General features: G+C 33.5%; 2 protein-coding genes, 1 non-coding gene and 2 pseudogenes across 3 annotated transcripts in view; 3 read left to right on the top strand and 2 right to left on the bottom strand.

Moving 5' to 3' along the window:
• Positions 1-665: 665 nt before the first annotated feature.
• Positions 666-784, bottom strand: LOC120618391 (uncharacterized; annotated as a pseudogene).
• Positions 785-54,590: 53,806 nt separating this feature from the next.
• On the top strand, positions 54,591-54,709 carry LOC120618321 (uncharacterized; annotated as a pseudogene).
• Positions 54,710-62,223: 7,514 nt separating this feature from the next.
• Positions 62,224-224,925, top strand: THEMIS (thymocyte selection associated). The gene is made up of 6 exons (XM_039881075.1): positions 62,224-62,483; positions 102,078-102,236; positions 129,324-129,782; positions 145,633-146,681; positions 211,941-212,094; positions 223,120-224,925. The coding sequence occupies exons 1-6, from the start codon at positions 62,393-62,395 to the stop codon at positions 223,149-223,151; spliced, it is 1,944 nt and encodes a 647-aa protein (XP_039737009.1). The 5' UTR covers positions 62,224-62,392; the 3' UTR covers positions 223,152-224,925.
• TRNAG-UCC (transfer RNA glycine (anticodon UCC)) lies at positions 188,178-188,251 on the top strand. The gene has a single exon. It is a non-coding gene; the product is annotated as a tRNA-Gly (tRNA).
• A 33,581-nt stretch (positions 224,926-258,506) lies between the features above and the next one.
• Positions 258,507-265,686, bottom strand: part of CUNH6orf58 (chromosome unknown C6orf58 homolog) — a 15,759-nt gene continuing 8,579 nt past the window's right edge. Inside the window, exons 5-6 of the mRNA XM_039882241.1 lie at positions 260,879-261,117; positions 258,507-258,634 (exon numbers count right to left, since the gene is read on the bottom strand). Of these exons, the coding sequence (XP_039738175.1) occupies positions 258,507-258,634; positions 260,879-261,117 (367 nt within the window). The remainder of the gene's footprint in view (positions 258,635-260,878; positions 261,118-265,686) is intronic.

Genomic DNA, 265,686 nt, shown 5'->3' with positions numbered 1-265,686 from the left:
GTAAGGCTCAATACAGGCAAGATGGCACTCCTTTGTAGACTGCCCTGGAGGGGCTCAACAACAGAGCAATGGTGGTTGTCCATCAAGCTCTTACTCTGTGCCACACAACTCAGTCCCCCCTCATATGTCTCCTGTGCCTCCCAAGCTGCTGACCCTCTGTCAGAGCCCAGTCTGCGAGTGAATCTGTGCACGAGCCCTTTAAGGAGGGCATCTGAATTTTTAGCTTCTTTCTGTCTCACCCAGATGACCAACCAGAATCCCCACTGATTTTTACAGTCAGATTTTATGGGAACACCTCTTCCCAGGACCAGAACCCTAGGCTGGGGGGCCCCCGTGTGGAGCTAAGACCCCTCGTTCCTTCAGGAGGCTATGCTCAGTGGCCACCCTCTCCCACCCAGTGCTCACTCGGTCATTATGCTCCGGGGTGAGACCAGCCTGCTTTGCATCTCTGCCCTTCCTACTGGTCTTATTCGGCTTTATCTTTAAATCCTCAGATGTATGTATTATAATCAGGTAAACTTCAGGTGTTTCTCCAAGTTGTTAGTTTTATGATTTAGGTGTAATTTTAATGCAGTCATGTCATGGAAGGAGGGGAACCCTGCTTTTATCTAGCCTGCCATCTTAACCTTGACACTTTATTTTTTATTTTTTTATTTATTTTTTTGTGCCTACAGCACCTGGTCTTCCTAGGTGGTCTCCCATCCAAGTACTAACCAGGCCCAATCCTGCTTAGCTTCCAAGATCAGATGGGATCAGGCATGTTCAGGTTGCCATGGACATAGGCAGCACTTTATTTCTATTCCTCATGAATTGGTTTTCTCATAAAGTATGAATCATTACAGGCATCTTTGAACTTCATTTGCTGTGTGCATTATTAGAACATTTGTGACTTTTATTAGTGAGAATTTAGATAAAGAAACTTCATCTTTTTCTAGGAACACTAAAATCCTTGATATATGAATACATTTAACAAAAAATTTACACTTTCCCATGATTTTTTCACCCAGTGATGTTCTTGATGTTCATTAATAATATGGAGGATTCTGCTTTGTGGCATTACCCTGATTTCATTTTTACTCACATGATTATACACCCACACAACACCAAAATCACCACAAATACCTCTGTCCATAAAGCTCAAAGGTCCGTGTGGCCTCCAGAATTTAAGCAAAGAGCAAAAGGAGTCCTCTTTCTAACAGGAAATTAAAACGTCATGCTTTTTTGGGCACCACAGAGATCAGATATGTCATCAGGAGACAATTGGGAGAGTAGAGATGCTAAATCTTCTTTTCAAAACTCATATTCAAAAAATCATGCTCTATACCCTTGTGGAGGTCCCTGAGTAGTCCCATGCATTTCCCACTCAGCTGTGTCTCACTGGGCAGGAAAAGTCCTGTCAGAACTTTTAAAAAGTGTCCATACATTTCACAGTTAAAGGCTTCCTGTCTCTATGTCACTTATTCCTTAGCTGGCTCTCATGAAGTTGAATTTTATAGATCTCTTTCAAACATGTTATCAGCAGGGAAATGTTGGAAGTGTGTCAGCAGGAACACACAAGCAACTGGGAATTTATGAGTTTTAACCAAGTACTCCTGATAGTAAGTGTTAACCTTCTAGTCTGAGCTGCCTCACCTTTTTCTAATATTTAGCCTTTGGAGAAAGGAAAGGGTTTTTGCATGAATGCATTGCTGTGTCACAGCCAAAGACCTCTGACTTTGAGAGATAAACAAAAAGATATTTTTGCATACACAAGGAGGGAGAGGAGACATGTTTACCTCTATACTGATAAGCTAATGTGCTCATTTACCTTATTGATAATCTCTTGGGTTCCAGGTACTTATGTAACAAACTTGGAAGTCAGACATGAATAGCTTCTCTCAAATTTGCTCTGTTGCCAGAAAATGGTATAGCTATAGAAAAAGGTCTTGGCATCTAAAACACTTACTAGACACCAATTAATATTAAAATGCAGGACATAAATGACTGTCCATAGCTCAGCTGGAAATAGGAAATTGTCTGATAGCTTTAGAAGATCACCTTTGAGGTTTGTCTAACTGCTTGGGAGAAAGCTGGAAATTCAGGTGTTCTATATCTACCACGTTTCCATAGATTTTGGGGCAATTTATAGGGGAGTGACAGTTGTACATTTATATTTAATTTCTATGCACTTCAGCAAGCATTCCTTTTTCATAACAAAATAGTCAAATCAATATTCTATCCCAGATCCCAGTGTAATATGCAGAATATTTATAAAATCTTTCCATAGGCAGAAACTCCATAACCTTTCTAGATTCATTTCAGTGTTTTAGGAAACACCCTTATTTAAGGTAAGGGCAATATGCTATTTTATTCAACGCTATCCTAAGTGAAGATAGATGACAGCTGGCTGTGCCTCCCATAACAATTTCTACTTACATATTTCTTAAAGTCTCCCCACACCTTAGGGAATCTTAGAGTAAGAGAGATATTATCTGCATTTGTTCACAACTCAGGTCTATTCGAGCAGTCTGCAGGGTATTTGAATATTATCGCTCTAAAACTAAAAAGAAAGCTCTGTCTTGGTATCTACTTTAAGTGGCTTCTGGAATATAAATTGCCCCAAAATCTATGGAAACGTGGTAGATATAGAACACCTGAATTTCCAGCTTTCTCCCAAGCAAATCGAAATGCTAACCTGGAAGATAACACCAGAGAGACTCTGTTGTTATCCAATCCTATACATTCCCAGTGTGTTGTATGGTCTGAGAGACTAAATCAAACTAGGAAAACAGAGCAAACCTCGTCATGGCATCCACTTGCTATTTGTTGAAGAAAAAAGAAGAGATGCCTGCAGGGCTAGTGTGTACTGTGAGTGAGGGAAATAGGCCAGGTATCTGTTAGGTTGGTCATTCAGGTTGTATAGACATCCATAGCTTGTGCATTTTCTAGTAGGAATATTTCTCTACAAAATATATGTCTCCCATTTTTGTTAAAACACATATCCATCCTTGTTCACCTTGCATTTTTCCACTTTGGATTGAAAAATGGATACTAAATATTCTGCCATCTTCAGCTCTTCTGTAATAAACTATAGCATGAGACTCACAATAAATGGTGACTGTCGGTTGATATGGGGACAGAGAGGACAATGTGCGGAGGCCAACTCTCACTTGGACTTGAAAGCACATGTGATGCCCAAAGAGAATGGCGCTCATCTCTCAGCAGAGTTTCTACGTGGGAATATGGGCCCAATAGTGTCTTACTTCTCAAGAGGGTGTGGAAATTCAAGTTTTTATGTGAACTCTTAAAATTTTTAATGTTGCCAAACAATTAAATTCAAAAACAAAACTAAACTTCTGGCCCAGTGCTGTGCAAAAATATTGCCTGTCCAGAGGCTGTATCTGGTCATCTTAAAAGCTGCAGGCTTCCTGTTTGTGACCCTCATTGTAGAATAACTGTTTTGACCTTTAAAGTTTTTTTTTAAAGAAACATGAGTTTCAGTTATCTTTAAATAATTATCATGACTTTTTCATACATATTCTTTGTTTCCTATTTACCTTATTTTCTCAGATTATTTTTTTTAAATGTAGATAAATCTTGACTCCTCAGCAAAAAATAAAGTTGATCTCGCTGTGCCTTCCTACCTAATTTCAGAACAGCATATTTCAGAGAGTAATTCACACATTTCACCTAGTAAGCACCCCAAAAATGATGGTGAGAAAATAATTCTCCTGGAAATAATAGCATAGAGAACTCAAAAAGGGAAGCATTTGCTCTGTGAGTCATGGGACAGCCTGAACTGTTTTAGTCACAAGTACAGAAAAGCATCTGTGGAAGCGCCACACTTCCAGGTTGTGATGGTACATGCTGACTTCCATGGCAGGTGCAAAACAGTATGAGCTCTCGCCAGCCCACAGTGGGAACCTGAATTCCAGTTTCATAAATCTAATTACTTGAAACGCAGTCAGCAGACTAAAATTGATTTCTTTTCACCTTCATGTTATATTCTTGGCATGATAAAGTGAGTAAGTATTTATTAATTATTTACTTTTCAGTGTTAAGTTCTGTATTGGCTGAGTTCAGATGTGGTCATTGAAGGAACAAATTTACATAATAAATCATATGATTTCTTTGAAGGAAAAATAGATATTAAAGGGATATTAAAGATGATCAAATCTAATGTCCTTGTTATTAAGTTTAAGAATTTAAAATCTAGAGAAGTCATATGTCTATTAGTAAAGAGTCAGATAATATTGAAACCTTGTAAGCCATTCTGTTACCTTTGTTGCTGGACCTACCCTTAAAGAATGGCTAAAGGAAGTTCTTCAAACAGAAACAAAAAAGGAATTTTAACTATCAGAAAAGAAGAGCAGAATCGGGTATATACAATAGAATATCCTTTTCTTATATTTGTTTTATAAATTATATTTGTTGATTGAAAGAAAAAATACCATCTGATATTTAAGAAAATGATATTTAAGATTGGAGTGTAAAGGACTTAAATAGAAGTAAAATTTTCATACTTTGCTCAAAGTGGTAAAATGATAGCACTAAATTGTAATAAGTCACATATTTATATTGTAACACAGATATCACTGAAAAAAAAACTATACCAAGAGATATACTCAGAAACACTATAAATGAATCAAGATGGAATTCTAAACCATGTTCACATAACACACACCAAATTATGGAAAGAGACACAGGAATAAGAAAAAGAAAATGAAAACAAATAATAAAATGACAAGTGTTAACATATCAATAATTACCTAAAATGGTCAAAATATGCCATAAAAAACAAACAAACAAACAAACAAACATTGCCTTTGGGTAGTATGGACATTTTAATGATGTTGATTCTTTCTATCCATGAGCATAGTATATGCCTCCATTTATTTAAATCTTCAATTTCTTCTTTCAATGACTCACAATTTTCTGAGTACAGATCTTTTACCTCCTTGGTTAAATTAATTTCTAGGTATTTTATTGTTTTTGCTGCAATTTATGCTGAGTGAAATAAGTCAGAGAAAGACAAATACCATATAATTTCACTTATAGGCAGAATCTGAGAAACAGAAGAAATGAACAAACTAAACAACAGACACAGATACAAAGAATAAATTGGTAATTACCAGAGGAGGGGGGGTTAGGAAGCTGAGTGAAAAGGCAAAGTGATGAAAAAGTACACATTAGTAGTTACAAAACAATCATGGGTATGTAGAGAACAGAATAGAGGATATAGTCAATACTATTGTAATGGCTGTGTATAAAGCTAGATGCATTCTAGAGTAATGGAAGGATCACTTCATAAATTATATAAATGTTTAACCATTGTACTGTATACCTGGAACTAATATTAAAAAAAAAAATAAACAGATTGTCATTGTATTAAAAAGTGACAGCTATATACTATATACAAAAAGCTTACTTCATATTCAATGGAATAGGTAGGCTGAGAGTAACAGGATTAAAAAATATATAGCATGCAAATATTCAATTTAGAAAATAATGAGTAGCTATAATACACATCTAATCCATAGACTTCTAAGCAAATAAAATTACCACATAATGGAACATTATATAATGATAAAAAGATCAATCCACAAGGAATACATAATGATGCTAAACGTACAAGCCAAAATGTACAAGTCTCAAAATGCATGAGCAAAAACTAATAGAGGTGAAAGGAAGACATCCACAATTATAGTTGGAAACTTCAAACCTCACCCTTCCCTCCCTTTCCCACAGCCACTGATAGAACTAATAGAAAATTAACAAAGATGTAGAAGATCTGAACAACACAATCAACTGACAGGGTCTAATTGAAAATTTAGAACACTCTATCCAACAGCAGCAGAATACACTATCTAAGCAACCATGGAACATTCATCAAGATAGATTATACTTTGAGTCATAAAACAAAACCTCAACAAATTTAAAAGAATTCTATAGAGTATGTTCTTTGAACATAAAGGAATTAAACTAGAATTTAATAACAGAAAGGCTACAGAAAAATTTCTAAACATATGTAAATTAAGCCACACGCTACTAAATAATTCATAGAACAAGAAGTTCTCAAAGAGAATTTTAAAAAGCAGACCTAAAAAAATAAAAGTACAATATAGCAAAATATGTGAGATACAGCTAAAGCAGTACTGAAAAGGGAAATTTACAGCATTTAATGCCTCCATTTGAGATGAGACAAGGTCTCAATTCAAGGATCTCTGTTTCAAACTCAAGAGAATATAAAAAGAACAACATAAACCAAAGTAAGTCAAAGAAAGGAAAGAATAAAGAGGAGAAATCAATGTCAATGAAAATAGGAAATTAGAAAATATCAATAGAATAAAACTTGTTCTAAAAAAATCAATAAATTTAATAAACCTCTAGCAAGACTGACAAAAATAAAAAGAATACAGAAATACTATAACAAATACTATAAAAATATATAGTCATAAATTGGACAGTTTAGAAAAAAATGAACCATTCCTGAAAAACAAACATCTTGGTTGAGTTTTAACCAAGATGAGATACTAAGAATAATACTACTATGGTAACTAAAGAAATTGAATTTATAATTGAAAGTTCCCCTCCAAAAAATGTCTAGGTCCAGAGAGTCCTAACAAACATTGGAGAGTCCTAACAAACATGTAAAGAATTAACACCAATTTTACACAATTTCTTTCAGAAAATAGAAGAAAGAGCACTTTTGAACTCATTTAATGAAGGCAATATAAACCTGTTACCAAACCTGATACAAACAAAAAATGATAATAACCTACAAAACTACAGACTAACATATCTCATGAACTTTACATAAAAATGTTTGACAAAATATTACCAAACTGAATTCAATAAAGTAAAAATAATTATGCATATAACCAAGTGGTATTATCTCCATGTATGCCAGCCTGAGTCAACAGTTGAAAATCAAGTTATATACCAACAAGCTAAAGAAAAAATAAACAATTATATTAAGATAAAGCATTTGATTAAATTCAATATTCATGATAACAACTCTCTAGAGGTGAACTTTCTCAACTTGATAACGTCTAAAAGAACTTATAGCTAACTTCATACTAAATGGTGAAAGACAATGCTTTTCCTTTAATACTGGGAACAAGGCAAATATGTCCACTCACTACTTTATTCATCATAGTACTGAAATTTCTAGCATCGCAATAAGGCAAGAAAAAAAGACAAAAGTCACACACCTTTGAAGGATAAAATCAAACTTCCTCTATTTGCATGGCATGATTGTCTATGTAGAAAATTCCAAAAAATCTACAAAAAAACCCTAGAATTAATAAGCTCACAGTATACAAGACCAACAAGAAAATATCAATTGTATTTTTATAAACTGTAAACATGATGAAACTGAAATGCGTAATACCATTTACAATTGCTCCAAAGAGAATAAAATATTTAAATGTATAGTTATCAAAATACATACAGGATATACATGCTGAAAATTATAAAATGCAGGTAAAAGAAATTAAAGTATACCTAGATAAACAGTTAAATATTTACTTGTGTATTGGAAGATTTGACATGGTAAATATATCAGTTCTTTCCAAATTAATTTATAGAGTTAGTGTAATTCCTACAATATCTCAACAAGAATTTTTATAGATATAGACAAGCTTATTCTAAAATTCATGTGGAAAATCACAGGTCTTAGGATAGCTAAAACAATCTCGGCAAAAAATTAAAAAATACAAGTGATCATTCTACTTACTATAATCAGAAGAGCGTAGTATTGGTGGGAGGAATCACTCTATCTAATATTAAGGCTTTATACTGCTGTATTAATCAGAAGAGTATGATATTGGTTTTAGGAAAAAAATTTAAAAATTTCTGGATTTAGGGCTAATCAGAACTCTTAGATTTGGCTCCCAAAGCATGATTCCCTAAAACTAAAACTTGATAGTTTGAGCCTCATCACAATCAAGACATTCATTTGCTTTGGGAAAACCCATATGAAAAGAATGAGGGAGGAGATTAGAAGAAAATATTTGCAAAATTACATATCCAATAAAAGGACCAGCATTGAGAATACATAAAAGACTCTCAAAACTCAACAGTAAAACAAAACAAAACAAAAACAATTCAATTAGAAAATGCAGAAAAGACATCTCCCTGAAGAAGATATACATAAGGGCATAAAAAGTGTTCAACATTGTTAGCCATTAGGAAAATGGAAATTAAAACTGCAGTGAGATATCACTACCTATCAGCATGGCTAAGATAAAAATTAGCAACAACACTAAACACTAAAGCTGGTGAGAATGCAAAGAAACTGGATCATGCATATGTTGCTGGTAGAGATGTAAAATAGTAGAGCCGCTCTGAAAAACAGTATAGCAGATTCTTATAAAACTAAACATGCAATAACATGCAATTCAGCATTTACACTTCTTGACATTTATTCCAGAAAAAATGTTCACACAAAAACCAATGTATATAAATATTCATAATGCTTTATTTGTAATGACCCCAAAATGGAAACAGCCCAGAGATCCTACAACCAGTGAATGGTTAAATAAACTTTGGTACACCCACACTATGAAAAACCACTAAGCAATAAAAGGGAATTAACTACTGACATAAGCAACAACTTGAAAGAATCTCCAGGGAATTATTCTAAGTAAAAAAAAAAAAAAAAAGAATCCCAAAGGATATATGCTGTAGGATTCAGTCCATTTATGTAACATTTTTGAAATGACAGAATTTAAAAAGGGAGAACAGATCTGTTATTGCCAGGGACTGGGAATGTGGGTGGGATGGGTGAATGGGAAGTGGGCTAGTTATAAAAGGGTAACACAAGGGATCTTCATGATGATAGAACTCTTCAGTATGTTGTCCGGTGTTGGATGCATAAAATTAAATGTACACACACAGAGATACAAAGGAGTAAAACAAAACTGGGTAAATCTGAATAAGACTGGTGACTTGTATCAACGTCTATATTCCGGTTGTGATATTGTACTTCAGTTTTGAAAAGAGTATTCAAGCTATCTTGAAAGATGAAACTCAAAGAAAAACTTTCTTCTACTGACAAAAGATATGCCACAGCCCACACATCACTAACCTAGTGATCCAGCTATATCCAACATACAACTATGAAAATTTTCAACCACTCCCCAGTGGCAAATAATCCACAGCCATCTCCCTATTTATTTATTTATTTTAATTTTTTTCTAATTAATTAATTTATTTTAATTAGTTTTGAGTATTCAGTACCTTGGTTAGACATTTATATAATTCATATAAAACAACCCCCCCCGCAGTTGTTTCCTCCCTCCCCTGGCCCGCCACCTATCCAACATATTAACTCTAACTGCATTCCCTATGCCATGTTCCCCATCCCCGTGACCATCTAACAACTACTAATTTGTACCTCTTTAACCCTTCACCCCATTCTCCCAGCCCCCTAACCACCCTCCCCTCTGTCCACCATATTTGTGCATCTTCTCATTTTTAAATCTTGAGGAAAATATTAGGCATCATTGACTCCTGAGCCCATAATCTCTTTTTCAAATAGAGAAAGCACCCTCTCTCAGCATATTTCTTTTTTAACTGTCGATAATATCCAAGGAAAAGGAATATGAGGAAAAATTTTAATCCAAATCTTGTGTTTGTCCAAAACCATGTCCAAAAGAGTGAAGCCAGATAGAGAAGACAGACACAAGAAATATATAGAGTAAATCAACAATTAAGACAAGTTAAAAAGCAATATGCACTAGGGAGAAGATAACAATAGATGATATTATAAGTGACCTGCGTAGTTGGAGAGAATAAGGGAGAGGATCCTTTCAATCTGAAGCTCCAGAATGGGAAGGAGCTGGATGTGTAAAAAGAAGAAAAAGTGGTCAGTGAGGCTGGAGCATACTGAGGAGAGTGTTAAATGTGAGGTCAATGAGATTGGGCCACAGCATGTGGCCTTAGTAAGCCAGAGCCAAGCGTATGGATATATTATTCATCTCAGCCTTCCATTTTCTTTACCTTCACACTGCATAATCTAGAGTTTAATGCATTACATTGCACATAGAAGATTTTAGTAAATCTTTATTAGATATAATTTAAACCAGACCTACAGTCCAGGCTTATTTCTTCTCTTATGTTGTCTCTACAACACCGCACAATGCCTCTGCTTCTTAAAAAAGCAGACAAATAAATGAAACCCACAGGCATCTGCTCCTAGGATCTTTCCAAGATTATTTTTTGGTTACACTGGGAAGCTCATTCCCATAAGCACTTTGGCACTTCATTTACAGTATTCATGGATTCGGTGAGCTCTTCAGTAATTTGACTCCAGACCATGATAAACAAAAAATAAATCTGAATCTAAGGAGACTTTAGTAATTCATCCAGTTCAATATCACTGACTGAATATAAGCAAAATCTTTCTCTATTCCAGTCTAAACACATAAATGATAGCAACATATAAGCATATTTTATAAATACAGAGCCTACTATAAAAACTAGAAATGAAAATCTTATCATTCAGAATTAGAGAGGCTTTCCTAAATATCATATAGAAATCCATAGTAGTGAGCAAGTGGGAGAGGGGAGATGAAGCTGTGTAACCTGGGGTGTCAGGAGAGATGGTCAGGACCAGAGCCAAACCGAGGTTACAGGGCTGATTGACAGTAAAAGATGTGCTGGCCTCCTGGACCATCCTGTGTCTGCATCTGGTGCCTCAATCATACCATGGCAGCAGAATAACAGACTGCTTTTGACTGAAAGAGTCACCCACCTCTACCTAATGGAGTCTGATAGCCTAGAAGCACATCGCTTACTCTAAGAGTCCTGAGATTGTAGTAAATTCTTAGAGCTGCCATAACAAATTACTACAAACTGTGTGGCTTAAAACAACAAAATGTATTGTCTCAGTTCTGAAAGCTAAAAGTCCAAAGTCAAGATAACACCTGTAGGGGAAAATTCTTTCTTGTGTCTTCTAGCTTCTGGTGCTTTGCCAGCAATCCTTGGCATTCCTTGTCTTGCAGCTGCATCACTCTAATTTCTGCCTTCATCTCCACATGGTATTCTCCCTGTGTCTATTCTCCTCTTATGATACCAATCATATTGGATTAAGGGCCCACCCTACTACAGTATGTCTTAAATTTAACTAATTTCATCTACAGTGACAGTATTTTCAAATAAGTTCACATTCTGAAGTACTGTCAGAACTTCAATATATTTTTTGGAGGACACAATTCAACCCACAAATACAGCAGTAGATAATTTACGCACCCAGCCAAATTATTCAAATGTGAGTATAGAATGAAGATATTTTCAAACGTATTCAACCTGTAACAAGGATGTATACACAACTGCATCCCCAGTGGTTACTGTTAGAATATCTTTTTTTCACACATTATATGTTCATGAAATATAGTTTTATTGGATTTTTAAATGTTACATAAATATTATAGTATTGGTAGACGGCTGCCGCTTTCTGTTTTTCACTTATTACATTTTTGAGATTTATTTACATTAGAAAGCCAGTTTATTTTTATACTGCTTTATACTACTTTATTGTAGAGATATAAGGTATTTATCAGAACTTTTTCTTGTAAATAAATGTTATATTATTCTCGATATGCCTTCCAAGAGTGCATGTTTTTCTCTATTGGGTTTTTAGGAGCCATTCTCTGCCATTCTCTGCCTGGCTGTGTGTTGTAGGAGGCTGACCTCTCGGGACTGCATCTCTTGGACTCTCTTGCTCTCAGATGTAGAGTTAGGCTTGGCCAAAGAAAGGCAACAATGGGAGATGAGCTGGCCATAGAACAGGGAGTGGTGCTTTCCCCTTGATGGTCCACATTTTTATGGAAGCCGCATTTCTTTACCAATCTCCTGGAGGCAGCACCTCACCCCATGGATTCAACACTCAAGATAACACTGCTTCATCTTCTTATCCCTCCAGGTCTAAAGATAATAATGGATTTTAGCCCTTGCTATTTCTCGGGTGCTTTACCAATCTTTATTGGGTCCTCTAAACTTGCTAGTTTCACTGTAGTTTTGTTTTAATCTTTCAATTTGTTGTTTGAGTATGCTATTTCTTACCAAAATCTTGACTGATACAGTAATTGGTTCCCGAAGTGGTCCAAAGACAGCCTATCAAATTGGATTCTGGGATTGAGTCATTCATACATTTGATGAGTGCCTGAATAGACTCTGCCAGGGGGAAATGAGATCTTGGTAATCTGAGTCAAACAACTGTTGGTGTCTTTACTAAAAAAAAATCTACCTCTAGCATATGATATACAACTATTGCCCTAGCAAATGCTTTCCCTTTAGTTTACATCAGTAAATAGAACCCACAACGTCTCACCTTTGCCCAGCACTCAGCAGTACAGCTTTGCTGTCTTTTATCAAAGCCATGTGTTGATCCCTGTCATGTTATAGTCTAGACTGGAGCAGTGATCCTTAAAGCATCATCTGTGAACTGGTGTTTGGTCCATGTTTTTTACTTGTCGCCAACGAATTAAGGAGTTTACAGAAGAATGTGAACTATGTCACTAAGTGTACTGTCTAGTTCAGTGACAATTTTTCTTAGTAGGACTATTTTGGATGAGGGAACAGTGCATTTATTTACATTCTGATGCAAACTCTTTACCTTATTGTTGCAGGCAGATACTTTGCTTAGATGGTTTTCTAGTCTAGAGGAAACTTGATCATCTTGATTTGCAACAGAATATCATGCTGGGGCATATTAATTTGACCATGTCCTCAGGAAGAAGATGTCACAACCAGATGTCTTAGGAAGAAAAAGCATGATTGAGGAAGAGAGACAACCATGTGAAAGTTCACAGATCTCTGATATTACGAAGTTTCTAGTAGGACAGTGGTGCGAAATGTCAAGATATTCCTTCTTAAATGAGAGATAGCTGCCTCACTTTGCATAGCCCATGGCAGAAGGAGCCCTAGGACTTAGTTTATCTAAGACATTATATTTTGTAATATTGCTCAGGTAACCTGGTAACAACCAGAAAACCTGTAAACATTCCTATTCCAAGAGATTTGTGGAGCAAGAGAGGGTCTTCAGCAGGTTCAAGCTTCTGTACAAGCTGACCTGTCACTTAGGCCTACGACACAGTAGACCGAGTAGTACTTGAAGAATTTGTGGCACAAAAGGATAGAATATGTAGCCAGCAATTGTAACAGGACAATGCAGATCCCTGAGGTTTGGGAGGAAAGCTATTTCCTCTTCTGCCAACTACTATTTTCTATTGACAAAGCTGCTTTGGATTTGCTACTTGTCCCCCGCAGAAAATGAACACCAAGAATGGAATGGAAGGCCAAGTGACTATCAGAACTGATTATAAGAATGGCTACCATCAAAAACTGAGTGTTATCTGACCCAAGAAAATTTAAAAGTGGAAGGGCGCAACAGCATTTCATTATGAAATGTTATTTCATATGTATGTAAATGTATGTATAAGACTGAGCCTGAGCAGAAAAAAATTCACAAGTAGATTTCAGACTTCCCTGATATCTGCTCCTAGTCTGCACTTCCTCTCCCCTAACTCGCGCCTATGGCCTCGTTGAGGTGTTAAAATCATCTTGGTTTTATTAGTTAGGTACCACATTGTCTGTTGGCATGTCAGCATCATTTCCACTCTTCTTATTTGGAAGGGTCTAGAACAAGTGCTGGGAAACATCTGCCTGTGGGCCAGATTCAGCCCACCACCTATACTTCTCGGGATTTCAGAATGTTTTTTTTTTTTACATTTGTACATGGTTAGAGGGGAATTCAAAAGAAAAACAAGAGTTTGTAGAATGTAAACATTATGAATTTTAAAATTCAGTGTCTGGATGCCTTCAACCATACAAATGGCAAAGCCTAAAATATTGACTCTCTGGACCTTTATAGAAAAAATTTTTCAACTCTGATATAGAATCCTAGGAATTATACTGCCCAAAATTCTTAGTAGATTAGATTCCACTAATGAGAGGGCCTCATAGGAGGCTTAGAAGGAAACAAAGAAACAGAAGGTAGTATTTCCTTGTGGGGTATAAAGAAACTTGATGAGCTTTGCCCTGGCAACTAACTGATAAGGAGATTTTACCAGAACCTTCTAGGCATCCTCTTATGTAGTAGCCACACAGACCCAGCAGACATCACAAAGGATCCCTATGCTTTATGATTTCCTGAATTCTGATGGCAGTTTTCCTCCAGGCTTCACTCTTTCCACCCTTCCAAAGACTTGTGTAAGCTTTGCGTTCCTATATTTTGTCCCCTCTTCCTGGAAATACCTACAGTGGATATTTCTGATCTTCTACTCAAACCTGGCCTGAGTCAATATGTAAAAGCACTGAATCAGTGAGGAAAACAGGATAACTGGCACATAGCTACAGCTGTAGCTGGAATTATGTGTTCTGTGAGAGCATATAATAAAGGAATTCTTACCTGTTCTGGGGAATCAGGCAACGCTTCCCTGAGGAAGCGAAGATTGATCTTAGCTCTGAAAACATAAAAATCAGCCGGAGAAATTTTTATAGCTAGAAGAATTTTTATAGAAATAAGGGCTGCATAAAAGTAACCTTTTAGGAGGAAGAACATGGTGCTATAAAGAGAAAAATGCCAGTTGAGAGGAAACTGAGGGAGCAAGGTGTGAGGTAAACCTGGAGAAGGAGAGAGGCCATATAATGCAGATCCTTCTAAGCTGTTTTAGGGTTAGGGTTTTTCTCTCCTGAGCAATGAGAAACGTTTTCATGACCTCAGTTAGTCATTAAAACTCCCTGAAGAGATGACATGAGAGACAGGGCCTGACTAATGGGTGGGAGAGTGGTGAGAGAAGAAGACACTCCGCAAAAGGGTCAAGATATGTTAGTGTGCATCGGCTAGTTTAGCTGGAGCAGAATATAGTGGAGATTCAAGACAGAGTGTGGAGGCTTAACATGGCAGAGAGGTGGGCTTTATTTTATTGTCAGTAAAAAATTATCCAGGCAACTATAACTCTTCTGAAGATGTTTGTTGGGATAAACATAAACTGAAATATCAAATTTAATTTTAGGTTGAGAATTACTGTTGATTTTTGTTAATGATAGTGTTTTGTGGTTCTTGAAATGAGACAAAGAGGCTTAAAGATACAGGAAATTGGTGGCTTTGGAAAAGAATTTGACTTTTTCATATTAAAAGGGGCTGTTATAGAATGTTTATGCCAGAGTTGTAGAAATAGAAAATATAGATTATGGCGCTTTTGAATTTTAGGCTGTGTTTTAGTTACCCAGATCTTACAATCTTATGAAGAAGGCAAGGAAATGGAGGCTAACTGAAGATTGACACACAGGCCTTCAAGAGACATGAAAAAATAATTTAAATATACATTTGAAAGCACTATTCCTTGCCTTAGAAAGAACATCAAAAAATAATTTAGTATACATTTACAAAAGCTAGGTAAGAAAAAAGAAGTATTTTTCTAACAAAGTTAGAAAATATCGCAGGTTGGTTTCCGTAAAAAGACACCCCGAAGTGGAGGTTAGCATGCAAACAGTTTATAGGGAGAGTGCTTTGGAGAACAACGTATATGAGGAGTGAGGAAAGCGGGACTGGGACTGGGAAGAGGAAAAAAGTTAACCGTGATGCAGCTGCAACAGAGTTGTACTGGCCCTTCACAGTTGCAGGATGCCCCAACTCGGGCAAAGAGTCCAGGCTTTTGTGTCCCTGCATTGACCAATCACTGGCTGCAGGTTACCCAAAGGAAAGGTGTATAACTTTGGATTGAAGAAGCTCCCACAAACCATGAGTAATTAATAGAGAAAGGCTCAGCTGACAGCTGGGGAATGGGTACAGAGTCTCTGAGGAAGGATCTGGGTGGGACACCACAGCATTCATTACAGATCACCCCCATGTGTTTCTTGGATCTATTTATTTTGTGTAATGAACTCACCCTATCTGGAATCAGCTTTTCCAAGATTCTGGGGGGCCTCTATTATCAGAAAAACATACAAGAGGAAGCTTAACAGCACAAACTGCAGACTCCAGGGCTGCAGCTAATTCCAAAGATATCCTTCATTTTCCTCCTCTACCACTCATTTTATATTTGCCTCTCTTGACTAACTCTTCTGTTGATCTTGCTGGCTTCTGTGGTTGAGTGATGAAGGCTGTCATCTATGAGGAATGAGAGCTTCTAGTCCCCATGCCTTTCCCGAGCCATAACTGCTGTACTTGGTTGTTGACTGCCAATAAAGAGCATAGAAGAAACATTAGATGCCCTAGTGGATTATTTAGATGCAAAATGAATTATTCCCTGACCCTATTGTATACCAGCAGCTTTGCCCCCCTGTGAAAATCAAGATCAATTATACCTGCCAGTTTGGTGATACCTTTGCTTGCCTTCTGAACTCTGGGTATAAGGAGTTCAAAGTGGCCAGGTGTCAACTTTAGTTTAAAGTTTGATGAGACTCTTACTATGTCCCTTGACAGAAGTGTTCCCTCTCGGGAATGGAATATCTAGAACCATAGACATTAGAATTGAACGTACAGGAAACAAAACTCCAAGAGGTCATTGTGATTGATGATCATTAGAGCCACTCTAATTTGTGTGTACCCTTTGGTCCCTATACCTGTATATTTATATATTGAGGATACAGCACAATATAATGGATGCTGATTTGGTGTATGTGTCACATAATGAAGGATGGTGCCTCGTTATCTAAACTGGTGTCTTGTCTGTGCTTTCACAAGCTAGTCCATCACTCAGTCAAGCTGGTAGTATCTAGGTAATATGGAATGTAACAGGACCAGTGGATCCATGACCATGTGCTCATCGTTGAACTATTTTTACTTTAAAATGGTTCCTTTGGTTTTATTTGTTTTTACCTGGGATCCCATGTTGGTGGATCAAAAACTATAAGACTGAATAGTGGGCCTCTGGTTGAGGCCTTGAAAGCAGGAAAGATAACCCATACCCAAAATAACTGTTGGTTCTAGTCAACATAAATTACTCATTATTACAGTACAGAAGAAAATCAATGGACTCAATGTGCATCCAAGTTGACGGGTTCGTCTCCTCAAGAAACAGTACCATAATGGGGGCTCAGCCTAGGTCTCAGTTGCTGCCAGGTTGAACATTTGCCAGTGATTAAGGACAGAGGCTGTCTAACCATTAGTAAGCTGTATAATTCTGTCCACTTGGTTGCAGTAGATGTTCTCTGGTATCAACATGCAATACAAAGATTTTCACGTTCCATGTCGCTCCAATAGATGTATCTACATACATCTTCACTAAATCTCATTATTCGTGATCTTCCAATTTTTCTCATTTCAGAACCTCAAACAAATAACCAAGCCATTTGTCACTGTCCATGAATCTGTGTATATTCATACATGGCTCTATATCTGTTTCCATCCAAAGTGGATCACCAGTTGCACTACCCAAAATTTTATTGAGTGCTATAATTTTCTCTCACCACTGTCCATCGAGGCCACTGCTTAGTGGGGCTGTGGTGGAATAGCAGTCTAGTTTCAGCTTCACCCGTATACTGAATTAAACAATTTATGAACTTAGCTTGGCCTACTCCCACCCAACTCATTTTAGCTGGTCACTTTTCATTTAGCTAAAGATATTCAGTGAGAAAAGAGTGCTGGTGCAAGAACGTGGGGGTCTGCCCTGTCATATTGTGTACTATACTTTTCTTTTGCTTGTTTCAGGTGAAATCACTTCTATTTTATAATGAATTGATTATAGCTAGACCTGTCTAATCTTATGATTCAGTTAATTTGAAAGAACCCAACTCAATGGTAGCTCAGTCCTCTTTGTTGCTTTGTGTCTGTGGTCAGATGCTTAATCTCTGTTAGGTCCCAGTAGCACACCAAGAGCTGTTTTTAGAATGATTATCTACTAGGATTGTTCTGGAACTCATACTATGAGTCACCTATTAGGAGGTACACCATATACCACATAATATCTTTCCCGCCATAGATAACTTTAGTGCAATGAGTCAGACAGGTTTCAGAGCTCAAGCGGCTGAACTGCAACTGGGACATGCTCAGAGCCCTTTCTTGCTCTGAACACCCCTCAAAGCTAGCAGGCATTTTATCACTCAGTAAATAGGTTAGTGTAGTGTCCCAAGTATGGGGTATGCCGTCTCCAGAATTGGAAAAGTTCTACTAGACATTGCCTTCTACTTAGTACATGAAAGAAGCAATTTTTTATTCATTACTTTGGATAGTTCTTTTTTCTTTACTTTTGGATGTCTCATCCTGTCCTAGACCATTGGACTTCTAAAAATTTTGCTAATATATTATGTCACTGAATTTTTGTAGTTTATCCATCACACTCGGGAGTTATTATTTCTTACCAACTTCTACAATGTATTTACCGCTTCTTGCTCATCAGGTCTGATTCGCATTTTTCAATTTGATCTTTTGAAATGTCCAAAATGTCCAGATTTTTTCAGACTATTTTATGACAGAGAGTAGCAGAAAATTGCAGCTCTAGGGCAAGAACATAAATGTGTGCTGCCGTTCATCCCATATGAATGTTAACCATTTGTGGACCTTTTTTTGATAGGGATGGAAAGAACTAACTTTCCAGATCAATGGCCACATACCACATTCCTCAGGTCATGTTACTTTGCTCTACTAAAGATAATATTTCTGGAGTGCCAACTATAATTGGAATTACAACTTAATTGAGTTTATGGTAACCATTGTTACCTAGAGAACCCATCAGGTTTCTCTAGGTGCCAAAATAGAGTGAACTAAATAAAGATATGATAAGAACCACCACCCTTGCATTCTGTAGGCATTCAAGAGTGATACTAATGTGTGCTATTTCCCACGGTTACAATATTTTTAACAATTTTATTGAGATACCATGCCATTCGCCTATTTAAATTGCACAACTCAATATTTTTAGTATACTCACAGATTTGGGAGTATTATTTTTAAGTTACCATCTTGTAAGTTTCAGAGGATTCCCCTTGATTTTCTCTGCTACAATAGCTCTTACCTCACAGGTCAAGCAACCATGTGGAGATTCTTTCAACTCACAGGATAGTCATTTGAGGCAGACATTTGGAGACTAGAAAAATGATCAGTGAGTGTGTCCATGGACTTAATAAACTCACTGTAAATTGGATTTGGGCCAGGACACCATTTGTCACCTGACCATAATTAGTCACCAATCTAGTGTGGGTGGGAAAATAAGGATGCTTTCGACTGTCTTTTAAATGTTTGAGTATTCCTCTTTTTTCACTATACAGTAATAACTGACATGGTTCCCTTTGGGAAAGAACTGGAGGAATTATTGTCTATATTTCTGTTATGGTGCTGCAAGTTCCTTTCTGATGGTTAACTGTTAAGCAGTCTCTTCGACATTCAATGGATTTTCTAAGAACTAGCCTAGGTCTGGAAACTGAGTGGTGACTCATGACTTGTTATTGGGTGGCATTCAGTAGTGAACTACTGACTTATTTTAGTTGCATAGATTGAACACCCTTTTAGACAGTTCATTTATCTTGTTCATGTAACACTATGTTTTATTAACTACTTTCACAGCTCTCTGTGTGTCAGTCCACCCTCCACCCCAACATATCCCGCCATTAGCTCTGGTGTACAGAAGACAGACTCCAATAAACTCTTAAAAGGTCATTGCCCTTCTTCAAAGCACATTATTTAGTAAATAGAGTTTCTTCTGGGACCTCCAGCAGAATATAGTCATTTATATAGTCCATCGAGATTTACGTAGTCTATTGTGTCTAGTATGCCCATTTTTGAGCTCTTTAATTCTTTTCCTCACCATTTGTCTTGACAATCTTGATATTTTTGCTTCACTTAGTGAAAGATTGTGAAACCACTTAGCAAAGCCAATCTAGCAGTGAGATAGCACCATCTCCCAAGTTTCTGCCAGTGTATTAAATCCTATAATGATTTATAGTGATCAAATACTGATAAAAATGTCATTATCTGACTTTTCATCTCCCTTGAGATCCAGTCTCATATGTGTTCTCCCAACTCTTATTCATACATGTTGCTTAGGTCCTTGAATTGCCATTTGTATCTAGTGGCTTCCTCCCTTAGCAAGCCTAACACTTCTCTGGCCTGGTTATGTTATGACCCTATCCTAGCTGTTTTCCTAGTAGTCAAGAGAGAAAATGAGACTCTATCTTGAGCAAGAAATCTTTTGTTTTTCAGGTCAGAAGCCTATGCTTTTCTTCAAGCAAGGAGAGAATGATAACCATTAAGGAGACTGAGAGATTTCTGACACCCAGGGGTTCAGAGGATTCTGGGAATTCAAGTGCCTTAGTACATTTTCCCAGATGTCCCTATTTCAAGTCTCAGGGTCCCATTCTTTCTCAATCAGTGCCCTGATCTTGGCATATTAGACCTTGGCATATTAAGACTTCAACCTGTTTTGGAGCAGGTTCTCTTATAATTAAGTCCTAAGTCGAATTCTCAGTTTTTTTCTGTTCTCTAGCTTAGTAAATAAAAGTTTCTATATGTTATCAAAAAGATTCCTGATTTTACTACTCTACTTTATGTTGGTGATTAATCATCTTCAGTTTTTCACTACCTTTTTCCAATGTCTATTGTCCTGGCAATAATCATCTGATTCCATCATTCTTATAATTATTATTTCCTCAAGACTGTCAAAATTCTAAGTAAGAATTGCAAGTAGTAGGGGTCCTTATTGTCAAATGGCCAGCAGTGGATCTAGCTGCAAAATGAGTTTGCTTTCTAGGTATACTCCCAGTATCAACTTTCCAGTACCAATTTTCTTAGGTCCAAGATTATTGGATTTGCATGCAGGTTTATTGGAGAGTAACTTTACTGGAGAACAACACAAGTGAGAGATGAAAGAGGCAAAATAGAATAGAGAATGAAATTGAATTTTGATGAATTGCAACAGAGGTTTCACTGGATACTGCAGAAGTTTCTGAAACTGAGATAGCCCTTTAAAATTGTCTCCTTTAAGTCAAGGGTATCGAGAACTTTGTACGACAACTTTGACTGCTTATTCAATTCAAGCAATTCTCAAGGAAGTGTCTTAATATTGACCAAGGCTACTTCTTTCAGCCAAGGACAATTCCTGGAGATCAACTCAGTTTAGAGTTATTGTCAGCAACACTCTTTGTAGCGAAGAGAATGAATTAATTAGTTCTGAACGCTTAACATTTATTTCAAGTGGAGTGTTACTAAAGTAATAATCAAAAGTATGAAACTTTTTTTTATTTATTTAGGCTTTTTTAAAAATGAAAAATATGTGGAAATATATAATCTTATAATATTTGTATTGTAAGAAGTAAATGTAAAGATAAAAGAACAGAAACACTAAGCCTTTGGGGCCAGTCCACCTTTAATGATTAATATTTCCCCTCCAGCTAAATTTGAATTTAAAGAATTCCCTGCCCACCATACTGGGTTTGAAGATCCAGAAGAGACAAGCACTGAGAACTTTATAATAATGCTGTAATCAACTTTGGGCAGAGGAAATTTTTCAAAACTGACACTTCTGGTATTAAGAGTTCTTGGTTTGTGAGGAAACTCAGAGGAGTAACTCTCTTGTAATTTCATAATTACTTTTAAATAATTTTGACTAGTTCTGTTTTGCTACTTGAGGCATCTCTCTTACATAACTATTAGAGAAACCACAGACTGAATTTAGACTGCTTGGGTTCAGGTACTATCTGCCACCTAAGAGCTGGGTGAAGTTTAATTGTTCTGTGCCTCGGTTTCTTCATATGTAATATATATATATGAATAATAATGAATAATAATGAACTTACCTCATGAGTACTCTATGCAGTGTCTGATATCACTCAGTGATCATTGTTATTTTTTGTCATCTAAGAAGGTATATTACTTTTCCTTCATACATAATCTTGATCATCTTATGACTTCTTAACAGATTGGATATTTCACTGTGTCTTCACTATTTCAGATTCCACATAAGGTTATCGAAGCAGATTCAAAATTGTCGAAAGTATGGAATCTGGGTCAAAATTAACCCATTTATTCCAAGACTAATACTACAAACCTAGACCTTTAGTATCAAAATAAGAAGTGGATACCCAGCCCAGATTTCGTCATATTTCAGTAATTTTAGAGATTATGAAAATTATTTTATATTCTTTTTAAATTATTTATTTTCTGACATATTAAAGCTCTATATAGTATGACCTCTATCATTGTAACGTGTTTATAGAATAATCCAATCTTCGTGGGGTACAAGCAGGAAAGTTTCATTTTTCTTTACCATTGTTTTCAGCACATTTGATTTTATCTTGCCTTCTTAGTTCCTTGGAGACATCGAAGGGAGACAGATACATTGCTTTCCGAGAACTTTCAATTAAAGGAAGTTTATGTGTTATAAATTACAGAACAGACCGTGACATGACTTAAATCTTAGTCCAGTTAAAAACAGCTCCCTCCCCTATTCGAACTCATGCTGACCTGGGGCTTGCAATCTTGCATTAGTTCTTTTACTCTCCCTCCCTTTTACCTGGCATAAAAGAAATCTGAAGCATTACAGTGAAGGAGAGAAGAGATTAGAACAAAGGTATAAACTTTATTTATTTTTTTACTTCTTTGGTCCTGTAATTTCATTCTGCCTTTGCTACCACTGATAGGCTGTCAATGCCTGCTCTAAGATAGACATCCAAATGCCAGCTTGTGCAATATTTTATTCTTCAGAGAACTTGTGGGGACTTCTTCATTGCCCTGCATGACTTCCAATATCAATGATGCCCTCTCTGGCTGGCACCTGATCATGCCCAATTCACGTCCTATATCTGGTGTGTTTATCTCACAGTCTCTTGCTGTTGAGCTTCCGCTGCCCAGCACAGTCCACCTTTATAAGTGGACTTTCAACATAGATTCATCCTAGCAAATTGTTGGGAGTGATGGCTGTGTATGGCTCCCTGCCAATGGGAGTTGCTTCAGCTCTCAGTTTAACTTCAGTATTATGTGGATGACAGGCACTATCTGATTCTATGTCCATGGATGCTCTCAAACTCCAGAGGACACAGGTTAAGTTATTGAGAATTCTCTCATTGTACCACACCTTGATGCAATGAGCTAGGGAAGGTTTGAGAGATTTTCAGGCTCAGCAAGTATGAAAGTGAAATCATTATATCTGGATTCTTTCCTTGGGCAGCATAGACCTTCAGGGGAGCGAGAATGAGGGAAGGAGGAAGGAAGAGAGAGAAAGCCACTGCTCTTTTTTTCACTCTAGTAATGACAATCCGAAAAGATAACTACTTTACATCCAAGATACCCTTTCTAAATACCTAGTCTTCCCTTTATATGCTTTAGACATGAGTGATGGTCTAATGATGGTAGAAATTTTGACATAACTTCTAAAAAAAGTCCTATCAAGTTGTATATATTGGCTCTTGTTTAGACTGATTGGGCCCTTATCATTTACGGCTTATAATGTTGGCAACTTAGTTAAAATTCTTAGTCAAAGATCAAAAAAAGTCAAGTTTGTCTGTGGAGGATGTTGGATAATTTATTTAATCTCCTTGTTCTTTAGTTTTCTCTTTTGCAAAAAGAGAGAAGATAATAGTACCTACATATAGAGATGTTGTGAAGTTTAAATAAGATAATCCATGTAAAACCCATAGCTGTTCAGCACAGTTCTTAGTACATAATAAGAATTCAATCAATTCTAGTTAATATCATATAATCTAGTATATTTGTGTAACCATAAATAAATGTTGATAGAGTGTATATTTATTCATGTATTCAACACACATTTACCAAACACTTAACTATTGTAGGTGCTTTGGAAGAGGTAATGAAAAAAACAGCTCTAATGAAGCTTACATTCTAGTGGGAGAGGCAAATAATAAACAATAGAATGAGATATATAATATGTTAGACAAAAATTAATGCTATGAAGAAAAATAAACAGAGTAAATCAGGAGTGTGGAGAAGTGCTGCTATTTTAAGTGATGGAAGGACTAATTGATGAGGTGAAATTTGAGCAGAGATCTAAAGTAAAGAATATTATTCAGCTTATTAGCAGAAAATGTGTTAAATTCAATACTACAATTTCCAAAAGTTTGGTACAATTTATAACTCAAATAGTTAACTAAGTCTTATACTCAATGAAAAAAATTACCTTAATCCAAGTAGATTAATTCAATTTTTCAGAAGACAATCTATACTATTTGTAAAAAACATATATTGATCCAGCCTGGAGACCTTTTGTTTTTGTGTGTTTTAGCATGCCTCGTGAATTTTTTTTTTTTTTGAAAGTCAGACTGAGGTAAACAGGCCTTTAGTGTGAAGTTCTGTGCTAATCTAGCTAGGAGCTGGGCTCTGTTTAATGTTTGCTATACCCGTAGACGCCGTTGGCTTCAGATTCCTCTAGTGTACTTGTTTTTGTCTCCCCATTGATTTGGTAGCCTCCCCAAAAACTCCTTAGACTGAATCTGCACATTGAAGCTCTTTCGGCTGTAATCGGTTGTTATTATACTGGAGTCCTATTAGTGTGGTAGTAAAGTGTGGGGAAGGGAAAGTGATCTATAATCTGATGATTAAATCTCTGTCATTTAGTGAGCCTGTATCCCTGCGCTTTGACTTTCACAAGTGTTTCTTTGCTGTCATTCCTCCCTTAGCTGAGACGGGAAGACTAGAGGGAGCTGGAGTTGAATAAGAGTCAAGTCTTCCCTGCTGGAGAGTAGGCCTTTGTTATGGAGAATGCTCTAGGTATATTTCAATAAAGAAGTTACTTTCCCTCCTTCTGTCAGAGCCAGGATGGGATATTGGTTCTTTACTGTGAAAACCCGGAGAGTTTCTGGAGTAAAACCAATGAAAATATAGGGTCAAGACCTTATTTTTAAAAAGTAACTAATTACTGAAGTATAGCTTACATACAGACATGCACAAATCATAAGTGTACAGCTCAATAAATTTTCATCAAGAGAAAATATCCACATAACCACCAACCTGGTCAAGAAATAAAACTTTGGCAGCATCCTAGAACCTGCTCAAGACCACTTCCTGTCACTATTTTTTCCAAGGTAACAGTTATCTTAACTTCTCACAGCATAGATTAAGTTTTGCCTGTTTTTGAGCTTTATATACATGAAATCAAACATAAGGAATTCTTTTGTGTCTGGCTTTATTTTAATTAACGTGTTTGTAAGATTAAGCTGTGTTATTGCATGTAGAAATAGTACATACATCCTCATTACTAAATAGTTGTTCATTGTATAAATATAACATCATTTACTTGTTCATTCTACTCTGATCAACATTTGGACTGTTCCCAATTTTTCTCTATTAAGAATAGTGCTGCTATGCACTAGTGTACATGTCTTTTCATGAGTATATGTAGTCATTTCTGCTAAGTGAATATCTAGGTGTATATGTAGAAGTGGAATATACACATTTGCCATTAGTAGATAGTAAGTTCCAAACAGATTTGCAAAGTGTCTGTAACACTTTAAACTCTCCTGAGTTAGTCTTTTTCAATTTAGCTATTTTTTTGGGGGGCAGTGATATGGAGTAAGCAGATAAAATTTAAAAGTCACTGTTAATTTTAAATATTGGCTATTTGTCAGTCTTGAACTCCAACTTTTATTTCCCCAGCACTTTGATATTTTCAGAAATTCTCTAGGTTCTCTGCTTCTGCAATTGCCCCCTGTCTAAACCCTGTGTCTATATTTTTGGTCTCTGCAAATATTGGCAAACGCCCTAAGGAAAATATGTTTTCCATCTTTCCTTCTTTCTTTTATATGGCTTAAAACAGCAATCAGTTTATTACCTCTCCTAGTTTCTGTGAGTAAATTTTTTGGAAAGTTCTCAGCCTAAGGTATTCCATAAAGTTGCAGTTAGAAGGTGATGTGGAGCTGGAACAGTAGAAGCTGGAACATCTGGGTATTGGCTCTTCATGTAATCTTGGGACCTCTCTCTTCATGCAGTCTCAAGTCTCTCTATATGGATTCTACATGTAGTCTAGTTTGGGCTGTCTTATGACATGACAGCCTAAGGTCAGTTGGACTGCTTATGCGGTGGCCAAGAATGTGGATCCTCAAGTTCCATGTGCTTCAACCCCAAAGTCTTCAAAATTATATATATATATATTATATTATATATTTTATATATATATATAATATACATATATACACACATATGTAAATACACACATATATACACATATATATACATATATGTATATGTTATATATAAACACGTCATAGAATTAAAAATAGAAGCCCTATTTAATAAGCTCTTTTTCATTTGTCACTAGGAAAACTTACAAGGGCTTCTCTGAAGGAAAAAAGGTTTTTATTATTTTGTTTGTTTTCTTTGTTTTTTTTTTTTTTTTTTTTTTTTTTTTTTTAGAAAGAAAATTATACTAATAGAATCTCCAAAGATTATATCTCTTCTATGGGATAACAATATGAAATAAGCTATTCTGAGATTTGTAGAATTCCAATTCTAAATAAAGTATCATGAATCACCCTTATAGCTTTTGGTATAAGTCATTTTCAGAAACATCGAGGATAGCATATATAATCCACGGTATACATCAAACAGCATGCATTGATCTACAGTTTAGTAGAAAGGCAGATGGATAAATGTGTTGACATCATTTTGCGATCTACAAACATACTACTAAATGTATTTCTGAAAATGTTGAAAAGAGCAGTGCATACTGGCATTTAATAAATTGTAAACACTGTGCTTGTGCTGAGAACTGATGGGAAAAAAGAAGAAAATAAACAGCTGTAAATACGCTTTAACCAGAAGAATGTGGGTTTTAAAAAAAGCAAAAAACATTAAAGAAATTAATTTCCTTAGGATCAAAATACTCAAAAAAATAGTGAGTCAGCAAAACAAACAAACAAAGAATCATCAGGAAGAAGAAAATATTGAAAAACACATATAGATTTAATTTTTTGTTTTTCTGATTTTGCATTTTTCCAAATAAATTCTTTGTATTTTAAACAAATAAAGTCTACTCAAAGGGTAATGTTCTATAATTAAAAAAAAATAAAATAAAATGTTACACACTGCTATTATTAAAACTTTAACTTGAGACATATCCAGGAGTTACTAATAATTTAAAACGTGCTATACCGCATGAATAAAAAATTAAAATAATCTGTTTTTAGCTTCTAGAACCATAGAAAAAAAATAGATCAGGTGTTGAGAAAGGAGATGTAAGGATTGCGTCCTTTTTTCCTTGATCAAAATGGAAATATAAGAGGTATTCATATCCATGAGCTAAATATTGTTCTCCTTTACCCCAGTGATGCACATCTTTTTTGCCCTTCATCTAAAAGTATTTCTGCTACCTACAGAAAAAAAAATGATGCTACATCAGTATTCCTCCATTATTTTCAGTTTTGCTTTCCTAGGTTTCAGTTACCTATAGTCAACCATGGTCCAAAAATATTAAATGGGAAATTGCATAAATAAACACTTTATAAGTTTTAAATTGCATGTAGTTCTGAGTAGTGTGATGAAATCTCATAAGTCCCATTCTATTCCCTCCTGGGATAAGAATCATCCCTGTGTGCGGTGTCTCCATGCTACATACCCTCCTGAACATTAGTCACATAGCAGCCTCCATCTTGGTTGCCAAATGGACTGTCGTGTTATCACAGTGCTTGTGTTCAAGTAACCCTTATCGTATTTAATTATGGCCCCAAAGATCAAGAGCAATGATTCTGCCAGTTTGGATATACCAAAGAGAAGCCATAAAGTGCTTTCAGTAAAAAGATGAGTATAGTATTATAAGATATTGAGAGAGAGAGAGAAAGAGAAGATACAACATTCACATAACTTTTATTACTATGTATTGTTATAATTGTTCTATTTTATTAATAGTTATTTTTAATCTCTTACTGTGTCTCATTTATAAATTAAATTTTAACATATGTATTATTTATAGAAAAAGCAGTACATATAGGGTTTGTTACTATCCAAAGTTTCACCGGGGGTTTGGGAATGCATCCCCCATGGACAAAGGGAACCACTGTCTTTTCTTTTCTGCACCTAATTGATTAAAGGGTTTCATACTTCAAGGCTGTGGCCTAAAGGGTAAAGAGCAAACAGATGCATGCCTTCTTCAGGGATCCCCTTCTCCTCTTACATGTTCAGGAATCCCTGTGTATTTAGCATTGACCAGATTCGCCAGTCCTGATCTCTCCCAGATCTCGGATCTGGTACTGGAACCTCAGTGCATGACCTGAGATTGAAGAATGAGCTGCACCTACCATACTGTTTTTCTTTTTTGAGGTCCTCTGGCACTCTAATTTTCATTAGACCTGAAAATTGGAGTGAGAATTATAGGGGAAGATTGGAAGGATTGAGCTTTTCCTCCTATTGTCCAGAATAGACGGGCTTTCAAAGAGGAAAATTGCTCTCGTTCCCTAAATATGGTGTCAGAGAAGTTCAAAGCCAAAACTATTTTGGGCTCCCAAGGCTATAGCTCCTTTTGTTGTAATAAAGTACTGTCACTGCACAATGCAATGTGTACAGTGAAAAATTTATAATATTAACAGTAAACATTTATTATACTGTTAATTAACCTTAACTTGTATAGCAGATATGACATAGGTACTGTTAGTAACTCCATTTTACAAATGAGAAAATAGAGGCACAGAGATGTTAAGTAAATTACAGAAGATCATATAAGGCAGAAGAATCATCCATATTAAATAAGTACTATCTCTGATGATCAAGTTCACAGAGATGTGGTTGGATTACTTTACTTCCCTTGGAACTTTGATGGCTGCTGGTGCAGATTCTTGGCCTGGGCAGATGGGATAATGCCGCCCCTATGAAGACACTGTATTCTCCATGCAAAAGCTGGGTGGGACTCTCAGGGTTACAGTCCTTTAGATACATTTATTTCTCCAGCGTGTTAGTCTGTTCTGAATCAGATCATCTTCCAGTTTTTCAAGCCCATAGATCAAAAATTTTAGTTTTTCCTTATCTTCAATTCCAACCCATTGCTTCTTGCGGTAATTTTATTTCAGGGATTCCATTATCTTCCCTGTAACTAAATCTTAGTCAGGGCTTCACTTGCTGTCTCCAAAAAGTTTCCTTAGTTTTATAATTTTCTCAGTGAATGTAATACTGAAGATAAATGCAGTGTACAAATAGGCATAACACAATGATGATGATGATGATAATGAAGAAATTTTCCTGCTATAATACAACTTTGATTCAAACTTTGTTCCATGGTGTTTAGCATTCCAGATATGCTAGTATCAGTTGATTCTGTCTGTTTAGAGCTTCAACATGAATAAATGAGAAGTCACAATATTTACCTAAGGCTAAGATAAGTGGATTTCGAGTTTCTTCTGGTTATGGAAGGAAGAATAGTGTTCATTTATAAGTGGCCAAACAGATATACAAAAATTTTGCTGCTTTATATTTGCTGCATATATTATTTGCTGAACATTTTCTTGCTACACAAATCTTCCCTATGAAGGACTCCTAAGAACCCTTGACTGCTGTTTTCACACCACAAGCTCTTTTCTGAGTGCCCATATATGTTATATATAGTGTTGGGAGACACAAACATGAGTGAGACATGTTCGTGAAAGTCTCTCCCAGGAACACTTTTGATCTGTTTAGATAATAATCCATGAGTTTAAGGGTAAAAGAGATCTAATACAAGAACGTGTTCTTTCTCTCAACTAAATTTCATCTAACAAATAAAAACATAAGTGGCAAGAAGGAAGATCTCTGATTTTCAATGGTTAGCAAGAAAGCAAAAATTCTTTTTGGTTTAACAGCTAAAAAGATAAAATACATTGGGTTGCCGGATAATTACAAGAAATCCAGTTAAATTTGAATTTCAGATAAACTATATATATATATATATTTAATTTTTAAATATTTAATATATATAGTTTATATATATAATATATAATATATATATTTAATTTTTACTTTTTAAATCTGGCAACCCTAATAAAGTGAGAATGTGTGTTGATTCCTATTTATGGTAAATATTATTTTCTCAAGAAGGAATGGCATGGTAGAAAAATGAGGTTTGGAGTTAGCCTGATGTGGATTAAAGTCTGACTTTATCGGTTTCTTGCTTGGTGACAGTGGGGGGAAAGTAATTTGTTTCTGAACCTCAGTTTTCTCATAGAAATGATAATAATTATGGTTGAAGGTTATTAAGATCATTAATAATATCTAAAAATGACTAGCATGTAGTAGAAACTGTATTATTTTTACTTACCAGTGGTAATAATAAGAAGAATAACAATAACAACTAACACTTATTCAACACTATGTGCTGACATTATATATGTATTATCTCACTTCAGCCCCACTACAACTTCTTGAGCTAGATAAATAATTATTTTTAGTTTTTAAGATGAGACTACTGAAACACAGAAAGTCACACAGCCAGTATATGTTCTAAAAAAGATTTGACCCACTCTTAAACATTGTGCCACAATGCTTTCCCTCTCTATATTATTTAGAAACAATGACTTTAGACAGACTAATGTGACTTGCAGCAATACAACTATTTCATGGCTGTTGAAGATCAAAAATGCTCAAAAGAACATTACTAGGTGAGGCAGAAGCAAAACTATGGACTTCTCTCCCACCAACAGCCAGCAGAACTAACTTAGGTGAGTTATTGGTCTTTTCAGTTATGTCTTGGGATGGAGATGTTTGCCACTACTACTGCTGCTGATAATAATAATGACAACACAAATTATCATAATAATAGCAGCCAATAAATATTGATCATTTACTATGGGCCTGACCCATAATATTTTACATGATTAACTTATTTAATCTTTACAATATTTACAGATAAGGAAACAGGCTCAGAGAATTTAAATTATTCACACAGTCCAACTCACCTCTCTTTTTGCCTTCAACAATGAACCTTTTATGAAACCTGACCCAACCATAATTAATCCCTTAATCCTCTATGTTTCTATAGAATTAGTCACTTTTTAACTACTCATAATGTTAATTAAAATTCTTTTCTACTTTTTCTTTGAGAGAGAGGTTCATGTTTTACTTCTCTTTCTATCCTCTCAACACTCAATGTTGGGTATGGTTATTCAGTTGTTTAATGCTATGTAATAATAAACTCCAAAACTTAGTTGCTTAATATATATATACACATAAATATATATATGTACACATATATATGTACATGTATACATATGTACATGTATACATATGTACATATATATGTGTACATATATATATTTATGTGTATATGTAAATTTATTATATATATACATATATAAATTTATTATATATATATACATATATATGTACATATATAAATTTATTATATATGTACATATATATGTACATATATATACTTATGTGTATATATAAATTTATATATATGTATATATATATTTATGTGTGTATATAAATTTATATATATGTGTATGTGTGTCTTCTGGGTGTTGACAAGCTCAGTGGTTGGTTGTTTCTTAAGGTTGCTCATATGGTTGCAGTCAAATGGCTTGTGTCTGGAGTCATCAAAAGCTTCCTCACTCACATGTTCATCACCAGGTCTAGTTGGCCATCTCTCTCCACATGGCTTCTGCATGTGGCTAGCCCAGGCTTCTTTATATCATAATAGATTCAGAGTCACCAACTTCTTGCATGGTGACTGAATTCCCCAGGACAAGTATTTCAAGAAATAGGAAGAATCTCAATCTCTTAAGAACTGGCTCAAAATATGGAACATTAATTCTGCTTAGTCAATTATTCCAGTTGGTCAGTGCAGTTGCAGAGCCCATCTAGATCCTAAAGGACGGGAAATAGACCTCCAACTCTCAATTTGAAAAGTGTCAAATAATTTGTGGCCTTCTATAATGTGCTCCATTGGCATTTTACAATAAGTGCTGGTTGGAGGATCGATGCATGAATAAACGAAAAAGATCTAGACCAAAGAAGGCAGATGGATAAAAAGAAACAAGGGATAAGGATTAAAAATGAAAATACTTACAAAGAATATTATTATTTATAGTTAAAAGTACCTGGGAATATGCATCATAGTCTAGATATTACAATGTAAAATATATAAGTAAAATATAACATAAATATATATGTTAGGAAGTAGACATGAGGCAGGCCCTTCCTTTCTATACTAATACATTGGAAAGACAGTATCTGGAAATGTTAACAGATATAATGGTTCTTTGCATTGCTTTTTGATCAGATTGGCTTATTCTTTTCTCCTGTTTTCTTTCAAGTGTTTCTTTACTTAACGGACTTTATTTTTGAAAAATCAGAATCTTAAAAGTATTTTGTCATTTCCTCCCATGCTTTTCCTATGCTTTTGCATAAGAAATTTCTAACATTATGGTGGTTATAAATTTTTTGTTTGTTTGTTCTCCTAAATGCTGAATTTGAGTCTAGTCCTCAGCTTTTATTTTATTTTGAGGACTTCCCCAAGTAGGCAGGAGAATTCTATTATTTTATCCTTATAACCAGAACAAACTTCCTTGATTCCTGATATCTTCATCAATGTTTCCATCTCAAACTCTCATCTGTCCTCATCCCAGAGAAATTGCTTTTTTAACTCGCACAAATTATTTCAACTTTCTCACTGCTTCCTAGAGGAAAGTAGAGGGAAATATGGGACATGAACAGGGACATAATGAAAGAGTAAAAACCACCAGGACTTTAAATGTTAAAATCAACAAAATATGCAAAATGCCTTGAGGCAATGTAATATCACTGTCTCACAGAAGGCAGAAAATTACTAGGAGAAATTTAAATGATGTGCTGGAGAATGTCAACTGCATTCAGGATAGAGCTTTGGATTTTTATAGGAACTGAATACACATTTCAGTCATTAAAATGAAACACTCTGAAATTGTTTCAGATTGAACTTTACATAGGCCAAGGAAAAAATTACAATTAAATATATCATTTCATGTTTTTAAATGATGAAATGAGACATGGAGTTTTCTGAGAAAGGAAGTAAAATGCAACATTTATCTTGCAATAAAAGTAGAACTACTTTTATTCTTAGAGTGTCAAAGTTGGGGACCGCAATTATACCTCCATATTTCCCCTTTAAAACACATGGAAAATCATGTGAGTATGACCTTCAGCAGCTTCTAGAGGATGAGTTATAACCAGGAATAAACAGATATTAAATCCTCTTTGCAGTGATTTGTTTTGGGGTGTCCCTTCGCTTCTTTGTACACTCACTGCTGGGGTTATGGGCTTTACTTGGTTACCACATTCTGCTTTCCTATTTTTGGTATCATTGTGTTTCTATTTTGTTGGTTTTGCTTCCCCTCAAATACAAGTATCTGGGTTTCTAACCTAAATCTAATTCCTCTTTGCCTCTTTAATTGATCTGGATGAGGCATTCTTGACCTTGGTCAGTAATTGGATGAACCACCCAAACAATTAGCAAGAGGGACCCAGACCCTTTCTGGGGATTCTCATGAGATATTCACTCATGAACTAGTCCTCTGTGGTTCCTGCTCAGAGATGCACAAGATCTCAAAGAAAAACAAGGGGCTACCAGATTTATCACCTCTTTTTCCCTACAGATAGTAGGGGCTTCAAACCCGCCAAATAGGAGTCATTCTCTGAGTATAGCATCACAGGTAAAACTAAGGATTCTTGACTCTGCTTGACATGAGATTTTATGTTAAACTGTCCTCCTTCCACTATACACACATTTGTTTCTTTGTTCTGTCATCTGAGATGGCCTAAAAATAATGACACCCCAGTAGCAATGAGCACACCTAGTACTCAGGTCTTGGTTTCTAGTACTGTCTTTCAATAAAAGGAATTAGGACTTTTTGGAAAATGATTGGTTTTAGAAACAGGGCAGAAAGCATGCAAGATGAGCCTGGAGCATGTATTTGCATTTGATAAGTTTTATTGTCTTGCTTTCTGCCTTTGGCGTTAAGGAGTCCAAAGGGGCTCTTTTATTTATTTTTTCTGAAATCCAATTCTTTTCAAATACTATAGGCTTCCTGTGTCTAATTAGACAAAATGTCTAATATGTCTCATTAGACAAAAGCCACACCCACAGATCTCTTCAAAATAAGCTTTTTTTTTTTTTTTTAATTGGGTTTACTTGTAAGGTTGTTGATGGACAATGCCCTTAAGATTCTTTGAAATCATTTCGTTTAACTGAAAGCCATGCCCTCGTGGTCTTTTGAGGCTTTTTTGTCTGTCTGAAAGATGCCATGAGGCACTGCCTAGGTTTTTCTAATAATCCTATAGTGACATTTTGGATTTTATCTTTGGCTAGAGACCCTTTCTTACTTTGAGAAGCTTTTGCTAGCTGAAAAGACCATTTGGAGGGCCATTGTATACTTTTCAAACTCAATTCAAAACCCAAATGATTTATTTTTTAGTTCATTTTTTTCCCTCATTTTATAATAGCTAAAAGAAACCAATCAGCACTCTCAACACTCTTCCTGGAAATCTCTTTAGCTAGATACTAAGTTCATTGGGTACATTTTCTATTTTCCATGTTATTTCAGATGAGAGCATTGCTCAATTTTCTGCCACTAAATGTAAAGAATTTACATTTTCTCCTTTTCTTAACTTTTTAATAATATGTTCAACACTTGCCTTCAAGCTTTAACAGACAGTCTCCTTCAGGTCTTTTAAGATTCTACAAAATTTTTCTTCAGGCTCTTCAGACATATCTTAATAGTCTCTTCAAGGCTATTCCAACTTCTGCCTGGTCTTAAATCCAATATCACCTATTTTGGGTTTTTATGATGGCACCGCCTTTCAGGTAGCAAATTCTGTTTCAGTTATCTCTTACTGCATAATAATTTATGGATCAAAATCAATAACAATAATTTTATTGGCTCTCATGATTTTGGCAAGTCTGGAATTTGAGAAGAACTTGAGGCTCAGAGTCTCACACAGTTGATTTCAGAGAGTGACTGAAGGTGAGGCAGCTGAGGGCTACCTTTCTCTCTCTTCATATAGTCTTAAGGCTTCTCCATTGGTCTCTCTGTGTGGGTTCATTTGGGCTTCCTTACAGCATGATGCCTGCAGGGTAGTTGGACAGCTTATATGTGGTAGTTGAGGGAGCCAACATGAGAGTCTGAGCAAGTAAGAAAGAAAAAGTGAGTTACCTTTAATCATCTAGCCTCACAATTTACACAGCATCACGTCTGGCACATTTGATTGGATTCAAGAGAATTATAAGCCCACAAAGATTCAGGGAAGGAAAATTATACTTCATCTCTTGAAGAAGAAGGGAAAGAGTATAAAGGCAGTTTCATTTATTTTCATTTTTTTAATATTGCTTTTGACATTTAATATTATTTTATTTTAGTTTCATGTGTGTAACATAGTGTTAGACATTTATATAATTTATAAAGTGATCCCCCAATTAGTCTAATATCCACTTGGCACTATACATAGTTATTACAATATCATTGACTATATTCCCTATGCTGTCCTTTATATCCCCAAAACTGTTTTGTAACTACCAATTTGTACTGCTTAATCCTTTCATCTTTTTCACCCAGTTCCCCAACCCCCTTCCCATCTGTCAAAAACCAGTTTCTTTTCTGTAGCTATAGGTCTGTTTCTGTTTTGTTTATTTTGTTCTTCAGATTCCACATTTAAGTGATATCACATGTCTGACATTCTATGTCTGACGTATTTCACTTAGCATAATACCCTCTAGGTTCATCCATGTTGTCTCAGATGGTAAGATTTCCTTCTTTTTTATGTCCGTTGTATATATGTGCCACTTCTTTATCTAGTTGTCTATTGATAGGCACTTATGTTGCTTCCATATTTTGACTATTGTAAGTAATGCTGCAGTGAACATAGGAGTGCATATATCTTTTCAATTAGTGTTTTAGATTTCTTTGGATAAATATCCAAAAGCGGAATTGCTGGGTTATAAGGTAGTTCTATTTTAAATTTTTTGAGGAACCTCCGTACTATTCTCCATAGTAGTTGCACCAATTTGCAAGCCCAACAGTACACAAGGGTTCCCTTTTCTCCACATCCTCGCCATCACTTGTTTTTTTTTGATTTGTTATGATAGCTATTCTAATAGATGTGAGGTGATATCTCTTTGTGGCTTTAATTTGCATTTCTCTGATGATTAATGACCTTGAGCATCTCTTGATATGTCTTTAGCCATTTGTATGTCCTCTTTGGAGAAATGCCTTATGAGGCATTTTTTAATTTGGATCCATTTTTTAATTGGATTATTTGCTTTTTTTGGTGTTGAGTTGTGCAAATTCTTTATAAATTTTGGATAATAATCTCTTATTGGATGTGTCATAGGCAAATATCTTTTCCCATTTGATAAGTTGTCTTTTTGTTTTGTTTGTAGTTTCCTTTGCTGTTCGAAACCTTTTTTGGTTTAATGTAATCCCATTTCTTTATTTTTTCTTTTGTGTCCTTTGCCCAAAGAGTTATATCAGAAAAAAATATTACTAAACCAGCTTAGAGTTTACTGCTTATGCTTTCTTCTAGGAGTTTTATGGTTTGGGGGTCTTGCATTTAAGCCTTTAATTCATTTTTTGGTCTTACATTTAAGTCTTTAATCCATCTTGTATATTGTGTAAGAAAGTGGTCCAGTTTCATTTTTTGCATGTATCTGTCCAGTTTTTCCAACACCATTTATTGAAGAGACTGTCTTTACCCCATTGTATATTCTCGCCCTCTTTGTCATAGATCAATTGACCATAAAAGTGTGGGTTTATATCTGGGCTCTCTATTCTGTTCCATTCATTTGCATCTTTTTAAATGCCAGTACCATGCTGTTTTGATAACTATAGCCTTGTAGTATAGATTGATATCTGGTAGTGTGATAGCTCCAACTTTGTTCTTTCTTGAGACTGATGTAGCTATTCAAGGTCTTTGAGGTTCAATATAAATTTTAGGATTATTTGTTCTAGTTTTGTGAGAAATGTCATTGGTATTTTGATAGGGCTTACACTGAATCTATAAATTGCTTCGAGTATTATGAACATTTTAGCAATGTTAATTCCTTCTATGCATGAGCACAGTATATACTTCCATTTTTTTGTATCTTTTCAATTTCTTTCTTCAGTGTTTAACAGTTTTCTGACTACAGGTATTTTATCTCCTTGATTAAATTTCTTTCTAGGTATTTTGTTTTTTAGATGTAATTGTAAATGGAATTTTGAAAAAATTTCTCTTACTAATAACTTGTTACTGGTGTGTATTAATGCAACCAATTTCTGAATATTTATTTTTTTATCCTGCTACATTACTGGATTTATTTATCAGTTCTAATAGTTTTTCTGTTAGAATCTATAGGGTTTTCTATATGTAGATTGATGTCATCTATAAATAATGACTATTTTACTTCTTCCTTTCCAATTTGGATACCTTTTATTTCTTTTTTCATCTGATTGTTGTCACTTCTCTTTTATTTCTGATTTTATTTATTTGGGTCTTCTCTCTTTATTGATGAGTCTGCTAAAGATTTATCAATTTCGTTTATCTTTCAGAGGACAAGCTCTTGGTTTCATTGATTTTTTTGTGTTGTTTTCCTTTTTCAGACTCTATTTTGTTTATACTCTCTTGTTGTATTGATCCTTTCTTTGTCTCTCATTGTAACCTTGTTTTAAAGTTCATTTTGTCTGATATAAGTATTGTTACATCAGTTTTTTAAAATTTCCATTTGTATGAAATTTTTTCCACCCTTTTAATTTTAGTCTACGTGTGTCTTTTAATCTGAAGTGAGCATATATATATGGGTCTTGTATTCTTATCATTCAGCTACCCTATGTCTTTGATTGGAGGATTTAACCCATTTATATTTAAAATGATTATTGATAGATGTAGTTATCTATTTTATTATTCATATATATATTTTTTCCACTTCTTCTTAAAGTAGTCCATTTAACATTTCTTTTAATACTAGTTTGGTGACCATGAACTCTTTTAGCTTTTTCCTGTCTGGGAAACTCTTTATCTCTTCTTTAATTTTAAATGATAGTCTTGCTAGGTAGAGTAATCCTGGTTGTAGGTTTTTACTTTTCATCACTTTGAGTATTTTGTGCCAATCTTTTCTGGCCTGTTAAGTTTCTGTTGAGAAATCAGTTGACAGTCTTATAGAAGCTCCCTTGTAGGTAACTAATTGCCTTTTCTTTTGTCGCTTTTACGATTCTCTCTCTCTGTTTACCCTTGGCATTTTAATTATGATGTGTCTTGGTTGGAGCCTCTTTGTGTTTCTCGGACTTGTATGTCTATTTCCTTCACCAGGTTAGGAAAGTTTTCCATCATTATTTCTTCAAATAAGTTCTCAATCCCTTGCTCTCTCTTCTCCTTCGGGTACCCCTATGATGTGAATGTCGTTATGCTTGATATTGTCCCAGAGGTCCCTTAAAATAGTCTCATTTTTTAAAAGTTCTTTTTTCTTATTTCTGTTCTGATTGAGTGTTTTCTCTACTTTGTCTTCTAAATTGCTGATTTCTTCCTCTGCTTCATCTAATCTACTGTTGATTCCTTCTAGTGTAGTCTTCATTTTCGTCATTGTGTTCTTCATTTCTGAATGATTATTTTCTATGATTTCTGTCATTTTTTATGCTTAATATCTCTTTGTTGATGTTCTCCCTAAGTTTCTTGAGTGTCCTTATAACCAGTGATTTTAATTCTATATCTGGTAGTTTGCTTACCTCCATTTTGTTTAGTTCTTTTTCTAAAGTTATCAAATCTTCTTTTATTTGAGATATGTTTTTTTGTTTCCTCATTTGCCCACTTCTCTGTGTTTGTTTTTATATATTAGGTAGATATGCTACATTTCCCAGTCTTGGCAGGGTGGCCTTATGTAGCAGATGCTCAGTGGTGCATTCTCCCTGATCACCTGAAATTGGTGCTTCAAGAGTATTCCTTTTGTGGATTGCGTATGCCCTCCTGTTGTAGTTGAGAGTTAATTGCTGTTGGCACATCAGTGGGAGAGACTGACCATAAGGGTGACTAACTGTGAGAATTGCCCATGACTACAGTGTAAAAGCTGCTGTGCAAGGGCTGAACCCACAGAGTGAGATTTGCCTCAGTGGGCTTTGGTGCCTGCCAAGACTACCCTTTGGGTGTGCTGCTGTGGGGCTGAGTGGTCCTCTTTTGTGGTCTGAATCCAGCCACCAGGTGTGTTGGTTCTGGGAGGCACTTGAGTACAGGCCAATATCTGCCGCTGCCTGTGAGCAGCCCAAGGATAACTGGTAGGAGCTACAAAGTAATCCATGGTTTGTTGCTACCTATGTTGGACCTGGAGGTGCATGTAAAATGTCACGCTGTGAACTGAGGCCTGATGCCATCAGTAGTAGGCCTGAGGTAGCTCAGCAAAAGGTTAGGGCACCCCAAGGCCTGCTGGCACCTGATAGCTGCCTGTAGGGCTCAGCTACTGAAAGAGCATGGGGCAGTACATGAGTTCAGTGAGGCAGGGTCTCAGGAAGTCACCAGGGTAGGGTGAGTGGTCTTTACCAAGTTAATGCAGATTCAGATTTGGTCCCAGTGCTGAGCCTGGGGCCACTCAGCAAAAGGCAGAGAACACAAGGCCAGCCACTGCCCACCTGAGGCCTGCAGATGCCCGAGAGTTGCCCAAGAAAGACTGCAGTACAGGCCCCTATTGACTGCCCTGCCTGCCGCAGAAAGAGCTTCAGGTGATGTTTGAGTTGGGTGGGGCGGGATCTCAGGACATCACCAAGGTGGAGCCTGTAGAATTCAACAGGCCAATGCAGATTCACATTTGGCCATGTGGGAGATCGGCTCAACCCAGCAAAAATGGTGCCTGCCCACTGGCTGAACACAAGGAAGGTTTAACACAGGAACAATGGCGCTTGTCCCTCCAGCCCTCACCTTGAAGCCACACAACTCAGTCTCTTCCTGTATTTCTTTGGTGCTTTGGTGCTTCCTAGGCTGCCGTTCCTCCACTGAAGCCCAAGGTGAGTGCTTGAGAGCAAGGGAGGTTTTGCTTGTGCCTTTTAAGGAGATGCTTGGGTTTTCAGTAACATTCTGGTTTACCCAGATGGATGGAATCCCTGCTGATTTTCATAGTCAGATGTTGTGGAGGCTCCTCTTCTCAGCACTGGTTCTCTGGGCTGGGGCACCTAATGTGGTACTGGGACCTCCTTGTTCCACAGGGGGACCTCTGCAGCTGAGATATATCTCCTGATTCTCAACTGCCACACATGGATGTGGGACCAGCCTGTTTTGCATCTCTGCCCCTCCTACCAGCTTCAGCATGGTTTTTTCTTTATATCCTTAGTTTTAGGACTTCTGTTAAGGTAGTCTTCAGATGGTTCTCTAGGTTTATTGTTCTATAATTTAGTTGTATTTTTAATGTAGTCAAGGGAGGAGGTGAGCACAGCACTAACCTACTCCACCATCTTGAGTGGAACTTAAAGGAGCAGTTTTATTTTGTTTACCAATAATACGTACAAAAAGCCTTTGCCTTTGGCATGCAAAGATATAGAGATGGTGGACCTATTAGAAAAAAGAAGGCCAGAGCAGCTACTTAGACATAAAAAGTTAGAAATCATTACTTTTTTGTGTGAAAAAAATATACACAGTATAAAAAATATACTTTTTATATAAAAATATAAACTTTTTATATAAAAAGTTTACTACTTTTAACCATTTTTAGATGTACAATTCACAATGTTGTACATTAAGTACATTCAAAATGTCTTATAACCACCACCACTCTTCAACAGAGGTCATTACTTTTAGAGAGGGACCTGATTCAGAAAGACTTGAATCAAGTTCAGTGACGAGAAAGAAACCACAGCTTTTAAAGAGGAAATGTGCTAAAATAAAAGATTGTGGACTGGTGATTTAAGCTTAGGGCAAGGATCTGGAAGGACTTAATTAGGTGTGAATGTGATGCCAAAAAACTCTTCTGTAGCAGCCACGATGGCAGGTTCTAGGCTTTAGAGAAAAGTAGAAAACTCGTTGGAAGAATAAAGCAAATGTGACTACATTTTACTCTAATTTTGTATAACTCATTGTACTGGTTACTTAGAGTTAATAAGTGTACAAATCTTCAAAAACTAGAGAAAGTTGACTTTGAATTTAACTTTCAGTTTAATATATTGTTAGCAACTGTGTTCACTAGAGTGGGGGTTATTTCATTTCTGACTCCCAGTAACTCAGTCATTATAACAGATAAGTAAAGTGACAAACCTGTTTTCATTCTAGTATTATTATAGCTCTTTGCTGTCAGGAAAGCCAGGCTGTTTTGCTTCCTTTCTCTAAGAAATTGTCAGTTGATAGGCAAAACTTCAAGAATAATTAAAGAAATAGGATATGTACACTCTCTCTTGGGAAAATCAATCTTTTGTAAATGTATTTAAATGAATTCAGTTCTCTTTCCTTTTAATAGTTCTTATCTGGGTGAAAACATTTATTTTAAATTTTATTATGGCACCAAGATAACTATGATGCCTTTTTAAAAATAAATTATAGTGTAAAAGTCACAGAGGAAGCTGATTGAGAAGAAAAAAATCTCAGGAATATTCCCTACATATATCCTGCTGTCTTATGTGCACTTAAAGCATGCTGAATAAATCTCAAAACACTTCCTGTTACCTGAAACTATTTTAAAGTGTCTCAGTAAATGTTTAATGCATCCCTATCTCTTATTCAGCATGCCAGGATGAGACAGATTTGTTTTTGGCAGAGGTTGGCTTTGGCAAATGCCACAGGTTAATTCAGCAGGTGTTATTACATCTGTGTAAATTGGGGAGATTTGACAGCTGCCCAGAAATACTGGCCGTTCTCTTTGGGCAACCAGACTTTGATGCTTAGATTAGGTCATCGATAAATGTCAATTCATCTGCTTACCTAACCTCCTCTTCCACAAAAACACTAAAAGATTGTTTTTATCAATATAAATATTCTTGTTCTGAGAGTACTCAAGTCTGTGAGTTTTGTGTTTAGAACTGGAGATGGGATGGCAGAGCTGTTTGGAGAACTGATATGGAAATAATGAATGCTAATAGCTCTAGTACTGTCAGAAAATTTACCATGTGCTGGCACATTATGGGTATCACGAGTGTGCAATATCTCATTTCACTTTCACAGAATTGCTCTGTAGGTGATAGAATTACTGTTTTATTATAATGTCAAGAAAGCTAAGACCTAGAGAGTTTAAATGACTACTTAGGGTCAGCCTAGTGTGCAGTGTCAAGACTATGTGACTTCATGATCAATGACTTCATCTACTACACTATGGTAGAAAAGAAGCAGACAGAATGGAGGAGGGAAATATGTAAGCCTCTATGCAACTATTCATCAGCCTCATTTAATATGTAATTATTTGGTACAATTTACCAATTAGTAAAACATGGAAGTACTTAAATTTGCATAGCTGATTTTAGTTGCTCTCAAGGCAGAAAATAAAGTGAAATAGAAATCATTCAAAACCAAAAGTCAAAAGATTTGGATTTCAGTTCCATCTCTGGTACAAAGTAGCTGAGTGAATGTGAAAGGGTTACTTAGGTACGTTAAGACATGCAGAGAAAATAAAAATGAAAGATGAAGAAAGAACTTTAAGTTCTCGACGTCTTTTTGATTTGTAGTTCTAGTATTTACCTGATCCCCAGTTGCAAGCTTACCTTTAAACAGTTCTGAAAACTTATAATAATAATTTGACTCTTTGTATTAATATAACTGGCATTGGTTGCTGTTACTTTTAGCTAATACAGCAGGAAATACTGAGTCTGGTCCAATCTGGATTTAACTACATCAAAATTTGAGAGCTCCTTCTCATTTGTAGACATACCAGATTCACAAATAGAGCATTCTGAAGATGAAAGATTTATATCTACATTTACAAGGTTTATATTTATATTGGTCTCCTTTGCTGGTCATGGGGATGAGGAGTTCTTCATAGCTTCCTTCTTCCTTGAAGGAGAGAAGAAGACCTGGGTTGCTCCAGTGCTCATATGCAGATAATAATCCTTAGCATCAAAGATACAACTCTTTGCAGCATAATCCTTGCATAAGACCTCCAAGGGCCACAGTTATCGCTGGTTATTTATATATGCTCACAATTTTCTTCTTTCAAGTAGACAATTACAGAAACTTAGACTAAATAAAAATTTATCTAAAAATATTACTCTTATACAGTATCAGGTTGATAATCTTTCTCTTTCTGTAAGATTAAAATTCATAAGGCATGTGTTATACATGGGTTCATTTACGTATTTTTAATGCTGAGAGTCGGACGCCATTTAATAGTGGCACTTTGGAATCTTAAGTGCTAGCTTGTACTTAATGATGAGGCATTCTCTGTATTGAGATTAGAACCTATCCAAGAAAATGGCTTCTAAGGTTACTCCAGCCATGCATGATCTTAAAAACCAACACTGGATCTTGCAATGTGGACCTTAAGTATGCAGTATAGTGGTTAGGATTCTCTCAGATGCCAATGAGATAAGCTAATTTAAGCAGAAAGAGGACATTTATTAGAACTATATTATGACATCTAATGGACTCCAAGAAAATGTTGAACCATTAGGCCTTTGAAATGTGGAACCAGGAAAAAACAGTCTTAGAAGAAGGGGTTTATGGTTAGCTCTTTAAAAGCTCTCACTTTAAAGACATTTAATTCCCAATTTCCAGTATATCTTTTAGAATCAAATTTAGAATCAAATTCTAAATTTCTGGCATAGAAAATTTGATTGGCCAGCTTATCTCCAATGTTGGTCCATCTTCAATCAACAATGGTCCACAAAATGATTATAGAATACAAATATGTCTGAGAGGCACTTCCCTGCTGATCCTTTGAGGAGAAAGGAAATTATGTGCCTGGGCTGTGCAAAGAGATCAAAAGTATCTTAAACAATGGTTGTCCTGAGGAGTTTTGACTCAAAGAAGAACTTATAACTGCTGATTTGAGGGTTAATATGAAGGCCTGGGTACAATGCTTATACATTCTAGATCCTGCTGCCCTGGGTCCTGTCCTGTTTTTAGCATCTTATCAATTCTATATACAGTCGGCTCTCAGTATCAAAAGGTTTTGCGTCCACAGATTCAACCAACTGTGGATTTAAAACATTCAAAAAATAAAAATCTCAGAAAGTTCTACAAAGCAAAATGTGAATGTGTCAAACTCCAAGCACTATGCTAAATCCATGCAAATTAAATTTAAGTATAGGTTATATGCAAATACTGAACCATTTTATACAAGGAACTTGAGCATCTGTGGATATTGGTATCTGTAAGGGTCCTGGAACAAATCCCCCATGAATACTGAGGGATGGCTGCACATTATCCTCCTATTAAATTCCCCCTTATTGCTTTAATTAACATTTATTTGTGTTGCTTCCAACCGAAGGATTCTAAATGATACAGAGATTGGTATCAGAAGGAGCTACTGTGTGTTACAATCCCAAAATGTAATTATAGGACTGACTCCATTTTACTCTCTTGACTTTGACTTGCAGACCACATCTGAGAGAGCTTTGGGGAAAATTTGGGGACTACCCTACTTTTATAATTCTTCTCCTATAGTTTCTGAAATTCAAGATTATTTTAGAGTTTGAATAATACAGTACTTTGTCATTTGACAGGCATTGTTTTCTCTAGAAATACAACACTTCAATTTTTTGATTGTTTGCTTGTGTCTGTTTCCATTTCCTGGATTCTATGGACTAAATTTCAAAACCAAACTCTTTGCTTCCAGTTCTGGCCTAGGATTCTCTTTCTTATCAGTGGCCTGGAGACGCAGGGGTCTTATCTATCAGTCAGCTTAATGGCCTCCATCTTGTTCTGTGCCTCAGAGAAATCTGAAACAATTGCCTGGTAGCATGTTATTTAAAGTCCTTGGCTGCAAGCAACAGAAATTGACTTTGGCTTAAGCAAAAAGGAAATTTATTTTAAGCATATTGGAGAGTTCACTGACTCCACTGCAGGGTGAAAGTATCAGATTTAGAATCTAACAGTACAGCCAAAAGTAATTAACTATCTCGTCTGAGCATTGCCAATCATTGAAAGGAATTATCCATTTTATTTTTCTTACTCTCTTTGTCTTATTGTTCTTAACATTTTAGGTTTCCACAGAGAGGATACGGTTCTAGCTTTGATTATCTTTCCCAAGGTTTACTTTTTTTCAATAAAGATATTTAATCGTAATGTAAAAAATAAAAAATAAAATTTCTAACACTTTTTCTAAGTTTTAAATATAAAGTAATTTTCAAGTTAAATGTAAATAGGGCTAATTTCTGACTTTCTCTAGATTTCCATTTCTCATAAAATAGAAACTTCTACACTCTATCTTAAATTATAGAAGAAAAGTTTGCCCATTCTTCTTTCTTACTTGCTCCTCCCATGGGAGAATCCTTTTCTCTGCTAAGATTGGGATAAAGTTGCTTGTGAGTTTCAGTCTCTTTCTCTCTCTAAATTCCCTCACCCCCAAGCCCAATCTGACCATTTTATCTTTCTCTGCCATTCCTTTAATTAATAAGCATAGCCAAGTCAGGGCCCAAGGCCTGTTTTCTAGAGGTAGGCCTTCAAGTCTGATTTGTGATGAGGAGGCTGTGAATTTTTCTAAATTTAGAATCTGCAACTTCAGCTCTCCCAACTGTCAATACTAAGCTCTAGACTTGGGGGAGGGTGATTGGAGGGTGATTTTAGCCCCTAGTCATAGATATGTTCAATATCCTAGTGGTACAAAAACGAACAACAACAACAACGATAAATAGCTACTAGATTAGCATCATCATTTTGCTGCTTATGTTTGTTTTTGATTTTTTTTGTTCCTAAAAAGAAGGTACAATAAGCCCCATACAACATCCCAACAAAAGCTTTAAAAGATTTTTCTGTGGTTCTTCTTAAAGTACACTTCTTATAAAAAGGGCAAAGGATGAATCCATTAGTAATGTGCTATTATAATGGGATTTTAATATATATGAAATTAAAATAATATGAAATTAAGAATAAAATACTGAGAAAAAAATTTAACGAAAAAAGTTAAGATTTGCAAACTGAAAACTATAAAACATTAATAAAAGAAGTGGAAAAAGACACGCATAAATGGAAAGATCTCTTGTGTTCATAGATTAGAAGAATTAATATTGTTAAAATGTCCATTGTACCTAAAGTGATCCAAAATTCATTGCAATCCCTACCAAAACTCCAAAACATTTATCACAGAATAGAAGAAAACAATTTTAAAATTTGTATGGAACCATAGAACACCTTATATAGCAAAGCAATCTTGAGCAAGAAGAATTAAATTTGAGGCATTACACTTCCTGATTTCAAACTATATTACAAAGCTATGGTAATCTATATATTTATATATGATTGACTAATTTTTGACAGAGGGACCAAGATTACACAATGGGGAAAGGATTTCAATAAACGATGCTGGGGAAACTGGGTCTCCATATACAAAATTATTAAATTGAATCCTTACCTTACACAAATTCAACTTGAAATGAATTAAAGGCTTAAACATAAGACCTAAAATTGTAACATTCTTAGAAGCAAACAAAGGGAAAGAGTTTCTTGATATCAGTCTTGGTAATGACTTTTTGGATCTGACACCAAAAGCACAGGTTACAAAAGCAAAAATAAACAAGTGAGACTACGTCAAAGTAAAAATTTTCTGCACAGTAAAGAAAACCATTGATGAAATAAAAATGAAACAGAATAGGCAAATATATTTGTAAACCATCTATTGGATAAGGAGTTGATATCCAAAGTTGATAAGGAACTCAGACAATTCAATAGCAAAAACAAAAACAAAAACAAAAAACAAAAAACAAAAAAAAAACCCTAAATAATCTGATTTAAAAATGAGCAAGGGACCTGAAAAGTCGGTTTTTCAAAGAAGACATACAAATGGCCAACAGGTATATGAACAAGTGCTCAACATCCTTAATCACCAGAAAATGCAAATCAAGACTAAAATGAGATTTTCACCTCAAATTTGTTAGAATGACTGTTGTTAAAAAGTCAAAAGATAAGTGCTGGCAAGGATATGGAGAAAAGGGAACCCTTGTGCACTGTTGGTGGGAGTGTAAATTGGTACAAACATTTTAGAAAACAGTATAAAGTTTCTTCAAAAAAAAAATAAATAAAATTACCATATGATTCAGTATTCCAATTTGGGGTATATATCCAGGATCTTGAAGAGATATCTTCACTCCCATGTTCACTGAAGAATTATTTACAGAAGCCAAAATATGGAAACCATCTAAGTGTCCATTGATGGATAAATGAATAAAGAAAATGTCATATATATAATAGAATATGATTAAGCCTTAAAAAAGAAAAAATATCCTTTACTCTGGGACAACATGGATGAAGCTAGAGGACATTTTGCTATGTAAAACAAATCAGACACAGAATGGTAAATATTACATAATTATACTTATATTTGAAATTAAAAAAAGAAAAAAGTTGAACTCATTATAAGAGACAGTAGAATCATGGTTACCAGTGGCTGGGGGTGGGTGTGGGAGGAGGATATACTGATCATACTGATCAAAAGGCATAAACTTTCAGTTACAAGATGAGTAAGCCTAGAGCATTATGGTTCTAGAGAATAATAATGCATACTTGAAATTTGCAAAGAGAGTAGGTCTTGTATTCTCGCCACAAAAAAAAAAAAAGTAACTATTTGATGTGATGGATATATTTGTGATTATGGTAATGGTTTTGATAATCATTTCACATGTGCACATTTATCAAAACATCATAGTGTATACCTTAAATTTTTATTTCTTGATCATACCTCAATGAAGCTGGATGAAAATAATGAGTTGATTCTAAAAATAATTCAATACCAATTATTTTTTTGGATTCAGTCATAATATATAATATAAAGTCAAAATGTTTCAAGTGAATTGTTCTTCTGATAACCAAACCACGTGCTTAGAATTTTATCTGTAATACTACTTTATTTCAAATAAAATAGGACTTTGTAAAAGTTATACAGTTATGTTTTGGCTCTATTGTAGAAAAAGCTTTCTTTTATTTCTTAAATTCTATTATTATATGAACTGGTATATAGCATTAGGGATTCATGCTATAGGGATTTACAAAGTGACAAGAAAAAATAAATACAAGATTTTCTTAGTGTCTTCAAAAAATACTCATATAGAAATAATGGTATAAGACATAGCTGCTGTCATTTCTCTGTACTGTTCAGTAAGAGGTTTGAGAGCAATACTTCTTGCAGATTTAAGTCCTAGGAAACACACAGTCCTTGATTGTCATTACCAATTCAATACTGGTAGTCTAGGAATATTGTACATGTGACTGAATTCTAAGGTATGAACCATAAAATCTTGCTCAGGAAAAAAAATATTTAGTCTCTTTATGTTGTCAATATTTACTTTAAATAAAGATTAAATAATGTTTTGGGAATTAAAAGCCTGAATTTATAGCCCTACTTTAACTGAGAAGTCTCTTGGTGAGACAAATGTTCTAGCATTGACTTCTGTTCAGGATTGGTTGTGATTTTACTGTCATCTTGAGGAAGAGAAGAGGAGGGTGGAGCAGAATTTAACCTGGCTCAGTTTCATATTAGATTAAATACAACAAATATGTGAAGCCCATTCATTTGTTCTTTTAGAAAATATTTCTTAACACAGTGCTTGGAGCTATGAAGCACATGCAGCTGAATTAGACACAAATCCTTCTGGTAAGGGATTACAACCCCAAAACAAAAAGGTCACATAATAAGAGATGTTCAGCTAATGAGACTTCTATGAAAGAAGAGAGAATTTTGAAAATGGTTTAAAGTTCAGAAGAGGCTTCATGGATATAAAATTAGATTGGGTACTTAAAAGATGAGCGTAGGAAATATTGTTATTTTTTCCCACCCAGTATCTATTTGCCTTTCTCTGAGAAATCACTTCCACTTTATTCTTCCAACCAGGTGTTTAATGTCCAGTGTCAGAGTGGGCTTGCAACCTAACCTGGCTAGTCTAAGCATTACAGTCATCTGGCCACTGAGGTTGTTCAGGAATTGATGCATAACCCAGTCAGATCACTGAGAGAAGCAGGAAATAATAATCTTTTTCCACTGGATTAGTGACATGTTCTTGAAATAAACAAGTTGTTCGCTTTGCTTAAATAACAGGATTTATGGCAGAAGCATTGGAAATGTGGATACTTCAAGCTGGGTTCTGGAGTCCTTAACTTTAACACTAAACAGCTTGCACTTTGTAAGGCAAAAAAACACCATTTCATGTAAAAGGCACTGTTACAGAATACCAAAAGACATATGACAAATATTTGCCATCTTTTCCAGAAGACTAGAGCTTTTCCTCTTACATTTGTTTAATATTTTTAAACTTTTTAAAAAGTTACATATAGTGTCTATTAATAATAATTCAAGTTAGGCCGTAGAAATCAGTCATAGTCTAGATTAAGGGGTTTGAGTTTTCGGTGAGAATGTCTCAGACCAATTCTGGACATTCCAAAGTTCCTGAGTATAAGATGATATAGAAACTTGGAAATAATTAGGTAACTTTCATAGCTCTTTGATCCTGTCAGCCTAAGTACATGCCTGAGGACTTCAATAAGGTTCACAGAGGCTTACAGAGGTGAGACAGTATGGTAAACTGTTTCCATGGCCATTAATTTCTGACAGTTGTGGAGAAAATTTTAGATTGCTCATAGTTGGCAAACAAACACTAGTCTATCAACTCCATGAATGAGGAGATTATACCTGTTTGAGGTCAGCAGAAAACCTCCAACACCAAGTTCAGTCCCTGACATGTGGTATGAATGTAATAAAAACCTATCAAATACATGAATAGATGACTTTATTGCTTTTATTATTTAAACTTTGTAATTTTAAATAGGTAAACAAATTCGTAAGCGTATGTACTTATTTGATAAGTTTAATAAATTTAAATACTACTGCTACTAGAAACACCTAATCAGCTAACAAATAGTGCATTAACACTACCTCTAGGGTCCTTGAACACATCTCTCTTCTTCTCAACAAGGTTTGTAGTACCTTGATTTTTGTATTTCTTATTCCTTTACTCAATGGTTAGCATTTTTCAACCATAAAGTATTTTTTTTTTAATTAAGGCATAATGCTATTATTGCACGGTTAGTAGACTGCAGTATTGTGTTGTTATATATTAATGGAAACATATTTTTGATTTTTAAATGTAATCTTATTATTTGTGTTATTTTGTGACTTTTATTCTTGTTTTTGAGATGCATTCATGTTGATGTAGCAATTGTATATTATTTGTTTTTCACTCCGCATAATATTTGATTGTAGGAATAGGCCTCAATTCATTCTACTGTTATTTTGGATTATATTAGCTTTTTTTCAACTTCCATACATATTCATATGTTAACATGCATTTAAATACTTCCATACAGCAAAACATAATTATTAACATGGAATTTAATACTTATATGTACTCTTTTGTCTCTCTTCTGTATTTTAGAAAAAAAAATTAGGCATCTCACTGCTAGGAGATGCCAAGGTTATAAAAGTGATGACTGCCAAAGGAATTCCAGGAGGTAATTCACACTGTGACAAAAAAAATCTAACTGTATTACAAATATATGACATAACTTTACTGAACAAGGTAGAGGAAGAGTTGCTGACCTAAGTATATTTGGAAGCAACTAAATACTATAAGACTAAAGACAAAAGAAACATAATAAGCAGTGTACTTTAGTTCAGCGGTACTAGAGACTAGTGCTCCTATGAGACTCTAATGCCTTATGATCTGAGGTGGAGCTGAGGCAGTGATGCTAGCGCTGGGGAACGGCTGCAAATACAGATGAAGCTTCACTGGCTTGCCAGCTGCCCACCTCCTGCTGTGTGGCCGGTTCCTAACCAGGTTGGGGACCTCTGCTTTAGTTGAAAAATTATTTCTCACCAAGGTGCCTGTGTGTAGGTTAACATTTCTGAAACCTCTGTATATGTATATATTGAAATTGCATAATTAAGTTAATTGAATGATAGATGGTAAGAGACAGCTTTCTCATGGCCAAAGTACAAGATTATAAATAAGCAAAGGAAGAAAGCTGGAATGAACCACATAGTATTGGATTAGAATTGGAGACATGAGTATGAACATATTTAGCTTAATGTACATAGAGACAGAAATATTTATAGCTACGTGTATATACAATGGTTAAAGTTGGAACTATTTCAGCTACAAAATAACAAAAAATATTATTAGATTATAGCTCAAAATATAAAATAAATATCCAAGTATCCATATTGAAATAAAGACGTGATTAAGTAAGTGAGTAAGTAAACAAACAAACAAACAAACAAACAAATAAATAAATGGAGGAGACAAGAATTTCAAATTGTTTATGTAGCCACTCCACCATCAAGGAGCTGGTACATAAATTTCCACCACTTAAGTACAGACTGTGCTTAATTACATTCTTCTAAAGAAACTAATATGAAAAGAAGGGAAACATAACTTGACTTGTGGAGAAACCTGGCAAATACTCCCTTAGTCCAATGAATAACATTAACAGCACCAGTGAAGTCATGTTAATAGCATATGTCCTCGATGTGACAAAATGTGAATGCACATTTCTGTGGTCTTCCCCACCCAAATCCAAAACCCCATTCTAACTATGAGAAAAACATTAAACAAGCCCAAATTGAGGGACATTCTTCAAAATATCTGACTAGTACTCTTCAAATTGCAAGGTAATCAAAAACAAGGGATGTCTGAGACTCTCTTACAGCCCAGAGTAGCCTGGAGAGATGTGACAGTGAAATATGATGGGATATCATGAATGGGATCCTGAAACAGAAAAAGGACATTAGTGAAAAAGTAATAAAATTCTAATTAAGTATGGTTTAATTAATAATATCTCAATATTGGTTTCTAACGTGTGACAACTGCACTATAGTAACATAAAATGTTAACATTAAGGGAAATGAGTGTGAAATGTACAGAAAATCTCTATACAGGCACACCTCATATTATTATACTTCTCTTTATTGCACTTCATGAATATAGTGTTTTTTTACAAATTAAGGTCTGTGGCAACCCTGTGTTGACCAATTCTATAGGCACCATTTTCCCAATAGGCTCAGATGATTGTTAGCATTTTTCAACCATAAAGTATTTTTTTTTAATTAAGACATAATGCTATTATTGCATGCTTAATGGACTACAGTATTGTGTAAACATAACTTTTATTTGTGCTGGGAAACCAAAAAAATTTCAAGTAACTTGCCTTACCACAATATTTGCTTTATTGCAGTGGTTTGGAACTAAACCCACAATATCTCTGAGGTATGCTTGTACTATCTTTGTACCTTTTCTGTAAATCTACAATCTATTCTACATTCTAAACTTCACTTCAAATGTGAAGCCCTCTGATATCTTCTCTGAGGCATAGTGATAGTAGGAAAAGGTTCTCCAGTGCCTTATTCTATTCAGACAGTTTTATTCTAGGAATAGTGTTGTGGGAAATAGATAAAAATATTAAACTACTTTTGACTACATACCATCAGAAAACAAATACTCACATAATGTGCTTATAACTGCTTATGATATCAAGAATTTTCTTTCTCGATAACAAACTTCGAAGATAAATTCATGATTCCTAAGAATGAAATAAATACATCTTCTAAAATAATGAGCTCATAAAATGATGAGTCTGGTTGCAATTCTCTCACAGTTTAACTGAAAAACATAGTCACTGAGAATGTAATTTGAACTATGACTACAAATCTTTGTGAAAAATTATCATCTATAACAAGGCTTTTGCTTCACTTATTCTTGGCTAATTCACATATACAAAAAAAATTGGATGCACTAGAAAGTAATGAAATCTAAAGTCATTCTTTTTCTATAAAGTGAATCTATACATTTCTCCCATTGCTAATTGTTTCAGTCTCCTTGAGGTTTTTATTTTGTGAGATGGGAGGAGTGGTAGAAGAGGAGAATGTAGTTTCTCGACATATTGGCTTCTTTCCATAAGTAGTTCCTGCCCCAGGCTTTCTTGTCACTAGATCTATAACAATTTTGACTTTAAAAATGATCTCAGTCAAATATGCAAAATTCGCACTATTTGCTTAGTTTGTAAGATGGGGGAACTTTGAGAGACATAATGACCTCAGCCATGTGTTGCTTATCTTTCAAGTGAGCAAAGTATATTTGTTCCTCAGTTATCAAAATATTTTAAGAACTAGAAATCCCAACCAAGCTGCATCGTTCACCTTTCTCCTCTCTTTAACATTTTATGTATACATATATATAGATAAATAGATAGATAGATAGATGCATACACACACACACATATATTTATATATATATATATAAAAAATATAATTGTTATTTTATATTGGTATGTTTGCTATTGATATTACAGAGATTTGGTCACCTAGTACCTCCCAGCCTGACTCAGTCCAGCAACATCAGGTAAAAAAAAAAAAAATTGTTTAAACAATTTCTTATTTATATCTTTCAGGTTAAGCAAAAAGTCTATTGCTCAAGAAACTGACAGGTTAAAAAAAAATTCATACCTAAGATAAATTTGCCAAATAAATACATTTAACATATATTTTAATATTTTATTTTAATAATATATTTCATTTCACAATATAATTTATATTTAATATATTATTTTATTTTGAGGTCTGAAATTAAAAATATAAGCCCTGGTTTTTTAAAGAGGTTAGAAACTTATTAGTGTTTAATTTTCAATAAAAAATTATTTAAATTTTTTTAAATTTATTTTTACAAATGTATAGATCTGAATTGTCTCTCAGAGACACTAAGATGTTACCATACTGAAACATAAATGACATCTTGATTATCTCTCAGATGTAACAAATGTGTGAAAAAGAGAAAAGAACTGTTAAACTGGGAATATCCATTTTACAGTCATATTGCAGTTAAGTTTTTAAATAATGTTACATAGCTGTCAGAAGAAAATGTTAGTTATATCACAGAACCTCCACCATTTGGAAAGATATCTTTTATGAGTGAAAGGGTTTTATTTTTGATTCGTCATTATGGTTCTGAGAAAAGGGTTTGAGTTGTATGGCAAGGAAAAATGTTGGTATAGGATTCATGTGGTGATGCCAACACTCTCATCATTCCTCTTAGCAAGATTCATATTTCAACCTGTGCTCCTGCTCTGCACTATCTGGACATAGGCAGAACTCCAAGCAAAAGAAAAGTCCATCCATTTGAATAAAACCTCCACAAGGTGAGCAGGTTTGGCCACTTACTTGCCTTTAGGCTCTAAGATTAACCTCAGCAATACTCTCCTTAGGGAAACCCATTCTTAACTCTTCAAGTCTCTGGGTGTTCCCCCCATAAAGTAGCCTGCTCGTCTTAGTCGAGAACTTTATATATTGGATTGTGATTCCCAACTTGTGCATGTGGTCTGCTAAAATGCAACCTCTCTAAGGACTTATTTATATTTTCAGTGCCTTGTATCATGACGGGCACAGAAGAAAGTTCGACAAATGTTTGATGAAAGAATAATTAAGCATTAGAGTAGAAAAAGGATGACCAGGACGATAAACCTACTTAGGAAGAAATCAGAGCCCTGAATTAAGCTTCATTTAAAAGGAAAATGAAAATGTTAGGAAGCAGAGGCCTCTTTGAAAATGGGGCCATGATGAAGGCCCACACTCACAGGTTCTAAGATACTTATATGAAAAGTCATTGGAGAAGGTGAGAAATTATGATTTGCCTTTTTAAGATATGCCCATGTGGTCTACGGCCATACTACCCTGAACAAGCCCAATTCCTTCTGATCTCAGAAGCTAAGCAGGGTTGGGCCTGGTTAATACTTGGATGAGAGACCATCTAGGAAGACCACGTGCTGTAGGAGTTAAAAAAAAAAAAAAGATATGCCCATGTGGATTTTGACAAGATAAATAGGTTGTTTTATAGTAGGTTTTAATTTTCTTTCTGGATTATTAAAGTAATTCATACTCATACATTAAAAATGTACATAATTATATCTCCAGTTGGAGATGGAAGAACAGGGTGATCTGAAAATAGGGAGGCATGTAGCACTATGAATATTTGCAGCAGGCACACTATGATTTTGCCTATAAAATACTGATTTTTTTTTTGGTAATAGTACTCTGATTTTCCTTTGAGACCTCTTCTCGCTCAACCCTATTTTTGTGATTTAGCTGGGAAACAGCCTGAAATATCCAAAGTAGAGCATATGAAACTGACCTGGGAAACTAGCATATTCCATTTCCTCCATCCCAGTGATTGGCTGAGAGATGGATACGAGATCCAAATTGAAGCAATTAGAGCTTATCCTGAGACTTTACTTGGTAAAACAAGAAGTGAGTCTCTTTTCATTGCACTTGCATCTCTGAAGATATAAGTATGGAGTTGCCAGAAATCACAACAGTATGATCTCCCTGAAATTCAACCCATGTGGAAGAAATCTGAGCCTAATTCCCTGATGATATTGTGTGATTCCCTAGATCAGTTTATTCTGCAGCTAGAATTGCTTCTTAACTCATCAACGACTTGAAACAATAAATTCCATATTTAAGTTAAGCCAAAATAAGGGAGTGATTTCTATTTTCTAGGGAAGGCCTAATTTTTTTTTTCCAGAAATAAACAATGAGGAGAAAGTTTAGAAAATGAAAAGATGTAGATACCAGTCAAAATAATTGAAGTTTAGTTTTCATTCAAAGAAATATTATGTCATATTCAGATATTAAAATATTGGTTTTAAATCCCGGATTTGTAGTTTATGCAGTTTTTGTTTTGTTTTGTTTTTATTATTTTATTTGCTTATTTTTTTTTTTTTATATTCAGCTGGTTCTGCTTTTTAGGAAAGTAGCTACAGAGAGATTAGCAAAGGAATGGTCATCTTATGCAAAGCTTATTTTTTGTTATTAGCTTTTCTTTATATTTCTTTTTTTCTTCTTTTTTTCCACTATTACTTCTCTTAGAGCAGAGATCTTTGGAAATGATACTAACTGTAACTCTATCAGTATCTTTAAGGTAAGGTCTACCTCAGCTCTTCAGTAAAAATATTGAAGAGCAAACTCAGAGATTTTTCTCAACAGGAACTTTCAAAGCATGTTTGAATTATTGGAATAATGTGAAATGCATCTTTCTGAGAGACATGCCCTTAGACATTTAGTAAAGTCTAATCTGAGAACAAAAGCTTCCACCGCAAGTATTTATTTTTTCTTTTCCTAAAAGAAAGGACCAAATACCACGCACAGAATGTTAGGTCTTATAAAGGGGTCAATTTGGGCCGTAGGTTTTGTTGAGAAGAATGAGTTGAGTTTCTGTCACTTCCAATTTACTTATTACAGTGGAGAGACTCCACGTAATAACCGCTGAAGAATAAGCTACTGAGGAGTTTTAATAAGGGGAATGACCTGGTCAAATTCATACTTTAGAAAGATTACTCAGGCTTCATGGTCAGGAAGGAGGTTTTTAAAAATTTTATATTTATAGGCAACAGATGGTGCTGGTCTTCATTACACAGGAAGAGTAGAACTTGGGAAGAGATAAAAAACTTGAGAATGATCCCAGCAATGGACCTGGATTTCCTCAGTGATTGCTAGAGAAGATGGCAGAAAGTGTCATTAATAAAGCTGTATGAGGGTGGTGCTACTTACTGAGATAGGGAATATTGGAAGAGGAGGCAGATATTGGATGTGTGTATGGTGGAGGGGGATGGGGGTGGAGAAAGCAAAAGTAATAAAATTAATTGGGGGCAGATTGAACTTAAGGTTTGCAAATATCCAAAAGGTCTGAATCTCAGAAAGACTTTGGACCAGAGAAACAAATTTAGCAGACATCATCATACAGGTATAGGCAGCTCTTTGATTTATTTATTTTTGGCTAGCTTTTTTTTTTTCTGAGTAATTTGTAAACATTTAGTAACGATCAAGTAATTCACATAAAAATAATTTGGCCATCATTTTAAAAAAATCAGAATTAGTTGTAAATATATAAAGGTGATTTCACAAGAAGAACAACAGTATAATTTTTCCTTGAGAATTTCGAACAACCAATACCATCGGGCTTGTGTTCTTTCCTGACAACAACAAGCTGGAGATGAAACAGCTTTGTTTCCTTTCAGTGCTTTATGTTACCTTTGATGTTACTTTTAAAATAGAAATTATATTTGAATAACTAAGACAAATGTTGTGAGTGAGAATATAGAAATAGTTAAAAGGTAGAGTAAAAAAGGTTGCAAATTTGACTGAGAAGAAGCAAGTAGAAAAATAGAATAAAAAATTAGTGAAAAATTAGTGAAGCCAAGTAAAGAAAGTATTTCAAGGAAAACTGCATGGCCATGGGTATGAAGTCTAGATAAGGAGTAAAAAGTGTTCACAAGATAAAATAAAGAAAATAGAGTAATTGATGCTTGGGTGAAAACAGTGCAAAGAAGGTGCTAGAAGTTACAGAGTTAAACACGTAATCTGTATTTGTTCAAGAAAAGAAAACACTATTTCATTGACTCAATATTTTCAATTTTCTAAATAAAAACACTTAAGCTAATTAAAAATGTAAAATCTGGTACTTATGGTTAGGTTTTGATTTTTGTGCTGCTTCTCAGCCTTGCATTTTAACATTATATTGTTAGCATTTTTTTCATGTCAACAATTTTTTCTCTGAAAACACACTTTTTAGTGGTAGCATAGCATACAATCATGTGGACGATGGATGTAAATAATCTTCATTCTTGTACTTTAGATTCCTTTCCCTTTTTTTGCCATTAAAAGTAATAAATGCTTCAATTAATGATATAAATATATCTTTGTGTTTGATTATGTTTAAATGTAGAAATACAAGTTCAAATTGACTTCAATATAGATCACATCAGTTTGTAGTATATGCAGTGACTATATACTGTACCCTCAGCAGTATAGATTTTATTAAATATATGGTTATAATATCAGCTATTGAGTATATATGTAAATGTTTCTTACTCTGATGGTGGGTTCTATCGTCTTCGTTTTGTTAATTTTTCCTTAGATATTTTTAAGCTGTTACTGAGTGCAAAAAATTTCAAGCTGCCATATCTTCCTTAAAAATTGATCACTTTTTCATTATTAAATGTATCTTTTAATCTCTATAATGTCTTCTCTTTAAGTTGACTTTATCTGATACTGGTTTAGTTTCATGAGCTTTCTTTTGTTTAATGTTTTCTTGGCGTAATTTTTTCCATCCTTTTACTCTTTGACTTTTTATGTACTTATATTAAGGGGTACCTTGTTTAACCAACATATATTTTTTAAATGCAATTTGTCAATAATAGTTTATTACTTGAACTTTTAAATTATTTAATATATATTTGTATATTTATTTAATTTAGATTAATTCAACAAAGAACATATTTTCATTTGTCTACCATCTTACTATTTGCTAGCTATTTTGAGGTTCTTTTTCTTACTTTCCTTGCCTTTTTTTGATTGATCAAAAATTAATTTTACTATTTCATTTACTATATTTTAGTGATTTGCCTAGACATTATAAAATGCATTTTTATTTATTTCAGTCTAATGCTAATGGTTATTTTTATAGCTTCTCTAGAAGGCTAGAATCCTAGAACATTTCCACTAATTTACTAGTTTTTTCTTTTGCATTATTATTACATAATACAATATATTGCATGAACTAGATATAGGTTACACAGACATAGTTTACTTTAAACTCTTTAAGTCATTATTGTTTTATAGAGTCAATAAATATTCAATTTACCCAGAAATTTACCTTCCTCATTTTTTCTTGCATTTTTACCTTTCTGTCTGGGTCATTGTCCTTTTGCCTGAAAAAAATACCTTTTTGAATTGTTTTTAGTGCAGGTCAATTGATGACAAGTTTTCTTAGTTTTCGTTTGTCTGTAAATATAGTTATTTTACCTTTACTTATATTGGTTATTTTTTCTGAATGTAGAATTTTGAGTCGGTAATTATTATCTTTCAATATTTTAATTCTATTCCATTGTATTCTGATTTAATTATTTTTTATTGATAAGTCAGCTATACAGTAGTTTTATTTTGGTTCTTCGAAGGTGATAATTGTATTCCCCTTAGATTTCACTTAAGATATTCTCTTTGTCTTTGGTTTTTAAAAGTTTTAGTATAATGTTTCTTGGTATGCTTTTCTTTGTATTTACTCTTCTTGGCTTTCTTGGCAACTGTTCAATCTATGGGTTGATGTCTTTTTCACTTTTGGGCAATCTTCAGTCATTATCTCTTAAAATATTGCTTCTCCCTCTACTCTCTTTCTCCTTTCATGTTAGTAATCATTGTACACATAAGTAAAGACTTTTTCACCATGGCTGAAATGTCCCCTATATCTTTTCTTAATTCTTTTAATCTTGTAGAAAGCAGATATTTTCTACTCTCCTATTTTCAGTTCAAAAGTCTTCTCTTACTATAAGTCCAATCAGCTGTGAAATCCAACTATTGAATTCTGAATTTCATATATTGTATTTTACAGCTCTAGAATTTTCATTGATAGTTTTATAAATGGCAGTTATCTTCCGAAATTACTCTTCTTGTCTTTTAAACATATTAATCAAAGTTATTTTAAATTGCATGCCTAATAATTCTATTTCTGAGGTATTTATTATTATTAACTCCTAGACATTGCACTTAAAGTTATAGAAGTTCTGATTATTTTTCTCCAATGTTAAGATCTACTTTTGCTTTTGTCCAGGAGCCAAAAAAGGACAGATGAGCTTAATCCAGTCAAGGATTGAATTGATTTTCCTCTGGGCGTCAATATTTGTAAGGCCTGTTCTATTTATATAGTCAATTCTTTCTTTTAGAAAGTAGCCTTCAAAGGCTCCAGCTGAAAGTATGGGGCGTGTACCAGATGGAACCCCTCCCTCTCCTTGGTGGGCCCTGTCTTTACAGAAATATGAGACTGCTGGAAAGCAGTACTTGGTTTCTTCAGTTTCTTACCAATCACTTTCTAACTGGTGTCTCATACAATCAACCCTATACTGCTTCTGAATGGGCAAAACTCTGAAGGGTAAAAGTAGTGTTGAGCAACTCATTTCTCTGAGTTTCCCTGTATGCTTGAAAGTCCCAAATTCCAATTTTTGTCTTCCTAGCTATGTGAAACTGATGAAAACTCAACTTGGCTTCTCTCCTCTTTAACCACTGTTTTTGCTGTGCTTCTCCACCTCTTTCTTGGTACCAATTACTAATGCACGAGTGCCTTGAGGGGAAAAGAAGTTCAGAATATCCGGCTCCCCTCATGTGTTTCCCCACTTTTCAGGATATTGGCCTCTCAAGTCCTGGCTGCCCCGATAGCTCTCCTGTTCCTTAAAAAATCATTAACTTTTTGAGTTGCTCTGACTTGGTCAGATTTAAATAAAATATTTTTCCCTACTACTTTAGAATTTCACCTCTTTCATATAGTAAATGATTCTTTATATTCTGGTTTATTTCTGACTTGTCAATAGTCTGCTATTTTAATTATTAAACTTTAATCATTCATTTTACTTCCTGGTGGTTCAAGTACCCTCTCAATAGTTGTATTTGTCAATTTTATCTTGGTGTTCATCAGGATTTTTTTACCTTCAGTGTCGGAAGTGATTATGATCTGGACTAAAGTGGTAATGGTGGGAATACAGAGCAGGAATAGAGTGAGTGATATGTTATATTGCCATCAATAGTTCATAAGGGATTTGGATACAGGAGATGATATCACCCATGACACAGCCTTCTGGCTCGGGAAACTAAAAGATTGGTAGTGTCATTATCAAAGCCTGGGGATAGAAAAGAAGCAGATTGTAACAGAAAAGGAGAATCATCTGTTGAAAAAGAAGAAGCAGGAGTAGCATAGATAATTGTAAAATACTGGTGATATTTCGAAATGAATTCTTTGGCTAATAGGATAGGAGGTTGACTTGGCAATATTAAAATACAAAATCAAGTGAAGTCCAGTTTGGATTAGATATCAAGTGAAATTTGTTGTGACACCAATTTTAACAAATAATTGGTTTTTAAGGAGCAGTGCACAGCAAAATTTTTCACCTATTCAACCATGTAAGATATACTGTTGGGCAAAATGACCAAATTTGGGAGATTTGGAGGCAAAAGGTTGCAAGTGAGGAAGTAGAAGCTACTGGTAAAAAAACTATTGACATGACCCCATAAATTCTAGTCTTGTAAAGAAAGAAATGAAGCCAGGTACATTATTGCAAATATCAAATATGATTCTAAGAGCTAAAAGGGTTTGGAAAGCTCTATAGCAAAATAAAGCAGTATTTTTATTCCTCGGTCATTTACATGAAGGGTATGGTGGAGCTGGGATGAGTCTGACCCTCTCTATCTGGCTATGCTTTCTGCAGCCTAAGACTAAACAGTTTCTAGATAGGAAGCCCGGAGTCCAATTTATAAGGAGAAGTTGTAGCTTCTTTCACTTTAGCATTTTTCACTTGTATGTATACCAACCAGTCTTCCTTTATTCACCCTTAAAGAGAGTTAGAAAATATCACCTTGAGTTATGTAATCTAGCTCTAAAACATTGTTTCAGCTAAACAGAAAGAATAGAGAGGGGGAGGATTTTAAAATTTGTTTTCATGGGTTTCTCTTGCTCCCTTTGACTTTGGGCATTTTCTCCTCTAAATTTGGACTATAGGATCAGAACTGTAAAATTTCAGCCTGGGAAAAAATTGTATAATTTATTTGATGCCTACATTTTGTCAATTTAATAAATGAGACAAATGAGGGACAGAGAAGACAAGGCTGAAGTAATCTGTAAATCAAAAGCAGAACTAAACCCAGGAACCCCAGGTTTGCTAACAATGAATTTAGATACTTTCACTATAGCGTGGTGATTAGATATTTCATATTAACTTACTGAATTAATTTACTGTATCACTTTGCATGTTATACCCCTCTCCCATTCTTTTTTAAGATTCAGCAAAATTTTTAATGTGGAAGAATAAAAAGTGGTTTCGATCCTCTCTCTCCAGAGTATCAGATTTCTGAAAAGAGCTGACACAAAACACTTTCAGAACCAAATTTAATATAAAAGCACTGCGTATGCAAATAAGGCACAAAGCCAAACTTTAGAAATGAACTAAAGAGGTGAAAAATTAATATGGTGCCATTTTTAAGATTAGACTTTAGTCCTGCATTTGTGTTCTCTGGTCAACAAGCCACAAGGAACTCTGACCCCAAACAGTCTTGCCACTGCTGTGTGCACACCTGGACTGGCAACAGACAGCGAGCTATTTATCGACTCTCATTTTACAGGCAATGTCTGTTCAGATATGCTCACTCCACCCCCCATCCTGTTCTACTTCAGTGTCAGAAGGAAATGAAGCCACAACCAGAACAAAAAGAGCTCTAACACCTTTTGTCTCCTGCCTCCTCCCTCCCTCCTCACTGTACTCCCCACAAAAAGCTACTCCACCCCAGTTGGGCTCAAATGTGACATCCCTGCCTGCCTGAAGGAGGAATGATGAGCAGGGGCTATAACTGCAGATAAGCAACAACTGGAAGGCACAAACTTCTGTCAAGTCCCAGGTCTGCACAATACCCAAGCCTCAGCAATGGCATTGTCACTGGAAGAATTTATCCACACCCTTGACCTCAGGACCCTCCCTAGGGTCCTAGAAATCCAATCAGGCATCTATTTTGAAGGTAAGCACCCTCTTATGTCTTAGCTGGCTAGAAACGCTTACAAAGTGTATACTCTTGGGAATTGGAGGAGGAAATTTTAATACAACACATGAGTTATGTTAAAGGAAAAGTTATGTAAAAGAGAAAAAGTGATTAACTGAGGGTCAAGACTCAAAAGGGTCAGAGAAAGGAGAGACTAGATAGAACTCTGGCATGAATAGGGGCAAGGAACTGAAGGAAGTTTCTTGAGCTTTTTGTAGGCCTTCGAGTAGTTCAACATGAATGATAAGTTATTTCTGCCTTTTAGAAATTGGTTGTAATGAAAGAATGAAAGTCGAGTTATCTATATTTATGTTTCTGGAATGTAAAAAATTAAATTTAGTTTTTCCTAAAACAAAAACAACTATTAAAAATACAGTGTATATAAAAAGAACAGTTCACTAAACGCTAAGTACTTCTCAATGTTGCCTATGTCAATGCTTCTCCCACTCTTTCCACAGGGTCCTAACTCTTAATTCTTTAAATAATTATATTTTTATTTGAAAGTGTAGAAATTAATGTCTACCAATTACAAGATAATTTTTAAGAATCTGCGTTAAAAAGTCAGAATTCAATTAATATTATAGAATAAGAAGTTTGTGTATTTTGATGTTACGTACTATGTTAATTCAGTAAAAGAATGGAAAAGCCTATAATATGTATTCTGGAATCTTTAAGCAGTTAGTTTGAATACGTGTAAGACAAAGAGTTGTTTTCTAGAAAAATATATATTTCTAGTCATAAGAGTGCTAGAATTGAGGCTATAGTAGAATTAGATACAGAAAAACTATTGGAAAAGTAACTTAAAGAACTGCTGGTAGACAAATCTTTTCTGTTCATAAACAAAACAATGTTTTAGATATCATATTATGAAATAAAACAAAAATTGACAAATGTCAGATCCAACACACACACACACACACACACACACATAAATACGCCAAAATACACACACATGCGTGCACACACACACACACTCACTCACACACACACTTGGGGCAGGCTGTCACCAGCTTAATGTTGGCTTTTGTTTACTTCATCTGTAAATTGATTATTTGAAATCAGAACACATTTTTTCATTTATACAATATTATGGAATATATCTTTGTTCATAAGCCAGCCTAAGTCATTATTTTGTCTCATGGTTTTTGCGCTGTTGAGGCTTTGCATAGGAAGTCTTCATGTCCAGGTTAAAAAGATATTTTCCTATATTATTTTATTTCACCTTTACAGTCGTATATTTTACATTTAGTTTTGAAAGGAGGACACTTTGCTATGAGGTGCAGAGGGATCCAATTTTAGTTTTGTCTATATAATAAACCTGATTTCCCAGTACCATTTATTAAGGTAGCATCCTTTCCCTATCGATTTGCATTGCTGCTTTAAATCATATTATAAGCTCACATCTGGATTAGTATGTTTCTGAAATATCTCTTTTATTCCATTAGTCTATTTTTTTCCCAATTATTTTTGTAACTATGGCTCCAGAATAAATGTCAATATATAGTTAATGTATGGACCAATACCTTCTCTTTGCTCCTTTTTTCTAAGTTGATTTAATTATTCAGAGACCTTTCAAATATGTTTTTAAAGAAATCAATTAGTTACTTAAAATATTCAACTAGAATTTGTATTCAATTAGATTGATTTTATAAGTTTGGGAAGAATTGACATTTTTATATTAAGTCTTACAAAAAGACATAGTATGCCTCTCCATGTGTTCAAACTGTGCTTATCTTTTAATACTTTGCTACTATGTTATATTTTAAGAGAAAAAAGTATATACTAGAGGAATTTTCACAAAGTAAGCACATTTATGTAATCATCACCCTGGTCGAGAAATAAAGAATTAAAAGTATTCTAGAAATCTTAACTTGTGCTCTTTCTCAATCATTATTCATCACTTTCCCCAAAGATAACCATTATTATGACTTTTGTTCATTTATAAACTTCATATAAATAAAAAATTATAGCATGTATCCTTTTCTGGTTGACATATATAGTCAACGTCATCTTTGTAAAATCAATCTATGCTGTTCTGTATAATTTATTCATTTCAGTGTGTATAATATTCCATTGAATGAATATACTACAATTTATTTATCCATTCTACTACTAATGGGCATTTGAATTATTCCCAGTTTGAAGTTGTTATGAGCATTCTTGTATGTGTGTGTTCACATGCATATCATGCATATGCATTCGACTGTGTATATAAATAAACTAAATTGCCATATTATATGGTATGTGCATGTTCAACCTTGGTAGGTAATGAAAAACAAATTTCTCTCATAGTTATACCAATCTGCATTTCCACCAGAAGTATATAAGAGCTCCAATTAACTATGTCCTTGGCAACAATGGATGTTATCAAGTTTTCATAATTTTAATTATTCTAGAGTGTAGTGATAGCTATGGTTGTAGTTTGCATTTCCCTGGTGACTAATGAGATTGACCACCATTTTATATGTTTACTGGCCTTTTAGAGATGCTGTTTCATGAAGACATTGTTGATGTCTCTTACTCATTTCTCTATTGAATTTTATAAACTTTTATTATTGATTGGATAATATGTACATATCTATATATATATTGAGATTTCTGACTCTTTATCAGATACCTGTTTTGCAAATATCCTGTCTATAACTTAACATTTCATTTTTCAGATTAATAGAAGTTTTAATTTTAGTAGTAATGTAGTCAGTTTATAATTATTTACTTTTTTATGTGTTGTCAAAGAGATTTTTTTACCCTAAATTCATGAAGATATTCTCTTATATTCCAGAGATTCTATCTGTTTACTCTCTCCTTAAGATCTGCAATCTACCTAGAACTGATTTTTTTTTTTTTTTTTTTTTGGTATATGATTTGAAGTTTAGATCAATGCTTATTTTTCTTCTTCTACGGAGTCAATTGGTACAGTCACTATTATTGAAAAACTGCCTTTTTCCTTCGCTCTTACTGTTACATTAGTCATAAACAGTGTCCATACATTTCTGCATCTCTTTCCACAGTTTCTATTTATTTCATTCATGTAATTACTATTCGTGTTACATCAATTTCACCCTGTCTTAATTAATGTAGGTTTGCACCAATATAATGTATAACTTATATATATGATAATGTGTTACAGAGCTGTGGTTCTCAAACTTAGTTGCATATTAGAAACACCAGGAAATATTAAAACTATAGGTGCCTGGGTCTCTCCTCAAGAGATAAGAATTTTTTTTACATGGGAGATAGGTATCACTATCAAATTTTTAAAAATCTCCTTGATGAATATGACATACAGCCCAATTTGAGAACTACTAGTTCTCTACTACTATGGAATAAGGTACCCCAATTTATGATTCTCCTTCAAGTTTGGCAGCTTGAATTTTCATATACATTTTAGAATTATCAACTTCCACAAAACTTCTCCTGACATTTTGATTACCAGTGCATTGGTTTGGAGAAAATTGGCATCATATTGTCTTCTGATTCATGAACTTCATATAGTTATCCAGTTATATAGTTTTCTTTTCATTTTATAACTTTTGTATTTGTGTGTGGAGTTCTTACACTTCTTTTTCAGATTAATTCTTATTTGATTGTTTTCATTTCATTATAAATGGCATCTTTTGAAACTTTCATTTTCTTTTTGTTGTATTCATTGAATTGTAAGAATATATCTTTAGATTATTTTGGATATATTATGTACACATTTATGTTTTCTGTGAATATTGATAGATGTTATTTATTATTTTTAATATTTATACTTTTTGTTTTTCTTCAGTTTAAGAACTGGCTAGTGTTTCTAGTATAATTTTGAATAAGAATAAAGATAAAGGAACTTCTATTTTTATTCACAACCATTGATAGAAAGTTTCAATAATTCATCTTTAAATATAACATTTAAGTAAAAAAAAGTTTCTAATATTCTAATAATTTTATTTGATCATGAATATATAATTTCTCAAATATTCTTTCTATAACTTTTATGACTACTACATGTAACATATATATAACATTGATTTTTTAAAATATTAAACAAGAATTTAACTTGCAAAATAAAACCAATTTGGTCATATAACATTGAATTTAGTTTACCAGTGTTTTGGGGGGGATTTTTGTATCTCTTTCAGAAAATGAAATTAACTAAAAATTTTTATTTCTTGTGATATCTTAGACAGATTTTTGTATTGAGTTATGTTGAACTTATGAAACTTCCTGGGTAGAGTCTTTTTCTATTCTTCTAAAGATGTTGTGCAAATTCGATGTTACTTCTTACTTAAATGTTTATAGAATTCCAAATGAAGTCATTCTGAAATGGAATTTCTAATGTACGAATATTTTTAATTATTTTAATTTTTTAAATGTCTTCCCATCCATGAGCATAATTTATTTCTCATTAAAACAAACAAAAAAACTCAATAAAATCCCATCTTGTAGATCACTTATTAGAGTTTAATAAAATGTCTCTATAGAGATCTTGCGTATCTTAGCCGAGTTCCTAGAATGCACATACATACGCATGTGTATATGTATTGCTATATTGACTGATAATTCTTTTTTCTTACTGGTTATCACTGAAGTGGGAAATGCAAGTAAATATTAGCAGTACTGATAAACTCTATCATTAATTATAATGGTTTATCTTTTTTATCTCATTTGTTTTCCTAAATAGATATTGATGTAATTAGAAAATAATAAGAGTTGCGTCTTTCCCTACTATGTTTTACAACTGTTTACTTTTTCTTTTCTTTATAGTGTAGGCCAGGGCCTTGAGTGCAATGTTAGGCAATAATAAGATTCCTCATCTTATTCCTAATTGTAAAGAAAATGCATCTAAAATTTCTCTATTAAGTGTAATATTCTAAAATTGGCATTTAACTTTCATTAAATTAAAAAAATTTCCATCTATTCCTTGTTTTCTAGTTGTTTTCATAATAAATAGATATTGAACTTAATACTTTTTCATATTGATTAAGATAATAATGTGTTTTGGTTTCCTTATTTTGTTAATGTAAATTACCCTTAAAAATTTTTTGAGTCAAAGAACTCTTTCATATTATATATATATATATTTTCAAAATACAATGTAGGCGTTTGATATTATATTTAAGAATTTTGTATTTAATAATAATTGAAATGAGCTAATGGACTCCTCTGTTTTAGATTCAACATAACACTAACTTCTTAAAATGAACTACATAGATTTTGTTGTTTTGTATTTTCTGAGGTAATTTACAAAAAAATGGGGGGGAGTTTAAACTCTTCCTTAAAATTTAGTAGGATCCCCTGTAAGAACTACTAAACATGGAATTTTTTAGGAAAATTAGAATTTGTTTTTGTTAATACTCTGTATTGTTTTGCTTCTGATACTGATTTCTAACTTGATATTTATTATTTTATGTTGTTTCTCTCTTTGCTCCCTTACTCCTTTTCTAGCTTTCTAGGTTAAATAGGCAATCATTTAAAAAACATTTCTCGATTCTTGATAAATGTTCTTAAAACTATATTTTTTGCTCTAAATATTTCTTTAACTGTTTCTCATAAATTTTTCCATATAGTGTTTTCTCTATTACTCAGTTTAAAGTATAATTTATTCATTCCAATCCAATGGCTTATTTTATTCATTTACTGATAATATAGGATCTCCTTTAGCTATTCTTTGGCTTTTAATTGATAATCTTATTGTATGTTGTTAGAAAACAATAGTTTCTTTCAAATTGATTGAAGCTTCCCTTACTTTAGGCATGAACTATGTCTTACTTTGGAAATATTTTATACTAGCTCCAAAAAGCATATATTTTGTTGTTTGGTGTAACATCTCTATATGTATCAAATCACTTGAGTTTTTATTTGTTTTGTTCAGATTTTGCTTTTATTGCTTATTTTTTGTCTGCTTTACCTATAATCTTCTGAGAGGGTTACGCAAAAACAATCTTTCAACATTTATTCATTTATCTAGTTCACTCCTCATTTCTCTTTTGTTTGATCATATTTTTGAGGCTGAATTATTGCATGTGCTACCACAAATGAGGGTTATATCTTTTTACTCTATTATCATACTTTTTTCTATATCATTTTTTCATTAAGTTATATTTTGTCAAATAATAATATCACTAATCCAGTTTTCCAGGAATATCTTTTTCTAAGCATTTTTCTCAATATTTTGGCGTTTCTTGTTTAAAGTACAAGAAAATGTATTTTCATCCTCTTTCTGCTTCTTATATAGTGCAGGCAGTGGAACCAGGTTTCGCTCACCCTGTGGTGATGACTCCATGACAGATTTTTGGGGAAAGTTAGATTTGAGAGAATTTGAAAGTTGACATGAAGTCATGTAAGGTTCTGTGGTACTGGACTGAATGCTCTCAAATTACAACCACAGTGATAATAGGCAATATAACTATCAATAACATGCTGCTCCAGCATTTATTAAATTGTCCTTTGATATGTAGTATGGGACTGTGAGTTATAAACTCAGGTCTTTGCCTCTTGGCTGTTACAAATAAGAAATGATTCCATGGTCAACTTATAACATTCAACATTCAACATTTGCTTAGTCCCTCTCAAGAAAAATAGGCCTAATCATATATCTGAATTTTGATATAAAGGTTAATTGAGGTATTGTATATAAAATATTTAGCAAAATGACTGGCCTTAGAAATCTTGCAGTATGTCTTATGTGTTGTTATTATGACTACTATAATTACCATAATGTTGGTATATTATGAGGAAAACTGAGCAACCATTTCTAAAAAGTAAAACAAAACTACTTTGAATTCAACTACTGCTACATACACCAAAACAAATATGTAGAAAAAAAAATTAAAAATTAAAACGTTAACAATAAAAACATTTTAAAAACCATAGAAAATATTTAACTAGGTATTTTAAAAGTGAAAAAGTTGAATTTATAAAATAGAAAACTTCCTTATTAAAAAAAAAACCAAAATACATCAATGTGGATAAAAGTCAAACTACAAATTGAGAAAATAGTCACAATATATACAACAGAGAACATGTAAATATAGAAGTGTATACAGAATTATTAAATAACAACAAAGAAAAATGAACGTAAAATTTTAAAATGGGAAAAAGAAAAGACAGTTTACACACTAGAATCATATAAAAATTTTTCTAATTTACTAACAATAAAATGCAAATAAAGCAATAAATCATTCTTAATCATATTTTAGGTCACAGATCTTAAAAAGATTCACAAAACAAACATAAGCACGAATGTTCAGAAATGAGAAGCACAGTTGGTGGGTATGTAAATTGTTACAGACTTTCTAGGTAACAATTGGGAAATATGCATCAACATATAATGTGCATAAACATTTGACCTCTAGAAATAAACTTAAATATAATTACAAAAAAAAACCCCAAAATAATGATTATACCAGAATGAATATAGCAGCATGTTTTATGCGCAATTATGTGAGCCTTAGCATGAAATAGCTTATGTAAATTACAGTAATACATTATCAGGCAGTGTTCAAGAGCCTAGAATTACAATGGAAGAGGAGAGCAAAGCCCTGAAATTTGAGCAGAGACCAGAATAAACTAAGGAAATGAGCTCTGTCTGGAAGAACATTCCTTCTGAGGACAGAGCTAGTGGAAACGACATAACAATGATCTTCATCTAATTAAGAAACAAGGAGGAGGCCATGAGCATAAAACAGAGCAACTGAGGGGAAGGATGGTGGGAGATGAGGCTAGGGATGTGGAGAGGCACAAGTTTTGTTGGCTTTGAAGGCTATAGGAATACATACTTGGTACAGTGTGGATCTGGGGAAGTATATAGGGGCAAGTAAGATAAAGTGGTCAGGGAAAGCCACATTAAAGAGCTGATTTAGGAGCAAAGACCTGAATGTTTAGAAGAAATCAGCTAAGAAAAGTTCTGGGAGGTGAGTGTTTCAAACAGAGTGAACAACTAGTGTAAACATCTGAAGAACAAAAGTCGCTTAGTTTGTTTGATGAAGAGAAAAATATCCCTGTATCTCAAACATATAGAAGAAATCAGAGAGGAAAGTCTATAAGAAGATATTTAAGGATTGGGCAAGAGCATTTCAAGGAATTTAAATTTTGTAAGACCTTCCAATGACTAGTTTGTAGCAGGAGATTGACAGGACCTGATTGTCCTTTTTAGGAGGATCATTTGCTGTTCTGGGGAGAATAGATGAGAGTGGGGCAAAACTAGGTGAGATGCATTAGGAGATCATGCAGTGATCCAGAAGAGATCATGGTAACTTGATTTAGTTTAAAGAGAAATAACCAATTCAGGATATTTTTGGGAGGTAGAAATGTCAGGACTTGCTAATGAATTTGATATATGCATGAGAAGACCACACTAAAGGATTTGACCTAAACCACTAGATAAATGTTTGTGCATTTGACAGAATTGTGAAGAGCATGGGAGGAAGAGGGTTGGTGAGAAAAAGCAAAAGGTCTGTTTTGACATGTTAAATATAAAAATCTGTTATTTATCCAAGTAGAAATTTCAAGTAGACAATTGAAAAGCCAGTTTTGGCCACCGAGTGAGCTCATGGCTGGAATGTCTCATCCATTATCTAATCGATCGGGACTGTATTTGATCACAAACCCTGTCAGTTAAAAAAAAAATGATGACTTACCCTTAATATTGATATTTATGATCATTCTAAAGCTTGCATAATAATAAAAATTGTAAGACTAAAAATAAAGATAAAATTAACAATATTTTAAATAATCAATTTTTATTAATAACAAAATCCATTTTTCTCTCATAAAAGTTAACTTTAGTATAATAAATTAATACATTTTACTGAAAGCAATATTACTGAAAAATATTGAAAATATTAAATATTTTTATTACTGAATACTTCAATATTTATAAAATGTTGATTTAATACTATGTGATAGTGATTTAAAGACACGGTTCTAATTTATTTCTTTCAGTACTAGCTTTGAATGATAGCTTTTATAAAGGCCCACTATACACCATATATACATCATATGTAATATATACTTAGAACAGATTTATCATTAATGTTGATGGCTATCAATCTATATTTGAATAATCTTCATAAATCTGACATTTTCTTCTCGACAGGCTCTGTAATATTCGATTCTCAATTCTCAAGTGTCTTTGAAGGTATCTTGAAAAGTTACTTTCTATTTGTTAGTATAGTTAAATGAGACTATATTAATTATTAAATCAACTTGATGCACATAAAATTTATAATATGGAAATATTGCAAATAAACGAATAAATTAAGACACTTCTTTTAATTCTCATTTCTTGGAATTCTCAGTCTGTCTCAGTTTATTGTGGACTGTACATGTCATGTGCCCATCTGATGTAGGGAAAGAATTAGGATTTTAAAATGTTAAATACTAGCAAAGTTTAAATTAGATATTAGAAAATCTTTATATAATATAGTAGTATTGTTGAATTTTCTCATTTTTTATACTGAAATGAATATGAATTAAATACCTAATATTTTCTTTTCTTACCTCACATCTTGTAATACTGTATGAGATAGTTCGCTCACTTTAGAGAGCCCTGTTGGGAGATAACATAATAGCCATCACAAATCCCAGATATTTAATCTAACTGTAAGCTGGCTCATGAAGAATTATGACATACAGCATAGACAACATGACCAATGTGTCATTGTACTATCTTCAATTCTTTGAAAGACAAGTTTGTAGCCAAGGAACAAATTTGAAGAATTAAAAAAAAAAATTATGTTCATTTATTCCATTTTAACCTTCTTTTGAGTACATCATAGGATTGCACTTCTCAATATTTTTGTAGCCGTGGAACATGCGTTGGCCAATATAATGAGAGCAGATATAATGTATATCATTAGAAGCAGATGATTTAAGAACCAGTTCACAATTTAACATATTTCATCCTGGTAGACCATGTCAAAGTGGAGCCTTTGACAGTCAATGTCCCTAGGTGACTACAGTTTTTAGAGATCCTGCTCTCATCCACCTGTATTAAACATGTAGTGGAATAAGAAATATACCTACACTGTTTAAATTGGTAAGACTTTGAGGTTGTTTGTTATTTCAGCATAACCTAAACTTCTCTGACTGAAACAAGTTATATGTGTTATTGCTGACACTGTACTGAAAAATTAGACATCAGACATATTCTGGAGAGAGTTATACAATGCCAGAAAAATTACTTGAGTAGTAATGCTACCACATGTTCACAAGAAAGTGAGTTCACCATTCTGTATTCAGGAAACATCTGTTGCTTCTTTGACAACTTTTCAAATTAACATGACCATTTATCTCTCTTCATATATGTAACCATTTTGGTATTGACTTAACATATGACAAAAAGCAAAGTTTGTGTGCATTATGATCTTGTTTAATGAACCAGATATTGAAATAATATTTTTGTTTTATAGAAGTAATACATGCACACAGCTGGCAAGTTAGAAAGTGCAGAAACAGAAAATTACCAATAACTTCATCAAACAGAAAGAAATACTATTCATATTTTGATGTAGTCTCTTTTAATTTTTATAAAAGTACAAATTAACTTTTAAAGAGAAAAAAATTGATGTCAAAATTTCTTTCCTCATGCTTTATCCAGAATCTCACTACTCACCACAACCTTCATCTTTCCCCTTGATTCAAGTCATCATAATTTACTTCCAGTATTATCAAAGTAGCCACCTAACTGGTCTCCCCGTTTCTACTCTTTTAGTCCTAAAGTCTATTCTCTACATGGCATAAAGAGTCATGCTTTTAAATTGTATGTCAGATCATGATGCAGCTCAGTTAAAAATCCTCCAACAGCTCTCCAATTTTTTTCCAAAATAAAAACCTTACAATAAGTAATAAAGCCTTTTATATATTTTTCCCTTGCTCCCATTATTTACCTGACTTTATTGTTTAATAATCTCCTTCTCCTTCCAGCCACACTGGCCATTTCACTGTTTCTCAAACTTGGGAATATGCTCCCACCTTAAAGTATTGCTCATGCTGTCCTTCAGACTGGAAAGCTCTTCTGCCAGACATCAACTTGTCTAACTCCTTTTTCTCTGAGTCTTAACCCTGACCACCCTTTACCATACTGCAAAATTTTCACACTTCCTCCATTTAATCTATGTCTTCCTTATTTTCTTCATTTTTTTTTTTTTTTGGTGTATCAAAGCACCTTTCTCCTCATTCTTACACTCCATGTTGTTATTTATTGTTTTGTTTTTTTTTCCGTCTTTTCCCATTAGATTTTTCTTATACTTAATTGAGGCATAATTTTCTAAGCCATAAAATCCATCCATTATAAGTGTACAATTCAATGATTTTTGCTAAATTTATAAAATTGTGCAACCACCAGTAATTTTAGATAATTTCTATCACCTCAAAGTAGTTTCTTGAGCTACTTGCCAATAATCATCACTGACATTTTCAGCCCCAAGCAACCACTCATCTACTTTCTGTCTATACATTAGCTTTTCCTGGTCACTTCATTTAAAATAAATTATACAATAAATAGTCTTTTGCATTTAGCTTCTTTTACTTAGCATAATGTTTTTGAGGTTCACCCATGTTGTAGCATGTGTAAGTATTTTGTTTCTTTTTATCGATAAATAGTATTTTATTGTATGGATATACTATATTTTATTTATCCAACACCAGTTAAATGACACTTGTATAATTTCTCCTTTGGAGATATTATGAATAATGAACCATTTTACATGTCCACTTATAATGTTTTAGGATTCCAGTTTCTCCAAATTATTACTAAAACTTGATATTGTCTATCTTTTATATAATAACTAATGGTATCTTTTTGTAGTTTCAATTTGCATTCTTCAATGATAAATCATGTCATTGAGCAGTTTTCCTGTGCTCGTTAGCAACTTGTTTTATTTTTGGTACAATGTCTCTTCAAATTGTTTGCCCATTTTTAATTGTCTCTGTTATTGAATTATAAGAATTATTTCTGCATTCTAGCATTTCGTTTGCAAATATTTTCAGATATACAATTGAAAATATTTATTTTCTTCTATGACTTGTCTTTCTATCTTCTTAATGTATTTTGTAGCAAGAGGTTTTAAATTTTGATAAAGTCGCCTTTATCTTTTCTTTTTTTCTTTAGTGCTCATGTTTGTTATCATGTTACCTAACTCAAGGTCACAAAAATTTCCTCCTGTGTTTTATATTGGGAGTCTCCCAAATCACTCTCATTCTGATGATTTTCTAGAAATACAGAACTCAGAAAAGCTGTTTTACTCAGTGTTATAGATTTTTACAGGGAAAGGATATGGGTTAAAGTCAACAAAGGAAAAAGACTTATAGAAAAGAGTCCATGAAGAAACAGAAATGAGCTACCAATTAGCCTCTGGCATATGGACAATACTTAATTCTCCTGGCAATGATGTATCACAACATAGACAAAATATTTCCAGTTAGGGAAACTCATTTGTGACTTTCGTGTCCAAATTTTTTATTGGAGCAGTTGCATAGGCATGGAGTAGTTGTATGATCTTAGTTATTTGAGTCTCCAGACCCTCCAGAGGTCAAGTGATACAGCATGATCCAGAACCAACAGATGAACAAATATACGCATTCAACAAAAATCACATTATTAGCATAAATTATCTGGTGTGACCCAAGATGCCAGATATACAAAAACACTCTTATCTGTCAGGATATTCCAACGGTTAGATGTTATCTATCAGGACCCTGTCAAGGCTCCTCTTTTCTTTGGAATGTGTAGGTTTTCAGCACCCCAAGTCCATGGAGTTAACCCTTTACCTCACAGTTTTCTTTTAGAAGAGTTTTACCTCTTATCTTCAGATGTAATTTCCATTTGCGTTATCCAGAATTTTCTAAAGGCTTAAATCCAAGTAATGGAAGAATTAACCAATTTTGTACATAGTTACAAAGCATGCTGAGAATGATTTGGGTAGAACTGACTTTCTCTAGTGGAGAGAGGTGAGGGTGTTAACAAAACAGATATCTGGGTGAATGACTTTCCAAGCTGAGAGAACATCTTAATCAAAAGTTGTGGCAGAAATGTGTTGATATATATCAGAAAAAGTAGGAAACAAGTGAGCTTGGAAGGAGGGGAGAGTGATCAGAAATGTTAACAGAGGAAATGGTGGAGTACCATATATGGTTTTTTTGGACATTGCAAGGGTTTTCTCTTAGAAGAACTGGAAATTTAGAGATGTTAATCTAAATTTGCAAAACAACTAAAACAATGCTAGAACTCTTCACTAATATATTTAGACATCACGAGCCATTTCTTTTCACTATTTATCAAGAAGGAGAATGCTGATGAAACCGCGCACACATTTGCAAAAGTCAGATCATAGTTTTGCTTCAATGAGCCCATAAATATAATGCTAAAAAGTGTTTCTAGCTATGAATATGAGTTTCCCCTCTTGTAAGGTAAGATTTTTAAGTACCATGTTTTGAATATATTAAATATTATATATTTTTTCTGCCAAAATATGTTAAAATCATAGAAATAATTTCTTAAAATTTTTATCTATTTCTTTTCATTTCTTTCTGATATTTTCTTCATCCTTCTACAAAATGAATAAAGTATGATTCTTGCCTTTAAGGACTCCATAGGACAGTTAAAGGAGATAGATTTTTTTTTAAATCAATTTTTATGATACGATGTGAAAGTTTCTCTAATAAACATAAACTATTTTGAGAACATTATGAAGAGCACAGCTTACCACCCAAAAAGTCAGAGAAAGCTTAAGAAGAGGTATTGATATGTATTGCTGCTCTTGCAACCTATAGAAATAATAAGCAGGTAAATAAGAAATTTTTAGAAAAAAAGAGAAGTGTTTAGAAGGTTATATGAATTTGAAAATGTGAAATATGACCCAAGAACAGCTCAGGGTATAGGAGATAATTAGATAATTTGTGGTCATATTTTAAATGGCTCTTGAACTATAATAGGATATTGAACTTATTCCGTATTTGATAAGAACTTGTAAAAGTTTCCTATAATTATAATTAGGCATTTTCCTGATTACAAAAGTTAAACTTGTTCATTGTAAATAACTTGAAAATTATAAAAAAAATCAAAGATTTTCTGAAATGTTTAAGGCAAAAAAGAAAATAATCATGTCAGGTGAGTAGATTAGATCTAGTAGAAGTTTACTAGATGAATTTGAGTCAAAATTTAAGGAGCTAATAGTAGCTATTAGAGTTTTTAATAACTTTTACCTGGAAACAAAAAGGATAAATAATATAACATGCTCAATTATATAGAAATTTAGTATTCATATGTAAATATGTACACATATACATTTAATCTTATTTAAATTACTTAATTCATTATATTTATAAAGAAATTTAATCCCTGGCAATATCTTGTGATATTATTATTTCTATTTTCAATTTCACCTATTTGCTGTATCACCTACACAAGCCCCAGGAATAAAACTTATAGTAAAGTTAATTCTTGCTCTGCCCATCTGAAAAGTTTACAGCACCCTACAGTGAATTCAATCACTACAGAGCCACCAATGTTTTTAAGAAATATAACCATTTACTAATGGAAGTTTGACTACACAAATTGAGTTGCTAAAGTAAATGTGCACCAGAAATAACCAGTATTAGTTACAAATGTTTTATCTTTTAATAACATTACTTATTACTGATCACAATTGCAATTTGATAAGAATGACATTGAAGTATTAACTTTAAGGCTGGTTGAATAAGTATATTGAATAATGATCTTTAGTGAATTATGCATTATATAAACATGTCTTATGGATTCAACGCATCTATGAAAGTTCACATGGCAACAAATCATGCCCATTTTAATGCCAACATAATTATTTTATGGCTAATTGAATTTAATTTTCTTCAGACTTAATTTAATTAGCTACTAAAACCAGGACAAATTTGAAAATTATAGTATTGTACTCAACTTGTATTTACTCATATATTGTAGGCTTTAAATATTCAGACAAAGAAAAAACTTTTTTTCACTTTTTAATGCATATTTACGACATTGATACTGAGTCATACAGAACCACGAGAAATGAAATCATGTAAAAGTCTAATGAAACATGGCCTGTCACATTTAAAAAAAAAGAATTTCAGCTAAAAGAAAACACCACCAATATTTCCTACATGAACATATATTTATAAAGATTTATTAAGGACAAGCATTAAATTTCCATAGTAGAATTTTTCAACATGTTTACAATATGTTCTGTTGAGCTTCACTGCTATAAAACTGCTTTTGAGGTTCATGACAACCTAAGTTCACAGATGTTAAAAATTTAAAACTTTTTATAGTTAAACTTTAAAATTAAGAAAAACTTATTATATTCCCAAATGTAAAATTGATAAGACTTATTAAATAAATCTAAATTTGTTCTGTTTGTGTCAATGGTATATGGTTGGACACTAAAATGATGATGAGAATAAAATTTGGAAAACTTAAATTTTCATTTTAAGAAATATATTAAAATTATATTGATTTGATGATATGTAAAAACTACATTTGTGGCTTCATTCTTTAAGGCATAAAATCTTGCTTGAAATGATGTTGAATTTTTTCTCAATAAAAACTTTAGAACAATTTTTTTATCTAAGACTTGATACTTCAGCTACTGTATAATTTGGCTCTAGAATGCCTTTAGGCCATAAGCTACAGATCAATAAGAAGTTATTTTTTAATGTAATTAAGCATTACATTTAAAAATAAGAATCAAATATTTAAAGTTTTAATATGTAAAATGATTGTAAAAGTAGGGCATTTGTGTGTGTGTGCTTGAATGGTATGCTTTTTCCCCCTAAAATTTAGCTAAAGTGGGACTTATTTTAACAAAAATTCCTGAAAAAGATACATTATGAATAAGCAAAAGCAGTTCAGATAAGCTGTATTATTTTTAAAAGCTGTGGAGAAAAATAGCTGCCAAAAATTGTTTTGTGTGATTTAAGTGGAAATGTTTTAAAATGTGGAATTCCTATGTCTTAATGTCTTTACATTTAAAATAAAGTTGGAATTGTCTATAATAGCTATTAGAGTTTTTAAGAACTTTTACCTGGAAACAAAAAGGATAAATAATATAACCTATCCATTTATTTTTACTTCTTTCAGTCAATTACTGCATTAAAAGAAAAAGACCTCTTTTCTCAAATAACATTTAAACTTCTTGGAAGGAGTGACAATGCAATATCTAACACATTTGGGATGTTTAACAAATAATTTACACTAATAATATTAGGTCTTAAAATCAAATGATATAACTCAATATCTATTCCTGAATCTTCATTATAATCATAGATTATTAATAAAGTTGTTATACATACTTGTTCATGTTAAAGCTTTCTCTCTCCCAAGCAGTGACAATGAGTAATAAATCTAGGATGAGGAGAAAGAATGTGAGAAATTCTTCTTCTCATAAACCTTGGTAAGATCACAACTCCCTGGACTTGTTCTGCAGAGCACTGCCCCTTGGGTTAGGGGAAGACTCACGGAGGCATCAGGAATGGAAAGAAATTTTACAAAACCTTAGTCACACCAAATCTCCCATTAGGCTTTGTTAGAAAGATCTTCAAAATACTCCACATTTACTATTCCTGGCCCTAGGTGACTTTGGGCAATGGAATTTTCAGGGCCAGCGACACCCAGCTATCTCAGCTGTAAAGTGTAAGGGGTAAAAGCGTGAATCATTGATTCAGACAGCCTATAGTATAGTGCTTACATTTAAAAATTACTAATTTATTTGTTGTTAAGCACAAACCTTGACAATGCAACACAAAATTAAAAAGTGGAGTGTGGTATATGTGTTTTTGCATATAATCATATAAATATAGATTGTTCATATGCTTTATTTTATAAGTATAAAGAAAAAACTGAGCAAGAGATTAAGTAAAAATTATATATTTTATTGGCTGCTAGATTTCAAATGCTGTGAAATGGACATTTTGTTTAAGAATCTTAATTACCTAAATTCGTTTTAATAGGTACAAAATATTGGTCATTTATTTAACATTGAACAGCACTTACTAAATGAAAATAATAAAATTATTGCCTTAAGTATAGTAGTTTGTTTTTGTATATGATGATACTGATAAATTTTGTTAAGCACTACTAAATAAAGAGTAAGTATTGAAAATGAGAGCAAAAGTAACTTCATGTGTAAAAAACATCTGAAAAATTATTTTTAGAAATGTCTATCTCTGATGCAATATTCCAGCTCTTGAATTTAAAAACATTACATTCTAATGAGGTCATCTACTTTGCGTTATTCCTCATAAGTATTTGGAATCATTTCACCTTTATAAAACTAAGATTCTAGCAAAACCTTTGATATGAAATTTACTGAAATGAAACTTACCTTTTTCACATGACATGACACTTTGTAAATGGCAATGAACAGTTGTTATTTGACAAGATTTTATTGTTATTTTAAAGAAAAATAGTTTGTTTAAGAAATAGGACAAGTTTTCTACTAAACCACGTAATGAAATTAGCTCTGCAATATTCTAAATCTTATAAAGAAAATTAGGTCTAAAGATTTTTACTCTGGGTTAGAAGAGCTGGTTTCAATGATTCAGCATTTGTGTCGGTTAAGGAAAGAACACCTGCCCCATAAACGATGTGTGAATTCTAACCACAGACCAAAGCACATTTTTTTTTTTTTGATCTCTATTGGTATTAGAGAAAGCTTAAAGCATATTTAAAACATTTTTTTTTCCCAGAACTCCTGAAATCGAATCATGGTAGTTTTGAATTAACTGTTCATTAGCAGAGACTACTCTGATTTTTAACATTAGTACATAGTTACTAATTTAAATACATTCCTATTTAAATAGTGTATGTATTTATTCCAGTAATTTAAAAAATTAGCAACAATATAGCATGTTCAAAGGTTTATAGAGTCTTGACAATAACGGAAATATGAACTTGTGTTCAATCAGACACAAGCTGTTCTATCTTCCATTCTCCTTTATATTTTAGTCAAGTGAGACTGGCTACATTTACAGATGCTCTTGGACAGTAATGTACTTGAGTACACGTTACGTGCTGTAGTAGAACATGAAGGTGGGGTATAAACTAAAGCCCACTGCCGTCAAGTTTTTCATTCAAAGAAAGGACAAATACTTATAGGATAATAGAAATGGCACCTGAAAAAAGAAAAAAGTCCCAATCAACTATACTCACATTGCATGCTTTTAAAAAATGAGGCGAACGAGGTGGCTGTGACTCTAGTGATCGGGCTAAACCTGCAGCGCAGTCCTAACAGGAGCAAGCTCCGGAGTCAACGGTTAAATTAAGTCCGCCTCAAGGGGATTAATGCAAGCGCAGCTCCCACGTGCATACCCAACAGTGGGACCAGCCTAGAGAGGGCGGATTGTAAATCCTGGGAAAACAATCTTGGAGAGAAACTTCAGGTCGGAAACGGAGAGGGTAACTCCAGCTCTTGAAAGGCCAGCCTCAAACGGCGCGAATGCAATGCAGCCGCTCCGCTCTTGCCACTCTGACCTCTCACCATCCCTGGCCTCTCCAGGTGCATGGGGCCAGGGCCGCAGAATCAATTTCCCTACACCCTGCCCCTGAATAATTTGTCCATTGTTTTAAAAAGTAATTTTCTACATTTCTAGTAAATCTACTCTTTTCAGAATGAGGCAGCCTTCTAGATCAACAAAACTAACTTCATTTTATAGAAGCTGAGACCTAAAATCACACGTTTTTGTGTGTGTGTGGTTATTCCATTTGCCAATTATTAATAGACGAAAAATTTATTTTTCCAATAACAGGATAACAAGTATCTTTCTTAATGATACTTAAAGAAATAGATAAACAATGAAATGAACAAATACATCTCCAAGAATATCTGTTTATTCAGCCAACACTATTGAGTGGCTACCTAATACCTGACAGGATGCTGAATTTACAGCAACAAAGATCCTTAAATCACCACGGCCATCTCAAAGAAGTCAAGGCATTCCTATTAAGTCAGGCATAACAGTTGCAAAGATGTGTCATGAGGTGCTCTACATAAAGTGCTCAGCAGGTTATTTGATCACTTCTGTATTGATATGGTTTCAGTCAACTATTAATTACACCATTTGAATTTTTAGATAATGTACCTAAGGAAATATATATATTTTTTCAGTATAGAAATAATATTGCCTTGAAAAAGACTTTTAAAAAAAACTGACATTAAATAAATGACTTCTTATTGTAACACATGCCTTAAAGCTTTAATGAATGCTTTAAACCACAGAAGACAGAAGTAAGAATGGAAATTTTAATTTCTGCTATTAAGAACGTTCTCTTCTTACTTGGAACAATAAGCCATTCATTTGCAACTTCTCAATAAAATTTGACAGTGAAATTAACTATTGATAGATGCCATTTATCTGACAAGTGACCTGTAGCATTGCATTTTTATGGTTAGGCTTCATGCTGGTTGCTTTTCTAATTCAGATTCCTTTGAGAAACAAAGTTGAATTATTCAAGGAAGCACCATGTTTTTTTAAAAACCACAGGGTCACTGCTCAGTAAAATTTAGCAGCTCCTATTTATTAATGTAATCCATTGATGAATATTAATTTCATCCTATTAAGAGTAAAAAAATCATGGCAAACTTGCTGGAAAAAATGACTTTTGTTGAAAACTGATCAGAATTGATTTGGTTATTCACCATTATTAGGTTATTTTTGGTAGATATTGATAGTCTTCAGTCCTTGGAAGTACATGGTCTCATACAATGAAAGAAAACCTTAGATCAGATTTTGCCAAATATGAAACATTAATTTGCAAGCAGGCATATAAAAGTTATATGACCTGTGTGTCAGCCTGATATAGTCCCAGCTATTTATCTTTTTCGATACTCTGACAGCACCTTGCATGAAAGGTTTCATTAGAGACTTCTGCAGCAGTATTCCAGCAGCAGGATCCAGCTACTCTTCTAGTTAGATGACAAAACCGCTTAGAGGCAGCCACTGAACTAGGACCTCTTCTCTAGATTATCTCACCCCTTTGCAAGAAAAGGAGCACCTACTTTACATTTGGAACTAATCGACACATTTTGAACACCAATCATTTCACCAGTGGAGCTGTCACACTAATATTCATTATTGTAATAAAGAAGACTTTGTGTTACTAGGAGATAAATGTAGATGACACTTGTGGCAATTGTTTTAAAAGTATATAGATTTCTGATTAATCTTTTGTGTGTTAGCTAGTCACCTTGGGTTTATATTGCTGATTAGTGTACTACACATGTTGACTTTTCCTCCTCTCTTTCCCAGGGCTATAGGTTAAAACTATTGAACAACCTATATATGTATCTCATTATGAGGAAGTATTTTAAGTAAATTACAGGCACATTATAATAATATTAAACATTTATCCTCATACATGTCCCAGATGCTCTATTCTTCTCACTCTCATTGGAGAAGATCTATCTATTGGGTTGCTTTTGTTCTGTTTTTACTCTTATAGTTTTAACTTATCCTTAATTTGTGTGATTCCCCAGGTTGACATATGTAGTCATGACTTCACTTCACCTATTGTGGTTTATAACTATTTCTCAAACCTAAGTAACCTTTGGAATCTACTAGGGAACTTTTAAAACAATTACCTAGTCCTGTGTTCCATCCTGGTGAATTTGATTTAAAATTTCTAGAATGTAGCCCAAGAATCTGTATTTTTAAATTTTCCCAAATTAATTCTCATACAGCCTGTCGGCAAACAGTTGTTTAAAAGGAACTAAATAGGACCACCTCTGCTTAAGGATGACCATTTGACATCAGAAATAATATACCAAGAACTGAACTTGGTGTTTTCTTCCTAATATGTCCACCTATGAAGATGGCATTATTCGCTGAGTCTTGTTTTTCTTACTTTTCTTTCCCCAGTTCCTGTGAGGCTATTTCAATGTTTTGAGTAGCCATCCTAATCAGGCACTTCTCACTATATACTTACATCACTGTAGTATGTGGTAACACATCTCATTTCCCTCATTGTCTTCTGTTACTCTGCAGGCAGCTCTTAGAACTTTCTTAGATAATAACACGATATTGCTTAAAGTTTAAATCCAGTTTCCTTAAATCCTCTCTAACCACTGACTTTTTATTTTGTAATCAGATCATCTTGGAAAGACACCTGACGTCAGATAGTCCTTTAACATGTGGTAATTTGTTTAAATCTGAAAAGTGATATGTGAACTTCCTGGAATACCCATTCCATCGATATAAATAACCAGCCATCCAGATTTACCCCATTAGGCCAAATGACACATCAACTACTACATATGTAAGAGCGTATACTTTAAGATGTTGCTAACTTCATTAGTATGAGAGGACAATCAAAGTGATAATAGAGAGGCCCACATTACCAACACTCTGACTCATTTGCCATAGCAAAACCTAGGCTCTCATTTAAGCTTCTCTTTTTTCCTTTTAGTAGAAAAAAGAAATGCTGTTTAGTACTGTATCTGCTAGCCTATTTAAATGTGGCTATTTAAATTTAAATTAATTAAAGTAAGTAAATTTAATAATTGAGTTCTTCAGCTACATAGTTATATTTCAAATGTTCGTGAGCCTCATGTGGCTGTTAGCTGCAGTGCTGGGCACTTCAAATTATGTTCATTATTGCAAAAAGTTCTAATTGGCAGCGCTGCTCTGGAGTTCTTCCTGGGGTCCCAGAGGTGGGAAGAGGCTCACACCTTCTCCCATAGCAACATAACCCACCGCCTCTAGCTCTGCTGTCAAGACTCTCCAAAGGACTTATTGCATTTTGGGGGTGAACAATTTTCTTCAAGGTGCTTCTATTACGTTGTCTTGTCCATATGTGTTTCTGTGATTGACTCAGACTTTCTCAGTCTGTTACTAGTGTGAAAAGTGCACTGCAGCGCATGCGCACACACATTTATTTAAATTAAATCTTTTATTTTGAAGTAGTTGCTGATTCACACATGATTGTAAGCAACAATACAAAGCAATCCCATATATCCTTCATCCAGTTTGCCTCCATCTTAACATCTTACAGAACTATAGTGCACTACTACAGCCAGGATACTGACATTGATAGTCAAGGTACAGATCATTTCTATCATCACGTTATTCATGTTGCCCTTTTACAGACATACCTACTTTTTTTCTACTTCCCCATCTCTCTTTAACCTCTTTCAGCCATTAATATGTTCAGCATTTTTATAATTTTGTTATTTTAAAATGTTATATGAAGAGAATCATACAGTATGTGACCTTTTGGGATTGGCTGTTTTCACTCAGAACAATTCTCTGGAGATTCATCCAAATTTTTGAATTAATAGTTTATTTCTTTTTATTACTGAGTGGTATCTCATAGTATGGAAGAACCATGATTGTGTTTAACTACTCACATGTTGAAGGAGATTTGGCCTGTTTCCACTTTTGCTATTATGAATAAACCTGCTATAAACACTTGTAGACAAGTTTTTGTGTGAACATTATTGATTGATTGATGGCTTAGGTACATTTTATTGGTTGTCTCTCAGAAATATACATATTTTTTATTTCTCTGGGATACATATCCAATAATGAAATGTTCATAGTTGCATGTTTAGTTATTTTTTAAGAAACGGCCAGTGTTTCTGAGTGGCTCTACCGTTTTACATTCCTACCAGCAACGTAAAAGTAATCCGGTTTCTCTGTGCCCTCACCAGCATTTGGTAGTGTCACTGTTTTTTTATTTTAGTCATTTTGGTAGTTATATAGTGATATCTCACTGTGGTTTGAATTTAGTAATGGCTAACAGTGTACTCATTTGCTATTCATATACTCTCTTTGGTGAAATGATTGTTCATGACTTTTGCTCATTTTCTAACTTGATTGATTATTATTATTGCATTTGATTTGGAGAATTCTTTATAAATTCTAGATATAAATTCTATGTCAGATATATGGTTTCATATATTTTCTCTCAATCTGTAGCCTGTCTTTTATTCTTTTCACATGGGTTTTGACAGAGCAAACATTTTTAATTTTGATGAAGTCCAATTTATCAAGTTTTCCATTTATGGATTATGCTTTTGGTATCAATTCTGAGAACTCTTTGCCTAGCCTTTAAGTCCTAAAGAGTTTCTACTGTTTTTTTCCCCTAAAAGCTTTTTTTTTTTTTAGTTTTACATTCATATTTGCCTTCATAATCCATTTTGAGTTATCATTTGTATGTACATAGTGTGAGGTTTAATACTAGGCTTTTTTCTTATTGCCTGTGGATATTCAGTTGCTCCCTCACCTTTTGTTTAAAAGGCCATCTTTCCTCCACTGAGTTGCTTTTGCAACTTTGTCAAAAATCAAATGGGCTTATTTCTGTGGGGCTGTTTCTAGGTGCTGCTTCATTTTGTTCCATTGATGTACATATGCATGCCTTTCCCAGTGCCACAGTCTCGATTATTATAGTTATATAACAAGTCTTGAAGATGAGTAGTCCAGTTCCCTCCACTTTAGTCTTCTTTTTCAAAATGGTTTTAGTGTTCTAGTTCTTTTGCCTTTCTTTATACGTTTTAAATAATCTTGTCTATCTTTACAAAAAAATTTGTTGAAATTTTGATCTAAGAAATATTAACCTGTAGACCAATTGGGGGAGAACTGACATCTTTGTTATGCGTTCCAGTCCATGAATACAGTATGTCTCCCCAATTTTAAAAGATATTTGATTTCTCACATCAACGCTTTTTACTTTTCAATATACAAGTCCTGCACATGTTTTGTTAGATTTACAGCTAAGTATTTCATTTTTTAGGTGATTGTAAAATATACTTTTAATTTCAGTATTCACATGTTCATTGTTAGTTAAACACAATTGACTTTTGTATGTTATCTTATATTCTATGATTTTAGTGAATTCACATAATAGTTTCTGGAGGTTTTTTGTTTGTGTGTCTGGGTTTTTTGTCGATTTCATAGAATTTTCTATCTAGGTAATTATGTCATCTGCAAATAGGGACAGTTATATATCTCCCTTTCCAAGATATTTGCTTTTTATTTTCTTTCTTGTCTTACTACACTGGCTAGAACTTCCAGGACTATGTTGAAAAAGAACGGTTAGAACACACAGCCTTCACTTGTTCTTGATCTTCCGGAGAGAGTATTTGATCTTTAACCATTAAATGTAATGTTAACTGTATGTTTCTGTTTGTTCGTTTTGCTAGATGCTGTTCATCAATTTGAGAAAGTTGCCCAGTATCCTAGTTTTTCAGAGAATTTTTTTAATTACAGTTATGAATGTGTGTTTAATTTTGTCAAATGTTTTTCTGCATCGATCTGTTTGCTTTTTCTTCGTTAGCCTATTAATTATAGAAGATTACATTGATTGCTTTTTGAATATTGAACCAACCTTGGTTAATCTCTTGGATTAACCACAATTCTGCATAAAATGTTATTATTTTTATATACTGCTGGACTTTATTTGCTAATTTTGTGAAGGATTTTTGTGTGTGTGTCTTTATTGATGAGGAATATTGGCCTGCAGTTTTCTTTTTTGTAATGTTTGTCTGGTTTGGGTATAATGGTAATGCTTGCTACATAAAATAAATTGATAAGTTTTCCCTCTTCTTCTATTTTCTGGCAGAGATTGTATAAAATTTGTAAAAATGCATCCTTAGAATTTTGATAGAATTATCTAGAAAAATAATCAGAGCCTGTAGATTTCTTTTGCGGAAATTTTGTAATTATTAATCAATTTTCACCTATATTGTCAAATTACATAGGTTAAGATGTCTGGAACATCTGTAGCCATATCCTCTGTTTTTGTTTGTTTGTCTGTTTTCTCTTATTAGTAATTTATATCTTTATCTTTTATTTTCAGAGTTGCTGATGGTTTGCTGATTTCATTGATGATTTCAGAGAATTTTCCCTTTGCTTTATTGACTTTCTCTTTCTTTTTCTGTTTTTCTTTCCAAGTTCTTGAGGAAGGAGCTTAAATGATTGATCTGCAACTTTTGCTCTTTTTTTAATATAAGCATTTACTACTACACATTTCCCTGTCAGTACTTACTTCTCTGTGTTTCACAAACTTTGATATGTTGTTTTTCATTTTTATTCAGTTCAGTGTTATGTGTGTGTGTATTTAATTTTCTCTTGAAGTTTCCTTTTTACTCAAGGGATGTTTGGAGGTATGACATTTATTTTTCAATTGTTCAAGTGTTTGGAGAATTTCCTGTTACCTTTGTGTTATTGACTTTTAGTTTAATTCATCGTGTTCAGAGAATACTATGATTCAATTCTTTAAGTCTGTTGAGATTTGTTCTATGGTAAAAGATATCTCAGTATACGTTCTAGTGGGCTCTTGAAAACAATGTGTATTTGCTGTTGTTAGGTATAGTGTTCTATAAATGTAGATCAATTCCGTTGTTTAATGGTGTTATTGTTCTTCTATATACTTACTGGTGATGTGTCTAGTATGTCTAGCAATTGTTGAGAAATTGATGTGGATGTCTTCAATGATAATTGTAAATTTGTCTATTTCTCCTTTCAGTTATACCAGTTTTTCCCGGTTTATTTTCCAGTTCTGTCGTTTGGTATATATACATTTAGGATTGCTTTATCTTCTTTGTAAATTGACTCTCATATAATTTTGTAATGTCCCTAGTGATTTTCTTTACTCTGAAGTTTACTGTATCTGATGTTAGTATGGCTACACCTGATTTCCTTTGATAAATATATGCATGATACATCTTTCATCCACTTCTTTTCAACCTGCCTATGTTATTATATTTTAAATGAGTCTCTTGTAGATATATTTGGGTCATTTAAAAAAATCTACTCTGCCAATCTGCTTTTTTATTGATATATTTAGGTCATTTACATTTAATGTAACTATTGATACATCGATATCAAATTAGCAGGGGATAGGGACACTGCATCATTACTGCCAGGTGGGGTTAGAAGTCTCAATCCCTTCTGCAGCCCATGTTGACACCTGAAGGGGTGGGAACCCCCTAACTGCTAGTGAGAATGTGAGTATTAGCTTCTCACTTGGCCTTCACTAATACCACTCTTAATGGGAGGATAGCTGAGCTTCATTACTGGTCTTCACTTATACCTAGTGGTGGGCAGTAGTGAAAGTCCTATTTTTTTTTTTTTTACTAGACATATCTGGCATCATCCCAGCAGCCAGGGGAAGGAGGAGAAAGAGCACCTCAGTACTGCTCTGTAAGAGTAGAAGTCCAGACTCCCAACGTGGCTTCTCTGACGGGCAGTAGGGGTTTATTACTGGCTCACAAAGATGCAAATCCCATCTCTCAACTCTGCCTTTTCTGACACCACCCCAGCAAAGGGTGGGTGAGTTGTTATTACACTTGTCAATGGTGGGATTCTAACGTCTTTACTCAGCCTTTCCTGGTGTGGGTGGTTGTAGAACCAAATTTTTTCTGTGGTGTTAGACTTGAGTAGAGCGATTATTGTCAAAAAGCGTCCTGTCTTACTAAACTATTCCTTTCCTGTTTCTTTGGCTAGAGAGAGCAAGATTTGTTGGTGCTTTTTTTTTAAATTTCATCTGTACTCATTGACATTTCTAGGTTGCCAGCTTCTTCAGCTTCAAGCTTGGGATATATGAGATTAGAAAATTGGATGTCTACTGCATCTTCCCAGAAACAGAGGTCTCAGCTGAAACCTTTTAATAAGACTTTACTATAAGCTTGAGATTAATAGCCTGGAACTCAATTAATACTGAATGCTTTAATAAATAAATATAGTACAAAGGTACTATCCATGGAACCCAGACGCCCAGGCCCTTTCTCCTAATACCATGCAACTTTCCTTTATAGCAATTATCATTTTATAATCACATATTTGTATGATATTTTGATTAATATCTTTTATTCCAATATATTAAAAATATATAATTTGCTCACCATTATATCAGTAGTTCTTATAGTTCTTTTGTTTGCCACATAGCATGTGTTAATTTGCCGAATAGATAGAAAAATGAATAAATAAATAAACAAACAAAGTTTCTTTCAAGGCTTCTTTCTAAACAGCTATAGCACTGTATCCTTGCCTGGTAAAAGTTATTTCTCAGCTAATCTCCATATGAAAGAATGCAGCTTATCTTTTCCATTAGGAGTACACCTGGACCATTCTTCTTCTTTAAATTATATAAGACACACATACACAATAGAAATATTTGTTTGGCACATGGAAAAACAGACAAGGCAACTTGCAGCCAGAGGTCACCAGCCAAAGCCAGCTGTCTTCCCAGACCTACCTGACTTAGTCACTTTGAAGAATGAGGAGTTCGATGTATTGACACACTTATAACCCATATGTGGCATACCAAGTTTCATTAGCCCAAATTGGAAGAAGAAAAACCTTGAATGTGTCTTTATTTGCAACCAAAGTTCATCCTCTCAAGTCCTTATTTTCTCTTCCATAATCTTCTCTTTCTTAGGACAATTAACAAAGAAAAATTCAATTTTTTATTCAGTGAAACGCCACCCCCATCTATAAAAGCAAACATCTTTCATTTTCACCAAGAAATCATACGAGCTTACAATAATGTAACATTATACTGAATTATTCAGTCTTAAACAACATACAAAATAATAATGATGACACCAAATTATGGCTAATATTTATTAATAGATGCAAGTGCTGGGCTTTATGCTTAAAATTTGATATCTTTTCTGACCTTCAAAATAACTATTTGAGGTACTATTAATATCCTCAATTTAAGAATAAGGAAATTGGGGCACTTTCTCTATTTTACATATAAAGTTGTTGCCTGGGATCACACGTCTATTAAATGTAGATCCTGGATTTGAAAATGACTCTAGAGAAAGCATTTTTATCTGTGATTTTTACCTAGTTGAATGCCTAGGAATGAATGGAAAGAGGAAGTGTGGTGTGTGTGTGTGTGTGTGTGTGTGTGTGTGTGTGTGTGTGTGTGTGTGTTCAACAGCTGTGTCTCTTCAACGGAGATAAAGATCAGCCCTGAAATTTTATCCTGCAGTCAACCTTAGCAACAGACCTCCTGTCTTTGGTGTTTCGAATAAAAAAATATATATTTTCCCCATAAGACAATGTAAGATTTACAGGCACAGTACAACCTAATTTAAATCATGAAATATACATTCCTTTCCCTCACCTTTTGGATCATTGACTGTTAGCTGTCCCTCTAACTATATTCATTCTCTCCTTCTTTTGCAGTAACAGATTTCAGCTGTGAACACAGCTGCTCAGCTAAAGATGATATTACACAGCTCTCTTGAAGCATAATGTGGCCACTTGATTAAGTTTTCAGCAATGGGTTGTGAAAGTATTTGATGTGTAAAATTTCTATTGCATGCCATGAAAGCAAAAGGAATATGTCTTCCTCTTTTCCATCTCTTTCTCACTAGCTGAAATTCAGACATGAGTTGGAAAAGCCATCTTAGGACGTAAGACTGGGTCTCATGTGGAAGAGGCCAGAATAGCAACATAGAAAAAAGCTGGATTCTATGAAGTTTCCATATAAACTCTGACAAGTTACTACTAGGTTGTTACTTGAGAGAAATAAATATATTTCTTGTTTCAGCAACTGTTCTTTTGGTATTTGTTTCAGCAGTTGAATTGGGGTTTTGAGGATGGGTTCACAACCATTTATTATTTTGTTTCTCAAAATAGAGAAAGAGTTGTGACTCAAACATACCAATTAATATTACAGAGAAATTGCTTGGCTAAGCACAGCTGCATTCAAGCCAATGGTTGTGTCTAAGTTTCCTCAAGAACAATGGTTTACATAACTAAAAGAACTCTTTGTCTTTTTTTTCTTTGCTCTGAGAAGAAAGGAACAGTCTTCAGAAAGGGGTAGTCAAATCTCCTTTTCTATAGCAGTGAAAACCATTTTTGGGGTGGTGGTGGTGGTGGTTATTATCAGTTCTATCAAAGATCAGAGAAACGTTAGTAGCCTTAGCTACAATTATTTGTGCCTGGCATTAATGTCTACTAGTTTACTTTTTTTTGTTCTTAACCATCTGGGTGTACTTTCTATCTTCAGCTACCCGGAATGCAAACATCTCAAAGAAAGGGGATCCTTTGTTTTTGTGTGTTTTATTTGGTTGGTTTTTTTTTTTTTCTTTTTTCTTTCTTTTTTTTTTTCTTTTGGTATCCTTAGTTTATGGCATTGTGCTCTGAATTGTATAGGAGCTCACAACTGGTTAATAATAGTGAGTTTGGGAATTCCTATAAAAATTACATCTATCAGTTCAATTTGGTGTAAAATGTTTCTCATTGTTTTCAAAACTTCATGGAAATAAGGGGACAGTGAGTTCTTTCATAGAAGGGCGATTTAATGTTTAAAATGCACTTTAGAATTTTATTGTATATTAAAATTTCTCAATCTAACTCTTTTGAACATAAAATTTAAAAACATTTCTCATTCTTAAAAATAAGATGTTGAAATTCTGTTGCAGACTTGTTCTGAGGAGAAAATCTTTATAAAAAGAGATAATTTGATCTGCTAAAATATACTATGATGTCACATAGCTATGTAATGGTGTTAATCATTGTTTATTTTATAATTTTTTTTCACTGAATAAAACTATAGACATTTTGAACAGGTAACTTGTAATGGATATTGCACTTTACGGAAGTACTTGAGTACATTTAATATATTTTGAAGACAAACTAGGTCTTTAATTTTCTCTCTTTACTATATCAATCATTTAAAAAATTTTTCAATAAATCAGAAAATAAGGGAGAGGAAAGCAAGACCAAAAAAAGGAAGAAAATCTACAGTACAAATCAGACACAATATTCTACAAATGTGAGGAAAGTTTCAATGTATTTCTATCCAAATATAAATATTGAAAAGTTTATTTATCAAATTATTATTGCACTTCTGAGAATCAAGGACCTACTTTTACAAATTGGAAAGACTAGGTATATTGAAAAAAGAATGTAAATGTTGTACAACTAATGTGAGATTGACAAAGTAAAATTTTTCACAGTTAAAAACATCACTCCTGTTTAAACATAAGATGAACATGCAAAAGATTTTGTTTAACTTATTAAATAAGAGAACCAGTACAACATAAAAACCGGTTCAAACACACATATATGCATACAAAAATACAATCGGAAATGCTGAAATAAATTTCCAAGTATTCAAACCTGACTATCATCTTCAAATACGTGATGTTTAAGGTTACCTTTTCTACAAGGCATAGGTCAATTATATATGTACTGGAGAAATTATTTTTATTTTAATGGAAAATAATTATTTGCATCGGTATGGCTAAGTATAATTTAAATTTCTATTAATTTCTATAAGTCAATGTAATGTCATTGAAAACTGCATACATCTATATATTCAGATAATCTCCAAAAGTTCTGCCAGATGATGTCTAGTTTTCCACTCAAAGGACACCTATTATTCATTCACTTGCTCTTCTACAGCTTTTTTCTGACAAGTTTTAACATAGTCTTGTGACATGGTATGCAGTAAAGGGTTAAGATTTGGGATGTTCAAACTCTGCACATTTTGAAGAAAGTATTAGCCATTGGCTGGCTCCTTGGAGTATCCTGCCTCACAAGAATATCTTTGTGTACTTTTGAACTCGAGCTATTCTAGACAGCTTGAGTTAACAATGTGACTTATAGTGAATGTCAGTTCTGGTTTGACTAAGGTCCTGGGCCATGCTGCATTAGTTTGATGTCTGAGGAATTGCTGAGTGTTGAGTAGTTAAGGTCAGTGATGTTGCCTATGTGACTGACCTCTAATAAAGTCCCTGGATACCAAGGCTCTGTTGAGCTTCCCTGGTTGGTAATAGTTTGTATACTTTGTCATCCACCATTATTGGGAGAATTAAGCTCTGACCATGTGACTCCACTGGGTGAGGACAACTAGAAACTTGTTTCCTGAACTCTCCCTTACATTCCTTTGCTAGTTTTAATATGTATCATTTCTCTGTAGTAAACTGTAAGTGTGACTATAACAGCTTTTCTGAGTTCTGTGAGTCCTTCTAGTAAGATATCAAATCTGAGAGTGGACTTGGGGACTCTGATACCCACCTAAATGTAGATATCACTTTTTGCTGGTCATTCAGGCAGCTATTGAAGGAGGTCTTCACCAGACAGAAGTGAGAAACTGATAAACCGAGCTTCTTTTTTCACATTAGTTTAGTGCTCTTAGAATGGTCTTTTGTCATAGACTGTAGTCACTGCTTCCTGAAGGCGATCATGGAGGATGTGGGTAGGCTATTTATGGCACTCTCTGTACTCTCTCCACATAATGTCTCCAAATCAGTCCCAACTAATCTTCCCCAATATGACTCTTCATTTAAACTTACCTCTCTCCTTTCTATCTGGTCTCTCAGAGATAGACTGGAATTCCTCTATTCTCTTTATAAACTAATTTCAAAGCAAAAATTCTATGAGCTTCTTCCTTAGGACCTGGCTTTGACTTCTCTCAATAGGAAACAGATCTTGTTAATTAAAAGCTTTGATTTATAAAACCATTTTTTTCCTGATGTGGCACAAAGAGTCAATTTTTGAAGTAAAAAATAGAATATTGGATTTTTTCATCTTTGCAATTAAAAATAAATTATAATTTTCTTTGCAGGCAAAAAATTATTTTATGTCATACATTGAGTTTTGTCTATAATCTACTATGTAATAATCTTCTATCGTTTGATTTTTATATTCGCATAAAAAGATTATGGCAATCGTGAAAAAACATTTTTCCCTTCCAAAAAAGGTTCTCTTTTCAAGATTACTATCTCTCCAAATATTCAAAAATCTTTGAGTTTTAGAACAAAACAATGACTAAATTTCTCTCCTTTTCTGGGAAATAATCTCCATGTCTTGGCTTTAGCGATGGAAGAAATACAGAGGAAGAACCCAGCTACTGGTGAGATATTATTTCATTAAATCTACTACTTAGCTTTAGGATTTTGTTTGCTTTTTCTCCTATGGGAACTACTTTGACTCATTGGTTGGCAAAGCCAAGTGTTGCTAGTATGATATGACTGCCTTTTTCCTCATGTGAACATTTTTAGTTTAATAGCAGGTAACGTCCTTTGGACATCCCTGATAGCCACTATCCAACCTCTCCTGGAACACTAAAGAGCACACATTTTTGAGAGGCATGATATCACGTGGCACAGCTTTAAGAATGCCATTCACACTCACGCAAGTTGTGCTTCAAGTAGTTTTCTAGTGGGCAACCTGTGCTATAAGAAGTTGTCCTGAACACATTTCAATTGTTTGACAGATTGATTTGCTATGAAGAACAACTGGTGATAGCGTCTTCAAACATTCTAAGGTTGCTATTGGAAGAATTAAATAGTTGTTTTCTGTATGATTCCAAGGGCTAAAAATAGTTCTACACTATGTATCCTATAGGAATACATATAACGCTTAATAAAATGCAGAGCTTTAACAGTGAGAATTGCTCAAAAGCAGACTAGGCCACTTTAATATAATTGAAATTCTGTCAGTGAAAGTGTTCAAGTATAGTTTGGACAACCATTTGGTAGAGATATTGTATAGAGACTCAGACATGATATGTTAGGATATGATGATATTTAAACTCCTGTCTGACACTGAGTTTCAATGATTCAAGACATTATTAGAATTAGTGGCACTTTGCTTAGATATGTAAATGAAACTGAAACTCATCCTACAGCTGCCATCAGGGTATATAAAGTTGTTTTTATTATCAAGTTAGATGTTTTATGCCTCAATTCAGACAGCTGCTCTGTAAAAAAAAAGATGGATTGAGAGAGTCTGTATTCTGCCAGATTTCTTTTGACTAAGATTTTGGGACTAAATTAGCCCAATCTGAGGATTAAAATCTTTAAAAATAAATGTGAGCCAAGAGGGCTTAAAGAATACAAGGTAAGTCATAGTGTAGAACCGGGTTGGGAATAATTTATATCTGCCGTACCCTCTTTAACTGATGGATAGCTACCTAGGACTTTATATTGAAGAGGATTATCAGGCCTCATCTGGATTTAGTTGGGAATATGCCATGGATAATTAGTGATGGGAGGGGAAAATGTTGGAATATAATCTAGATATTTGCCATCTCAGTCATAAAAAATACCTGACACACTAGATAGAACTCATGGAATTCATTTTCTAGGGGATTTTACCTGCCTGTGGCTTTGTACCTTAGCTTGTGTAGGTCTAACAATTCAAAGCGCTCAGGGTCAATTAAGCTAAAGCACTGCCTCATACGGCTCAGAAGAACATAATGTAAAAATCAGAATGGCAATATAATAATTTGCAATTAGAACTATTACTGTCAGGTTGATTAAAATTCCTATGTCTTTTAGCCAGGGCACCCAAGCTCCTAGTGACATTGAGATAGATGAGTTAATAATACTGATTAAGACTTCATGTATTAGGTTATTACTTTCCTTTTTTCAGTATGTTCAAATTCTACTCTAACTCCCTGAGACTGCCTCTGGTTCTTTGCGCTGACTGTGGTCATTCTTTTGTACTCAATGCTTTAGGAAAGTCCTTCTCAAACTATCTATGGTGAAGGTCCAATTTATTTTCTTTTCCCAATCTATCATGGACTGTTACTTTAATAAAATACAATATAAATAAATTATTATAAAAAGAAAATAAATAAAAACGTAAAATACAAGTCTATTTTTATTATTTAATTCAATGGGTATAAAATAACTTCAAAATTTCTATAAAAGTTTCTGAACCTTTACTCTCAATTTCTAAACTATAGTTCATAAGCAAACTAGTTCATGAAGTATTCAATGCTAATGAATTTAGGAAAAATTTATAATATGGTAATGCTTTATTTTTTGTGCATTTGATGGACACATTATAGTACACTGGAGCCCCTGTATAATCAATTAACTCAGTATATTTATAGTCACTAAATGGATATAGAGAACAGGTTTATTACTTTAAATGGCTATAGAGGTCTACAGTAGTTTTATTTAAAATTTAAAATAACATTAAAGTACATAGAATGTATAAAATGTATCAGAAACCATGTCTTTTCTAAAACAATACACCAACTTCCAATGTGACATTTTCCATATAAAAATTATGATATTATTTATGATGGCATTTGGAAAGTTAATATTTGGATAAAATGTGGAGAATATTTAATCAGTAATAGTGTTAGGAGATATAGAACCACTGAGTTGTTCCACTATCATAAGGAAATGGTTCGTAGATGTGTAGGAGCGATATTCATTTCATACTCCCACATCCTACATCCCTTTGCTCTGGTAATTGTTAACACAAAGAGCCACAATAATGACTTCTGTTACAACACTAACTTGTGAACTCTCTTAGCACAGTTTTATTTAACCCATTAAATCGATTCTGCCATTAAACAAACATCAAGTTTTTAACTAGTGTATAAAACTGTGAATCTTTATTCCTCGACTACTAAAACTTAGTCATCTAAATGATATGTTCTTCACTTCGTGTGGTTGAAAAGTTGGGTATTTTCTGGTTTCTGGTCTTACTACTATTTCAACCTATTTTATTGGCTATTGGGTCCTGCCTTTCCAACCTGTTTTGGCTTTCATTGCTTCCCCATATTCAGACTGTTTAAGACTCACTAACATTTACTACAGTCTTCAGCATATTTCAGTTTTTAAGCTTGGCTTCCCAGAAAACACTTAACCTTGCAACTCACAAAAAGAACCCTATATTCTTAGATGTAAGAGAGATTACACCTTAGTTCTTAGTGTGGTCATCATTTTTCTTACTACCTAATCCTAATGCCAATATTTTGCTGTCTGTATTTTCATATTTTGGCGGTGGAGTAAGAGAGTCTCTATGACCTTGAAAGATCATTTCCTGTCATTGTTCAGATATACCTCTCTATGGTATATCCAACATCTAACTGGTAGAATCTGCCTCTAGTACATCTGCAAGCTTGTCGTTTCATGCTTACTTATTTTCACACTCTATTCTAAAGAATAATCATACCTACTTATGAGGAGTAAAGATATATCTCCACTAGCAACCCTGATTTGATGTGGTTTTATATACTGTCATACAATATCAAGTAAACTTCACACATGTAATTTCTTAACTTCCTCAAACTTATCTCAGATCATTTTATTTTATTATTTCCTTTCATCCTGAAGTCCAGCAATATAAAAATAGTAAACATAGTGGTAAAGTGGCAAACTTAACAAATAGAAATTCATATTATAGAATTACCACCCTAATGTTTTTGTCTAGATAATTCACAAGGTTTCCAACTAATCTCACATATGCTTGTACATTTGATATTAAGCATGCCAAATGGTGATATAAGCCATGCCAAAGCTTTGGGTTGACCATGCTTTAAACTGCTAATGTAGAAGGACTACTACTATATTCACAATAATTTATTGTCATTTTACAATTAAGCTAAGTTATAATTCAACATTCACTAAGGATCTACTAAGTGACCAAAACTATATTACTAGTTGTATATATATGAGGATTAGTATAAATATAGTTAAGAGATATCTCTTCTTTAGGAACTCATAATGAATTCTAAAATATGCATAGTATCAATGGTCAGAAAATATTACCCTAATAGCAGGCTGTGATAATAATCCTATAGGGGCTATAATGGAGCTATACATAAAGAACGCAGAGGGAAGAATTATTTCTCATTTAGGTATGGGGATCAAGGAAGGCTTTTAAGAAGACAATGAAAAATGTGAGTTGAATCTTTAGGATTGGTTAAACTTTGACAGGCTGATGAGGAGTTAAGGGGATGAGTGAGTGGCCTTGTACAGCAGAGGAAGGAGATGGGGGAATTGATGGAATGGGAGAATCTTGAATAAAGGGAAAAAAAATCTCTAAATGTTGTAAATACCCTTTTTCCTGACTCTCATGCCTTTCTAACTATGTAGAGGAAATGGAAGAAAATCTATTGAACCAATTGTTTTGGCTGTTCTGATGTGATCACAGCATTGCTTATATGAATTGTCAAATAAGGGATGAGCTCATAAAAGGATATTAATGTGTCGTTTTTATTGAGCAAAGTAGCATTACGGAGAAGGTGATTTCAAAGGCACATGGCTCTTTCATTACAGCCTTCAGGGGCGATGTTTGATCACTGAAAACAGTCTGCTTTGTTCCAGCTTTCTCTGATGTTTGGCACTATCCTGAATACATATGCTCTGACTTGGAAAGAATCAGTCTGTAAAGATTTAATAGATTTGAGATTTGCATATTTAGTACATGTCCTATTAAAATGAAAACAATTTTAATACCTGTATATACACAAACACAGTTCAGACACACATCTCAGCGAATTTTTAAAAGGCAATTTATACATTATATGTGCTAGTTTTAAGATTATGAAAGTTGGCTATTTTTAAAATTAGCCATTTTATATTTTCACTGAGGAAAAAGTATATTTTGAGACATTATATTGATGACAAAGTACAAGAAACTTTTACGTTTAAGGGATTTAGGATTTGCTGTATGTTCTTGTCACCTATCATGGAAATACCTTTCTAGTCTTGGGCATTGCTGACCACTCTATTGAAAGTGAATTAATAGCTTTCTTGGTTAGAGAAAATTAGGTCATAAAGAATTAAAGATAAATGTTAAAGAATAGTATTTGCATAAGGTTATTTTTTTTTACATGACCGAAAGGAGTGATTTTCTTTTTTCAAAAAGAGAAAGATACTCGGAAAGAGACCGGAAGAGTCAAAAGCATTTCGTATGGTGACTAAAACATAGAATTTTCTCCTCATAGAATTCTCTGGCTTCTATTCCCTGTGAATTGATGTGTAATCTCACATAAATTCATCTTTTAATTTTGAATTCCAATGGAACCTTTGGAAAAAATGGCATTCCAAGTCAGTCAGTTTGATATATGTTACATCTACAATTATACACCCATTGCATTGAAATTAAGCCCAAGCAGACCAGCTAAAATGGAATAGGTTAAATTATGTTGTTTCATGTGACAAAGAAAAATCTTACCATGTCATTTTTGTACTTAAAATATTTCTCTTTCCTTGTCCCCACTTTCACCATCCCCCTCAATGAAATGGAATGTTTTCTCCGTATGGCATGTTCTTCTCTCTGGTTTTGCAACAATCTCACAACAGAGACTATTTCAGTTATACATTCGTTGCCTGGACCAGTGCTTTCCTAATATTATTGCACTTACGAATCATCTGGGGGTCTTGTTAAAAATACAGGTTCTGATTCAGCAGGTTTGTGGTCTGGCCAGGATTCTAACAAGCTCCCAGGTGATGCCATAGATGACACTTTGGATAGCAAGCACCTAGATACATATGACCTCTCATTAAATTGGTATTAGTTCCCAGATTGAAAATGTAGATTCTCTGACTTTGTAGTTGCTTCAGATTTTTATTGGCCTTTTCATTTGTTGGTAATTTTATAAAGATGCTGAAAACCTATGCTCCCTCTACTTCTCTAATCTCCTTTCTTACCACTTCCCTTTCTTTACATTTGAAACATAACAAACTACTTGAAATTTCCAGAATGTATGAGGCTTTTTCATATCTTAGTGCCTTTTAAAATATAATGCCTCTGCCTGACCTAAGATTTAGTGATGCTTCCTTTAAAACTCAGCTCAGCTGTCTTCTCCTCCAGGGATCCTTCCCTAATCTCTTCCCTATGTAATTTCTTAATTGAATGCCTCCAATATCTCCCACAATGCCCTATATTTTCTAAATTATAACTTTCTCATAATCTGTTGCAATACCTGCTTACTTGTCTTTTCCCTTCCAGTCAGTTCTTCTGGGAAGGAAAAAATTATTCATTTTATCTTAGGTGTCCACTGCCAATCACTATGCCAGACACACAGTAGGTTTTAATTAAAGATTGTTGAATGAATAAGGAAAGGAAGTTGATGTGTTATAGTTATGAAGTAATATAATACAATATTTTCTTTCATGAAGCTTAAAATTGCATTGGGAGTAATAAAAACTAAAGTCATAAAAAAGTTAAGTACAAGATGAGATACTACTAAAGATGTAAAATGTTAGTATGCAATTAATTGCCAAATGAAGATCAGAGAAATTAACTATTCTGAGTTCATTGGAGAAAACTGTCACTATGGATTTATTATTTTTTTAATATCCCAACTTGCTCTCAAAGGATTTGTAATGACTGACAATGCTGTGTTTTGGAGCTAATGAAAAGTATAAATACGTATGTAGTTAAGGGAAGAACATCAGAAAAAAAAGAAGTTATAGAAATATATTTTCAAATTTGAGGAACAGTTACACTAGTATGTATGTAAAAATGGTCCTCATTAAGTAATGAACAGTAAGTTTGGTGTTCATTTCCACTCTCTATTTGAGAATGTGAAATCAGCACCTCCCTTGCCGTCTGGCTTCTGGTTGAATTTGGCCAGTGGGGTGCCCTGCCAGAGAGTCAAGTAGAGGGAGAATGAGATCAGGGTATTTATTTTCTTGTGTTGCTTAGGACTGGCTGTGCCTCTGTGTAAATTGCCCATTTGTCAAAACCTCCTCAAATTATTCTAATTTGAGTGTTCGCTCTGCTCTCTTTTTAGACCCTGATACAATTGTAGAGTTGCTTAAAGCAGATTGAATGTCAAGCTTAATAACTTTTATATAACCATTAATTCTTTAAAAATGTTTTAGTTGCCTGCTATGTATCAGGCAAGATTCTATAAGGAGGGGGTTCAATAGAAAAAAAATTTCAGAAAACAAACCTAAATTCTTATGCTTATATTATTCACATTTTAGTGTGATAAAGAGGTTATAAATCGTATTAGAAGTAAGGAAAATTTGATATGTTTCAAACCCCACAATTCTGTAATGTTTATTTATATAGCCTTTACTTTACTGTTTATTTGTCAAGTGATAATATCCCAGAGATGTAGTTTTTGGTTGCTCACTTATAACTAAGGGTGGATTATCGAGAATTTTTGCCTCTTTTCTGTTGCTCATCTCTGGTCGTTTCACTAATTGCTCTTCTTCCATCAGGAGGTATAAAAGGAAAATAAATGACTGAAAAGCTTAGCTTTGTATCTATGATAAAAAGGAAAGAGACTGAAATCCTGAACTAAAATGAAGCTTTTCAGTTTATCTGGGCTGGTCTGCCCCCTATTGCCATAAAGATACTGAGAGAGTTTTCAGCTTGCCAAAAATCAAGAGATAAAATGGACAAAAGTCTTATATTCACAATGATGCAGAGAACCAGGTCTAAGAAGTAGATATGATACTCTTGATATAGAGCTCTGGTATGCAGACCCTCTGTCTTTGGATCTTGGATTATATTACAACATTGTTTGCAGTACTTACTTAGATTATTCTTGACTCATGTGAGCCTAATTCTGTGACCCTGCAAAAAATAAATCATAAATCCTTGTAAGGAAAGACGTCTTTGTAGTTTGACTTTGGAAAGATGAGCTAAAGGTACAGAGGAAATCATAAATTCAATTTACAATAACAACAAAAATAAGATTATTCATACTTTGCCCAGTGGATGAAGAGAAAGTCTAACATTTTTCTGGTGCATGCTGTACATTTTGCAAAGCTTGGTTAATTCCTGCTTGGTAGGTAGCTAAGAGAGGAACTGAATAAAAACATTTTATATGAGGCTTTTGACTCCACTTCGTTCTTCATTATTTAATTATTATTTTAAGAAACTGTTTAATCTTCTTTATTTCAGGTTCTATCTATGAAATGTTTGGAAATGAATGCTGTTTGTCAACAGGAGAAGTGATTAAAATTACTGGTCTCAAAATTAAGAAAATCATAGCTGAAATTTGTGAGCACATTGAAGGTTGTGAGCCTCCACAACCATTTGAACTGCCGATGAATTTTCCAGGTACAGTATATGCAACTATTTCTCATTTGTAAAACTGAATTGCTAATAGAAATATACATCTATACAATTGAAAACAATGAAAAACTGGTAGATTTTTTTTCTCTCTAGGATAACGGATCAAAAATCAGAATTTGTATATGATTTTAAAGACTAATAAAAGGCAAATATTTTCTCCCCTTTTTAACAAACATTTTTTACTTAGGACTGAATATTTTCTATTAACAATATTTAGTGAGTTCCAACTATATGCAGAACCAGCTATGCTAAATAGTGAAGTTGAAGAAATCAAAGATATATTTTTATAAATTATGTAGAATGAATTAATATATATTAAATATGTCAACCCACTTTATTCTTATTGCCATTATTCTAGCTCCCTGAATCACAACTAACTTCCCTGTCTTATTGATGTCTGGCTGCTTTTTTTTTTTTTTCTTGTCTAGTTAATTCTGCTCAGCCTTACAAAATTAGTTCAAATATCATGTCTTTGGAAAACTTGTGTGTATCCTCTAACTTAACCTAGATATTTCTTTTATGTTTTCAAAATATCTTGGGCACCATAGCATGCACTTTGTTTTAATCAATGATGATTTCCTTACTTGCCTCATTCTCTACACTGGGGGTTGGCAAACTTTTTCTCTAAAGGACTAGATAGTAAATTTTAGACTAGATGGTCTTCATCACAACTATTCCACTCTTATGTTGTAACATAAAAGAAGCTCTAGATAATAAACCAATGAGCATGGCTATGGTTCAATAAAAATGTATTTCTGAAAACAGGTGGCCAGCAGAATTTGGCCTGTGAATTGTAGTTTGCTAACCTCTGCTTTAAATTAAAAATCCCTCACGGATACAGCATAACATAGGGGACTTTATATTTCTAGTAGCAAGCACATTTTCTAGCACAGAGAATGTGCTCAATAATTGTTTGTCGAATAGATGAATCAATAAAAAAATGAACGATTAATAGAAGAGAAAAATCTAATAAACATTTTCAATATAATATGATTCATGGTATGAATGAATTATGCATGGTTTCTATGAGAGTCTTGACAAGGAACATCTAACTCCAGTTGGTCATGTTTCAGAACATGGATTTCTAAGTTATTATATTTGAATCCCAGCTCTGCCACTCTAAGTTATGTAACCTTGCCAAGTTCTTTACCCTCCTTTCATGTAAAATGGGAATAATAATGCTCTCTGTCTTCTAGTGTTGGGAAGATTAAATATTGAAATGTATTTAAAGTGCTTAGAATGGCACTTACCATATAGCAAGAGCTATAAAAAAAAAGCTTTTATTACCATTATTAATATTGTTATTATCATTGGTTGAGTCAGGCAAAGCCTTTTAGAGAATGTTATACTTGAACTGAGGTTTGGAGAATAAAAATAAATTAACTACATAAGGAGATGATACTTCCGAGTGCTCCAATATTCTGCCTCATTTCAATTGAAATCTTACTCATTGTTTTATCCTAATTATTTCTTCCTCACCTTATCCTTTATAGCAATGGTTCTCAAATTTGGCTACACATTGGAATCACCTAGGGAACTTTAAAAAATCTTGGTGCTCAGGCCATTTGCCTGAGATATTCTGATTTATTTGGTGTGGGATAAAGTCTGATCATCAAGGTTTCTCAAAGCTCCCAGGGTAATACTAATGAGCAGCCAAGGTTGAGAATCATTGCTTTAGAAGGAGTTTTTCCTAAGGACTCTAACTAGATGTATTAACTCTCCTTTTGAATCACTATAGTCTTTCCCGCCTTAATCATTGTATTTAATACATTTTGCATGTAATTAAAGTTATTTGTGTGTTTGTCTTATGAGCATCATGTGCTTAATAGATCACAAGTTTGCTGAGGACTGATTCTGAATTTCATTTATTGCTATATCCCCAAAGTGTTTAGGAGAAGATATATATATATATATAACAAATATTTAGTAAGTTAAACTGACTAGAATCTTCTCGTAGAATGGGATGTTTCTTATTACAGTAATTAAAACACTTAGCTTTGACTAACAGTTTAACTTGGGTAGTTGTTATTTAGAATATCCTTTTGAGCTTTCAACTGACATAATGATCTTGCACCAAATGAGCAACAATTTGAAAAATATACTTACAATATTAGTTTTATAGTAAGGATCGGGGTTAAAATGGAGGACTAAAGAGATTGATAATGATCAGGGAATACTTTCTTTAAAAAAAACAAACTAGGTTATGATGAAGGAGATCCCAAATACAGGAGTAATCCTTCTACATCAGCACTAGGGAGAGAGATAAAAATCAAGGCCACTAATATTTTTTATAAATTTTGACAAAGATGTTTTGATATTTGATGTTTATACTCCACTCAAAACTTTCAATTTCAACTCCCAGTTAGATTTTAAACTCAAAAAGTCATATATATATCTATATATATATATATATATATATATATATATATATATATATATACACAAATATATATGATTTTATTTTTCAATTAGAGTTGACATTTAATATTATATTGGTTTCAGGTATACAGCATAGTAGACATTTATATAATTTAGGAGATGATCTCCCCAATTAGTTTAGTATCCACCAGGCACTATACAAAGTTATTACAGTGTTATTGACTATATTACCCATGACTATTGTGTAACTACCGATTTGTACTTCTTAATCCCTTCACCTTTTTCACCCAGTCCCTGAACCCCTTGCATCTGGCAAACAACGTTTGTTCTCTGTATCTATGGGTCTGTTGCTGTTTTCTTTGTTTGTTTATTTTGTTTTTTAGACTCCACATGTAAGTGAGATCATATGGTATCTATCTTCTCTGTCTGACTTTTTTTACTTAGCAAAATACCCTCTAAGATCATCCACATTGTCACAAATGGTAAGATTTTATTCTTTTTTATGGTCATGTAATATTCTCTTGTATATATGTACCACTATTCCTTTTTTTAATTAGAGTTGACATTTAATATTATTTTATATTGGCTTCAGGTATACAGCGTAGTGGTTAGACACATATAATTTATGAAGTGATCCTCTGATTACTATAGTACCCACCTGGCACTATACATAATTATTACAATATTGTCAACTATATTTGCTATGCTGTACTTCACATCCCTGTGACTATTTCGTAACTACTAATTTGTACTCCTTAATCCTTTTACCTTTTTCATTCACCCCACTGAAGTCTCCCTTCCATCTGCAACCACTAGTTTGTTCTGTGTATCTGTGAATCTGTTTTCATTTTGTTTATTTTGTTCTTTAGATTCTACATGTAAGTGAAGTTATTTGGTATTTGTCTTTGTCTGACTTATCTCACTTGGCATGACACCCTCTAGGTCCATCCATGTTGTCAAAAATGGCAAGATTTCATTCTTTTTCATGAATGAGTAATATTCCATTGTATGTACTACATCTTCTTTATCCATTTATCTATGGATAGACATGTTTTGGCTACTGTAAATAATGCTGTAATGATTATTTATATCTTTTCAAATCAGTGTTTTGGTTTTCTTTGGATAAATATCCAGAAGTGAGATTGCTGGGCGACGTAGTAGTTCTATTTTCAATTTTTTGAGGAACCTCCATACCATTTTCCATGTAGGTACAGCAAATTGCAATCCTACACTCTAATCTCTTCTTGCTTGCATGGTTTCTAAGGAGTAGTTGGAAGTAATTCTTGTCTTTGTTTTTCTGTAAGTAAGGTCTTTTATTCCTGTGGCTTCTTTCAAGATTTTTCCTTTATCTTTGATTTTCTGTAATTTGAATAAAATATTCCTGTGCAGTTTTTTGTTTGTTTGTTTGTTTGTTTGTTTGTTTGTATTTATCCTATTTAGTGTTCTCTGAACTTCCTGAATCTGTGATTTGGTGTCTGTCATTAATTTGGGAAAATCTACAGTCATTATTGCTTCAAATACTGCTTCTGTTCCTATATCTCTTTCTTTTTCTTCTGGCATTTTCATTATGCATGGAAATACCTTGCTATACCTTTTGCTGTTGTCCAGCAGTACTTAGATATCCTGTTCTGTTTTTGTTTTGTTTTGTTTTGTTTCTAATTGCTTTTCTTTTTTGGAAAGTTCTATTAATTCATCCTGAATTGTGGAGATTATTTCTTCTACTGCATTCAGACTACTAATGAGCCCAGTAAAGGCATTCTTTGTTTCTTTTAGAGTGTTTTAGATCTCTAGTGTTTCCTTTTAGCATTTTCTTAGGTTCCTATTTCTCTGCTTACATTGTCCACCTGTTCTACTTTATCTATAAGAGCCCTTAGCATATTAATCATAATTGTTTTAAACTCCTGGTTTGACTATTTCAACATTCTTGCCATATCAGAGCCTTATTCTGATGCTTGCTCTGTTTCTTCTACTGTATTTTTTGCTTTTTAGTGGGCCTTTTAATTTTTCATAATAGCCAAGCATGATATACTGGGTAAACAGAGCTGTAGTAGAAACAATTGTTGGTAATGTGGCAATAAAGTGTGGCAGGGGGTGTGTGTGAGTCTGTAGTCCTACAATTAGGTCTCTATGTTTTTGCGAGCCTGTGCCCCTGAACTGTAAAATTCACAAGGGCTCTCAGTCCTGTTCCCCACCCCTTAGGTGGAACAGGTTGGCAAGAGCGGGCTAAAGTTGGGTATTTCCCTTTTCCTATGTGGAAGAATATAGAACCAGGTAGAGCTGGGCATTTTCCCTCTCTAAGTGGAAGGCTAGAGAGATCATTAGTTGTGTATTTTTATTCCCCCTTCAGGGCAGTTGATCCTGATAAAACATCAATAATTTCTCTTAAGGGCTGGCCTTGTTAGGAGGTATAGAATGCTGTGGTCTATTTCAAAATGGTTTCTTTTAAGCAACCAACTAAATGGGAGAAGATTTTTGCATACAACGCCTCTGTCAAGGGACTAATATCCAAAATATATATAAGGAACTCATACAACTCAAAAACAAAAATATCAATCTATTTAAAAAGTGGGCAGAGGACTTGAAAAAATACTGCTCCTAAGAAGACATACAAACAGCCAATAGACATATGAAAAGATGCTCAACTTCACTAGCTATTATAGAAATGCAAATCAAAACCAATGAGGTACCACCTCACACCTGTTATGGCCATCATCAACAGGACAAGTAATAACAAATGTTGGAGAGGTTGTGGAATAAAAGGAACCCTCATACACTACTGGGGAATGTAAATTAGTACAGCCACTATCAAAAATAGTGCAAAGATTCCTCAAAAAATTAAGAATAGAATTATCATATGACCCAATAATCCTTCTTCTGGGTATCTACCCCAAAAATTTGAAAATGTTTATCTGTAAAGATATATTACCCCTATGTTTATTGCAGCATTATTCACAGTGGCCAAGACATAGAAACAACCAAAGTGTCCTTCTATAGATGATTGGATAAAGAAGATGTGGTGCATATATACAATGACATATTACTCAACCGTAAGAAAAGATAAAATACTGCCATTTACAATGACATTGATGGATCTTGAGATTTTATGATAAATGAAATAAGTCAGACAAAAAAAGTTGAGACCATATGATTTCACTAATATGTGGAATATAAAACTGAAAGCAACAAATGAACAAGACAAACAAACAAAAACTCATAGATACAGACAATAGTTTAGTAGTTACCAGAGGGTAAAGACGGGGAAGAAGAGATAGGTAAGGGTAAAGGAGGTCAAATATATGGTGCCAAAAGGAAATTTAACTTTAGATGGTGAACACAATGCAATAGACATATGACATGTTATAGAATTGTATTTAATTTTATTAACCGATGTCACCTCAATAAATTTAATTTAAAAATGGTTTCTTCTACCCTCCCCCTGTTAGGAGCATGAAGGTTTTTTTCTCTGATAGTCACTGTGAGAGCCTGGTCAAGTTCCTGACGTAAAACATAAAATCGTGTGTGTGTGTTGCGGGCAACATATGACTTCCCCTCAAATGGTGGTTTACTCTCAGAATTGCCCACTCTGAGCCTCTAGCAGTTTGTCAACTGCAGTTTAGAAATTCCTATCCAGGTTCTGATTTCTATAGAGGTTTCTTCTCTGGTAGGTTGTGGTTCCCTGTACTTGCTTCTCTGTCTCTACAGTTCTGGAGGTAGAGATTTGTCCTTTGCCACTTCCCTGATGGATCTAAGAAAACTTGCTGTTTTTTCAGTTTGTTCACTCTTTTACTTTTTGTTCGGATGGAGTGACAACTTCCAAACTCCTTATATGCCAGGACAGAAACTAAAAGTCCAATACTTTTTAAGTATATATAAATTTAGTTATTTATTTTTCAGTGGTTGCTTGGGTATTACGATAACATTTTAATTTATAACGATCTAGTTTGGATTAACTAATTTAATTTCAAAAGTACATAGCATTTGCCTTCTCTATAGCTTCATTTCCTATTCCCCTCTTTGAGTCATTATTATGATAAAATTTACATCTTTATATGTTGTGTGTCTGTCAACACAGATTTATAATTATTTTTTATGCAATTGTCTTTTTAAAAAGGTAGGAGAAAAAAAGATTTGAAAACAAAAATCTACATTTAAACTTCTTTTTAGTTACCTTTCCTGGTACTCTTTTTCCTTCATGTAGAATAGAATTACTGTCTTGTGTCTTTTCATGTCAGCCTGAAGGACTCCCTTTAATATTGCTTGTATGGTAGGTTTGATAGTGACAAAGTCTCTCAGTTTTTGTTTATCTGGAAATGTCTTAATTTTCCCTTAATTTTTAAAGAATATTTTTTTCTACATAGAGATTTTTTGGTTGATAGTTCTTTTCTTACAGCATTTTAAATATGTCAACCCTGTGATATCCAGCCTCCGTGGTTTATGAGTGGAAATTAGCTTTTAATCTTATTGAGAAACACTTGTATGTGAAGAGTTGTGTTTTGTTTATTGTTTTTTGTTTTTTTATCTTTTCAAAATTCTCTATTTGTCTTTGGTTTTCGATAGTTGGATCATGATATGTCTACACATGGATATCTATGTTTATTCTACCTGGAATATAGTGAGTTTATTGAATGTGTAGATTTATATTTTTCATGAAATTTTGGGAATTGTTGCCACCATGTCTTCAAACATTTTTTCTCCACCTTTCACATTCTCTTCTTTTGGGATACCCTTATTCACATGCTAATATGCTTGATGATGTTTCATAGGTATTTGAGACTCTGTTCATTTCTTTTCATACTTTTTCTTCCTGTTTCTCAGAATGGGTAATCTCAATTGACCTCTTTTCAAATTTGATTTATATTTCTTATTTGTTATGACTTCATTTTCAGACTTCCTTTTAGTTTTGTAGGCAGGGTTTCCTTTAGTTCATATTTAAAATAGCTGATTTAAGTTCTTTCTCAAGAAGTTCAATGCCTGGGCTTCCCCAGGGACAATTTCTATTGACTGTTTTTGTGTTTTTTTACCTTGTGTACAGGCCATACTTTCTTGTTCCTTTGCCTGTCTCATAATTTTTTTTGTTGAAAACTGGATATTTTAAACAAGATAAAGTGTCAACTCTAGAAATCTGATTCTCTTCTTTCCTCAGGGCTTGTTATTGCTAGTTATTTAGTGACTTTCTGATCTAAATCTATAAAGTCTACATTCTTTTTCATATATCGCCACTGAAATTTTATATGGCTCAGTAATTTTAGAGGGCAACTGATGTCTGGACTACATCTTCCTAAAACAACTGGAATCAAGAGGTCTCCCAATCTTTGTTGAGGGGTTCTGTGTTCATTTGGAAGCATACCTTCAACATTCAGCGAGGCAATTGAAAATTCTTGTTAATTTTTACTTCCTTTTCATGTAGGGCTTCAAAGTCAGCTAGAATTGGGAGCTTAGGGCCTTCTCAAGACTTTCCTGAGTGTGCACACAGACCTGCACGTGTGCAGAGTATTACACATGTGTATAGTCTTCTAGATTCCCGGGAATAAGTCAGAACTTCTCAATGTTCCAATGGACATCTCATTCTTCAGCTTTTCCTTTTAAGCTTTTTGGTTAGCCTATTGTTTTCCCCAACAGTTATGCACCACTGCAGGCAACCACAAAAATTAAACAATTGCCTCTCATTGTTTTTGACAAATATCCTGAGGAAAAGTCTTTTCCCACTAAGTAAGCTCAAAGTTAAATAAAATAAAGACAGTGTTGTAAGTAGAATCTTCTAGACATGTTAAATAATGACTATTTTCTGAGAATGAGCTTTAAAGGAACTCCAGCTCATTTCTACCCCATCCTGTGACTGCTAGGCTACTTCCTTTGCTATGATTGCAGACTGTTCATTTTCAAGGCTATTGGGAATTTGATGAGGGTGAGAGGAGTGGAAATATAGGAAGGTAATATGTCACAAAGTTTGCTGTTCTTACCAAAATATTCAGACATTTTTCATTAATAAATGCTCTTCAGATTATTACAATCTTTTGGTTAATTTTCAGAATTCTGAAAAAAAGATAATTCTGAAAAATGTTTTTTTTTTTTTTTTACCGGTTTTCTCGCTGCTTTTGTGGGGAATGATTTTCAAAGGTCCTTATTCTACCGTTTTGCTGACATCACCCACCCTTCTGTACTAAAGTATATTAACACAGATGTTTAATTTCTCATGGTAATTCAAATGAAGATGACCATAACTCTGGCAAGGGTACTATAATGATTTCTTTGAAAATAAAGATGCTATACTGAAGGAAGATCCCCAGCTCTTGACCAGTAAACATAGCTTTATAGATGCAGCTCCAGCAAATGAAACCTCAAACAACAGTTAAGAAATGAAAGCTTTGTAGGGATTTGGCAAGGACACTTTCAGAGGGCAATCTAGAAGTTGCATTTTGGCCAAAATGTGATTGGATGACTAAACTTGCAATAAACATCATTGGTTGCATCCTATATTAATGTTGTTTCCATATGTCTCTATTTCGTCACCTCAAAAAAAAAAATGCCCAATATATTAAAAGAAATAAAAAGCAATCATTTTGTTTTTTTATGAAAATTAACATACTGCTTCAAAGAACAATTTGTTCTTTAGAAGACAGCTCTCTTTGCTGAACCTTCTTATGAGCTAGAAAACATGCCATTCTTGCCAAACACAACAAAAATATATTCTCATATTTGGTAGTTAATTGCATTATCCCCACAGATTGGTAAATCATGTAACGTTTGGGGTATAGTGTAGTTGTAAATTTCTGGATTGCTTCCTGGAAAGATTTCTTCCTTCTTTAAAGTGTTATAATGCATAAATAATAAATGTCTTCTCATTAGAAATGAGAAATATCTAGAAAGAAAGTATTTTAATACATTTTTCTGCTGAAGAGCCTTTTTTGTTGTTGTTGTTCCCCCAAAATCAAGTTTATATACGTGTTTCTGAACCATATATTCAAGGAGTCTGTGATTGCATCTCTAAAATCAACATTAAAATTATAAGGCTGGATTGAAAACATTTTTTGTTTGAATTTTTAGATTATACTCTGTAAACTTTATTACTGTGTAGAAATTTTATTGTGGGAGATAAGAGGCATTTAAAAAAAATGTGATAGTAGATCTTAGAGATGTGATGTTCTCTACTCCTTATACTCTACCCTGCCTAATCCACATACTCTAATGAGAATCCTGAAGATGTGCCAGACACTGTTTTAAGTATAAAATTGTTCTAAACACACACACATACACATTACTAACTGAATTTACATTTTTTATATGAGGAAACAGAGCCACAGAGCAGCCAAATAACTTGCCCAAGATTACATAGTAAATGTTTACATTGTATCTATGCTAGCATGATCTGAAAGAAATATAATGTAAGACTGTACATTCGTGTTTATTTGTCTAAGCTGATTTACATAGCTGTTCCAGAAGCTTCAGTTATTTGACACATAGTCCACTCCATAAGGTTCCTCCATGTAAGTGATCTGAGCAAGCCCAAGATGGAAACCATAGTCTTTCATAACCTAATCTCAGAAGTGACATACCATTTCTTGTGCTATATAGCCATGCATCACATAATGACTTTCTGGTCAACGATGGACTGCATACGTGAAGGTGGTCCCATAAGATTATAGTGGAACTAAAAATTTCCCATCGTCTAGTGTTGTCGAGCAATGTGTTTGTTGTGATCTTGCACTTGATCTTAGCCAAAAGGCTGAGAAGTAATATGGTGATGCTGGTACAAACAAACCTACTGTACTGACAGTTACATAAAAATATAGCACATACAATTTATAGATGCAGCTTCAGAAAATGAAAACTTCTAATGGCCTGGAATGAAGACCAGACACAGAAGTATGTCCCTCTCAGCAACATGACAATTATGGCTAAAACAAAAAATTTGTTTGTGATGTTGAAAGGAAAGGCTAGATCTGACAACTATGATAATTTAGTGCTAGCTCTAAGTGGTTTAAGTGATTCAAGAATCATTATTCATTACATAATGTGAAAGTGAATGGTGAGTCTCTAAGTTCTGATGTGAAGGCAACTGAAGAATTTTTAGAAACTCTAGATAAACTGATTGTGGAAAGAACTACTTGTCAGAGCAAATATTAAATATGGATAAAAACTTTTTATTCTGAAAATAGATACCTGAAACAACTTTCAACTAGAAGAAGGCAAAATTAATACCAGGTTTCAAGGTTTTTAAAGACAGGATAGTAGTCTTGCTTGGGGACAATGTTGCAGTCTACGAATTGAAACCTTTTGTGATCTGACACAATGAGAACCCAGGGCCTTTAAGCATATTAAAATCACACACTGCCTGTGTACCACAGGTGCAATAAGAAGTAGTGTATGACCCAGTTCCTCATCCAAGATACATTCTTAAATTGCCATGCCAGCTTATGGAGAACTACTGTTTTGAGAAAACATAACTTTCAAAATTTTGCTTATTGCTGATAATGCTCCTGGAAATCCTCCTTCTTTTGGTGTTATTCATCCCAATATTAAAGTGATTTTTCTCCATCCAAATACTACCTCTTTGATTTAACCTCTTTGATTTAATGAATCATGGAGTTATATACCTAAGGAGAAATTTTGCCCAAGGTATTGCTGCAACTGTGGAAAACAATGATGAAATTCTGAAAGAATGGCAACATCTATGACCTCATCAAGAATCTTGCTTGAGCTTGGGGTGATGTCACCAAGAAGTGTATGTATGTCATCTGGAAGAAGACATTCAAGAGATTCGTCCATGACTTCAAAGGATTTGCCAAGGATGATGAGGTTGCAAAAATCAGCAAGGCTGTGATTGAGATGGCAAACAACTTTAACCAGAGTGTGAATGAGGATAACGTTGAGGAGCTCCTAGAGATGGTTCCTAAGAAATTGACTAATGAGTTTAGACCTGGAATAAAAACACACAGCTGAAAAAGAAGCAAGAGAAAAGTAAAATGCAGAAGAACAAGAAGAATCTCCAAACAAATTCATAATAAAAGGTTTAACAGAAGCTTTTGCAGAACTTGACAAACCTTAAAAAGTTTGAAAACATGAACCCCAATACCTAAAGGTTTTCATAGAGAGGAATGTTCATGGTGAATTATCTGCTTATAAGCATCATTGACAAAAAGAAACAATAAAACAAAAACAAAAAAACAGCAAGCAAATCACCAACAACATATTTCTGAAAAGAGTGACACCTCAGGCAGGAGATATTCCAGAAGAAGGCATTGTTATCATAGAAGACAACAGCTTCACGAATGTTATTGCTCTTGAAGACCTTTCAATGGATCAAGATGTGGAGGTAGAAAGTAGTGATATTGATGATCCTGACCTTGTGAAGGCCTAGGTTTATGTGTGTGTTTGTGTCTTAGTTTTTAACAAAAAAGTTTAGAAAGTAAAAAAATAATTTTTAAATAATATAGAAAAAGGATATAAAGAAAAATTTTTATATGGCAATACAACGTGTTTGTGTTTTAAGCTATTACAAAAAAAGTCAAAGAATTAAAAACGTTAAAATTTTATAAAGTAAAAAGTTATAGTGAGATAAAGTTAATTTATTACTGAAGAAAAATTTTTTAAATAAATTTAGTGTAGCCTAAGTGTACAGTGTTTATAACATCTACAGCAGTGTACAGTAATATCCTAGGCCTTCACCTTTACTCACCACTTACTCAATTACCCAGAAGAACTTCTAATCCTGCAAGCTCTATTCTAATCCTGCAAGCTCCACTCAAATGCCCTATAGAGGAGTACCATTTTTTTATCTTTTATACCATATTTTTACTGTATCTTTTCTATATTTAAGACATGTTTAGACACACAAATACTAACCATTGTATTGCAATTACCTACAGTATTCAGTACAGTAATATGCCATATGGGTTTGTAGCCTTGTAGCAATAGACTATGCCATATAGCCTATGTTTGTAATCGGCTATACCATTTGGGTTTGTATAAGTGCACTCTGTGATTTTCCCACAATGATGAAATCATCTAATGATTCATTTCTCAGAATGTATCCCCTATCATTAAACAATACATAACTGTATTGTTTTGATCATACAAACAAATGCTGGTGCAATCTGGGAGGAGACTGAACAAGGGTGTGACTACTAGGAGGTGGAATCACTTGGGACAATCTTAGAGGCCAACAAGCACAGATAGAAAAAAACAAGTTAAAAGAAAAAAGATGTGAAGTTAATTTTAATAATATATTTCATATAAAAGATATATCTAAAATATCCTTTTAACAACTAATCAATACATAATTTATTTAGATATTTTGCATTGTTCTCATGCTAAGTCTTTAAAATGTGGCATGTGTTTTCCACTTATAGCACATCTCGTTTCCAGCTATGCAAATTTCAAGTAGCCATATTTTAAATGCTCAATACAGTGCCTCCAGTTGTGGTACTGCAATGGAGAGCACCAATATAGATATAAACAGCATTGTTCTGGAGTCTGTGCACTTCTTGCTTAAATATAGAAAAAGAGTGAGATGGTCCTTTGTAAGCCAAAACCAGTGTTATAATAAAGATCTATAGATCCTGTAGAAATTTGGCACCCTTTTCTCATTTTTTTTGTTATATACAGTAAGCATTGTAATATTTAAAGAGATTTAAACTAATGCCACTCTTAAAATAACATAAAATGGGAATTTTTAGATAACTTTAAAAATTCACAAAATATAAAAATTATTTCATATATTTAATGAATTTAAATCATGTTTTAAAGAAAAACTTCAGGCAGCGCTTCCTACTTAAGTTAATTTCTACCAGAGAAATGGTTAAATGGATTTTATCTGTCAAGTGGCCAAGCTATCCCTAAGTAGCCACATAGCTGTCAAGCTGACTTGTCATACTTTCAGAAATGAAAATGGTCAGTAATGAAACAATCAGTAATGAAACAATGAGCCCACATGAGTATAGCAATTTATTTCTAATGGCACAGCAGGCAGCATGAGTTTATGCCTTAGTGTTTCCCCTTGGATTCCACATCCCAGAGTCTGATATAGAGTAGGGCCAGGAAGAACACTAAGTTTAGGAAATCCCAAATGTAGAAGGGACTGCTAGCAAACCTGCCAATCTTTTCTCTGAAGGAGAACATTGTCTTTATTACTCTGGAATATATGAAAATCTTTGGGGAGAGGGAGTAGATTTTACTATTCCTGAATGTTTCTCAGGAGGGAGATACTCTTTATCATTTCTATTCTGGTCAGAAAACAAATCTGTTGCCTCTGAATCATGCAGAAATATCATGGACAATTATCTATCAACAAACTCATTTCCCTTAACAGTAAGACTCTTTTCTAAATCATTTCAATTGTAAATATGAAAAACACAGGGAAGTATTTAGAGTAAAAAATGGCAAAAATTAGATTAATAATATAATTATTATTTTTCAAGAAATTGATTCAGGTTAAATGACTAAAATTTATGAAACCTGCTCCTTTGTGCCTCTGTACCAAAATGTCTAATACATTAACATTTTTCATAATAAATTTCCACATTGTTTTATTTGAGAAACTATATACTTAATTAATAAAAACACATTACATTCAATGGTTATTCATTCTCTATTTCATCTACCATCGAAATGACTAAATCTTTTATGTTTATCCATTTTATGATTGTATTTATTTTTTTTTATTTGACTAAAATGTCAGTTTCTAAATTTCTTTTAGAAATTACCTGATAGGAAAATTTTTATGTAAAAAATATTTAAAATATATTTAATAAATTTATAGTGAATAATCTTTTTATCTCCAATTTTTCAAAGTAATTTAGTTAAAGAAAGCAAAATATAAGGCAGAATTTGCACCTATTTTTCCATCTGGATGCTATGAAGACACAGATTCAGAGAGGCCCTAAATAGGCTCCCTGCCTTTGGATAATTTGCTATTCGAGGAATCATGGGCTATTCTTCCAAATTTTCTGGGTCAACTTCTCTTAAGGCATCTCTTCCCCACTGTGCTCTCTTAAGCAAAATAAATTTATCTATGTCTATTATACAAAATATTGTCCTTGACAAAAAGAGATATTCTGGATATGCTATGAAAGATCATTTGAAACAATCTGAATCCACAAGAAATTCAGGCTTTTGCACTAATTTTCAGTTCCATTTTTTTTTTTTTTTTGCTCTGCCTTTTCTTCTACTCTAGTATATGATCAGATGGTTTCTCTAAATTCTCAGTCTTTCAATAACTAAAATGTATATTATCTGGAAGACAAATAGAGTTTACAGTTCTAGGTCAAAATGTTTTTCCCCTCCATTTATGTACATCTTAGCCTTAGATCAGAATTCTGTCAGAAAGATCATCTTAAAATAGGCTTTTCTACACTGGCACTTTCCTATCAGTTTTTATAGTATTAGTATTTTATGTACCTTTTCTAAAAATCTATTTTATTAGTTTTTGTTTTTACCTTTTCCATTTCCTACGTGTACAATTCCTCTACAGCTCTTTATGGTATTACCTCAACAGTACACCGTGTAGGAACCATACTCTGTGTAATACCATAATGATGGATGCATATCATTACACATTTGCCTAAACCCATATAATGTACAAAAAGAGTAAATCATTATATAAACCATGAACTTTGATTATGATGTGTCAAGTTAGCTTCATCAGTTGTAGCAAGTGTACTACTCTAGCAGGGGATCCTGATAATGGAGGAGACTATGTGTATGTAGAGGCAGGAGATATATGGAAAATCTCTGTATTTTTCACTCAATTTTACTGTGACCCTAAAACTGTTCTTAAAAAATAAAGGCTTTTTTCCCAATGGCACAACCTCTAAATCACTGATATATAAATATGGTAATGTGCTTTATCAAAGTCCAGTTAAGAGAGTCAAGGAACTAAAGAACTAAGTGGAGTATTTTTACTGCACTAAAAAGTCCTCTGCTCTGCCTGTTCATCCTTCCTCCCTGACAACCTCTGATCTTTTTATTGTTTTCATAGTTTTGCCTTTTCCAAAATGTCATATAGTTGGAATCATAATGTAGCCTTTTCAGAATGGCTTCTTTCACTTAATAACATGAATTAAAGTTCTTCCATGTCTTTTTGTGACTTGATAGCTTGTTTCTTTTTAGGAATGAATAATATTCCATTATCGATAAAGTTGCTATAAGCATCCATATGCAGGTTTTAGTATGAACATAAGAAACATAACTTTTAAAGTTATAAAATATATTGATTTTTTTTCAATTTTACAAATATCACATAATCTTGTAGAAAATTAGAAAATGGAAGAAAATACAGAGAAGTAAATTAAAGCTCTCTATAATCTCATTACATTTCCTTCCATTATTTTCCAGTACATTGTACACACAAATAGACATGTATTTTAATATAATGGGAAGCAGGCTTATTTCTGAGGATTTGCCTATGTTATTAAATATTATTTAAAAAGTGGCTTTCATTTTTTATATTATAGTTCCTCATATAGATATATCATAATTTATTAAAACCATCCTGAATATGGTCATTTTATGCAATTTGTACTACAATGAGCAGCCTTTTAACTGAAGTTGCATCTGTATTTCTGATTATCAAAGTATTTCCATATACATGAAATTATGACTTCAGAAGTAAAAATGTTTTGAAAGTTTTTGAAGCATATTGCCAAATCACATTCCATAAATACTCTGCTAATTTACATCTCCACCCCACTAGGAACTAAGGAACTAATGAGAGAGTCAATCTGGTTTTCCGAAGCTGTTACTTAACTGTCCATCCCTTCTCGCTCCCATTTTTAAAAAAATTAACAGCTTTATTGAACTGTAATTTACATAGCATAAAATTCAGCTTTTTAAAGTATATAATTCAATAATTTTTAGTATTTCTGACTCAGTTTTTAAACAATATGAACTTGAAAACCTTCAGGATCCTAGGAAATGGCAGGGCCTGACATAAGGTGGCAGAAAGTTGTAGTCAGCAGTGCTCTAGAGTGAGGTGTCTGCACCTACCGAGTCATACAAAAGAAGCATTGTTCTTGTAAGAGTGTTTGTTTTCACTCTTATTTAACACCATTCTATAATTTTGAGTAAGTAGATATGACTAGAAACAAATGAGTTCAAAAGATTTTAGAAATGAGGTGATAATCATTATTTGCAGTAAGATTATCCAGAAAAACCAATGGAATCAAATGAAACAAAAATTTAAGATTTGTTAGAATAAATAATGAGTTTAGTAAGATGACCTGATAAAAAAAAATATATGAAATATATAAGAAAATATATAGAGTATATAAATTAAAAATACACATAAACAAATATATGTTTATATATATAGAATATATGTAGCCATAACTTTTCATTTATAACCATTTAGAATATAAAAATATATTGTTAAATTGCAATAAAAAAGCACAGAGCTAGGCTTAACAGAAATATTGTAAAACTTTAACTCATTTATTTTCTTATTTACTTAAACATATTATAAGAGCTTACTTATTTATTAAGAATTAACAAAAATACATTTTAAATGCTTGAATCAGAAAACTGAATATTGTATAAATATATATCAATTGTACATAAATTAATTTGAGAGATTAACACAATGATAAACCTAATTCCCATATTGTAATCATAATTATTATTATATTGGCTCTTTGAAAGGAATTCTAAAGTTCATTTACAAGAATAACAAGTGAACGTATTCAAGCAAAGATTTAAAAAACGGAATAATAAGGGAGTACTTGTCCTGTCAATATTAAAACTTATTACAGAGTTAGAATAAATTATACTGAATGTTACAGAAAATCAAAAGCTGAATTGATAATAATAATAGTGATGCTAGTTGTTATAGAAACATTAGAGCAATGCTTTGAGTTTGACTCAAGTGGTCCTGAACTTAAGCTTTCATTTATAGCTCTGAAGCAGACCTAAATATAAACTATTATTTTCTGTTTTATAAAGTTGGTACAACACATCTGGGTTTAAAGGAAGAATTATTTAGTAAGACATTATAGTACAGTTATCAATTTAGAAAAGAGTAGATGAAATTGGAACATCAGGCTTATACCACATCGCAAAGGAAATTCGTAGCAGAAGAAAAAGTTACATTTTAAGTAAAACTATTTTTGTTTGTATTTAAGACAACTTTGAGATTTTAAATATAATTAAAAAACATAAAAAATCAATATATTTAATTGCATAAAATGAAACTTTCTGTACATCAGAAAAGTAAAAATAGGAAGAAAATTTTAACGATAAAATAACACAATTTGAAAAAGGCTAGATATCTCTAAAATGAAAACAAAAAAAATTAATTAAATAGTCTCGAACACTAACTGGGAAATAGACAAAGAACAGAAGAAATTTAGGTGGCTTGTTATCACACAGAAATTAGTTTGGATTCATTAATGTAATTTAAATTATAATGACAACTTTTCCACATATTTATTAGCTAAACTTTTATGATTATAATAAAGTCGAAAAAGATATTGTCAAGTGGTCACTGTCAAATCCAACTGAAGAGTATATAGAATGTTATAACTTTTCTGAAAATAAATTTGACATATTTCAAGAGCCATCTGCCAGGCATTTGGCAAATATTTATTTTGTGCATGCACAGAGGTAACAAGTGATGACAAATAAACTTATGTCTTAGTCCCTGCCTTCCTGAAACCAGTATTCTGCTGAGAAAAGGGACTTTTACTTAGAGGTTCCACGTATTAGAATAAATTCTAAGGAAATGACCATCTTAAAATTATTTATACTAGAAAAGTAATAGAATCAATTTAAATGCCCAATCTGTGGGGAAAAAATAAGTTATGATACATCTCTTACAACATATTGTACAGCTATTAAAAATCATACTTGTCAAAAATAATTTTAAACATGAGATTTAATCATGGTTTAATGTTAAATGAAACAAGTGGTATCAAATGAATGTATATGATATAATTTTAAAGCGTTTCTATTTCTGCGTAGGTATATGTCAAAATTGGAAAAAATGCCGAATTTTAAGACTGGGTGACCCCCTTGATGTATATTTTGTGCCTGAGTTTATTAATTTTCTTATCAATAAAGTTGGGAAAATATAAATACTATTTATTTCTTAAAATTCTTCCAAGAGTTAAATAAGTAAAATGAGGTGATCATTAAGTGCTTACTACAAACTCTGGCCTATAGAAAGTACTCAGTGATTTTAATTCTTTTTATTTTTATTTTTCTTATTATCTTTAAAAAATTTAATTCATGAGACTCAACATGGGTAGGCCTCTAATGTTCTTATTTCGGCTCTATCTTCCTTATTATGAAAGTAAATTCTTCAGTCTTTTAGGAGCAGTTGGTCTATGATTCTTAGTTTTTGATGGTGTGTAAAGCTTTCATCTTTTTCCATCATATTCTGCGTGGTTTTGAAAATACTTTAATGAGAAATCAAGACTGTCGTGTCTAGGCTGCTAAACAGGTGATATGTAAACCCTTCTCGATGAGATACAAATCATATAAAATGGCCACTCATTTATCTTCAGTACCTAAAGTACTCAACAATAGCAAGTCCAGTGTCTCTGGTTTTTCCGACGAGCTCCTGTCTGAGCCAATTTCAGAATAGTCCGAGACGGTTCCACAGGCATTACCTGTGCCAGACATCCCAGTGCTCTAAGGAAACTCATCATCCTAAAACTGCTCGGGAACCCTTGCTGACCAGGTACTGGGTCATATCGGTATGGAGTCCAGCAAGCTGCTTTCCAAAACAAATCCATGGGCATCATGGTGGGCTAGCTAGTTGAAGAGCAACTGATTATAGGCGGGATTTTCAAATTCATGTTATTTGAGTTAGTTTTGTGTTGTTTAATAATATGGAATCGAAAGGATATCTTTAAGAAGAAAACGTTCCTTTTTGTATGCTGGTGAATTTAAAAAATATTTCAGTTTTCTTTATCGTGCAAATTAAATCTATTTAAATCATAAGCTCTGAAATTCATTTAAAACTTATGCCTATATTGAAAAATTATATCTCTTCCTAATTTAAATTTAATGTGAACTAATTTTTAATTGTTTTTGTATAACCATGGGTAACTTATTTTTTGAACACTGCATGGTAAAAATCAGCAAATAAGTCAGACAAAGCACATTAAAAGAAACGCTGTAGCATATGTGACAGTTATAGAAGAATTGCTGCTGTTTTCACCCTTCACACCAGAATAATTTTTTCAATATTTATCTCCCATGTGTAGAGGGGGAAACATATGGGGCTTTACGTAATCATAAGCATAAACAGGTGGCTACTTAGGTACATTTAATTTTCAGGCAACATCAATACTGAACAACGCCATCAGCACCACATGGCTCCCAAACTCTTTCCACTAACATTCCATTAGCAAAATTAAGATCATTAAAATAGAAGGAGGGATACTCCTCCCTCAGTTGGCCTCAACTACCTTTCAGAGCCATGCATAAACACATTTTTGAAAATGTCTTGGCATTTTGTTGTTTCTTTTGTTCAAGGGAACTTCAACAACTGTGTATAATGCATACCTTGTTAATAACTACAAGCAGAACAATATTTTTATTTAAGAAGTGCTTACGTCTCCCAATAATCTGCTTATTATGGACATAAAATTATGGTGGTTAAATTCTAAGCAATTTATCAAAACATGGGATCAGACAAATTCTTCAAAGCAAACTGGAAATGTTTTCCCAAAGGCATTCCACCTACAGAGGTCACCTGAAGCTCATTTCCATATTCAAACACTCTGGCAAAATCCGTGGAAGTTATTATTGCTAGGAGTTTTTGCTCAATCTGTGTCAGATGATGAATTGTGATTCTACATATTTTGTCTCATCTATTTTGATCTGGTCTGGAATACCTAGTTTGTCCTCTTTGACACTATAAATATTAATTTCTCTGACCTTATAATCATCCTACAATGGCTTAGGAGAATTAATAAAAAAATTAGGAGAAATAACCATTATTTTTTGTTTTTTGCTTTTTTGGTGCATGCCAAATATGAAGTGTTATCTATGTATGTTGTAGGTATTAACTTATTTAATCATCACAATTATTTTATGAGGTAGATGATATAATTTTCTCCATTTTACAGTAAAGGAAATTATAGCTCTGAGAGTTTAAGTTCTCAGGTTTACACAGTGAGGAAAGGGCTGAGGCCTGAATCAAGCCTCGGCTGTCTGAATCAATGATTCACACTTTTACCCCTTACACTTTACAGCTGAGATAGCTGTGTGTCACTGGCCCTGAAAATTCCATTGCCCAAAGTCACCAAGGGCCAGGAATAGTAAATGTGGGGTATTTTGAAGATTTTTCTAACAAAGTCTAGTGGGAGATTTGGTGTGACTAAGGTTTTGTAAGGTTTCTTTCCAGTCCTGATGCCTCTGTGAGTCTTCCCATAACCCAAGGGGCAGTGCTCTGCAGAACAAGTCCAGGGAGTTGTGATCTTACCAAAGTTTATGAGAAGAAGAATTTCTCACATTCTTCCTCCTCATCCTAGGTTTATTACTCATTGTCACTGCTTGGGAGAGAGAAAGCTTTAACATGAACAAGTATGTATAACAACTTTATTAATAATCTATGATTATAATGAAGATTCAGGAATAGATATTGAGCTATATCATTTGATTTTAAGACCTAACATTATTAGTGTAAACTATTTGATAAACATCTCAAATGTGTTAGATATTTCATCGCCACTCCTTCTAAGAAGTTTAAATGTTATTTGAGAAAAAGGTTTTTTACTTTTAATGCAGTAATTGACTGAAAGAGGTAAAAATAAATGGATAGGTTATATTATTTATCCTTTTTGTTTCCAGGTAAAAGTTCTTAAAAACTCTACTGGCTATTATAGACAATTCCAACTTTATTTTAAATGTAGAGACATTAAAACATAGCAATTCTACATCTTCACTTAGTCTCATCTAACATTTAACAAACTTGATCATCATCTTGGATATCTCTTCTCCCTTCCCAAATATTCAATTAAATTACTATGCAAAATTTTCTTATTACGAATGTTGACTTCTTTCATATTCTTTGTTTCTGCTCTTGGAGACTTTTCTATAGAGATTACTGGCATCATTCATTAGTCGATGATGTTCAATAATCCAATAATTGACTCTGAGAAATCTGGAGAATTCTCTCATAGTTTGAACATTATTATTGTGTATTTCAATACTTTGCTCAAGGATTTTGAGTTTTTGCTTTGTTAGGATATTTCATGTACATAATTTTAATCTGAATCTGAATCTGAAGTTCAATAGAGATGCTTGAGCTAGAATTTCTAGTGGAAATGTTGGATTTAGGGTAGTCTTGAAGATAATTTTGCAGGATATGCTGACCTAAGAATTGCCTTGGGAATGTAACACAGTGGTAGAAAAGCCACAAGAAGCATGTGAGATGAGAAATCTATAGAGGCAAGAATAAAATAACAAGGTTTAGAAATTTGATTGCAGAACAAACAGTGCAGTTTAAAAGGAAGAGGCACATACAAAAATAAATGAGACATACTTTGCTTTATTGGCAGAGAGACAAGACACATGATCAGAAATATGCAGCAGTCATTTGTCTCCAAATCTTTACATATCTCAGTGCATTAGAAATTTTGGAATATGCATCACAAATATACGTGTATTTATTTAAAATTGTGAATGTGATTTTGATGTATCTTTACCTATATCTCAAGGGCAAGTTTCTTTATAATAATAATGGATATAAATTCATATTTTGATAAATTTGTGTTAAAGAAATTTCAGCTACTTTTCATTTTTCATTAGATTTGAGTGTCATTTTATCTTAATATATGGCTGAAGAAAAGCTTGAGTGGAAATAGAAATGTCAACTCTGCTATTTTTTGTCATTCTAATGTTTATATTAGTTTTAATTTCAATACATGGTTTGCTTGCAGGAAGTGTTTAAAGTCACTTATCCATTTTTTGTGGGTTACTTTATGTAAAAACTATGATAGCATATTCTAGAACTCTACTTAAATATGACCAGCTAACCTGCAGCACGCTGACAGTACATGAACTGGTATGTGCAGCACTGTCAAAGCCTTCACTTTGTATAGTTCTCAGGGCTCCTCAGAGGCCTTACCTATACCTACAGGCATGTGGCCATCTGACATATGAACAGGTGAGACAAGTGCCCTCGATGTCTGAAAGATCAGCAAAGTTCACCGTCTTATGTCTTCAGATTTTAAAAACTTTGTCTTTCTGCATCCAAAAGCAGGGTAAACACCCACCTCAGACCCATCCCCGTAAGCTAATAAAAATCTGGATAAGCAATATATGATTTGCGATAATAATAAAAGGTTGAAATGAGTAACTCTGTGATGAACTCTTTGAGCTTTAGAGACACAAAAACATACTGTGTTTCTTATGAACTATGTGATGCTAGAGAATTTATGGCATCTCTTCCAACCTTCATGTACCTATCTGTGAAATGTTTGTATTTTATTTCTAGCTACCTCATATTCCTATTTTTATTATTATTATATTTTTCTCTCTTTAATTCCCCCTGCCACTTTCACCTCTGACTCATGGATGTGGCCGTTTCCTTTTAAGAACTGGATCTCCGAAGGCGGGGCATCCCCTCGCATGCGCTTGGGGCGAGCACCCGGGGCCTGGTGCACCGGGGGTTATGGTTCGTGGCTCCACCTGGGGCACGAACCTAGGACTTTCTGTGTGCAAAGCAGATGTGATAACCACTACACTATGGAGCTACCCCCTCATATTGATATTTTTAAAACTAAATTATATCATACATATAAGATATGTATGATATACACATTGTAATTTACAAATATTTTAAGATTTCTAATTTTAATGATATGAGAGGAAGATGAGAATTTGTAGGTAAAGTTCATGCTAAGATTCCTTTTTTCAAAGATAGAGGAAATGTATTTGGTTGCAGCGGGAAAAGCCAGCTAGAGATTAGACTAGGAAAAAAAATTGTGAACTCCTCACAATGATCTTATACTATGTATATTAAATAGTATTGTGATACACAGTTGGAAATTTTAATTTTTAAAATTACTCCTTATTTGGGCGGGAATTAATGAGATAGAAAGAGGAAAAAGTAGAAAAAAATCTGATAAGAAGAAATTCTACACACTGAAACAGGAAATTATTCTTGTTCTTCTCACTGGAGGGTTTAAAAAGGCTGATCCATGCAAAGAGAGGGCCAGCTCGTGAGATGCATATATATATTTTGTGAACTGAAATAAATATGTTTTCATAACCAATGTCTTTGTAAGTCATACGTGTAACAGGAAGGCAGCCTGGTGTGGTGGCAAGCGTGTGAGACTTGGATGTCAGAGGTCTGATTTGAGATTCTAGAGCCAGATTGTGAAAATCACAACCACTTTCATATCCCCTAGTAGTATTTATTTTATTGTCCTTAAAAGCTTATTCTGAGAATAAATGATGTATATATAAAAAATCATTCAAATTTGTAAATTTATAAACAAATTTCATTTGTTGCTATTACTATTAGTTACAATGATTGCTGATCATTAAGAATTAGTTAAAAATATAAACTCCCTAAAAATCTAATATTCAGGAACAATATCTTAAAGATTAAATTCAATTGTTGACTAATTTTCAACAGGTCAGTTTATTGCATTTTCTTATAACTTTTGTTTTTTAAGTGACATGCTTTTTGTGAACAATTTCTCCTAATTTAATAATAATATCCATTTTAATAAGTAGTAATTAAATATGGAAACATAAATCTATTTTTTGTTTTTTAACTTACTTTATGAAGGTTACATATTAGCTTAATGTATAATCACTCAGCTCCTATAATGTATTTTGTTTTTCTTTGGAAGGATAACAAGTCATATTTTCCCCAGTAAAAAAAAAAAAAACTACTATACTCTTCATGAAAACGATAGAGTAAATATTGGTCAAATTTAAACCTGATCAGTCCTTTCACAATAAAGTAAAATACTTTATTGTGGAATTGAAGTTCCTTTATGACATCACATATGTGTGTGTGTGAATATATTTGACATCTATCTACACATATCTATCTATCTATCTATCTATCTATCTATCTAACTATCTATCTATCTATCTATTTATCATCTAGCTAGCTAGCTAGCTATCATCTATCATTTATTATATATATATATAAGCTTGTCTTAGTTTATGTGATATTAACTGGCTATTTATAAGAAGGGAATTTGGATATAGTAGTATATGAAAAAATAAGTTACTCAGATATTTTTTCTGTGCTCTGCCACTTAGTATGCTAAACTGTATACTTAATCATTTTCTAAGGGAAAACACACAGATTTATAGATAGATTTTTCTTGAAATAGAGACACCCAACAAGACAGTTCTGAAGTGCGTGATTAACTTGAAATAATGGTGGCCCTTAGAGTTTCGGGATTTTTTTTTACTTCATAACACTTTAGATTTGTCATTACCTTAGGTGAACTCAATTCCCCAGGAAAGAACATGCTGAATTAATTTTCTGCGACTTACATCATCAATACAGCTAGGATAGGAAAAAAAAAGTCTTTACCATTTATGAGATTCTGGGCAGCTATTTTTTTAAACTTATGTCACAAAAACTGATGAATTTGCTATACCCTGACAGTGATTATGGACTCTTAGAAATAAATCTTTACACAGATAAATGAGAGTAAACGTGTGTGTGCATGAAGGTGTGTGCGCACATGCGCGTGCACACACACAAATTTATTTACTTTGAAGAGTTCAAGAATACTATTTTATTGGATTTTCTCTGATACAAGATGTAATGAAATAAGGTCTTTCAAAATAAATATTTCTTTGCTTTGCTGTCTTAAGTATACTGTAATGCAATGGATGAACACTATTCAATTTCTAAAGGTTTTCAGGACAGATTGCACATGTTACCTTACTCATTCCTTGCCAGGATTTCATCGCCTACATTTTTTCAGGAATTTTATAGCTAAAAATAACCAAAAAATCTTATATTTTTCATTTGAGCAAAAATCTGTTACAAAAATAACTAACCATAAGTCTTTGTACAGTAAAGTAAAATATACCTAATAAGCATTATAACTTGGTTAATAATGTTTGATATATAGATAAATTTGGTTGAAATATATATGTTTAGTAAACTAATAAATGACTTTTCTAAGCTATATCATTCTAGTAAGATTTTTTTAAAATATACTGTCTTTTAAGTACATGGTAGTATATAATATTATCATTAATTTGGGGTTAAGAAAGCAATTCTATAATTTTTCTTAATTCTTGTTTTCTCTGGAATTTATTAAAACTTATCCAACAAATAAATTTCTGAAAGTGCTACAAAGCAGATGTGCCCATAAAATAAAAGGAAAATAATTCAAAGAGAACTGAACTTAAACACTTAAGCATACAAGCAGAAAAAGATATATCATAGATAGTAAAAATTCATTGTATTATTGACTATTTCAATGGCATTAGAGGAAAAAAATTAATTAGTGAAAATGATAAGATTAGAGAAGTAATGAGAAGAAAGAATGATATGCAATCAAGAGTTTTCAGTTTAGAAATACCTAACCTGGCATTTTCCAAGGAGAGTTATGTGGAGCACTAAAATATCATGGTGTATTATGTTGTGATTTATTAATGGATGTTTTCCCAAGAGTACTTTAATCAAAGAAATTTAAAAATTTTTGCATGTTATAGTCCCTTTGTATGAGTCATAGTATATCTAAAATTTCTGAGAAATCTTAAATTAATTGGAAATATGTAGATATTTTTCATTAGGGTAAAATGTACATAACATAAAATTTACCATATTTAAGTATACAAATCCGTGTTTCTAAGTACAGATATAATGTTGTACAACCAGCACTACTATCTAATTCTACATATAATGTTTTGCAATTATTAATTTATCCATGAAACAGTTCCCTTCTGTAATATCTTTTAATTTTGATATGTCCAGAGATTATATTTATAGAAACATGATCTAATCCAATCCTCTCATTTAAAAAATAAAAATAAAAAATGTGATCTTAAGAGAATCAATGCCCCGTTCAAGATCACACAGTGTCTCATACAGAGTTCCCATTTTCAAGAACAGTGCCTTTTCTCTTTCAAGGTATTATTTTTCCTGTCTCTACTTATGTTGCCTAGGTCTGATGATCTAGTAATCTACAGACGATACATTAATATTTTGCCTAGAAAAATGCAGAATTAAAATAAGTATTTCTCAAGATCCATTCATGTCACAAATGTCAGTATTTCATCTTTTCTTATGGCTGAGTAGTATTCCATTATATATGAAAATATTATGCTAAGCAAAATAAGTCAGATCAAAAAAATCAAGAACCATATGATTTCACTCATATGTGGGGTATAAAACAAAGCAACAAGCAAATAAAACAAACAAAAACTCATAGACAATAGTATGGTGATTACCAGAGGGAAAAACAGGTGGCGGGGAGGTAGAAAAGGGTAGAGTATTAAATATATTAACTTTGGGTGGTGAACAAACAATAAATCTACAGATGGTGTATTATAGAATTGTACACTTGAAACCTATATAATTGTATTAACCAATGTCACCCCAATAAATTTAATTTAAAAAAACAAGTATTTCTGGTCTTTAAAAAGGTGCATTATTTTCAAAAGCGACATCGTACTTGTCTTATAACCCCCTCATTGTGATTTTAGTTTGAGAACTTTGATTGTAAGAACTCTCTGTAATTTACACACTTCTGTTCTTAGGTCTTTTCAAGATTGTGGCTGATAAAACTCCATACCTTACCATGGAAGAAATTACAAGGACCACCCACATTGGATCAAGTAGACTGGGGCATCCTTGCTTCTATCATCAGAAGGATATAAAAGTAGAGAATCTCGTTGTAAAGCAGGGTGAGCAAATCATGCTCAACTCAGTTGAAGAGATAGATGGAGAAATATTGGTGAACTGTGGAGTGGTAAGGAATCATCAAAACCACTCATTTACTTTGCCTTTGTCACAAGAAGGAGAATTCTATGAGTGTGAAGATGAACATATTTATACCCTAAAGGAGATCGTCGAATGGAAGATCCCCAAGAACCGAACACGAACTGTGAAACTTACAGATTTTTCAAACAAGTGGGATTTAAAGAATCCCTTCCCTAAAGGCTTTTATGGTGCCCTGATTCTCAAGCCTGTTTATGAAATTCAAGGTGTGATGAAATGTAAGTATCCACTAAGAATAATACTGTATGAGCAGGAGCATTGTGGGATTTGGGAGGGAAGACTTTAGAGTTTAAAGAATGGTATTCTGTCCTCCATTTGCCCATTAAGCTCTCTGAGAGTTAGAGTCTCCTCTATAAATAAGCAAAGCACATATTTTTTGCAAAGATCAAATTGAATAATGTATATAAACATATAAAGTAAATTATGTGGTACTATCCAAGTGCAAGGTGCTGTAACTGTCTCATAAAGACAGGTTAAAACACTCATTTTATCACTGCTAGTTAAACATGGTCAGAAAAGAGCTACTTTTTAAAATAGTGTGTTTGGTTAGAAAGAGGCTTTCTTGTATGGAGATGGTCAACAAATAGGTTAAAATGCAGTTTTCTTAATGTGTCCCTTACTTCTATTTTTGTGACAACCTTTTTTTTTGGCCATCATCATTGGTCATACATCTCCATTAGCTGGAAGTCCCTCTGCCTTAAGAGAAATGGTGTGACAAATTGATTCTCATGTCAGTGTATTTAAATATGTATTCTTCAGAGGATTATGTATTTTAAAGTAAGAATAGCTGGAGAGAACATTGTTACCACAAAGGAATTAATATCTTAAATTTTCAAGATTAGGCACATAATCAGGGCAAGTTTGGAGAAAAGAGTTCTGAATCTGCAGTCAAAAGTCCTGGATTTTAACTCTGGATTGATAACAATAGGTTGTAGCTTTGAGTGAGTCCATATAAAGGGGATGATGATATCCATTTTGGCTGCCTCTTGGAGTTGTTTTGAGAATGAAATAAGGTTCATTTTGGCACTTTATGTAATACACTTGAGAACACAAAGCAGTATATAAAAATATTTGTATTCCTCTCTCAAATTTTATATATCTCTACTCTCATTAATATCGTTGGTCACTTATACAAGCAAGAAAAAATTGACATGAACCTTTCAGTATGTTTTAGAACTACATATTAAATTTTGTTACATACAAATATTTAACCAGGAATTGATTAACTAACATTTGAACTAAAGGTATAGGTAAAGAATCCCACTCAAGTAGTGATTTTTTTAATACTACAAAAAATTGATGCCATGGCATAATTATTTTTAATATGACAAAAATTGAGGTCACAGACAATTGTATTCCTCACATTAGTGTTTTGTTAGCTATTCCAAAATGTGCAATCAAAATTAAAAAATCAAAATTAAGTTTTCCTCAGTTTTCATAAATAATAGATAACATTTTACCATTTTAAAGTTTGTTAATTTTCTAAAACCATTGGGATTTCCTGTCATACAGCTGCAAATGAAGGCCAGCCAGCCCAGAACCTAAGTCTATGAACGAGGTGGTTTCAACATTTAATGAATTTAGATTAGGAATCAAGAAAGGCTTCTCTGAGAAATGGCATTTAAACTAAGACTTGAAGAGTGGATGAATAGGCAAGGGAGGAGGGGAGGACTTTGGAGGAAGTGCTAGCAGCTTGTGGTAAAGCAGATAAGCAAGAGATTGGAGCTGCAGTGCACATGGTATGAAGAAAGAGAAGAGAAGGCAGGTTGAGACGATGCCGAATCATGTAATAAGAAAGGTGGAATTAGTCATGGAAGATCTTAAGATATATGTTATGGGGTTAACATTTGTTTAAAGGGCAAATTGTGTTTTTTTCAGCTGAGAGGAACAGGGTCAGAGGCGTATTGAGAGGCAGAGTACTGAAAGATTAATACAATAGTGTTTTCAAAGGTACAGAAAAGACATTTCAAAGGTACAGAAAAGACAGAAAAAGACATTGGTTTTAACAGATATTAAAAAGGTACAACCAGCAGGATTTGGAGGTCTATTGGAAGAGATAAAAAGTTAACCCAACTCCAAGGCTCCTGGCTTGATCTACTGCCTGAATGGTGGTGCAGTTTATTAAATATAAACATTTACAGAAGAGCAGGGGATTTTAAGAGAATTGCTTAGGTGGACTTAAATATGGTTTCCTGCTAACCAAGATCCCTGAAGAAAGCCTTTAGTTGAGACAAAATCTTTCCCAAAATGTTACAGTCCAATTTTCCTTTAATAATATTAAAATTGAATTTTGGTTTTAATTATTTTGTATCTTTAATTTCTTAGAGATTATTTTAAACATTAGTTGTTATTGTATAGCAATTTGGAGACAGATGCTCTATGAGACTGTTCTGTATGTGCACTGAGTGCAAAACATTCCCTGGAAACAGAGGATGAGTATTCAACATATATTGTCTAATTCTTCAAAACTTTGTTGTTGTAAGCATTTTTCTTCTAAAGTGTAGACTATTTCATTTTATATTAATTTTGATCTTGTTTTACATTATTCTTTCTTAAATTGAAGATTCAAACTGCCTTAAAGTCAAGGTCATGTTACTAAGTTGCTTTCCAATGGCCTTGAGGGTCAGGCATAGTTCAAACCCTTCTTGGCAGGAGTCCTTTCTTTCTAAAATGACAGGAAAAAAGAATAGATCTGAGCCAGGGATATAAAGTTTTGGAGAAACTTTAGGGGGGAAAGTAAGATAAAGAATATTGAGAATTATAGGAAGTTTTGAAATATTAAATTGCTGAAAAGAGAACACAGCAAGTAAATAGAGAAAAGAGGGAATAAAAGGTGTTCTACACCTAGAGCTGTTTTTCAGTATGGTATTAATGAGAAAACTTAGGCTCTATAAACTAGAAAAGCAGCAAAAAGTATTTACATGAAATATTTGTTCCTGGAAATTCTTGGTCATAATCCTCATCATAGGCCTAAAACCCCTCTAACTCTCACATATATTTAATAACTTTTTAAAAATTATGTCTTTTTAGAAAAAGTTAGAAATAATTGTTCAAGACCTCTAAGTACTGGTCTCAAAAGTCATAGACAAATCTATTCGTGCCTTTCACAGGAAGACAAAATTCATATTAGTGTAGTGAATGAAATGCATATTATTTGCAAATGAATAATTGAATCAGCTATTTAAAGTTGCTTCAAAAAGCCAGAAGTCTTTATTGTTAAAACTTTTAATGATGTTAAGTTTTGAAATATAGATTGATAATTATTTCTTCCCTAACTAAAATTTTAAGAGTTGGAAAGCCACATCTCTTTTTAGGAGAAAAACTCAGTGCCTTCCAAATTTTGGGGGTACAGTTATTTCTCAGGTATATGACATACTAATTCTCTTACAAGCAGAAAGCTGAAATCATACAAGCAGAAAGGTGATATCTGAAAGGCAGTGTATGAATATTATATAATAGGTGATAAATGGTTAGCAGAAAAAGCACATTGATCTTTTAGTATTCTGAAAGACTATCTATTTTTCTCATTTTATTTTTAAAAATCCAATTTTTATCAAAGTCAAAAAAGTCAAATAGTGGTAAAAATACTTATAACAAAGTTATCAGCAAACACAGTACCCTCGATAATTCCCCAAATCCCCAAATTTCCCCCACATTCTGCTATTCTAATGTAACTTCTTTAAATATTCTTTCCTTGCTTTCTTGTGTTTGCATTTGCATTTCCAAATACAGGGATTTTGCTATTTTTCAAGTCATCGACTTCAGACAGTAACTATCTACTCCACATTTGACGATGAAGATTTAATTCTCTTACATTTCTACTTTCCCTCCTCTTTCACATTCTCTCATTATATGATAAGATATAGTTAAGCATTTGTATTTTTTTTTATTGTGACAATTTACTACTGAATCAAGTGTTGTATAATGACTATAATTTTATTCCTGCATAACTCTGTTTTTCTGTAACGATGACCTTATTGTTTCATGCTTGGTTTTTTTCAGTCCTCTCCTAGGTCTTGAATGATTCTCCAACAACTCTATTTTTAAAAAGCTAAATGCAATTTTCCACAGAGACCAAACTGTGAAGAGATCTACCTTTTCTACATTTTTTCTCTTGCAAGTATTCCTCCTGGAACCCTCCATCCTCACGCTCCAAGTTGAATTTGTTGCTCTTTAGACCTACTGCATAGGTGATTGTCTTAGCCAGCTCAGGCTACTATAACAAAGATACCATAACTGGGCAGCTATAAACAACAGAAATTTGTTTCTCATGTTTCTGGAGGATGGAAAGCTGAGAGTAGGGTGTCAGCAAAGTTGAGTTTGGTGAGCAACCTCTTCCTGGTTGCAGACTCCTGACTTCTCATTGTATCTTCACATGGTAAAGAACGGACAGGGGAAGCAAGCTCTCTCATAATTCTTATGAAGTCATTAATCCCATTTATGAAGACTCTACTCTTATGACTTCATCTAATTTCAATCACCTCCCAAAGGCCCCACCTCCAAATGCCATCATATTAGGGGATAGGGTGTTAAAATATGAATATTAGGGGAACAGAAACGTTTAGTCCATAACAGTGCTGTCCTGGGACTTCCATTTACAATCGTCCTAGTGGTTCCCCTTTGGCTTGCTTTTGTGTTTACTAGCAATTTCTGAAATCAAATAATTCCTTTCTTGATTTTCTTCTGGTTTTGAGGAGCCCATCTCCTAGTCATTTCCTGAGAAAGGGGCAGAGGATATTAATCACAGGACCTGCGTATTTGAGAAATCTTTATTCTACACTCACATAAGATTCAAAGTTTGTCTACATATAGAATTCCAAGCTGAAAATAATTTCTTCTCAGAATTTTGAAAGCTTTGTTCACTCATTGTCTAGCTTCCAATTGCCTTTGAGAGATTATTTCATGGCATTCTGAAGTTTCACAGCAATGTGCTTTGTGGTAGGTCTGTTATTTTGTTGTGATGGCAAGTTTCAAAACAGAAATTTAAGTCCTTCATTTCTGGGATAATTTATTTGATAATTTCCTTTTAACCATTTTTTTCCTCTTCTTTCTTTATATAACTTCTAATCTCATGTTGAAGCTTCCATACTGACCTAGAACTCTTTTCTATTTTATGTCTCCTTATCTTTTCTTTATCTTCAGGAAAAATTCCTTAACTACATTTCCAACCGTTTTAATGAATTTTTAATTTTAGCTATTATATTTTTAATGTCTAAGAGTTATTTCTTACATAATTTTAAAATGTTACCATGTTCTTATTTTAAGACTGCAATATCTTATTTCTCTGAGAACATTTTACAGTTTCTTAAAGTTTTTTACTGCTCTTTGCATTTTATCTGCTTCTCTGGGGCTTTTTAAAAAAAAGTTTTGGTCCGTCATTCTTGTTAAATATTTTTCTCAAACCCTGGTTATTGTTTGCCATTTATTTATACTTACATGTGAGATGCTTTTTTTTTTTTTAAATTAACAAGTGAGGCACTATTTATACACAAGTTTTTTGTTTATGAATTCCAGGTTTCATTTTGCCAGTTTTTTCATTGGCACCTTTGCCCACATTCAGATTCTGTGAGTCTTTCCTTTAAGACTTACTCAGTTTGATCTGAGGAATCTTGATGTCTTTTGGGGGTTATGAAACTGCTTTAGCTGAGCGAAGAAGTTGTTGAGAGTTTCACTATTAGACTTACCCAGAGTTAGACTTACTTCCTTTGCTTTCAGTGCCATGCTTTTCCCCTGTTTGCCTATGCCCGGTTTCCAGATTCTGGGACCTTGTATCTACTGTTTTGTGCAGAGACAGAGGTGGAAGGGATGGTCATTTATCTTCCCCAGATTAGAGTTGGAAATCTGGGTTTAACCACTCTTCAGCATTCAAATAATTTTCTTCTTTTTGCCCCCTAGCTTCTCTTTCACCTTCAGAGGAGTCAGTCATATGTCTTCAATTTGTAAGCCTTTGAGGGGTTCCGTGGAGGCAAAAATGCTGACTTTCCATTAGACTCCTTAGGCACATAGGCTTTCCTTGTTCTATTTTGCCAAATCATTTACCATTCTTTCATGTGAGTTCTGTCTTTATTTAGTTTAAGGATGTGGGTATCCTATACATCCATTAAACTTTTTCCTCTCTTTTCTTTTCTTTTTTACATTTGTGGTAAATTTGAGGGAAGAAAGGGTTAGAAATCAACATATTTCACCCATAAACTTCACTATTTACTTAAATTAGTCCTCACCCAGAGTTTATCCTGAACCCAATATAATCCTAAAAGGATTGGTTGTCAATATTGCTAAATAATAAATGTAACTTACAAACTTAATAATTTTAATAAAACAATTTTCAGTAATTTATACAAATATCATAGTCAATTTCTTATGTATTTATGTTTATCTTCTCAATGCTTGAGATAAAGTAAATGTTAAATATCAAAAAAAGCAACTAAAATAATTGTTTCTGTACATAAATATTGCCCAGTGCAAAGTTTCTATTTAGGTAACAAGTGGATTTCCTCACTTACCATATCCAGATTTGATTTATTACAATGACATATTTATGAATTAATAGCTAAGGAGAATATTTATTCACTTCGTGGCACAAAAGTTGATATCATTTATATTCATATAACAGGCTCAATTTTTATTAGTGATGCTTTTCCTAATGTGTCTATGAAAATACTGTGATTTAACATGATGATTAGAACTAGTGGATGCTCCAGTCAGCTTCCATTTCACATTCTTTCTTTAGGCAGCAATAGAAATAGAAATATCAAACAGCAAGCAGAGGAAAGGATATTTTTTATTATGGATTTATTTATTCTTATACTATCAACTATTAATGTTTTATCAGTCAGCATTTTCCAGAGAAACAGTATGTATAATATTATATGTAGTTCATATTATAAATACATAATTATTAATTAATGTATTTATTTATTACTTATTGACTTAAGGACTTGGCTCATGTAGTTATGGGGACGAATAAGTTTTACATCTGTAGGAGAGGCTGACAGCCTGGAAACTCGGGTTGGAGTTGATGCTGCAGTTTGAGGCAGAATTTCTTCTTCTCTGGGAAACTTCCAGTTGTTGCTCATAAGGCCTTCAACTGATTGGATGAGCCTCAACCGCATTATTGAGGGTAATGTCCTTCACTTAAACTCAACTAGTTTAGATGTTAGCCACAGTTACAAAAGTAACTGGATACTATAGCCCAGTTAAGTTGACACATAAAACTAACCATTACAAACATCAATGGAGAAAACATCTTGAAGTGTCTCATCCAGTATAAGAAATGGCTATTCATTTTTCTTAGCTTTTATAAACTGAATGAAAATGGAAAAAACAGAACAGTGTTACAAATAAACCAATATAGAAATCCATTATATTCTTTTTAAATGACTCTTGATTTCTCGATGAGGATCATGATGGGTTTTTTTCTGCTACAAATGTTAGAGAGCAATCCAAAAGGCACTTTTTCTATTTATAAATACAAACAGCAGTGGAACGGAGCACCATCTAACAAAATGGAGATTTACAGTACAGCATTTAAGTTGAAATAAAGCTAAATAAATAGAAAAAAATAATTTGAAGAATATTCATAAAGAAAATTGAGACCAAATGATGAACTATAAAGCATATTTTAATGTAAAAGTCTAAAATAAAGCAGAGCTCAGAAATTATTACTGTATCTAATAATCACCATGAAGAGTATAATGTGATGCAAAAATGTGAAACAACAATTCACTGGGTAATTGAGAGCTAGAGATGAAATTCATGAAAGCAGTTTTGAAAAAAAGAAGTACAATTTTGGAAAGTAAATGGCAAATCAAAGAGAAAATGAAAATTTCTGACAAATATGTGAATTACTATTATCGTTAAATAATAATATAAGAGGAACTAGAAACAGAAAAACTGCAGGGCCATAATTTACTTGTTTATAAAAAAATATGTAGAAACAATCACCTTGCCTTTAACACTCAATAAGTTTGCCTTAGTAGATTTCTAACCTTGTCCTACTAATTTAGTTCCAATAACAAAGGATAGGTCCTCATATACTGAGTTGAGACAGAGTATTCAAGAATTAAATATTAACTCTCCAAAGAAACAAATATTGCCCAATGTTACCCAATCTTAAATGTAAATCTAATTTTCTCTTTAAAGATAATGTTTAGTGGAGTTCCCAAAATTCACAGGTAACTCAAAGAGTTGTTACAGTGGGAAATGTAGAAAAGCACCATATTATGATTAACATTAGCCCTAACTGTAATGGGACTTTCCCTGAAAGAATAAGCAGAAAGACAAGGTTTAGTGAAATGACTCAGCAGCATAAAGAGGAAACCAGTACAACCTTTTTAGAAAAAAAGAAATGGACTTTTTTTTTTTTTTTTGAAAGAGCTCCCTTTGGATAACCACAAAGCATACCCAATTAACAACAATCCATGTTTGCCAAGAAAGAAAATTTGGGAAGTCTAAACTAAGGTTTAATGAATGAATATACATTATAGTTACTTCGATTTAGTTTAAAGCTGGAAAATTTGTAATAAATCCCTTCAGAAATGTCTCTGGTGCTCTAAGTTGCTGCTTTATTATTGCTTTGTCATTTTGAAGTCAAGATAAATTTGGGGGGAAATTTCCTAATTTATCTGACTCTATATAGCTCTTTTTTGGGGGGGAGTGGTGGTGGAGGGAGGATTACATTTTTCCAACTGTAAGATAACAAATGCTTGTTTAAAGTATATGTAATACACATATAAGACTAGAATTATATATATGAATTGTAAGCAATGGCAATCTAAAGATTATAAAATGATAAAAGATAGTAAATCTTTTATCTTGTTTTTGCTCCCCTCTTATATTTTTACATATTTTTATGAATATGTAGCTTATTGTTTTATAAGAAAAACAAAACAAAAAATGTTTATTTCTTTACCTTTCTTTTGGACAAATACTTATATATAATAAAATTTGTCATAAAACTTAGTTAAGCTCATTCTTGTTTAAAAACTTAGGATGTTAATTTCCAAATTATCTGTAATTTTAAACAAATATAAGTTTTTATTTTAACTTTTGCCTATGGAGAACTTAAAATATGCAAAAGTGAAGAGAATAGTATAACAAACCAAATAGGGTTTTATTTTAATGTATTAACAGACATAAGAGCAAAATATGTAAAATCTATAGTTGATACAAAATAGTTAGGCAGATAGAGTTGTCAGTACACTGGGTGTCTATGGGCTTCACGGCAGTTAGAAGAGAAAGGCAAATGTTCTGATTTCAGCCTCTCTCCCAATCATGCTGTCAAGTTAACTTGCCAAATTCCTAATTTAATTTGCTCATGCTTAATCTCAAATATTTTTATTTCCTTTGTCTGGAATTCAAGGGATTAATTCATCTTCATAGTCTTACTTTCCATGGGTCTTCTGTCCAGACCTTGTGTTCTAGGTTAAAATCACGAGGCTGAATTATATGTTAGTCACTGACTATACTCTGTTTTTTATGCTTCCTTATCTTTGATCATGGAGTTCTTACCATCTGTGATATTCTCTTTCTTATTCTATCTTGGCTTGTAATTTCTCCCCATCCTTAAAGACTCATGTTGTGGCCACATCTTTCATAATATCTATCTTTATCTCCATCCTCAAACTAGATGTGTTATTTCTTTCACTCTTTTTCTGGTTACTGTGGCTTTAATTGAGGCTTTTATATGATTCCTTTTTCTCTTCTCTCTTAGCATATCAATTATATTTAAAATTTTTTTTGTGGTTGCTGTAGAGTTTGCATTTGTAATCCAAGTACACTTTCAAATAATACTATACCACTTCATGGGTAGTGCAGGTACCTTAAAACAAAGTATTCCCAATTCCTCTCTCCTATCCTTATAACATTACTGTCATTTATTTCATTATTCATGAGATATAATCATACAATATATAGATGCTATTATTATTTTTTTAAAACTTATCAGTTATGTCAATTAAGAATAGGAAAAATAAAATATTTTATTTTGCCTTCATTTATTTCATCTCTAACACTTATCTCTTTATGTAGACCTGAGTTTATAAACTATATCATTTTTCTTTTCTCGGAAAAACTTCTTTAACATTTCCTGCAAGGCAGGTCTACCGGTGAGAAATTCAATTTTTGTTTATCTGAGAAAATCTTTATTTCTCCTTCATTTTTGTAGGGAAGGTAAATTTGTACTTTTACCCTATTAGGATTTTTATGCTGGGCCTGAGAATTAAACTGACGTTAGACAGATTAAAAGGAGAATTAAAAGGAGAAAAGCTTACAAATCTATATAAATTTTACTTGACAGGTTTATGTAAATTTTATTTGGCAGGGGAGCCCTTATAAGGAAATAAAGACCCAAAGAAATGGTGAAACCTACATGCTTTTATATTGTGTTGAACGAAGAGAGGAAGTGTGGAAAAGTAACTAAACTATGTGGGGGTGTAAAAGGAAGATAACAATTTTTCATAACAAGATCTGTTTGTACAGAATTCTCTTGGCTTTGACACCTTATAGAAGAATGTTTCTTTTCTCCTGGTAGGGGGAGGGCATCTTTCACCTGGGAATTTTTATCTCCTGCTTGCAGAAGAAAGAGGGAAATTAGAATGCCCTTCTTGCATCTGCTATTTTTCAAGGACCTTTAGCTCAAAATAAATCCTTATACCAAAGTGGTATATTTTGGGGTGGCATATTTTACCATTCTTGACTTCTGTAGGATAATTTCACTGGATGCAGAATTCTAGGTTGGTAGGTTTTTTCTTTCAATACTTTAAATACAGTACTTGCTGTCTCTGTTTTCATGGTTTCTGAGGAGTCGTCTAGTGTAATTCTTATTCTTCCTTTATAGGTAAGATGATTTTTGTTTTCTGGCATCTTCAACTTTTCTCTTTCTTTGATTTTCTATAGTTTGAATATTATATGTTTGAGTGTTGATTTTTTGGTGTTTATCCTGCTTATTATTCTCTAAGTTTCATTAATTTTGAAAAATTCTGAGCTGTCGTTAATTTAAATATTGCTTCTATTTTTTTTCTCTCTTCTTTTCCTTTGGGCAGTCCCATGGTGTATGTATTATACCTTATATATTATCCGTATATATTATCCCACAGGTCTTGGATATTCTGTTCTATTTTTTTCTTTTCATTCTTTTTTCTTATGCTTTTCAGTTTGGAAGTCTCTATATTATCTTCAAGCTCACTTATTTTTTTCCTTAGACATGTCCAGTCTACTGATGAACCCATTAGAGTCATTCTTCATTTCTGTTACAATGTTTTTAATTTCTAGCATTTTCTTTTGATTATTTTTTAGAATTTCCACCTATCTACTTATATTGCCCATCTTTTCTTCTATTTTATTCCATTAGAGTCCTTAGGATTTTAAACATATTTTAAATTATCACTCATAAGTTCAAAATCCCTGCCATATCTGAGTCTGGTTTTGATACTTGCTTTGTCTCTGCAGACTATGCTGTTCACCTTTTAACATACCTTGTAAGTTTTGGTCGAGAGCTAGACATGATGTATCAGGAAAAAGAACCAAAGTAAATAAAACTTTAATGTAGGTTTTATGTTTTTCTGGCTAGAAGTTAGGCTGTGTTTACTATTAGCTAGAAGTTTCAGAAGTTAAATTTTATGTAGTGCTCTTGTTTCTTGAATCCCCTATTATTTTTCCCTAGAGACTCTTTCTTAAAAAGAGTCATAAATACCATCTTTTTCATTGTCATCTCCTGTTATTGTATAAAAGATCTGTTGATATAGTAGGTAAGGTATGGGGACAAGGTAGCATTCTATAATCCTATGATTAGATCTCAGTCTTTTAGTGAACCCCATGCCCCTGGGTTTGAACTTCGCAAGTGCTTCTCAGCTTTCCTCCCCCATGCTACTTTAGTGAGACAGAATGGCTAGCAGGGGCTGGAGTTGGGTAATTCCCTTCCCTCATGTCAGTTAGACTCTTGTAAAAACTCAAGTTGGTTAGAATGTGGTAAATTAATTTTCCTTGAGTGCAGGCCTTTTACAAGAAGAACTTAATGTTCTGGGTATATTTCAAAATGGTTACTTTTCCCCTCTCCCTGCCAAACGCATGAGGGAATTTTTCTCTAATCCTTATCCTGAGAACATGCTGGAGCTTCTGGAAGTAAATTTAGGAAAGCAAGATGGGGGGATCTCCCTAAGCCTGGCCATCCAGAAGTTTTATCTCTCAAACTCCTGCCGGGAACTTAGTCTCCAGTAACTAGTCAATTACTCTTAAAGTGTTCTTACCAGTTGCTGGCTCCAGCAGTGGTTTCTGCTCCCCATAAGCTGTAACTCTTTGAATTCACCTATCTTTCTAGTTTTTCAGAGGACAATTTGTGTTGTGACATCATTTCTCTGATAGATCTAGGAAAAGTTGTTAATTCTCATCTCATGTGCTATTTCCCTGTAATGACCCTTTGTTTAAGGCATATGCATCGTGATTACTATTATATTTTAAATGTCTGGATTATTATTTTGTAGAAACCAAACAATCAAAATTTTATTGCATGTAATAAGCCATTGAGTAACAGAAACTACAACCTAAAAAGACATGTTTACATGAAATATATAATTCCTTCTCTGATTAATAGCAGGAGTTTTAGAAGTAGAAACTTTTCTTTCCCAATGAAATTTTACGTGGAACTTCACTTGGTAACTGGATCACATTCTTTAATGCTCAGTCGAGACATTATCCTTGCAACTGTTTTTATCCATTCAATTCATTGATTACTTACTCTGTGCCAGCACTATTCTAGACATTGGAATATGTTGATGGACAAAACAATCAAAGATTTCTGTCACTACTGAGCATATGTTCCGATCTGGGGAAATAAACAATAAACAATGGACATAATAAATAAGAAAATTATATGAAATGATTGAAAGTGACATGGAAAATAGAGAAACAGTGAAGGGCAAGGAATAGAGATAGTTGCAACTTTAAATAGAGTGTTGTCTTAGTCCATTCCATAACTGTAACAAAATACTGTAAAGTGGGTGGCTTATAAACAGCAGGAATTTATTTCTTATAGTTCTGGATGCTGGAAGTTCAAAATCAAGGCACTGTCAGATTCGATGTCTGATGAGGATCCACTTCCTATTTCACAGAAGGTTAAGGGATCTATCTAGGGTCTTTTATAAAGGCACTAATCTCATGACCTCTTCTCTCTCCACCTCCAAATACCATCACATTAAGAATTAGGTTTAAACATATGAATTTTAGGGAGAAACAATCATTCAGTTCATCACAAGTACTTATTGAGTAAGTCTCTTTGAGAGGGTGACATTTAGGCAGACGAAGAAGAAGAAGAAGAAGAAGAAGAAGAAGAAGAGGAAGAGGAAGAGAAGAAGAAGAAGAAGAAGAAGAAGAAGAAGAAGAAGAAGAAGAAGAAGAAGAAGAAGAAGAAGCCACAAACATACCTGGATAAAAGATGTAGCAAGCAGAGGAAACATGCCATGCAAAGATTTTATTAAAAATAAGGATGTCAGGGAGGCAGCAGTGAGTTAGAATGAGGTGACCCAGTAACAGATGAGATCCAAGTGGTACATAGGACCATGGTAAGGGCATCAATTTTTATTCAGAATGAAAAGGACTGCCATTGTGGGGCTGTGAACAGGAAGAGACATGATCTATTTAATATTTAAAAAGAATCTTTGGCTTCCCTATACAGATTTTGCTGTAAGAAGGTTGATTAGAAGTCCATTGCAATAAAACAGGCAAGAGATAATGTGGTATATGGGTCAAGGTGGTCCTACATAGTAGATGTTAGGTGTTAGAAAAGAAAAGCTAAGGATGTTTCTGAGATTTCTGGACTGAATAAAGAGCATGGAATCCTCAATAACTGAGATGGAAAAAGCAACAGATAAACTAGGTTTTGGTCAGGAAGATCAGAATTTGAGTTTGGGTATGTTAATTTTGAGACATCTATTAGACACCCAAGTGGAGATCCTAAGTAGGAGAAATATTTGGCAAGAGTTATACTTTGAGGGATTATTGGCATACAGATGGTACTTAAAGACATGAGAATGTGTTAGATCACAGTGGGCGTGAGTGTAGATAAAGAGAACCAAGACACATGAAAAGGCAGAGGAGGGGAGAGTGGGTGGTGGGTAGAAAGAAGAAACCAGCAAAGAAATTGAGAAGAATCATAAGTAAGATAAGAAAATAAGTAAAGAAAATATAACAAACAGGACCAAGTCAAATCTACTCTGTCAAATGCTGCTAATATATCAAGTAGGATGAGATAGGCTAGCATACTTCCAGTGGATTTGGTACAGAAGAATTGAAGATAGATCAGAAACTGAAAACGGAAAAACAGGTTAGATAGCCTGGCGTGGAGGCTTTCTCTGGTAACAAATATGTCATCCTAAGGTATTAAGACAATTCCTTCCCTGAAAATACAAATTAGTATCTAGCTTGTATTAGAGTCCCTATAATCTGATGAATCAATGTAGGGCCCCCAGAAATTCCTTAACAGCACCTACTCAACCAAAGTCGAGCTGCTCCCTTTACTTGAGAAATGACATGAGCCTATGAGTATATCTATTGCTAGCTCTAGAATTTTTAAACCTAGTTAATTCTGATCTAAATAACTGAGATTTTAGAGTTTCTATAATTATCTTGGGATTCAGGGAAGTCTGTATCAACACTCTCAAAAATTTGGGTATGCTAAACTTTATAAAATAAACCGATAAGCCCTTCTCACTTTTTTTAAGTGAAGAATCTTTACAATTTTTTACTGACCTTCAGCCTATAGACAACCATTGATGTTTTTCTTCCTTATATTAAAAAAATAAAGTAATACTTTTTCCATTCTGTATCTTCAAAGACTCTATACACAGCATGTACAAGTAATAATGACACAAATTATAGAGTCATAGTTTTGGATGCTGCATAAACAGTTAATAACAAAAAAAAATGGTAATTATATAGGTAATGTTTTATAGGAAAATATTCTATCTTCTAAATCTTCCAAATTATTCATTTTCAAAAACATGCAAGAAAAAAAAAGAATATTGACAGAAGGGTGCCTAGAGGTATTAGAAGACAATGGCAGATCATGAAAATGATATAAAACATTAAGGGTTAAGAAATTGTCAGAAACATATAAACCATTATAAAATCCTGTTAATATGAACATATGACCATTTTTAACACAAGACCATTTATAACGCTATTATGTGGAGTAGGTAGTACTTAGATAGTGGATAATTTCAGGATAATATTTTTAATATTTTGTAGTCTCAAAAAAATATTTCTGGGACATAGGTTCTTGGAAAGAGTACAGAGATTCATTAGTTCTCAGTGACACGTAAGGCAAAGAATACATTGGTAAGCACCTCACCAGTGTACCTAGGACTCTTGAGTGGCTCCTCTGATTGTGACCCATTTTGTGCCACTCTTTTTCCATCAATGTGTTAATGTAGAAAGAAATAACTAAAAAGATTGATAGTGGTATTCATTTCCATATATTAATCTTAAGTATCTATATCTCATGATTTTACAATATAGCTGCACCCCACATGACAAAATTTTGTTTAAAGAATGTATTTCTTGGGCCTTATGCAGAAGGGGTCTTCACTGAAGTACCAAAACTTTCTTCTAAGATAATTTTGCTTATATTGTCTAGACCTCAAAAACATGACTTAAAATAATATAATAAGCCTGGAAAAACTAAATGCATATACATTAACACACATGTACATATATTCATTTATGTTATATGTAATGAAATTATAAAGGAAAACTGAGGGAATAATTAACTCTAGAATCAAGAGGATGGCTACCCTTAGGTTACAGTAAAAAAGATATGATTTTGATGAGGTCTTTAGAACTCCAAGGTATTGGTTGCCTATTTTTTAAGCTGAGCAATAGATTTATGGGTGCTGGATTTACATATAATCTATTTTATTTTAAAATTTGGAAAAAGGAAAGTCACACATAAGAAATGTTATATCATGAACATCTGAGTTGTTTTTTTTTTAATGAGATTTATCTATGGCACCTGGAAGATTTTAATACTACCTCACAGCAACATCATGGTCTTTTCTATTTTTTTTTTTTTTTCAGTCCGAAAGGATATAGTCCGCATCCTTCCCAGTTTAGATGTTGAAGTTAAAGACATTACTGATAGTTATGATGCCAACTGGTTTCTTCAGCTGTTATCTATACAAGATCTTTCTGAAATGACTGATAAAGAGTTCCCCATAGTGGCTGAAGTCATAGAAGCGCCTCAAGGAAACCAACTACCCAGAAGCATTTTACAGCCTGGGAAAACCATTGTGATTCACAAAAAGTACCAGGCATCAAGGATCTTAGCTTCAGAAATTAGAAGCAATTTTCCTAAAAGACACTTCTTAATCCCCACTAGCTATAAAGGCAAATTCAAGCGGCGACCTCGGGAATTTCCAACAGCCTATGACCTTGAGATAGCAAAGAGTGAAAAGGAACATCTCCACGTGGTAGCCACCAAAGCCTTTCATTCCCCTCATGATGAGTTGTCATCCGTATCTGTCGGGGACCAGTTTCTAGTGCATCACTCACAGACGACGGAAATCCTCTGTGAGGGAATCAAAAAAGTGGTTAATGTTCTGGCCTGTAAAAAAATCCTCAAAAAGTCCTATGAGGCAGCACTGCTCCCTTTGTACATGGAAGGAGGCTTTGTAGAGGTGATTCATGATAAGAAACAGTACCAGATTTCCGAACTTTGTGCACAGTTCCACTTGCCCTTCAATGTGAAGGTATCCGTGAGAGATCTTTCCATTGCAGAAGACATTTTGGCGGCTACACCAGGACTACAGTTGGAGGAAGCTATCACAGACTCTTATCTCCTCATAAGTGACTTTGCCAACCCCAAGGAGTGTTGGGAAATTCCTGTTGGCCGCTTTAATATGACTGTTCAGTCAGTTAGTAATTTGTCTCAAGATACAGCATCATTTCTAGTCAGGACTCTGATTGAAGAGATCACTGAAGAGCAATATTACATGATGCGGAGATATGAAAGCTCATTCTCGCACCCTCCACCTCGCCCTCCCAAACATCCCTCAGTAGAGGAAACAAAGTTAACTTTGCTAAACTTAGCAGGAAAAAGGACAGTGGGTCTGCCTAAGTCTCCCAAGGTAAGGCTATGATTTTGCAATTTTTCCTCTTGAGTGTTTTTCTTGAGGCAATTTATTTCAAGTCACTTCTGAGTTTATTTTTTGCTTACTTTTCTTTCTTTCATGCTATGTTTGAAATGAGCCTTTCCGATGTACAGTAGATGAATGAACATCAACAGAGAATAAGCTGTTGCAGCATTTTGATGCTTAACCAGTAGATGTGACAAGAAGTTTGTATTGAATTAGAAATAGCAGGAATGACATGTAGATATGCTGACCCAAATTGCCGTTTCAATGGTTTTGGTAATTAGGAATGTTTTATAGGGTGCCTCAAAAGCAAATCTCTTTTATTTTGGAAGTATTGTTTATTTTTTCTAGGTAAGGTTGTTTTAATACTTCATCCAGGAAATGAGTGTACAAAAAATTCTCTTCTAGGGTTTACCAGTAGCATGCAACTATAACACATGTCTTCATTTTGTTTTAAGTGCAGAAAGATGTAAAAATATCTTGGCAGAACCGTGTGTGAGCATATGAGCATCTGCCCACATTCTGCCTATCTGGGAACTGTAATCTTTAACAGTTCTATTGAAAAACAAAATCGATAAAATTGCAGACAGTATGAGATCATTACAGAACCAACAACTCCATAACCATGCTAAAGATTTGGAGAGAGAAGAGGTTGCAGCTTCATTTCTACTTGAAGTTTTTTCCTCTTGAAAACTGCCTGCTGAGTGGCTGGAAAGCACTTGCCCTTACACCATTAAGCGTAGGTCGTTTATCTGGCCGGCAGTGTTTCCATGGTATGTGGAAGGAGTGCATTCTGGCTTGGCAGATGTTGTGCTAGCAGCTTAGGGAAACAAAGCTATTAGTAAAACAAAGAGAGATGCTGTGTTTACTCTCTGTACTCAGGAATGATAGCTGCCTCAGGCTTCCAGTATGTGGGTATGGAACTCCTTTTAATTCTAAATTTCAAAGTTTGCATTCTGATTATATGCTGGAGAAATCCAGTTAGGATCTTCAAACTCATCTTCAGAAGAAGATAAAACCAGCCTAAATTTTCCTCCCAGAAAAACAATTTTGAAGGAGTCATTTTGAATTAAACAACTTTTCCCAAATAATGTTGATTAACAGGCTTCTATTAATGTGAGGATATCTGGTTTCTCCTGTTTAATATATGTTTATTACTGAATTGAATGGTATGAGAGATGGAATGCTGTTTTTTTTTTGAAGTGGTAAGCAGAACAATGTCCTGTTTGCCCACCCCCCAAATCCTTCACAAGGTGTTCATGCCTAAACCTTCAGAACCTGTGAATATGTCATATTGGATAGCAAAAGAGACTGTTATGGTGTGAATGATTCTGAGACCCACGGAACCAATTGAGATTAATTATGAGCCTTTATTAGCCAGCCCGCGACCGAGTCATTATCACGCAGGGCTAGAGGAGATCAGCCTCCAGCTTTCAGAGGAGGCAGCTGATAAAGCTTAAGACCATATCCTGGTGGTCTCCTGAACAAGCAAGCAGATTACAGAAGTGGAAGTTGGCTGTTAGCATATCTTTGCCCGGAACAACACCCTTAATTAACAAGTAAATGGATTACAGAAGCAGACATTGGCCTTCTTTATATCTTATACAATACACTTCCTAAACCACACACAAGCAAGTAGGACAACTTCTGGTATCTAAAGATATTTCTTCTCTGTAGCTGACTTAGCTAGTTGGCTCACTTGAAAATTTTCCACCCTTAACAAGACTTTGCACATGCACTTAAAATTAAGGACCATAAAATGAGGAGATTATTTTGGATTATCTAGGTAGGTCCAATTTAATCATAGGAGTCATTAAAAGAAACTTTTCCAGTTGAGGTCAGGGTCAGAGATATGGGACTACAGAATTGTCAGAGAAATGTATCATTGCTGACTTTGAAGACAGAGGAAAGGAGCATTGAGCCACGGCATGCAGATGGTGTCTAGAAGCTAGAAAAGACAAGGAAATCTTCTTCCTAGAAGTTCAGAATCAGAATTCAGCTGTGCCCATATATTGATTTTAGCCAATGAGACTCATGTCAGATTCCTGACTTAACAGAACTCTAAGATAATAAAGTTGTCCTGTTTAAGACACCAAGTTTATGTTATGGTGACAATAGAAAGCTAATATAGGACATAAGTTGGGAGGGAGGAATAAGTAAAAACTTAAGATAGGAAAATCTATACTTAAGTTAGAACTTGTTTTGTTGACAAAGTAGCTACTTTTTTTTTTATTATTGTTTTTTTCTTTTTTTAAACGAATTTATTAGCTCATGTACCCATGGAGAACCTAAGGGTACAACTGAGCTCCGGGAACAGTTGGAAGCAGGATCTCGTTTATAGCCAGACTGGGCTTTACTTTTCATCACACATTGATCTATTTTCACAGGCTAGTTTTAATCATACAAGGCACAATATTTCTGATAGTTTCTGCATCTCATAGTTTCATCTTTAGGAAAGAATATGATCTCTTTGTTAGGTTCCAATTTAAAAAGAGAAGGGTTTTGGATCACATAAAATAATGCTATACCTAGGCTACTCTTTTGGAAAACTCTCCCATATTTCCCCTCCATTTTTCCTTTACTCTCACACTTTTACTGCACTCACAACACTTCTCACACCAGATGTGTGGTTGTTTTCTCACACCAAGCAATTCTTTGACACCAGCTGGGTATACTACAACTTAATTCTGACACTATCTCTTATCTTATAGGCTAAGGGCTTAGTTTTGCAAGACTGACCCCACTCCACTTCATATGTCAATCACAAGCAGTAAGTCTCCAAGTTACCCACAACTTCTAACTGACTTGGCTACAAATCAGAGGTTTTCTTGATCCTCTCCTCGGATTTGATTAATTTGCTAGAGCAGCTCACAGAATTCAGGGAAATACCTTTGTCATTTTATTAAAGGATATAATGAAGGATATAGATAAACAGTCAGATAAAGAGATATATGAAAGGCAAGGTCAGGGAAGGTCCTGAGCTCAGGAACTTCTGTCCCCAGTCTAATTGGAACGTGCCACTCTCCTCGTCCGTGAATGTTTTCACCAACCTAGAAGCTCTCCAAACTCCATACTTTGGAGAATTTTTGTGGAGACTTTCTCACATAGATATGATCAGTTATTAACTCCATTTTCAGTCCCTCTTTCTTCTCTAGAAAACTAGAGGGAGGCGGTGGGGCTGAAAAATCCCAAACTGCTAATGATGGCGTGGTATTTCTGGTGACCAAGCCCCATCCAAGAGACATCCAAGGGCCCACCCAGAGTTACCTCCATAGAACAAAAGGCACCTCTACTATCCAGGAAATTCAAAAAGATTTAGGAATCCTGCATCGGGTACCTAGTGCTCTTATTACTTAGGAAATTACAACAAGGGTTTTAGGAGCTCTGAACCAGGAACAGGAGGCAGAGACAAATATATTTTCTATTATCTCTTAGCTACTAAAATAAAACTAATAAAGTCTTTGATGAAATTTGTACATATGGAATTCCAAATCAACTTAATAATTTCTAATTGCTTCTCCACTGGTCAGACCCCATATAGATTCTAGTATCTAGTTCTGAGTCCTACTTCAAAAGAATATTGATTAACTGAAGTTCGATGTTTGTTAAGATGCTGAGTTGTTTGTTAAGACTGAAACCGGATGGCAGCCAAGTCTGGGCTTCGTACTGCCTGTGGGGCTCAGCCAATAGGTTGATACAGGAGTTGAGCTATTTGAATAAGCGTTTATTGTCAGGGCACCGGTGATCTGAGAAGACACCTGGTTAACACCTTTAAAAATTGCCTTCCTTTCTCAGTCCAGTCTAGGTATTTAAGGGAAAATCTAGGCATTATTCCAGGGGCTACATGACATTTCTGTTGTGTTTCATGGACCCTTCCCTCTGGTAACATGGTCCTCTCTGGTGGTGTTAGCAAAAGGAACAAAGATGTGAGCAGTCTGGAAAGAATGCTAGACCATAAAGATTGTGATCAGTAAGCATAAGGGCATTAATCATAAGTCAGGGCAACTTTCTATGGCAGGGGATGTTCCAAGCTCTGGGTCAGGCCGCAGAAGACGATCTGTTGTTAAGCTATAGGGCAAAGAAAGGTGAATCCAGGGACTCTGTGAGGCTCTCTACGACAGGGGTCCCATCCGGGCCCTTCTTCAAGATGATAAAAGTTCCAGAAACCATTTTCATCTAAGGACCTATTGAGGGAACTGAGTGATAGTCTAAACTTGAATGACTTGGTACCAGATGATATTAGTTATTTTATACATTCTAAGAATCACTCTGTAGCAAAGAGTACATTATTTTTCATTACAACATTGGTTGAGAGTCAAGGGAGGACAATTTGGGTTTAATATGTTGGAACAGATTTCTTGTCCCTAAAAAGGTTACAGCAGAAACTAGGAAACCCTAAGTCAGTGATGTCAGGAGATTCCTGCTTGTTTGAAAGTTTATCAATCAGTTCAGCAGGGTCTACGATTTTTTGTTTACAATTAGTTCCATCAAATCTAGTGTGGTGAAAAACTACATTTTCCCTGAAATCACTTTAAAATGTCAGAAGATACTATAATTTATCTGTGTTCAGACCTGTTGACCTCATTTTCAACAAATTTTTTTTTTTTTTTTACCACAAAGATAGGAATCTGCTTGGTGAATATTTTTTTTGTAATATAAATGGAAGCTCTGTCAGTTTCTGCATAATCTATTTGAAAAGTTTTGCAAACAACTATTTCTTATTATCACAATGCCGTCCTCCCATATATTTCTTGTATGTTACTTGTGATATCTGCATTAAAGCTTTTCTATCTATGTATGCTTTTAAGATGATTGGATAAAACATTTGTAGTAGAAATTTGAGAATTGTAATGTGGATAAGAGCGGGGGCAGGTGAGAGGGGGATAGAGATATCAACAAAGATGACAACACATATCAAGGCCTATGAAGTTTTACATTGAAGGATTTTATTGTTACTTTGGTAACTAACTGTTTAAGAGAATGATGTATGGGGTCTAAAGAAAGAGATGAGAATATATCAAGTGACCCCTAAAATTCTTTTTAGGCTTATGACAATGTAGAAATAGTATCTTTAAGATCTGTGCATTCTGATTCTTTATCAGATTAAAACGATGTTATAAAATGATTAAATAAATAAGCCTGGGCCTGAAATTGTGTTTTAAATAGAAATGTGGTTGCCTAGACTCTCCTTTCCTAAAAGTTAGTTTCTATGTCAAAGTAGTTTCAGATAGCTTGAAAGAAAATATACTCACTGGAGTTTTTGCCTGTCAAAATATATATGGCTATGACTTCTGAGTGCCACATAGGAAAAACGTAACTTCTGTATTCTGATGAAAGAGCCTATAACCAGATAGAAAAACAAATCTTTAGTTGAAAGATGAGATATTTCACTCCTTCAGAGTCTGCAACTGGGACCAGAAATCTTGCATTTCACTAACTCTGTTTGGCCATTTATTGCCCAAATGTCCACTTTGCTTCCAGAATTTCTAGATTTCTGTCTGGCAAAGACACCCATAGGAGACATTAAGGCCAAGAGCAAGGGAGGCAGTTATGGCAAGATACTGTGAATTGAACAGAAAACAAACCCTGTACCAGAATTGGAATGAAGGCTGCAAAAGGCAGAAGGAGAGCAATAGTTTCTGGGAGCTGCGGAGAGAACACTTCAGCAGCTGCTGCTGGGAGCGAGGACTTACTTCTGATCTGGTGTGCCAGTTAGGGTGGCTGAAAAGGGTTGAAGTGATCCAAAATCCTGGACTGAATCTAGATCTTTAGAGAATAGTATTATATCGATTTATTTGTCATCTAGCAGAAGTCTCCAACCTTTTTGGCACCAGGAACTGGTGCTCCCATGAGAATCTAATGCCTGATGATCCTAGACGGTGATGCTAGCTCTGGGGAGCACCTGCAAATACAGATGAAACTTCGCTCACTTGCTCGCTGCTTACCTCCTGCTGTGCAGCCGGGTTCCTAACAGGTCACAGATTGGTAACGGTCCGTGGCCTTGGGATTTGGGGGCCCCTGATCTTTAGGATTTAGAAGGTTTCACACACAAAAATGATGTGGCTTGTTGTTGTTATTGTTTTTGTGTTTGACATAAAGACATTCTGCCAATGTCTTTATAGACATTGGAGTGTTTGGATTTGTAACCAACTCTGCATTTCTGCAAACTGCTATCTATCTACTCTTGGTGTGTCCTCTTGGTCTAACATAGAAGCTATAAGTCTATTTCCCTGAGAATAGGGAAAATTAATGTTTTAGCAATTTTCAAAGACCAAAAGTAAAGCTGGCAGAACAAGGACATACTCTAAAAATGGGGGCCTTCAATCTGATTAATAAGAAAAATAAAAGAACTTATGATTTTTCTTTAAAATGTTGATGAATTTTAACTGTGAGATACAACTTAACATATTTCAGCAGGTATTCGAGCAGTTCTTAGGGCAAAACACATACAAATTGATACACCATTGTTTTTGTGTTGCCTGAGGTTTATAGTCCAGGAAATGACATGAGCCTGTAAACAGCTAACTAGAGTAAGAAGAGGTAAAAAAGATGGGAAGAGAGGGCAAGGAACAAATAAATGAAGTGCTGAATTGGAAATCATATAGAGTTTGAACTGACTACTTGGAGGTAGAAACCTGAGCCCACTGGGAAATACAGAATATTTATGGGTTCTTTTTGTACTTCTAGAAGTGGGAGAGTAGTCATAACTTTTAAAGTTTTACTCTATGCATGACATGCTACATTATTGCTTGTAGCTAGATAGCAAAAGAATGGTTTAGATGAGTTTTAAATAAAAAAGAATTGATGAAATTAAAACATTTGAAAACATTGCCTGATTTTAAAGGAATTTTGACCGAAAAAAAAAAAAAATGAAGATGTTATCGAACTACTAATAAAATATGTATTCTCTCTAGAGAATTTATGTCCAAAGAACGTTGTTTCCATTGTGAGATAATTGAAATATACCTCTACTTGGAAATACTTGAATAAACCAAAATTTTGGCCTCTTTTGAGCTTTCAACCAACTGAGAATGTTCTCACTGGAAGAGTGAGGAGAGGCTGATGAAAAACATTTAGTTAATACTGTTCCTCACCTCCCTCTCCCATCTGTGGAGTCAAGAACTAAAATGCCACCAAATATATGATTATCATATTTTCACTCTTTAGCTGCAAAAAAAAAAAAAAATGTGAATTAAAAATAATATTTTCTCAGTGGGTTGACAAAATATGGAGTGTATCGAATAAAATTTGGAATACATTCATTCACATTAGATTTCTGGCTTTTACGAAGGCTAGAATAGCTTTCACTTTCTTAAATAGCCATAACCTAGAAATCCCTGTTTAGAAATTATCAGTTTTAACAGAAGAATCAGCAATTTGGAATGTTTAATGCACAGTATGTATAAAGTGAAAGCACTTGAATCACCAACTTTCTATAATCCCTTTAGGAATTTTAGTGCTTAGAATCATTAAGTTGAATGTAGGCTCACTAGATAATTAAGTTCTGTTCTTTGAGCTCACTATCTTCAGTTTTATTTTTTTATTATTATTATTTAAAAAAATCTGAAGTAGTTGGAGAAATCTAGAGGGGCTAAGTTCCAACTGGCTTTGCAGTTCCCAAAACTGATTTATCCAAGTTTTCCATTACTGCATTTATCAGTTCTGAATTTGTTTTAGAATAAAAACCTTGCCTAGAAATAAATTGGTAAGACATAGCTATATATCTGAGCAAATAACTTTTACTACAACTCCCCAGTTTCTTGCAAGTCAACCATTACTTTAAATCTTTTGGTGGTGTTTTCATTTATGTCAGATGTACATAAATGAAAACATTTATACTTTGCTTCCCAAATCAAATTTTCTGGGTAAATGTTAAGATAGAAAATGAGTATAAGATGGTTATAAAAGAATGCATAAGAATAGGCTCTCAAAAATCAGTATTTTCTTCTCAAATTTTGAAAAGTAGAGAACTTAAGAAGAAAAATAAATTATCTTAAAAATAGAAAGTATAAGTCAAAATGAACTTTGAATTTAAGAGACCAGAGGGTACATAAACCCTCTAAAAATTCATAGAAATAGAAACGATTCATATAAATGCATTATTTAAGGGCAAACTCTCAGCCAACCTTTTACAGCACTAAACTTTTTTTTTTATTGTACTTCATCCAGAAGCTAACTTCAATGTGATCATAATGTCTTAGAAAACCTCTATCCAGTTCTTAATTATCAAGATACACTTCTAATAGAATGTTACTTTTAGCTATTTTGTAAGATATACATTTATTATGAGCATTTATTATGAACTAATTACATAGCTGATTTTAAATCTGATGAGGAGAGAAAAAAATAAGATGAAATTCTATAAATCAGAATGCCACTGACTAAAAAATTAGCCGAACAGAATAAATTTATATATTAAAGACCATAAGAACGTCTATTATTATTTATGTGGACACAAAATTGAAAAGTGCTGATTGTAAAATTATGGAGTTACACAATATATAAAAATCAAGAAATATCCGTTCCCCTGGTATAAGAGATAAAAATATAACTTTAATTTGTGAAATTATGCTTATTTAGATAATTAAACTCTATATTTGTTTGTCCTTAACAGAAGTTTGTTGCATTCCAATGCTTTCCAAATCTTAACTAATATTTAAAAAGTATACAATTACCATTTATGAAACAGGATAAAACATAAAGTCATGGGAGGTGTGTTTTCTCAATTGTTATCCAAGAACGGGAATTGCCCTACCCAAGCTATTCTCTTCATTGTCTCTGGTCCCAGCTTCTCTCCCTGAGCTGTAATCATTTCCACATTTTCCATTCATACTAGATTCTTCTCCAGCCAAATTCTCTCTCACAGGGTTTTCAGGCATTCTATTTTCAATAAACTATCCTAAGGTCTACGATACAGACTGGTCTCGGTCTTTCGTAATTAAAAAACCACTGTTACTGGCATTATGCTAGGGGCTTACATGTATTATTATCTTATTTAATTTTTTCACAGAGCTTCATGAAATGGTACTGTTACTATTCTTATTTTGCAGAGGAGATAATTAAGGCTCAGAGGTGTATAATGTGTCATGGTTACCAGTGATACTCAGATTGCCAAATTTTATGGTCAGTCCTCAATATCATATTATTTGAACACTAGGCAATAAATCACACAATTGGACACCTCCAACTTTCTGAAATCCTTTCTTTGTCTTCTGAAACATCATGCACTCCTTGTTTCCTCATACTATAGTTGTTGAATTTTTTTTCGAATTTTTTTACTGGTTCTTCCTCTGGTCTTCCTTAACTGTAAATGTTCGAGTACCTTAGAGCTTAATCCTCAATCTCTTCTCTTTGTTAAAGAGCTCAGAATAATGGACACATTCTTAATAAACCAAAGAAAAATTCAGAGTATATTGCTACAGGGAAGAAAACTAGAACTATATAATTGCAATAAAAAACTGAAAAGATTTAAAAATCTATTAGTTTGCATTTCTTTATATATCACTCTCATTATACATTGTATATAAAATGCTTTTAAATTATTTATATCAACAATTGTTTTAAAATGTTATTATTATTATTATTATTATTATTATTATTATTACAACTGTTCATACTTATTTTTGTTTCATAGATACAAAACCTTAATTGTGTTCCATATTCTGTGATAAGCACTGGAGATACATTAGGTGAATGAAATATAGTCTGTACCTTGAGGGGGCTTTCTGTCTAATGGATTAGACACAGGAAAACAGATAACTGCAGTATAATAACTGGAGAGGATAGAGCTGTTAAATGGAGAGTACAGATGTGGGAGACAGTTTGTTAGGATACCTTATCAAATTTTTGGATTGATCTCAGAAAAGGCTATTTAGAAGTCCAGGATGAAATACCTAAGTTTAGACAAGTAGAATCAGTCAGATGTAGAGTGACGTTTAGTGTGATCCAAGGAAGGAACATCATGTGTTGGTGATAGTGCAACAGCATAGGGGTTTATAATGGCTGTAGCATAGAGTAATAATATGAGCGGGGAGAAGCAAGCAGGGTCATATCAAGAGAGTTGTGTCATTCCTGTGTTTCTTAGCGCAGGGATCACAGTTGTTTAGTTCACTTCTTAATCATTCCGTTATAGATGGGGAATGAGACATCTTCAACAGCAGCTTCTTAGGTTTCCTGTCTGTCATACCATGTTCTCCCAATGGTCAGATCTCAGTCTTCATGTTACCTCATCAATCTTTTACCTGGTTCAGTCGTCAGGTGCTTACATAATTGTGGACCCCTCTCTCCTTGGCTAATTTCCTAAGGATCGCTAAGATTGACAACTCAAGTGTCAGCAAATATCCAGTCATCATTATCTGGAAGGATAAGTTCCAAGACCCCAGTGGGTACCTAAAACCATTAATAGTGCCAAATCCTATATATACTATATTTTTCTCATATATATATACACACACACACGCACACACACACACACACACACACACACACACACACACCACACCCCCCCACACACATACACCTATCATAAAGTTTAATTCATAAATTAGGTACAGTAAAAGATTAAAAACAACAACTAATAATAAAATGGAATCGTTATAATAACACACTGGAATAAATGTTATTGTGAATGTGGTCTCTCTCTCCGTGATAACTGAGATGGTTACCAAGGGTCTAGTGGGTGGGGAGCATACATAGCATGGATACACTGGGTGGGACAGAGCCGGATTGCTCTATGTTGTTACCTGTTCTAAGGAAATTTCCTTAGCGCTCCTCTCCCTCCCTACGCCCCTCGCTCACAGTTTGTGTTGTGTTCCCAAATTGAGTTTCCACAACAGGCCTTACAAACTGCTATTACAACACTTACTATAAAGTGTTATAATGGCTCTTTTACTTATTTATCATATTAATTCAACTCTGTGCTTCTTTAGGCCTAGGAGTATATATTTGTATTTGCTTCCTTAATGTTTCATTAAAGTTCCTGATACAGAACAATTGCTCAATAAATGTTTGTGGGAGGAAAAAAGAAGGGAGGAAAAAAGAAAAGAAGGAAGGGAGGAAGAAAGAAAATTTATTTTATTTTTCTCTAAATAAATTCCTTTGCAGTCCATGCATTTTAAAGTCTGCAAAATATCTAATTTAAGTAAGTGCTAGGGCATTTCTCCTTACCTCAGGTCAAGGAAAAGAAAGGTTAAGAAGTCAGCAAGGTGAGAAAAGATTATTTTGCATCCTGTGAATTTTTTATCCTAAACACTATGGGTAAAGGAATTTGGGTTTTTCTCCCTGACTTCAAGTTATGTGATAGGGCCATCAAATGATCCATTTGGGGGCCTTGACATTGGGCTGTGGGAGTTTGAGGAAAACAAGAATGGGCATTTGACACACATTACAAAGTCTAAAGCTAAGAGGCTATGACTGGAGATTCTGCCCTCCCGGGGTAAGTGGTATTGAGAGTAAACTGCACTTGTATCAATGGCAGAACAAACATGTTAGTTCTCTAGAGACAAGATATGAACTTGAGAGGGAGAAGGGACTTTGACCAAGAAATATATTTCCTAAAGTCTGGAAACCGAGGGTGATAGTTGTAAGTGGCTAGTCTTTGGCAAATAAGTTACAGTGTGGTTCTCAGTTGGGATAGGTCAGCTTTTAACATCTGCTACATCTAAATTACAGAGATATCAGAAACACAGGACTGTGTATCCTTTCTCCTTATTTCCTTTTCTCCCTAGATCCTATGATGAAAAAATATTAAAGAAAGATTGGTGAAAAGAGGAAGCAGATGGAGAGAGCTAATAATTAAGATTTCAACCACATTTTCTCTGTTATAAACTTGGAAGCTTCAAGAAGGCTTACGCTACTACCAGGAGAAGACTTAAGTTAGAGAAGGCCTCTAAGTTTTGGTTATTATACCAAACTGGGCTGAACTTAAATATCTATTATGTAACATGAATTTTTATGAACTATTTGTTCACTGAAAACTTGGATTTCCCCTATATGCAGAGTTAGAACAACTACTACTAGTTCACAGAAATTTGAAGGGCTATAAGAGAACAAGAATAAAGTTGGATCCTGCTTGTATCCTATCAAGTCCAACTTGCTCAATTACTTGCTTTTAAATATATGTTTGTATATATGTTCGTAAATGTATATACCAACGTATACACTCATGTGCATATTCCTGTATGTATGTGTGGGTATGTGCAATGCGGTTATCTCCAGTCATTCTTTCAGTGTCAAGGTTTTTATTAATATCCAAATAAAATCAAAGAAGCCCTCAATTTCACATAATTTTTAGCATTCCAATGTCCTCCTCCCTTATTTCCAAAAGTTTGTGTGGGAGTTTTATATTTTCTCTTTTGGTCTCCTTTGCTGTCTTGCTCCTCACTGCTTTTTCTAAATTTTTATTTTATTTTATATTTTTAACATACATAAAGCTATACACAATTAATATATATAACTTCATGGGTTTAGTGATAAGTATACACACGTGAAATTATCTACATAGTCGATGCCATAAACCTATTTATCACCTCCAAAAGTTTTCTCCTTCCTTCTTTATTATTGTTTTTCACTCTTCATGTTTATTTATCAAATCAATACAGGTGTTCCAACTGCATCAGATTGTTCTGGTCTTTAGTGCCCCAAACTATGAATTCAATTTATTCTCTTGGATTTTTTAAAGAACCATTAAAGTATAGGGGGTTTGGGGGAGAGTGAAATGGGTAAAGGGGATCAAATATATGGTAGCTGAAGGAAACTGGACTTTGGGTGATAAACATACAATAGAATAAACAGATGTCAAATTATAATGTACACCTGAAAATTATATAATTGTATTAACCAATGTTACCCCAATAAACTTAATAAAAAAAAGTTAAAAAAAAAACCAATGCACTAGTTGGTAAAAATAAATTTGCTGAAAGTCTGGCGATAATAGCCAGGAATAGGAGGTGAAACTTCTAAACCCTAACACTAATAGATTAATCCTTGATCTTTAATCCTCTTCAAGTTCTTTCATTTCACAAAAATCAATGCTTTTCCAATCAGCATCAGCCCATTTTTTGTAATAGTAATAACAACTATTATTATTTAATGTATTCAAAATACTCATTCTCATAATTTAGTTACACAGTTTTAAGTTTAGAAAATCTGACCAGCCTTAAAAATCAGATCAACTTATAATTTTTTTCAGTCATCATTTATTTTCTTATTTAATTCCTCAGTTCATATGGAATTTATATTGTATATTGTATGAAAAAAAAAACCCCACTTTTTTTAAAAAAACAAATGGTTAATATATTTCTCCAGTGCTTATCATTCTTTACCCATCTGTTTTAGAGTCAGTTTCTCATTTTTTTTTACTTGATTTCTTTGATTTACCTGACTTGTCTTAAATCCATAGCTCACAATGTAATATTTTCTAAAATGTCTTAATATTGATACATATTTCTCACAATTAATTATTTAGATTCTCAGCTCCTTATTTTTTCAAATGAACTTTTAAACCAGTTCATTAATTTCTGTGAAAACATGTAGTAGGGCTTTTGATTGAAATTATATTAAACTTATATATTATTTTGGGAGAATATAAATTTTATGATACTTGGTTTTGTCATCTTGGTAAATGGTTTGATATTCCATTTATTTAAGTCTTCTCATTAAATTCATGTGTATCTTTCTAACAATTTCTAATATACTTCTGACATTTCTTCAAACTCTGGCATATATTCATATTAGATTCCTCCTTTCAGGGTTAGAAACACTCAGTGCCATGGTACTCTCTCTGGTGTAGGATTTGTGCATTTTCATCTGAGTGAAACCAAAGATTATGTCCTTTAACATGGTGATCATCTGCTTTTAGTCAAATCTCTTATTCAGCAAATATTTCTTGATTATTATATTTTAGGTACTGTTTTAGGTGCTGCATACACTTTAGTAGGAAAACACATTGGTAAATTGTTTGACACTCCCTTTAATGTTACATTCTAGTGGGAGTAAATGATATAGAATGTTAAAACATAATAACTACTATGAAAAATGTATAGAGCAAGATAAGAAAAATTAAGAGTATGAGGAAAAAGTAGAATAATTTTTAAATAGGATGGTCATGGTATGCCTTACTGAGAAGATAACACTTGTCCAAACACTTGAATGAATAAGATGAACTATGCAGAGTGAGGGGAAGTATTCCAGGCAGAAGAAAGAGAAGGTACAAAGCCTGAGGGAGGGATGTGCTTTATATGCTCATGAATCATTTTATAGGCCAGAATGGTTGGAATATATTGAATGAAGGAGACAAAAGGGGGTGAGATTATAAAGGAAATGGAGAAGGTAGATTGTGTAGGTCTCTATAGATCATTGTGATTTTGTCTTAATTCGTCATTTGACATGAAATGACTGGAGGATTGAGTTGGGGAATAAAGGGCTCATTCTGACTTTTGTGCTGCTCTTAGAGAGTGGGGGAGCAAGAATGGAAACAGGGTAACTAATTAGTGGAACATTGTCATACATTATGGACCAAGGGCAGCAATGAAGGTAATAAGAGACAGTTGGTTCTAGATGTGTTTTGAGTACAAAGACAAAAGTATTTCTTATGCTTTACATTTTTTCCTATTTTTAATACAATTCTTGTCCTGGCTCTATTAGTTTGTCATGTGATCTGGGATACTCTTAGCATCCTTGACTATAAAATGAGGTTAGAGTAAATGATCAGTACTATTTCTTCGAGCCTAAATATTCTACCAATCTATGATTCTGTATCTATACACTAGTCAGTAAAGAGTTAAAGTAATTAAAAATCTTTGAGTCCCTTGAAATATCAACAGGTTACTTTGCTAGAGCTGAAGAATTTTTAAGAGAAGAAATAAGAAGTATCCAGAAATGAGCTATGGTATTTGGAGGAGATGGTGGTTTCCTGGTGACATTGCCTATGTTTCTGTCTTTGGCACCTGAAGAGGCATTCTTGTCTATAGCACTTGATTTAATATATAATCTGTTTTGTCTTCTTAATCCTATATTTAGAAGGAAAATGGCTCCTGTTTTTTCTTTTCTACTTCTCTGGGAACTGCCTTTTTCCTGAATTACCATTCCTTATTTCAGTCCTGATTTGTTGTGTCACTCGGTTAATATTCCCATCATTTTTTCTATCTGTTTCATTTAAATTTTTTTTTGTATTTGTTACCTTTCTTGGGGTTCCTTTCCAGGGCTACCAACTTCATCTCTATGTTGCCCCCACCGGAACCTACTCTTTATATATAACTTGTCCCTGTTCTCTCCCAGATCACACAATGCATCTGATTCTGAGTAGTAGTGCAGCCTATTCCTTCCTGAAGCTAACTCAGTTTGTTTTCAAACAAACATAACAATATTGTTTCCCCATCTCAAGGGTGTTATATTTGTGAGTATATTTGGCATTGAGGTACAGCATTAAGGTACTAAGGGGCTACGGAATGAAAGGCAGAAATAGCTTGTTCTTGCAAATGGAAAGAAATTTACCCCTATTTAGCTAAAAGCATAAGACCTTTCTAATCAAACATTTGACATCATGACCAGTCTGGGGAAAAAGTGTACCTGTTCAGTTATAATTGGTTCTGCTCACAGAAGTGGATTTCTCATTGTCTGTGCAGCTACAGGAAATATGGTTAATATAAAAGCCTGACTAAAGCTGTTCTATAAAGCCCTGCCAGACCACTCTGAGAGACTGTTATTTCCTATTATGAAAACTTAATCTCTAATCATGGTTAAAAGGTAATCAGTCTTCAAGAGTGGTCTATAGAATTAAGTAGTAATTCAGATTTGATTGACAACATAGGATTTTCAGAGAATAGTTCAAAATGAGAAGTATTTTGAGAAAGCCAGAAACACAATCCAAAATGATTCTAAGAATTTTTCTAACATCAGTTATTGATAAATATATTAGAAATTCTTTAAGTTATGTCTTTCCCAGAAACTATAATAATAGTAATACATAGTAGTTTTGTGTACTTCATGTCATTCAAACCCTGTAATACTTACCTTATGATATAGGTATCAGCATTACCATTTTATAGCTAAGGTAACTTGCCCAAGGTGTCCAGGTTTGCAGTCAGTATCAGGGCAGACTTTTCTCCTTTTTCTTCTGCCCATAGCCCAGGCACTTCTTATGGTTCCATGACCCCTCCTGGAAAGATGGTATATGAATATCTCTATCAGGTTTTTTGCTCTATTGTTCCTTGCACGGAATCCACGTTTATTGTTTTTATCTTTAGCAAAACAGAGCAATAGCATTTTCCTCATGGGGTGGTTGTAAAGAAAAAATCCAAACAATTAAGACATGTCTAAAAAAACCATAACATATCAAAAGGAAATTAACATGACCTACCTAAAGGATAGCTAGATTATTCTGTTTTATTTGCAAATTTTATGATTTGAAATAAAGTTATTTTCTCTATTTTCTCTAGGTGAAAGGGGTTGTGATTAGGCACTTCGGTGACATATGTTAAGAAGCAAATATACTTTTCTTTTTATATAAAAATAGCATTGCCAGCACAGTGTTGGAGAAATAGGTAATATGTACCATTTTCCTCATTGGATCTGCACTGACTCTAGTAGTTTTGTGTGCTAACCTGGTGAACAAAGACTGTGTTAAGCCAGTATACCTAGATTGTATATCGGCATTGCTACCAACTTTTTTATTTTGAACTTTATAAAATTAATGTCTCTCTACTTCTATCTTCCTCTGGTATAGAACAGATCTAAGTTTCTGAATATTCCTCATTCACTAAGGAGAATTTTCCAGTTTGGAACAAGTAATCAAGTAATCCAGACCATAGTTTCCATGGAATTCCTTAACCTTTTTTTTTTCCCTTATTTTATTCACTAATAGTAATCTTGATGTACATACTTTATCTCTTTTGTTATACCTGGGATCTTCTGTATAACAAATATAATGTTCTGAATGAGCATATGACTATCCTCAAATGATGCTCAGTAAATCTTTGTCTAGGGTTGAGCAAGAGAATAAATAAAATTTCACAATACTTGAGAAAAATATTTATATTGTGTAAGAATTCATCTAGTTTCAGTGCAAAGCTAAATGACTCTAGGACTTATTTCTAAACTATCTGCTAATCATACTCAATTGTTAGCAAACCATCTCTCAACTGGTTGGAATATGTAGATAGAGCAAAACAAAATCAAAAAAAGCAAATAAAAATAACTGTTACTCAGGATGAGCAGGCCATGTAGGATATTATAGACCCTGGAAAGGACTCTGTTTTTTTTCTATGACTGAAACAGGGAGTCATCAAAGAGTTTTGAACAGAAATATAATGTGATCTGATTTATGCTTTAAAAAAATTACTATAGCTGTAAGAGGGTCTTAAATGATTAGCATGAGTAATATTCAGGACACCAAAGCTTTGATTCTAAAGTATGGTCTAGAAATTAGACCCACTTTTGTTCTGATTTTAAAATTTATTTGAAAATATTTTTACTACATCAAAGTAAATAAAGTCAACTTTATTTCTTTAATATTTTGTTATATTCTGGGCAAGTGGGGAGAGGGTAATGAGGATTAAGTAAAATATCTTTGTCTGAACAGAATTTATATGATATAAAAATTTATTGTCCTTTCAGTAATAAAAAGGGAGAATCTCTGCTGGCATGATCATTATTGTTGTGTCTTTTCAAGAAAAGATACAGGAATAAAACGATAGAAGAGCTTATTTTCAAATAGGATACTACAACCAGAAAATATGTTTTAGTATCATGTTACTGCCAGTAAATGATTACTCTCAAAAGTGCAGGCAGTTCAGACCAAAGCAATAATTATGAATATCATTGATTTCTTTAATGTAAATGCCAATAATGCCGAAGAAAGCATTTTACTTTTTTCCTCTTTACTTTAGTCTCCCAATCTTTTATTTTTCAATTATAAAAAGCTGTAGAGTGAATCAGGAAAATTTGCCCTCAACCTCTAGATCTGATTATTGGAAGGCAATTCTCTGTGAATGCTTTCACATTACCATGTGGTCCAAACTTTCTGAGGAATGACCACTGACAAACTTGGTTAAAAAATAATTGAACAGCAAACATATCCTGGAAGATAGAGATAGTATATTGCTTCAGAGATATTTAGAGACTTATCCCTCCTGCAGATATTTGCTTATATCCCAGAGTAAAAGACTATTCCTTTGCAGAGGGGAGGATGGACCAATGTGCCAGTCAAAGCTTTAAGTGTTGTATTTTTGAGAGTCTGTGCTACAGTCCCTCTGTATGTGAAAAATCCTCGTTTGTTTTTCAACTAACTGACCAGTTATTTCAATACCATTTATCTAAGATAATTTTAACAGTGATGCCTTTTATGTTTCCTATTAGATTATATCTATCTATCTATCTATCTATCTATCTATCTATCTATCTATCTATCTCTATCTATCTATCTATCTATCTATCTATCTATCTATCTATCTATCTATCATCATCTATCAACCTATCATCTACCTATCTACCTGACACTGTGGCATGCTGACTTCTTATCTTATAAGTAGAATATGGTCTCAGAACCTTCAAATATCAGATTGAACACCAAAGTCTTCCCTTCATGAGATTCATGTTATGTTGATGTTTGTACTGCAAAGAAATGAGATTTGTTTTATGGTATTAGTCATAAAGATACTCTGTATGTCATTTGGTCTCTATGATATATTCAAAACACAGATCCCAGAAATAATGTGTGTATAAATATAAAGTTCTTCACACACACATACTTACAGGACTGTTGAGACAGATAAATGAAAGCTTTTCCCTGGTGTTGGCGATGAGTTTGAAATGTACTAAGCTTAAGGGTGATGTCATACAAAAAACATGGTGACCTAAGTGCAGTAGTGTGTCATGATGGCATACTCAGTGTATTGGTGATTTCTGAGGCTTTTTATCTTTATGAGTAGATATGCAAGAATTTTGCCTTCTGGCTAAAAGGAGGTGACGTGGTATGTATGGTGTGTGTGTGTGTGTGTGTGTGTGTGTGTGTGTGTGTGTGTGTGTGTGTAGTGGTATAGTTGCTGTTGCTACTAAAATAAATATGCTGGAGAGAGCCAAAGTTAAATGAAACAAGAAAGTTAATGAGATTGAGAATATGGAAGCGATAATCTGATATCTTCATTTTGATTGCCACAACTGGTACTGCAGCTTCAGGAAGATGATTGTTTTCAATAAATGTACTAGTGACGGGGCTGTCCCCAGAGAATGTGCAAAGTTGGTCAAGTAATAACAAATCTTAAAAAGGGGGTTTTTGAGGGAGCTACCAGATTGGTGTAATTGTGGTAATACTCTGAGAATGAGACTTTCTAAAAATTGTTTTATTGTGGTAAGAGTAGTTAAGATATCTACCCTCTTAATAAAGTTTAAGTGTACAAAACTGTATTGTTGAATACAGGTACAGTGTTGCACGGTGGATCTCTAGAACTTACTAATAGTACTTAATTGAAACTTTATGCCTATTGATTTGTAATTCCCATTTTTCTCTCCTTTCAGCCACTGGCAACCAACATTTCATTTTTTGATTCTATGAATTTAACTACTTTAGACACTTCATATAAATAGAATCATGCAGTATCTGTTTTTCTATGATTAGCTGATTTCATTTACCATTTTGTCCTCCATATTCATCCATGTTGTTCCATGCTGCAGAATTTCTCTTTTTTAAAGCTGAATAGCATTCTACTGTGTGTATATACTACATTTTCTTTGTCCATCTGTCAATAAACCTTTAGCTTGCTTCCACATCTTGGCTATTGTGAATAGTGTTGTAATATCTATGAGAGTACAAATATCTCTTCAAGATCCTGATTTAATTCTTTTGGATAAATACCTAGAAGTGAGATTGCTGGATCATATGGTAGTTCTGCTTCTAATTGTTTTAAGGAACATCCATACTTTTTTTTGAGGTGCTCCAAACCCTGGTTGCTGATTTTCTGATCTCCCGTGTTCTCAAAGCTGCTGGTTTTCAAGGTGACTACAGCACTAGGGAAAGGGAATAGGACTAAAACAAGTTAAGATACTGCAAAATCAGTATTCTCATAAAAATTAAACTTGAATAAAAGCTTCTTGGATTATTGCAAATATTTAGTTAATTTCGGAGTTCTGAAAATTTTGATTCTGTTGATTTTTATGGATAACTGAAGTTTCAGAAGTTTTTAGTCCACCGTACCTACTGTTGATTTTGGACACCATGAGAAAAAAATTACAGACCAAAATTTCAGTTGAACATGGATGCAAATATCAACAAAATATTAACACACCAAATTCAACAGCACATTAAAAGAATCATACACCATGGCCAAGTGGGATTTACCCCTGAATGAAAAAATGGTTCCATATGCAATTAAATCAGTGTGATACAACACACTAACAGAATAAAAAAAAAATCTCATGAGCATCTCAATAGAGACAGAAAAAGCATTGGCAATATTCAACATTCTTTTATGATAAAATATCTCAACAAATTAAGTATAAAACTTTTCTCAACACAATAAATGTCACATTTGAAAAGCCCACAGTTAACATCATATTCAGGGATAAAAACTGAAAGCTTTTCTTTTAAGATCTGAAGGAAGGCAAGTGTTCTCACTCTTCAATAAATGGTTCTGGGAAAACTGGATGTCCACGTGCAAAAGAATGAAATTGGACTCTTATCTTACACCATACAGAAAAATTAACTCAAAATGGATTAAGACAAATGCAAGATGTGAAACCATGAAACTCCTAAAAGAAAGCGTATAGGAAAAACTTCTTAACATTGGTCTTGGCAGCTATTTCTTAGGTATGATACCAAAGTCAAAGAAGAAACATATATAAGGGTGACTACATGAAACTAAAAAGCATCTTCACAGAAAAGGAATCTATCAACATAACGAAAAGGCAACCTATGACATGGGAGAAAATATTTTCAAACCATTTATTCAATAAGAGGTTAATTTCCAAAATGCACAAAAAACTACTATACCTCAATAGTGAAAAAACAAATGATCTGACTAAAAAAATGGTAAAGAACTAGAATAGACATACAAATGGTCAATAGTTATATGAAAAGGTGCTCAGTATGTCTAATCATGGAAATGCCAATCAAAATCACAAGGTATCAGCCTATAGCTGTTAAGTTTCAGTTAAGTACTATGAGTTAAGTACTATGACTACTTTTTTTAAAAAAAAAAGATTACAAGTGTTGAGGTTGTGGGGAAATTATAATCCTTGTATATTGTGGTGGGAATGTGAAGTGGTGCAGCCACTATGGAAAACAGTGTGAAAGTTCCTCAAAAACTTAAAACTGGAACTACCAGCAATCTCACTTCTCGGTATATATCCAAAATAATTGAAATCAGGATATTGAAGAGATACCTGCACTCTCTTGTTTGTTGCAGCATTATTCTCAGTAACCAAGATATAGAAAGGATCTAAATGTCCATCAACAGATGAATGGATATAGTGGATGTAAAATATACTGTGTCAGGTATTTTCACTGTAAGCATTTTTTCAATAAACATCTTTGTCACAAGCATTTTCACTGCAAATATTTTGACTGTACAACTAATCGGTCATAAAATAGTTTTGCCATAAAAGATAAAATAACTAGTTAGTAGTTTGGTTTACATTTGGCAGACAATGTATTTAAGTTAGTTGTCCGTTCAGTTTTATTTTTTTAATTTTTTTAAAAAATTCATTTTTTAATTTAAAGTTCTTGCAGTTACTCCATATATATACATATATATCTCACCTAGCCTTTATAATTGTCTATACAATGACAAGTAGACATGGTGGTCTTAAAATAGTGGATTATAACAATTACATATAAAACCACATTGCAAAGCTACATGTCAAGCCAGATTGCATAACATATCAGTTTGCAAATCATTTGGTGAACAGTCATCCCTCCCACCCATCGAAACAAAAGTTTACCAAGCTATGGCAATTATATGACAGGTGACTACTGATTCCCTACAGTCTTCGAGAGCATCAATTATCTATTCTTTATTTGGAAACTGATACCTCTCTTAATGAAGGAAGGAACCATAGTGAAAAAGAAAAAGTGCAATGCCAAATGAAGGAACTAATTAACAAGCACAAAAAGAAATGAGTAATACTTTGAACAAAAGGCTTCAAATGATGTATCTTCAGTCTTCACAATAAAGTTCTTTTTGATTTTGTTATTGATTCCTCATGTTTCATTATATCCTTTTAAATGACCCTCGTTCTCGTTGTGGTTATTTTTCTTTCATGATGAAATTGCCTTGTGGCCAATTGGATGTGCAGCAAAAATGGTTCTGGCAACAATTTGCAGCAAAGATGTTTATGGCAAAGATGCTTACAGAAAAAATACTTAAAACAAATATATACATACAATGGAATATTATTCAGCCTTTAGAAAGGAGGAAATCTTACAAACTTGAGACAACATGAGTGAACTTGAAAGACATTATGCTAAGTGAAATAACTCAGTCACAGAAAGACAAATACTGCATGAGTCCTCTTACATGAGTTATCTAAAATAGTCAATGTATTGAAGTACACAATAAAAGAGTGGTTACCACGTGATAGATGCAGGGGAGTATAGGGAATTGTTCAAAGGTATAACATATAGTTATACAAGATGAGTGAGTTCCAGAACGTATAGCATAGTGCTTATGTTTAAGGTATTGGGCACTTAAGAATTTATCAAGAAGGTAGATATCATGTTAAGTGTTCCTATCACAAAACAACAACAAACAAAGGACACAGAAAGCTTTGGGAGATGAGGAATATGTTTATTATCTTGAGTGTGGTAGTGGTAACATGAGTGTATACATATGTTGAACTGATCAAATTGTACACATTAATTATGTGAAATTTTTGTATGCCAATTATGCCTTCATAAATCTGGGTGGGGGAGAAAAAAAGACAAATAAAGTAATCTGGCTAGCTGAAGTACTGTTCCCTGTAACTTACTAAAAATAAAATGCAAATTTCATGCTTTGTACAATATCGATAATGAAACTTCATGCTCTGGTGATTTCTTTTTAAAGAACAAATGGTTTCTATATGACAAAAAGGATCACTGTCTTGGCATACATTTAATTTTCTTCCTGTTTTGTATAAAAGGACTGGTAAATTTAAAAAGGTTAGACATGTGAGAAATTTTCAAAGTTCATCTGATAATTAGATTCTTAGAAAGAGGTGGCATCCATAGTCACATTAAATGTAATTGCATAAACACTATAGTAAAAGGCAGAAATTGACAAACAATAAAAAATAAAAATTCAACTATATGTTGTCTATAGAAAATATATTTTAAATACAAAAACTCAGATTGACAGTAAAAGAATAGAAATGGATGATTCTACATATATCCACCACTATATCTTGCATTATAGAGAAAATTATCACAAAGCACCTTTTTTACATATTTGCTTCTATTTGTTAGATAGTGCCAACTGATTTGCTGCTTCTGAGCCCTGGCCTATATAGATAGATGATAGATGATACATAATATTTACATATGACTATTTTTCACTTTCAATAATTCCTCCAGCATAGAGAATGTTTTGAGATTTCTACACTTAGTTTAGGTATATACTTACCGAACAAAATTCTGGAGAGCAACCCAATTTATGGTCATTTAAAATCATCATTATCGAAAGTTAAACTGCAATGTTACCAAATAGCTAAGGTTAAAAAGACTAACAAAATCAACTTTAGATGTGTTTATGAAGGAACTGTAACTCTCATACACTGATAATGGAAATTAAATGATACAATTGCCTTAGAAAACTATATGCTTTTAAAGAGAATTTATACATAAATCTTCACTAAGACTTACCAAAGAGACATAAAAACATATATCCACATAAAGACATGTACAAGAATACTTATAATGTTTTATTTATTATAACAAAAACTGGAAGCAACCAAATGTCCTTTCACAGATGAATAGATAAATGCATTGTTGTGTAGCCATGCTGTGAAATATTATTACTTACCAATGAAAAGGAATCCAAAGGCATCATCGAATCTCAAAGCATTATGCTTAGCCAAAGAAGCCAGACATTAAAGAGTAAATACTATGTGATTTCACTTATATAAAATTCTAGAAAGGCAAAACTAATCTATAGTAACAGAGAACAGATCATTTCTTGCCAGAGGTAGGATACATTCACTGCAAAGAGACACAAAATAATTTTGGGGAGTGATGAAAAAATTTAAAAATTTTCAGGAGAAAATGTCAACCCCAATAAAATATTCTGGACTCCAGTTCAAGATCCCACCAAAGGTGTGACTGCAATTTTGTTGAGGCTTCAGAAAATTGTAAAAAAAAAAAAAAAAAGTCTTACTTTTATTTTCAGGAATTCTAAGAATCTTGGGGATATTCTGATTTGACCCTCTCTGTTGCAAGTCTCTGCATCCTCATGAGCAACATAAAGTAGAGAAAGACCGCATTCAGAAAAATATGTGGGTATCTCTTTTGTCTAATAAATTTTATTATAATTTATACATTACTAATGTATAGGTTTTAAAAAGAATTATGCCAACTTAAATCAAAAGGAATAGATCTTGCAAAACAAAAAGGCTTTTGAGCCCCCAAACTTTCTGTGGAAGCAGACTGAGAACATTACTCAGCTGCAAATATGGACCTTTTCTTAAGGAAAAGAAGATGACTCAGAGAGTAGTATAAGCAGCCAAGAAGCCAGTAGCCAAGAGAAACCTCCCCCAGGGAACATATTTGAGTCCTTCCCTGCCTTCTGAGCAAAGGGAAAAGACAACGTGTGCTCTTCTGGATCTCAGATATTTCTCAGACCATAGACTCCTATGTTGCTTCCATTTTTCCTCTTTTTGAATAGAAGTGTCTATTAAGGTTCTCCTGATTTTGCCTCCTTATATTGTATGTTGGGTATGTGAGGGGCACACAGCTTATTTCTTTATTTCATGATCTTCAGATCAAGAAAAGTTCCCCTCCAGCTAACTTCACCTGCACCTGGACCTGATTTACATCATGAGATCCTGGATTTAAAGTGTGATCCTAATGTTGAAATGGGATGTGACTTTGAGGGTTTAGGGAGATTGATGACCATATTTTGAAAGTGGGAGCAATGTGCATTATCTTTGGCCAGAGGACTAACTGTGGTAGTTACTTTCCAAAGGTGGCCCCTGTTGTGACTTTATTAAATTAACATTCATTTGTTAAGTAGAGCTCAAGGGTGTCGGATGGTTAACTGGTATTCAACAAGAGACCATAAGGCAATAAAAATAGAAAGTTTATTACTCATAGGTCCTGCAGGAAGTACAGGGCATACTTGAAGGGATCACATGAGGAGGTCAAGACAGGGCACAGCAGTGAGAGCTGGCAGGACCGGGGCAATGTGCCTTTATTAGAGTCCCAGGGTGAATGCTTTGGGATTTCTAAGCAAAGGCTCAATTGGTCAATTCAAACCAAAAATAGTGGGGTTTTGGAAATCTCTGTGGGGTTCTTATCCAAGGGTTGCACAAGGGGAAGTCCTGGGTAGGAGGAGGGACTATTTATCACAAGGGCCTTGAGGAAGTCATTTCAGGAACCTACATTTACTTGTGACTTTGCAGGGTGCTATCTAGGTCACGTGCTTTCATGAAGGGGTAATGTCAGTTTAGGTGCCCTGTAGGCTGCTTGGCCAAACGAAATGGATGCCAAGGCAACAGTACCATGGAGTTGCCTAGCTAAACTCTAGAGCCCTCAAATAACCATGCCTCCTGGTCTTCAAACCTCTCTGTAGTCCTCTGCCATACTGATCTGCACTAGCTCTGTGATTTGCTTTAACCAATTGAGTGTGGTACAAGTATCACTGAGCAGTTACTGGTCTAAACTTTAAAAAGGCCTGGTGGGTTCTGCTTTGCTTTTTAGATACCCCTGAGCTGTCATGTAAAAGTATTGGCTATATTATTGGAGAGACCATTGGGATGCTCAATTGTCGTAGCAACCCTGTAGAGCCCAGCTTTCTTCACCAAAGTACCAGGCACATAGTGAGCCATCTTGGATGTTGAAGACCCAGAAGACATCACATAGGGCTGGGCCTAGATGATTTGCAGAATGGCGAACATAATAGTATGATGTTGTTTTAAACCACTAAAGTTTGGGATGATTTACTTTACAGCAATAGATAACTTAGACATTCATAAAGCCACTATGTATAAGAACATAAGATGATACAGAATAAAAATAAATAAATTGACTAATTGTAATTTTCTTATTTTGAACTTGAGCTAATCTTTACTCTTTTTCTCTGGCATATAATTGCAAAGCCACCAATATTAGAGTCTTGTACAATTGTTGCTGTATTAATTATTATATTTTAAATCGTTTGGCTTCTTACCTAAGGTTGCTTTTTACAAAGTTAAGTGATAGTTTAAGCAACTTATAGATCTTGGCAGAGAAGAAGATACCAGATGTCATGTATGCGATTAAAATATCCATAATCATCTTTCTGTTATCATTAAAAATCTTTTGAAATCCTTTAGTAGAAGTTTAGATTTGTAGCTACTCATAAGTAACAGGAAAGAAGATAATTTTTTAAAATATATCAAGTATTTTTAAGTGATCTCTGAATATTTTTAACAGTGCATTCATTTTAATGATAAAAATTGGAATAAAGAGGCTCGACCATGTTCTAAAAATATAATTCTTCTTTTGGAAGTTTCTAGCATTAGAACTTGGCTTGCTAGCCATGCTGTAATATATCAGGAGTGTGTGATGATCAGAAACAGTGATTCTTTAATAAGCTGGTATTCCAAAAACTTTCTCATAGATCTCAATGCTTCCACATTAGCTTAATTAAAAGAGACCATTATAATAAGCTATGTTCTTTGCCTTGCTCCTTAAGGAAGTGCATTTTAGTCCAAAGTTCTACTCTCTTAGCAAAATCTTGGGACTATCTCTAGTTTCTTAATTATTTTTCTAACCTCAAAATCATACAAAAAATAACTTAGGGGCTTTCAATATTTGTGTTTGAATCAGCATGTATTTATATACATATAAAAACATTGAATTCTGGAATTTATCCCGTACTATCAACTTGTTTTAGCATAACTTCACTTTTATGCTAAGTAGATCATGACTGGCAAAGAAAGAAAAGTCTAATAAACAAATTTCTTGAAGACTAAACCACTCCCCCACTACCCAGCTTTAGTGAGCTACTTAAATGAAGAGATTAGCTCTCGAAATCATTCACTTGAATTTCTTGCAGTTTTAGACTTCTCTGGGAATGTAAACATCATAATGACATTAATTTGAAAGATATTGCTGCCATTTTTGTTTTTTTTTTTCAAGAAAAACCATAAGAATTGGAATTTGTGGCAAGCACACTCACTAAAGAGAAAGGTATAGTCTATGGATTGACAGAAACAGGAAGATACTTGAGTGATTCTTGCTATACAAGAATGAAACATCACATCCAAGGTTTTTCCAGAAGTTAATTTCAAGAGCTTAATCTTTAAGAAATTAAATTCTAAACATTTTATTAGCTCAGATATAAGGATTCTTTCTTAAATATCCTTAGTGAAGAGATGAACACTCTCCTTGAAAAATGGGCAAATGATGTAAATAGAACATTTGCAGATACAAATGATAATACGTATTCAAAACACTTCGTAATCTCACTTAAAATCAATAATGTACACAATTAAAAATAGGATATTTTAATTCAACAGGAACAAAACTGGGGAAAAATAAAGATAAACAATCAGAGAGTGTGAGGAAACAGGTTCTCTTATACCTTGTATGAATACTTTTTGACAAAGCAATTTTACTTATCACTATCTCTTAGAAAATTCCCCCATATGTTCATTTATAAGAACAATCGTTGTGTTGTTTCAAATAACGAACACATGGAAACATAGATGTCTATTAATAGAGGAATGATTATGTAAACTAAGAATATCCATACTATGGAGTTTTAAAAGACTGAGACAGATGTAGATCATTAAAAATCAGAAGTAACCAAGATACATTATTAAGTTAAAAAAGCAAGTTTAAAACAAAATACACAGTATTTTTCTAATTTAAAAAAAAATCACAAAATTATACATTTCTATATGTTCATATGTGTATTATAATACATATATGTGATGTGATGCACATATACCATGCTGAATGCAGTGACCTTGGGGAAGGAAGAAGGAGAAATAGTGAAATAAGAGATCTGTATATGCTAGTTTTATAATTATGCAGAAGTAAAAAGAATGGGAAAAAAATCCATGGTGCATCCCATCTTTGGTTTTAAACCATGCTTAGCAGAATCATAAATAATTATAGACTTTCACAGCACCAACTTTCAGTGTGAGGTTAGTAATTGCTATGGAATATAAAGATAATGTTTAAGATTCTCTCTCTAATAGAGCAGAAATGAAATTTTAAACCAGAACAAAAAGTATGATTGGCAGTAGAAAGCAATGCCTGAGTGTATGGACTTAGTGACATTGAAAATGTTGCTCTACCTCTGTGCCTCCCTTTCTTCCCTTGTAAGATGAGGAGATGATATCTTCCTAGAAAGTTCTTGGGGGAGATCAAAGAAGATGTTATAGGAACACTATACATTTTCAAACACATACGTTCTTATTTTCATTTATTTATAATAAATACAACTTACTTAGAAGTTTAAGACAATTCCTTTAATCGCTGATTAGAACAAAATGAAGAAAGCCGAGGAGCACTAACTCAAATAGTTTACCCAATTTAATAGGAAATGTTAGATTTATTCAAGTCGTTTTCTTTATTAAACCTGTCATTTGAAGTATATCTTTAAGAAATTAAATAATTATCTTAAATGTAATTAATGTTTTTCATCTACCTGCAACTGACCAAAATTCAGAGAATGACTTAATAAAGGAAGGTCTGCAAAGTGAACTGGAAATGAATGCTGTCTTCCGATGATTGGTTTTTAACACTGTAATATTTGCATTTTAGATTGAGCTCAACATTGTGCTGTGTAAGGTTAAAAATTCTTTAGAGTTAGCCATGTGGTAAGCAAGAAAGATTAGGTGCTGTGGGAGCTAAGATCAGGACTACCAAAGGGATTACAACTTGTTAGTGAAAAGCAAAGCCATTATGATGAATACAAAGTGATAATTGTACATTTGTCACTGAGCTATAGACAGGTAACTTTGCAGAAATAATGACTAACTTAAGAACTTCTGTTTGGAAACATTTTAATATTTTTGGAATTGTTAAATTTTTGATCTGAGTAGTTATCTGAATACATAAATAATTCATCTGCTAATTGTGTTGTGTGATTTTAATATCCTGGATTTCAAAAATATAATTAATACTGTTCGAGGATCTTTTTCACACAGTGCTTTTATTCCTTGCCTTTTTATTTTTAGAAGAGGCATACATATTTTTAAAGGAAGTAGTGATTAGTATTCTTATTCTATTGTTTTCACTGGAAAGTATGGTTTCTTTTTAGACAATCCAACTCTCCCTCTAGATTACAAAACTGATGATGAAGCAAAAATATTCCACTTTGAAGTCAGAAGGTACAATTTCACAGAGACAAAGGAAGAGAAATGTGCCTGGAGTTGTTAACTAAAGAAACACAGCATGACATTTAAGTTAGTTAGAAGGTATGAGAGAGAGATGAATTCCTGAAATACAAATAACGTTAGTTAACATTTATTTTGCTCAGAAAGTACACTTCTTCTTTTTTAAAAAATTAAGTTTATTGGGGTAATATTGATTAATACAATTATATAATTTTCAGGTGTACATTATCATTTGACATCTATATATTCTATTGTGTGTTTACCACCCAAAGTTCAGTTTCCTTCAGCTACCATATATTTGATCCCCTTTCCCCACTTCACTCTCCCCCTACCTCCATATATTTGACCTCCTTTAACCATCTGCCTACCCCCTCCTCCCTGACCCCCTACCATCTGGTAACCACTAGTCTATAGTCCATGTCCATGAGTCTCTGTTTGTTTGTCCTGTTCATTTGTTGCTTTTAAGTTTATATTCCACATATAAGTGATGTTATGTGATTTTCAACTTTTTTTTTGTCTGGCTTATTTTGCTTAGCATAATTACACTTCTTTAATTAAATGAATGAAACATCATATTTCTCCACCAATTTATAATCCATATGAAAGGAAAATCATTAAATAGATTGGCTCGAAATTGAATAGAGCAAATTGTGCATTTGTGTGCCTATGTGTTCTGTGGTTCAGAGAAAAAGATTGTAGAGGAAAGGGGAAGATATACTTATGAACATTCAGTTAGGGGGGACGGTTCTATCCTAAACCATTAATAAATGCTCACCAATTATTGTATTGGACATGTTGAAAATATTTTACATTTTTTATTATCTGAGGAAGAGAATTATTTTATTTTTGGAAATAGAATAGAGAAGAGGTTAACTATGTCTAATAACCAACTATTTTACCAAAAGTATTATTAACTTAAACGTTTTTTAAAAAAGTTTCCAAATGCTAGTAAATTCAGGTTACATTCAATAAAACTGCAGGTTACTGCATCAAACAAGCAAACAAACAAAAGCCACATGGAATGTATGAAATTCACATTGGCTATTCCTGGTGGCCATCATAAAGAAATAAGCGGTCATTGGGAGAGATAAGACTGCAGTATAATGGGCCCATTGGATATTGATTGAAAGTTTGTTAAAATTCTCATGGACAGAGAATATTAAACAGTGATTTTAGATATACACCATAAATTGAAAGTTATGACAACAAATGTTTAGAATTTCGGGTGCTAAATTTTGATTTGTTTGCTTCTACATTAGCCACTGAATAAAGCCTTGCTCTAAATTAAGTATCAGTAAGAATTTATTTAAGAATAATTACAGGTTTTTTTTTCCCCCAAGGAATACTGTAATTGGTCAGCTAGCACCAAATATACCTAATAAAATTCAATTTTGATTAAATTTCTTGAGTAGTTCCTTACATTTGGCATTACAAAAATTCTCATCATTATTTTACAAACAATAGATGTAATAATTTATAATTTTGCACAGCTGAAATTGACTCTCTAATGCTTTGAAGCCAGTGTGCTGGAGTTAGCTTCTCCATTCATTTTTCTTAGTTGACAATCCATCTCAATTTGGGCTTTTATTCTTCTCTCTTCATCATCTTCTCTACAGTTAGACTCATGATATGATGAAAAGTTTGTTGCTTTGTGAAACATTTCCCAGAAAATAGCCAACTGATAATATTGGTAAGCAGTAAAGAGACCTTAGAAAGTAGCAATTTTTATCACTCAAAAAGCTTTACACATGATTTTAGTCTTGTGTTTGTAGAACCATTAAGTCTGAAGAGACCACTTATATTTTTTTCATTTTGTACTATTGAATTTTTAAGGAAGAAAATATGTGCTATAATAGTATCCTTGACTTTGAGAATTCTTCAAAGTCTCAGGGGTTATCCCTTGAGAAAGCAAGGGTCTCTTATAACAGGATTAGATTAATGAGACACTTGTCATTTACACAAAATTTTAAAATTTACAGTTAATGAGGTTTCCCTAGTGGTGGCTGATACAAATGGAGATGTCAGAACAAAATGAAGCATAGACTCTTACTGTTGGGGGTCTCATTTCATTATAATGTGGAAGGAGAAAGAAGAGGATGGCAAAACAAACAGTATTTATATTAATTACTTCAGGAAAAGCAGTTGGAGCAACTTCTGGAAATTTTAAGTGAGAAGAAAATATAGATACTCAAAAACTGAGTGAGAGAATGAAGAGTAAGACCATACATAAGCTGTTATTGAGTCAGTGTGATTACCAACAATCGCCACTGCCTTAGGGTACAGCTAGCATGCAACACCGTCTTGGGGCCTGATCTAGATTCCTACCAAGTGCATTATTTTAAGAAATAAGATCTAAATATCAAGGTGCAGATAAAGGAAGGTGTTAGTGAACTTGTATTCCATTCAGGTCCTCTCTGAGGCTATTTAATCTCTGTACATACTTAATATAGAGTTTATTTTATATTTTAATATTGTTGATCACAGAATTCTGCTGCACACATACATTTCATAACCACTTTTACTTTTTATTTTTTTAGTATTAGTTATATCTCAAAATTAAGAGAAAGTTACTTTAATAAAAATACCTTAACTTTGCAGACTTCAACCCAATAAAAGAGAAAGACAAACTAATTTTTGGCAAATGACCATGGAAAAATAAACAGCGAATGGCTTTAGTATTGATTTAGCCCCTACCCCATAGGAGTTTAATGAATACTAGATGGGATAAAGCATGCACAAAGCCAGGTACCTAGTAAGCTCTCAGTACATGTAACCAATTGTAAGGGCCTCTGTCATTCAATTTTAGGAAAGAGATCATGTTGCATGCATACTTGCCTCTGTCTTTATAAACTGGTGATAGATACCTTTGTGCTCTCATTTATCTCTTTCTTAATTAAATCTAATTAAACCAGCTTTTAGGAATATATAAGATTAGTCTATTATGTTTTCTCTCAGAATTAGTGTTCAAGAGTGATATAATATGAGCCTCAAATATGAGTCATATCTGTAATTTTAAATTTTCTAATAATCATATAAAAAAACCCAACAAAATCCAGGTGCTATTTATTTGATTTATATATTTTATCCAGCTATTTACAAAATACCATTAATTTTATTGATTTATATGTAATCAAAATAAAATTATTGAGAAATCATTTAGTTGTTTTTTTTTAGTTTTTAAAGTCTAGTATGTTTATTACACTTACATACATCTTAGTTCCGACTAGCCACATTTCAAGCATTCAGTAGCCGCAAATGCTTTGTAGTTACGTATTGTTAAGCACAGATCTATATAAAGAGAGAATAAGCTAAAGGAAGTCATCTCAAATTCTGTATTTTCAATCATTTGCAAGTGCATGATTGAATTATTTTGTGGGTCTTGATAGATAGAGTAGCAAAGCTAGGACAAATGCCTTTTGCTTTTGTCTTTGTTTTAAAATTACTTCTAATAGCAAACTACTCTATTATGCAAAAAAGCCTAATGTTGCTCAGAAACACCAGCCTCACACAACCACCAATTCTCTTGAGTATTCAAAATTAACCTTTGTTTAGGATCATGTTAATTGGTTAATCCAGTCACAACCACAAAACGAATCTTGATTTTCATGATCCAATGAGATAAAAGTATTCTGTAAATTATAAAGTACTACATAATGCATATTAAGGATAAGGAATATTTTGATCACCTGGAAAATTTATTGGTGTGTGTACTTAAATTAAAATAATAATGCTAATGGATTTTTCCTTTACAAGTTATTTGTGGAAATTAGGCAAATGCTTTCTGAAAGTTTTTTTTTTTTTTTTTTTTTTAAGTCTCAAATTTATAAGATAAAGAACAAAGCAAGATTGGGACTGACTGACAAAAGGGACACTTGAAAGCATTCCCCCTGCCTTTCCTCCCACCTTTTCCAATCCAGATATTTCAAACTTACATATGACTATGATTATCTATCTAGTTATTAGAAGTTATCTATCTCTTTTTTCTGTGCAAATAGAGAGCCAATTGATTAGGTTTTTCTTTGATTTTTATGAAAGTTGGCAAGCTGATGGACAATGTTGAATGACTTCCTTCTGCTTATTTAGCCTAGAAGTGCTTAGAATAATAGCATCAAGAAGAGATAATGAAGAGGAGATAACAAAAATTATAAATTTGAGCAAGATTAATGCCAGTTATTCAGGCTGAATATAATTTTCAGTGCCTGATGAGTACTGAAAACTCTTTAGATAGGATAGAGAAAATAATGAGTTGGGCATAGCTATTTTAATTAGTTAGATAGAGTGGTCAGAGAGTAAAGTGAGTGAGCCAGTCATGCCTATTTCTGGGAGAATAGACAAAGGCAGAGGGAACAGATAATGCAAAGGCCTTGACATGATAAAGTTCTTGCCCTGGCTGGAGTAGAGATAAAAGGTAGGATACTAGATTTGAGACTTAGCAGGGAGACAGATTATGTAGGAAGTGAAAAAATCTTTAGATTTTTATTCTAATAAAAACTTTAGATTTTTATTCTAAGATAGATGCCAATAGAAAGTTTTGAGTCAAGAAGATACATGATCTAATTCACATTTTGAAATGATCCTTTCAAAGGCTATATGAAGAAAAGATTCTAAAAGGGTAGAAGCAAAATTAAAAAAATTTAAAAAGCCTTGCAAAAAGTCATTTAAATAGTCCTGAGAAGAAATAGTGGTGGCTTGGACCAGGGATATAGGGATAGATGTGAAAAGATGTGGCTAGATGCTAGATATATTTAATGATAGAGCCATCATAATTTGATGATGGGCATATATGAGACAAAGAATCAAGAATGACTCCAAAGTTATTAACCTGAGCAGTTGGAAGAAAGAGTTTGCCATTTATTGAAATGGAGAAGATTGGTAAGGAAATATGTTTGAGATAAGAGGAGTACTGAAGTCTGGATATAAGTTTCAAATGCCTTTTGGACATAAAACTGAACCCATCGGAGGGTAGTAGAATATATACCATGTTTTTGAGTCCAAGATTATAGTTAGGTGATTTTAAATGTCATCAGCCTATATATGTGTGACTGATGACAGCAAACCTCCAAGTTTACCTATAACTATTATTCATTGATTAATTCGACCAACATTTATGAGAGCACAGTGCTATGTTCTAAAAGTTTAATAATAATAATAAACAGAAATTTACTTGTGACCAAATCCTTTTATTGTAAAGTATTAATTTCATGTCTCCATATAAATTTATATTTATATGTAAACTTCCTTTCTTTACTAATTAAAATAAAGGTATACATCCTAAACTCTGAAAAAATATTTAAAAATTCCTGTAACACATAGTAATTTTAAAAGAGAATATCTAATATGACTTTAGTCTTAATATATTTCTTTTGAGACTTCTTGATATCTCTAGCTCTTTTGTTAAAGTATTTCATAGTACTTGAAATAAGCATAGAATCATACCAACGACCCAAACATATTTATATCCATATTTATGGTATGTCTATCTACTATCTATAGAGAATAAATCATATTATTGTTAAAATATTTGCTACCCTTCTTTAATGCCTGTCTACCAAGTTATGTCTGAAGGAAGATAATATTCTCAACACCAGCAGTATCAGCCTTGTTCGTATGTCTTAACTTGGCCAATCAAATGTGACACATGCCACTTCCAAAGCAGAAGCTTTGAGAGCCAATACGTGGTTCCACCAGTGCTCTCTTCTCTTTACCAAGAAATTGTTAGGTCTTAGATAGTAGCCATTTCAACTTGGTTCCAGAACCTAGCTATAGCTGAACCCTGAAAAACATAACAGAAAAAAATAAATAAACCTATATTGTTGTAATCCACTAAGAATTGGCGATTATTGATATCGCAACTAATTTACTTTGACTAATACAGTGTCTATTCTCTCTATCCTCTCTTTTATCTATCTATCTATCTATCTATCTATCTATCTATCTATCTATCTATCATCTATCTATCATCTACCTACCTACCTATCACCTATTTTTCTACTTATCTGTTTAAATGAGTGAATTGATTTCTTTACATATAAAGTATCTAAACATATTAGTGTCTTTAGAGATGATCACAGTTTTAGTATATTTTGTCTATTCAAGAATAAATTTATACGTATTATCCAAGGCCTAATACATCATCAGTAACTCTGACAATAATTGTAGAATTCAGTAGCATGTTATGCTATACCTCATGGCTAATATTCACACTAGCCACGTGGAGCTATTTAAATTTAAATTAGCTAAAATTATAACTATAGCTCCTTAATCCAACTAGTCAGATCTCAAGTGCTCAGTAGCCACATGTGGCTAGTGACTAGTGTAATGTATGACACGGATATAGAACATTTCTACCATCCCAGAAAGTTCTATTGGAAAGCTTTATTATGGAATAAATAAATGTTCTTTTGATGTGCAGTACAGATATTTTTGATTCCCTACTTTTGCTTTCTGAAATAATGTGGTAAGCATTTTTTGATTATGATACTATTTTATTATTATTTTTGCCACAAAAAACCCCACAAATTGGTAGTATATATTATTTACTCTAATGAGTAAATGTCTGAAATGAAGTCATTATATATTATCCACTTAACAAAAAGAATTAAAATTAATTGTGGTGGCATTTTCTAAGGATGTAAATTGGACTATAGAGCACACACATTTTAGAGTTCAAAGTGATATTACTGCACCCTCATGAAAGCTGAGTAACAAACCACTATGATCAAACCCACTTTTGAATTAATTTGACTAGTGTATTGAAATACTAGAAAATACACCATCACTCTAGGCTTTATTTCTTTAACTAAATAAAGTAGCTGTTATATTAGTAAATAGTTAATAATTAGTAAAAAAAAAAAATACTAAAGAATGCAATTGAGTGACACTTAGTCAGAAGAAAAGAACCAAAATCTTCATTTAAAAGTGTCAGAATGTTTTCTGAAATGTTTTGTATGCTGATCATTCTTATCTCTTTATTTTTATTATTCTTATGTCAAAAGTAGCCATTAAAAAGAATGGGCATACAGCCATTTGAATTTGGTCATGGGAGTATTCTGTTAAAGATAATGTCACATAATAGTTTTCATCTTTTGTGCTGCTGCAAAAAGCGAAATCAATTAGTAATAATCTTAGGTATGATAACATTTGTCCATGATTTTATAGTTCCATTTGTGTCATTGATCAACAAGTTAATGAGATGTTTATGTGCTACCTTTTTAACTTGACAGCAGCTCTATACAATTGTTCTTGTAAAGTTATACAAATGAGTACCTGCTTGTGTGTTGATATTTTTACACATAGATTTTAGAGAGTTAAATTAAACAGAGTTGAAATGAAATTCCTAACTTTTTAAACACAATTATGATAATGCCTTTCTTTTTTCTATAAAAAAGAATTATTTAATGACATACCTTGTTATATATTATGGATTCTTTTCTGTACGTGGATAAGTTAGTGTTGAATATTGATTGCTAAATTATGATATGTAGGATGAGAATGTTGCTGATTTTCTGCTTTTACTTTGTGGAGAATGTTGGTGCAACATACAATTAAAAGTTGTAGTCTATAATAAAAACATACAGAAACAACAACAAAAAAAGTTACAAGAAATTAATAGATAACATCTTGAAAGGCCAGATGGTTTCTTCCAGCATTCTGTAGGATGATAGAAAAAAATGTATATTTGGGGTCAAAATGTGAAATGTTAAAAAATTTTTTGGAAACCTTACATTTCTTATTCATTGACATTACTGGCACAGTAGAAATCCAAAACTTGCTTAGACAGGGAAGCTAAACTAACCAGACTCTTATAATAGTACTTAATTTGAAAAGTATTAAGGACTTTTTTATTTAGGAATTCAGAGGCTATCATGTGATATAACCTTGAATTGTGTTGCCTGAGTCTAATTGATGATGATGATGCTAATGTCAGATACAGTTCTGCAGCATTATATGTTCCTGGAAGATATGTGTTCCGTAGTTGCCAACAGTTTTGGAGGAAAGATGACTTGCATGCTAGAGGAAGAAGATTTTTCTTCAAAGAATGTGTTACCAAAATAACAACCTGTCATATAGTTTTTAAAGAGGTCTTTTGAAAAGAATGAATGTGATAGAGTTTTAAGATAATCTTTAACCTGCTTACTTGGGTAAATTTTCCAAATAGTTGCAGTAATTTCTGGTAATACAACCCTATATATTACATTATGAATATTATGAACATTCCACAAACTATCAATAGATAATTTACAAACAATTTACTAATTCAAATAGTTATGCCATTCACCATTCTTTCCTCATCTGTTTTTATTGTCCTCACTGCTATCCTGCCCAAATCTTTAAAGCTGTATTCTGAATGCCCATAACGCATTGCTATCTTCTTTTTTCCTACTATAACCCTCCCTTTTTTAAACTTTTGTCCCAAACTGCAAGGTTATTTTATGATCCATTTAAGGCAATTTTCCTATCAACCATTTATTAGTCTGAAGATGGGCACATAATCTAAGGTTGCCCAATGAGACTGTAGGAGGAAAATTATATTCCTTAGTTGAGGGCGAGATTTCCCTGACATCCAGTGGATATCAACTAAGGAGCATTTATTGAGTACTGCTGTTACCTACTTTCTGATCATGAGAGAAATTAGCCAGTGAGCAGAATTGACATTCTGAGAATGGCAGAGTAGGGAGCCAGCAAGTATCTGGGTCCATAACAGCATTATTTAGCCACAGCATCCTGAGTTGCAACTGCATTTGCATTTCACTATGTCTATATATTAAATAATAGTTTGAAAATAGTATTTATATTAAAGTTCCACTGTATTAAAGCAACTGTAATGAAAATGTCCAGGAGCCCAGACACATGATTAGGAATGCTTTTATAAAAAAATTCTCCAATCTTTTTTCCCAAGTGTAGCAATACAACTCCTTTGTACATTGGGTTCTACTTGCATAATCTGTACTTTGTAAAGCATTTAAATAAGGTGAAATGAATATCAAGCATTTTCTTTATAGTATTTTGATTTTCTCATACATTTCAACAATTAACAAGATAGTATCAGTAATTAGACAATCACATAACAGATCTTTACTGTCTTAAATCAGATAAAAAGACCTAGTTTGACTACATTTTGTACCAATATTACAGAATCCAAACCCAAACATTTATTAGGAGAACAATCCATATTTATGATGCATTTGTGATACGACACAAATAAAATTGTGCCTATAAGTAATGAGTTGTTTTGTGCTTTTTTTTTTCAAATCGACCGTACGAAATACTATATGAGGTATAAAAATAATAAAATTAGTACTTGAAATGTATATATGAAGATGCTTTTTCTTGTAGGGTGAGGCTAGAAAAAATGTATTAAAATAATGATATATAAATCATAATATTTTCTTTTTTTCTCTCACTTCAGAGTAAATTTTTTCTTCAACTAAAAGTGATTAAAATATACTATGAATTAGAATAAGACACTGATAATTTTTCCTTTTTCTGAGACGATAGCTTTCTCATTACAACCAAGGTCCAACGGTTTGTTGACTGACACCTGGGCAGAAGTATGGTAATACCCCATAATAACAATGATTATAATGAAGGCATTACGTACTTTTCTGTGTAGAATATTTCTTATAAGTGTTTTGAGTGCTCTAGGAGATAGTGCCCCTATTCCATACAGAAACGAGCAAAGGTTAGGAATGACTTTTTATTAGTGTCCTAAGAAAGATCAAGCAAAGTGCCTTTTTATTAACACTTTGATCTACTCAAAACTCCAAATCTATTTCTATATTCCGTAAAACTTATGACATTGTGTTATTGTGGTCAGTGGAGCTGGCTGCAATTCTCCATGATGTATTATGCTCTAATAAACTTCCAGTTCAGCTATATGTCCAGCATAAGATAAGGTTTATTTTATGGCTCAAACTTCATCTTCAATCTAGTAAGGTCCAGGAACAACATTTAGCCCTTTGGCCTGGTAATGCTTTGTCAGAGTCTTACAGAATAAGATTACTTAATTGGAGTCGTAATCTCCTTTCATGGATTCTTTAAAATGTCTCTGGTGCTATCATGGCATCTATTTCAGACACACCTGTAAGTTTACTGGTACATTAGAGATGCCACTTCCTATGAAGCCATATGGCACATGCAGCAAAAATCCTAACGGAGACGTGAAAATGTGATAGAGCCTTTTTATGAATATAAATAATTCTTTTTCTGTTTCAAATCTTCTTTCAAAATAAGCTACTGATGTGCAGTGCTTCACATATAGTTTCATGAAGACTTTTCTTCCACATTAACTTGACACAGAGAGCATTAATCCTGGGGTTTGAATGAATATTGAGTTCAGTTGCTTTCCTTGCAGTTTGTAATTACCACATATCTTTATGCTCTTGTCATATTTGAACAATGAAGATTAAAGAAGTTACCCACTCTGTGAGGAGCATAGACTGAATAAGTATGTGCTTTTGCAGATAAAGGAAGAACAGCTTTCATCCTGCAGTGAGCTATCCTCAGGGCTGGATCAGGTTTTACATATGAGGAGATTTTTGCCAATGGCAATAGTCTGGCATATAAAATTGTTATAGAGGCCATACTCAAAAGAATCACGGAATGTTAAACTAAATGAACATAGAGTTCATCTTATCCCACTCTTTCATTTACAGATATACCAATAACCCATAACACATTGTCTAGTTAGGTGTGGAACCAAGAATAGACACTTAAATCTACTGGCTTTTAATCCAGGTGTGCTTTCATAATGAAATAATTTAGGCATGAATAATTTGTGGTATGAATATCAAATTTTAATTCATTAAAGCATCTAAATATTATATTAGTGAGTTATTATGGATTAAAATTAAAACTAAATTTCTAAGAAATTGTGACTTTCTCAAGATATCCTTGTTTCTTGATTCCCATTTTGAGACACTATCCTTAGCATCTCAATTTAGCCATCAAATCCTGATTATGTGTGTTGGTAAAGCAGACTTGTCAAGTGAATACATCTAAGTAGATATAATCGACCTGCTAGAGGCAAGACTATAGCCCTACCAGGAGCAGATCCTGCCGAACCATTAGCCTCAACTCAGAGCATTGCTAATTGTAGAAAATATTAGCAGAAATACTGTCTCTTTTGTATGTGCTCTCTTTATAACATGGTAATTTTTAGAGATTGTTTTCATTATTAGAAGTTGTTTTGGTTCCTCTGGAAGTTTATTTTCTTCATTTTTTTCTTCATTTATAGTTAACTTGTTTTCTGTGCAAGTAAGAATGTGAATGTGTGCGTGTGTATGTGTGTGGTGGGCGGGGGATTGTCTGATAAAAAGTGTCTAAGAGAGAATGGGATGAAAGTAAGAAATATATATATTAAAGAAAAATTAGATGGAGATTTCTTGTGTCTCCCAATTATCCTTTGATCAGAAAATAAAGAATATTCAGTATGAATTGTGAGCAATATGCTATTTTGATGCTGCTGTTACTTATCCCAATATGACCTAAAAATAACCTTAATGTGAGTAATCTTTTGCGCATAAATGATATTGTAAAAAAAATATTTTGAAAAGAGATGAACAAGCATAAACATAAAATTGCCTATAATTCAATTCTTAATTACCTTTAGAATTCTGATAAATCTCCGTTTAGTTTCTTTTCCCTTTGCTCGATCTGATTCGTAATCAGCTCTTTTCAATTCATTTAAAGTAAAACCAACATTTTCCATGCACAGTATTATATTTTATAGATTTACTATAATTTATGTAATTAGTCTTCTATTGTTGGTCATTTATGATTTCCAATTTTGTAGCATTAAAAATAATATTTTTATAATAAGCAGTGTATCTTTGTTGTTAAATATTTCAGCACATCTTTGATTTATTACATAATATAAATAACTAAAATTGGCATTTCAAGATGATATTCCCAAATTTTTGACTAAATAATCTCGCATCAGTAGAATTAAATTTTAAAAATACTATTAATCAGGGTGGCTCCATAGTGTAGTGGTTAGCACATCTGCTTTCCATGCAGAAGGTCCTGGGTTTGCACCCCAGGTGGAGCCACCGGCCAGGCCCCTGGTGTTCCAGGCTCCCTGTGCACACAGTGAGCTTGTGAGAGGAGATGCTCTGCTTTCAGAAATTCAGTTCTTAAGGGGGAATGGCAATATCCATAGGTCAAGGGTGGAAGCCGGGGGAGGGATTAAAGAGGGGAAAAAAATACAATTAATCAAATATTTCTTGTATACCTATTTTGTACAAGCTCTAGGTACTAAGGGAATATAATGAAGAGTAAGAGCTATGTGGCAGATTGCTATTTGTTTTCTAATTGTTCTTCTGTACCTCTTCCTTAGTAATATAGAACCCAGATTTTTAGAGTATGGCTACTAGTATAACTCTATCTTCCCCAGCCTGCTTTGCATTTAGGTTGCTTATATAACAAAGTTATGGCAAATAAAACATAAGCATGAAATTATATATGTAATTTCCAAGAAATGTCTCTAAAATGGAGGTTGAGGGTCAGTCACTAGTGTGAATGTAATGGCTGGAGCTTCAGTAGCTATCTTGACTATGATGAGGAAGCAATATTTTGAGGATATTAGTGAGAGAGAGAGAAAATCCAATGATATTTAATAGAATATTATTGATTGAAAGTAGAAGGGAGCAAAAGAATAACTTGTGGAGAAATAGAGAAATAGCTGGGTATAAACAGAATTCGATACAAATAGTTTCAATGTTCTAAATATGCATATCAACATTAGGCATTTTATGCTTTTAAATCTATTCTAGTAGTATGGATGGACAATCTTTGAGAATTCTACCCATATTTATGAATATAGGAGAATCGGTTAAGGCAATAAGTTTTTTTCTTTAAATAACATAATTTAATATGTTGAATTACGATTGTATGCAGATTAACCTACAGGATAAAATACAAATATATTATGTTCATATCAACAGAGCAGTACTTGAAGTTTAGTATGTAGACCAAATACACTATATAACATATCTCTACTGTTATTTGTTTTTTCTCAATGTATTATAAATATATTTATATGTTATAAATCATCTTTTTAAATGGCTTTAAAAATCTACCTTATAGATTAACAACAATTTCCCTAATTATTCTGCATTACTTTGGATTTTGATTGTCATTTGAATAATTGTTTCTAATTTTCTCTATAAAACATTTTATATATTTAATATTTAGTACTTAGGCAAATTTCCCACCAGTAGAATTATTGGTCAAGAGTATAGTAATATTTAAAGCCTTGATAGATATTTATGAATTATTTTCCATAAGGGTTAAGAAATAATTTAAGCTCTCCCAAATTAGATTATGTGAGAGTACTGTTTTGGTCACCATGACTGATTGCTTTGTGACATTAAAGAGAACATTCTGTTTAAATATCTCTAACATTCAGGAGCCATCTTGACATAAGTTCCACTGTATTCCATTTCTCTTTTAGTCTTTCCTTCTCTAGTATGTCAGTTGTAAATTTGATACAATATAAAAGATTTGGGGTAACATGATATTAAGGGGAATGGGAAAATTGAAGGAAGGAGAATGAGTAAGAAGAGACTACTATAGAGAAATCTTGTTTCCACTGAAAATTCCAAAGGATCAACCCTTCTTTAATTTTCTGAGCTAAGGGACCAGACAATTCTGGCAAACCCAATAAGCTTCTGTAACTTATTGGAAAATAATTGCCTGGAGCAGTCAATGAACTGCTGTTCTAGGGGCAATTCTGATTGTTGTACCTGATATCAGACATTGGAAAGTTGGTAGATTTTGATAATTTAATAATGGTTTTATTTCCAGATCTCAATTATTTGCCTTTACTGTATAGTTTTTTTTTTTTTTTTTCCGGGCCAAAAGCAATTTTTAAAAGATAACATATTTTCAAAGGGAACACATGTAGGCAGTAGGCATAATACAGAAATGACTAGAATAATATTGAAAAAGATCGACTTGCTTTTTACTACTTAAACATTGTTTTAACAAAACTTACCTTAATGTAAGATTTGCCTTTGCGATACATTGTGAACCTGAGAAATATGAATTAAGATTTATGAAGGAAATTGATTTCATCATCATCTTTGTCATCACACATATGTCTAGTAGCCCCAGGCACAATAAGATGTCTATAGTTTTGTTTGAATTCAGCATCTGTCCACAAAGCTAATACCATAGCAACTAAGAAACACATCTACATCTTTCTTAAGGGACTCTATCTTAAGAAACCTTTTATACTTCATTCCCATTACATTTAAGGACTAAATAGTGCATCCTCTGAACGTTGCAATTCTACCCTACTCTTTTTAGATAGCTCATTCTTTAACTCTCCTTAAGCACCAAGGATGATATTTCTAACATGAATTTCTTTCCTTCATTCCATTCACATCCATGAATTTCCAAATGTCAAGCAGACTTTTTTTTTAATTTAATTTAGCTTTTGGGGAAGAAAAATTGAGGGTAACAACATTTTCTCAGGCTTAGACTTCATATCTGGAGTGTTTAGTACCCAGATGATTAGCAGTCAAGTGATAAACTTGAAATTAAGAGGCTCTAATGCAAAACTGTCATTGGAGCTGAGATAACCATTATTTTAATCTGGAGAAGACAATCACCTAGCAGTGCTTTTTGCCTTTTGGTCTTTTCTGGACCACTTGGCATGCCGAAGAATCAAAAGAATACCCCACTTTCCACTTTCTCTCTCTCCTTTCTTTAATGAATCATCTTTATACATGCTGTATATTATTTCTAAAAAAAATTTGCTCTTTTATATAACAATTTTAATAAATGGTTTTTGTAAAACCTGGGAAGAAATATTTCTCATATATTTTTATTGTGGTAAAATATACATAATATAAATTTACCATTTTAATCAAATTTTAGGTGTACAGTTTGATGGTATTTAATACCGTTGTGCAATCATTACCATACATCTCTGAAACTTTTTCATCTTTCCAAACTGAAACTTTCTACCCATTAAATAATAATGCCTCATTTTCCCTCCCCCCAATCGTGGTTGCTGACATTCTACTTTCTGTCTCTATGAATTGGACTACTCTAGGTACTCCATATAAGTGAAATCATACAATATTTGTCCTTTTTCATCTGACTTATTTCACTTAGCATAATGTCTTCAAGGTCTATCCATGTTGTAGAATATGTCAGAATTTGATTCCTTTTTAGGAATGAAAGGTTGCTTCCACCTTTGGCTATCGTGAATAATACTGCTATGAACACTGGTATACAATGATACATTCAAGTATCTGCTTTCAATTCTTTTAAATATGTATCCAAAAATCGCATTGCTAGATCATATGGTAATTCTATGTTTTATTTCTTTAGAAACCACCATATTATTTTCCACAATGACTCGTATTCTCTTTTCCCCTTATATTTTATATGATTCTTTTGGCTACCCTGTTAAGAACTTGCTTAAGTTGTTTTCATTTATTCTGTAGCAACCAATTCTTATGTTATTTTTCACTGATGCCAGATTATTATTATTGGTTTCAGGATCAAATGTCACCTTATGGAAAAGTATCTGAGTTCTGATGATTTTTCTGTCCTTCATCTAGCTTGAGCACCCTCATGTACACTTGACTCATTATTTTGGCCAGCCAGAAACTGTTATTCTCATTTTGCAGATTAAGAAATTGATTAGATGAGCAGATCTGTTAAGAGAATGAGTTGTTATAGTAAAGGATTAACTAAAAAGTAGAGTAATTGTAAGTGACTTTCACAGACCACTAAGGAAATTGGAAAAGCTAGTTATAAAATTAAAGTTTCTAAATTCATAACTGAATACTTTCATCTGTGTCTCTAGATTTTTGTGTGCTTCAAGACTTAAGAATTCATTTTAGAACTGTTATATATTCTTAGTTGCCTTATCTTTCTCATTCATTCCATTTTGCATCTTTATTTTGTTATAGAGTACAGTACATACTATGTCTGGCAGATTCTTCCTCCTTCTATGATTTTGTCTATAATATTGCCAATAAAATTTGATAAGCAGGAGCAAACAATGCTGTTCTATCAGGCTTTTTCAAGATCAGAAGAAACACCAAAAGAAATAAAAATGATAACTGTATTTAAATGTAGTGTAGGTCATGATTTGAACCTTAAATCACTAAAAATGCACCAGAAAACTTAATAGCAAGGCAATGTCAAGCATATCCATATGTTTATAATTTATGTATTATGGACTGTTATCTTTTATTGCTTCTGTGTCAATTAACCACATCCTTGTTGAGAAATAATGAGATTGGATAGTATGTTTGCAGGTTTAAAACTGAATTTTCTACAGAGCTACAGTATTTGTGGAGTTTTATTGGTTTCTCATAGATGGTATCTATAAAATTTAAATACTTTTCAGATGTTGGCAAGCAAACATGTGCAAATGTCTGTCTATGAACATGACTAGGGTAAGAGAGAGGTGGACCTATCTTCAAACATGATTACAAAAGCGAAAAAAATTTTAAAAGCCTTTTGATTTTTAGTTAGAATGCTTGCTGGTAATATAAAACATCATATATACATCTGTATATCATAAAATGCACCCTAAATTCTTATTTCTTTTTTCTTAAAAAAAATATTTTAGTAAATATTTTATGCATTTTATCTTGGAGTTCTAGTAACTCATAAATGCTCCCCGGAGGTCTAATGCTATGTCCATCAGGGATTGCTTCGATAAACTAGTCCTATCCTTCTCCACAGCCATTTGTAACCATTAACTAGCTTTATTTTCAGGTAAAAAAATGTTTAAAAAATCAAGTTGTTAATGCTCTCATGTTTTTCTATAGCAACTCAGGAAAATGAGGCTGGCATTACATATGGTCGTCATTTTTTAATGACGTTGGGAGGTTTTAGGCCAATTAAGAAACACTTGGAAGAACCAATTGGATTGGCTATGCAACTGGGTTTGATTAAAATCATCTTATTAATCACTTTTCTATTTCTTTTCTATCACTGGACTCTGACTAAGAACAGTTTGAACTTCATATCCAATAAATATTTTAAACGATGTTCAAATCCACTAGAGCCTTCCAAACTCTAGTAGTATTTGTCTGACAAGATACTCTCATTAGTCAGGGTCACAGATTGGTAACTTCAACCCTGAAGCCAATCATAAATATGATCCTTACTTTTTTCTATTATCTTTTTTGATTCCTGCTTCATGGGCTCTGAAGGTGTTTGAGTTTCCAGCATCTAACTTCATGAGTTTTTAAATGATTTTAGATAGCTTTTGTTTTTTGTCTCTTTTTTAAAAAATTTACTTTATTTTTTAATTATAGTTTGCATCAGTATTATGTTAGTTTCAGATTCACAATATAATGATTAGACATTTATATAACTTAATCGATCACCCCAATAAGTCTGGTACCCATCTGATACCATACGTAGTTACTACAATATTATTGACTATAGTCCCTATGATGTCCTTTACACCCCTGTGACTGTTTTTATAGCTGGCAATTTGTACATCTTAATTCCTTCCTCTTCAGATGGTCTTTGTGATAAAATGTTTCTACCTGCCCAGAAAAAACTCATAAAGCCAAAAAACCCAAGTAGTTTCCTGTTGCCAAATCTCTTAATTATTTTCTCATTTCTTCCCCTGGAGGAATCAGGAGAGAATCTCTGCCTCAAGGTCCAAGGATCCCTTATCCAACCCTGCCCTTACAAGCCCATGCGTACAATCAGAGATGATATTGGAGAAAAATCAGTATGAGCACTGGACCTTCAGAACATGCCGTACTTAAGAACCAATGTTGGTCTGCTCAGTGCAAATGCACACCAGCTGAATGTGAGCCCTTCAAAAAATGATATTAAAAAGTATTTTGTGTTTTTAATGATTACGGTAATAGAATCTTAGAATATGAGAATATTGGTAAAGTACAGATCACAGAATCATACAAAATCTTAATTTAGTCTATATGTTTGGAACAATTTGTTAGGTTTGCAACATTAAGTAGGCTGCTCAGGCCCTCCCTGTTTCACATGCCACCTTTTCCTTCCCTGTGGCTGGTTCTGCCTTTATTCTTAGCCCTTGGAGGGAATTGGAAGTAATTTTCATTTATTTTTGCCCCACAGTTTGCTCATTCTCACTCTCTCAACTCCTTTGTTCCTTGGAAGTGAAAATTGATTTTTTCATCCTGGGTTTATCTACCTCTTGGCTCTAGCTCCCAGGGTTTCTCTTTGGACTGCATGTGTTTGAGGTCTCCATCCCCAGATGTTCACAACACCTGCTTATCCAATATGCAAGAGCAGAGTGCATTGATCAGATCTGTCTCCTGAGTAACGCTTTTATTACTTTTGTCTCCTGCATCCTCTTGTTCTCCAGGAGGTGTCAGTTTATTTGGAGCTCACTTAGCAATAGCAATCCACCTGGGCACTATATATAAAAGTTCCATTTCAGAGCTGTGGAAACATCTGGGCTTAGTTCTAACCCCCCAAAAAATATTGCGTTGGTGATAGACACCGTGAAATCAGTTTGAATTTTGTGTCCTAAGCGGGTTTTTATTTGCTCTCAGGTTATGGTAAACTACATACGTCCCCTAAAAAGATGTCTACATATCAACCACCTGATAATTTGACTATTACTTTATATGGCAAAAGAATGAATATTTTCTTATAAGGCAATGATATGTTTAACTTAAGCATCTTGAGAGGAGGGGCTTATCCTGGATTAACTGGCGGACCCTAGATAACATTATACATTTTATAAGAGAGAGATTAGACACAAAAACGCACAGAGAAAAAGGCAATGTGGAGCTGGAGGCAGAGATTGGAATGATGCAGCCATGAGCCAAGGGACACCAAAAAAATGTCAACAGCCATCAGAAGCTGGAAGAGGCAAAAACAAGTTTCTCCCCCAGACCCTGCCAACAACTTTATTTCAAGTTCTGACCACCAGAACTTTTAGAGAATAGATTTCTGCTGTTTTAAGCTAATCAATTTGTGGTAATTTGCTACAGCAGCCCTAGGAAACTAATATAATACACTAGTATTCCAGGACTTCCCAAGGAAAAGTGAATAGATATATTTCTCAGGTGTTTGTAATTTTTTTAGAAACGGCCTAGTCAGAAAAGCACCCACGAGTTATTTAATTGATAAACTAATTCATCGTATATGTATTGAGGACTCCCCAGAAATTTCAAAGATGAACAAGTAGAAAGACTGCAAGGATCTCACTATGTAGTAAGGTAGACTTGAGAATAAACAAGTCAGGGCATATCAGGGAATTACAAAGCAAAGCATAGAAGGGGAGGTATGAAATGGGGTTGTGAAAAATTTTAAAAGTCATTGAAAGTAGTCTGGAATTTACTCGTTGGGCTGTAGACTAGGTTATAGAGGAATTTTAGATAGAGTAGTTAAACCTAATACTCTAATTTTATATGGAAAATCTATGATTCTTTGCTATTAAAATAGAATAGAACTTTCTCTGTTTTTAACTAACATGAACAATACTACAACCTCTCCTTGTTATATTGTTTACCTAAATAATTTGGTCTTCGATTCCTTATCCATAAAAGAATTTCCTTTTTATATGCATGATGGTATCCACATATGCTACATTATTTGGTAATTGTATTACAGTCCTGTTCACTGCAAATGACTGTGAATTTTGTTCTGGATAATGAATATTTTTTAAACTTAAATTTATACTGAATTCTAACACTTACTTTACATTATGAATACAAAAAAAGAGTTTAAATTCTCTAGATTTATAGCATATACATTGTGTGGAGTAGAGGTAAGGTGTAGAATTTGAGAATCTAGGGCAAGGTTAAAATTATCCATAGTTTTGTTCGATAACTTGTTTTCTCTGTTAGGTATGAGTAGTGTAGGGGAAGAAAAATAATTTTTCCTCTACCTTTCTGAGTTCTTGGCTGAGATCCCTGTAATAAAAGACAGATTAGAAAGAGAAAAACGAATAGAAGTTTATTACCATATACACCTCAAGTATACACAGGAGATACTCAGGGAAACTGAGTAACCCAAAGAGGTAGCTTTAGAATTTAAGCTTAAATATCATCTTAATAAGAAGTGGGAGGGAGTAATTAGAGTTAATAATTTTTAAGAAGGGTGACTGGGCCCTAAAGAGAATAGATAAGGAGGTGTGATAGTTTGTGACAAAGTTTGTCTGGTGTGGCGTCCTGAATTCTGTTCTCCTCTTCTATGATAAGAGTTAATCTTCTGGTCGTTGCAGAGATTTATGTCTCTTCTGGAGATTTATGACAGCCTACTGCCTTGTGGAAGATCTGTCTTTACGTAGATAAAAGGAGTTCAGAGACAGTCTCTGCCTGCATATGTTGTTTTTAAAGTGCCAACGGCTTAAAATAATCAGTATTTTGAAGCAGCATATTTTGGGGTGGTGTGTCCTGAAATTCTACAGCCATATTTTGGGATGGCATGTTCTACTACTCTTCAATAGGAAAAAGCCAAGGTGATAAAGACAGAGCACCGCTTCAGATGTGCCCTCCTCCCAGAGTCACCATCATGCCTGAGAAGTCCCTTTCCCCAAAATCCCACCATTTATCCTGAGCAGGCCTCCTGTGAGAATGTTCCCAGCTTTCCTTATAAAATATAGACAGCATCTAGGATTGTATGAAAAAGTAATCCACTAATACTGATCCATCTTGGGGATATAAATTTGTCAGAACTACAAATTAAAAATACGTTAGAAAATGCATTGAGGTTCTCTGGAAATATAAGGAGTGGGTGAATTTTCAATCGCTTATGATTCCTGAATACAAATGTCACTGATCATTGAGATAAGCCTTTTCTTCTGGAATTAGTTTATGATATATGTGTGCACATGTAGCTAGAGAGTAAAATCCTCAAACCTAACGCATTACCTCAAAATATCTCAAGGACATAGGTATAAGAAAGGTAAAATTGGATTAATTTACATAGCTCCCTGCAAAAAAGAAAAAGAAAATGTTTTAAGTAAATAGGAGCTGAGATTAGATGAGAATACTAGAGATAAGGGAGACATTTGAATACTTCTTACTTGGCTCTACTTTAAGACATACTATACTCTGAAACATTCACCAGTGCAGTTCCAGCCTCTTGGAGTCCTGAACATCAAGAAAAGGTGCCAACTGTGATCCCAAGAAGCTCAACTTAAGCCTGGAGTTTATGTAAATAGCCTTTTGGGGAGGGGGGGGCGGGAATGGATGACTTGAAAAAATAAAAACCTCTGCCCAGGGAAGAATCTTTTCAAATAAGAGACATTTAATCCTGGAGCCACGAAGTCTTGGCAGATTTCCCATATTCAAACTGAGTACATAGATATAAAGCCACTGCTTTGTCAGCAATGAATAGCTAGACTCTGAAGTTATCTGCGAAAAGCCAGGGAAGACCGCCATCTGGTGGCAATATAAATTGCTACTAAAATACGTTCACAAACTCCCCGTTGCTTTATCAAGCATTTGTTTACAACCTAATTTTTAAAGCAAGAGTGAAATGATAAATGATATTTTAAATCAAACACCACCTGAGCAGTCTTTTAATTAATTACCATATCGTTATTATTGTTTTGCAAGTTCCTTCCTGTTTCGTTTTGTTTTGTTTCGTTTTGTTTTGTTCTACCCTTTACCTTTTCTTTGATGTGGAAAAAAAGGCAGTGATAGATACTTTTTAATTCTATTTGGTCATTCAGTTTTTCCCTACTCATCATTTTCTAGTTTTCAGAAACTGGAATAAATCCTCTAATTACAATAAGGGCAATGTAATACACACTTCTGACTAGATTAGGAGATCATGACAAATATAGAGGAATGAATAAAATGGCAAGTAATAAAAGTAGAATCTAAACTGGCTTGCATTTGAGGATATTGTTTATACCTTATGTACTTGAGTTTAATTTATCAGCTTTGGCTTTTATAGTTTCTCTGTCAGCTGAGTTTCAACTTGTTAGATAATGATAGATTATGTACTTGTGTAGAGATTTTAATGTATTTAAAGTACTTATGGGGCTAGATTTTGATGTCATAAAGCCCATATCAATAAATACGTAACTCTTAAATATCTCTTATCATCAATTTTATACTCTGCTGAATTTCTCTCTTGTCAAAGTGATGCGGGAGTGAATTGAAGTATTTTCTGCAGAATTTCGAATTGCATGTATGCATGCGTGTTTATATGTGTGTATTTGTGTATCAACGACACTGCATATTCAATATTTTCTCAGTATAAATTAAAATCTTTCCACTGCATGTACAAATTATATATAATAAAATTAATTTTCTCTTAATCTGTTAGACATGTATTACGAAAAACATCAAAAGAGAAATGAAATGTATAAATTTTTAGTTATTGGGTGAGAATTTCAGATGTAGGTGGAAGAGACATCTGGACCCAAATATCCTTCTCTTAGCTCTTTATTCCCCATTGTTGCAGAAAAGATCCAAAATCAGACTGGTGAGAAACCAAGCAGCACACGGAGAGTAGGAGAACTCAGGTTTTTTAGTTGGCGGTCTCAGAGGAGCTAGCGCTCTGAAGATCTGGGCCCTGAGCTCAGTTGCAACATTCCTTTTTTGACACAGGCTGATTGGCTAATCTGTCCTCCGACCATTACAACCATTACAAAGCAAAGGGAGTTACTATGGTTGCAGATAGTTACATTGCATTACAAAGGGTAGGAGTTGCTATGGGTTACTGGCAGCTACAAAATGTTACAAAGCATTAGTTGCTAGGGGGTACAAACAGTTACATTTGTTCCTTAGATAGAACAAACAAAAGGGAAGGTGAGTCTTTTCAATTTCAAGTACGACCCATGCAGCAAGCATATTTACAGAAGTAGAACAGAGAGCTGATTAGCCTTTTGAATGAAAATTTCTCTTCACTATAATTAACCAAGAGCAAACGTCATGCTGAGTGGTGAGCTTGGCCACACTGGAGGATTAGGTCTATGTGACTGTCTACCAAAAAATCCTTCTAGGAAGGTCCAGGTCTAAATGACTGGATTTACTAATGATTAACCAAGAATATATGTAGCTTGATGAATGCTTAGAGGATTAGTGCCCCCAAATTTTCAAGAACACATACTAGCTGGGAGGGTCATTGGTCATTGTTAAATAAATAAATAAATCTCCATAATCCACAACACAGAGTTGCCATGTGAGAAACAGCTTCATCACTCATTAATGCCTACACATCAGAGGAGCTGCCTAGACAGCTGTCATTTAGAGCTTTCCGAAGCTCTCAGTAGGCAAGGCAGATTTTTCCTGGTCTACAGCACAAGGCCTCTTGAACGTAGTGTCATCTGATTCAGAAGTGTCTGGTTTGTTCTTTGAGGTGCCTCTCATGATCCTCAATGTTGACTTTGATCACCAGGTAGCCTGCATTTATTTATGCACTTCGCCTTGTTGTTAGATTGCAACCTTACATCCTAATGCCTCCCCCTCTCCCTGCAACATTGTTCAAACTGCAGCTTCTTGTGTAGCTTTGGGGAGAAGTAGAGTCAAGTCTCTGAAATTCTTCCCTTCTGAGACCCTAAGAGAACTAGCTATGTCATCTTAGTGGAGTAGTAACCACCAACCTCAACTTTAGGCAGATGATTTAGAAAACTATAACCTATTTTTTGAAATTCAGTATATTTTTTTCATATATTCTCACATTGTATGTAAGTCTGTTATTGTCTTGCTCAAGTCAGGCCAAACTATTTGGAAACGTTTTATTCTGGAAAATTTTAAGTACATGCCAAAATAGAGAGAATAGCATAATGAACCTCTCCAGGTACCCATCACCAAGCTTCATCAACTATCAACTCAAGAATAATTTTGTTTCATCTATATCCTTCACTCTTCAGCCGCACTGGATATTTTAGGAAGAAAAAAAAAAAAAGCAGGTATCATTTCATTAATGTCCTCAGCAAATACTTCGGTGGATATCTCTAAGTGGTAGAGATTCTTAAAAGAAATAATATAGTTGTCACACCTGAAATCATAAACAATAATTCCTTAAACTATCAACTATCAAATTAGAATTCAAATTTGTCTGTTTGTCTCATAAATGTTTTCTTACGGTGTGAATCAGGATCTAAATAAGGTGTATACACTGCAATTGAAGGATATGTTTTAAAGTCTTTTTTAATCTATAGATTTTTTCCATTTTTTCTCAATTGTTGGAGAAACTGGATTAGTTTACAGAGTTTCCTGCAGTGTAAATTTTTCTGATCGTATCCCTGCGATTGCCAGCGAGCAGGAGTGAAAATGGGGGCTATTAATATTCTATTTCCAGATCTAGTTACATTTCCAGATCTAGTATTGTCATTGAGCTGTTCTTATTTTGGGGGTCTTTTCCTAAAAGCATTACATATTTCAGTAAATAAATTTATTAGAATATTGTACTTCTAAGCAAAACAAAACGGACTGATTTTTTAAGTAGAACTGACAGTTTTCACACTTCTAAGATTGCTCCATCAGCTATTTTAGGTGGGGTAAAAAAAGATGATGAACTAATCATACTCTTAAAGATGTCAGCCAAAAATTTGAAATTGTGAAGGTTGAAATAAAGATTTACAAACACTCTAAGTGACAATGACCTTCATCATATTTTATGTTATACGATATTAGCAAGTGAGAAAATGAAGCTATGGTAATTAACAATATATTTTAACACTATATATTTTAAAACCTCATATTCTTGTGAATATAAAGAATATGAAAACAATTGTCTATAGTTTTTTAATGTTGTTTATAATTGTTATACACAATCCAGTACTTCATTACATTTAAAATTCACTACAGTTAACATTAACTCTTTTGAGTTTTTTTAACAGTGATAAAGAAAACCCTACATTTTATTGAATACGCTGGTTCTTCCTAAAAATTGCTAAAATAATCCAAAGAAGTAATACAGTGACAAACTAAAACCATTTTTTTCCTGAGAATACTTTTGGAAGATGTTTAGATAAACTGAAGATTTCATTTTGCTAATATATGTAACAGGCATAGAATAGTGGCTGACGCTTAGTAAGCACAAAATAAATGTTAGTTATCGTTATTATTTGCATAAACAAATGACTCAGTGAAGGAGATTTTCTAAATAGTTACATGAGAGCTCAGATTTTTCCTGACATGAATGCTTAACATATTCACTAGATAGTGTTTCAATAATGAAATCCACGAAGAAAAAATTTAGATGCATTGAAGAAGCCATTATTCTATTTTTAATGACTTCTTTAGTGAAAGCATTGCTTTATGGATAAACTGAATAAGTACAACTACTTATAGAGCAGCTGCATTGTCTAGAATTTTTAAAAGTGTTCCTCAAGGAAGCTTAGAGAGATGAAGCTACATATGAAATACATTCCCAAAATGTTATTATAGGCAAGTTACTTCACCAAAGAAATTGTAGTCAGAAGTTTACAAAGTTCTTCGGAATATTTTGAATATGGTTCATTTATAGAAACAAAAGTATAAAATATAACAGAATCCTCATGACACTTTGTGAGATAGGAAATGACTGTGATGCTCTTTTATATAAAGATTTGCTGATTATCTTATGACAAATAAGTTTTTCCAAAATTAAACATGCATTAATATTAAGATTTCTATTATAAAAAGGTGTTTGGATTTGTCTACCTCATCTATGATAAGTGCCTGTCAGTAGTCTGCTACCTGGAGGAACACAGACATACACACTTGATCTGGCTCTCCAATTAAAAGGAAAAAAATAACTATAATAAAAGAATCATCCTATATAGAATATTTTGAAAATGAATTTTTTTAAAATAGTGATAACCTTATGTGCTTTTTTTTGCTGACAACAATGCAATGTAAATAGTGTTACCTATAAAACCTCTTATCTTGAAAACTTTAAAAACTAAGAAACAAAATTTCTAACCATTTATAAAATCTTCCAAAGAATTTCAGTGGCCTTTAAGCTCAATAGTTAAAATATTAATTAATTAACTGCTAATTCAAATCTGTTTAATTAAAAAAAAACAATTCGATATCAGAGAAGATAGGAATTTCCTAGCCAATTTCAACATCTTTGTAAAGTTAGTAGACGTTGCTGAAAAATATGTATCATGACTTAGAACAATTAATGTACTTTATTCATTTGGATCCATGTATATTTATGAAGCATGTTTTAGTGGTTAAATACATTAAAACTCAATATATAAGTCAACTGAATTATGAAGCAAATAATTGAATTGCAGTATCACAGTGTTAAATCAAAATTTAAAAAATAATGAAAACTTCAATCATTTTTCTCAATATAATTAATAACTAAAATAAAATTTTGTTTAAAATATTTTTTATTTTTATTTATTATATTAATGGTTCTACTCTGAGTTTGTTTTATAATGCACATATCTTAATAGAGTAAATGCACATAACTACATATATGTTAACAAAGTACATATATATGCAATTTAATGTATATGTACATGTATCACATTTATGGTTCATGCTTAAAATTTTGATCATTAAGAAGACACAGTCAAAATTATTTAGATGTTTTGGATTTAGAGGTTGGTAGGAAAGAGAAAAGACAGCAAAGGAGATGAGTGAGTGACAATTCAAGCGGCAGAAGAAAGACGAGAGCACAGTGTGACTGGAGGCTGAGAAGACGATTTTTTTAAAAAACGATGAGGTGGATAGCAGAGTTATGTGCAGTAGAAATCTCAGGAACTACAAGATCTGAGAAAAAGCCATGGGATTTATGACTGCTGATTAAAAAGTTATTGGTGAAAATATTTTTAGTCAAGTAGTAGAAATAGAAACCAGATAACATGCAGTAAAAACCTAGATAATAAGTGAGTGGGAGGAAAGGAGCAGGAAGAACAGATTACTTTTACTAAAGTTTGACAGAAAATAAATGAGAGAATAAACTAGAGTGGGCAGTACATCAACGGCAAAGTGTCACAGTCAAGAGGGGAGGCATCTACTTTAGAAAGAGGAAGGGGCATTTTGTAAAAAGAGAGATCAAGTGAACTTTTAAGAAAAGACAAATGAAGTTGTGGAAATTGATTTCGTGTGGCCACGATCTCAATAAATTAAGTGAATAAATAACTTTCTAAGATTGAGGAATGTCAAGTTACAATTGTGAGCTCAATAAAAGGGGGAAAGATGTGCAATATCCTCTACGGACCCCTCACAAGGAACTGAAGAAGATATCGTTTGATAAGTGAGCAAAATTGAAGACCAAGATGTCATCAGGCAACATGAATTTTTATCAGAGCAAAATAGGAAAATTACAAAACTGTTTCTTTTATTACTATTATTTGTTTGTTTGTTTGTTTATTACCAGCAGCGAGTTAGCTACTTCTGTTGAAAGAAGAGAAAATGGATTTTCAGGACTGGCAAAGAGAGCAGGATGGAAAGTGAGGATCTTATAACCACAGTGAGAAAACTGTTACTAAGCTGGTTCTAAGAACCCTGTGGGTAGGAAAACAAACGAGGCAAAAAAGAGGATGATAGGTGGAAATGAATTGAAGACTGAGAGGGAAGAACAGTGTTAAGTGTAAAGACAGAGGAAAGCCTTAGAGTCCCAGATCTCGATGATAGATAAATTCTGAGGGACAATGACGTCCAAGTTCTGATTGCACTTACATGAGGTTAAAAAAGAGAAGAGAAAAATATTTGACTAAATGATTATGAGCAATATTCTCTTTGCAGGGGTGGATCCTAGATGACCGAAGGGTCATGCCTGGATTCTATAGACATTTAGAGAAAGTGTTGGATGATGGTGCTTTATAAAGAGATGGGGACTAAGCTGTGTGTGCAGGAAGCGTAAGAAGGGCAGCCTGCATGGGAAAGGGTTTCAAAGAAATGTTGCCGGGGTTGAGTTGAGGTGAGGAGGTGGGACTGCATTCTATGTAGGGCACTTTGTTCACTATAGCATGAGCTTTTTATACTGTAGCAACACTTTGCTGGTAAGAATGCCATGTAACAATTCATATAATGTGAATGCTCAAAGAAATAGTCAAATGAATCATATTCATTAAAATGATATCTAGCTCAAATGATGATACAGTAATGTTTTAATCAGGTTGCCAGGATGGACATCTTTCAAAGACTTATGTGAAAGGCTGTGTTTTAATAACCAGAAGGTAAAATGATTTCAAATGTAATTTTTAAAGAATAAATTTAGAATATTTTTCCTAGATATAAAACTATTGTATGGTACACTGCAGTTCTCATCTGCCATCTGCAGCAAGAGTTGCTCTGCTGGACACTTTTCAAATGCTATTCATATGTCCACTGATTCAAAACTAATTTCACCAAAAACTAATCTAAACAGAAAATGTGTCGTATAGTTTATTCTGCTGTGGTTTCTGTTTCTATAATTTAAACTAAGATTAATTTTCCTACCTCACAGAGTCTAAGAGTTAGAATTTTCTGATGAAAATAGGAACTATGAAAGTTATAACGATAATCATGTGAATTAATAATTTTCAAATTTGCAGGAGGGAAAAATGAAGATAAAAATGTATTTATACACAAAGAGCTATTTCAGTGTCCACAATATTAACACTGTAAGTAAGCCAGCCTTGGTATTTTGAAGGGGATGCACTTGTAATGACTTTTAAATAGTGAACCCTTTGCATGCTTGTCCATTATCTAGAGTGACAGGACTAACATCTTTGAGGGCATCCAGGCTTCTCGTTTATCTTCTTAAGAATAACAATTATACAGAACAGCTGTCTATTCTGACTGTATTTTAAAATAAAAATATGTTGATTAAGCATTGCCTCAGGTGTCTTATTTCATCTTTGGCTAAATTCATAGAAGATTAGAGTAGCAAGAAGCAGATTGAATTGAGTTTGACAAAAGAGTATGAAGAGCTTCTTCACCCTGACTACTCTGGAACAAAATTCTTAAATGTGTTTTGATCAAACAAAGTGTGTGATTATATCAAGTTCTTCCCACATCCAGGAGCTAGAATTTGTTTTTTTCCCAAGAGAGTGGTCAAATCAACATCATCAAATCAGGATGGTGAGACTTCTAGATGTTGAATTTTTTAGTTCTCAGTTTTCAGCAGGAAAAAGAGAGGAAGATGGCAACTAAAATATATGAATACTGTTCATCTCTTCCTTTAATACATACTAGGTTCTTAAAACATACCTTTGAAAGTATAAGTTTAAATTCCGCTCAATAGTAAATGAAGGATGTTTTCCCAAAGAACATGGTGAGATCTTTGATATAATGCATGTTAAGATCTCTAATCATAGTTCCATCAGGGACAGCTTTCTTGGGTCTGGTCCCAGCAAGTCCAGCAGACAGAGGTCTTTAAATGGTTGAGATGGGAGGCTCTCATCTCTTACCAGGGCAACTTAGGGAGCAAATACAGGCATCTTTCTTTTCCATAGGCCAATTGCCTCTTCTCCAACCCAAGGGAATTGAATAGACAGATAGAAAACTCCTACTCTTTTAAATATCTGAACTTCTTGTCACACTTAGAGCAAGCAGGAGAGAAAGAGATTGTCCTGTCAACCACAGTTGGGCCCAATAGTGTCTAAGTGTAAAACCACATGCATGTACCTGTGACTGCTGCTGAGGCCACCAATCAGCTGCTAGCTCAGAGCCCAGCTATCATGGTCCTAATTGAAAAAGAAAGTATGCATAATTGAGGAGAGAAGAGCACTGGCTGAGGAGTGTAATGCCAGCAAGGAGTCTCACTTGGAGGGGGCGGGGGGCCCATCCTGAAGTTCTAGGAAAAGTGAAAGAGGTTGGAATGGGCTTTTGATGGGCGGATGATACAAGGCCTGCCAATCACAAGCCTGGGCAAGCTGTCTGCAAACAACCGAAGGCTGAAAGGGTCAGGAGTTGTGTCAATGACAGCGTGTCTTTGGGATTGCGTGGAACAAGCTCAAAAGCATTTTCTTTTAATAAACAGTTTATGATTATAAATGCGTAATTGCATGAAACATCAGATAACTGAAAGAGGGGACTATTTATATGAATTATCAACTTTAGATTATTTTTCAGTTTACATTCTTGCTTGCTTAAATATTTTCTTCAGAAAAAAGTAAACATCTGCCTCCATTTAATTGAATATAATGCACAATGAGAAAATTATTACCTTTTTTAAACCACTCAATAGTCTTATAAATGAGTGATAGTGATTCAACCATATAACAAACAAAAGAGGAAACACACACATACATACACATATAGACATACACATTAGAAGAGAGATTACATGTTCCTCTGGAACAATAATTCGATGTATTATTGAATATTTATCTATATTTCTTATGATTAAATTTTGACCTTTATTTTTTAAGAATAGTTATTGTTTCTGTTGTTAAGTAGAATTTAATTCTGAAGAAGGGAGTTAGTTACTGAGAAATTTCTTCCCAAACCTCACTTAAAATTTCATACCAAGTATCACCTGAAAAAAGTAATTTTTCTGATGAGAAAAAGTACAGGCCGTGGACAGGAGGAGTTGTTTATGCAAGCAGAGAAGAAGGTAGCTTTTTTTAGTCTGTTAGGAGAGTGAGTGATTTTTTACAAATTATAAAGCAAAGTACATTATCTGGGATACTTCATGTTGTTTTAAATGTGAATATTTAGTCCTTGGGCCAAGACAAATCCTGTGTGGCTTTCTAAGGAAAAGCAAGCCATATGTCCCTTGAGAAAAAGGACACAAGTGAATATAATCATGAACCGAGAATCTCAATGAACTATTTGGAAAATAATGATGTTTACCAAACAGCATGGCTTTAGGTATGAGATGAAAGATGGATTTGAAAAAAATCTTTTAATTTTTTTTATGGACATCTGGTTAACTTTTTTTGGTAATGTTTATTTGTTCCTTTCTTTGTTCATGAGAAAAATATTCAGTACCTTGTAATTGAATCACTGCTTCCAGCAGGGACACTGAAACCAGTATGCAAACTACAAGCCAAGAATAACATGAGAAATAATTTAATAGTTGTTTTATACTAGTAGACAGGATCCTAATGACTCATTTCTAATGACAAGTTAAATGCAAATTACACAAAATAACAGGATTTATTTTTGAAGTACAGCTATAGAGTAGTCACAAAGGCCTACTGCATGCCAGTTCAAATTTATCTGTGTTCCTTTTTATTCTTTGCACACATTTTATTTTACTCATTTTCCTCTGGACCTGATCTTTAGGTTGAAGACTTGACATCATGTAAGCAGTGCCTGACAGAGAGTTTTATTTCTTCCATGACCATCAGGCCACAATCCTGTGCCTCAGGAATATGAGAGCCACTGTATATACACACTCAGTTCTCAGGATCTCACTTTCCCTAGCATAACTTTTCTTTGATTTATAATGCACATATATAGTAACCAATTTAAGAAATGTATAGAATACTATATAACTATAGTATTTTCAATAATTGTATGTTTATTTAAATAAGTTTTTTTAAAAAACAGAGTTTGCAACATGTGTGTGTGGTTTTAAATGGATGAAATAAGTTAAAAATGTGTGTGCTGTTCAACTATACAATAAGGATTACTGTTAGGAGTGACTGTATATCACTGAACATAAGAACATGTGACTATGTAGTGGCCATTGATAAGCTAACCAAAGAAAAAGTCATAAAAATTAAGACTATATTTTATTCATGCATTTATCCATTCATTTAATATGTAGTTATTTGATATCTACTATATTTAAAACACTGAGATAATGACTGAGAGCAGTGAATAGGAGAGACATAGTCCTTATTCTTGGTAGGTTTATATTTTAACCAGAGAGATAAACATTAAACACTAAACCAGGTATTATTTAACGTAATTCGTGAAAACTACTTTGCAGTAAAGTACAAGGTGCTAAAAGACTAGAAAACAAAGGTGCTAGCTAAAGTATATGGTGAGAGAAAAATTCTTGAGACTCAAGATTTAGTAAAATTAAGGTGAAAGAGTTTGTGGTAATATTCCAGGCTAATAGAATAGCTAAGCGTTAAGACAGGAAGGAAGGACAGTGGGACTGTAGAATTAAAGGACATTACAGTTGGAGTTCAGAGTACTTATCATGGCAAACAAGCTTCTGCCTCATCATCTAATTTTATAAATCTGGCCCCACCTCTGTGTCATAAACATATAGATGGTAAATTAAGTCATGTAATTTTTGGAATTATCTAGGGATGGTAAAAATAAAACTGGATCAATAACAAAACCTGGAGAAACTCTTAACAATCAATATTTAGGTAGAGAAGTTTAAACCAACAGCAAAGGAGACTAAGAATGAGTGGACCGAGTGGGAGGAAAAATGCTAGAAGCCAGAAAAGAAAGTGACTAGACCTGTCAAATGCTGCTGAGGGGATAAACAAGATAGAGTCTGACAGATTACTAGCCAGATTGAAGTTTTAGAATTAGGATGGACGCTATGTAAATTAGAAAGGGAAAAGAGCCTAGGGGGCTGGTGAATGTAGAGAAAGTTGAGAGATCAGTGGATCTCAGGTCCCAGTGAGATCTAAGAGTAGTCCCAATAGAAGGGGGTGGCGGGGGCGGGGGGGAAGGGGGGAACAGTCTTGAAGATAAAAGTGTTGCCTAGAGTGAAGACAATAACTTGAGAACAAAAAATCAGATGAGAGGGAAAGACACTTAGTAACTTTAGGAGTGGAAAAGATTCTGGTTATAACAGGTTTCAGGTGTGACTCTGGGAGTGAAAGGCTAAGGTGGAGAAATAAAAAGTTCTTTTGTAATAGGGAGATCCGTCCAGTCAAGATATTAAGTGGGATGTTTATGTAGATGTGAACATCATCCAGGATCATGGGGCAAGAAGGGAAAACAATAATCCAGTCTTTTTATGCAGGATGGATCGATAGATGATATCAACAAGAAGGGCGATTGTGCATAGCTAGTTGACAAGAATGTCAGAGCAGGGATTTTTTGCAAGGAGGTATCGATGCAATAGCACTATGGGAAAATGTATCATTAATCAAAGGGTATCTAGATTGAGGAGGAATAGCAGCTATCCTCATTTGCAGAGATGCTCTCCTCAGTAGAGAATGAAGGTTTGGTCAAGGTAAGAAGGCAGAGACAGTGTTCTGAAAGGAAGTTGAGTATACAGTGCAATTCGTAAACTATGGAGCAAAGTTCTGAAGGCACAGTGGAAGAATTTGGGAGATAGGAAAGAAGAGAGAGGGTTAAGGGGAGGGAGAGAGAGAGAGAGAGAGAGAGAGAGAGAGAGAGGGCAGGGAGAAGTGTAGCTTAAGGAGTGCAATTGCAATTGGGCAGTGAAGAACAGAGCATGTGAGAATTTTATTGTAGCAGATAATCAGTACCTGGCCATGGTTTGGAGACTCAGGGAAATGGAGGGAAGGCTGACTAAATAAACAAAGTCAAAAGATTGTGGCAGTTTCAGTAGCTTAAGACACATCTCCCTCTCTTTATATTAAAATCAGGAAATAGGAGCCTATATGTAATAAAGTAAAGAAGAGATTGGAAAATCTGACAGGGCTTGACTAGAGGAGAATCCAGTGTGGGAACAGTCTCCAGTAAAGTGGGTTTCTTAATTATTGAAATGCTAATATGATTATAAAATGTACAATCTATGCTAATATGATTATAAAATGTACAATCTACCAGAGATTTGTACCAAGAAACACTGGGCCTTTGTAATGCTTGACTCATTCTGTTCAAGCGGTCATTTTCTCTCCTTAGTCTTTCATATTGAAAATTTCAGATTTAAAAGTTTTATTTAATTCAGCATTTTTCCTTTGAAGTCTAGGATGTAAAAAATAACATATAATATACACGAAGTTCTTAATTTTCTCCTAATGTCTTAATATTATCAATTAAATTCAGTATGGAAAAGTAAGAAGCTATATTCTTTCTTTAATCTAGATTATTGCTCAGTGCTGAGAAACTATAATTTAATATTCATCTAATAACTTGAAATAATAATATATTTTCCAAATATATTCAAAATATAAAATTACTTAGATACTGGTTGAATCTGTTTGTGGATTGTGGATGAGTCAAGTGTAAATATGTGTAGTGGTTTATTCCTCGTTAATATCAACATTCAAACTCTCATCTGAGTTGTCCCTGGAGGTGTCACCAGAATCCCATTCTTTGTCATTACGATGATGTTCCACATCCTATCTTAATTCTCTGCTTAAATAATTTTAAAAATTGTGTTTAAACAATTTGGAGTCTGAAACTATATCATATTTATATTTGTATTCTCACACTATAACCAGTATCTGAGATAATAAAGATAAATGGTTGTTGAGTGTACCCATTGTCTATTGCCACTCAGTGCTACATACTCACCAGAAAAGTTTAATGGCATAAATCCGAAAACACATTTATTTAGTTCATGAGGCTGTGGGCTTCAGTTGACCTGAGGTAGTTTAAGCTGATCTAGGCTGAGTTTGCCCAAATGTCTGAGGCTATTCTAGCTGTTGGTTGTCTCAGCTCAGATGACTGGGTAACATGAATCTGCTCTCTGTCCTGTTCAACATGCAGCAGGCCAGTCTAGGCATGTGCTCATGGCATAGTGGAAAGACAAGAATGAGCAAAAACCATTATGCAAGCATCTTTCAAGTCTCTGTGTTGCGCATGCCAATATCCTCCTGTTGGTCCAGAAGAAGCCACATAGAAGTCAAAAGTCACAGTAAGAGGGCATTGTCAAATTACATGGAAAAGAAATAGATATAGAAAGGAATAAAGAATTAGGGGCATCAGGGCAACCAGTCCACCACATTGAATGAATACATGAACCAATGGATCAGAGACTGATATAAAGAACACTGGACTAAGAGTCAGGAGACATATCCCCAAGGCTCGCACCCTTTATTTTGTTAATTTGGATGGATCATTTAATTATGCTGGACCCTAATTTATCCTCATCGCTATTTTCCAAGCTTTAAAACCTTTAATTCAAGCTTTTAATCATGGCTATTAATGAATTTAATACTATACACAATCGATAGGAGGCACATAAGAAAAGTCGTTTATTACCCTATCCTTTGGTGAGTCAAAATAGCTATGTGGATAGCCAAAACTCTATAAATCTTTGAATATTTTATCATTACATTCAAACCGAAAAACTTCTAGTCTGAATTTAAGTATAAAGCATAATCTGAAAGTTCAATTTCCTACTGAGGTCTTTAGTTTTCGCTTCTATGTGATGATTCTTTTGAAGCATACAAAATACCAGTACAACATCAAACACTATGATATTTTATATGTGAGATGAGTTTTAGGGTCCTCTGATGTTATGTCTTAATAATTCATTGTTAGGATGAATTATTATTCTTAAATTGACTAGTGGAGCTTTGTCAAATTTGCATAATACTGATAAAAAATGTGGGTTATTTTTTAGGCAGATGTTATAATTTGTTTTATATAAAGAATGCAAATAATACAGAAATGAAATCTGTTGTTTATTATACAATATGTAATTACATACTGTATAATGAAATGCTGAATTATTTAATTATGAGAATAAAACTGAGTGAAAATGTTCTAAATGAAAAATATTTTATAAGCTTCACAAGGAGAAAGTAATATACAATGGCCTTTGAACATAATTTTCTCTGCCTGAGATGACTTCTTATTCTAGTCACTTAGATTGCCTTGAAAATTTCACACCTAGATTATCAAAATATTATTGATGAAAATATAAATTGTAACTCACTTTAACATATAGAATGTTTCGTTTCAGATATAAGGAACAACTTGCCATGCCATGTGATAAATGTTTATCTTTGTAATATCTCTTGGAAGCATTTATTTTGGACTGATAATTTACTTGTGAAATCAATCACTCTGGCCTGTGCCATTTCAGAGCCTCCATGTAGACATATCCAAGAAACTTCACTCAACTCAAGCCGACCCAGAGTCAAAAGCACCAGTTGATTGTCAAAATGATTTGGCCGATCTGGAGAAAGAGAGAAGTACGAGTGGGGCGACTGCGGTATCAGGTACCGATGGAACCACAGGTTGGTTAAGCCACCATTGATACTGGTTTTAACTGCCTATGTGATAAATGCACAATATAAAGATTCTTACTCCTATTTTGTTTGGACTATATAACTCAGTCAAAGTGACTGCCTGACTTGCAAATCTCACTGGAATATAGTTTTAAGTGTAGCAATATATTAAACACTCACAATGATAGGTCTGTTCATTGTTTTCATTATTAGATTTTTCTCATTTATGGTTTTCATGGCTGAGGCAGTATTTTATTTTAAGATTGCTTGTATTATCATGACAATGACATTTTAATATTTTTTGCCAGAATTAACAAGAAGGATTAATGGCTTGAGAAATGGTTAACATAATTGAGATGTTTCAATTTAAAGAAGGGTCAGATAAGTAATCTAATGCAGACTTAAATTATGATAGCTTAATTTATAGAGAGGGTGAGCTGATATTTTTCATCTCTACTGAAAGCGAAACAGAAGCAAATGGACTTGTGGAGAAGTTGATAGCATTTGATTAAGCTACTAAGACTAACTTTCATATTGTGGAAATCTGGGATGAGTTAGCAAGGGAAATGAGAATTTTCTTTCTTGGCAATATTTTAGACACACCAAAGCAGCTCGATTTCTAGTACACTTTATCTTTGAAACTTTACATTTCAGTTTGTACGAAACTTGAAACTGTAATTATTCTTAAGCATATGGTTTGTTTCTTTCGCCTCCTTATCTGGTTTTATAGCTACATTCTTTTCTTCCAAGGGCATGTAAAAGTCAAAATACTAGATATAAAGTCTCTGAAGTGTTTCTGCTGAAACTCTGTACAATCTGTGTTCTTTCATGTAGTTAGCCTACCGGCTTCTGACACTCCTATAAAAATATCCTATAGAGCTTTTCCTATTACCTTTTCACTCACTCTCTCTGAGTGATAAAAATGAAATTCTGTAAAGGGCTTTGAAAACCATGCATATTGCAATTCCTCCAAATTTCAAATACTAACCAAGTTTGACTATAAAAGAAACAACTACTGCAGTAAAAATTGCTGCAGCGTGTTAAATCTCAGGCCATTAGTAATTTATTAGAAACTATTTTTTCCTTAAGATTATGGATCCTAAAAAGTACCAGGTAACACAATTCCTGAGATCGAAGTTTTTGTTTCAATCACAGGAAAACTTGTTATCGGCCCTAGCACATGGCAGTCCCACCTTTGTATCCTTTGAATAGTGCAGAGCATGTTATAGCCCAGGCCAGCACCTGCTTTGAACATACTGCCTGTCAGTGATGGTTTGAGGAAAAGGAGGTCCTGGAATTAAAGTAGAGGTTCCAGGCTGATCAAGACTTTTTAACTTTATTCAAGAGAGTAAAATGAAATCTTACTTAGGTTAAGGTAATTTCAGCATGCATTTATTTAGAAATTATGTATATGCTCATCTGAGCAATATTTTCATTTGTTTTCCCTTTTGTAATTACTACAAATTACAGAATCTGTCTTCATTATGAATTAGAGTTATATGGCAGTTACACATGTAGAAACACAAAAGTTAAGTAAAGCAGAAATATAGTTTCAAACTTCCTTTACCTCATTTAATGTAGTATATGTTTCCTTATTTTGAAAAAAAAAAAAAAAAAAAAGACTCATTGGATCTTTACTGAACATTTGCCAAACTTGGAATGAACTGGTCATCTCTGAATGTTCAGTCACCACCTTGGAGTTCAGGATGGGGAAATATAACCTTTTTTGAGCTTTCCCGTCTTTTTAATAATTAGACATAAGTCAGTCATTTACTAAATTATCTTTGGGTGAGAGTGGCAGTTTTAGAGTCTTTGTGGCATATTACAAACAAAAAGACAGGGGTACTGCTTCTCTAGTTTTGCTGGTTCTGGACACCCAGATGTTATTCTTTCAGTTAGATAAAGTGGAATTACACTAAAGGGAATTATTTATTTTGGAATTAAATGTAAACAACCAGAAGTTTCGCTGGGATCACTTAATGCACATCGTGTGATGAGAGTTTACTCTATTGCAGCCAGGAGTATAGTAAACTATACCTCAGGATCAGTGCCGTCAGCCCCAGCTCCTCTTCACTAAAGCACTGATGAAAATGCTTCACCGAATTTCATGGATTACCATCTTCTGTGGGTCCTTGATTCACTAAGGTTGCTTGGCAATGCCCATGTTTTATTTTAGAAACATCGTTATTAAGTCCGCAGGTTGTTTTGTTCAAATATTACTAAAAGAACATTTCTCTGAAAGTAAGATGATTAAATGGTTAACCTTTGGAGTCTGAACTCCAACTGCTGGGTTTAAATCTTGCCTCTCCCACTCTCTAGCTGTGTACCATGAGCAATTTGTTAACGTCTCTATGTCTTTATTTGTAAAATTGGGTTAATAAGAGAGCTACACCATGGGGTCTTTTGAAGACTACATTAGATAAAATAGGTTAAAGTTAGCATAATACATAATAAACTCCAATTGAATCATAGCTATTCTAATTAACTTCAGCATCTTTATGAGTTGATTGCTAAGGAAAAATTTGCTTCCTAAGAGGATGTTCTGCAGTGCCGGCTGTGACCACCTGACGTAGCTCTTGCAGTCTCTGAGTTTCTGCTTGTCCTTTTTTTCTTTTGAGAACTGTATCCTCTTGTGAATTTCATGGCCTCTATGAATTCTATGGAAATGGGAGATAATTAGAAATCTTATGGAGTTGAGTCACTGACTCCTCTGAGTCTCAGAAATAGTGTAATTGTGCAGAGACAAGAAAGCCCTGAGCCTCTTTAACGAACCCCTTCCCCAACTTGCCTCAGCAGCAGAAGCTCAGGAAGAGCACAGAGCTTCATTGTTTAATCAGGGTAAATTTGCGTGTGGGAAGTACACTAAGAAGCGCTCTCAGGAACAGCACATAAAGCAGAAGAACAAAAGCAGGTCTGGGCAGAGGGAAAAGTTAAATGATAGTGAAGTCACAATAAAGACCTCAGCTGATCCTACAGGGCAGTCTGGAGCTGGCCTGGCTCTTCGGAGTTGTCCTATATTGCAGTGGGGAGGCCAGGCCTTTATAGCCCCTACATCAGTTATTCATTGGATACAGATGCCCCTGAGAAAGGGGCATGGTTGTGGGCAAGGTGGCTTCTTTTAGCCAAGAGCAAAGTCATTTATCAGAGAATTATCATTTAGTTGTGAGGAGTATGGAATTGTTATGTAGGTCACTCATTAATTGCAGAACCCAGGTGCAATCCAGAACCATTGCTTCTGGTGATCTGACTGGGTAAACAGGAGGCTGTTTCCTTTTCCTTTGTTGTTGTTGTTGTTTTTTTTTCCTTACGTGTTTCTCTAGAAACTGTAATCATTGCTGGAAGGATAATCTTTTAAAATATGCCTGTTTGGTTTTGCCCTACATAAATGTTCGCTACTGAACAAATTTTATACTCTCCTAATCAACAGTCTCTAATGGAATTTCCTTTCTTTGGAAGCTTTGACTATGTTCTTCTAATTATTCCTACATCTTTAGACTAAACCCACGCTGTGACTCATCCTCTATAAATTAGGCTTGTCAAATAATGAGAAGAACCTTAAGCAAGAAAATAAAATTCAGATCCCCTAAGGTCTAGTCCCAGCTCTTCACAATCTAGATGTGCAGACTTTCACAAGTTATTTCATTTTTATACTTTCCTCACCAAAATAAGAAGTGTATCAGTTAATCTTTATGTCTTGTCAATTCTGAAAGTATGTGATTCTCTGGCCTATTCTGATATCATAGAGTGATGTAACTGTGGCTCATCTCTAAGTAAGACTCACATAGAAATGATTTCCCAAACCTAGGAACCTAGTTTTTGTGGTAAGTTAAACAGATTAGAGGAAACAAACTCCATGGAAAATCTTTTCACTGAAGTCAAGGTAAAAGCTAGAAATAAAGAATGGATCAGTTGGAAAATAAAGAAGTCTTTACATTGAGCTTTAAATTAATCTCAGTGTTAAACTTCAGATTTTACTTGTATGATAGGGAATAAGACATAAAGCAGTTCCTTATCAGGACTATTTTGTGAATTAGAAAAAGCAGGGGTTCTATTATTAAAGATCTTGACTGAATGACTGAATATATGCTATCAAGAGGTAGGTACTTTAGATATCGTAAAATATATTGTCTCTCAATTTTAATAAAGGAACACTTCAGCAATTCAGTCTTATTCTAAGCAGTGTGTAATTCTAAGCACAATATTTACTTTTACTCCGACGACCAGAAAACCTGTTATTTAAAATATTGGATAATTTCAAATTGATAATCCAAAACTCTGGTATATCTTTTATCCTTCTAATTAACGTCAGTTCAGATTTATCATAATATCAACAAAATAATCACACTAGTAGAATTTCCCTTTCATTTCCAGGGAACACTATCTCCATTTGGAACTGCTGACAGCCTGAAGTAAAATGTCATAAGATTGCTCTTCATTTTATAGCAACCTATATCCCTCTTCTCAGAATGTTTAAATGTTTAAGAATATGCTGAACGTAGAACCCGCAGTCATTTCATTCTTTCAACAATTCTGAAATATCGATTCCTGTTCAGCAGCTGTGTGAGTACTGACTCTTTTGCCCCTCTTCTTCTCTAGAGATTAATTTATTTCCTGCAGTGCTTGATCTTCACGGAAAATCCGACTCCTCAGCCTTCACTCATGGGAGTTCTCATCAGAAAAATGTTAATTATAAAAGCAAAATCATGTACCATTGAAAAGGAAAGACAGTTCTCTAGACAAAGCAATATTTTTTCTTTTCATTTTGTTTCTTTTCTTCTTTCCTTTCTTTCTCTTCTTTTCCCTTCTCTTCTCTTCTTTTCTTTTCTTTTTTCTCACATTATTCTCTTTTCACTTCATTCTCTCCTCACCTGTGGCTGGACAGGAACATTAACCACTGGAGAATCAGTCTGTGAGATGGTGGGGTATAGAGGAAAATGTGCAGGCTCTGCAACCAGAAATATCTGCCTCACATGGAATTGTGCAATGAGACTGGTACAGAGTAAAAAACTTATCATTACTATAGAACTAAATCGATAGCCCTTATTTAGCACTTACTGCATATTAATTGCTGTGGCATAATATTAACCATGTCACATGTTGGTTTACAAAGGAATCTACTAGATCGAAGAAATATATCCTTCAGCTCTTAGGATTTAGGAGGATTAGACTAAGACGGTTTATTGAGATAGCCTGTTTTAAGCCTTACTCTTCACTTTCTCTTCTCTTCATCACTTTCATATTTTCATAATGCTTGCTAAGGACTTATGAACTTACTATTTTTTCACCAGTAAGTTTTTTTCAGAAATCCCAAATCTCTTTGCTAAATATTTTTAGGTCTATCAGGACTTAAAACTGCATTTGAGTTTTTTTTTTTTAATTATTTTCTCTGAAATAAAAATTATCAATTTCTAATTGATTCAGTCTCAAAAAAAAACTTTGATGAATGAAATCTTGAGGCAAAGAAGGCAATCGTGTGAAAACAGAGATAAGGTTGAGAAATACTTACTAGATGAAGAAACAAAATCAGTTATTTTACATCCAGAATGACTACTATTTCAGTAACATGATTGTGATTAATAAGTCCACTTAAAGATTTAATAATAGCATGATTATTAACTTTTTCTTTATTTCCCCCACATTATTTTGAGTGTAAGACTAAAAAAAAAAAGTAATTGAAGCATTAGATAACAAATTTTAAAAAAGAAGAGATGTCATAGTTCAAACCCATAACAACTGAGACTGGACCCAGGGCTGCTATAAGCAGAGATTAGCTGAGCGCAAAATGTGCAAATTATGATAGGTCGTATTTTTTCATATGGCAAGATATATTTTTCTTAAGATAATTATTAGTATCTTCACTCTAGGTAGAACAAGGGACTGAATTTATACGATGACCTCTGTCTTTGACCTCCGTAGAGTCATATATAAATCATTTATTGATCCTTTTTCATGGTAAATGCATTTTTAAAGTAAGAAATGACAAAATATTATTTATGCCTAGATAATAAGCTTTTGAACCTCTCCCTGATTCTTTAATTTTTCTCATGAATAACTTTTAATCTTATCATTTAAAATTTTCTTTCTCCTTTCTTCCAAACTTTTTTCTTGACTGTGGAAATCTTTCTTTTATTCATTTTTCTAACCAATTCTGGTTCTTACTTCTTTCAAGAAATGTGTCTTTACTCTGACCCATGAACTAAGCAAAGCAAGAAGGAACAAATGACAATAACTTTTAAAATTTATTTCAATGTTTCTTTATGTTCTTGTGCATAAAAAGTCACTTAACGAGCATGTTAAAAATACACATTCTTGGGTTTTGCTCTCTAAAGCAGGGCTGGCAAACTCTGGCCATTGGTCAAATTTGTTTCATTGCCTGCTTTTGCATAGCACACATATAAGAATTTTCAATGGTTGGAAAGTTAGAAGAGAAATATTTTTGATGCATGAAAATTATATGTAATTAAAATGTCAATGTTTATATAAAGTTTTATTGGAACACAGCCACACTCATTCATTCACATATTGTCTATGGCTGCTTTCATGCTGTATCAACAGAGTTGAGTAGTTTTGACAGAGACCATATGAAATACCTAAAATATTTACTGTCTGGCCCTTTAGAGTAAAAGTTTGCTAACCTCTGCTCTAAGACTGATTCAGAAACTGTCAGGTAGGAACTAGGAAACTATTTCAACATGTTTCCTGGGTGATTATGATGCAGGGGGTCTCCACATCACATTTAAAAAAATAATGCAGTATAAGACTTGTGAGCAACCTTCCCTTCTTCTCACTTATCACACCTACTACATCAACAAGTCCTATCAACTTTATCTTCAAACATTATCTAGAATATGACCGTTTTTTACGATGTCACTGCTATCAAGCTATTCCAAGCCATTATTTCTCATCTGGATTCTTGCATCGGCTTCCTAATTAGTCTATTTGCTTCTGCCCTTATCTCCTACTGCCCATTCTCCATACAACAGCCAAAGTGCATATGTTAAAACCTTAGTCAGATTATGCAACTTCTTTCCTCAAAATCCTCCACTTTTCTTTCTACTTCTCCCCCTTTCTCACAAGTCTAGCTACATTGGCCTCCTAATTGTTCTTCAGAAACTCTAGGGGTGCTCCATCCTTAATGCTTACACAGGTCGTTTTCTCTAAGTGTGATAATCTTTCCTCAAAAATCTACATGACTTTCAGTTTTGTCTCCTTTAGGTCTTTCATTAGCCATTGCCTTTTTAGATCCCTTCTGTAACCACCTTATCTGAATTTATAATCTTAACTGGACTGCCTACCTCCCTTATGCTATCTATCATGCTATAATACACTTTGCTTCTTTATTTTGATTATGGGTCACCTTTCCTACATGAGGGAACCATGAGGGTCAGGATTTTTATTAGTCTGCTCTATCCTTAGATTCTAAAAAAGTTCATGACTCAGTGTAGGTTCTCGATAAATATTTGAGTAAAGAAATGAACCCTAGATTCCCATTCTGTGCTTGACAGATAATACAGGACATCTATCAAATATTTTCTGTATGCAAAAACAGATGCCAGGAGTATAAATATAAGACTCACTTCTGAAAAATGGTGCGATATCCACATAACCACTGTAGATAGGAGGAAAAATAAAGCACCTAGTTCAATCTCAAACAATAACTTCATTACAAAATGTGCTAAGGAAAGGAGAGGATGAGTACAGATATGAAAATGGTAACTGGATGAAAATAAAGTTGAAAATGTTCATAAGAGATTCCAGGAAACTACATTTCATAATCAAGCTGCCTCCTAAAGGTCAGTGTGCCTACTGCAGGTTTTATGGTTCACCATCAAGTTGTGCAATTTGAGGAGACTGACACCCATTCCCAAAGGAGAAGCAAGTAAGATGTGACTCACCTTGGTTCAAATGAACTCTTTAGGAAACATCAGCTTTACAAGAAAATATGAAGCAATTTTAGATATATTTGAACTTGATTCCTCTGAAATAAAAGGAAATGGAAATTTTCTTTTATTTTAATCCTCTTCTTTAAAAAAATTAGTCATCTAATTTTACATATATAAAACTTCATTTTGTGGATTAAACAGTAGGTTATTCTCACATAGACACAGATTTTGACTATTGCATTGACTACTAAAGGATACTTTTTAGAGAGAAAAACAAAACTACATTCTATATCTAATCCTCCATGGATGAAGTATTTGGCTTATCTCCAAAGAACTGACTGTACATGAATTCACACCCCTCAGTTAATTTGATCATTTAAGTAATTGTGAATATTCAAAGGTAATCAGTGAATATTCAATCCACTATTAAAAATGCCACCTCTATATTAAGTTAGTGACATTTTCAAAATGAATTGTTGATGAATGCCAAAAGGGCTGAGGGTTTTAAATCAATTTGAATTTTAAAACAAAATAATTGTTAGAAAACTTAGTTCCTGCACATGTTGAAATTTCCTGAAAATTAATGTAATAAAGAACACAGTTTCTATTCAATATAGAGTTTGCTCTGTCAACTTGAGCTGGCCACTAGAGCACAGGTGTTCTATTTAGAGCATTCTAACACTGGGTGGAAGATTGGGCTAGATCAGGCAGAGAGAGGCAACTTATAAGGTCCCCTCCAAAACAAAGATTGTTTAAATCCTATTATTTTATATTGAGATATCTAATTATTCTAATTCCCTCACCTCCCATTTTTTTCTGCTTAACTATGTACTATCTTAAATCAGTTTATTGACAAGGGAGAGTGAGACTAATAACTGTCAAGATGACAGATTGAACTTTCAAACTATGAGCTTATAATAGTTTTATGTGACTATGAGATGGTAATAGCAAGTAATATTTCTGTAGCACTTTACATTTTACAAAGCACTTGCAGTTCCATTATTTCATTTGATATTTCCTCAACTCTATGATTCAGTTATTACTAACAAAACTCATTCATTGATAAGCAAATGGAATTCAGAGATTCCTCAAGACACACAGCCAGTAAGTCATAGAATGAGGAATCAGATCTAGGGCTTCAGATTGTGTTTCTCTATACTACAGTATATCTATTTCACTTGCCTCGTCCCCCGTTTTCCCCCAAGAAAAGCAACACTGTGAGAGAGAAACACTGTTGTTGTCCCTTTTACAGGTAAATTCACAAAGATAGTAGGTGATAGAAGTGGAAATTAAATCTAGGCATACTGCCTAAAAGCCCCATGTTCTTTCATCTATAATGTATATATTATAGTGTGTAGTTTTATTGCTGTTTGTGATGTGAGGAAGACCAAAAAATCTAATAGCATCAGTTGTGGATAATAGATGATGAGGAGAGAGAATAAAATCAAAGAAAGCATGGCATCAAGGCTATTTCTCTCATCAGGCCACTGTCTACCCGCACCTTGCCCCCAGCCCCCAGCCTCTAGCCCAAGTTAGCACTGAAGAGAGATGTTGACAGGAGAAAATAAATTCGGGTTTTTAAGGGCATTAACATGATGTGTGGAGAATTTCCACTTCTGTCTGCTTTGACATGCCATTTCTTGAAACTTTCCTGATTAGTCTGTGAGCTCCTCAGAGGTCACAAAACTGTATGTTTTGTCTTTCTATTTCACACATACAATAAAAATAGCTAACGGTTGGTGAGAGAGTAAAACTCCTCACTTTAAAATATAAAACTCTGCATTTATCAACACATTTAATCTTTGTCATAATAGGCACATAGGCATCATATAAAATAGGCACTATTAAACCCCTCTTTTTTTTAAAGATAAGGAAATGAGGCACGTAAAGTTAAGATAACTTCCTTAAAGTAATAGTATTTAGTATTTAGCAGAAAAAGACGGAAGGAGGAGGAGGAGGAGGGATGAAGGGAGTGAAGGAAGGGAAGGAAGGTGGGAGGAAGGGAGGGAGGGACATAGGAAAGAGGGAAGTAGATGAGACAGGAGGAAAGGAAGGAAAGAAAAGGAGGGAGAGAGAAAGAGAGGGAAGAAGAGAAAGAAGAAAGAAACAAAGGAAAGAAGAGTGAGGGAAGGAAGGAGAGAGGAAGGAAGAAAAAAAGGGAAAGAAGATATGGAGGACAAAGGGAGGAGGAAGGAAAGGAGAGAGGGAAGAAGAGAGGAAGAGGAGAAGGAGTAAGCCATAAGTTATTGAGTACTCAGGCAAGAGCCTAAGAGGATTTGTCTGAATATCCATGTGGCTAACACTTAACAGATCACTAGTACAATAGAGGCATGGAAAAACTAAAGAGATGACCAGTTTTCTATACTTCTTGACTATTATAGTGGAAGTACATGTTATTAGGTTTTTTTTTTTTTTTTTAACCACTTGTTTCCCCTTACTCCACAAAGCCATACTGAAAAGAAATGCAGTGTCTTACCTGAACACAGATAGAATTTCTATTTGTAATGTAGTTTTCTTTACTTGAATTTTGATATGTTATTGTGTTAAAGTCAAGTCCATGCCCATGTTAATCAGAAGCTTTAGATTATACAGCTTATGCTTGAAACCTGTTGCCTTTTCTTCAGTTTAACAATTATAAGGTAACCTTTTTCTCTTCTGCAGTCTTCAGAACTCTGCTAGGGTTGGACTCTAGTCTGTAGGCATTGTGCCACAGCCAAAGTGTGAGGTCTGCGATCAGACATTTTTCTTAGAGTGCAATCAGCTTCAATCTCTTACCAGCTATGTGATTGCTGGACAAGTCTCTTAACTCCACTGTGAATTTAGTTTTCTTTTACCTTATATTACCTATATAATAGAGTTTTGATGAGGATAAACTAAAAATGCAAAGAGAAGCACTTTGTAAACTAAAAAAACACTTTACAAATTTAAGGTATTATTTCCTACCTCATTGAAATATTTACCTTGTTTCTAAAGAGTTTATATTTTATGCTTTTTTGTTTTGACTCTTCTTATTTTGACCTTAATTGTTTCTCAAAAAGCATATATACATGTGAGTGTCCTATAAACGATACTTGAAAGTAAATTGTTTCCTTCCTGGCTGTTCCCAATGCATATTTCTGATGGACCCTTCTTATTTTTTCTTTACTTATAGAAATTTTCAAAAATGAAAAACATCAAAAATAATGAGATGTGAATAAATCCACGTGGGTAGTGAAGATAAATGTTGCAATGGAAAAGTAAGCCTAACTTTCTAACTGAAAAACAACTATTTTCCCAGCAACCTCCAGAAGAAAACTACTGGCACCTGCAATAGAGAAAACAACCTTATGAATTTTAACAGATAAAATTTATAGAGAAACTTAAGATACAGAATTTACATAGTCTATTCTGTTGTGCCAAAATCTTTATGTATTGTTTCATTGTTACTTAGGACATAGATATTTAATATTCACATGTTCATGGTTCTTATTTCCACAACCGACAGTTAAGCAATTGAAGAATAACTTTATATTTTAGTTTTTGAACAAAGCCAGTACAAAATAGGAAGACAGCTCACCAAATATTATCTTATTTTTTCAGAATTTGTTTTGCCATTTTTCTGGTGTTATCATCATTCCCGTTAAAAATAACTTTTAAAAAATTATATCAGAGAGTGATTTAAAACAACCAGGTTTCTTATCTGATTCCCTTGGAGCTGTAGAAATAAATTTTACTTCACATTTTCAGTTTATTTTAGAAATACACTATAAATAAGTGTGTTTGAGGCTTAACAGCCAAAACCATGGTGAGTCATGGGAATTTTACTGTAACTTACTCCTCTCATCCCTAACAACAGAGTTCATGACTATAATATCATCAGAGATCTTATAATATGCCTTATTATTTTATGTACTGTATGCCAGATAACCTTTTAGATGAATGTTTATTAGGATTGTAGGAAAATCATTTTCTTTATGTATCATTATGTATTAAGTATATGAAGATGATATTCTTTTGCCTCTAACAAAATGAAGATAGAGAGTTTTCCCATTAAAGTTATACAGGAATTTAATGGAAAGCTTTGGTTTTGTTTATGGGTCATACTCTACAAACACTGTTAACTAATCTCCTATCTCATAATTATTTTACTTTATATATAGGAATTATTCATTGGTTTAATATCAAAGAGTTTCTAATAACAAATTATAAGACAACTTTTCAACAGAAAAATATTACAGTTAAAATTTTTTTACACAATTTTTATATATACTTGTGCTCTACTTAACAATGTTTCAGACAAAGATGGACCTCATGTATAATGGTGGTCCTTAAGATTATAATGGAGCCAAAAATTCCTATTACCTAGTGATACTCTAGCCATCATAACATCTTAGCACAAATGTTGCAAAAATCAACAAGGCTGTGGTTGAGATGACAAACAACTTTAACCTGAGTGTGAATGAGGGTGACATCGAAGAGCTCCTAGAGGTGGTTTCTTAGCAATTGACTAATGAGATATTGGACCTAGAATAGAAACACATAGCTGAAGAAGAGGCAAAAGAAAGGAAAATACAGGAAAAGAACAAGAACCCTAATTTCCTGGACCCAAACACCAAAAGATATTCATTAATAGAGAGGAATGTTCATGGTGCATTATCTATTTACAAGCAAATTTATGATGAAAAAAAGAAACAAACCAAGCAAATCATTATGGACATATTTCTGAAAAGAGTGACACCTGCTTGAGAAGAGCCTTGGGCAGGTCCTTCAGGAGATATTCCAGAAGAAGACATTGCTATTATAAATGACAGCTCTATGCCTGTTACTGCCGCTGAAGAACTTACAGTGGGACAGGATGTGGAGGTGGAAGACAGTGATATTGATGATTATAACCTTGCGTAGGCCTAGGTTTATGTGTGTGTTTGTGCCTTAGTTTTTAATAAAAAAATTTAAAAAGCAAAAAATTAATAAAAAAACTTATAGAATAAGCATATAAAGAAAAACATTTTTGTAGAGCTATATGTGTTTGTGTTTTAAGCTGTTATTACAAGAGTCAAATACTTTAAAAAATTTAAAAGTTTATAAAATAAAAATGTTACAGTAAGCTAGTTAAGTCAATATTGAAGAAAGAAAAATATTTTCAATAAATTCAGTGTAGCCTAAGCATACAGTATTTATGAAGTTTACAGTAGTGTACAGTAATGTGTTAGGCTTCTACGTTCACTCCCTACTCACTAACTCACCCAGAGTAACTTTTAGTCCTATAAACTCTATTCATGATAAGATACAGGTGTGCCATTTTTCATCTTTTCTACCATTTTTTTACTGTACTTTTTCCATGTTTAGGATGTTTAAATACACAAATAGTTACCTTTGTATTACAATTGCCTATAATATTCAGTACTTTAACATGCTATACAGGTTTGTAGCCTAGGAGCAATATGCTATATCAGAGAGCCTAGGTGTATAGTAGGCTATACCATCTAGGTTGGTGTAAGTATACTCTATGATGTTCACATAGTGATAAAATTTCCTAACAATGCATTTCTCAGAATATATCCTCATTGTTAAGTGATGCATGACTGTATTGTGATTCAACTTCCTTCCCCTGATCTTTTTTTTTTTCTTTTTAAGAGGAAATGAATCCTGATTTCCAATACCTAAAGATTGTTTAGAAATTTGATGTGGTAATATTGTTTGTTATCTACAATTTCTTAAATTTTCTTAGATGGTTTCACTGTTTTTATTTTGCTAATTTTTTTCCTCTAAGAACAAGAACATTTCAAAGTTTGTGTCTCCAGAGAATCCTTTCTCAACCAACATCCTTGGCAAACTGGTGTTTTTGGACTTAGAACTCACAGGCGAATTTGCTATTTTGATATATGAGGCCAATTAAATTTGTATTTTCAGTAAGTATAATTCTTTAATTAGAAAATTAAGAGAATGCATCACAGTTTGGTCGTAAATCATCAAGGGCTTTCTAGTGGAAATCATATGTAACATTTCTAATTTAATATAAATCCTTGTATGTACTGTGCTTCCAGCTCTCTTGATATTGAAAAGTGTAATAAATGTTATGCTTATCTATGAAAGATTTTTGGAAGTTGAAAATAAAATGTTCTAATTTTCATCTGTATGTGTGTGTGTTCTCTGTCATGTTTAACTCTGGAATAACTATCTTCCTATAACAACTAAGTTAAAATATTCTTTAATTAGAATTGGAATCAGTTCTTCACTACCAAGGAGGACAGTGCCTGTGTTAAAGAAGCCAAGAGAGCAACCGTCTTCACTCCCTCCAATTCCCAACCAGGGACCTCAGTGCTGAACACAGTGACTGAGTTTCACAGCACAGTCAGGCTGCCCAGATAGCTGCCAAGACTATCGGTTATTAACACTGCTTTCTTCCTAATTGAATCAGTCAAGCAGTCAAGGGAAGAGGTTAGAAAGAGAGTGAGAAGTGGATAAAGGAAAATGTTCTCCTTTAAGATGTGTTCCACTCTTATAACCATGACTTTAATATATATATTTTTTAAAAAGTCTGTTTTAAGATCAAAGTCATATTAACGAGACTTCTAGGTGCTTATCTAAAGGCTTAAAATACAAGTTACTTCTAAAAGGAAGAAGATATGTAAAACTCCTTAGAAGGAAGAGTCAGAATTAGGATCCAAACATATCTCAATAGGCTGGAATATTAAAAATTGATACTAATAGAATTAAAGTATTGATTTTGTTTTATCATCAAAATATTTCCACCATTTTACCATTTCTTACTGCTTCCACTTCTACTGTGACCCAAGCTTCTTAGATAACTGTATTCACCCATAACTGTTCTCCCTGTTCCTGCTCTTGTTACCAATCAATCCATTCTTATTGTAGTAGCAAGAATGATCTCATTAAAACTTATTGTATTATTTAACACCACAGTTGTTTTCTACCTCATTAGAGTAAAAGTCAAAATTCCTCAAATGACCTACAAAGCCCTACATAATCTATTCCTATTATCTCTCTGGCCTCTTCTCACTCACTGTGCTCAAGTCATGCCACCTCCCCTTTGTTCATCAAACATGCCAGAACACTTGCTTTCTCCCCACTCAAAAATGATTTTTGCTCAGATATTCACATAGGTCCCTCCCTCACTTCCCACCCTGACCACACTACCTCATACTGTAACCTCAACCCAATCTGGTTCTTCCTATCTCCTTCCCCCATATTACTTTATTTTTGTTTCTAATAATTAATTTTATCTAAAATACTATAATTAAAAAAGAAATCTTTGAGTGTGGCATTGATCTGCTGATATGCCTGGGATATGATATTTTTTAATGTTTACTACGTTGGTCAAAAATAAGTAAAGGTAGTTTCAAAGGATTTAACTCAGCCATTTCTACTCTAATATAGCTTTCTCCATGAACCAAGAAACCTTTTCTATGGTCCCAAGAGACACTGTATATGTCCATTTTGATGATAAGATAAGAAATGAGGAAATGAGCACTGGTAAGGTCTGAGGAAACAATGAACCCATTGTGAGATAGACTTGGCCCAGGAGACTCTACTTATATTTAACCTACTCTAAGAGGAGTTGCATTATTTACAAAATGATAAATCTAAGCACTCTGTGCATGATTGCCATAATTGTCAATTATATATTCTGTCATTAATGTATTGAAGCTGTACTAAAGAATGAAAGCTAGATACACACCCTTTTAGGTGACTAGCAAGGTACCTAAGCAGAAAGGCCCTAGTCCCTGTAGCTTCCTATGCTGATGTGACTCATGCAAAACATCTTCTTGTCATTTCTTAAGAATAGTGCAATGATTGGGTACATGAGACAATATACCTGGGTGTCTGAAGACCCCAGGATATTGTTCTGCATTGTGCTTGCTATCTGTTTTCTACCCTTTATTAAAGCTAAGTAAATTTGGTGCTGGGCAAGCCTATTGTGTCTGTATATGTGAATTACAGTCTGAAACTGAAACTCACCCTAGCAGTTCTGTCCTTGTACAAAAGAAACAAAAGAAACAAAAATATTAGAAACAAAAAATATAATAATTAAAAAAACAAATTAAGCAGAACAGAAAAGAAAGTTGATGAGATGGTAGATTTTAAGTTATCACCCAGAATGCAGCAAAGAAAGATAAAATGAAAAATATAAGAGATATTAAAAGACATTAAAATGAGTTTAAGAAGGTATAATATTTATTTAGAGTAAAAGGAGAAATTGATAATGGCAATGGCTGAGATGAGTCAATATTCAAAGATGATAGCTAAGAATGTTCTAGAATTAGTTAATGCTAATTAATAAATTAATACTAATTCTCAGATTTGGAAAATACAGCATACCTCAAGAAGGATTAAAAAAGTAATTTTCCAACACATCGTATTATAGTGAAATTTGAGAAGATGAATACAAAGATAAGGCTGGAGTGTCAAATGGGCAAACAGTAGACATTACTAGGGCCAAAACAGAAGCCAGACGCCAAGGTACTGGGCGGGGGGTGGGGGATGGAGTGGCGGGCGGAGGGGGAATTCTCAAAAACTGTGAACTGAACTGAATTGAATATCTAAAAATAATTAGAATGAAACACTTTTACAGATAAACAAAAACAGAGAAGATTTATCATCATTTGAGTTCTTGGTACAAAACTACATAAAGGATGTACTCTAAGAAAAAAAATGAATCCAGAAATAAAGATCTGTGGACAAGAAGGAAGGATATGTTAAAAGACAATTCACAGAATGGGAGAAGATATTTGCCATATATACATCCAACAAAAGAATTGTTTCTAGAATATATAAATAACTCCTATAATTATTAAATAAATTTTCAGAAAGGGTAAAGGACTTAAGCAAGCATTTCATAAACAAGGATATTTAAATGGATAATTAGCATGTGTAAATGTTCTCAAAATCACAGCAGTCTTCAGGAAAATGCAAATTAAACTGACAATGACATATACCATTATAAATCTACCAGATGGCTATTTCTTTTTTAAATGACAAGAACAAGATTTGGAGAAAGTGTGGAGCAATAAGAACTCACACATATTGCCGGTGGGAGTTTAAATTAATGCACCTACTTTGGAAAACTACAGTATCTGCTAAAGCTAAACATTTACCTACCTTACAACCCAGAATCTCCTCTCTTAGGTGTAAACCAAACAAAATTGAGTGCATTTTTCTGCCAATAAGACATGTACAAAGATGTTTGTAGCAGCCTTATTCATAGTAGCTCCAACTAGAAATAACCCATGCCCATGAGCTGTAGGATAAACAGACAAATTATGGAAAATGACATAAGAACAACATGAGTGCAATGATACATGCAGTGACATAAATATATTTCAAAATCATAATTTTGAATGACAGAAGTCAAACACAAAAATAGTATATGCTATATGATCCATTTAAATTAATTTTAAGAACATACAATGATAATTTATGTTAATGGAAGTAAACTGCATTCGAATTGGGAATGACTAGGAAAGGTAAAATACAGCTTTCTGGGATCACTAGCAATGTTCTGTATTTTAATCTGTGTTCTGGCTATATGGACATACACATAGATACAATGTTGCCAAGCTTTACATTTAAGAATTGTGAACTTCACTTCATGTATATGATGAAGCAAAGGGATGATAAGCACAAATTTTAGAATAGTACTGACCTCTGGGGTCAAGGTTGAGGAGCGATTGGGATGAGAGCCTAAGTAAGAGTCTTCAAGTATATTAATAATGTTCTATTTCTTATGCTTGTTGGTAGAAATATAGACTTTAAAAAATTCTTTATATATATATGATATATATGTTTTGTGTATAAGATATTTTATAAAAAATAAAATATAAAACTATATAAAAAAACACTAATATTTGATTTGGCCAAAAGATAGTCAGTGAACCTCCCTCAAATACACATATTTATCATATTTAATGTTATGAGGCATATAATTTTGCTCTGCTATCTTCCTGAGATGCATTTTCACACTGGGATAATCTCATAAATATTTTTGTTATATTTATCCCATATACTAATAAAAGATAAGAAATACATTTTCTCCAGCATGTTCCTAAAAATGCTCCCCAATTTTTTGGTTGCCAATAAATTCTTTCTACATTCCATGTCAAATTCTTATTTTTTCAGTATTCAAAAGTAAAAGCTAAACTCTTTGGTCAGTGTTTTCAAAATACTTAATGCACATGATATTTATTATACTCTTTTAGATATAACCCTGATATATCCGCCCAACTTTTTTGTGCATTGTGAGGAAACTTCAAGCTTAGGTTGAATACTTCCAATGCATAAAAAATATATAAAGGTTTCTAATTTCTAAGTTCAAGATTAGTAGTGAAATAGTAGCAAAAATATTTATAAATGTTTATATCCTTAATTAGCCTAGTAGTATTCTGTTGGAGAAGAGCTATTATCATTTCTTTATTCTTATTACATGGAATTAACTGGCTGATAATAACTTCACCTGGATTACTGGTTTGTATATTAAATGTATTAAAAGGTAAAAGGTATCCATATATATTTCTCATTTAGATTCTAAAAGTCTAAAATATAAATTCACTTTATCAGAGTGTGTCACAAATAGCTTTTCCTTATGAAATTGGAAATTAGATTATATATTTATATTACTTTTGATAATTTTTGTCATTGTAGTTTGTGTTTGAGTAAGTTAATTTTTCATTCCTGTATGTGTACACAAAGATGTACTGATAACATTACTAACTCCCATTCTCACAACGAAGTCATGAGGGCAGGGAGGGGCGGGGGGAGTTAGACATTGTTTTACAAAGTCCTGGGACAACGTGATAGAAAGGTCCAATATAAACCTAGGTTTGATTCCCTTCCCCAAGCCATGAAAATTAGAAGTGAAAGTGGATTTTAAATAAATCTGTTAATGAGACTGTTAATGAGGGGAATAAAGAAAACTGCTAACAGGGTGTTTTCGAATTCCATATAGGTATTAATACTGGGGACTTGAGAGTAGAAAATTAGAATTCCTGGGAATCTGGGGAGTCTCCAAATCATAGATTTTTTCCTATTTTTTAAAATAATAATGAGTACCTATAATAATAAAAAGCGAATTATTTTATGTGACAGAGTTTTAGTTTCAGAGTTTTTTTTCAGTTAAAAAGTAAACTGAATAATAAATGCACAGTTTATTGTTCTTAAGAGATAATACATTTGATAAGATAAAAAAGTGGTCTACCTGAAATAATTTGATATTAGAAAACTTTTATGGAAGGAAATATTAACAAAATAGATGTCAAATAAAAACCATTAAAAATGAAATAACACAATTATTTATTATTTGAAAGTTATTATTCTTAAAATGAAATTTTATAGCACATGAAGCAGTAATTGTCCTAATCCAAATATTCCAAACATAGAAAATGTTGCTTTGATGTTGGTTGAATTATTAAAATCGGGTGTTAGAGTAGATGTTATTATATATAGATTCATTTCCATTTTTAACAATGAAAAAAATCGTATCTATCTTGATTTTGGTTTTGCTATTGAAATTGATATTGATCTATATTAGATTTTACATCAGTTTCTGATTCGACGTCAGAGTATTCAACATTCTTATCTTCTTTCCTTCCATTTCTTCTGTCAAAGTAATTACAAAGAGCTACAACCTAGAGCAATTGTTTAATTAGTGTAAATACCAGACAACATTTCTAGGATACTGTAACATTCCAACCTCCGAGCAAGGTTAACAGTATGCCATAGAATCATGTGTTGAATTTGCCAAACTAAGGGCTTTTTGCTTATGAAACTTCATATTTTTTGAAACACCATTTCTTAATTCGTATAAAGTATACATGCAAACTTGTTAATTTTAATTTTATTTGCAAGAACACCTTACCATTAACGTCAGCCAGAGCCACAAACACCCAATTACAACATGGCAACAGCAACAAGAAAGAATGAATGATTAGGTTGTGACCTCTTCTCTCCTGTATGCTCCCATTATTATTTACAGACGTGTCCACATTAAAGTTTGACTCAATTGTGTCAAAACACAAGTTTAAACAGAAGTTATGAACAAGGAAGGAAATGCCTGTCGTTTCCCCTGATTCTGTAAATATAAAACTTACTGATGTTTGCTTTTTAATATTGTTTCAAATGTCTTGCTCAATAAATTTATTGCAGGATACCAACATTTGTCAAGTTATTTCTGCAAAGTATATCCAAACTAATCCTAAATAGGAATTTTAGTAAAAATTTTATATTGAATAATAATCCCAGAATTATAATCAATATTTTGAATTACTCTAATTATTTGTCTAAATTAATTGAAAAATTTACTCATTCAATAGAGAAAAAAAGATAAATTTTTAAATTAAAAAAATGTTTTAATTAAAAATTGTTTTCCATTACAGTTGACATTTAATATTATTTTATATTAGTTTCAGGTGTACAGCATAGTGGTTAGACATTTATATAATTTATGAAGTGATCCCCCTGATAAGTCCAGTACCCATCTGGCACCATACACAATTATTAAATATTACCGACTGTATTTCTTATGCTGTACTTTACATTTCCATGACTATTTTGCAACTACCAATTTGTACTTCTTAATCCCTTCATCTTTTATACACCTCCCCCTGCAAAACCCCTTTCCATCTGGCAACCATCAATTTGCTCTCTGTATCTATGAGTCTGTTTCTATTTTGTTTGTTTGTTTATTTTGTTCTTTAGCTTCCGTGTATAAGTGAAATCATATGGTATTTGGCTTTCTCTGTCTGACTTCTTTCACTTAGCTTAATTTTGAAATGTTTCTGTGACTAGTTAGCTCCATATTCTAACAGCTGGCATCTATGTTAGTAAATTTTAATGATAGAATTACACTGATATAGTAGCCACATAATTAAGGTAAAAAGTCTAACAATTTTTAGATTCCATTACCTGTCTTTAGAAATTTGCTGGACAATAAGAATGACATATAACTTTAAACATATTGTGTCAATAATTAACCAAAATTTGTGTCTTGTGATATGAAAAGTCAGAGCAAATGTTTTAAAAAGATTAAACCAAATTTATTTTAATTGATTTATATTACCAATGAATAAGTATAAAGCAACACAATTTTTAAGTAAATGCAAAGTTGACAGTAAAAAAGGTTAAGAAATGGAATAAATACATTTTTATATTTATCTTTATATTTATATTTATAACAGCTTTATTGAGATATAGTCAACATCATAAACTGCATATATCTACAATGGATAATTTGATAAATTTCAACATGTATTTATACTCATAAAACCATCATCTCAATCAACATTATCAACATATCCATGGCGCCAAAAAAAAATTTCTTTTCCCTTTGTATTTGCTCCTCCAACTTCATTCTTCTTTCTCTCTGTCCCTAGGCAAGCTACTTTCAGTGCTTCTATCACTATAAATTACTTTTCATTTTTCTGGAGTTTTTATAAATAGAATCATGGGGATTATACTTTTCGTCTGCCTTTTACTTAATGTTGTTACTTAGATAGTCATACATGCTAATGTATATATAATTTTTTTATTCTTTATTTTGCTGAGTAGAGTTTTGTTTTATAAATATATCATGTTTGGATCATTCCAAGTTGGGGATTATTACAAATAAAACTGGTATGAACAATTATATACAAGTCCTTCTATGAATATATGCTTCCATTTCTCTTGGGTAAATAAGGAGTAAAATGTTTAGGTCATATAGTAGTTATATGTTTAACGTTTTTAAGAAACTACCACAGATTTCCCTAAATGTCCTATTTTTCATTTCAAGCAGCAGTATATGATATTTCCAGCTGTTCTATACCTTTGGTGTGGTAAGTTCAGTGTGTGTATGTGTGTGTGTGTGTGTTGTATACGTGTGTGTGTGCGTATGTGTACAGGCAATCCTTGCCTTGAACGGTTTCTGTATACACAATTTGCAGTTATCATAGTTTTGTTGAATAACTTCAGTCTCCCAACAGCACAGTTAAAATTTCAGTTTCACAGTATTTTAACTGAGTACATACACAAAGTGCAAACATTGCACATTAACTAGTCTAAAATGACATGTTTCTTTTTCCTAGATCACTAGTTATTTATTTCCTATTTTAGTAACACTATTGAATATAGTTGTAATGTTCCGTATTATTTTTAAACTGTAATGTATGTATTGCCAAAAAGATAAACTATATACCATTATAATTTAGGCCCTCAGTCCTTGCTTTAGTTCACAAATTCCTATGTAAACAATACATGTAGATATTGATCAGTGACTGATCAGATCACTTCTTTTACAGTATATTGGTAATTGGTTACTAACTGTACATCTGTTATTCAGTTCACAAAAGAACAGCAAAGGATATAATTGTGTTGTTCCTTTGCGTCTCAGTGACAAGCTCACCTGACATTTTACAAAATTGTGTAAGCCAAAGAGGATGTCAAAGAGGCCAACAAAAATGAAAGTACATCAGAGAAATAAAAGGCGATAACACTGGCAGTGAAATTTGAATCAAACGTGAATGCAGTTGTGAAAGAATAGCTGAGTGTGGGAATTTTGACACTGCTGTCATTTGAGAGACTCTAGATATGCAGCCAGAAGAGCTTGGTGAAGGCCAGCTTAACAACATAAATGAGGGAAGTAAATGTCATGAGAAGGAGCAAGAGGTGTCAAAGGAGGTGGTGACAGCCCAATACTATAGGAACTCTCTCAGATAATTCACAACATTGAAAGACTATAATGTTGGAAGCTGATCCAGACTTAGAAAGGAGTATGACAATTCACCAAGGTATGCTCGCTGTGTATTGTAAGATATAAAATGAGAAGGAAAAGAGGATTGTTCACACTATTCTTGAGAAGTGTTATTCAAAGAAATATGACACTTTCATTCCCAATGTTTAAATTATGGTGTACTAGATAAATCTTCATTTTACTATTCTTTTACATTCACTTATACATTTATAATTGACAGCACACATTTTAATGTTTAGACAAAAATTTTAATAGTCATGGAACAATTTTAATAGTTCTCACTGACTATTAAGGTCACTTTGCACAGTTTCAGCTTGCATAGTCGTTTTCATGGTCACTTACTACCATGTAAAGCAAGAACTGAGAGCCTAAACTATAGAAGTATACAGTTAAACTTTTTGACAATAAATATATTACAGTTTTAAAAATAACTAACAGACAATGTTACAACTATATTAAATAGTAAGTGTTACCAAAATAGGAAATAAGTAATCAGTGACCATTTGGAAATGGTTTTGGGGAAAGGAATCATGTCCTGTTAGACCAATTAATATATGAGAGTCAATAGCTTCTCATCGCACCAGACTCTTTTATGTCCTATTGCATCTTTCCCATTATTCGAACTCCATAAGGAGTCTTTATCTTTGATGTATTACTATTTTCTAAAAATCCATCTACTTCTCTCTATCCCTTTCCTGACTTTATGTAGACTTTTCTTTGTAACTGGCATGTTCTTTGATCTCACCTCAATCAGGCTAGTGAATTGCAGAATTCTGTGCATTCTGAAAGATTCATTCAAGCAGACACTATCATCATTTCCACCCCTCCTTTACCACTATTGTATGGGGAGTACAATAATGTATCTTCTGTTGTGAATACTTGTTTACATATATTTTCCTAGGTTCCTGGTAATCAAGCTGTTGGTATCATTTGTCTTTTTATTAGCAGCGACACATTGTAGATATATAAAATATGATTTTTAAATGAGCAAATCTCTAATGCCATACTATTTTAATTTACTATGTCACCTTTAACTTAGATTTATATCTTAAACTTCCTCTAGTCACATGAGTGCCTAACATAATAGTTGAATGAGTGTATGAAATGAAAGACTTTGTCCTCTGATGAATAAAAGTCAGACTTGACCAGTGGGACATTTTTCAAGATGACAGGTGACCCTGGAGCCTTTGTTTTTCAGGGCTTGCAAAGCAATGAGAAAACTTTAAAAAATGCTAATATCCTATCTAAAACTTTTTGCCCAGGGTATAAATTTAGTGTACGTATATGATCATTTGATAAGCACTGAGAGCATTAATTTTGGAGTTAGAATGAGCTGAATTCAGATCCATCTTTGTAACTTACTAGTTGTGTGATCACAAGAGTGAGAGTATTTTTTAATTTATGTAATGGGGCAGGGATGGGTGTGCGGCAAATAATATCTGTCTCTAGAATTGTCATAGAGATGAAGTAGGATGACAGATGCAGAAGAACCACCATATGTCTAGAACTTGAAATGTGCATTATAAACATCTGTCTCTGGCCTCCATTTCCCTCTCTATTTTAAGACCACAATTTTATTTATATTTTCAGTATTGATGCTATATATTATGTTATCAATATTTAAAATAAATAATCTTTTAGAGCTCTTGAATTATGTTAGTAAGAACACTCCATTTCCTGAGAGTTTTTAATCAATATTCAATTCTTGGATTATTTATTTGTAGATTGTTCATAAAAATATAAAACTCTAGGCAAATATTCTTTATCCTCTAAGTAATTATAAGCTATTATTATTTCTAACATGTGTATGAGCCCTCACTCATAGATTATGCGTATTCTAAGATTGAAATCTGCTGTTCTTATTGCCTGATTTCAAACAGTTGAGTAAAATAAATAATGGCTTAAAATCTGTGACAATTGGATCAGTTAAAATAATGATAATTATTTTAGGGTTAATGTGGTAAAATTAACTCCGGTCTCCTTCTTATGTATGGCAAAGTTACAACCCTTCTCATGACAAGTAAAGCAGCTGAGCACTGTTTACTAATCAATGTATTAAATTCTATCATTCATAAACCAAATAGTCATAAATAACAGCACATGTATTTCTTTACTTAACTCAAAATACCTGACAACACTTTTGACATATGACTGAATTCTAAGCAACAATTGAAATAGAGGGAATGATCATAGGAATGACCACTAGATGTTGCTAGTTGCCTGGTTTATAATTGTAAGCTTCTGTATTTCTCAAAAGTTTGCTTATCTCTTTCCTTTACCAGTGTTTTTCAAACATTACATCTAAGCCAATGCGGGCTTTCAGAAAAATCATAGCTTATAAAGACCTAAAATTTTCAACATCCAAGTTTATTTTTTAAATGCTTCTAACTCTCCACTCAATCTCCTTTTTATATCCTAAAAGTAAGAGATGTTTATACCATTTAAATCTATAATACAGTTACGATATCTAAAAGTTATTCTTACTATAATGTTTTAATGTATAATCTAGCTCCTTTTGTACCCATACTAATTTGGATATTTTGATGTAAGGACTACAAATAATTCAATTACGTTATAACTTGGTTCGACAGGGCACATTTATTCTAGAAGTAGGCTAAATGAGTAACTTTCAAACTTTTAATTACAGACTGCTTCTTTTTCTTTGCTACATAAAAAAGGGAAGAGCTAGGACAGAACACTAGGATTTGAGAAAAGAAGAAAAGCTGATATCTACAGAACTAAATAGACAAAACTCTGGTAAGGCAATTTTAATTATTGTTTCCATTAGTCAGGCAGGTTTTTGTTTTTAACTTTTTGTTGTTCAAGAACATTGGAGGAAGCAAAAGTCCTGAGCCTCAAGAAAGGAATAGAAAGGCTTCATATTACTTCCAGGTCAATCAAAAGGCATGTTACAAGGGGCCTGCCGCCTAAGGACCCCATGGAGAGGACAGACCAATGTGACAGAGACATAAAGATTGTCAGTAACTGTAGTTGCAAAAACCCTGGTCAATGAATGTTTCTAGAGGAAGTCACATCTTTGTTTCTTTGGTCATGTATTGCAATGATTTATTCCTATGATTTGAACTTCTAATTCTTCATCTATCCATGCTGTCAATTGAAAATGTATAAAAGAATCTATAGAACCTGTAGAACTAAGTGATTTCTAAAAAGAATTTAAATCAAATAAATTCCTACAAGTTATCAAAGTTCCTGTGAAGGTGTCTTTATCTTCAGTAATAAGAATCCACTGTGATAGGCCCTTTAGAAAAAGATTTTTTTATCGAGATTGTAGGAATAAAGGCTGAAGTCCACAAAGACAGCTTAGCTTTTTAAAAAAATTTCTGCTTCATAATATTCAAATCTAAAAATGTCCATCAATCACACATAGTTACAATTTTTTTTTTTTTTTTTTTGGTGATGTGAACTTTTAAGATTTACTCTTTTTAGCAACTTTCAAATATACAAAACAGTATTGTTAACTACAGTCACCATGCTTATTCCCAGGACTTATTCATTTTATAACTGAAAGTTTATACCTTTTCACAACCATCACCCATTTGCCCACCCTCCAGCCACCCCTTCTGGCAACCACCAACCTGTTCTTTGTATCTAAGGGTTTAGCTTCTTTTTTTTTTTTCTTTTTTAGATTCCATATAAGTGAGATCATATGGTAATTGTCTTTCTCTAATTTATTTTACCTAAAATACTACCCCAATGTTCATTCATGTTAGTTGCAAATATCAAGATTTTCTTCTTTCTTATACCTGAATAATATCCCATATTGTATGTGTATATGTGTGTGTTACATTTTTTTTATTCCATTCATTTATAGTGGACACTTAGGTTGCTTCTATGTCTTGGCTATTATAAATAATGCTGCAATGAACATGGGGGTGCATATATCTTTTCAAATTATTGTTTTTGTTTCTTTCAAATAAATACCTGGAAGTGGAATTGTTGGATCATATAGTAGTACTATTTTTAACTTTTAAAGAATCTTTATAAATTTTCCATTGTGTAAGTCAACTGATTTTTGACAAGAGAGCAAAACCAATACAATGGTCAAAGATAGCCTTTTAAATAAGCTGCACTGGGAAAATTGAACATCTATATGTTAAAAATAAAACTTTGACATGACACCCTATATAAATGTTAACTATAATGGAGCATAGATTTAAATGTAAAACTATAAAACTTTCAGAATATAATATAGGATAAAATCTTTGTAACAATAAGTTAGGAAAAAAAATTCTTATACTTGACCTCCAAATCAAAATTTATGAAAGAAAATAATAATAAATTGGGTTTCATCAAAATTTAAAATGTTCACTGTACAAAAGACAGAGGTAAGTAAATAAAAACAAAGACAAGCTACAGAGTAGGAAGAAATATTGGCAGACCATGATTCCAAAAAATGTACTTGTACCCATAATATATAATGAACTCTCTAAGCTCAATAGAAAACAAATAAGCAAAGAATTTGTATAGCGAGCTTTATCCAAAGTGGGTATAAAAATGGCAAGTAAGCACACAAAAAGATGTTTAACATAATCTGCCATTAAGGAAATGCAACTAAAATCTATAATGAATATCACTGTACATCTATTTGGTTGACTAAAATGCTAACCGACAAAATCAAATATCGGTGGGGATGCAAAGGAACTAAAAGTCTCATACATTGTGGTGGGAACACCAAATGGTACACTCACTGTTATGGGTTAAATTGCTCCCTTCTCAGTTCTTTGAAGTTCTAACCGCAAGTACCTCCAAATATGACCCTATTTGGAAATGAGATCTTTACAAATGCAATTGGTTAAGACAAGGTCACACTGGAGTAGGGTAGACACTTAATCTAACGTGACTTGTGTCCTTATAAAAGGGGGAAATTGGGACACGTGCACAACGCAAAAGCTGCAGATAAACATGAGAGAAGTAATGTATTTACAAGCCAAGAAACACAAAAAATTGCCAGCAAACCACCAGAAGCTAGAAGAGAGGTGTAAGACACATTCTCCTTCACAGCCTCTGGACAAACCAATCCTGTCGACACCTTGGTCTTGGACTTCTAGCCTTCAGAATTGTGACACAATTAATTTCTGTTGTTTATGCCACAAATTTGTGGCACGGGTGTACCTCATTTTATTGTCCTTCACTTCACTGTGCTTTCCAAATATTGAGTTTTTCACAAATTAAAGGTTTGTGACAACACTGCATAAAGCAAGTTTATCGACACCATTTTTCCAACAGCATTTGCTCACTTCATGTCTCTGTGGCTATTCCTGGTGAAGTTGCTGTAAAAATTGCTGAAGTGACGACAGGGATTTAGACTATTACATAAACTTAATTGATAAAGCAGCAGTAGGATTTGATAGGATTGACTCCAATTTCGAAAGAAGTTCTACTATCAGTAAAATGCTATCAAACAGTATTGCATGCTACAAAGAAATTGTGAAAGGAGGAATCAGTCAATGTGGCAAACTTCATATCAATCTTTTGTGTCAAAATTGAAAGAACATGATTTACTTGATTAAAAAATCATGGTGAAATATAAAAGAGTAAAATATTAGAAAACAACATATGAATCTGCATAAAACTGAGATGGAAGAGACTTAAAGTCAGGGATGCTATTCAGATTCACAAACTGAAAAATGGTCACGTTCAATCATAAATAATGAAATGCACAGCAAAAGGTCAAAAAAAGATAGAAAATTAAAAATTCTTTGCCACCTCGAGGATTAAATTTGAATAGAAAAATGCAAAGTGATATTACAACTTGATTAAAAAATGCCAAGTGGCAAACACAGTCAAATCACATAAGATAATATGAAATTTGTCAATGAACAGGTTGAAAATGTATTCAACCTCACATTGTAAAATAAGGGATGAAAACTTCTAGGATATATTGTATGGGTAAACAATGGTTGTAAATTAAGAGACTAATTGAGGCTATGGGAAACCCAAGGCAGCTGCTTGGTCCTTCCCTGCTCTTGATTTTTTGTTTTTTGAATTCCTTTATGCATCACAGTGCATTTAAACTGGACTTATGAGCTGACGTTATTCAAAAAAGACATCTTACACTGTTGCCAAGGTCACTTCAAGAAAATGCCAAGTTGGTAACTGCTGTCTTTCACGGTGAGCTCCCAGGAGAGAGACTTTTAAAGATCACTTACTGTCTCCTAGAGATTTTGTTTATTGTGAAGGACATCAAATGAAAGACACTCTCCAATCTTATCAGGCGCCTAGCTGCAATGGAAATCCGTTCCTGTCTGTGGACATCAAAGACTCTTAGAGGAAAAGAAGCTGCTGACATTAGAGGTAGACAGCTATCTCAAGACATAGACAAGGCCTGTGTACCTATGCATTGATATTAAACTCAGAATCCATTTTCGATTGTCTCTACCTGTCTGCTAATGATATTAACCATAATAATAGTTATACTTGTTCTTTGGGCTTTTCTATATAGTCCAACTGTTTATGATTACTGAACATGTATAACTGTTAATACTCTTTTCATGACTTATGTAAATGTAATACTAGATAAACAAATGAATGAATTAATAATGCCTTTTTTGTTAGCAAAATGGGATTATGTTTTTCATGTTACTCTACATTAATATACATCATTCCCTTAAAAAAAACATGTAGCTTCTCCTGAAATGGATTTACATTATCTCCAGTTTTATGTTCTTGCAGACAAAGGAAAAGTGACTTTTAATGTGTATTTTATTATCTTCATTTGTTAGACTACTAATAGAGTCAATTAGTGGAAATGAATTGATATTTTGGGTATTGATGAATAACAATAGAAATAGTGTACAGTTTTTTGTTCCTGCCAAAAATGAATTATTTATAAAGATTATTGTTTCTCCATAGCCAAAGACAATAAGAATCAGCAAACTTTAAAATTTTTGTCAGTCTGTTATGTGACAAATTATATTTCAATGTTTTATGTATTTTCCTTTCTCTAATTGCGATTGTATGTATCAAGTATTTTTTATGTTACCAACTTATGTTTCTTAAAAGTTTGAGTATGGAAGCGTAAAAGTTAATTTTAAATATTAAAAGCTTTTTATTAAAGAATGTGCATAAACATATATTAATTTTTACTAATTAAGTAAGTATAATTAAATTTTGTTCTTTCAAATTTAAAGAGCAAAATTAAATTCTGACGCACTACTTTTTAATATCTTTACTATCTTTCTTGGAGCATTGCTTTTGGTTATAAAAAATGGTAAATGTTTCAAGTTGCAAAAAAACCTTTTCTAAAGATTTTGGAATTTATTTGTCACCCTTTTAATTAAATGTTTCTGAAAATGTACAATGAAATAAAAATCCAAAATGGTAACTCCTTAAATGAAAGTATTTTCATAAATTAGTTTTTGGTTTATTAATATTTTGTCATTTATTCTGAATACTTAAATTTGAAAAAAAATGTTCGGAGTCACTATTCACCAAGGAAATGTAAATCAAACTCACAGTGAGATATTACCTTGCACTTGTCAGAATGGTTATTATCAAAGGAACAAAAGACAAGTATTGGCAAGGATGTGGAGAAATTGGAACCTTACACACTATTGGTAGAAACACAAATTGGTGCAGAAACCTCTCTTCTGGGTATTTATCCAAAAGAGTTGAAATCAAAATCTCAAAGTGATATTAGCACTCCTGTGTTTAATACAGCACTATTCACAGTAGAAGATGTGGAAATAAGCTAAATGTCCATTGACAGATAAATGGATCAATAAAATGTGACATACATATGCAATGGAATGCTATTTAGCCTTTCAAAGGAAGGGAATTCTGCAATATGGGATAACATGAATGAGTCATGTGGATTTCTCTAAGTGAAATAAGCCAGTCATAGAGAGACAAATGATTCCACTTATATGAGATATCTGAAACAGATTTATAAAATGAAATTATGGAATGGTGGTTGCCAGGGGCTGAGGGGAAGGAGAAATGTGGAGTTACTAATTCTAGTGAAGTTCTAAAACTAAAACCAGTTAATAAAACTCTATTGCACATTTGAAAGTAGCTAAGAGTATAAATCTTAAAAGTTCTCATCAAATTGTAACTCTGCGTGATGCGGATGCTAACCAGACTGATTGTGGTGATCATTTTGCAATATACACAACCATGGAATCATTATATTGTACACCTAAAACTAATATAATATTATATGTCAAATTATACCTCAATTTAAAAAAAAAAGAAAAAATGATTTCAAATCATCAGAAGGAAAAGTTCCTTTAGACTATAGATTTTTCTACTCTTTTCTGGCTTTTTTGCCAAATAGGAACACCCCAGGCTTTGTCATTCCCATGAGAATTAGTAGAGGAGGATTGACCCATGGTCCAACCATGTCAACCATTATCTGAGATCAGATGTTAGGAAACATGGCCTATACTGTATATTGTTTCCCTAAGGAATTTTATCATTTGGGTTTAAACTAATAAAATCTCCTTTCTCATGGAGCATGAGTTGCTATTTTAACCTTTAACCATTAGGTGGAGATAAGTTACATGGTCTAGAGGAGGAAAATAAAACACATATATGGGCTAGGGCTTAATTTCCTAGCAATCTTGAGTTGTCAGTTATCCTGCCTGCCTCATTCCTCTACCAGCAGCCAATGGACCATAAGTTATAAACAGATAGAGAAGGCACCTTGAGATGAGTGAGATTTTTAAACTTTAGAACAGGAAGTGACATAAAATATCATAAAATCCAAAACATTCATTTTATGTTCTAAAAAAAATGAGGTCTACTCTGGAGACATTGATTTGCCCAAAATCACATATTGGGTAAGAAATAGAACCAGGCCAAGAACCCAGATACTAGAGTTCTTTTGTCTGGCACATTTGTTTGCAAGAGATGTGCCCTACATTATACGGCCATAGGAATGGACCAGTCAGGAAAGCAAGTTGGAGATAATTTTGGCCATATGATAACAAACTAACAAACAAACAAACAAACAAAAAACAGTTCTAAGGAGAAGGTGGGCCTTTCCACCAGCCAAGTAGCACACCAGTGAGGCCACCTGCCAGCAGGGGACACACAACTAACTGCTTTTTTGAAAAAAATTTCCATCAGCCTGAAAAGTTTCTAAGATAATAAATCTTACCACTGGTGGTCTGTGTCATTGAAGACTGCTTGTTTTGAGACTTTTTAGAATTTTAAGAGAAGTTACTTTGATTTGAAGCTATAGAAGAGGGATTTATTTTCCAACTTTTTTTTTTTTTTAACAACACTTTAGTTATATATCAGCTTCAACATGATTGAAAGCAAGGGAGTCATTGTAAAAGTCCAGGGTATTTAGGACAGAGTTGTGTCAAAGCAGGCATTCAGTCCTTGAGAAATAACACGTTTCCTTCATACTGTTGCATCGTTAACAGAGAATTAAAATAATGAGTCGATATGAGATTATAGCATAGAGAAAAAAAGACTGTGGCTAAATTTAGAGTTAGTTTAACAGATCGGCCAGCTTTTGCTTAAAAATCAAGCAATTGGATCAAGAAATTAGAGAGATAATTGAGTGAAATTTTTAAAAGCAGAAGAGATTCTGGGCATAGAGTGCTGACAGAGAGAACAAGTTTGGATTAAGAACCAAAGTGCTATATTTCATTGAAGGGATAAAATGACAACATAAGGAGTGTCAAAAAGAAGAGTGTGAGAATAAAGGTGGGTGCAGTAGTATAGATTGGATGCAGCATTCAAATTTATTTAGAATTTTGAACTAAGTTTAAAAGTATATAAACAACTGAGAAAAGAGCTTCTCAGTGCTTTGTGGTATCCTTTTCATATGAGAAATTAATCTAGTTTGATCAAACACTACAAAAAATTTTAAGCCCATCTCAGGCACAGGGGCAAATTTCCTATATGCCAAAACAAAAATTTAAGCATGATCTTCATAGATAAGATAAGCTGTTTCTCTTTTCTCTCAGACTTCATGGTTCCCATGGAATGTAACAGAACACCCTCCTGCCAGAAATATGCTTCAGACAATGAAAATATTTCACTGTGAAAGACGTAATAAGACCTAGTGCTGCAAAACATTAAACAGAGTATTAAATATTTTGAAAAATCAGTCATTGATATACAGAAACCTACAGTGGTCCCATTGAATAATGCTTGTTATTCAGAGAGAATAATAAAAGGTGCTTTTGATATGTTTTGTTTTTTCAATTAGTATACAGTGCTGATCCAAAACTCAACATTATTTCTTAAGAAGGTTCTTTGTCAACATAAGAAAAAAAGAAAAATATAGACTAAATGTAATGAAAAGCACACCTTCAACGCATGTGCTTACTTTTCACTTTGGGAAAGTGACAACCTATTTATATATATATTTTCACTCTGGAACTAAAGCTCTTAACTCATTTTAATTAAACTAAGCAGAAATACAATTACAAAGGAGGTGTTATCACTGATACATGGTAGGAGCTGAGTTTTAATGCATCATTTGCATTTTTCTTTATTACTTAAGGGAAGACTCATTTATACTTTGACACTGGAAAATTGAAAATATTTTATTTTTAAATGAACTGTTAACAGGTGGTTGGTTTAACTGACTTTTTACTGAATTCTCATTGAAATTTAAAATTTTTTTTTTAAAAAAATAAAGGAAATCAGAGAAGGATGACCTCCAGCAATTTTTGAAAGACACGGTACTGATGAGGTTAAACTTGGTAAAGACAAACCACTCAGCAGTTCACTGATACACCTGGAAAGTTAACAAACAGCAGCTCCAATAAAGATCTGAAAACACAGTTGAGGTCCTAGGGCCAGGGAACGTAGACAAGCCTAGCCCGAAGCAGGGCAGATGATGAGTGAGGAAGGGGAGAGAGAATTCTCAACCTATCCTACATGCATCTTATGGAAGTGCATGGGATACTGGTACACAGTTTACAGGCTTTAATTCCTACTTTGCATTTGGTCTAGAAGGTAAATGAGTAAAAACAATAGCAGATAACTCCTTAAATAAAAAACAAACCTAGCTATAGACATTAAAGTCATGAAGAATATAATAGAAACAAGATAAGACAGCCTCATGGCCTACTGTTGTTCAGGATCATTTAGGAAGTTTTAACCAGAGAAGAAAAGGAAGGAAGGGAGGAAGGAGGGAAGGAAGGAAGGAAGGAAGGAAAAAGGAAGAAGGAAGGAAAAGGAAAAGGAAGGAAGAAGGAAGGAAAAAAAAGGAAGGAAGGAAGAAGGAAGGAAGGAAGGAGAGGAGGGCAAGATAGGGCGAGGGAAAGAGGAAGGGAGAAACAGAGGGAGGAAGGAAGAAGAGAATGAGGAAGAGAGAGAAGGAGGGAGGGAAGAAAAATCAATAAATTCATGATTGTTTATAAGCTATAAGATAATTTACCTAGAAAGTCAAAGATAATAAAAGAACCATTAGCAAAGATGAGAGTCTAAACAACCACTGCTTCCTAGAATAAAAATGGAAAAGTTAAAGCTTTCTTATATTTGAGAGAAAAACAGATAAAGCCAAAGAAAAAAAAAAATAAAACTAAACAAGAAATGTGGTAATGGTGAAAAAACAAACAGATAAATAAAACAGAAAACATCCAGAAATAGGCCCAAATATGTGAAACAGTTTTGTATAGGATAAAAGTGGTATTTCAAATTGTTTGATCTTTCTATAATGTGTTGGACTAAACGACTAAAAACACAGCAAATCACTACCTCAGCAACATAAACCATTCATCAATGCAAAAACACAAACTAATTTTTGATGACTCAGAGTTTGAAAAATACATAATCACAGAAATACGAGAATAAATATTGATAAATAATCCCCAGTTTGAGAGAAGCCTTTCAAATTATGCCACCAAAGGTAGATAACAATTATGATCTGGTAAAGATCCTTTTTTTTTTCATAAAAACTAAATAAAACAGGAAAGTAAAATTGAAAACGACATGGAAATCTGTTGAAATTGTGAGCAAGGAAGAAATTCTCTACCCTTCAATGTTCTTTCAGCTGATCTAATAATTAAATCTATATGAGACAGATCAATAAGAGAAAATAATCTAATTTAATTACATATGTACATATCTGAACCCCACATACATGAAAGTCAGAGACCTCACATACATGAGAGATTCAGAAACAGAAAGGGAAAATGAAGTATGTATGACATTCTGAGCTAAGGATGAGGTAAGGCATGTTGGGGCTTCAGTGGGGAGGAAAGTCATTTGCAGGATGATAAGAAGAGCAGATGTTCAGCAATTAGAAGTTTTCCCGACCATAAAGCTAGGTCATAAAAAGCTATTTCTGGTGACAGCTCTTATCATGGGCAAGGCCCCTAATTTAAATTCTTCTAGGTAGTTAAGATGGGTGGGGACAGAAATTTCTCTTGAGCCCACAAAGTCTGGGTTACTTTTAGTTCAAAATGATCTGGATATCATAGAAGCATATGCTGGGGTGATTCATTCTGAATCCCTAAAAAATCCAGGATACATTAGATATTCTTAGTATGTTAGGGCCCTTTCCATTCCGAGTGAGCAAATACTTTATCTGATGTTGTCCAGATGATCGAAACAGATGGAGCAGTTCCAGAAAATTCAACTACAGGTCTTCAGATATATGTTTCTCATCTTTGGCCTAAATATGGTGCTGCTATAATCTTCCCCAAAACATTTGGTCCAGGGACCATGAAAGGCAACCTAGTAGAATACACTATTTAGATAAACAATGATTTCTCGTTGTTATGAAGATCATGTCAGATCTAGTTTGTCAGATGTCAGAGGAAATCAGGGAATAAAAGTCATCTCTAGGAACTTGTGCTGTTCACAAACTTCTTAAAGTATATTTCTATTCATTTACCTCTTGGATATTAATATACTTATATGTTAAGTATATAATATACTTATGTCTTGCATCATGAAGATTAGGGTGTTTAAGAATTGGTCCAGGAAAGGATTGGTGAAAGTTAAAGAAGTCTCTCATGGCAGAGAATTAAGCCTGAAGAAAATCTATTAAAAACATAGTTTTCTAATTTTGTTCTTCCTGACATGCATTGGAAGAGCCTAAGAGGAAGTGGTGGGACATGACTGATGTAGTGTTGTGTAGATGTATACATATTATTGGGTACTATGCATTAATTGTGGAAAAGAGGGGTGATGGTGTCCCATATTGAACAGTCTGTTTCTTTATCACATACTAGGAGTCTAGAAGAATGTGTAAAATAATCCTTGTACTCAGGTTTGAATCATAACACCTATATATTTCACAAAGAGTAGGCTATCTGAAGTGCTTTACCACTCTATAAAAACCATTCCCAGGTCATCAAGGGACTTGGGACCTTCGGTTGCAGGGCTATCCAACACAGCCACTACCTTTGTAATTAATAGAGAATAAGAAATCTTACTCTCTAGGTACATTTTATCTCCTCTAGTCATAATTCCATGTGTCCCTTGATTTCTCTGCTACCTCCTAGTTAATGCCTCTTTTCCAGCCTACTCTGGTCTAGATTGTCAAGTGTTCCATTTCATCTATTTTCAAGGACCTGGAGTAATGGGTAGGGCAGTGGGGAGCAAGTGGGGACCAAGAAGTGGCTCTTCCTTGCATGTCTTCTTGGCGTTATTGCACTAAATTTGTCTCTGCCTCTTCCCCTGCTTTATACTGCATTGCCAAAAGCTGACTCTGTATCCAAGATATGCCTTATATTTGATCCCAGAAAGAAGGGTAGATATGGAAGACGTGGTCACCAGTGGTTACAAAAACCCCAGTCTCAGGCTCGGGAAATAAGAACAACAGTTTGGTGCAAAGGCTGTCTCTTCATTATACACTCCCCAGGTAAAGAAAGTCTTCCACCCCTAAACAGCACACTTAGAAAGTAATCCAAGTGCCTGCTATGAGGGAAGATGAGAAGGGGGTGGTAGGGTGAAATAGAAAATTGTGAGCCTGCAGGAAGTATGAGCAGATGTGTGCAAAAGTATAGTTGTAAGTTCTAAGGTGTTGGTCCTAGTATGAATCTTAAGGGTTACCGTGCTAAAATGATCTCTGCCTCTTCCTCTGATTTGCATTTCCCAAAGCTAACTATGTATTCTAGATTTTCCTTCTATGTGTTCCTAGAAGAAGGATGAATATAGGAAAAATGCACCATAGGCTCTTGTGGAAGCCCAGCCTCAGGTTCTGGGAGTGAGAACAACAGTTTAGCATAAAGTCTTGTCTTTCCATTATGCAGTTCCCAGGTGAGGAAGAGTCTTCCACCTCTTGGGAGAAGACTGTTTTCCAGGAGCCAAATATGGAGGAGAAGAGCAAGAGTAGAATATGGTGGAATAGAAATTTTTGTGCCTGAAGGAATTTTATGCAGATGCTTACAAAGTATAGTTTTTACATTTTCCTGAAGGTGTTGTCCTATAGATTCCCACCAGGAAACACAGTAGCGAGGAAAACACAGGAAATGGATATTGGAACACAGCAACAATTTGGTGTTGTCTCCCATGCAAGAATTCACAGAGGAGCTTTCATTATTAGGGCCTTCAAAAAAAAAGGCACTCACTTGGAGAGTCCATTCACTTGGGATGGTCTTGCATGGAAGGGGTAATAAGGCCATATTAAATCAGAGACTTGGTTCATAAAATGAATTAAAATATACCCTCTCTCTGATACATTCCCCCTTCCACTATGAATTATTCTAGAGAGGCAATGGAGAAAGAGACCTGCTGTTCTTGTTTCATCTGGTTTCCATCATAAACCCAACTCAGCTAATAGATGGGGTCCTGTCAGCATTAACAATGGGCCCGATCAATCTTCTTTTAAAAAATTTGGCCTCATGTGGAAGAGTCATAGAGGTGGTTGTGTTTCTAAGTCTTCAGCTCAGGTTAGAGGCAGAGCCAGGCACAGCTGACTCAGTCATGAACATTTCCACCCTACTAGAGCTTGGAGGAGGACTCCAACAGTGTGGTGAAGATGAACAGACTCTCCCTAGCCCTTAAACACATCAGCTGGGTCCTATTCTAGCCACACCTGAGCTGACTTGTTCTTACGGTCCCTGAATAATTTGCAAAATCATTTCTTGTCACTGCCGAGAGCAGGCTAAGTATGTCTTACCACGAAGAACTAGAGAATAATAGTGTTCATTCCAGTTTAATGTGCAAGACAAAGGGTGACTCAGAATCCCCCTAAATTTTTTTCAAATGAGAATTAGGAAAGGTCAGCCAGTGACTCCCTGGTAGTGGAAGCAGCAAGATGTGGAATGCAGGTATTGGGGAAGCAGCACAGAAAGCTGGCCTCAACTAGGAAAAGATAAAGTTGAAAAGAAGAGAAGTGAGATAAAAGACCAAGATAGAGAGTCCTTGCAGTGTTTATATCTCTCATTCCCACTCTTCCTGGAGTCTGTGACAGCCCTGCCCTCCTAGAGGTTGATTAGCCAGACTTCTTTAATCGCATTTGACAATAAGGCATCCCTCCAATAAATATCCCTTTTTGTCCCAGCTAGTTTGATTTGGGTTACCATCACTTTAAACAAGGAATTCTTCCTAATCCAGGTGGTTACACATCCTACCCATTCAAAAGTGTAGCTGAGCAATTTAAGTCCTTACCCCATAATCTTTTCAGGTTTAATTCTTACAGTATATGGGTGTAATACAAAAAGAAGAAAAATACAAGGAGCCTAAGAGGTAAAATTTGGAGTTAATATGTAAAATGTTTATTAGGTTCATTAGGACTAAGAGTATCTTGAAGGGATGGATACAGCTTCCCAGAAACAGCAAGCACTTTGCAAATGAATGTCACCTCTTACAGCCATCACTTCAGTCCTACAAGTCTGGATGGCTGAGCCCTCCCACATAGTCTGCTACTGGGGATTTCAGTAGTTTTGGTGGGCAGGTGAGTGGTACAATTTGACTTCATAAATTTATATAGATTCTATTCCAACCTCTGTGAACTGAGTAAAGTTAGCTTGGACTTTGTTTTCCAGTAATTTATACTCTCAGAAATTCAAGACTAAAGGAATTTCAGGAGACTTGATTCTAGTGCAAAGTCCTAAAGAATTAAACCAATTCAGGAGATCTCTTCCTGTGGCTCTCACTCGCTCTAGATCTCACTCTCCTTCTGACTCAATGGAAGAATTTATGATCCTGATATTCCATGATGTCAGTGTGCTATCCATGAAAACTAAGCCTTCAAATAAGGATGTGGCTAAGGGTAGAGGGTCAGATCGAACCTGGCAACTCGTTTATTAGTTTTATGACTCCTTTAGACAAAGAAGGAACAAACCCTAAAGTAATTTGGAGCAGTACACAATCATTCCTCTGCTAATTAGTATACAGATCAAATTACAGCTTTATGATACATGTAATAGCAATATAAAACAAAAAATAAAAGTGTGGTTTGTAAAAAGCCAGTCTTTTATTACTGTAAAAATTTTGTTAGTTCACTTTTCTTTATATCATTGAAATAAATACTATGAGTTCAAAACTATTTTTTAAGATTATCAATAAACCACAGCTGTCTAGCCCACACCCCATACACAGAAGAGTCATCTCTCTGAAACAAATTTAACTTCCCAATTTCTTCCTCTTTGGGAATGGCTCCAATATTTTCCACTTCTTAAAAGATCACAGTATAAGGAGTGTTTATGAAATACCACTTCCCTTACCTACCACAGTTAATTCAGCTAATTAACTTTTTGTTCCATTTGAATTCATTAGTTTCCTTCCTTTTTCATAACTATTTTTCTAAATCAGATTCCAGTGATCTCAGATTGGATTATAATTCCTTTCTTACCCTGGATTTGTCTTCCTGAAAGTTATGTTCTTCGATTGTCAGCTAATTTCTACTCCTTATTGAAGTATCCATATCTTGTGCCTTTCATACTAAACGAAACTGTTTTGGCATTTAAAATCTCCATCAATATTTCCTTATTTATTCAAACTTTCATTTTTCATTCATATATTTATGTATTTGTTGCTTTAAATAAGTAAAATATACTTGAGGGCTTACTAAATCTTCTGCCCTGGATCCTAGGGCTGTAGCAGTGAAAAAAACAAAGCTCTACCAGCATGAAGCTGTCACACTAGATTGAGGAGGCAGAAAAGAAACGAAGAAATTAATGCAGAATACGACAGGTGGAGATGAACGTTATGAAGAAAAAAATTAAGCAGAGTAAGAAGGATAGAGATAGTTGAGTGGGAGCAAATTTGTGCTAAGAAGTCAGAGAATATCTTGACAGCCTAAGAGGGTGACATGGGAAAACCAGTAGGAGGTATAGGGAGTGAGACAAACAATAGTTTGGGAGGAGAACATTCTTACAGGAGGGAAACAATGTTTCAAAAATCATGAGTCATGTGTGTGCTTGTAGTGTTTGAGGAAGAGTAAGGAGGCCAGTTTGAAGGGGAGAAGTGGGAGGAGAGCAGGGCAGAGAGAGTGAAGCCACATCACTTAGGGTTTTGTAAACCCTAAGTTTTGCTCTGGGAGAGATGCCAAGCCATTTTAAGGTTGAGCAGAGGAGCAACATGATCTGACTTAAAATGGAAAAGATCATGCTGGTCACCATGTAGACGTTACTTACGTAAGAAAGAGAGCAAGAGTAGAAGCTGGAAGATCCTTTTAAGTACAGTATGATTTTCCTTTGGACTGTCATAGCAGTGTAAGTGGTGAGAAATGTTCTATTTGGGATTCATTATCTATCCGTAAGCAGCATGCTGTTAAATTTTTCATTTTTATCCTTCGAAAGGAAAGTTTGTCTATGTATTAAATAATCTGTTTGACTTTAGTTTGTCGTTGTAATTATATATTTTCTTTTTAATATTTCTCTTTAACTTTCTTCTTCTTCTATTTCTATGTGTAGATTTTACTCTATTGCTTTAATCTTCTCCAAGACTTTAAAAGTTAGACATGGCATTTTATACTCTCCTGCATATTTTTTTCTAAAACATTCTTAACCCCATGCTTAATTTTAAAAAGTTCATGAGAAAATAATTTTAAACCTATTTAAGCACATTTTCCCATTTATTCTCAATTCCTGGTATTTTTATTTGGTCTGTGTGGTGTATTGGTTTGACATGATGTCACACCCACTTGTTTATGACTTAAGTGAAGTTATTTTAATCCACTTGTTTACAACAAAGACGAAAAATAAGTTATTTATAAGTCAAGTTATTTTGATATATGAATGAAGTAAGTTGTGTCAGGATCTCACTGCTGGAGTTTATGAATAAAAGCATAAGAAGAAGCAGCTATGGCAAGGGGATATCTAAACTATAAATATCTAAAATTTATGTGTAGAATCTGAGAATTTGGGGTCTGGGCAAAGGGCACACTTTGCTGACTTAAGTGCTCTCTTAAATTGGAGCATTAGCTTCTGTCTCATCCAGGCAACTCCTCATTGACAGTGGTATAAGTCTCAAAGGGCCTTGCAAATATCTTGCCCGCCATGATGTCACTGCTCCTTAACAACATGCTCTAGCAACAAGGGATTTTAGTTTTTACAAGGGAAGCTGGAATTCAACTGCAGGTGTATTCAGCTGTCTCTCCAGGGTACCTGCTCCTAAAAAAAGGTACTCCTCACCTTTCACCTACTTTTGCCTGGAACAACAGTGTAATTATTGTCACTTTGGAGTGTTGTTATTTCTTTATTGGCTTATTAAGAGACATTATCCTCTATGCTCTTGGCTAATAAATTTCCCACAGTAAACCTGTGTTAAATAAATTGCTGGCAAAGACAAAATCAGGCTCTGAGAACAATTTTGCTGCACAAAACAAAACAAAAGAAATCTGGCATAATCTGCTTTAACTGAAGTTCCTTCAGTGTCTTTACTGAAAATGTTTAACTGAACCAGTTGGCTAAGGAGGCTTTTTCTTCTTTCTCACTGAAGTGCTTTTTTTTTTTTTTTTAATTTAACAGTGAGTCATGGGACTCATTCCTCATTGTATAGTCAGCTTCTTCATTATTTCTATAACAACGAGGCATTCAAAATTTTAATGTAACCACTATCCTATTTGGGGATGTTTTAGGTTGTTTCTGTAACTTTGCAATTACAAACAATAGTACAATACATAAACTTGTACATTTATATTTTGTATTGTTTGGAGATATATTCTTCAGAATAGATTCCTAGAAGTACAATTGCAGGATTAAAAGATGAATGTACATGTAGTTTTGTTAGGTCTTACCAACTTGGTAGAACCTTTCCCTTTGGAAGGGTTCTACCGATGTACATTAGCAATATAACATAGTGCCTGTTTCTCTACAGTCTGGCCATTAGAATGGTCATCATATATTTTAACTTTTATCAGTCTGGTATGTTATAAATGGTAATTTAAGGTTAATTTACATATCTCTAATTATGAATGAGTTTAAACATTTTTTTCATAGGGCCATTTTTTCTATCCTTTTTGTGAATTATCTGTTCAATGTGTTTTCATTTCTAGTACCATTTGTCTCTCAAATTTTCAGTCTTTTATATGTTAGAGCTACTTTCTCTTTGTCAATAGTATATGTTAAGAATCTTTCCTTCTAATTAAGTCATATTCTAACTTTGTTTTTGCCACACACGCATTTTCAATTGTGATGTAGTCATTTTTTTTTTAATATTGCATTCAAGCAATAAAGTTTAAAAGCCTGTGCTTACACAAAAGTTTACAAGGAATTCACCCAAATTTTCCTCTTGATTATTTATGGTTTCATTTTTTTACATTTAGATGACTAATTAATTTGGTCAGAGTTTGTTTTGTGTGGAGTGTGAGAAATGGATGTTATTTTATCTTTTTCAAAGTTGCCACCTAATTATCCCAGCATCACTTACAAACAAGTCTCTGTCTTCTCTAGTGATAGGAGATTCCATGTATGTCATGTACTAAGTTTCCATATGTATTTGGGTCTAGGTATGAACTTTCTATTCTATTATTTTGATCTATTTGAGCTGTTATCTGTCCTTGGTTGTTTTTCTATCTTTCTTTAATCAAACATTAAAATTTCATTTGAGTTTACTCTCCCTTGGGAAATTCAACTTATGCTTTATTTTTCATTTCTGAGATAATTTTGCTATTTTCATCTATTTTTTTCTGAATCTTATTAGCTATTTTTTATTTCTCCCTATTTGTTTAAATTTATGTTTTTAGTTTTTTAAATTTCTAATTCAAGTTGGTTTTCATATTCTCAAAATCTTGTTTGAGGATATTTCTGTTTAGACTTACAGTTTCCTTTTGCTTCATGATAATTTTTCTGAGGCAAATTATTTTCAGTTGATTTATGTAAAATTTTATTTCCTGATTTTCTGCAAATGTTCATTGCTGATTTTATTTTCCTCTTGTTCATTTATATTACACTGTAGTGTTTTACAAGATTTCTAATTAAAGATACCCAGTTAATTTTCTAATTTTCCGTTAAATTCCCTAGTCCACTTGCTTTAGCTATTCTTGTTTGTTGGTTTATTTGCATTGATGATGAAGAAAGAGTTGAAAGTCATCTCATTTTGTAGCTCTCATCTGTCTTGAAGGACACAAAATTTTCTTCTTTTTCTTCTTTACTTCTTCTACCCAGTTACCAATGGATATGTTTTTTGCTCTTTTTGTCTTTTTTCTCCATAAGAAATTATTCATTTGGAAGACTGTCACTTGAAATCATACCTCTCCTTTTAATTAGGTTTTACCCTTTATATAGAGTCTCTATTTAAATCACAGCCCTAGCCTTTTAAGTTATGCTCATTCTTTGAAATCTGCTTCCTGTAGTTGTGCCCTGAGGTATTCTGATCTGCCCATTGCTTTTTACTATTTTTAGAATAAGGTGGAATTTAATCTTTCTCATGGTCACTCCATCCCAATCTCCAGCTCCTTCGCTAGTGCCAATCCTCCTTGGTCTACCTGACAGTTTGTCTTGGTCTAGCTTTGCTTGTGGGTGTTGGGGCCCAGGGAAGACCACCTCGAGATATCTCGCAATGGAATATTGATTATTTTAAACTAAAATGATTTGAGAAGCAGCAAGAGGAGGTCTCTGACTCTCCTCTCCTTCTCTAAATGCAGGAAATAAATCTCCATGTGGCAGGTGCCCTCCCTGCTCTTGAGCACTGAGAGATAACATTGCTAAGAGTTATAAAACCCAGAGTTTAAAAAGCCCGTATAAACAAACCTTGGAGAGCCTTTACTAACTTACTACCTGAGCCCAAACTGTGCTTAGATTTTTTTCTAATGAGCACTAACTTTGACCTGTCAATTGTTCACAAATGTATTGTTTTTTTTTTTTTTGTCTAAAAGGTATAAAAAAATATGCCTAGTTTGATTATTTCTTCGAACCGCATTTATGATCTGAGTATCACATTTTGATTTTCTCGTGCACTCATATTAAATTGACTTTTTTCTCTTGTTAATCTTGTCTTGTGTCAATTTTATTTACTTATTTTTTGGCTTTATTGAAATATAATAGACAATTAGTTGCTTATATTTACATTGTACAATTCAATGAGCTCTTCTCAATTATAGTTGGCATGCAATAATATACCAGTTTCAGTTGTATATAACATAGCAATCAGAGATCCACATAACTCACAAAGTGATCATCCCACTAAATCTAGTACACCTCTTCCCCCTTACATATTTATTACAACATTATTAACCATCTTCCCCATGCTACACTCTACATCTCCATGTCTATCCCACAACTATCCATTTGTACCTCTTAATCCTTTGCCTTTTTTTTGTTCCCCACCTCCTCCCATCTAGTAGCTCTGAAAATATTCTCTGTATTGATGAGTTTATTTCCACTTTTCTTGTAGTTGTTGTTTATTTTGTTATTTAGATTCCACGTGTATGTGAAATCTCACAATATTTGTCTTTCTCTATCCAACCCATTTCATTCAGCTCAATACCCTCTAGGTTCATCAAGACGATATCTTTTACCACTCTCTTCCTTTTAGTTTATGTGTGTCTACTGTAGCCAGCAAATCTATTGTAGGCAGCATATGTAGGGGTCTTGTTTTCTTATTCATTCAGCCACTCTATCTTTTGGTTGGAGCAATTAATTCTTTCCCATTTGAGGTACTTGCTGATAAGAATGCAATTATCACCATTCTTTATTCTTGTTTTTGACACATGTTTTTTCTTCTTAAAAAAAGTTCTTCCAACATTTCCTGTAATACTGGCTTGGTGTTGACAAATTCCCTTAGCTTATTTTTGTCTGGGAAGCTCTTTTATCTGTTCTTCAACTCTAAATGATAGCTCTGCTGGACAAAGCATTCTTGGTTGTAGATCCTGGGTTTTTCATCATGTTGAATATTTTGTGCCAAGCTCTTTTGTCCTGCATAGTTTCTTTTGAGAAATCAGTTGCCAATCCTACGGTGTGCCCCTGTAAGTAACTAACTTCTTTTCTCTTGCTACTTTTAAGATTCTCTCTTTGTATTTAACCTTTGGCATTTTAATTATGTGTCTTGGTGTGGGCGTCTTTGAGTTCCTGGTTTTGGGGACTCTCTGAGCTTCCTAGGGTTGTATGTCTATTTTCTTCACCATGTTAGGAAAGTTTTCTAGCATTATGTTGATTTTATTACTTCTTTACTTGTCCAGTTGTAAGAATTAAAGAAGAGGGCGGCACAGAATTTTCCCTCTCCCAAAACAAGGATGGGGTTAAAACCTGTCTTACTGGGCACTGGTATTTGTTGATTTTTCTCTTTTTACTGAGAGCTATTTTGCTTTTTGAGCATTGTCTATCTTCAAGAAATTTGAGGGTTTGGTTTTGTATAGATACTTCATAGATGTGTAGTTATTTCACATCATTTGGGCAGAAGATTTTGGGAGGCTGTTTACTACACTGCTTCTGTTGTATATAGCTACCGGGAAATCTGTGTGCTTTTGATTCAATAAAAACTAATTATGATCTTGGCTCATCAAAGATGTTTTTACTGCCCCGACAATACAACACATACCATCGATCTCCGAGCACAATTATTCTGACAATTGCTACCATTTGTAAATGCATACTATTCATTGGGAAGAGTCCTAGTCATTTGATATTTAAGTTTTTATTGAATTCTCAAAATAATTCTTCAAGTGAGTTTTATAATCTTCATTTTAACAATCACAAAGCTGAGGCATGGAAGGGGATAGATAAATTTCCATTTCACTCTGGAAGGCAACAGAGCTAAAATTTAAATTATGTCTTTCCTATTCCAGTGCCTATATTATTCAAACCAATTTCCCAAAAGTTAGTGGTTAGACTTAGTCTGTGATAAAGCCCTGGAAAAGCTTTTGTATGACAGTTTCATGTCAGCTCTAGAAATCACTATTTCTGGGCAGTTCATTTTCTCTCCTAAAAGAGGGCAACCTTGACAGACTTGACCCTTAAGAATTTATTATCACATGTAGATTAAAGGAGGAGAAACTTAGAATGTAATTGTTATAAACTTGTGAAAATGCACACACAAAAAAACTGACAAATCAGTTAAGTATTCTACTTACCAGTTCAGTTTTATGAATTTTAAATTTTAATTGACAGTAAGTATTTTCTTTTAAAATGTTCTGGATTTGGGTTATAAATCAGCAAGGTATATTGATCCAAATTTCATGAAATGAGGTTATATATGATAATAATAAAAGAGCCATAAAAATTTAATGCCTTTTTATTAATTTCTCAGTGATTTATAACAGCTTAATACAATCTTCTTTATCTCCTAAACATTTTATATTAATGAATTTAAAAATCAAGAATTAATAATTGAGTAGAATAATTGTAGCATTAATTTGAATTTAAAGTTAGGAATACATTGACAAAATCCTAGCAAATGAGCATAAATCAAAAACAACAGAAACAGGAAAACTATATAGTTATGATCATGTTAAATTTTGAAATTGCTGTTGTTCAACAATTTAAAATGGTTCATTGTTAATTTGTAATTATTTCCAAAAAATTGGGGGTTGCTTTTTCAAGAATTTTATCCATAAGCTTTAGAACGACCATTTTTGCACCTGGTGTCTTCATTAAAGTTTCCATTATAGTAAGAGATAATGACCCTGGAAAAGATATAAAATTTTTACATGTAAATTTAAGCCCAATTGTTAAAATGTTTATTTTAATGAAAATTCTATATATTTTGCATAAAAATATTATATGTTGATTATGTGATAATTACACACATAGTTTTTAAATTTAAAATTAATTGACTAGCTCTTCATATAAAAATCAGTTAAAAAAATTAAGGAACTCACCAGAAAACTGGATAAAGTTCACAAACACATTCAAAGATTGTAAATTCATGTAACAGTAAAGTCACATTTCTACATAACAAACTAACGTAAATTATAGAAATTGTTATTTAATAGTAGGTTGGAGAAAATAGGAACGTTAATTCATAGTTTCATGACCAAAATGTAAACTCCTGAAAACTTTCTTGAGTGCCATTTGGCAATGTATGACCCATTGATTTTAATTAATTTCTGTTCTACAAATTTATTAGTAAAATAATAAATTAATCCAAAAAAATTTGCATAAAATGCCATTGGTGATTTATTGTCAATAGTTTATAAAATAATCTCTACAGTTATGGCAAATTCATTAAATAAAACACTACATATTTTTTAAATAAAAATCTCAGCTGAATCGATACATCCTAATAAGAGAAAAATTCCAAGAAAGTTTTTCAGTTAAAAAAAAGTATAGTGCAGAGCCGTGAGTATGATTTTATCTGTGCAAACAACATGTTTTTTTGAATTCATTTATTTACAATATTCTACGTATTAAAAAATTCTAGAAATTTGCACCGAAGACTAATTTTTTTAAAAACTGAACTAAAGGCCAAGAGATATGAATGAAGAGGGATGGTGAAAAAAGTTTTTATTTGCATTTAATGTATCTATACACTTAGACTTTTAAAGTTTGAATATATTAAATATACTTAAAAATAAATTAGTAAAAGTTAGAGTAATTAAAATTTGTTTTAAGTAAATAGTAAATTAAGTTTTAAAACAATTTTTGAGAAAGAACTATTTAAGTTTGATTTGTTAATGTGCAAAAGGTAGCACTTTGGAAGTATCCAGAACACTTGGTCCCAGTTCTTTTTTTCTTCCTAGACTATTTGGGGATGGGAGGATAGTGCTTAATTTCCATTTAATTTTCATAAACATCCTTTACTCTTCTTCATATAGTTGTAGCATGTTACTTGATTGGTGGGTGAGAGCATCGTGTTCATGTTTCTCATCTGGCTAATTAGCGGGCTAATCTATTAAAGTCCAAAGACGCAAGCATAGCTGTTTTTCTCTTCTTTTTTATCTAGACTAGTGAGGAAGTTAGATTAGTTAGAAATTTTAGATTTGATTAATTTTTAGTCATCTATCAACAACAGTAAAGTGCTGACATCAGATTTCAAACTATCCTAGAATATAGATTTCAGTAAGCAATATGATTTTTTAGGGAGATGAGCATAGGCTTTAACATAATACAGCCAGAATACAAATTTTACCTGCCGGCAAACTATTTAAACTTACAAAACCTCTGTTTCTTTATCAGTAACATATTGGACCATTACCGGAGCAAGAAATGGGTATATTTGTATGGGTATATTTATTACTCTAACTAATTCAAATAAAATTGTAAGTCATATATTTAATGTATTTGTGCTTACTTTGCTTTTATGTCTTTCAGATTTGTTTGTGTTTTGTTTGTTTTAAAAATATCAATATTTTAATTGTGTTTTAAGCTTGGTTCACTGTATAAGAGCACATCTGGAAAATTGGGATAATGTGGTAATTCAAACTCATAATCATAGATCTCTGTGTTTTTACTCTGCTAGGGAATCCTACAGTGGAGGGGATGGAGTAGAATACTTCTTTCATAAGTAGCAAGGCTGGATAGAAGGAGCGCACATAAGTCAATTTGCTAGTTTTCCCATTTATCATGGCAGGTTTTCTTTTGAGATTCCTTTATATTTTTTCTAAATTTAAGAGCTGTGCATAAGGGAAAAAGAGATAGAATATTATAACAACAACAAATATATATATATATATATGGGTTCATAAGTAAAAAAAAATAGTGGACTTGAGGTAGTCTTATGGCTTCATGGGTCAGTAAGGACTTGTAAGGAAGGACAGACCATTAGTAGAAAGATTAAAATATGTAAAATGAATACTCATGGGAAATCATGACTTTCTTTGAAAGTATGTGTTGTAATTATCATTATCTCTGATCATCGTTATTTCTTCCTTTATTAAGTCAATGTAATATTGATTTTCTTTAAGGTATATTTTTCATGAGGTCCTTACCTGTATACTTATCCACTTCATAAATAAGTTTTATACCAAGCAGGACCATGTTCTGAAGTTCAGTAAAGTCACTGATGAAGGGGGCTGTATCCCCATCAACGAGCATTCGTTGGGGTAAAACCTTCTGGAAATCATGTGTTCTAATCAAGGTCGTAGGAAACTCGATTGCTGCTATGTATTTTACATTCACAAGCCAGCTTCTTCCAAAATTTGCTTCTGGTTTAGAATAATATTTGAACCTAAAAGTGGAAACATTTAAAGTTATAACTAGAACACTCACAATTTAAACCTCATTGTTTTTTAAACGACAACAACAAAAAGTCTTCTGCCAACAAACTAAGAATGTAGTTCTTAGTTTTAGAATGTTATGGCTTTAGCTCATATATTTGATGATATAAATATAGGTAGTTAAAATTTTAAATTTGGAAAGGACCAGCCAATCAATTGTTTGTATATTATTTTGTTTTTATTGCTTCTAACAAGATATCTTATCCTTGCATATTATATAATAACCAAATATTAGATATGACTAAGTAATACTCTTGAGAAATGTGTAGATAAAGATCAAAGATTCTAAGGAAGCACTTTTTCTAGCCTCAGGAATCCTTTGTAAAATTGTTGATTTCCTGAAGTCAGGAGGCCACTAAAACATTGAACATCCTAGAGAAATATGTGTGTGATTTTCTTGCCTAATTTTTTTAAATACATGGATTTTTCCTACTGGATGAAGTCTTCTAGGAAACCAAACTCACATATTTGAGGAACAAATTATTACAGTGGTAAGGTTATGGGTGTAAGTAAGTCTTTATAACTATATAATTCATGGCTCCTGCCCCTATGAGGTTTCTAAACATGCTGAATATCTCTCAGTTCTTTTTAACAGACTCATTCCCCCTGAAATGTTGTCTACTCTCTGCTTTGCTCACCATTTTCTTCCAAGTCATATCATAGATGTCATCTCCTTTACAAAGTGTTCCAGCTCGCCCAAGGTGGAATTGGCTATTTCCTCCTCCTCTATATTTCTATAACACTATATCATTCATATAAAGTTTGTTTTCTCATTAGATTATATCCTAATTTATGTTTCCACAGCACGTATGTAGGGTCCATTAAATAGAAAATGCTTACATTATATTTATAAGCCATAACATAACCCAGAAGATAAATCTTACTGAGTTTGGCTCCCATGCTTGTGGGCTCCTCCCTGACTCCAACAGCCAGAAATAGAAGAGCAGGTTCAGTAGGCCCTTGATGAAAGAAGAATTTGGCTTGGATTCACAGTTTACTATCTTTAGTCACATCACATCTGACTATGAAATAAGGATAAAAAATATATCTAAATTCATGAGGATTTTGAGCAATGGCAACAAAGCCCTAGTGAGAATAAATTAAACAAACTGCCAAGGAGTTAGCAACATGAAGAAAGGAGGAAAGACATGAAAACACAAGTTCAAGATACAGCAGACACATGAACGAAAGTGAAATTCAATGGAAGCCTTTCAAATGATTTAACCGAATATATTATTGAATAATTTATCTAACGTCAGTTAAGCTGTGGTCAAGTAAAAAAAATATATACCTTACAAAGCTCATTTTAATTTAAAACATAGACATGCACCAGCCAATCTTAGAATCCAAGACCACAGAGTTTTATTTAAGATATGTAGACCACACAGAGTTCAGTATTGTTTCACATAAATAAAAAACCCTAGTGTATCTTTTTATCTAAAGTAAGACATGAGATTTATGAAAGTTCCACAGCATGTAGTAGATCCCAAAATGGCCCCAATTCTTCAATATTCTCCATATTCCTGTTTTTGTTTTTGCTTTTGTTTGTTTTGGTATGTAATTTTCCAGTACTTCTTCCCAGCTACAATGGGAAGAAGGGGGAAGGAGAGAGGTATAATTTTCTGCCCCCAGTTTAACCATATGATTTGATTTGGCCAATAGGATATTAGCCAAGTTGACACAGCATAAGCTTGAAATATGTTTTCACTATTTAGTTTCTCTCTTTCCACTTTGTCATCACTACAAAAAAAATACCCAGGCTTGTCTGATGGAGAATGAGAGACAAGTGGAGCAGAGCTGAGCCTGCTCATTTAGCCCTGTGGGGACAATCACAATCGGCCAACATGAGGTGATCCCAGGAAAGATGAATAGATATGCCCAGCTAAACTTCAGATGTGTGAGCCATAAACACTTATGTTGTATGACACCGAGGTTGAGTGGTTGTCAATGATGCTACATTCTTGTGATTAAAACTAGATAAAATACAGGACTACAAACCTAATAAATTGCAGAGCCAAGATTTAAATCCTGGTAATTTGACTTTAAAGCTTCTGCTCCTTACTACTGCCCTCTACTGCTTCTTGTCCTGATAACAGTTACTTTGTATTGAATACTTCTCATATGCCAATTAACTCTCAAAATTACCATGTGCAATATGTACTATTATTATAACAGGTTTAATGATGAGAAAACTGAGTTTATCATTGTTGAGATCCTCAGGTCAAATGGAATCAGATCTATTTGATTCCAAATCACAAGATCTTAACCTCTACATTATAACTTTTCTTCAAAGAATAAGCAAGAGCCTAAAATATTCAAATGAATTCTTAGAACTGGACAAACCAGAGGGCACATAAACAACCATTCTGAAATCTTTCTTCTTAATAATCCTTAAAAGATTCATCTTCCATCAACATATGGTGTCAGAAGAATTCCATTCAGCTGGGGTCCTATTTTCAAAGTTACAAGTGACTTAAATTAATTAAAAGCTTTTAATATTAAATTCAGTTAGTAGTGAATTTATCTATAAATGTATCTACAATATAAATAGATGATGCTGAAATTAACCTATTGAAAGAAACAACAGAAGGAAATTATTTTAATTAAAGCAATAATAGAGGAATTTTGAGTAAAAATGTTGATTTTTACAAATCTACCAATTTTACTACCCAATACAAAATCCCTATTAAAATGATAATACTAAAGAATAAATTTAGAAGGATTGGAAGAACAGGAGAGGAGACAGGAGTAACAAAATTTTGGAAGCTGGAAATCAAATAGAACAAATCTAAGATTTAAGATCATCATAAAACAATCTTAAGCAACCAGAGAGAAGCTAAGAAATAATGCTAACATAACTTGTAAAACTTCTCCCAAACAAAGACTGAGTGGAACCTTCTGGATGAAGGAAGATTTGCTAAAATTAGAGTGATTGTTTTAAAGTCTGTTAAAGAAGCAGTTATACATAAAGATATTCTTCCAAACTTCAAACAGTGAGTAACTACTCACACTCAAAAGGGTAGAGCAAAGGGTCCCTTAACTGGTTGAACTGGTAACAGGGGAAGGTAGGGACATCACATTGAAAACAGGAGGTAGATGTGAATATAGTGTACAGGATACTAAGACCCCCTTCCCTTCCTCTTTCCTTCCTTCTTTTGACTTTAAGAATATCAGCTGTCGGGCCTTCACTTTTAAAGCAAGTGATGGAAAGTGTTTCCATTGGAAAACTGCCTGACTCAAGAGAAAAGATAATGAGTGATGCTAAGGATTCACTAGTTAAATGGCCTAGCAACACTACCCTAGAGGAGTGTTCATAGTAGAAAAACTCCACTCACACACTCTGTTAAGTGCCTCTCTTTAAATATAAGTAGAGATCCAGATTTTACCAAAAACCTGAGGAAAGGCTCTAACATGGATAAGAAATACCAAAATAAAATTAAAAATGAGGAAAAGCTTATATACAAAGGATTAGGAATCAGACTGTTTTCAGAATTCTCAACAGCAAAAATGGAGCTAAAAAATAATGAATATATGCCTTTCAAAATCTCAAGTATTACCAGCCTAGATTCTGTTCTCCCAAAAGCTTCAGTCAAAAATCATGATAGGAAAAAGATAGTTTAAGATACACAAATTACCTACATTTTTTTCTCCTACAACCATTCTGAGTCTACAGGCATGTGAATCCTAACCAAAAACATGAGCTACTGGAAATGGGTGATTCAACACACACACAAAAAAAGAGGCAAAGGAAATCCCCAGATGGCAATAGGTACCTGAAGATTATGCCTCTCCACCTGGGCAGATTAGAACAGAAACCTCTTCAAGATGAAGAAATTGACACAATTCTTGATGCTTTTTGACATCTTTTGACATGAAGAAACTTCCTTCATTTGCCAATGTGAAATAATTTGTGTTATGTACAGTGAAAAGCAAACAAGAACACAAGACAATGATCAGCTCTAACAGGATTAAAGTGGTGAGGAAAAGTAAAAATAATTAGCTTAGTATTTTACCATGATGGGAATAATGAAAATAGTTAAAAATAATATAAGCACTGAATATTGACCTAACCAAAATCACTAAACAGTTATAAAGAGAAAGTGAGAGGTGAAAAAACAAATGTGTTTGAAGGCAGTAGAGGATACAGGGTAAGAAAATGGGCTATGAGAATCACAGGGAATTTAAAATCTAGCCTTGCCAACCACTAGCTGTAAGATTTTAGGCAAGTTACTAAACAGCTCAGTTGCATATTCACGATCTACAAAAAAAAAAAGTTATTTTGAAGTGAGATAGTCCATTAGAATAGTTGGTGCAATTTCTTTTACTTATTGTATTTAAGAAATGGTAGCTATTTTAAAAATTCACTTAAGAGGGTTATTTGTTGAGCCCCAATTTGAAGGTCAAGTAAGAAAGGTAAAATTTTAGAAAATAAAATGAGTTAATAAAAAAATAATATTTTGTTATAATTAGAGAAGAAAGTCCTTCCAATAATATCAGAAAATTGATTTTTTTTTTTTTTT

Source organism: Pteropus medius, unplaced genomic scaffold, assembly GCF_902729225.1.
Source record: "Pteropus medius unplaced genomic scaffold, Ma_sr-lr_union100, whole genome shotgun sequence".
In the NCBI taxonomy this organism is placed as follows: domain Eukaryota; kingdom Metazoa; phylum Chordata; class Mammalia; order Chiroptera; family Pteropodidae; genus Pteropus; species Pteropus medius.
The sequence above is the reverse complement of the archived record's forward strand: the minus strand, read 5'-3'. Positions and strand labels throughout refer to the sequence as shown.

What these genes read in the sequence shown, in the direction of transcription:
- THEMIS (XM_039881075.1), top strand. Translation starts at nt 62,393, where the DNA reads ATGGCATTGTCACTGGAAGAATTTATCCACACCCTTGACCTCAGGACC. An exon ending in AATTCAAGGTGTGATGAAAT is followed by an intron (nt 129,783 to 145,632) that starts GTAAGTATCCAC and finishes TTTTTTTTTCAG; the next exon opens with TCCGAAAGGATATAGTCCGC. An exon ending in AGGTACCGATGGAACCACAG is followed by an intron (nt 212,095 to 223,119) that starts GTTGGTTAAGCC and finishes CTTTACTTATAG; the next exon opens with AAATTTTCAAAAATGAAAAA.